General features: G+C 38.0%; 1 long non-coding RNA gene across 2 annotated transcripts; it reads left to right on the forward strand.

Moving 5' to 3' along the window:
- The first annotated feature begins 63,421 nt into the window (after window positions 1-63,421).
- Window positions 63,422-214,792, forward strand: LOC134419040 (uncharacterized). Of its 2 annotated transcripts, XR_010027947.1 has the most exons (9): window positions 63,422-63,592; window positions 163,849-163,970; window positions 166,021-166,117; window positions 170,639-170,795; window positions 171,016-171,222; window positions 172,485-172,567; window positions 178,570-178,676; window positions 212,719-212,784; window positions 213,326-214,792. It is a non-coding gene; the product is annotated as an uncharacterized LOC134419040 (long non-coding RNA). The 2 variants fall into 2 exon arrangements; XR_010027946.1 differs by lacking the exon at window positions 163,849-163,970.
- Window positions 214,793-288,358: the final 73,566 nt, after the last annotated feature.

A 288,358-nucleotide genomic window follows, 5' to 3' on the forward strand; every position in this document is an offset into this window, starting at 1 on the left:
GGCCCATGCTGGCTTTTTTTGACTTATGTAAGGAATAATAAATAGATTTCTAGGTTATGTATTTTTGAAAAGTGCAGTCAGTATGGTGCAGGAGAGCATGGTTTTACTGCATTCAGATAGCAAGGACAAGTATAACTACTTCCCCATTGGTGATATATATATATATATATATATATATTTTTTTTTTTTTTATTATTTATTTATTTATTTATATTTTTATACATTTATATATTTTTATATTTATATATTTATATATATATTTATATTATATATATATATATACACACATGTGTGTGTGTGTGAGAGTGAGTGTGCAGCTGTGTTTGTGTGCAGATGTGCCAGAAAGGAAAAGGAAGAATCTCAGTTAATTTGCCATCACAGAAGCCTGGTGACCTCAAGCAGTGATAGTCAAGTTTGTTGCATGAGTTTGCCACATTCAGCAGATAAGGCATCCCAATCCCAATGTTTTGGGTTGTTCAGTTTTGTTTTTTTCTTTTCTGAAGTGGAATATATGGAATAAAATTGTTCAGATGCCCCTCAGAAAAAAACAAAATAAAACAAAACAAAACAAAAACACCCTAGAAAAATCCCTGCTGTAATAAACTTGTAGATGTGTACAGAATTAAGTCACCCATTGAAGGCAAGTGTCTGATCTTGGGAAATACCTGATCTGGAAGGGACAAACCCAAACAGAGATTTGCCTCATTATTTTGAAATGCTTCATAGGAAATCTTTCCAATATTTACCATGGGAGATTCTTATTAGAATTTTCTAATATTCCCTCCTTTTCCTTCTTCTTACCTTTCTAGATTTTCTTTTCCTTTTCCCTTTTCTTTCTCCTTCTTTCCTTTGGAAAATGCCAAACACCTCCAGGGAGATCTTCCTTTGGATGTGCATGCAGGATTCCATCAGCTCCGTGCTTGGAAGCATCACTGCCTCAAACACATTGTGTCCTGACATTCTATGATTCTATGATAAAACTGATGATTGTTTTTCTTAAACCTGCAGCCCATAAATGATTCTGTGATGCTATCTTTTGAGTTATGCATGAGGAAGATGCTCTGATGTGCTATTCAAACACAAGTTCGTTCTAAGTCAGAGGCACTCGTGCTCAGGCAATAAAGATTTTTGAATGGGACAAATGCTGCAACAATGGTTGTACAGATAAAAAATGTTCATACCAGCCAACCAGGAAAGACAAGGATTCTGTTATTTAATAACTATGACAAAGACTCTTAAATACCACAAAGCATACAGCGTGGTAAGGAAATGAAAAAGAAAAGGAATGAGATAAGAAAAAGGAACATATTTTCCTGTCAGTTCATATTTACTTACATTTTTATCTCTGACCTCTCTATAAAGCAAGACTTTCATTGTTCAGTCCCTGAAGAGATAAATTCTGTTCTTTCAAATGAGAACAGAAGCAATGAAGAAACATGAATGCAACCACTAGAAATGTAAGGGCAGCCAGCTGGCCCAACCACTGCAAGGCATTCTGCCTTGATCTGCAGCACCAGAATACCAAGCAGGTAGGAGGTGCAAGAGGCACTGGCTAACCCTCATGTGCAATGATAATCCTACCTTTCACACCCTTTAAGAAAGCTGAGGTTGTCATTAATCAGTCTTCAGGAAGCCTGGCACACTCACTGCTAAACCAGAAGGAATTCTGTGACCTGGATATTAAAGTCCCTGATTAAATAAGGCATTTTCTGAACAGAGATTGTTATGCAAGCTTGTCACTCTTTCAACTAGTTAATTTCCTTCTAATTTTGAAACTAAAAAAGAGTTGGATAGCTCTTTCTCAGGAACTAAGGAGAAAAAAATTGAATATTAATGCTAAAAAGCAAGATGTTCTGTGGTCACTTTTAGAATTTTTGATTGACTTAGAATGGTTAGGTTCATCACGCTCCTGTTCTGCTTCATCCTTTTTCCATACATAAAGGATGAATTGCAAGTTATTCTTTTTTGTTTAGAAAAACTCTTGGAAGAGATTTTCAAATTTGTATGCAAAAATACTTCAAATTTTACAATATTACAGAAAAAGAGCTTTTGCTTCTAAGAGCGTAGGGGGATTAATGTTATTTTTGTGCAGATATGAATTCACTACCCACTCTTTCTGAAGACTTGCTCTCAGGCAGATGCTGCCAAGGCTGTGGCTTTGATGAAGTGCAGACAGTGGTTGTGAAAGTTCCTGCTGGCTCCTGTGGCTGTCAGGTGATTTCCAGAACCAGGAGGAATCCACTTGTATATCCTCTAATTTTGATACTTCGTTATGAGTTAGAAAGACAGAATGAAGAGTTCTGTTGTGCTGAAAAAAAAAACCAAGAAAAAAGGGACCTGATTTAATACAGACATTTTGAAGAGGGCCACCTGCATTCAGTTTTCTCATTTAATAATTCCACACCTCTGCTAAAATGATTTAGCATAAAACTGTACTGCATATTTTCTTGCTTTCATTTTGGATTAACATATCTCCCTGCATTTGAGGTGTCTGTAGTTCATGGCTTTGCTGTAGAACTCCCTGATGATAAAATGTCTGTCTGCGTGTATGTGTGTGTGTGCTTTAATGCTGCTCACTCTTCTCATCAGCACGGCGCAGTTTCATGCATCGTATCGACCTCAGCACATGCAGCCTCTTTATGCTGCAGATCAAAAGGAAGAGAAAAGAATGGGAAATTTATTTTCCAAAGTGTTAGTAAAAAGCTTATTTCCCCAGCATAATGGAATCCAGGTAGCTGGCAGGCAGGCTTATGAAATGTCAGATCTCCCAAGCTGGTGCACAGTTTCAATTCAATAATTATTCTCGTTCCCACTATGCAGCTACTCAGCAGCAAGTGGAGCATCCATGCTGTACCCCGTGACTGGAATGGCATTAAAAAAGAAGGTGAAAGAGCTCTTCATCTACATGCTAATTTTCTTTCTTGCAGTAAAGGCTCAAGTTCGCCTCGCTGAAAATAAATAATTACAAAATGTGATTGAAGACTGGAGTGGCCTTGCCATTCGGCACCACTCAGAAATCAACATTGTAACAATTCAGTGTAATAATCTGCTTGATGCAATGAATGGGCTCTAAAGTCCTTAGCCCTTCAGGAGGCTCCAGGAAAATTAAAAGACAATGCAGGTTTGCTGTGGGCATGCTGTGCTGCATTAGTATGCAGTGGCATGGACTGACAAGGCATCGTGAGCCACTGCTGCCAGTTTCATTTACAGACCTGCCAATAGTGGCCAATAATTGCCTATGAAAAGCCATTATACACTGGCCCGTAAAGCCACACAAATTTTCATGATGTTTCACTTAAAAAGTGCTTGTTTTGCAGGATAGAGGCCATGTCAATAAAATGGATTGGGTGTCACTTAAACCAAGTGATGTGCTAATCTCCTGGAGGCCTTGTGTCCTTAATCTCTACAGGACACAAGTCAGTTTAGAAGCATGAGCTGTTCTCACAGGTAGCAACTATTGAGCTCTTTAATGTAAATTCAAAGGCAAAGCTTATCAGTGTGTTTCAGAAATTGCTTCAATGTGGTTGCTGTCTATGGGAAAAAAATCCACACACTTCCCCCAAAATCCCTGGGCAACTTCCAAGCTTTCACTGTGCCCGCGAGCACCTTTTAATTATAAAGAAATTGTTTTTGGTGATATGTGCCTTGTGACCAATTGGATTAGAGGCATTTCTTCTGGCTATTATTAAGCTAACTTGACTATTGCCCTTGTGCTGAGCATGATCAAAATGTAAAGTATGGGAGAGATCTAAATTATGAACCACAGTGCAGCGCTCCTGCAGACTGAATTCTTTAGTTCATTAAAAAAAGCTTCAATGACTAGTAATACTGTAATGAAAGGGCAGAATAATAGGCACAGGATCAAGAAGGCTGTGGCTCATCGGGGTGAGTTACAAAGGCTGTTGAAAGATTCAGACTGGGATTTTTAGCATTTCAGTAGCCTGGTCATTTTTAGACAGCATGTAGGGCCACTGGAAAGCTGTAGGCAATCTGTAACTCTCTAGAGGGACATAAAGATGAAGAGCTAAAGTCTCCTTGGAATGACTGCAATAATCTGCTAAATATTCTAAGATACTAAAACACATTTTATGGTCCTATTTTTATGTATGTCTTTTCTCTCCTAACTAGTGATTTCTATTTTTCTATTCATTTGAGCTGTAGCAAGTTTTTATATTAAAGACCTGATCTGTGAATCAAAATCACTTCTTCAGAGCTTGTAAATCCAAACCAAGGAGCAGAATGTTTATGTGTACTTCTGACAGTCTGATCTACTTTTTTCTGAAATCATGAACTGAAAGCAGTTCAAATGGATGGGCTCAGTTATTATTCCATCACCACTTACTGAGAGCAGCCTTTTCTGGCTGGGTGGGACTATATTTGGAATTAACTTAATGATAACAGGGACCCAACTCTTCAAAGTATTTTTACTGGCCATAAATATTATAAGAAGAGTAGAAATGGGAGTAAGAACCAAAGAACTTCTAACAGATCTGAAATGTGTTCATCAGAAAAGAAGGGGGTTTGTTTCATAGAACTAGGAGCTAATTGCAAAGAGTAACATCAGAAAATGCTTCAGGTAAAAAAAAAATTAAAGAATTAGTAAAATAAAGGTTTTCAGGCATTATAAAAAAGTACCAGAGTGCATCCTCAGTGTGATAGGTCACCACCACGTGATTGAGAAGATTTAATGATACTGGACAGTATCATTGCTAGCATTACCTCATTATAACATTTACCACTGTGAATAACAGCCTTGCTGTGGAGGTTTAATTAACTCTTTTGTGGTGTTGAAGTTTTTAAAATTTTTATCATGGCCTAATATTAAAAAAAACAAAAAAACACCAAGAAAAGATCTCTTCAAGTAATTCCAAATTCACATTATATTGCAAGGTATAAAGCATCAAACAGATCCTCCCCATTCATCACACACAGAACTGGGAGACTGGGAGGTGCAGCCACTGAACTATCATTGTTCCCATTCCCAAATACTGAAAACTGTCTTCCATACTAAAATTGATCACACTCAATTTGTGCTTATCTGTTTAAACCCGGTTATTTTCCTTTAATACAAATAAATGCCTCTACTTTCTCTTGTTTTTCTCTTGGGATATTTGTAGGTCAATTTACTCCCATCTGGCATTTGGCTAGATTGAAAAGCCAAGGCCAGAAATGTTCCTTTTTTTATTGTTTTTAGACACATTTTTGATGCATTTCTTTGACCACTCCAGTAGTCCTTACCTCTATATTAAATCCCACTTAATTTTAGATTTTTTTTTTTTTTTTTTTTTTTTTTTGGCTAATGTTAAATGGAGTAAAATTTTTTACATCTTTAGGTTTCAGAGGTTTCACCAGTGACTTAAATAGCTGCACTGCCATTTGGTAATTTCTGCTGGAAATACTTTGTGTGATAGATACGTGGATTAAGTTTGTCTTTTGCCTGACCAGGTTACACAGGACACAAAAAATAGTGTTATACAGGGCGGCTGAGGTTTTTTTCCCTCTGTTCCTGTGTTACATTTTCTGTGGCATTGGAAAAGAAAATAGGAAAAAATTATTGATAGTATCCTGCAATGCATAATCTCATTTTATACCTGTGGCACATCCCCAGTGCCATCCCTTTTTCCCCCCCATGATATATATATATATATATATATATATATATATATATATATATATATATATATATATATGTCTCTAGCTGTTATTGATTCAGTTCAACATTGTATTATGAAGAAATTCAATTAGTATCCAACATTTTCTTGTATGCCAAGGGTAGCTGTAAAATTATTAAAAAAGATTGATCCTCAAAGAAAATTTGGAGAACCCAACTATTGATCTCATTCCAGTACAACTGCTTGTTCAGGACAACCTGTCATCACCTGTTCTCTGGTGAGGACTTTGGTGTTTGAGATTTCCTGTACTAGTCCCTGTCTTTTCCAATTATAGGTTATATACAGATGAATAATATAATTATATACAGAGAGTGAATAATCCATGATATGAGCCACAGAGTTCCCCCTTCAATTCAATTAAGTAAGATACAGCAGAAGTGTTGCCTTTGATGAGGGTAAACAGATCTTTTTTCACATTTTTTTCAACTAAAATAATACATTGAAAAATTTATATTGTAAAATATTATGTGTTTGATTGACATGAAATTTTGGATTGGATGCTTCAGAGAATAAAAATCAGAGGAGCATTAAAACAATCTGCACCTGGCTGATCCCCATTCCTGGCAGTGAAGAGTTAATGGCTCTGAGTAACAAGGTGTTCTGTGCCAGAGCTGTGCAGCTGTAATAAATTGGCTAAAACATTAGCAGTATAAAGTAATTCAAGATTAAATTTTATAGCTCATATTTTTACAGTGAGCATTACGCACTGATACAAGATATTTCCATCTCATATTTCACACCATTTGAGACGAACTCTCGTTTTCGCTGAAATCCCTGCTTGTTGGCCCAAAGATATGTCGTATGTGAGAAGCTAAAAGCAAGGAAAAACACACTTACAAACTTGAACTAGAACTGTCTTCAGCTGAATATATTTTTAATCATCTTATTTGGCAACTGTTAAATAATCCACGCTGTATCCTGTTTCTAACATTCTACTATTGCTACATGAAACAGTTCTATGACAAACACCTCAGTGTTTCTTCATTCTTTTGAGATATCCGGAAAATATTGTGTCTTAAAAATGTATCTTGATGCCACCATTTCACAACCTTTTACTTCCTTTGGAGTTAGTAGGGTAGTAAATAGCAAACGATCATATCAACTCAACAAAAAAGTATATGCTGACCACAAATCAACTTATGTTGAGATTATTTTACTGCTCTTCTGATTTTTATTCTCTGAAGCATCCAATCCAAAATGTCATGTCAATCAAACTCATAATATTTTATAATATCAGTTTTTCAATGTATTGGGTTAGTTGAAAAAAAAAAAGTGGAATCTGTGTTGTAAATAACATTTATTTCACTAGGATGACAGGCATAGGAAACAATCTTTCTTCACCAGCTTTGCTTTTAAATTCCCACATTTCCTCTTCAGATCCATAATTTCTGATTATGGATCTATCAAAAAAAGAGGGCGGAAAAAGTAAGGAATTGACCCAGGTTAAAATCTTGAACTTGATCTCAAAAAAAGGCTTTTTTCACCTTTGCCAGGACCTACATGTGGTTGTGTCAGGGTGGCAGTGGGAGTTAGGATGAGCAGTAATGATTTGAGGCAAGAAGGGCTTGCATTTAATTCTGGGAATTTTTTTTTTTCCAAGGAAGGAGAAAGCAGCATGAGAAAATAAGAAGGGAAAAGTCAAAACTTTGAAAAAGATTTTAAAAGTGCAGGTTTACTTTTGCTAAGGAGACAAGTTCTGGTACTGACATTTGTCTCTAGAGTGTTCAGATTTTAGCATGCTTCTGCAGCCTTCAAACTGATGTTCAGCAATTGGAAAATACATTCTGCTTTGAATGAAAATTGGTCATGAATGTTGCTGTTGGGTTGGATTTGCTATCCTTCTAATACCTGTTTTTAGGCAGTAAAAACAAAAGCCAGCCTGACAGGCCCTTAGTATATTTGAACAGAGGGATGAATAAAGAGAAATACCTTGAGGGGCAAATATTGAAAAACAAAAGCCTTCTTGGAAGGGAAAAAAATCTAGTAGAAAACCGATTTACAAAGTGGTGGCATAATCTGTTAATAGCTGTGCAAAGTTTAAAGTGGTACAAGGTCAATAAGCTATGAGGGTAAATTAGTGCTAGGTACACAAAGCAATTACAGAAATAATCATGCTATGGAAACCACCAACACTTCAAGCAGCGGGAAGAAAGCTTTTGCAGACTGAAACTTTTCAGTGTCACCTTTGTGAGGATTACTCTGAAACTTCTCAATGATCAGTCTAGGTTGTCTTTTTGCACGTGGAAGGATTTAATTTACATCTTCTCTCTCAGCAGAGTGGTATCCCAGAGCATCTGCCCACCAGTACAGCCTTCATACTCTTACAGCTTGCTGATGTACAATCTCACTGTCATTTTTGTGGGTTTATGGTCTCTCAGAAAATATTCTGTCCTTCTGATATTTTCCAACAGTACTGCCTAACCACGTGCTTCTAAAACTGTGCCTTCAATCTCTTCCCTTTTCTTAACAGAAGTATAAAGGAAATGAGCTCTTCTGGGCTTCACTGTAATTAGGGGTCTTAAAATGCTCTAGGAGAATTAAAACAACCAACAGGTTTTTTTGTGGGTTTAGACCATGCTGGGTAAACTGTTCTGTTTTTCAGATGCTACCAAATGCTTTCCTTTTTTTTTTTTTTTTTTTTTTTTTTAATAGACTGCTGTGGGCTTTGTTTTTAATATGCTTTTTACTAGGTCATGGAGCCCTGGTAAAGTTGTTTCCTTTAAAGCGTAAATGGAAAATATCTGCTATTTATTTATTTTGATGTATTTATTGCAATTACATTTGCAACTCATTTTATCTCACAGATTTTTATTTCCTTCTGAAGGAAGCAAAAGGCAAAATAAACAGCTTTTGAGACTGAAGCATTTTCTCTGGAGAAATAGAAAATGCTTCTTCCAAATTACTGAGAAGGCGGCTGTGACAGAAAATATCAGCACTTGGTTTTGTTGAAACTTTATGGAAGATGCAACAATGAGGGGACAAAACAAGCTTCCAGTCCTTTTACAACCAGGGTCTTGGAGGGGGAATTTGCAGCCATGCAAATTGTGCCCACTCCTTCACAAAATACCAGGTCCCTTGCACTTACTTTGGATAAAAAAAGCGGGCTATAAGTTGTTTAAATTTACCATCAAGTTAATATTAATTATTATTTTTCCTGGGAATTGGGGAAGAGTAAAACTAAGGCAAGTTTTACCTTTAGGAACCTCTGGCCCAAGCCAGGCTTGTGACTGGGGGTAGTGAAGAAGATTCCTGCCAGACATTTTGGCTGCGGAAGGTTCCCAAACAATACAGACACAGAGAAATGCCAACAATGATCAGTCTGACACCTCTGTCCAATTAAAAAGAGAACATACTCCTCAAATGCTCCAGTTGGGTGATGTGTACTCTGTTCAAAGTTATTCCCTGTTGGTGGGGGATTTTAACCCTGAGGATGTAGTAAGAAATAATCATCCATTCTAAGGTTTGTAGAAATGCCGATCCCTCACTCTTACAGCATGGAAGAAGGTGAAGTGTGTCAGTAAAACACACATAAACAGCCATAATTGTTATTTAAGCCCTAAACTCAAGGCTTCAGGGATGGATATGGCTTACTGACTTTCAAAGATACTCTTCAGAAGGAATGGCAGTGAATTACCTAAAAAAAGGCAGCCATACTCATAAGGATGATTTAAAATTTCCCTCATAAATTTGTCTTCAGCTCACACATTACCTTCATAGCTTGCTTTAGGCAATCTTATGTTAGAGATGCTCTATGTTACTTTTTGTTTCAGTGAGTGAAACACATCAGCAAATGCTGCTTATCCTCATTCTTCTACCTCCTGCTTCTTACACCACAATTGCCTGACACATCCAACCTAGTAATCAAAAACCAAACATGTATAAATCTGTATATCAATCACGTCAGTATAGATGCACAACACAGGACTGAGTTTTGTTCCACTTTTTCTCCTGTTACTTGACAGAAATAGGGAGCATGAAATAGATACCATATATTTCAAGGCAGGAGGGTTTACATATATAAATTTCAATTTTAAATACAGGATTCAAAGGAAATTATTTCCCTTGAAAAACATTTTACTGATACTAATACTAACAACAGCTCATTCCCCTCATATCCACTCTCTACTCTGCAGGATCATAACATGACAAACAAGTGCACAGAGGTTTTTTATAAACACAGTCTTATTCCCATAAAAGGCTGGCCAGAGAACTGAAAATCATGTTTGGATTTCAGCACAGCAACTCCCACAAGCTGAAAGCTGATAAAGCTTTTAGGAATCTCTCATGATCCTAATGTCTGGAGTGGTCCTTGATAGCCCACGGCCAGCTGAGCTGTGGCTGTCCACCACTCAGTGTATTAGAGTGAAACTATAAACAGAGTCATTCCTATTTTTTACAGTTTCCCTAATATGGATAATTGCACAGAGTATTACTTCAGCGGCCAAGATGATATAACCACACAGAGCCTCAATTTCAAAGAATACATTTTGAGAGCTCAGTGTGGTACACGTTCCTTCTTATGTCATGTCTGTTCTATTTTTTCACTATGTAAATAGCTTCTAACATCTCTTCTTTCCTTCTGCCCCTCAAACAGAGGACTCTAATATAAAAGAAAGGCAGTACTAAGCACAAGCCTATTTTTTTGAGCTAACCTAATTCACCTCAAACAAGAACATCTGCAAACCTAAACCTGTTGTTGAAATTCATCTTGGGTACTCTATATATTTTGATTCCTCACATTCTCAGACAGATGACTTACTTTTATTTTGTTTTACTGCTGATAGCTCAGGCACTCAAGCTCATGTATGCAAATATCTGCTGAGGTAGGGTGGAGAAGATGCCTGGGACAGTGAACACTCATGACTGCATTTGTTGCACTTTCTTCACTGTGCAGGCTGCTCTGTTTGGATAACATAATTCTTAGAAAGAGGAAATAGGGAACAACGTGAGCACTTTTCCCCAAAGCAGGCTCCCAGCCACTTTGGCTATGGGGTTTGTGACATTGTTTTCTAGTTCTGCATTTGTAAATTGCTGCTGCTCCTAGCAAAGGAAGTTTTAATTACCATTGACAGTCATAGTGTGTCGCAGACATCTTTTATGGAAAATCCTTTCCTTAGGATTTTCCTCCTGAGAAGCTGGGAGGCCTCAGGAACAAAATGCAAACATTGATTATCTGCTGCTGTGGAATGCAACAGGTGCATCTGTGACTGGCCCATGTTGGATGTTTGTAATTAATGGCCAATCACAGCCCAGCTGGCTCGGACAGAGAGCCGAGCCACAAACCTTTGTTATCATTCTTTGCTATTCTATTCTTAGCCAGCCTTCTGATGAAATCCTTTCTTCTTTTAGTATAGTTTTAATGTAATATATATCATAAAATAATACATCAAGCCTTGTGAAACATGGAGTCAGATCCTCATCTCTTCCCTCAACTGAGACCCCTGTGAACACTGTCACTATAGTGCATTTAAAGTGCTTTAAATCTGGTTTATATTTTTTCCTAGTCACTTATATAGCAGTGAATCTTTGCAGGTAAAAAGAGATTTCAAGTCTGTTTCTTTTTAGTCCCAGGGATCAGGCTGAGTTATGGTGCATTATTTAGTTTCATTCGGCTTTGTTCCTTCCCTTCCTCAAGGATCTACATTCTATTCAGCATGTAGTTTATACTGTCCTGTACCTCTTTTCTACCCTCTAATCTCCTCTCACCCACATTCCAGAGACTGACATCCACCACATCCCTCAAGGAGCCCTGACACCCACCTTTCTGAAAACATTTGAATTTCAGTTTTACCATCTGAAAGAGGTCATTCCACTAATTGTATCAAATGCAACCTTGGGAGGAACTAACATAGCAACTATCAGAGTAACTCATAAAGGTTAAGCAATAGATCTAAGAGGCCCTGTGTCTCATTCCAAGGGACAATAGGAGATTTGTGTGTGTTTATGGCATCATTAGGATATGCATTGTATTAACACAGGCCAATAAATCATGTTTGTCTCTAGATACATCTCTGTGCATCATCACCTGTACAGATTCTCTAGACGATTTTTATTCTCTACTCCCTGCATTGGCTGATGCCTGGCTGGCAATTTTAACTGAAACAGGAAACCACAGCATGGGGCGAACTTTGTCATCACTGTTTTGCAGCGAAATTACCACTGTGAACAAGAAAAGCTGCTGCTCCCTGGCCCCACTCCTGAACCTTGCCTTTTCTCAGGAGTGGCTGGATCCCTCCAGGGAGGTGTCCTGGGGCATCAGGGGCAGAGTGAAAGCTGCCACCAACATGTCTAATCACTCCTTTCCAACAGGGAGGGACAGAGTAACATGGGCAGGGTTTTGTCTGGGCATGGCTCCAGCATCTGCAATCACGCACTTAGGCAAAAATCTTTTTCTGGAGGTCTTTACTCGGGTTCATTGTTTCTGAATTCCAGCCAGCAAGTGGAAATTCACACCAGAAAGTGGGAGGAAAATAAGTGTAAAGGCATCTGAAATAGAAAGGATAAAGGAGAGAATAAATTGAGTGACCACAAGCACATATAGAACAAAGAATGAGAAAGTAATCATCCTCTCCTGGAACTCAACAGGATTTATTTTAAACTCCAACTGCCTGTTCATGAAAGGCAGGCAGAAAGCAGAATAGCATTTTCCTAAGTATCAATTAGAGAGCAGCAGAAGGTGCAGGCCCAGCCAAGTGAAAAATGGTGTAATTTTTAAAATGGTATAATTTTTAGGTGAGTGACACTGGTGTTTCTCTTTTGGAAAATCCATTCTACAAGGAACAAGGAAGAATCCTCAGATTCTTCAGAGAGAGAGCTGAAAGCACAAGATAATGCCAGCAGACTTGTTTGTATTAAGAGTGACTATTCTTCAGTAATGTTTTATTTCAGGAAGAAAAGCATGTTTTAATCAATTGATACAAGATCTAATACTTTTTTTTTTTCCTAATACAGTTCCTTCACTAAATGAAAGTAACCCAACATTTAGAAAGACTAGCTCTCCACACTATAAAGACTTTACAAATCCAGGAATATCCCTCCAGGTGAACGTTTATCAAGAGGAATCCACACCGTGAGATCTGAGAAAGTTTTACCCTGCTTTTCCACATTCACACTTTCAAGGGGAGCATAATTGTGTTTTCACCTTGAGGCTTTAAAAATGAAAAAGGCTGGTTTTGCTCAAAAAGATAGACCCTCACGTACCAGGGGTCTTCTGGGTGTCCTTTTATTTTTTATTCTTTTGGCTAAGAACTGGAGCCATAAGCTTTTCTTGTGTGAAGTATGTGGCTAAACCCCCTGTCACACGTTATTCTTAAGGAATTGAGTTTGCGTGGCAGAGATTAAACATGTAAGGAAGGAAAAGCTGCTGGTTTAAGAGCTGAACCCTTCCTCTCCCTGGGTATCTAATTGATTGTGTGGAAGCTGCCCACACACAGCACTGTACACTGCTGGAAGCTGCTGATCCTCCCTCCAAGCTGGCTTGGCTCAGCAGGTGCTCACACATCCCTCCAGTGTCCTGACAACTGCCTTAATGCTTATGGGATCAGCTGTCTTCCCCATGCACAGCCTCAATTCAAATCTAACATGGAGTAAATCAGGTGTCAATGTGCTTGTCTGGGCATTTTTAAAGAGGGCAAAAATGCTGATTCTCAGCAGAATGGGTAAATTGATGATTAGGCCAGCCAAAGAGCAGCACAAAGAAAAGTACCTTAATTCCACAGCAAAGAGCAGCAGGATCTGCATCCTGGTCTGCAGTGTCTGTCCCAAATCAAAAGCAGAAGATTAAAAAAACAAAGGTAGAAATCAAGGTGCTATAAATAGTACTGCCTCATGTCACAGACATCTTTTATGGAAAATCCTTTCCTTAGGATTTTTCCTCCTGAGAACCTGGGAGGCCTCAGGAACAAAATGCAAACATTGATTATCTGCTGCTGTGGAAGGCAACAGGTGCATCTGTGATTGGCCCATGTTGGATGTTTGTAATTAATGGCCAATCACAGCCCAGATTTGTTACCACTCTTAGCCAGCCTTCTGATGAAATCCTCTCTTCTATACTTTTAGTATAGTTTTAATGTAATATATATCATAAAATAATAAGCCTTGTGAAACATGGAGTCAGATCCTCATCTCTTCCCTCGTCCTAAGACCCCTGTGAACACCATAACAGCCTTACAGAAATATAATGCTGTTTCATCATACAGGTATATAATATTTTCTACCTGTTAAACTTTTGGGCAGAGAGGATTATTTCAAGGCACAAATGAAACACATGCTCATATCTGAGTATCTTAAAATATATGTCTGTATGATTCTTGCCTAGAATCACCAGGGAACATTCAGCAATGATGTAGCAGAGAAGACAAAGCTCTATCTTTAACTTCTGTTTGATGATTGACTAGCAAAAGAAATTCACAGAAATGTTGTGGATAAATAGCATGCTGTATTTATATAATTTAAAATGCTGCTGGAATGTAAGAATAATGGTTAGCCAATAAATGGTTTACAGAAAGGGAAATACATTTAAAGTGAGAAAAAGATCAAGATTAGGAGATTAGTATTAGTGTTGCTAGAATGAAGTGAATTCAATTCTATTTTTAATCTTTGTCGTTCAATGGAAGCATCCTTTTAAATTAAAAAGGAATATTAGTTTGAAGGAACTCCAAGCGAACTTCTTTTGATTATTCATCATTAAAGAAGCCAAATGAGAAGGCTATCTGCAATTTATAATTTCCATGTCAGTAGAAGGAGAGGGTCAGGTTCCTACAGTTTTTTCAGGACTAACTATATTTAACTATATGAAAAACTTCACAGTACTTGTTATGGAAATGAAAAATCAAAGTGAAATCACATCCCTCTCTTGAGAGAATAGATTAGAAAAGCAAAAATTACTGTTAGTGGTTGCCCTCATTTTAGACTTGAAGCAGACTGCGATAGAAACTACATTGTGAAATAAATTATTCCTTTTTAATTACTTGCAATAGAAGTTGTACCTTTATCTATTAAATCAAAGCAACCGATAGATAAGAGGCATGTTGACTTATTTAATGGCTAAACTGATTTACACCTTCAGTTCATGAAACATGGAAGAGGACTTGATCGTCTGTTCCTGGCATGTAGGAGTCTGAGCAGCCCCGATGTGCTGACAGATTGCATTCAGCAATATGCTTCTTCTCCAGGGAGAATGCTGCTTCTTATTTTGAAAGATTCAGGCACTGCTCAAATATGAGTATCTATAAAATGCTCATTAGGGACAATAAAAATCATTCTCAATGACTGCAGTGATATTAGGTGCCTTCAGAACCTTGATAAATTTTCATACTTGTTTTTTTGGAAATCCGCCTCGTGGAGAGATTCTGCAGTCAGGGCTAACTTGTCTTTTGGGTTTATGTTCTCATTTTGAGCAAAAGAGAGGATTTTTTATGCAGGGCTGTCCTCAGCTTACATTTGCTCAAGCTCCTATTCTGCACCAAAGTGCTAAGGCCACAAAAGCAAAGGGGCCAAGGGAGACATCTAACTCCACACCTAGGCTCTAACAGCGTCCAGGAGCTGAATTGTAGAATTATAGAAAAGGATGAAAACTGGATGAATGCAGAGGGACAATTTTTTTATTTCCTGTGGTATTCAGATCCCAGCAAGGCCCGCTCTGAAACTGCAGAGCAACGACAGAGCAGCCATGGTGTGGTGCAGAAAGAGGTCATGAAGAAATGGGATCTTTCAGGGTGTGCTCCCTCCCGTCAGCTGAGTGTTTCTCATTAGCACAGCACCTATGCATCTTTTTGGGAGAAGACATCTAACAGGCTGCAGAAAATGGGAGAGGAAGAGTCCATAAAAGAGTGTTGATATATTGGTAACCTCTTAGCTTTTTGGACTACCACCTAAAACAAAAGGCAGTAAGAAGAAATGCTACCTTAATTCTTAATGCTATATTGTCTTACAGGACAAGATTTCAGCAGATCCACTCCAGCTTATTCTTCATTCATCTGTGCTCACAATCACATTCATTACTAAATCACTGTTACAATTTTATGAGTTTTGTTTAAGCCAAATATTCAATCTATATATCTACTGCATGAAGTGAAAACACTTAATTTCATTGCACTACTGAAAAAAATATTAATTATTTTCAAGTAATGTTTAAGACAAAAAAACCCCAAAGCATACGTAGAACATTTATAAAATAAGGTGACATGTTGCCCACTTCCTCTCATTCCTCTTAGCTCAATCCCTATCCTACTGGGCTTTTTTAGATCTACCACTGATAAATAAATGCCAGCATATAGAAATAATAATATGCCAACAAATTTAATGAATCATCTCTGCAAGGGGTAGTTAAAATAAAACAATTTTTGTCAAACAGTCTTAAATAATAAAATAGGACCAGTGCTCATTTAATTACATTAAGGTATCGGTTAAAAACTCAGTGTAATATTAAATGTATCAATTTATCTATAAGCAAAGAAGAATATTTATGTCTTGGCAAAATCAATTTTTAATTTCTCTGGCACATAAATGAGTTATGATAGCCATAAAAGACAATATGTTCTGAAACTGGTAATGATTAAGAAACTGAGTTAATACAGGCTTTGTCTGCTCAAAAAAAAAATCAGATAGGAGTAGATGGATGTCCTGGTTCTGTCCAGATCACAGTTAACTTTTGCAGTAGCCAGGAAGGGCCATGGTCAGCACCTTTTCTATAGGACCTCACATCATTGCTGTGGGCTGGGAAAGGGGATGCATTTCCAGGGAGAATGGGTTTCTTTCACTTGAGGAAGTGTGGAAGGCTGACAGAGAATTTGGACTGGTGTGGGGAGAGGCAGCGTGATGCCAGCCCCAAGCACTGGCTGTGGTCAGGTTGTGGGTTCCATATGTGTTCTGCTCCATGAGGAACACATCTTTTTTTTTTCAATTTTCATATTTATTATTACTAATATTGTTGCTGACACTGTTCATTCTCCTATCTCATTGATTTTTCCATTAAACTGTTCCTATCTCAGTCTGGGTTCTTTGGCTTTTGTGTCTCCAGTTGGGGAAGGAGGGGAAGTGGCACCTGGTTTTAGCAGGAGCATTGAGAGAGAATGGAGAGCACCATTCCTAAACGGGGCAATTTAAGCAACAGGCATCCAGATTTTTAAAGAAGGGAATGAAGAAGGGAAAAAGAGAGTACTCCATCAGAGAGAAAGTTTTGTCAAGGATGCAGCTAGAGAAGTGCTGTATTTGTAATACACATTGCATCCTCCAAGTATATCAGTGTTTTATTAAGTAAATGAACAAGTTAATAGATGTCACAGACATCTTTTCATGAAAATCCTTTCCTTAGGATTTTTTCCTCCTGAGAAGCTGGGAGGCCTCAGGAACAAAATGCAAACATTGATTATCTGCTGCTGTGCAATGCAACGGGTGCATCTGTGATTGGCCCATGTTGGATGTTTGTAATTAATGGCCAATCACAGCCCAGCTGGCTCGGACAGAGAGCCGAGCCACAAACCTTTGTTATCATTCTTTGCTATTCTATTCTTAGCCAGCCTTCTGATGAAATTCTTCTATTCTTTTAGTATAGTTTTAATGTAATATATATCATAAAATAATAAATCAAGCCTTGTGAAACATGGAGTCAGATCCTCGTCTCTTCCCTCATCCTGGGACCCCTGTGAACACCATCAAAAATAGAGGCCTTGTGCTGGTTTTGGCTGGGGTAGAGTTGATTTCTTTCCCAGAGGCTTCTATGAGGCTGTTTTGGCTTTGTGCTGAACACAGGGTTGATAACACAGGAGATATATTTGCTATTGCTGAGCCAGGGCCTTCTCGGCTTTTCATACCAGCCCTGTTGGTGAAGAAGTTAGGGGTGCCTGAGAGGGTGGGAGGAGACACAGCCCAGACAGATGACCCCAATCCCAATGATCCCAAAGGGGTATTCCAGACCTTATTATGTCATTGCATAAACTGGGGGGAGTAGGGAGGAAAGCAGGGACATTTGGAGTGATAGAGTTTGTTTCCACAAGTCACTGTGCTGAGTCCCTGCTCTCCTGGAGGTGGCTGAACACCTGTGTGCCCATGGGAACCAGTGATTTAATGCCTTGTTTTGCTTTGCTTGTGTGTGTGGCTTTTTCTTTCCCTGTTAAACTGCCTTTATCTCAACTGATGTGTTTTCTTGCCCTTACCCTTCCTATTGTTTCTCCAGGATCCTGCAAGTGGGGGATTGAGCAAGAGATTGCCTGGTTGTTGACTGGGGTTACACCATGGTTAATCTCAGTTCGTAATGGGGGACAAAAAGTGTTAAATTAATCTTAGTTTATAATGGGGGTCAGACTTGGAATTATAGCAGCAGCTTTAGGCAGTTTTTACTGAAATGTGAAAATAACACTGCAGCAGCCATTTTTAGACACATAGAGATGTCTCCTGGAAACATTTCACAGCTGAGAAACCAGACATAAATTTAATCACATATATTATCAAATACTTAATATTTTCTTTATTTCTCATCCTGTTTCTAAAGCAGAATTCAGCTACATGGTGCTACTTTGATCTCAGGATATTGAATGACTACAGTGGGATGCATTTCCTGTAGTCTTTCTATTAGAGCTCTCTCAGATTTTTTGTTTTGTAAACACATATATGCAAATATTTATATGGACACATACAATTAATTGCATATGTCTATTTTTCATATTAAAAAAATAATGATTCAGGTCTTGAATGCTTCTTTTGCAACAGGGCTAGATTTTCAATTGGATGGTGTGCCCAAGGATGTGAGACAGGGAAGATAAATGTCATCAAGACCCTTTGAAGAGTTTAATATAACTTAGAGGGTGTGAGGTTGTTTCAATTCCTTTCCTGAGGTTAGAAATTATATTGGATTTAGCTTGACTCATGGGTGAACAAAATGTGTAATAAGTAATTAAGTAATTAGTAATGACCAACAACTGACTGAACACAACCAATTCAGTCATTCCCTTGAAAAAGTTATGATTATTGGTTATGGAAGTAAGAAAGTTCTTCACTGCAAGATCAGTAAACAAACCTGCTCACTTCAGATGATCCCCTTTTGAGGCTATGGTTTTCTCATCTTTCCAACCTGTCATTCTGAAAAGACCATGTTTGGCAAGTTCTTAGATATTTCTTTCAGATTCCTACTAGTGAGTGCCAAAGATTTCTGAAGTTCAGCAGTTTCTGCTGCCTATGGTATAATGACCTTTCTAATACCAGGGAAGCAGTGGCAGATGTCAAATGTTTTTTGGTCAAAAAAAGAAAAAAAAATCTTTCAAAATGTCAAATGCAGAGACCTGATTCAGACAAAATAGTTGCTTTTAAATTTCATGCAAGTCGGGATCATAAGGAACCACTAGTTCTCTTATCCTTCTTCTGGAAGGCTCATACCCTGTCAATGCTTTTCTCAGGCTTTAATAAGAAGGATTTTATATCCTAAGGATCACTGTAGGAAATAATGTTTGCTGAGAGGCTCATTCAGTAGTGATGTAGCTAAAAGCAACTTCAAACATTCCATAGCTATATTGGTAATGATATCGGTTGATCCTTTAAATTTAGTTCTGTGAATTTCTCCTTTAATCTTTAATGAATATTAGTTACATACTGGTCCAATCTTTTCTGTAAACCACTTTGGAAACACTAAAGCAAACACCTAGGAAAAATCCCAGGTATACTATGCCATTTACTGCTCAGATCCATAAGCCCATCAAAGACAGTCCCTATGCTCTTTGAGCCCAGCCCACTTGTAATCAAATAAAGATCAGATTGACTGGCCTGTTGTTCCTAGTTGTTCTTTCAATTCTTTCAGAATTTTCAAGGATTGGTGACTCTCTAAACTTCTGGAATGTTCCCACTTTTGTGAGGACTATTAGATATTAACATGAGGAAATCAAATACTTTTTACCATTTTCTTCATGACATTCGACTGTCACTTTCTCTGGCGCAGTTGATTCAAAAATACTTTTTAATGATAAAGACTCTTTCTAGTCTTATAGCAGCTGACAACAAGTTTATTACACTGAGTAGATGCCATCAATGCCCCTTCACTTACCATTATAAGGATTTAATTTTTCCAGCTTCAGAGCTTTCTGCAGTTTGAACACTCACAGGCAAGAGCAGTTAGCAGGCATCTTGCCTTCAAAAAGAAACACCAAGAGCATAGCTCTGATGTTCGCAAGGTACCTTGGCTGCCTTCAATGTTTTCTTTCACCTTACATACTAAACTGGAAATTTTAAAGTGAAACTAAAACCTTCCTTGTACTTTTTTTGAAGTGCTGCTGGACAAAGTGGGTGGGTGAAACAACTGTCAGAGGATAGCTAAGAAAATACTTTAGGTCTGAAAAATATAGATACACAATCATAAACAGAAATTTAATGACAGCAAACCACTGACAGCAATCCATAACATGCCCATTTAAGTTTTACCGTAACTTATTTAGGGAACCAGAGTAATGAGAGCCACAGTATATTGCATTGCTTTTCAGTGAGAGACTACTTTGGGATCATTTTATGATCTTGTAAAAGTAAATGTCTGTAAATGACAACCCAGGATGACAGACAGCAGAAGTCAGTGTTACTGTGATAACTGACTCTACACATCATGTTGCTTGTAAATTGATGGTGTTAAGTTAATCTCAGTTCATAATGGGGGACAAAAATTTAAGTAGGCATAATAAAATTTCTAAATGGAAAATTCAGACTTGATAACATCCTAATGTATATGAAGCCATTTATCTGTTTGGTGTGAGTATGCATATTTCTGGTTATTGTCGTGTAGCAAAGGTTTGTTCATTGCCAAACACATACTAAACTTTATTAAAACCACTTTAAATCAATTTACTCTGGATGAGTACTAATATTTCATATTTTCCAGAAGGACCAAAGGCAGATATGCCAAGAAACCAACAGTATTTTACACTATTGTCATCCAAATTAAAAAAAAAAACATGGCTGTTGTTCTGTGGTTACATCCAGAAATCCACACTGACTTACACATACATAAGTAAAACTGCTCCTGTCATGTCAGATATAGCTTGGCTTTAAGTGAAAGAGTAGATCAGTCTCATTTTTAGTGATGTAATATTACTTTCTCTAGTTTGTTTACAGACATCCATTTTAATTTATCTCTCTGAGTTATGCCAAGCATAATCTTTTTCACCATCTGTATATAGTCTTTCATATATACTTATGGTATTTCTGTCACTATAAATAGTAGTAGAGATTGTACTTACTAACCCACAGTATAATTGGCTTTGACTAGGGTTGATTTCATAATTAGTCTCAGTGTTTATGTTAGAAATATTGTGTCAATATTAAGTAAAGTTTTTTATACATATTTTGTTGCTGAAGCATTCAACTTCTTTATGGTGGTTTTAATGCATCTCAAAAGTTTCATATATGGGGAGACTCAACCATTATGACAAGAAAAATAGGTTTGTCCCTAGATGCAGAGTGGACGGGATCAGAAATTACCTGTCTCACACCCTTTCTATTTCATACTGAGCAACAAGGGGAAAAAAAAATCAATAGATCCCTACAGATTTTGCACACTTGAAAAGACGCACTGGCAGATAAGAGGCAGAAAAAGGAGAGTCTCACTGTGTGTACACATTATGTTTAGCACTAATTACCCTGAAATTTTGCAAAGAAATATTATATGCTTTTCTTTTTTTTCCTTTTTTTTCCTTCAGGATTTACTAAAGGAGCAACCCAAGTGCTGTGTGAACATTGCAAAGATGCAGCTGCCTCTGCTGTCCTTTGCAGCCCCAAAAGCTGGAAGATTTAGGAAAATCTTCCAGAGTAACTTCAGCTCCTTTCAATTCTTTATTTAAGCTGTTGCATTATTCAGACAGTTAGGATTTTCCACAATGCTAGAGATCCAATAAGCTTTTTTTTTTTTACTTTTTAAGGAGTCATCTTTACCATAAGAACCACTTGCTCTTCTGCATGTGTAGCTGTTTCTCCTAACAACCCTTCTGGTTTTAGAAGATTTGGTAAGATGAAAAAAATGCCCCTTTTATTTATTTCTTTTTTTTTTTTTTTGGGCACCAGGCATGGTCCTTGCCGACTTTTAAGAGCTGAATTTCAAATGTGAGAATTTCAACAGAGCAAAGTCAAAAAAAGAGAGATCTCTTAGCACAGACCATTCTTCAGATTCATGTTCAGAGCTGAATGAACAAATAATGTGCATGTTCTGGTTATTTTGCATATAGAAAGGTGACTGGACATGTAAAATAACCACAACTGGCAAATTAATTATTGATTACAGTGCAGCCTTCAACTAAATGCAAAATTAAACATTTATTCTGATCAATAAATGATGTGACAGTTGTGGCTATTCCCCAAGTGAGGTTGGATTTCCACAGATCTGTGTCCCAGTTAGGTAGCCTGGGCTCAGAGCTGTGGGAGACATGCTGGTACCCAAGACAGGAGGACAATTTGCTGGGCTTGCTGTCCCTCCTTGCCTTCACAAGTGTTTCACCACCCTGGATCCTTTCTGGAGCAGTTTCCCACCACTGGGCTCAGAGGAAACCCAGGGGAGCTCAGGGGTGCCCAAGGTGAATCCTTGGAAGGTGAGAGCATCCTTCCTTCATCACCAACAGGGGTTTTCAAGGTGTCTCCTCATCAACTCCTGCCTTTGGGGAAGCTAAATCTCCTTAGAGAGTGTAAGTGGTAAAGAGCTGATTTTAAGTTGTCTTTTCTGCCCTCACCTTCCCCATTTAATCACTCCCTCTGAAGAAAATTTATCATTTTTGTTTTGCGTTTCTTGTGGCCCTCTGTGACGATGTTCACAGGGGTCTCAGGTTGAGGGAAGAGATGAGGATCTGACTCCATGTTTCTGAAGGCTTGATTTATTATTTTATGATATATATTACATTAAAATTATACTAAAAGAATAGAAGAAAGGATTTCATCAGAAGGCTGGCTAAGAATAGCATAGCAAAGAATGATAACAAAGTTTTGTGTCTAGGCTCTCTGTCCGAGCCAGCCGGGCTGTGATTGGCCATTAATTACAAACATCCAACATGGGCCAATCACAGATGCACCTGTTGCATTCCACAGCAGCAGATAATCAGTTTGCATTTTGTTCCTGAGGCCTCCCAACTTCTCAGGAGGAAACATCCTAAGGAAAGGATTTTTCATAAAAGATGTCTGTGACGGTCCTCCTTGAGTGTTTCACTTGTGGTGCCTTTCTGTTTGATCAGAGAAGCCTTAAGAGGTATTAATACTCTTAGCCAGAGGGAATTGAAAAAGAAAGAGGTAGGTAAAATACAATTGTTTACCTCAATAAATGAAATAAAGTGTGGGAACTTGCTTCTCTTGCTCAGTGCCACAAAGACATTGCCCATGAATTTACAGTGGACTATTGTGTTCACACTGCCTACTGCAGGTGTGGAATTCAAGGGCAGAAAGTTTTAAAAAGTGGGCTTTGGATCAGGTTTTTTGTTGCAACAAAATAAAACTAATTTTTGAAAAGTGTAATTTTTTAGTACAGTGTGTGGCATACCTGCACGGCCTCAATGGGGATGAAGAATTAAAGTTTTCTGATGAATAGTCAACTGCTTTTGAATTCTATTATGAAGATGATTTATAGTGTTCTAAGTGTTTTGCACCTGCCTCCGGGAATGAAATATATATGATTTATGTATCTGGAAGGGGGAAAAAAAAAGAAGAAAGAGAAGGCAACTGTCTGATCCTTCTCTACCATGACAGCATATCATTCTGAGAGAAGTAACAGTTTGAGGTTAATTTAGATCACATCAATCTGTATTACTTGACCTTTTCAGAATAAACAGAACCAAAAAGTGACTACACAAAAAAGTCAATTTTAAAGCCAATTACACTAATAGTATTTGATGTGTAAATGGGTGTTTATTATTAAAAAAAAAAAAAAAAAAAAAAAAGCTGCAATAAAGCTGAGGGGCATTTAAAGACAGGAGATGTCTAATTGTAGCATATTCTGTAATGAAATCACAGTCAGCCTAGTAGCTGATTAAGGTTAATTTGAATCACATCAATGTGAATTAACTTGGCCTTTGCAGAATGAACAACACCTTTGTGCCAACATGATCAATTAGTCCCCTTAACTTCATACGTCTGCTTGGAAAGGTTAGATTTATTACTTATTAAGATAACCACTTGGAGATTAAAATCTCAGCCTTGTGTGCGTTTTTTCCCTCATCATACCTCAAGGAATGAAAAAAAAAAAAAAAGAAAATTTGAAACTTTTTAAAATCTTGGTGCAGTTTCATGTTTTATCTAACAAGCTTGAAAAGTCATGTTTATCCTAAAGTTAGGCAAAAGGCTGGAGTCTGAACACATAATAGAACTGTCTAGAAAGCACTGACTGTGCTCACACTCCTGTAACACTCTTGCAGCTTCCTATCCCAAAAGAACTGCTGCTGCCAATTATTTTTGGAAACATTCATCCAGTGTCAAATCTATGGCTTGCTTTTACCCTTCTCTGATCTCCCCATCCAATGCATGGGGCAGACAGAGGGGATATTGTGTTTGTGTATGAACTCTGGTAGAGATCTCAGAATTATCCCAGTGACAGCACCAGTGCTCTGCCATCAGCTGCAGCCATTGCTGTGGGGATGTTTCACACAAAGAAGCTGGAAGGCCAAATTGCTTTGCACCTTCTCCAGTCAATTCCCTATCCATAGAACAGGATGTTGTGTCTTACCATACCCATATCCATATCCATATCCATATCCATATCCATATCCATATCCATATCCATATCCATATCCATATCCATATCCATATCCATATCCATTTTTATATCCATATATCCATATCTCCATATCCATACCCATATCCTTATATTCATACCCATATCCTTTTTATCCATATCCATATCCTTATATTCATATCCATATATCCATGCCCATAACATATCCATATCCATATCCATATCCATATCCATATCCATATCCATATCCATATCCATATCCATATCCATATCCATATCCATATTCTGATATCCATATTCATATCCTTATATCCATACCCATATCCATATCCATATCCATATTCATATCCTTATATCCATACCCATATCCATACCATATCCATATCCATATCCATATCCTAATACCTATATCCTTATATCCATATCCATATCCTAATATCCATATCCTAATATCCATATCCATATCCTTATATCCATATCCTAATATCTATATCCATGTCCATATCCTTATATCCATATCCTAATATCCATATCCATATCCATGTCCATATCCATATCCTTATATCCATATCCTAATATCCATATCCATATCCATATCCTTATATCAATAACTATATCCATATCCATTTCCTTATATCCATATCCTAATATCCACATCCATATCCATATCCATATCCATATCCTTATCCTTTATCCATATTCATTTTCATATCCTTATATTCATATCCTTATATCCATATCCTTATATCCATATCCATATCCTTATATCCATATCCATATCCATATCCATACCCATAGCCATAGCCATATCCATATCCATAGAATAGGATGTTGTGTCCTTATCCATAGAATAGCATGTTTAATGAAAATACTGGAGATAGGGTGGTAAATGTTTTACAGGGGATGTTTCCATCTCAGATTGTAGGATTAAGGTTTATCAATTTTCTCTGTATTGATGTTCCCTTTTGACCAGCTAATGATAAATATCCCAAGAATCCTGGGATTACAGGGCACAGACTTGCTGACAGAAACTCCTTGTCCCATATGTACTAATTAAAGATTATATAAATTTGATGAACTCTAAGGAGAGTCAGTAGTTACAGGGATGAGAGGCTCAGCAAATTTACCTGAGACCTGACAGCATATGGTGGATTGAATGCCCTGCCAAAATATTGTGTTTCTGTTTGTGAAAGACAGCTTATCTTTGGTGCAGTACTGTCTAAATAGAGCCAAACCTCTTTTTAAGCCAGGTACTATCTGTACACACCATAACACTACCACTGCTCAGCTCCCACAGAGCCAAAAGGACAATGGTGGGACACCTGAGCAGCCCTGCAGGGGGACAGAGAAATTGCCACAGCCAACTAATGCAGGTCAGTGAACTTCAGTTTCTTATAGAAAAAATGACATTGTTATGACACAAGCAGAAAATAAAATTTTGTAAAAGCTTTTGGAAACATTGCCATTGATGAGCAAATCTTCTGAGAGAACGGGTACAATTATGGAAAATCTCACACTCCAGCCCAAAGAGAGAAACAAGGTATGCAAAAGAAAGTGATAGCTGCAGCTAAATTAGACTAATTTATTTAAAGGTCAGGTCACATAGGGGGATATCCCTTTGAAAGGAGGCCTGTGAAGTGGTAGTCTAGTCACCTGTATTCCTTGCTCAGTTAAAAGTCTGGGAGGGTAATTAAGGCTGTAGACAGAATTTTCCTTCCTGTTCATGGTCATGCGAACCATGGGTCTCATGCATTCTCCCACCCATTTCCAGTCACAGAATAATCCTCTTGTAATCAAAACCATAACCTGCAAGGAAATAGAACTTTACTGATTTCATTTATTTTGATTTGTTGTGAATGGTCTTTCATGTATTTCTAAATTCTGTCTGCTATTGCAGCTGTATCTAGAGGGCCAATATGAAGCTGGAGTCCTGATCTACTGCATAGATGTGTGTGTTTAGTCCAAGAAAACTGTTCATTGCTCTGTGCATGTTTGCTCTTTACCCTGTCTACCTTCCCCCAGCTGGAATTCAGGCAGAGTGGGTGCCACTTGTGCCTCCTGTCCAGCTGCAAGTGCTTTGCAGAGCATCAGTTGATGTGGAATAGAGTGGGGACTCTATTCAGCAGAAAAGCAGAAGAAGTGGCAACGTTTCCTATGCAGGGAAGCTCAGCCCAGCCTTTGCAGAATGTTTTGGAATACTGTCATCTGGCATTGCCAGTCCACACTGTATCTGGAGCAACCAGAAGTGGAGAGCTGACATGTTACCTAGTGGCATTTACAGAAAAGGAAATCTACTGCTCTGCATCAAAGAGCTGAATGCTTCATCAGAATGGATATAAACTAAATCACTCATAAAATTACACAGAGCTGCCTCAAAGCTTGTGTTATACATGGCTTCGCACAGATCCAGGACATTAGGGCTGGTATATGAACTTATTTTGTTTCTACTTTTAATTTTTGTGAATGATGTTAAAATATATTGTATGTTCTTACTTGAGTGTCAGTGTTACCCCTTAGATGAGGCACAAACCTCAGCATAAAGAGAGGCCTGCAATTCAGGTCTGTTGGTTTGCTCTGTAACAAAGCCTTTGCTTTGTAAATTGTGCTTTTCACCACATTACTGTCTCAGGTATTGCAGTGATTTCCTGGAGGAAGAAGCACGTTAATACAACACTGAGTATAATTTGTTTATAATGTCTGACTTAATTCTTAAAGCAAAATTTCTAAAATAAATGATTATTTGTTCTTTTCTGTGTATTTCAGTTTGCTATTATTATCATCTGTTTTCCCACTGTCCAAAAAAGGTGTGTTTTGTAGAAGACATTTCAGATTGCTCTCTGAGCACAAGCATCTGGAGTTAAGAAATGACCTAAACCTTACTGCTGTCAAGGAGAAAACTGTGAAATCAGCCAAGTATTATTTACTCAGGCTTGACAGTACTTGAAATATGAACCTCACCAAACAAATGGCTCTTTTTAAGCCCACCAAAAAGACAAGGTGAAAGCCAGTGAGAAGAAAATAAAAGACACTTAGGAGTGAACCCACAGAAACAATACAAAAACCCCTGCACTTGAAGGAAGTTGTTTGTAAATTAACTTCACACTTCACACAGGTAATCAAAACATTTATGTCTGGTTTTGTAGGTTTAATATTTTTGTAGATTTATTCTTGTATAATACATGTCATATGGATTCCAACACGGTTACATATGGAGGGTATATTTCTTGCATCAATTTTATTATATTTAGCAAAAGAAATTGCATATTTACTGATGGCTTTCAAAATAGTTTTGACCTCCCTACCTGTTCTCCCTATCATTTTTTCTTCTGTAGGAAGTCTAAGTTGGCTTTCATCAGGGACCTAAAGATGGTCCCCACACATTGATAAAAGGGAGATTAATGTGGAACAACTCTGAGATCTCTGATTCTTTCTTTATGTTTTATACTGGTTAGGCTGCACTATTAAATGAAGCAAGCAATGTCTGAAAAATAAAATACCCTGAAGCCTTTTTGATTCTCTTGTATATCAGATTGCTACTTAGCAAAAGGAAACCCAAAAAAAACCCCAAATCAACCTTCATCAAAAAGGCCCAACAACAAAAACAACAAAAAATCCTATAATTTGCTCTCACAACTGACTCAGATTTCAGAGTTTTAGACTTAAAATTGTGGGTTTTTTAAATATATAACTTTTATTTATGAGTGAAAGTTTTTGCCAGTTGTAAAAAGGCAAAGCCAATATTCAGAAAACTAAAGAGTGAGGACGCCGTGGCTGAACCCTCTCAGTCATTGCCAATAATAAAAGTTAGGCCAGGCTATTTCAATCTGGTATCAAAATTTAGACAGAGATGAAAAGCAGAATGATGGGTTTCCATGGTAATCTCCATTTCCTGCCCCATCCCACATGTGCTCTGCTATGTTCAGTTGAGTCTGAGAGTTTGGGTGATCAGCTCCTTCCTTCAGACGGGTGTGTACAAAATACGATGGTTTGTCACACAGTTGGGGAGAACATATTAGAGGAGTAGACTCAAAAGATGAAGAATTGTGGTGCCCTGATGAGGCTGCATGGATGCTCTGGTACCCAGAATTCCTTTGGAATATGATACTAGGATCCTTGCATCTATGGCATGAGCACTCTCCAGCCACTGCTCCTCCCATGCCCCCACTTTCACTGTGTTGACTCCAAAGCATCTGCCAGGAATTTTAGGCTATGCACCATCCATCACTTCCTTGAGCTTTTGCTATCCTTTTCCAGGCTGATGTGGCTGTCTTAGAATTTATTTTCTGAGCAAAAGCTTTTTTTTTTTTTTTGTTGTTTAGAAATTGGCACGATGTGTAACCCAATGGGAGCTTAACCTGTAGTCAAGGCTGAAGAGTCCCAGGGCTTCCATGGGACAATGCCATGCTCCCCCCACTTCTGTGTGGGAAAGCCATCTTCAGGAAATTGACTTCTGCCTTCCTCTTCTACCATTATTTCTCATTAAAACAAAGCATTTCCAACCTTGAAGTTATCATAGTTGAGGCAGTGAATATACATATCTCAATATATTTCATGTGTGTGTGTGTATGTTTGTATGTCGCAGACATCTTTTATGAAAAATCTTTTCTTTAGGATTTTTTCCTCCTGAGAAGCTGAGAGGCCTCTGGGACAAAATGTAAACATTGATGACCTGCTGCTGTGGAATGCAACAGGTGCATCTGTGATTGGCCCATGTTGGATGTTTGTAATTAATGGCCAATTACAGCCCAGCTGGCTCAGACAGAGAGACGAGGCACAAACATTTGTTATCATTCTTTGCTATTCTATTCTTAGCCAGACTTCTGATGAAATCCTTTCTTCTATTCTTTTAGTATACTTTTAATGCAATATATATAATAAAATAATAAATCAAGCCTTCTGAAACATAGAGTCACATTCTTTGTCTCTTCCCTCATCCAAAAACCCCTGTGAACACTGTCACATTTGTATATTGCTGAAGGGGTATAGGCACATATTTTACTACTGATATGAAATAAAGCCTCAGGCTGTAGGTAGATTTTGCACTTTTGGCTTATCAAAGTTCATAACAAAGAAAACATCTCCACCAAATCTTTGTCCATATGAGTTTATGATCCTCGGGTTTTTTCCTCCCCTTAGATTTTTCTGCCTGACCAATACGGTAATGCCTAACATCTACCATTATCACAGAATTTGGGCAGCATTACTTATGATCCTTGGTGATGATGTCTCTGTACTCCCTGTGACCCACATCTGTCTTCCTCTTCACTGGTTGAATCCCAGCACACTGTGCTATGAACTCAAGGAAAATGGAAACATATCTGCATTTGCTTTTAAGTCTCACAGTTGTGTGAATACAGAAGAAGCTTGTGGCAATTTATGCCCTGCTGAAATACAGTTATCTTAACTGATATATAGGGATTACCATAATATTTCCTATTAAGTCAATGTGATTTTCCTCCCATTTCCATAGATAAAAAATGGTAATGCATTATTGCCAGTGACATTGCAGGCACTGACTTTAGCTGTGAAAATAAAAATCTAGCCATATACATAAATAATGTTAAGATTTTTACTGTTATATGATGCTGATAGAAATATTCAGTCTTTGTGATCCAAGGTTATGCTGAACATACTGAACCTTCCAGAAATCTACTTTAAAGATGCTTGTAGCTGAAAATACCCTAACTAGCTCTTCCAATTTCAGAAGTTAGCAGGCATTATCATTAATAGTTCTAAGAGAGCCAACAAAGCAATGAATCAAAACACAGACAGCAAATGCTATGCAGTGTCTCTCTAGCTTTTTAATTCACGCTGAGTGACAAATATACTACTTTAAGTTGGTGCTTAATCATTGTTCATTTTCCTGTATGCCTCACCACAAGGCAAAATTCATTATGTGATAAATTTGTTACCAGTGTTCTGGCTGGTTGCTGGAAAATTCTTTCTACAGTGCAAAAACAATATCAGGGACAATATTTTATTTAATTACAGAATTCTTCAACAGAAAAAGCTGTGATTCTTTTTTGTCTCAAATTTTCACCTACTAATAGCTTGTCCCTGAAACCATGCTACAGTTTCACTTCTCCTCTCCTCTTCCATGCCCTTTTTTGTGCTTGTAAAACGACCTCATCCCATCTCTTCAGGTGAATTATGCTTTGCTGCTCTGTTTATGGGAGGATGAAGATTATAGCAAATTTATTTGATTTCTGAATTTATGTCAAATTACATGAATGTCTGTATGGTGAACCTGTTCCATTTCTCCTAGAATAAAGAAATGCCAAAATTCAGAAAGGAAAATAAAGTATTTTTCTGACTGAAATTATGGTATATTTTTTATACATGTGGGCGTTCAGAGTTTGACTCAATAACAAAAAGACATTAGGACAAAGAAAGAGTTTTTTTGCATTTTATCACAATGATTTCCCAAAACAAATTTAATAGTACAGTAGCTTTTACCTGCTGGAACTGTTGGGAGTAAATTATACAAAGAGGCAGAGCTGACAATTTATGAGTGGCATAGGAAAATATCCTACACTCTCCCATGTATTTTCCTTGTAGATTGTGCATCTTTTTGAAGTAGTAAACTGCTCCTCCAAAGAATGTTTTCTTTGTGCTTTATGTCCCTTTCAAAGCAATCTGGCTGCATCAAAGACTTTCTCTGCTCTGGTGGGGCACTTGCCCATGCAAGCCTTCCTAGTATGCTAGACTGGCATAGAAATTCTTGGCAATAAAATAGAAACAACCGTTTTCAGGCAAAATATTAATTTTGGGGAAAAAAATTGCTGCTTTATCGTGATCAGCAAGGAAATAATGTGTTTGTGTGATGCTCAGGAGTAAGCAGCCCCTTCTGGAGCTGGGATCTGAGAGGACTTACTGAAGCTGGGTGAATAGTTTGAAACTGAACGGCAGCCAATGGAAATGGAACAGTATTTTTGTGACGATAGACTTTCTCCTTGTATGTGTGTATGCTGGGTAGCTTTTATTGCGTTCCATTTTGGAGTGTTACCTGCTGCATTGTGTCAAAATGATGTTACATGTGGAATGAAGATAGCGAGTGCCAAGAACAGAAAGAAAGGAAAGAAAATCCTGTTTTCCAAATGCAATTTCTGCTTCTTCAGAGCAAATTGGAGCATGAGGACTCAGTCTGATAAGAAATAACATATTTAAAGTACAGAAGTGGACATTAAGTAACTAGAGAATTGCATGACCCCACTTTAGTGTCAGAGTAAAAGTGCAATAGATGGATTCCGGAATGCCCCAGCCTTTCCCTTTTATTTGCCAAAGGGAAATTAATTTATCATTTTACTACTGCTTATTCCTGTCCCTGCTTATAGAAAGTGGTAAAAATCTTATATTTGAGAAAGGTGTGGCCAATACTATGTAAGGATATTCAAGTGACTGTTGAAGCCTAAATACTTCATTCCAAATTAGCACATTTTAACAAAATTCTCTAAAAACATTTGTTTTGTCATCAAACAGACTACTTGTGTCTTGTTGTATAACCTAGGTAATTTCATTATTTCAGAAATTATGCTTATTTTATTGCTGTAGCAACAGCCTAGCTACTTTGAATTTTCAAATGTTGATGATGGTCCCTTCTGGAGAAAAGCAGAAAGTTCAGATTAAATTGCATGAAAACACAGTTTTACTCTTGATTTTATTTTCTTATGTCCATTTGCTTCTTTGTTCACTTGCATTTTGTGTTCATTTGTAAAAGAGTAGTGCTGTAATCACATACTGTTTAAAGGGCATATAATACAGCTTCATGACCCTGTTTTAAAAATGCTGATCCAAAGCATTTGAATTTCATTATTGGCCTCTTAATTTTCTGTACAGAAGTGAGCAAAGGGGGTAGTTCCAATCAAAGTAGAAGGCCTTCAGACTTGTGTAGAAAGAAACTAAAGTAAAAAGTAAAAAAACCCCAAAAACTTAAAGAACAACTCAAGAGCCCTCTCATTGACTCCCTCAGTTCCTTCCCAAATTTTTTTTCCAAATAAGATTTAACAAGAGAGTAATTTCTTCCCAGTAAAATGTTTATAGAAGCAGGGTTTTTTGTGGTTTTTTTTTAATGTTATATTGACTCTCCTTGACCTCTCCAGTCAAATAAACCAGTCCAACCTTCCAATACATAAACCAGAGGTAGGTTAGGAAATAAAATAAACTTTTTTCCATGTAGTTTTATAGAAACCAAAATATTTATGAGGAATGTGAGCAACACTTACATGATTAAAATTTTCCTGTCTTTTTATTGCATATTAACCTACACATGTATTTAATCAAACCACAAGTAATATCTAGTGAATTAATAACCAAAAAAGGCCTAATTTAAAAGAGCTGAATACAACTCTAAACAAAAAGCTCTGACTATGAATAAATCATGTGTTGTCATCTGTAAGAATGCTTAATGTGTAAGCATACTCTGTGTGTATTGAATGCATGAGAATATATTTTCAGGTTTGTCTGAGCCAGGTGTAGTTGCACTCAAGAAAATAAATCTTCTTTTGTGGAAGTTTGCAAGGGTCCCAGGATGAGGGAAGAGATGAGAATCTGACTCCATGTTTCAGAAGGCTGATTTATTATTTTATGATATATATTATGTTAAAACTATACTAAAGGAATAAAAGAAAGGATTTCATCAGAAGGCTAGCAAGGAATAGAAAGGAATGGAATCAGAACAAAAACTCGTGACTCTCAGAGAGTCCGAGCCAGCTGGGCTGTGATTGGCCATTAATTAGAAATAATAACACGGACCAACCAAAGATGCGTCTGTTGCATTCCACAGCAGCAGATAATTATTGTTTTTCTTTTCCTCTGAGGCCTCTCAGGAGAAAAAATCCTAATGAAAGGATTTTTCATAAAATGTGCCTGTGACATTCTTTAAGCTAGCAAATCCTTGAATATGTGGCAATGTACAAACTGGAGATAAAACACAAATAGATGAGACTAATAATGAAGAGGAAATTTAATGAACTTGATTTCCTTCATGATTGCTGAGGAATCTTTGTTTTGATGTGTGACTGAGGGATTCAGGTGAGCTGAAGAGCAATTGCCCACCTGGACGATCCCCATTTTTGCAGGGGGGACAAATGTAGGAACTGTGGGCTGGTAGGTTTCAGGAAAGAGGGATGTAAGTCTGTGATAATGTAAAAGTTTCTGACAAAGACTACTTGAATGACTTTGAGAGCTGTAGGAAGTTGGCATTGGTGTTCTAGTGCTGATGGGATATGAGGTATGAAGGTATAAAAGGAGGCAGTGGAACTCATATTCATCTATGTAATATGGGAAATCAGCACTGGATGTTCTTGGGTTTTTTTTTAATGAAACTGCAATTTTATTGGTAATAACTGCATTGACTAATGTACTAATGCACATGAATTTATTCAAAACATATCTTGTTACAAAAACAAATAAGCCCATGGATGTCCACAGTCAATTCAGTTATCATAAAACACTTTTAGCTGCCAGTTGGATTTCTGTTTACCCACATCTGCTTGCAGGAGATGAGGGCTTTCAGTGCTGGTTCGCTGATAATGGTAAGGAGCACCTGGCAATTCCAGAGGGTTTTCCTGTCAGAGGAAAGAAAGGCAGAAAGAATATTGCTAAAGAAGAAGGAGGCAATGAGATAAGAGATTTTATGGTGTGGGATGTTTTTATTGTTTTCAGCAGGCTCTCTCTAAAGTGAAGTACAGGGAAAATGAAAAAGTAAATGGAACTGATCTGTGATAGAAGCCTCGAGGCATTGTATTCTGATTAGGAGTTAAAATCCCAAGGTGATGAAATTGTTAGGGGGAGAGTGATGTGAAAGGTTGGTGGCCTTAGTGAGAAAAGCAGCCTTTAGTGCTGTGTGAGGGTATGACTGAGTGGAAGGCTTCAGGTAAATTTGGTAGATGCATGTTTTAACCCAGCTTCAAAATACTATTTTATTTGAATTATGTAAAATATTTTGTCATCACAGCTCTTAAGACCAGCAAAGGGGATCCTTAGTGTGGGCTGGCTGTTGCAGCTCGCTGGACTTGATCAAATGGGAATTCCAGTGCAAAAAGCCACAATGAGGAACTGTTCTTATCTGAAGGATATTTTCAGCAAATTTTCAGCAAATTTTATTGCTGATGCTATTCAGGACTTTCATTCTCTGATATAATTGCTGCGAGCATTTGCAGAGGGAAAAGGGGTGATGTGCTGCAATGATAATCTAAATTAATTAGGTGTAATTTCTTAGGTGAGCTTATTGGAAAATCTCTTTAAATGCTGCCAAATGTTAAGCTTGATGTGAAAGAATAGAGAAAGTAGCTTATGTTTATGAGGGAGAGCTGCTTGGTCTGAAATAAAGATTCTTTGGAGAAGAACTTGATGGGAATTCCAGAAAAATCATAAAAATTTTGAGCATCTGATGTAATGCTTTGACTAAAGCAGTGTTTATATTTGATTATTGAAAATCAGGGAAATTAGGCAGGAGTTAAATCATGAAATTTGTAGTGAAATCATGGTCAGTTTTTATGCTGATTTAATACTAAAGATGAACTGGAAGATAAGGAAGAACTCAAACTGGAACTGCAAAGATACTTTGAAATAGAATACAAATGTAACAGCAACAAAACCAGCTAGTTTTTCAAATGGAACTATTATTTAATTCAGTAATAGTCTGATACTATTTATTTTGCATCATGTAACCAGGTTTTGGATTTTTGTTGTTGTTGTTGTTGCTTTGGTTTGTTTTTTTTTCTTAATACTCTAAAAGTCTGTGTACTTTGGGTGTACTTTTTATACTATGTGTGTATATATACTCTTAGCTTACAAATACACTGTCTGATGTGCATCTGTCCCTAGAGTATATGAGATTAGAACCTGGTGGCAGTCAAATATGGACCAACACTGAAGAGAAGAGCAGATTATATGGAAGATAGTTCTTTGGATAGTTCTTTAGAATTTTTTCTAATTATTAAGCTCATTTTGAAGAAGGAGGCTCACTTCAAACCAGTTTAGGCAGCTTGATGTACAGTCCTCTGAATTCCACATTATAGCCAGTTTAATGCAGACACATAGAAGGATGTAGCCTGGAATTAAGTTTTAGCACAGTCTGGAATGTATTCCCTCTAAACCCTGAGGAGTTACACTTGCCTGAGAAGATGCAACATAAATTCAGTGAATGCTTGCCATTGTAGTCTTGCCAGAAATATGCAATATTCTCCCACAAAAATGAATGAGTCTGTCCATACTATATCAACAGCAATATAATTGTTTTATTAAGGGCAAAAAATAAGAAGCTAGGTCAGGTAAAATTTCTTTGTCTATACAAGGAACTCAATTATTATAAATCGAACCCAAATTAAACCTGCATTGAGTTTCACAGAATAGCCAGCAGGTTTTGAGTGTTTTAGCCAGGAAGACTTGCAATGTATCTGTACTAATGGAGAGCAAATATTACACTTTGGAAGGGTATAACTCAGCACTTCATCCTGGCTTATCCTGTGTATGCTTTCTAGATTCTGTTCTTTATGCTGAAAATCATCCTTATTGTTTAAATTGCCTCTGTAATATGACTTTCTTTGCACTAGAAAAGCAAATATTTTGTGGCACACTCAAGGGATCTGTTTTAGTATCAGAAAAAGTTGTGTGTGGGTGTTTTCTGTACCTGCTTGAAAGCAGGTAGAACACAACTCTGTGTGCTTGATGGTCCATTTACTTTCCCTCAGCCTCCCCTTATGTAAGATAATTGTATATTGGCCACCTTGCAACCTCTGATCCTTTTGACAAGGATAATCATGGAAGTGTGAATGTGATCTCGAGCTTTCCCTTGAAACATAAGGGAAATGAGGAGCAGAGTGGAGCCTGAGTGAAGGCCAGCAGGGAGTGATCTGGGGTAGTGACTGAGGGTGTGTGCTGGGTGTCCTGGGTCGACTATATGATGCTTTTATCCCAAATAATCTTGTTCTGTTTATGCTGAAAAATAAGTTTTGCACCTTTAATCCTTGTTCCAGAGAGTGAAGGGGGCAGAGAAGAAGCAGCAGTTTACAGACACTGCGCTCACTCCTCCACATTCCTGCTCCTGGGCTGTGCTGTCTGCGGATGGACAGACAGCGGGACAGAGCTCTCCTTTGCTTTTAGTTAGTGTTAGCTAGCTGAGGCAAAGAAGTTCCCTGGACTGTGTTTTTTTCCCATTTCTTTGGAGCTGTTTAACCTGCTCTGGCCTGAACACCCAGGGGAGCACCGGCAGCTGCACCTGAGGCCCACCGGGCCGGGCCTGGCCTGCGACATTGCCAGCACTGAGGGACTGACCAGAGACTGAGTGAGCTCAGCTGCAACCCGGGGAGGGACTTTCTCAGTTTGTCATTGCTTTTGGAGCAGCAAGGGGTTTTGTTGTTTAATATTGTTTAGGTTTTATTGTTTAATAAACAGGTTTTTTTCCACCTTTCTCCAAGGAGGTATTTTCTCCCGGACCCGTTGTGGGGAGGGCCCGATTGAATCTGCTTTCCTAGAGGAGCCCCTGTGGGGATTCTCTCCAAAATTTGCTCTGAACCAGGACACTGGGGAACAGGACTGAAGTGTGTCCTTACCCCATTAGAAAAGAAATTATTTCCAAATCTGTTATTTTATGTAGAACACGTAAACCACATGTCACTGCAGTTCTTTGCATTGCATCTGTGCTGTCAACTTGAGAGGCCTTTCAGCATCCATCTCACAGCTTCAGCTGTGTTTCCAGAAAAACATGGTCAGAAATACATTTATCAAATGTGTCTTTGGAGTTTAAAGCCTTTCTTTTTGTTCTTTGACTGGAATTGGAGAGGGGGAAAAATACTTAGCAGGGCCACTCTGTCGCAGACATTTTTTCACAGAGATCCTTCCTTTCAGATTTCTGTGTCTTCTGGAGGGCAGAGGCCTCAGAAGAGAAGGTAAACAATTGTTATCAGCTGCTGTGGAATGTAATGGGATGCACCTTGATTGGCTCATTTTCTATGTTTATAATTAAGGGCCAATCACCAGTTCAAGCTAGGGGGACTGAGTCCATGGACACAACTTTGTTTTAGATTTTTTTTTTCTATTCTTAGCTTAGCTAGCAGCCTCTGAAACTTCTCTCTTTATTCTATTTAGTATAGTTATAATGTATTATATATTATATATCAATAAATCCAGCCTTCTGATCTAGAAACAAGATTCACCGTCTCTCTCTCACCAGCAGCGACCCACTCAGGACGCTGTAATACCACTCTGCAAAAGAATCCAAGTGTGTGTAAAGCTTATAATTTTTTATATTTTCCTAAAGGAAAGGGAGCATCACAGCTAAATGAGCTTTTGAACTGACCTACAAGAAAAGTACAATACTTATTTTACCTCTTTCCATGTGGATACAAAGGTAGGAGGGAATGTGAGGATTCAGCATGCATTAAGCTCATGGTTTTGCTAGTTCATCAGAAATCAGTATGTCAGCAGAATCTAGGTTTTGAGTGTTTTGGATGAAATGGAGGGAACACTATATCTGAAAACTTTTAATATGAATTTTCGCAGTAATAGCATTTATGATGGACACACCTTGCACTTCTGTAAGCACCCTGACCATAAAGCTATTTTCATTGCTGATTAACCATTTTGTTACAAAAGAAGAAGCCAATCTGTTTATTAAGGAAATTCAAACATAGGATTTCAGTGTGCCTTTGAAGTACTCCTGGACATATGCAATTAGCAATTTTGGTGTGCTCTGAAAATCACGACCTTAAAATATACAGCTTCTACTACTTTGGTTTAGAGGGGTAGACACAGTAAGCAGACACAGTACAAGGTCAGATGCCTTTATTCTTCCAAGAACATAATCCAAAAAGTAAATATATTTAGTTATTAGCTAGGAGGTACAAAATAGGTGAGGGAAGAAGTGGTACATCTTTTCTATCTTGAATTAGATAGCTGAAATTTTAGCTGTGTCTAAAACATCTGCATAGTTTTGAGGAATATATCTAATCCTAAGAGCTTATTTTTTCTCTAATAAACACAGTTATCCAAATTCATCATTTGATCAGCCTTAAATTCCCCAAGTTTAAAAAATATATTTCTATTGCCTTTGATGGTTTGCAGCATGTGAGGAAAAAGTTGAGTCTGAATTGAATAACAGACGCTTTGAGCCTGTGAGAGAACAATTGTTTGGGTTTGTTTTTCTTCATGGAAGAACCTATTAATAAGAGCTCCATAGGAACAGTTCTCTTGCCTTTAATAATTGTCAGTTATTTTAGAGAAATAGATTTTATACATGCACCAAGAAATTTCTGCCCTTTGCTGTTGTGTAAGCTCATAAACTGCTCACCAGTTGTTAAAGTTGTTAAAGATTATTACACACATAGATGATATTTGTAGTTTTTAATTCAAAGACATGTTCTGTCACTTGTGTGTGAACAGCAATACGATGACAATGATATAGAAACTGGGACAATTCTTGCTGTTTGTTTCTTTTCAGAAGAGAAATTGGCTATCTATCACATCACCAGTGGCAACCTGGAGATCAGTTTTGTATTAAGAGGATTATCAAGTACACTGCCCACTTTGCTCCCCCCAGCACTAAAAGTGATACTAGTGAGGAGGTAAAAATCAGGCTCCTACAGCTCTGACATTTTCTGGAAGCAGAAACATCAAAATTATTTGGGTCACTTCTTTGGCTGAGGTGACTATTTCTTAGAGATTCTCAAAAAATTGATCTGAAGAACAGCTGCCCTGGTGCAGCTGCACTGGTGCAGCTGCACTGGTGGTATTGGAAATATGGATGATTAATTACTTCAGTTACATAGCCAAATTTCTTACCCAGGTAGGAAGAAAATGAAATGCTTATTTCTTATCCTGCCCCCTCCTCTTTCTAGTTTATTTCTGCTATTAAAACTTTAATTTACCCCTCACATTAAGTAATTCACTTGTAGCCAGTTTGTATGTTATTTTTAAGACCCAAAAGGGTTATTTTGCAAAATTTAAAGGAGGAAAAATTTCATGTGCTCTTTTATTTTAGCTGGAATTTTGTATGTTATGCATATAGCAAAAATATCTAACTTAATAAATTGAAGGTATTTTTAAACAATTAAACAAGTTTGAGTAAAATCAGATTCGATTCTTGGAAGAAAGGAAGGACTAATATATGCCAGCTTGTGTCAGAACCACGAGTTTTCATCCTGAAGACTGATATTTATCATCCAGTGCATTGTACCCTGGAAAATATCATGATTCCAAGGGTTTTTCTTGGCCTAATCCTCCTTGGACTATGGGAGTAGCAATGTTCTTTGTGTCGAGGGAGGAAGTAATGATTTCCTCCAGACACTACAAAACATTATTTGCTATTATAATATTGATAAACAGTATGATCCACCTGTGTGGTGTCCCTGTGGGTTAGTACAATTTTAGGATCACTGAAGAGTTTTTGAACTTACTCTAAAGAGTAGGACGTGATCAAGGATCCTGAAACAGCAGTGGATGAATGAATGCAAGGTGTGTGTTGTAAATACACAAGGAGGATCTTTCCATGTTGATAATAAACCACTCCATGATTAGAGCCACACAACAAAGAAATAAACCCTAGCAAGTGGAGCAGAAAATAAAAACAAGTAGTTTTTTTTAATGTTTGTATGCTATCTGGTTTGGGTTTTTTTTTTTTTTTTTTTTTTTTTTTTGTTGTTTTTTGGGGTTTTTTTGCCTTTTTTGGTTTTTTTGCCTTTTTTTTTTTTTTTTAATGAGTACTTGGTGTGTTTGATCAAAGGTCTTGGAGTTGCAGTCAAGCCACCTTCCATTCTGGCAAAATATTCATATAATTTAGGCACTGAGAAGGTAATGTGGAGTTTCTGAGATTAAACTATGCCATCTAATTTCTTCCTGCATTGGGGTAATGAGCCCTGCAGATCAAGGAGAAGCTGTAAAGTTTAGAGTACTTTTTGTGATACTCTCATAAGCCTGTTAGGGAAACTGAAGTAATTAAGAGGAGCACAGTCTGAGAGTATTTATGTGTCAACTTCAAACATACAAAGGCTATGATTTTCATGGGCCTTTCCTAAATTCAGTTCTCTTCAATATCCTTCATTGATAACTTGGAAGCTGAGTGATTTTTCTGTTCTGCTAAAGTTCCAGGTGCTGCTGCTGTAGCAGGAATGGCAGGTACAGACAGAACAGCTGCAGTGCTGAAGTGTCCTGAAAGGAGAATTATGTGAACTGACAACAATTTAAGTGTAAGGCAGTTCCAGCTAAGTTCCTATGGATCAAATGGAAATCTGAATAGCTAGTGAAGTAGATCTGCAGGGAAGAGCAGTGGGCTGCAGGCTGAGCATAAAAGCTGCCTTGACAAATGTCTTGGTAAAATACAAACCTCTGACTGGAAGCAGTGAAGGGGATGCCATCCATCTCTCAGGTAATCCATCTTGTCTGTTCATACCTTTTACACAGCAGTGTATTCAGGTTTGGACAGCACACTTGCATTTAATTCAGTCTATTTAGACTGTTTTCTTTATCCTTCTTTCTCCTTTTCTTCTCTTTCCCTACACCTACTGTATACAAAATCTATGAGTCTGCTGAATCTAGAGAAAATGAGCCTTGGATGACACAAAGTAATCAGAAATCCTCTTCTTTTTTGCAGAATTTTGCATTAAGAGTAGGGCTGGTATATAGCATGTAGGTTTTGTGTGAAGTCTTTTTATTAAATTTATAGCAAAGCACTCCTTGAAAAGATCATAGAATGCACGGTTTCAAAACCTTTGATAAGAAAAAACAGGCAATAGCTTTGAGGTTTGGTTCTTCTTTTTTCCATTAAGTACATCTATTCCTGTGTCTCTTTTTCCTGTAAAATTTTGAGTCTTCATTTAGCTGTTATCATTCAAATCTCTGAGAAAATTCCACTGGAATGTGATTCCTGTTGAGATGTTTACATACTTTTTACAGTAACCTAAGCATGGAAACCTGTTTAACTGTGCTAGGTCAAAGTATGTACAGCTTCCAGATATGCAGCTTTGTAACAAGTTTTGGAAAAACTCTATCCACCAATTAATATATCCTGTTCTAGATCAAATGCCAAATGAATTTACAGCTGCTCTTTTTTCAGCAAGTCTATTGATCATAGAAATTCTTTCAAAGTAAGTGGTCTGTATGTCTGTGGCACTTTATACTAATAAAGTGTCTAATGTCTGTATCACATCTAATTTCAAGTTTCCAGAAGGCTTTTGCATCACTCATAATTTGACTTGACTCTGGAAGACACTTAAAAAAAAAATTCCTGTGAAGTCTAATGAAGTAATAATATCTAGTCGGTAGGTGAGTATTCCATTCAGAGTTGGAGAATGCATGGAGAAGGGGGATTGGTAGAAATGATAAAAATGAAGGAATAATAAGTGAGGAATGATGAGGAGAAAGGTTTAAAGGAGAAATTTTATTTGAGGATTTACAGGTCTGCTTTCTTTGATCTTGTTTTACTATTTGTGTCTTGCCTACTAAATTTATGTGACAGATCTGGACTACAGAAAGGCAAATCTTGCAAGAAAGTATTTTTGAACATGAAGTTTAGGGCACTACAGACCAAATCCTGGCTTGAGACTAATACAATGCCATTAACATCAAAAAGGCAACACTGATTTACATGAGCTGTGTGTCTGACCTTTTGTTCTTGAGAAACTTTGGAATGATTTACAATTTAATATCATACACAGTTGTTTTTCAAACCAATTTCATTTTAAATGTTTCTGTGATAATGATAACTTTGCTTTCAACTGTCATGAAAGTCTAAACTAAAGCAAAGCATAACATAATCAAAATACTTCAAAAATGCAGCTCATTTATTAGGTAAATTCTGACTTATCAAGTGTCCTTGAGATTCTGATTTGCCTCTGATCTTACATCAAAAATTCTCCTTGTGCCTTCTCCAACACTCATTATTACTCATTAAGGGTTAAGATTTAGACATTGGAAGTAAATGCCAGATTTTTGAAAAGCAGTAGAGTTTTCCTCTTAGAAATCATTCTTTTCAGGCATCAACATTAATTCAAGCTTTGAAAGAGGGCAGCTGTGAATAGACATCATGGATACGGGCAAATAAGTTTCAATTACAAAAAGTAACAGAAGAAACCTAAACCTGCTCATGCTTTTAAACTGATTTCTCTGGGATCCTCTCATGCTTGGGGAAAGCAGTTGATGTAGTTTTCTGAGCTTTGTCACTGAATCCAGCAAGTCCAAGAAAATCCAGAAACCCCGGCTGTTGTGCATTTCAAGTAAAATGCATTTCCCTGAATGTAAACATTTAAAAAAGTGTCCCCAGATTTAATGTTGTCTCACTGTGAGAAATCCCTAGTCAGAGACAACAAGAACAATAAGCCTGAAAGTAAAAATATGTGGCAAATATCTCCTGTGCCCAAAATGAAAAGAGAAATTCCAGGATATTGCTTCAAGTGAAATTACAGCATCTCTGAACATAATGGAGCTTAGTTGTATGCCAAGAGGACAGGTTGCTTCTACCCCTTCATTTAGGTGTCAAGAGCAGCAATGATTTTCTGTAATTTGTCTAAAAATAAATTCTGACTCGGATTTCTGTTTAGAGAGGAAATGACTTTACAACCCTGTGAAGGCATAAAAGCACAGAGCTTTGGAAGCCAACTGTGTTACAAACATGCACTGGAGCTATGGGTGGTGCCTCCCACACCTTTCTCCAGGGTTCAGAGCACTTGCTCTTGTTCATCCATGGAAAATGAACCTGCAAGTGGTGATGCAGAACTTGCCAGGCTGGGCTAGCTGGGGAGAGAAACCTGAAGGTGGCAAAGCTGACTGTGATGTGTATCGCGTGTGGGGTGTGGTTACAGGTTGATGAGGCCCGAAGGAAACCCTTCTTTAAACAAAACTTGAATTCCATCTCTAGCTTTGCATTCATCCTTGTCGTCTGAAGTGTATTTTCTGGGGAGGTTTTAATAAAATGTTACATATATAGGTATACACACACACCTTCCCAAAAATTCATGCACTTGTGTAAACATGACTTAACATGTAAAATTATCTTATTTACTGAGATTTATAGCAATGAGCCAGGGCAGGATTGACCCTACAGGGAGCCTGGGTATTTGATTTCTTCCCTTGACCACCATTGCAAATGTTTGAAAAAGCTTTATTTATCTCTATAAATATAAATATCCATGAAAAATAGTTTTCCAGACTTGTGTCCATACAGCTGTTGTGACAGTCTGGATGCTTTCTATGTGGAGTTTGTTTGTTTGTTTGTTTTGGATGTGAATTTTGATGTGAATTTTTCCCAGAGGTGTTTCTGTTTGCAATTTGTGTTGCTCTAGAACTACTGAACATTAATTTCTTGAGTAAAGAGGAGCAAGGACAAGGGTTGATAGTGCAGATGAAAATGATGCTAAATGTGTAATACCTCTCAAACATAATATGTGTGCTGCTTTTAAATCAATGATATAAGCATGTGTCCTGTGTGCTGTAAGTGACCTGAAAAGATGGTGATGCTGGAGGAGTCAAAACTTAACATCTATCTGAATGGAAAGGGAAGAGAGGTGAGGGAACTGCTGGCTGGACCATCTGAAGACCAAAATGCACTTCAAAAAAGGCAAGTAAGATGGCGTCTACTTCTCAAGAATCTTGGGGTAAATACATTTCCTAGTGGAAGCACTTATTAAGAGCTACAACTGAAATCTTTTGTGAGATGCTAGTGTTTAAATAATATTTTGCTCTATTTATGATCAATTTGTGTAATCCTGTCCCAAACTGAAACGCTGCAGCTTTCTCTGGATTACGCTTTTCCACTTCCATGCCCCTCCTCTTCCCCCAAAAAGACAAATCATGGGATTTTTCTATCATTTACTGCTAATCTGCAGTCCAAACTCTTCTGGTCCAGCTCACAGCCAAGCCTGCTTGCAGCCAATGTTGCAGCAAAGCTGCTGGTTTAGTCTGAGCTGCTTCTCTGGCCTGAAAAGGTGTCCTGCTCAAACATCAGCTCCTCCCTTGGTGCTTACACATGGATGAGATAAGCAAGGAAATGCTTTCTGAATGGGGAGCTCTGTTGTCACCTTCCATGAATGGAAATCAAACTGTGGAGGAGTATCGGCGATGAAGAGAGATGGAGACAACTGACTGGTGGGCAGAATCCAAATTTATTGGGGAATAATTATGCTTAGATACTTTTTAGGATGGGTAATGATGTTTTATTACAATGATTGGGTGTCACTGTCATATTTTGTGAAAAATCCCTTTGCCAGGATTTCTTCTATTGGGAAGGTGAGAAGCCTCAGAAAAGAATGAAAACAATAATTATCTGATTGCTTGGGAATGTGTTTTGGACATTGTTTACCAACACGTGCATCTTTGATTGGTCCCATGTGAATTGTTTTAACTTAATGAGCAATCACAGTCCAGCTGTGTTGGACTTGCTGAGTCAGGCACGGGTTTTTATCATTCATTCTTTTCTAGCCTTCTGATGTCTCCTTTATCTTTCTTTAGTAATGTTTTAGTACAGCATTTTAAAAAATATAATATAGTATAATATAATATGATATGATATATGATATGATATGATATAATATTATATCATATTATACTATATTAATTTTATATTACATTATGTTATATTAATTATGTCATATTATATTATATTATTTTTATATTATATAAAATATTTATTATATATAATATATGAAATATATAAAATATATATAACATATATGGTATATTATATATTATATATAGTATGTTATATATAGTATGTTATATATTATATTATAGATATATAATATCTATATAAATATTATATAATATATAGTATATATACATAAATAAAATATAATATTAATTAATAATAAATCAGCCCTCTGAGAACAAGGAATCAGATTCTCATCTCCCACCTCTTCCAGGGGAACCTCACAAACACCACAACTGAGTTAATCATCACATAAAAATCTTAGGCATTTTACAATATCTCTTGCTTGCTGAAGTCTTTATGTAATTTTCTTTTCCAACAATTCAGTCTCATTGAATCTTCTTGCATTCTTGATTTAACCCCCAAAGTTCTGTTAGTTCTTGCCAAGGCATCCTGTTTATCAAACCTCCTCTGCTGACCAGGTCCAAGGTCCATCATGTGTCCTGTGTGTCCCAAGAGATGAGCATTTGCATAGCTGTGCTTGGTTCCCTCACCTGCTGTGTCAGCCCTTGGTGCTGACTCTGTGCTTGGTGCTCTCTGCTGATTGCCTGGATTGATGAAAAGTTGCTTTACTTCCATTAGCATCCATCACCCTTTTGCATGCCAAAAGGTTTATCTCACCTCTAGTCCCCAGGCTACCTCCTTTCTCTCAGGAACCTGGATGGAATTTTCCTGTGCTCACCTTTCCTTTTTTCTTTCCTTATCTTGTTCTGGCTGCAGCCTAGTGGTGAATTATAAAGTACCAGGTTTTAGTAGGAGTCTTAAAAATAGAGACACAGGAAAAGGGAGCTTCCACCCAACTCTGCAACTTCCCTACAGATTAAAATATCTTTCTCTCTTTGCTCTTTTCCTAGAAAATAATTTATGTCACTAACATGGAAATAGCTATTTCCAAGGTACATTCTAACTGATCCCACTAATAAGTATTGTGATGCCAAAAAAACTTCTGCTGAACTTGTGTTCATGTGCCAAGTGATGCAGTATGTTACTTGTGCTCCAAATGGTGGTGGTGTCATTAATATCCCCATTCTGGTGAAAGGAGGGAAATGTGCTTTAATAATTTTGAGAATCCCAATGAAGTTGAAACATCAGATATTCCACTTATCCCTAATTTCCTGTTTTTGGAAAGATGACACTTGGAAAAAAAGAGTGTCCCTAAACAGTGAGGACTTAAAAAGCAAGAACTGTCACATTTAAATGGTGGGAAAACTCATTTATACTACCTCCATGTATATATACACAGAGGGCTAGTTAAATCAGCCTTTTCTTTTTTTGGTAAAATGTCCCAGTCATGTAAAGCAACATCTGCAATTTTATCTTGATCTAAGGTTTTGAGTGAGTGAAAAAAATGTTTTTCATTTTATTTCAGAAGGGAAAAAAAGCCCTTTTTTTCAAGAGGTTCCAAGCTACTCTCAAGGGCTATATCTTGACTATAAATGGACATAACATTCCTTTTCATTTTTTCCTCCTCTTCATTAATAGGTCTTTCCTGCATGCTTTACATGTTAGACTTGTCTTAAATGTTGTTCAAGGTATTTTCTCACTTAGAACTGTTTTCTAAAGCTCCTTGGGTAATTCCAGGCTATTGCATTTTAACACAAATTGGAAACTGGCAGAGGCAACATATTCAGGTCATATGAGTTTATTCAGTACAAGATGATTTTTGAGTGAGAATGCTCAAGTGGGTAGCTTAATTTTAACATGAACTGCCAGCAGCTGTAGAAAAAAAGTTTTTCAGTGAATTGTGTTTTATTTTATTCTACTAAAATCTTAATTTCTAATTTAAAATTAACTCCATGACCAAAAATAATCTCTTGCTGCTCTTAGATGACTGACTCAAGAAATACATTTTCTACACTTTCAGCTTTCAAGTCACATAATCTTTCATGTGTAATTATTGCAGCCAACAAAGTATGGTAGATGTAAGATTTTAAATTAATTTACAGCAGTTAGAATCAGTGAACTTTCATAAGTTTGCTCCTTCAGAGCATGGACATATGGAGTAAAATGGCTAAATGTATCTAACTTATAGAAGCAATCTTATGGCTGACATACCTGAGCTCCAGAAAGGATACAGTCTTTTAGTTGGGTTGATTTTGCCTTTTCTCACCTGAGGAAGTCTCACAGTGAACTGTTGATGATGTAGCTGCAGAGATGTGATGCCACTCCATTTTCTGTTTCAGAGATGAGATGTGAGCTTTGTTTGCTGCAAGTGGAGAAATTCTCAAACCCTGAAAAATTGCTCCAGCAGCAAAATTTTCTTCCCTTTCTCCAGAGAAACCTCCACCAAGAGATCTGTAAAAGAGGGAGGCATGAGCACAGCCATGGCTAGCTACACCCCCAGGGTCCACTTCTTTAATCCTGTTCTCTCCTCATATCATTATTTATTTTTTTAAGGTAGGGCTGATCAATCAATGTGCTTCAAACTTTCCTTTAAAGGCTTCTGATTCAGTGATGAATCATTAAATATCAACTATGGCCCTCAGGCCTCAAAGTAAATAACAAAGATAAAATGGAAGAGGTAGTGTTTGGTGCTAAAACTGCCTGATGTTTTTTTCAACACAAGAGTATTTCAGTTGTGATTTTGTGACCAAACTGCAACTTTTTCAGTGCAAGCTGCTGTGGCAGAAAGGATTTCTCCTACCTTTTTTAGCCCTTCTTATTAATAACAGGCAGAAAATCTTCCTAAAAACAAAACCAGAATATATACGCTTCCATGTGGCTGAAAGCTCTGCAGAGTTCTTGCATTATTTCAGTAGCTCAAGCTTGTAGGAAGTCTGCAAGGGGCTGGGTCACAGGTTTTGCTCTTCTTGGAGATCCATGCTATTTTTTTCTTTTAATTTTAATTTTAAATTTAAATTTAAATTTTAAATTTATAAAAATTTTTTATGCTTTTTTAAAAATTGGGGGATTCACATGTGCTCAGATGCCTTAGAAAGGCACTGAAACCTGTCTAAGGCATCTGAGCACACCATAACTTTAAAATTTTTAAATTTTTAGATTTTTAAATTTTTAAATTTAAAACTTTTAAATTTTTAAATTTAAAACTTTTAATTTTTTAATGCTTTTATTAAAAATTGCGGGATTCACATGTGCTCAGATGCCTTAGACAGGCACTGTTGAAACCTTTGGACTGCTATCCTCTGGTGAAACACAGAGCCCTGAAATGGAGTGTGGAGTGTGTCTTTTTTTAAGGGTTTTTATTGTTTTGAAGGGTGTTTGGCTTTTTGTGTTGTTCTATATTGTGGTTTAGCTTCAGCTGGTAACGAAGCACCAAACAGCTGCTTGCTCACACCCCTCACCCACTGGGAAAGAAAATAACAGGGGGGGGAAAAAAAGTAAAGCTCGTGAGTTGAGGTATAAACAATTCAATAACTGAAAAAAAATATATATAATATGATAATTAAATTATAATGTCAGTAGTGAAAGGGATAGAGCAGGAGGAATAAAACCTCTGACAGTGTTCACAGAGGTTCTTGGATAAGGGAAGAGACAAGGATTTGACTCCATGTTTTAGAAGGCTTGATTTATTATTTCATTATACATATTACATTGAAACTGTACTAAAAGAACAGAAGAAAAGGTTTCATCAGAAGGCTGGCCAAGCTAAGAATAGAATAGCAAAGAATGATAACAAAAGCTTCTGTCTTGGACAGAGAGTTCAAGCCAGCTGGGCTGTGATTGGCCATTAATTACAAACATCCAACATGGGCCAATCACAGATGCACCTGTTGCATTCCACAGCAGCAGATAATCAATGTTTGCATTTTGTTCCTGAGGCCTCCCAGGTTCTCAGGAGGAAAAATCCTAAGGAAAGGATTTTCCATAAAAGATGTCTGCAACAAAAACCCAAGAGAAGAAAGCATGTGCCACACACTGAGCGACTGATGCCCAGCCTACCCCCAGGCAGTGATTAGTTCCTCCCAGTTTATATCCTGAGCATGACATTCTGTGTTACAGCATGTCCCTTTGGCTTATTTGGGCCAGCTGTCCTGGCCATGCTCCCTCCCAGCTCCTTGTGTACCTCCATGGGATGCTGGAATGTCCCTGATTTAACGTGGGCATTGCTGAGCAGCTACTGGAACATCAGCGTGTTACCAATGTGGTTCTTGTATCAAACCCAAAACACAGCCCTGCACCAGCTAGCAGGAAGAAAATTGCCTGTATCTCAGCTGAAATGAGGACATTTTGTTGCTTTGAGGTTATTTTCCTCCGTTTCATCTGTATTTCTGGGTGGTTTCTAGGAGTTTGTGACTAAGCATCAGGGAAGAGGTAGTGACGCCAGCCAGGGTCTGTGTACAAATGACAAACAGTTTGGGGTGGCTGTGGAACTGCCTTGAGCTGTTTCATTTTCCAGCATCAGTCTCATTACATGATTATGACAATGGGAAGATGCCACCAGCTCACATCCTAGGCAGCAGACAAAGAAATTAATGTTACAACTCACTTTATAAGATTTTTGACCAATCACACAAAGCAAAAGCACATTGACAGTAGTTCTATCCAACCACTATAAGCACAGGTACCTTTGGTTGAAACAATGCTTGTTTATTTCAAATACAATACCTGCTTGTAAGCCTTAAACACAATGCACAGAACTCCATTATTGAGCTTCAACCTTCCTAATATCTTGCTAGATAAACTTTTCTGTAGCTTAGAGAGTTATTCTAGACAAGCATTAATACACAGACCATTGTTCTATTTGTCCTTGCTTTTCTACAGTTTAAATAATTTTTCTGCTGACCAATCTCATGGCTGCTGCTTAGCTCTGATCACAGTTCTGCTGTCTCTGGGGCCTGCCTTTTGCAGCTTTCCCAAAACCCTCTGATTTTGTGGATTCCCACAGTAGGTGAATGAAAACAAGTTTTGGAAGTAGAGTTGCATAACAGTATAGTGATTGGCCAGGAACAAGATGAGAAGACTGGTCAGGAAGGTTGGGCAACAGCAAGGGAGGGAAGGAGAAAGAGAACAGAATGAAATGGTGAAAAATACAAACAGATTCAAATAAGATCTGAGACTACAAGGTCTAAGCAACAGTCTTATGTATGTCACAGAGCAGAATTTCAGCATTGCTTATATAGCTCATCTTCCACTAAAAAGTCTCTGCTGCCACTTGACTCCCCATAAAATCCTTCTGCAAGGCTGCTGAAACCATTTTTAGCTGTTTCTAGTAAAAATTTTTTTTTCTTTTTTTAATAAATGGAAAGGTATACTAAGTCCAGCTGTTTTGGATTTCTGTATGTATCAAATACCATTGTAATAGATGTAATGAAAACCCAGAGTTGTTTACCTTATTCGAAACCAGACTAAATTTACCAGCTGGTTTGCTTTAGCTTTGCTCCCTGGGTTTGCCTCTTTTCACTGATGCATGGATTACCTGTCTATGCTATGTAGTAAAATGCAAATGACATTACTAAAATATAAGCAACATGATGCTGTGTTATAACAGTCTCTGCTGCATTTGGGGCAGCTCCAAAACATTGCCAAAATGATTTTTCTGGCTAAGAAATGGACCAGCTCTTTAAAAAAAAAAAAATAATACCTCTAAATTTGATTCTAAAAAGTGTGGAGGAAGGTTGTTCATCTTATAATATCTAGCATTCAACATATAAATAACATTTAATAATTGTTTTTTATTATTTAGTTTATTATGTGTTTCTTTACAAGATTCCAGAGTTTTCCTTTGAAATCTTGTCTGCTGTGTTTGGCTGTGGCTCTGGAGGCCAGGCACTGCTCTTAGGTGGGTCCCCAGAATGTGGCACATGGTTTGAGCCTGCTCTTGATATTCTGCTGGTTAGAGGCACAGCCCCATTGCCCTGCATATCCTGGAGCTGAAATGTCCACCTGTGGAGGTCACTGTCTGTTTTGAATCCTATATGAAAAAATAAAATTGTTGCAGGGTGGAAATGGCATCATTGAAAAGGTTGGGGATGTGTCCCAGGGCTGCACTGTAAAACATATTTTGCCACATTTTAAAATAAAATCTGCTAGAAAGGCTTTAGCTCCTGTCTGTTGCTCTGTCAATTGGCTTCTTCTGGGCTTAGAAGGATGCAACAGGGCAGAGCCCAAACAAGAAAGAGAAGGAAGCACATTGTCTCACTGCAAACATCCAAGTACTGTGCTTCCATGCATTTTGGGCTTTTCCAGGGTCAGCATGTCATTGATCACCAAAGTGAAACCAAAGTGTGTCCTAGGAAGCCTGTAAGACTAAGCAAAACTCTTTTTCTTCTTGGTCAAACAGTTCTGATGCTAAAACAGTGTCTAAAAGTCAGACTTTAGTATTTGCCCTAGGTGAGCTCCTGGCAATTGCTATGAAATAAATTTGGAAAACAAATGCCTGCCCTGACTCATCAAGCAGGTCTTGTTTACATGATAATCATAAGGTGACTCTTCCCAGTGTTAAAAGCTGCTGAAATAATAAAGGCAAATTCTATCTCCCCCAATAAATCAAGACTGAAAAGAATTTGAAAATTTTTGAAAACTCATGCAGAAATACTGTCTTGAAAAGAACACAGAGTTTCTCCTCTTCTTGCAATTCTTCCTTCTACAAAGCAATTTCTATTTTGGTTTTCAGGAGGATCAATGAGAATGAATTTCAGATTTTTACAATAGAAGAAGAAACAATGTGATGAGAAGTCTACCTCTTTCTTTGTCTCCTCAAAAATAAAATAACTGTAGCTGCTACTAAGATGAAGTTACAGCTGCATTTCAACAATGAAGAGTAAATAAGTTGGTTTTATCCCTGTTAAAATTGCAGTGTCTTCTTTTTCTTTTCTCCCCAGCATCCCATTTCATTTATTTTTGAGTCATTTTTCAATAGAAACTCTGAAGAACTGCCAAGTTGGCTTCCATGGTGAGTGATGACTACAGATAACTGGGTTATGATCTTGGCTGAGACAAACTGGAAATGGTACTAACATCCTGCAAATACCTACTGTTTAGTGGTTCTGAGATGCTTAAGAAAAAAAAAAACAAAACCCCCCCAAAAAATCTAGCTATTTATTTTAAGGCAAGTAATGGATAAGAAGGAAAAGCGGCATAATAAAACATCAGAAACCATTTTTAAAAATATGATGCCTAAAACCATTAAAAAATAAATAAGGAACCCTAAGTTTTAATGCTGCCAATGATAGATAATATGTCAATAGACTGTTCTAGATCTTTCTGGCTATGCAGTGCTGGGCCCTCTTGCATTTTGAATCTCTCCACAGACTGAGATTCTGCAACCTCCTTGCATTCAGCAAAGAGTTGATCCAGCATTTGACTACCCCCATACTCTAAAAAAAAACCAAGAAAACAAACATCATAATAAAAAATATTTTTAAAATGTTTGAGTTGAACATTTTATAACTTATGACTTGAGTTGGACTTTTCATACAATTATATTTCTTTAATTCAGTTTATGCCCTGCTGAAAAGACTGTCTCTTGTCTTTACTCAGTTTTTAAAGTAATTTTTCACTCATTTAGTGATAAGATCTCCCCAAAGCTTGTTCTTCCACAGAGGACACGGTCCCATTTTTCTCTGTCTCATCTCTATCATATGCTACAAGCCTTTAATTGTTTTAATGGCCCTTCTTGCTGGTTCCTCTGCAGTACAGGGGTGTCTGTCTCAGCTCAGTTCAGTCAATAACCCCCTGCCCTCACTGTCCATGTCCCTCACCAGTATTTCATCAGTTTTTCTGTCGAGCCATTTTGGAAACTGACTTGGGTTAAGGCACTTTGCCTCCTAATTTGGGTGTCTGAGGAGTGGAAAAACACACAGTTCTGCTGCAGCTTTGGTGGGAAAGTAAAGAAAGCAGTGAGGGTGAGTATATTTTGTCTCAGGAAGCAGGACCTTAGGGAGAAATCAATCTGCACTAGGTCTATGAAAAATAGTCACGGAGCATTTTTCTCCATAATGTTCCATAGGAATGCAATAAAAGCAGAAAATTGTTTAAACACTTTTAATAAGCTAGAAAGTATAAATTGAATACCCTGTGGTTTATGACTGTATTAAATACAATTATATAACATTACCTGCAACATCAAATGCAGCCATAAAATGCAGTTTAGGTATCTCCACAATAATAGAGGTGTCTAATGTGTAAGAAAGTGAATAGTAATCAGCACATCACCTGTTGACCAATGTCTTTGGTAGGCACTGACCTTTTAGCTGGAATATGTAGAAATACTGAAATGTGTTAGTTTATAGTCTTTTCATAAAATTACATAGGCTGTACTGAATTCCCACAATGAACTGTCATCTCCAGAGTATAACTAAATTACTCTGCACTTAACTGGGCTAAATAACACATTTGTTTATCCAGATGCCAAATTTATTCCTCAGCCCCTCTCCCATTATGCCTTCTGCTATTCCAAAGCCAGCACTTCTGCCTTGACATTTTTTAAAGAGAAAAAGCTGAACCTAGGCATTCACTCTAATATTGTGTTGAGCTCTGCTTGTGTTAGTAGATACATAACTTATTTAAATAACACTCTTCATACACTTGGTTTGCTAGTTCCATAAACCATCTCTTTAGAACTATGTTAAATTGCTATTAAAACATTTTTCAATTTTATAATTGGGATGACAGGTAAACTTGCTTGAGCAGATAGCTAAACTACTCATTTATTGGACTAAGAAGTAAGAAGCTAATAAATGTAATGAATTTACAGAGTCACTGGGCATATATTTGGAAGCTTAAGCAGAGTAAGAGCTTATATGGAATACAATTCAAAACTGATTCTTTTGTTTCCCTTTTTTCTTCAAAGCCTGAAGCAAGTGAAAGAAAAATTCTATAATTTTTAAATTAATTTTTTTAGAGAATAGGCTACTATCTTTGTATTCAGCAAATATATTGGACGGGATACAACCAGATTTAGCTTTTGGAGCCACAAGACAGCTGTTGCATACTGATTGTATTTGCGCCTTCTCTAATGCTCTGAATCATTTCAGTGTTTCCCATTCTTCATAGACTTAATTAGCTTTGGGAATGTGTAATATACATGCAGCCCTACTAAAGTGAAACCATTAAAGCTTATTAACACCCCCAAATTCAGTGTTTCATTTTGAATATGTCCTTGTTTTATACACAATCAATACCCAATATTTTCACATATACAGGAGTGTTGAGTAACTTGGAATATCCTCTGTTTCATTTACTCACACTTTAGGGTTATGTTTTATACACCCAAAAATAAAATCCCATCATCAAATAAAAAAAAAAAAATAAAAACCTCAAGAAATAAATTTTGCTTAGTTTTCCAGATTTATATATTACACAAACTGTATCTGACTTAAACCTTTGCACCATTGGGTCTCTCTCCTCTCCTTTGTTTTGCATTTGCTGTGTCTCATGTTTGGTGACAATCTATGTCAAGCCTTGGGGAAGAAAATCTGGACTGAAATGAGCCATTGTTTGTGGAAATGAAGTGGAAATCCACACCATTACACTAGAGGGACTGCCCAGTGCCTGAATGTCATACTCATTTCATCACATACATTCTTCTATTTTTGCTTGTATGCTAAGAATACCAACTGCTTGACTCTTGATCCATAAAATATATTTCCTTCGTGAGGCTTCCAGCAAAAGAAGTTCTTAAACACTGCATAAATAATTTGGTTTAGTTAGGCAAATGCTATGTCTGATACTTATTTTCTTGCTAAAGAACTTAAACATGAAATTTGCTGAAGGAAGAAAATTTTTAGGTCTGTTTTTTCCTCTACTTATGGCTTTCTGCACCTTTTTGTGTGCTGCATAGCATTTCTGTAATGCACATTGAACAATTTTATGTATGGAATTCTTAACTTCAGCCAGATGGATTCATCATTGGCACAGAAAAGGTGACAGTTGCAACAAACAATATATTATTTTTTCAGGAGTATGCACTGAAGAATTTTTTCCAAGTAAGTGTTTGTCATTTGTTTCATTACCAGAGCTCTTGGAATACTGGCAAAATTCATCTGACTTTCAGTATGAGCCTATTGAGAGCCTGAAACAACTGTCATGTGAAATACCTGTAAATTGTTTCTGTCTTTCTCAACATCATCTTTTACCTGTAGCCTGGAGGTGGTGTTTAACTATTGAGATGGTCTGGTAGCAGCAGTTTTAGAGAGTAAGCAGTGGAATTCTTGCAGTTATAGGGTTTGTCAAATGCAAGTCATGGAACAATGGGCTGTGTTCCTGGGCCATAAACCTGTGCTACATTATACTGGAGAAAAATTGACTTAGTGGCTGCATGAGGACTGACTATCTTTAAGCTACAAGCTGTAGTTATTTTGGCATGCATGAAATTTTTCTGTGAGTCCTTAGCAGCCTTGAAAACAACTTTGATATTAGTTGTTTTCATCTGAATTTATCTTCATTGAATCTATCTATCTATCTATCTATCTATCTATCTATCTATCTATCTATCTATCTATCTATCTATCTCACAAAAGACAAATTGATTTGAACAGACAGCAAGGTACATGGCAGCTAAGTATAATTTTTCCTTGCAGAAATAGGACACGTTTTATGAGTTTTCTTATGTGAAAAAAGCATGTGCCTGACCAAGCAGTAAAATCTAAATAATGAAATACTGATGTGGCTTGAAGTTAATATAAAACAAACTTCATGCAGTCATGGAATGGTTTCCAGGGTTGGAAGGGACCTGTAAACGCCATCTAGTCCAACATGCCTGCAATGAGCAGGGAAGACATCAACTATATCAGGTTGCTCAGAGGTCTGTCCAGCCTGACCTTGAATTTTTTCAGGAATGGAAACATCCCTCTGGAAACCTGTGCCAGTGTTTCGCCACCCTCATTGTAACAATACTTCCTTATATCTAACCTTAAATCAACTTTCCTTCAGTTTAAAACCATTACCCTCGTATATATTCTACTCATTATATCGTTGTCATATCTCTACAGACCCTGATAAAAAGTTTGTCCCAGTCTTTCCTATAGGTCCAGTTTAAGTACTAAAGAAATGTCTCTCCAGAGGTTTTCTTCTCCAGGCTCAATCCCACTCTTTGAGCCTGTCCTCACTGGGATGCAGCACCTCTCCTTTTTTTTGCATTTTTGACATTGCAGACAATAAATGCAGTCTTTTAAAAAAGAAAAACCTCAAAGCTGTTAAGAAAGAAATTAGGTGGGCTTCTTCTTTTCTCATGCATTTCTCCTTTCACCAGAAGGAAAGCAGTGATTTTGCCCATGGTTCACTCTCCATTCTGATCCCACTGATTGGAGGAAGCCAACCAAGTAAGTTTTGGGGATTTCCAGCAGCATCCTCACAGGTGATTTGATCTGAGCTGCATTTTATATGCTGACCAAACTCTACACAGTTTCAGAACAGGTTCGTACAAGTGTATTGTTTAATTGTTGTATTGTTCCTGCTCATCTGTTCCTGTGGGATCACTGCAACTTCTTAGGGAAACACAGCAATTAGATTGATTGTATCTGTGATTGTGGTTCCCAAAAATACTTTCTGATTGATTGATTTAATTGCAAGTGATTAGAGTTAGGATGTCCATTTAACGTGTGAAAAGACAGTTTATAGCTTAATTACTTTTTAAAGCACATCTTAATTAGGAAGTGACTATTCCTGTCAGCAGTGTTGTTTTTAATTACCAACAGCCTCAAATGTTTGTGTTTTTAACAGGTACTGCAAATCATGATATGCAAGGCATAGCAGAACAAAATGCAAAGAAATATAATATAGGTGTTAGGCTTTTTCCTGCCAAATTCAGATTCACAGTGATAATGTGGAATAAAATAAGCTTTTAATGGAGAAGGTGAAGGAAGGGTATATTTTTGTTGCTTTTTGGATTTTGTTTGGGATTTTTTTTTTTCTCTTTTAAACCTGCGGATGTGTTATCTTTCTCTTCAGCTTTATCCAACTTTGTGCTTTGAGTTACAAGGCAAATTTATGTGAGTGTATTTGTTTAATGGCGATTTTATTGGACCTGAATGGAGTGGAAGATGCCCCTGCCCATGGAAGGGAGATTGGAACTAGATGATTTTTAAGGTCCCTCTAGGTCCCTCTAATGCACACCATTCTCTGATGCATTCAGGTTTAAAGGAAGGTGTTTAGCAGATCATGGCAGCAGTGCAGGGCAGGAACTCTTTAGTGAAGGGATGATGAAGGAACTCTTTATTGAAGGAACTCATCTTTAGTGAAGGGATGGTGGGGAGTGGAAATCTGGGATCTGTTTCAATGTCCTACCTTCTGTATCTCTACCCATTGGCAAAAAACCTGGAGCTGGTTAATCCTCACCCTTCTTAAGAACTGTGGAGGGGGCAAGGAAAAGGGAAGGCGCAGAGGAAAGGACTGCAGCAGAGAAAGGTACCTGAACTGGCCCTAAGGGTGAGTTTGTGACAGAAGGAGCTGCTGCTGAACTGTGGTTTTCTTTCTTGTACAAGAAGAAATTATTTATGGTCAAATCTAGGCTATAAAATAATAGCTTGTTAGAAGCTAGTTATATTAATTAATGTTATGGAGGTTTAGACAGAATAAGTGGAATACCATTCAGTCTTGCCAATTTTTGACCATAATAAGTTTGGGGGGAGTTTGGCAGGGGATTGCTTCTGTCCTGGACTTAGCATTATGGATATTTGGGAGAATTGCTGAGGTATCATCTTGTCAGATTTAAGGTGTCTTTATTCAAAGGATGTCTTGAATACTAAGGATATCTTCAACATCAAAAAATTCTCTGTATTTCAGGAAGGCATTGCTTCCCTATTAGCTTATAGTCCTTACTCATTAAAAAAAAAAAAAAAAAAAAAAAAAGAAGAAAAACTCTGCCCCATAACCTTTCCCTTAATTTTAAAATGAATAGCATATGTTATCCTTCCTAAGGCAAAGTAAGTGTACAAAGAAGAAAAGAAGTGAAGAGGCTTTAGTTTTACATCTAGAAAAATCAGGAAACAAAAATCCCTCCCAGTGGGGGAGTAAAGTACAAAGCTGACCTCATCTAATTTATCTGAAGGTACCATAGAAGCCTTTTTTCTTAGGTGGGTCTTTCCATCACAATGTGCTCTTTCTACCTTTCCTTGATTTATCTTATATCTTTGTTATCCCAAGGTGAAAATGGCGAATTTATCTTCTACTGAAGACACCTTTTTAAAAAGAGTCTGAATCACTAAGGCCAAGCCCAGAAGCAACTGGAGGCAATTAGGAACACTTTCTTTAAAACTCTCACCCAACCTACACATGCTTAACTTGGGAGATCAGAGAGAAATATAGCTAGAGGACAGCAGGACTAATAGCTAGCAGATCTAACAAACCATAAAGGTGTTCACTGGAGAATTGTGGCAATATTGACTGTGTGTTCATTAAGGACATGACTGCCAGATGATGAAAGCATTGCTCTGCTGGGAGACATTTTGCTACTTAAAATGGCAGATAAAGTTACTCTCTGCTTTTTCTTGGTGGTAAAAAAATAAAAAAAAAAAAAAAGTGAAAAACTTGTTGGGCTGAAAGAATTCCTGAGACGAAGTTTTCAGCGGTCTCCTACCATCCTCTGTGAAGAAGTTTAATCATCACTTCCAAAACTTGAAATCTATTAAGATTAATAAATAGTGTCACTCCTTCCACTCTTGATGACTAACACTAACAACTTTGTATATTTAATGCACCTGAAACAGAATTTGGTGTCATTACAGCAATGAGAAGTAAATCGCTTTCCAGTCAGACTAATTTTCTGAATATCACTGTTTCTTTTCCATTCTTTTCTGCTTGCTTATCTTTCAGTGATATTCTCTCCACAGCAGAGAAATCATGTTTCTTTACCATTTAATCTTTTAAGAGTCAAACCATGACAATATCTGGGATTTTTTTAGTCTATATATATTTTTTTTTTACTCCTAGTAATTGTGGTTAACAGTCACAGACGTCTTTTCCAAACTTGAAGATTGAGTCCAGCTGTTAACCCAGTCCAGTCATGGTCATCACTGAACTATGTCCCTAAGTAGGACATCCACAAATGTTTTAGATACCTTAGGGATGGAAATTCCACCATTTCCCTGGGCAGCCTATTCTGATCCCTGACAACCATTTTTGGTAAAGAATTTTCCCCTAATAGCCAATCTACTGCTTCTGTGTTCTTGAATTCTGGCACTCCTTGCAACAAAGTTCATCAAATCTATAATGACTAAATTAATTAGAAATAAATCTGGTGATTTTGAAGTTTGCGTTAATTGGTTTTAATGTTTTCAGTACTCTATGGGTCTTTGATCCATGTCATTCTATAGAATGGGGAAACAGAAAATTTATCTACCAACTAAATGAAGTCATTAGTACCCTGGATATTTAGGGAAAACCTTCAGCCAAGCAAAACTCTAAGCAAGCAACTGTGGGCTCAGCAAGATCACCAAGCTTCGTTCTATTATTTTATATATTTTTCTCCATGTTTCTTGGTCAAGACTGTGGAAAACTCCAGAGGAAAAGTTAAAAAGTGTGAGGATTGTCTACATCTGTTTGAATCTGCTGTGAATTAGTACCTTAAAGCTGTGTTTAGTCCTCAAAACACAATTCTCTCTTGGTTTAATCAAGTGAATTGAAATTTTCACTCAAAGGTGTGAGAATGACAATATTGTTCATTCACGCATGGCAACCATAACCAAACCAATATTCACATTTATATGAAATCACTGAAGGGACAATATAATGCTATATGAAACTACCAAGTTTTATGTCCACTACACATGAACAAGATGCTTAATATTGCATTTACAAGGCGCAGCTATTTTATAATACTTTACAATAGCTGTAGGGTGGGTTAAAATATAGTTTAAAAGCAGAAGAAAAACCTTTTCTCCTAATACAATACTGACATTTTTTTCTTTTTCAAAACAAAGCAACTTCTTAAAAACATCTGTAGAAATAAAGGTGTGCTATGATAGGTATGTGTATCAAAATAAAATGCAGATTTTAAAGGAAGGAAAACATTATATAGGAAGAGAAAAGAAGTTCAGTACCAATAAATACTTCAATCTGAATGTGCTGCCAGGTGATACTGAAAGGTATTTTTACTAGATTGAAGTTGTGGATTTGTCATCTGACTGAGAACTGGGAAATTACCTGCATATTAGGCAGGGTAATATCTCTGGTTTCTTGAGATTACAAGGGAGATTTTCCAGTTTATAGATAAGGGTTTAGCCTGTTTGTGCAAGAATGAGAGATAAATGAAAAACCTAACCATCAGACATTAAACTAGGGGGAGTGGAGACTTGGGTGTTTTTTTTTGTAGTTATTTTTATTTTTTTGTTGTTTTTTGTTTCTTTTTTATTTTTTTCCTGTTGTTGTTGTTGAGGGCTTTTCATGTTTATTTGTTTGAATATAGTTGCTTTTTTATTTGAGAAATACATCTATTACTGTTTTCCTAATGCTCTCAGGATCTCCCTAGGCTGAAAAGAGACAGAAAAAGCTTTCAGTTCTGTTTCCTATCTGGCTAGTCAGCTGTTAAAGGAATATCAGAGTGCTGAAAAGGTATGAGTTAACCTGTAACTCTGAGCCAGGACTGAATATGACAGACTACCTCTAGTGAAAGACAACACATAAGTGCTGTCTTCAGCAGCAGAGCATGAGAACAGCCTGGAAAAGAGCTGAAAGGTTTTAAAGATCCCTGCCTATAACCATTGAAATTTTCTTCTTCTGATCTTTTAACCTCAGTATCTTGTGTATCTTTGGGGTTTTTTCCTGCCCCTACAAATTTTTCATTTTTTTTGTCTACTTCTATGTGTAAAACTGTGCCTTCCACATATGCTCAAATCAGCAATGCTGTGTTTTGGTTTTTTAAAAAAAGAAAAAAAGAGAAGCAGTGGAAGAACAGGGAATCACCATCAAGCCGTGCTGTGCACACTGTGGGCTTGAAAGACTCAAATATTGGTGAGGAGCAGAATGAAGATGAGGAAAAACCCAACTTGCTTGCCAATGGTGTAATTAAGTGCTATTTATCCTTTTTACAATATTTACATTGGCAGTAGTTCATTAGGGATTTATGGCCATCTGTCTTACAGATTTATTGTATATGTTGTGGATTTTGAGGTTTAAAACTGCTTTGGAGCCAGACGAAATCCCTGTGGTGTGTATATCCTGACACCTGACTTTCCTGAGCATTAAAAGTTTCACGAGTCTGCTTACAGCACTTTACAAAACACAGGCTAAGCCACAAAACTGAGCCTGTAATGTGACTTAGTGCCATTTGCACAGGTCTGGTTTAGCAGTATAAAGGACAGACAGCATTCAAGTCTCTTATATTTTTAACTCATCTTCTCTTTGCTTAGCTTTGAAACCTTTTTTTTTTTTTAAATGGCCTTTTTTCAATATAGTTCTTATTTTAAAATGTTTGGGTTTTTTCTCCCCCCAAGCACAAACCCCACTGCCTATTGCTATATTTTCCTGTCGCTGTGCTGTCTGTGGATGCAGAACACAGGTAAAATCCTGTTCTGACCCCAGTGACTTTCCCCAGAGGGTAGCCTGGGCAAATCTTGCCCAGTGAGGTTAAACCAGCATTCTGTGCTAGAAGCAGGAGCCTTCTGGTTTGCTGCTTGTGCACATTGTGCTCAAAGTGCATCTCCCACAAGGAAAACTGTGCTCACACAAAACACTTTTAATATCTTTCCACAGACCTCAGGCTTGTTGGTGTTTGCCTGGGGCTATACATCCCAACAGAAGAGAGAATTAGCAGCAATTAAAACAATGTGGAAATATTATCATAAAATGAAGTCCAGAAAAAAAATAAATCATTGAAGTGTCCAAATGAGGAAAAAAACCTTTTGTTGTAGAAACATTGGGAAAATTTGGAGGTATCCAGGACTTCAGGCCTCATGCTTTGTGTTCCCTCAGGATTAGGCACACAGGATCCTGATTTGGAGGAGAGCCTTTTCCTACCCTCAGAATTTTCCTGTTTCTTTGCAAATTAGTTCAGGATTTAGGCTTTTTTTTTTTGTTACTGAGTGGTTTTTGATGGTATTAACAGGAAATTAAAGGTTGCTTTTTTTTTTTCTTCTACCTGTAAAAATAATATCTGTTCTCCCAAGGAGATACTTGGAAAAGAGTAGAGTCCAATGTGCAAATTAACAGAAATTAATCATGATAAAAATAACTCTTGCACTAAAGATTTTTATTGTGAGACCAAAAAAACTATGCCAATTGAAAAAACCAGCAAATTGGACCTCTCTGTATTGTGAAGTTTTTATTTGTGCTATCTCTGATGTACTGAAACGATCCCATTGAAGGAATGTTTTTTCTGTGCTCATTCTAAAACTTAATTACAATGTTAACTTGCCTGCACATAAGTAAATTTTTAATTCTTTTTCCCATTTCTACTTAGGTGACTTTTTATTCGAAAACATACGAGAGTTCAGTTTTCGCTCTTTTAACCAAAATATCGAAGTGCCAATGTCTCCACTCCTCCCCTAAAGGACCAATGTCAACACCTCTACCTATAAAGATATTTTTTAGTTTATATTTAGTTTTTCCAGAGAATTAAAAAAAGCTCTAATTTGTACATTATGAGGAACAGCTGAGGGAGCTGGGGGTGTTTACCTGGTGAAAAGGAGGCTTGGGGCAACCTTATCACGCTCTACAGCTCCCTGAAAGGAAGGGGTAGCCAGGCGGGTGTTGGCCCCTTCTCCCAGATAACAGGGACAGGATGAGAGGAAACAGCCCCAGGCTGTGTCAGGGGATAGTTGGATGGGCTACTGGGGAACTTTCTTTACAGAAAAGTTGGTCAAGCGGTGGCACAGCCTGCCCAGGGAAGTCCTTGAATTGCCATGCCTGGAAGTATATAAAAACACATGTTGATGTGACATTTAAGGGCATGGTTTAGTGGTGAGCTTGACAGTTTTGGGTTAATGGTTGGACTTTATGGTCTTAAAGGTCTTTTCCAAACTTAATGATTCTGTGGTTGCACCTTACTCGAACCTAAAGCTTTGCCTCCCTTAACACTGTCATTGCAGCCTGTTTCCTGCTGTTTCAAAGGTCTCTTGGAGGGGTGGGTGAGGCAGAAGTGGGCTACTGCAACCAGAAAGACCTGAGGGGTGAAGGCAGAGGTTTCTTTTCTTACCACCAACCCGCACACCTCATGCTCCAGAACTTTGCTTGCATGCCTAGGGGAACTCTCACTGCTTGTCACAAGCAGCCAGGAATGAATCAAAGCAGAACTACTGCCTTGGAAAAATGTCCATGAGATCTGTTAGATTAAAACTTCTTTCTCTTTTCTCCTCGTCCTTTGAAAAACCCCACAACCAAGAAAAAAAAAAAAAGGGTATTCAGCTAGCGTTTCTCGGGATACAGCGTTCTCCTGCCGTGCCCTCGCTGCGCTCTGCCCCTGCTCTCTGCAGAGAAAGCTTTGTTCCCTTCTTCTGGGTGTTTCCCAGCACAATAGCTTCTTTTCCCTTGTGTGGGCAAAAGGAGTGACCCAGAGGCTGCCCAAAGGCCAGCTGCAGTGGGAGGGCTGTGTGGGCTGCCCTGTTGTGCGCGACCGCGGCGCCGTCAATGCCGACTCCTCAGCTTTGTGCTTCCCTTTCAGCTTGTACCAAGCATCTGTTGCTTCTCTCTTGTACACAGGCATCTCATAGAACGTCTCAGCTGCCTTTCTATCATCCCTGAGACCAAATTACCACTGTCAATTATACATGAAAGGTAGGTGAGATCAAAGGGCTCCCTTAGTCCTGCTACTTGTGCATCTGCTTTGCCCGTAGAACCGCAGAACCAAACTCCCCTTTCAAAATCCTCATTTTCAGTTTAACCTGGTACATTTTGATCAAAATTATCATCTTGGTAGCTTCCCAGTGTTGTACAGTGGGTAATGAAGAACACTTTACATGCTTGTAAATGCCAAAAGAATTTAAAATGTGAAAAGGACATTTTACAATGAGTAGTTTCATGATTTCTGCCAGTGTTTGACAAGGATTTCACCTAGAACTGGAAATATGAATGAGTCAGATCACTTCAGAGTAAGACAGAGAAAGAAAGGAGGAAGGAAAATTTTGGGGTGTTTTGGTTAGGGGGATTCTATTTATTTGTTTGCTATGCTTTGGACTTTTTGTTTTAAAGGATTATAATTGAAAAAAATAGTAATGGTCAAAAGTAAAATTCTAACATTTATGCAAATCTTACTGCATCCTCCCTCATTCTCCCTCCCTCCCTCCCATTCTGCCTCCCTGTCCCTGTTATTGAATTTATTATTCACACTTACTCCTGAGGAAAAGCAAGAAATTCTGAAATGGAACACATCTAATCATTGCTTTTTCTTCCAAATTAATGGTCCCCACACCGAGCAATTCTTGAGAATTTTTAAATATTCTTATTAAAGCATGATGACTAAAGTAAGTAAGCTCATTATGAATGTTTCAGCTCCAACTTTAATCTGATGAAACATAAACATCTATTTAAAATTAAAGACTCTGGATGTTAAAATGTTCCACTTTATCTATCTATCTAAAGATGATAAACTGTACCAAAATACTGTTCCAATATCAGAGAAACTCAACTTGATGGAATTCTTGTAAGGAGATGTGTATAACGTACTATTGTACTGACATGTTTAAAAATTTGTAACATTAATAGTTTATTAAGTAATGTGAGCTCCTTTGGTCTTCAGCTAAAGCTCCTTTGCACAGGGATTGCTCCCATGTAGTGATTTTGGTTCCCTAAGGATTTTGTCGTTAATTTGACAATTTAGTTCATGTCAGCAAGCACTCCAATAAAGGGAACTTTTGGTGTGTTAGTCTTCTGCTGAGTTGAGTTGTTGGGGGCAAAGACAAAAAAGAAGTATATTGATACAAAACACTATATTTGCCTGTTAAATTAAAAACTGCTCAGATAGATTTTTTTTTCGGAAGATTTTTTTTATGGACAACAGTAAATCTCATTTATGGGGTACAATTAAAGAAGGGTTTACTTTATTGGTATTAGTGCATTACTTAGGGCAGGCACGTCCTGACACCAAGTTGCAATTAATTCTGAATCCTCATCAGTCATTCTGTCTTTTCATAGACATTGAAAACTCTTAACAATTGCAAGCTATTTGAAGCTTAGCTCTTTATATTAGGCATGATTCAAAGTGGCTAGTCTAATATCATGAGCATCTTATGTTCTCCCTCAGATCTGTAGATCCATATTGAAGTGCTTTTTTAAAAGACCCCCACAACCAACACTACACACACAAACACAGAACCCAAGCTAATTATTTTGCTGTGTGAGGTGTAACGTGATACTGGCTGTAGAAATGACAACATTGTGTACATCCTGGATTATTTCAGAAATGCTTTTAATCTTGTTGTTTGTGCTAGTCTAGAGAAGAAAGAAACTTTACATAACACCATTCCAAAGATGAGGCTTATCTGTTCTTTTTCATAGATCTGTAAAGTGTAATCGTACTTCTGAAGCCTTTTCAAGAGGAATGCAATGCACCTCAACATATGTTTATTAAAATGTACTTTCCAAATTGAGTCCTATACCCTAATTAGACTAGTTAAGGATGATGGTCTTGCTTCAGCTGAGCCTATTTGAAATGTAGAGCATTTCCTCTCACTACTCTGATGCTGCTCTCTGTTCCAATGTGGAGGCAGCCTTTGGCTTTCAGTGCTTTGGCCTAGTCTGTTTGGGAGGAATGAAACCTCAGTGGCAATGTTTCAAAGCATCTCCATGTGTTGGTATTCTGCACTGAGTGAAAGAAAAGCAAACTGGCATCTAGGAGTAGTGAAATGGGGGGATTTTCTTCTTAATTTTCTTAATGGACCATGGATTCAGCAGGGGAAAGCAGTGGAGTGTGCGTGGAGGGTTACTCAGCACAGCAGGTTCTTACCTTGTGCCTCAGTCCCTTTCTTCTCTGCTGTCTTAGGAAGTAAAATGACAGCAAAAGTAGTTTTGTCTGAAACCAGAACTGACATAAAATCATCCTTAAAGCCTGCAGCCGAATTGCTGCCTTAATGTAAATTTTAAGTTTGTTTTGTAGGACTTGTACAGTCTCTAGTACGACTCACGCTGGGTGTGCATATTGGTGATGTTGGAAAAGTGATCCTCCAGGTGCTCCTGTCTGCTGGTGGATTTCAAGACTTCATTGCTATCATTACGTTATTACACACTCAGAAAACCTCAAACTTCTCCATGAAAAGCAGGTGACCAGTTCTTACATTTATAAGGGTAGTCATTACCCAAGCTAGCAGGATACCTGCTTGAACTTTAAAGGACTGAATCTATCTTGATTTAGGTGTACTGGAGACTTAATTTTTCACATCTAAGGTGAGCACAGTGACCAGCACTCAGCTGGTTTTCTTAGATGTCTTTTACTTACTCCTCTTTGTTTAAATTATATTTTAAAAAAAAAATCAAGTTTTCTTTGCAGCTCAGTGTCTAGGAGAGATTTCTGGGATGAAGTTGGGAGAGGTGTTCTGTGTTCCAGTTAAGTGCTCTAATTTTTACAGATTTTACTTATTTAGAGGTAAGAGAAAATGGGCTTTTTTTCCCCCTCCTTTCCCACTTTGAACCAGAAAGGGTCTTCTCATCTAAACTAGTTCACACATTCCTTCAGGCAATCCAATTTTTAAGGAAAAAAAAAAAACTTTCATCAGAAAATCCCTGACTCTCTGTCCTCCCTGGAGACCCATATCTACAGGATTTGAGTTTCTTTTCCTTTGACGCATTGACACAAAAAAGCCTCTAATAAGCAGAAGTGAAACCACCATTCATCTTACTCTGCTGCTCTCCAATTTGTAAATGAGCAAAGTTTGGTTATATACTTACATGTGGTAATTATTCAGAAGTCATTAAAATACTGCAGTCAATCTTTTCCTATTGAGTATTGGAAGACTATGAATGCTAACGAAAACCATTAGTCCATTTTGGAACTGTACATCTTTTATCCTCTGAATCAATCACTTAATTTTTGATTTTAAGTTTTAAAAATTTTATTTTTCTGGACATCTTTATGAGACTCATCAGGAAAACTTGATATTGATATAGGTTATTTTTATATTTCAATACTTTCATGTTCCAATATGTTAGGAGGAATATTAAAAATAAAGTTGGTAACTTCTACCAGCCATAACTGTAGAATAGTTCATAGTTTACTGGAGAAGTTTTGGTATGAACAAGTTCTTAGATCTCATTCCTCTAGCAAAAACTTTTAGTATCATCTTATGAATTCAATTATAGGATTGTTGCCATCATTGGTTTGTTGGTTCATTATAAGGAGGGGGAAATTCTGAATGGCAAAGCCCACAAGAGGATTTGTTTGGTGCTTTTCCTTGGGAGAGGAAAAGTGGAAGACGAAAAGTTGGGAGATCTTGATGAGCCATTGATAACAGGTTAATATCTGTCTATATAATAACTGCTAGGGAAACCTACAGTGGTTTGAGGTGGCTTCCAGTTATCCCAGCCACCTGGGGAGTTTTCTGATTTATGACAGTATATTTTGGAGGGGCTAATTTGTTTGTATTGCACTGTTTGTCTTTTTTATAACGTGGGTTAGATGTTTGAGCTGCAGTTCACCAGTTGTCAGAAGGGCCACTGTAGAGTTCTGCAGGCTGTGCAAAATACACCCTCTGTTAGTGCCTCATCAGTGACCACTGGAATACCAGTGAAGTGATAAAAGTGCAGCTTTAATTTGACTAAAGGAAAAATAATTGAATTGCAAATTGTTAAGCAAAAGTATTTCTCTTGCCGTTGTACTCAGTAACGTCACCTGGTTCTACCCTTCTGCAAAAGATGACAAACAAATCTTAATTAATTTAATCTAAATTTTACTTCATAACCATCTTCCTTTGTTTTCAAACCAATTCCAGTAACAAAAAAGTAGGAAATTTTGGATTTCCAGGCATTTTTAAATTTTTTAAAAAACTGACGCTCTCTATGTAATGAAAGTCTTGAGTCTCACAGATAAACTGTAAATACTTGAAGAAGTGTGTATCAAGGGTGGGAATTCTTTCAGGGTGACATGAACTGGCACAAACTGCAGCACATTTTCAATTAACTTATTTTTCTTTTTCCTGACTTTAACAATGCATGCAAAATGCTGATATGGTTCAGACAGCTGCTCTCACAGTGCAGTAAAAGCAGGTTTAACATTAAGATTGTCCCAGTGTATGGAGTGGGGGAAATGGAGTGGGGGGAGTTTTTCCCTCTGTTTCCACAACCCCGAATTCCAGATAAAAAGGCATGGTTTAAATTAGAATTATAGAGGGAGAACAACCCCTCTGGAGCATGGCAAACAGGGTCTGCTTCCTCTTACCCTCATCTGAGCCTCTCAGACTTGAATGTCCATCTGCACTGTGCTGCCCTGTTCCCATGGTGTTCACTTTGAATGGGAGGATGTGGGGAATGGATTTGTAAAGAATTTTTAAAATTTGATAGAAAGGCCTCTGATGGAATGGCGTTGAGTTTTACATCTCTTGTGTCTCACTATTCATCGAGTCTGATAATGGAAAAAAACATCTTTTAAAATGCCCTGTCTCTATCAAAGCTGGGAAAACCAACAAGGGGAGATGAGGGTGACAGGAATCCCAGCTCATCTTGGGTGCAGTTCTGCAGCAGGCAGCTGAGGCTGGTCCTAAAAAGCTGCTGCCTGCCCAAATGCTGGGACAATAGGGATTTCTCGGTGTAACTAAGTGAACTGCATTGATTAATGGCCACTGTTTTGCTCGCACAAGGCAATAGGATCCGGAAAACTTTAACAGGGAAAAATCTCCATTTACTCAGGTTTATAAATTAAGAAACAAGGAAAGTCATTAAAGCATGTATTTTACTAATAAATCACATTTGAAACAGCATGCTATGCAAATGGACAACTTCAGAAGGGCATGAGGGGGACTGAATTTGTTTCTGTAGAAAGACTTGCACACTTTTAAATGACAGGTTTGAAACTGATTGAGGAAAGAAAAACTTAAAAAAATGATATATTGGCGATATAAAAGTACACCCATAGTAGTGGGGAGAGAGCTTATCTACTCCTAAGCTTCATTAATTTCTCTCATTGGGTATTCTTTCTGTTTGTGATATCTTCCATGTGATATTGGCTCTCTCTGCGATATTTAGCAATAGTGTATGAAAAAAAAAACTCTGAGCCTCTAGCTCTCCTGGTAGGTTTATTACTTTCCTCTAAAGTTCTTTTGAGTGCTATGCAAATCCTGCAAATTTCCAGTAACAGTGCAAGTGTTGAGACAACTTCCTGTTGTCTCAAAATCTGTGTTTTGCCCCACACTTGTCCTACTTGGAGTCTTTTTAGTACCTGGCTGATGTAAGTGTGAACAAAACTTTAGCGTTCCCCCCGCCACGCTATTTCTGCCACGGACTGGCATTGATTTTCTTTCTCTGCCTCCACAAACATTTATTGGTGCTGCTGGTGTACCAAAAGATCTGCTATACTGCACAACCCTCCAAACTAAAGACCAGAGAATTTTTCTTTTTTTTTTTTTTTTTAATCTTTGGTCAATTAGTGGATTAGTCCAGAGAAATGCCAAGCTGTATCCAGCTGCTTGACGGTGCATGTAGCCATTAAAGGCATCTATTCATGTGCTTGTCAATTATGTCATCTTTTTCTTTGTGTATTGCCCATGCTACTTCTGGTATCTCCCTTCCTTCCAAACCTTTTCATGTCCAGCAGATAGTTTTCCCAGACCTAATGAGGAAAATGTCATCGCTGTGCTTGAGACATCTCAGTGTCTACTTTACTCTGGTATATTAAAATGAAAGCAAGGAAAAGTAGTTTGTGTTGTTCTCAGAGTGCATATGGCCCTGCAATTATGCTTCAGCAAATGTGAGGCCTTGTATTAAAAAATGAGCTCTGTATTTGAAATGTTGAGGCATGTGATGTTTGAATACACTCAGGTACAAACTGCTGCTTAGGGGAGATTCATGGCAGAAGTGTTCCCATCTATGTATGTTCCCATCTATGTGAGTTGTCTGTTTAATTGTAATGAAGATCTGATTGAAATACTGGCAGGTAATGTTGAACTTTGAGATATTCTGGAAGGATGTCTTTCTTTTTGTCAGCTGTGCTGATTTGACTTCATCACATCGTGTCCAGGGAACAAAGGTATGATCATCAAACACAAATGAAATGTGTCAACACTCACACAAAATGCTGTAGAATTCATCTCTCCTGTTTTTAATAGTGTTTCCATCTAACTAGCTCTTTAAACTATTCTCTCAGAAAGAAGTGGGTCCTATATGAAGCCATGAAGGCTTAAAAAAAAATGCAAGGAATGGAGAACAGCAGCTAAACTTAGTCTGGTTCATACCAGACACAACCTACTGGTATGGATTTATCTGCCTTCTTAATCAGGCACTCAGGAAAGGAGTGATATCCAGAATACCATTCACTGATATGATTTTATTTTCAGTCAAGGAAGAGATGAGAAATACCTGTAAAACTTATATTTCAGCTACTGCTTCAACTCTTCATCATAGCATAGCTGACCAAAATATGCTTTACTGTATTCCTGGAGTTCTTGGGTAAAATCCTTTGCCAACAACAAAAAACACACTATATTAATTATGCTTTGGGACAAAAAAAAAAAAAAAAAAAAAGGTCTTTCACAGAAATCCAGGCTAAAACAGCTGCATGGATTTGTGCTATCTCCAACCCTGAGCTCCTACTCCCCCTTGAAGGCAAGGGGATTGAAGAGTGTGTGTGGGGTAACCCAGCAGCTAGCAGTGTGTTATCTCACCTGGCATGCCTTGCTCAAGAAATTGGCTGCTGTCACCTGAGACCTTTGTTCCCTGGATGTGATGTGATGAAGTCAAATCAGCACAGCTGACCACAAGAAACCCTTCCAGAATATCTCAAAGTTCAACATTACCTGCCAGCATTTCAATCAGATCTTCACTACAATTAAACAGACAGCTTACATTAAGCTGTTGGCCACCTGGGCAAATGACACGTGATAGCTGGCACTCAGAAATCAGGAAGAATAGGGTTGGTTGAATATCAAAAGTGAGAGACACTGAGACAACTTGCTCTCCAAAATGTGTCTGTCACTTGGCACTCCTGCATTTTATTGTGATCCACTCCTGGATCCCCACTACTTTTTTGGTTTTTGAACAGTAACATATTTACTGGAGAGTCACTAAAATAACTTGTGAATAAAGCAGATGGACCTCATTTGGTAGAGTGACTCTTTGTGAAATTATAATTTAAAAAATAGTCTAAAATACCAGCTCCAGTCAGAAACTAAACTGACCTATATCAAAATTATTTACAACCATGTATAGCTGAATATTTGTGAGAACACAAACACCCTGTACATATGTGTTGACAGAAGTCAGGGATTGTTTATGTAGAATTACAATTTTTGGCTTAAATATTTAAAACTGCTTTATTGGCAGGCTAAAAAGTACTGATGTGGCAAATCTGCTATTATTGATGTGAAATCTTTCTCCTCCATGATATTTCTACAAATGTTTACTGTTGTAAACTGGAAGATTGTTCTTTGCCATTTGTGCAACACTGGGCTGTTTTTTATTCACTTCATCTATGTCTATGTCTGTGTGTAAAGGTGATTAAGATTATTTGACTCTCTTCACAGTGACAATTAAGTAATATGCAGAAAACTCAAAGGCATTTCTGACAATTGCTAGACTTTGATTTTCCAGTAAGTGAAGCAGAATTTGACAAACTCAAGTGTTGCTTGGTTTAGTGCAATGAGTTTACTTTATGTTTTCTATGGTTCTTTGAGCGTCTTTTCCTTTTTGTTTTTCCAATCTTAGACAATCTCCCCCCATGAGGCAAAGCTGTTGACATTTCTTCAAGCAATAGCAGACTTTGCAAAACTGTTTCTTGACACTGTCAGGGTAATCAGAACTGTATAAATTATAAGTGCCTTTCAAAGAACTCTGTAAGTTGAACTCTTTGATGAGGTTGTGTGATGGTTGGGGCAGTGAGGGAAATTTACAAGGTAACAGACATTGCACAGTATTTACATTTCCTTAGATATATATTCGGTAATTGCAAACATATGGCAATATTTTATTAACTCTCCTGAAACAAGAGAATGTGTTTATAAAAGGAAGAAGAAAAGTATTTTAGTAAAAAAGCCTCATATACTATAAGACTCATGTACCAGGAAGTAAAATTACAAAAGTGTTTTCAGAAAAGAATGCTTACCTCAGTACAATAGATTTTTTTTTTTTTTTTGCATCCTGCGCACTTGTTATTACTGTTAGTGTGTTTTTCCCTCTTATTCAGAAAGACTGATACACTGTGAAATGTAATAGTTTTTACCTGTCTTTTAAGTAAAGCAATAACAGACTGATACCATACCCAACAAAACAGAAAATATGAATGAGATTCTTAGCACTAGAATAAATGAAAAATTCCCTTTAGCAACATTGTTTTTACCAGTTGCTTCAAAAACATGATGTTAGTAAATTAGGTTAAGGAGATATTGCTGCAACATGGAAAATATCTTTGAACTAGACACAAAAACTTATTAAGATGCATTAGAGAGGAACACAGATGCTGCCAGCAACAGCCATACATTAGCTCTACCTTTTACTTTCTTTTTAAAATGTTATTTTAATTATCTCAATCTGTTTTCCCTAAGCAATAGAGCAGCTTATGCAACCCACCAAGTTCGGAGAAGATACCCAAGATATACTTAGTTTCAGAAGCAGGAAGAAATCAGTTATGGGGATCTCTAAATCTGCTTCTATCTTACTTGGAAAAAAAAATTATATGAACATGAGATGCTGGAAGGGAATGTGGGCTGAACAGAACAGTAGGGGTTTGTAAATCTGGAAAACAGAGAACCAAAAGCAGTACAGGAAAACTAGGGAAAAGCACAAATACCAATCATTCACCGAGAACCCAAACTAACAAATGGGAAAACAGCAGAAAACCATCCCTCAAGGAATTTTGCAGGTATGTCTTTTTAAGAGGATATGGCAAGGGGAATGTTATGCAAAGAAGTATTCAAATTAATTGATGAAGGATTTCAGAGAGAAAATATCTTTGGCAGAAGAGAAGGACTGAAGAGATAGCAAAAGACAAATATGTCAGTTGTCATTAAGATTTCTGAATAGAAAAAACTTACTCTAAAAGCTCATGGGGTCCCTTAACTGAAGAGCTGCAGGATAATTTGGAATAAATATTCATTTGGTGCTGCCTGTATACATCAACAAACTACTCTGTATCTGTGTCTCAAACCTATTTTTCAATAACGTTATGGAAAAGCTTCCTGGAATTTTGGACACAGCTCTTTTTATATCATGGCAGAACAGGTCAGAAAGCCACAATCTTAATGGCAGTTCTGTAAAAGGCACTAATTTTGTATTAAGTAACCTGGAAAACAAAGGAGTTTCCTTCACAAAATTAATGTTTAAAAGATGCTGTTTGCTTAAACTGACTAGTCTGATTAACTTTCACAGGGAAACAACACAAGTCTGATGTGTCCTGAGAAGGGATCCTCTGGGTAGCCCTGCTGTCCTACTTTCAAGCTGACGCTTTAAGAGAAGCAAAAAAACCCAGAAAAAACAAAAAAAAATTCCCAAAAAAAAAAAAAAAAAAAAAAAAAAAAAGAAGGAAAAAAAATACAAAAAATACAATGCCAGACTTTCAACTCTTTAGAAATGTTGGTTGTATAATTTTAGTACAAGTGGAAAAAAAAAAGTGTCTCAGGTACTTAACTGTGGAACTCTTATTCCCCTTGCAAGATATTATTCTTCTGATCCCTTTGTCAATATAAATGGTTAGAACTAAATAAAGCTGTCAGCATTTGCGAATAGACAGTAGAACAGTAAAGTTAAACAGCTGAAACATTCTCTGTGTACCAGTGCACACATTCATTTTGTAGAGATCTGGATGTTACTGGCCTTTCTAGTCTATTGATGTTGTAAACAAAAGGAGAAACAGGAGAAGATGTATGATGCAATTATTCATTATTGGTTCCAAAAGAGTAGGCAGGTGAAAATAAAAAGCATGTAATGGTATATACTTCTTGTTCAAGGGGAGTAAAATCTGAGAACTTATGTGATGAGGATGTATTAGAAGGTAAGATGGAAGGAATAAATTTTGTCACAACACGTTGTTCTTGCAGGTAGACATATCATACTTAAGTGCTCATAGAAATGCAAATATTTTGAATTCTTGCTCTGTTTGAAAGGACTGAATAGCCATTAAGACTGATTTCAGGTGGTTTTTATGGCATAGAACAACTAAGATAATATTAAGAGATATAGTCTACAATATAGACTATGTTAAAAGACAAAAATTGTTCTTTATGAGCACGTCACTCCTGTAACTATTGGGTTTTCTTAGGTATCACTGAAACTTAGAGATGTTAATAAGATTAAAATAAGAATACATTTTTTTAAGGCTTAATATTTAATATAGTGATATTTAATACAAAAACAAAACTTATCAGACAGCCACCTATGCTGAACTCAGCTGAGGTGAACTGTGCCTCTTGTGTGTCAGATTTCCTGGACTGGAAAGGAAAATGGGTGCATGTCCAGGGGGAGTCCTGACAATGAATTGAGAGATGACCAGCACATGTGCTGGGTATTGGGACTGCTCAGTAGCAGAGACATCTATCCCTATTGGCCATACAGCACGATCTGTGGTCAGTAAGACAATTTATTTTGATTTTTATGAAATTATCTTTTAAGAAAATAACCTTATTGAATGCACCAGCATCCTTCTAATCAAGCAAAGAGTTGAGGATTTCTTAAAGCACAGCAAAGCTGACAGCACGTTTTAGTTTTAAAAGTATTAAAGAAAATAATTTACAATTGATACAACCTCAGATAAGACTCAAACCTGCATTTCTCCTGTTCTTCACTGCAGGTTTGGAGCTGTTATTGGCCAAACTTTTGACTATTATTAAGAACACAAAGGAGCTTTAACAATCTTCACTATTAGAGCCTCATTGCAGGCACTCTGTTGGCTACCAACCATCTTCATCCATTTAGTTTTAAGAAAGTAAATACAGTAAGCCGGTGTTTAAAAGTACCAATCCTGCAAAGCTGTGAAATTAGACTCTTCACTCAGTATATTCTTAGCCAACATTTTATACTTATTGGCCCCAAGAAGAGCATACTACACTAACAAAATTTAAATAGAATGATTGGTTTACTGAACATCCTTTATATGAAACAGATTTGTACCAAGACAAAAGTGTTGGCTAAAAAGAAGAATTAAGCAAAAGCCATTTGTTAACATTTACAGAAGTACTTTGTCCCTTACAACCACCTAGTGTGAGTTGCATGAAGGTGTCAGTCAATGACATTGCTCTTTCATCTACTGTAGATTACCTCTGGAAGGAAAAAAAAAACCAAAAAAAACTTATCAGTACATATTCAAAGTGTAAAGTTGGCTTAAAACACTATTAAAATAAAGACACTGCCAGTCCTTGGAGGGGGTTATGTTAAAAGTATGTGGAGAAAAACAAGCAGCAATCATTGAAACCATGCATGAAGAAAAGGAGCTTTGTGAGCTTCTAAGAAGAGAAGAGTCAGAGTGTGATATTTAAACACACTTTTAAAAGTGCACATTTGTGCTTGCCAGTAAAATGGTAACAGATGTAGCAATTGGATCAAGGCTATTCATCTATAAACAGAGCTGTTTCCAGATGATAGCAGGCATTAGTGGGATAGCAGGGATGGGTGAGATGAGCATCAGTGCCTACCCTTGAGTCTAGGTTTATTCCTAGAGAGTATCACAGGGAGAACTGGCAGGGGTGCTGGGGCAGGGCTGGTGGTTCTGGTTTACACTGGTTTATTCTAGAGTTTACACTGCTTTGTTTCTAGAGAGTATCACAGAGAGCACTGACAGGTGTGGCCGTGTTCACAGGGGTTTTTAGATGAGGGAAGAGACGAGGATCTGACTCCATGTTTCAGAAGACTTGATTTATTATTTTATGATATATATTACATTAAAGCTATTCTAAAACAATAGAAGAAAAAGTTTCATCAGAAGGCTAGCTACAAATGGAATAGGAAGGAATGATAACAAAGGTTTGTGGCTCGGCTCTCTGTCCGAGCCAGCTGGGCTGTGATTGGTCATTAATTAGAAACAACCACATGAGACCAATCACAGATGCACCTGTTGCATTCCACAGCAGCAGATAATCAATGTTTGCATTTTGCTCCTGAGGCCTCCCAGCTTCTCAGGAGGAAAAATCCTAAGGAAAGGATTTTTCATAGAAGATGTCTGTGACAGACAGAGGTGCTGGGGCAGGGCTGGTGGTTCTGGGCAGGTGTGGGGTGGCAGGAGGAGCAGACAGACACTGGAGAGAGGCTGTTGGGGTTATCAGCACATTATCAGCTGATCTGTAAGGCATGAGCACTGCCCATGCCACACATGCTGCTTTTCTGGGTACCCAGGAGGGAGACAGCAAGGAAATCCTTGGCCTTAGGAAGGGCAGCCATTCCAAAAGAATACAGAGGGGGTTCCCAGATCTCCAGGTGTTGGTTGTAAGCAGGGCTGGGTGCCTGAACCTTTGTGCTCCTTATCATCCAAAGGATACACCAGCATGGGCAGCTTGAGCATGAGCATCTGGGCTCCAGAGCAAGTCGGAACAAGTCCCCTCATCCTTGGCAGTATTTGGGTGTAAGAGTCTGTTGGGTGGCATCAGTTTTGTTTTCAGACAAGAAGTCCCCTTCCCTTCCTAGGAAGTTGTTCACTGGGATTTGTTATTTTATCACAAGAGCTGCAATATCGTCTTATTTTCCCAAACTTCAGGAAATAAAAAGCAGTGAGTGAATTCACCACCCCACTGTTTGGATTTTTAAACTGGATGAGATCTTAAAACTATGTCCAGTGAAGAAAATAAAAATATTTAACCATTAGAAGTGTATTAACTTTCAGAAAATTAGATGGTGAAAACTAATTACCTAATTTTAAGTTTGAAATGGCTAAATTATTTTGCAAACGCCATTGTCTCTTGTAGTTTTCATCTTAAAAAAAAATGCATTCAGCTTGCATTGTAATCTGATAAGAATTCTGAAAAACTCAGCACCTCTATGTACTTCATTTCTTTTTGGATACACTGTTTGTAGGTGCCAGAATTTACCATAATTTCAGAGTAAATTAAAAATTACCACTGGCTTCAAGAATTTACCTGAGATGTTTTTCCTCTTTTTTGTTGCCAGGTAAGGTATGTTCATAATTATCCCCCTCAAAAAAAAAATCTCTGCTCAATTGAAATTAATGAAAGCTATCCCCCTCCACTCCCCTTTTTTCTAAAGTTTTATTTTGACATATGGTATTTTTTTTTTTTTGGCACTCAGGCTTGTTGCACAAATGGAAAAGAAGACCTAAGCAGTGACCAGCATTTTTAGAAAGATAAGTGAGAAGTGTTTTTGATTTTAGGCTATTTAAGTACTCAGCATATGTTACAGCTTATTTTATAAGAAATATTTGGAAAATAAGGCAAGCACTTTTCTGGGTGTCTCTTTTTCCTTCCCTCCCACATATTCCAGTGAAAATTTACTAAGTTTAAAAATAATAAAAAAAATCTTCAGCAAGTTTTGTTTCTATAACTTCTAGAGCTTTTGGTGTGGATAAGATTAAAAATTATTAGTAAAATGTACAAAATATCAGTCTTTCACATACAAGCACATTTAAAAATAGCTCTCTTTTACGCTCTTGCAGACATAGCTAACTGAATTAACTCAGACATCAATTTCTTAAGCATTTACAGTTTGAGTTACTTGGGGTGTTCAATCCATGACCAAGTTTTTGCGATTAAACTCTTACAAGGCATTGGAGGTATCAGGAAATATGGTCCTCAGTGCTCAAGTCTTTGGTTTGGTTTGTAGTAAGCATCTCCAGAAACAATTTTACTGTATAATGAACCTAACAAGTTCATTTACCTGCCTGAGGCATTGGTGGTGAAGGATTTGATGCAATTGCCAAGCACCAGTACTTGACCTGAACAGCTAGGTACTTTAAAGTTGGCTAATTATTGTTTTGATGGGGATGAGGATGTGGTTTTTTTGCATCACCTCCCCATGGAAACCCACCTGAACCCAACAGAAGGGTGAGTAAATGAGCAATCTCCAAAGCCTCTGCTGCAAGGATCTGCCTCAAGAATTTTTGACTGCATTATAGTGCTAAGAGTACCTAACATTACTTCCTTCTGTTTACTTTCTAGTCAGTTGCCTAAATGTGATATCATTAAAACCACATCAGCTACACTAAAAAGTCAAAGATGAGTTCCAGGCACAGATTTAAATCTCAGATATGGAGATATGGATTGAGTTAGCAGTCTTTTTTTTTTTTTTTTTTTTGGTTTTGGTTTTTATTACAGAGTTCTCACAGAGGAAACAGATGTGTTATAGATGAAATGTAAACTTACAGTCATTTTTCTCTTTGACCCATTCTGAATGATGTTATAGTTTATCTACTTCATTCTAAGGAACGCATGTTAAATTTGCTGTTGTTATCCTTGCAAACACAAAGAACTTGTGAAATTTGTTGTTCTCCGAGTGGAATCTGATGAAACATTTGCAGGAAAGCATTTTGAAGAAAGGCTGTGCTCTATCCTAGTGTATAAATAATAACCTAGCATTTCTTAAAAATTGTCAGTTTTGTCAGGTTTTAAATTCTAGTATCTTGGTGATTTAGTTCTGAGTATTCCTAAACATACTTGTTGAAGGGTTTTTTCATTGGGTATTGCTGCTGTTGCCTTTTTTTGGTTTTGCTCCATGTATTAAAAAGAGTATAACACATACAAATTTTGCTATTAAATCAGTCTGAATTTAATATGTTTATTTTGGGTGATAACAAATGTATCAAATTCATATATTTGTAAGTAACTGTTGTTACCAAAATTCTGTAGCCTTGTTGAATTGATATTTAGGTCCAGATCTTTCCTAACACTGTAGCAAAGGCTCTGCCAGTTTAACAGTGAGATTATTCAGTGAGAAAAAAAGTTGACATCAAAGTTTGTATCTATACGACTCTGCAGAGCAGCCCTAAACTCTACTTCCTTCTGGTAATTATCCCTGAAAAAGAAATTATTCCATGCTTTCTGATGTGCTGATCTTGGTACTATTGTGAGGGGTCCTGAAGCCCTTGTGACTCTGCACGAGAGCTGTTTGGGGAATCTTCCCCCAAGGTGTTGGGAAACCTTAATTAAATGTGTGTGAAGCTTGGTCCTCTTAATCTTATTTTTGTTTTTTTGTTTTTTTTTTTTTTTTTTAAGTATGCCATGCTGTTTGTAGGTGTGAATTTCACCAAGAGTCCTGATGTGCTGTGAATATAATTATTAGACACTTTCCATGATATGCAGCTTTAGAGTATGTCGTCATATATAGCTAAGGTTCTATTATAATTATAGCGCAAGGATTCCATACAGCTAGAGTTTCGTGCCTCCTCAATGTTTTCTGTAAGCAGCTCCTCCATGCACTGACTGTCCCTGGTCCTTGCAGCAGCCATCTGACTCCAGATCCCACCAATCCACTCTTTTATACCACTGTTCTTTTTAGCTACAGGTATGGCCTGTTAGCATCAGGCCTGCTCCTAATCTTTAGTAATTGCTCCAGCTGCAACTCATTGGGGGATAAGATTACATTCTAGACCATCTTCATTTACCCATACTGTATCCCCCTACAATTCCCCATTTTTCTTTTAACCACAGAGTTGCAGCATTTCCAGAATGACATATTCAAATAAATTAACATTATGACATACTTATACATTTAATTTAGAGCTAAGAGTTAAACAAGTGTTCAAACAGCATATTATAGTACAGATATATATATTTCTAAATGTTAACGCAGTTGCATAGTTTACAAAGTGCTTATTTTCATATTTAACAAACACTAATAGCTGTAATTGATATATTTTGCCAATAATTTAGTATTCAAATCCTGTTTCCCTGAATCTACGGGGTTATATGGTCAAATCCCATTTTCCCAAAACCATAGGGCAATATAGCTTAGCCCCAAATCACATTGGGGTCACCATTCATTATCTTATCTATCAAGAGTTCTATTATCACTACAGTGCAATGATTCCATACCACTAGAGAGTCACACCTCCTTGGTGCTTTCTGTAAGCAGCTCCTCCAAGCACTAACTGTCCCTGGTCCTTGCAGCAGCCATCTGACTCCAGATGCCAGCAATCCACTCTTTTATACCACTGCTCTTATTGGCCACAGCTGTGGCCTGTTAACATCAGCCTGGCCCTAATCTTTAGTAATTGGTGCAGCTGCAACTCATTGGGGGATAAGATTACATTCTGTACCACCTTCATTTCCCCATACTGTATCCCCCTACACAGTATATATAAAATAGTAAACTTTAGAGACCAGAATAGATGCAAGGGGTTTATGGAAAGCCAGTCTCCCCTTGCCAAGCACCATGAACATCCCTGCGCAAAATAAGGATGGTGTGGGGAGATACAAAATACATGGATCCAGGAGGTGGATTAAAATTCTGAGGTTTTATACAAAGTCTATAGTTTAGGCTCTGACTTCAGACTGTTTTGAACATGTTTTAGCCATTGGAAAAGTATTTGAGGAGGAAGCATGTGTCCATTCTGCCCTCTGAATCACAGTAGGTGGGTACCCAGTGCTGTTAGGCTTGGAAGTAAGGTGGGGACTGTTTCACAGCTAACTTTTCTTAATTTATTTGGTTTTAGCATTCTAAAGCTTTTACTAAAATTATCAGCTCGAATATTTATTTTTTTTTAATTTTTTTAGAGTAAATGGTAACTACATATGTTGAGGTGTGTTTGCTCTATGCACAGTCATCATTTCTATTTAGAGAATTGAATGCAGGTTTGCCTGGTGTAATGGCATTCTTAACAATAAATCTAAATCCCCTTAACTAACAGCTGCATCTTGCAGAAATGTTTGTTCATTTTATGCTTGCTACCAGCGTGGCTGTGGCCTCTTTTCATCATGGGGCCCTACAGCCTGGTGTAGGCTCTGTGGGTTCTCTGCTTCTGGATATTTCTGCAGCTCACCATAGCCAGTCAAGTCCCAGAAAAGCCATTGAGACTTCAGCTCCAGAAAGTGCTTCCAAATGAGCTGCAATAGTCTGAAAAACAAAACAAAGATAGGCAGATTTCCAGATGAGAAAAGAATTGAGATGATGATGATGATAATGATAATATATTAAAAGCTCACCACCACCCCCTGCAACACACTCCAGCCAATCAATCAGAAATGCCCCAAAAAGTGCCTTCAGAAGACAGCCAAGGTGGCTCTAGATGCTTAAATTCATGATTAGAAGAGACATCTCCATCGTTTTGCATATGCATTTATGACTTTAAATGCATTTTGCATTCATGACTTCAAGGTGGAATTTGGAAATGGTCAGGGTAACACCTGGGTCATGCCTGGAGACCCCAGCTGATGGCTGTGTTCAGAATGTGGCCATCACCGACTGATGACCTGATTTCTTTTGCAATTTTGTTGTGCAGTCATGGTAGGGACCTAACTTGCTTGGACTAGCACAGTTTTATGATTTTGATTGGAGTGGGAGACCCAGCTTGAAACTGGGAATGTTTCAGGGATGCACCAATAAACCTCATCCACAGGATAAAACAAAGGGATTTTCCTCTCCTCCTCTGCTACTGAGGAGATGATAATGCAAGATTAATGTGGCCAGATGGACAGCAGCTATTATTTCTGGTTCCTCTTAAGTGAATTTCTTTTACATTTTATTAAGAAACCATTGGAATAAAAAAAGACTTTGTTAAAATAAAATAGAGAAAAAGTAGGCTTTTAATGTACTTGCCTCTACTTGATCTCCAGAGGATGAATTTTTTTCATCTATATTGGTTCATTCTGATAATACGTCAGTCATTTCTGTTGCATACAAGAAGCATGATTTTACATATGGCTTCTGTGTTCTCAAAGAGAACAATTATTTACTTTTCTTCAGGGTGTTTTCCTACCAAACACCTTATTCTAAATTGTAAAAATGTACCATATATATATTAGATAAAATGCTTACCAAGCAATCAAGGAAAGATTTTTTTTTCTTATTATCTTCCTAAAAAAACAAGCAAACAAAAAAAAACCATAAAACCAAAATAAGTATTGAATTGCAAAAGATAAGTACAAAAATAGTTTTTATAATGAATGTGATAGATGCTAACATATGCTAAATATTGTAAACACAGAGGGATAGGCCAAAAAATAAAAAGGCATAAGAATGGGAAAGAGGAGCTTTGATTTCATCAAAGCTTTTGGAATCTCAAATGTAAGTCTCCTTTTTCCCCAAAGTCCATCCTCTTTTTCTCAGTGCCATAGGAGCATCCCTTTCAAAGCCTGTGATACATTTTTAATACCTGTCACAGGTCCCAGTTTTTAACTTGAGAAATACTATGCATTTGGAGATTTAATTGGCCAAATGAGTAAGCTGATAAGATCAATTTAAAGCAAATTGATTGGAGGTATGCATAGCAATCATCAACAAAATTTGTTTGTCTGCTGCAAGAATATATATTACAAAACTTGCTGACAGAAAGGGGACCAGAAGCTGTCAATACATATTGGGTGGAGTTTCCCCTCCCACCCCCACTTGTCAGACTTTATTTACAGATTCTCTTCACACTCATATCTTGATAAAAAGAGTTAGTGTGATATGGGGGGGTGACAGGTGGCCTTGTGATGGACGTGTCTGCCTTGCTGCTGCTGCTCCATTACTGAGTCAAAAGCAGCAAAATTGTGCAATTTAGAACCTGAGAGTGTGCAAATGGCTAGAAACTCTGTTCAGCAGCCTGGCTTTGAGCTCACCATGAAGGAAAGCAATTCATCAGGAATCACGCATAGTCAAACCCCTTTTAAAGGCGCCACCTTCAGCATGATTCAGCACTAACTTTGCTTAGAATGAGTTCCTGTAAAATGATGAAGAATTGTTCCTTTCCATGGGGAGAGGAAAGCTAGTGTGGAAAAATGAAGTTCTGAATACTGTAAGACTTGGTTGGATAAAGTAAAAGGAACAAAGATCCCCTATAAACACAAGTTGTTTTTCTCCACACTCCTGGGATGCAGGTCTGTGATCTCCTGCCACAGGGCTTTCCTGGCTGTTAATTTTCGTGGGAGCAGAGTTGTCTATGTTTTAACAGAAGCATTCCCTGTTACCTTCAGGTAACTTTGGAGTAATGTGCTGTAGGGTGGGCACTTGCCAAGGTACTGCACTACAGTGGATAATGCAGACCAGGGAAAAAGCCGAGATTGTTGTGGTTTTTTTCATGTCACTGAATAGAAACACATTTATGTCAACCTCTTGCTTTAAAATCAGTCCTCTTCAGATAGATCCCTCTTATTAGTGAAACAGTAACTCTTCAAACAAATCAACAAGCCTCATTATTTAAATTCTTTCCAGAGGATTTAGTCCAGCTCTTTTTTTCTCACCTAATTATGGTTTATGTTAAAGCTCAGTAACTGCTTTTGTTGGAGCATCTTGTAATCTTCTGAGTATAACAGAACTCCAGTTTTCAAAATGAAATGTCTAGAGCCTGGTTATGTTGCTGCCAAAGGAAGTTTTGTTCCTAAAGAGTTGGCCAGACTGTCCTGATAGCACCAACACTGGTATCTTCAGAGGTCAGCTGGGCCAGAGGATGCAGTGCTTTGGCTGCTAAAGCCCTCCAGTACAATTTACTTAGCACAGGGTTTTTTCAACTCTCGTGGCTAAAACAGATTTACATACTTGCAGTAGCGAGGTATAACTCTGAACTTGTTTTAAAACACAAAAGGACTACTAGAATACAGTTTTGTGTGATGCCAATTATTTTTGGGTGATGTGATCAATCAAAGTTTTTGAACTAAATAAATCTAGGAAAAAAGCATATCCATTTCTGCAATAGGAGAGCTTGAGGAGTATTGATTGAAATAACCAAAACATTCTCCAAATACAAATGTGCACTTAGAAATATGGGTATATTTCTATTTTATTAAATATACTAACTATAATAAAAATAACAACTCTTGTATCTGTGGGGGATTTGAGGAGTGATTCTCTTAAAAGCTTTATTTTTGCATACTGGTGAAAGTGTGAAAAATCATTGGCATCTTTTCTACAATTCAATAATAGTGAACCTAAAGATTGTAGTCAGCTGCTAAACTGCTCCATGGGAATTATCCTTTGTTGATAATGATGAAAACAACTTTTTTTTTCTGTTGTGTTAGAAGCACGTATTCATTTTACTCTTGCAAATAGCCAAAGCTGTGTTGCAGACATCTTTTATGGAAAATCCTTTCTTTAGGATTTTTTCTCCTGACAAGCTGGGAGGCCTCAGGAACAAAATGCAAACATTGATTATCTGCTGCTGTGGAATGCAACAGGTGCATCTGTGATTGGCCCATGTTGGATGTTTGTAATTAATGGCCAATCACAGCCCAGCTGGCTCGGACAGAGAGCCGAGCCACAAACCTTTGTTATCATTCCTTCCTATTCTATTCTTAACCAGCCTTCTGATGAAACCTTTTCTTCTATTCTTTTAGTATAGTTTCAATGTAATATATATCATAAAATAATAAATCAAGCCTTCTGAAACATGGAGTCAGATCCTCACCTCTTCCCTCATCCAAAAACCCCTGTGAACACCGTCACAAAGCTGTCTCTGAAGATGACTGCAGAAAAATATAAAGAAAGGACTCTGGTGAAAAGTAGCTAAGTTAGGACAGCACAATCCTACTCCACCTGAGTCTGTAGGATCCTAAACTCCTGGAGCAGGCACCTTCTTTTTTTAGACCAGTCTCTCTGGTCATCATGTCTGCTTGAGTTACAATCCCCCAAAAGATAACTTTCTATCTAAGCCTCTTAAGCTTCGTAGGTCCAGAAGGGGCTCCTGGAGCACACCTGTGGCATGCCAGTGAGATCAAATCCAATCCCAACCTGCACTGGCAGCTTTTTCTTCCCACTGAGAAGGAGGCAGGTTGAGCAGTGGTTTTCCTTTGGTGTAATCCTCCAGTGGTGAGAGCGCTCCTTGAGGCCCTGGAGTGCATAGGGAAGGCTTTCCTCTGCCTGGAGTGCCTTGCTGCTGGCTTAGCAGCTTTGCTGGGGATTTCCTTCTGTGCTTGCACTTGAAGCTGTGCTTAACTCAACCCTTCTGCTAACAGGGCTCAGAGGTGATTATTCAGGACTCAGGATTACTTTTCTGGAGATGGAGTCGGTTACTGAGAGGCCGTACGGGCTTGGGCAGGGATCAAACTGAACGGCTCTGCAGGAGCTGGCTGATAGGATGCATTCACACAGGTTGCCAGTGGAATATGTGGTGTGATTGTTTATTTCTCATAGCAGGCTTGTTATGCTCCTTAAATAAAAAAAAGAGGATCCTTCTGGACAAATCAGTCCTGTACCCAGATCAGCTTCACTTCTTTACACAAATTATAAATAGAAGTAAAATATTTTATGGCAGAATATGCTCATTTTGCTGTTATCTGGATTGGGGGAAGGCTGTTTTTCTGCTTTCATGAATTTGGTAGCTTGCTCAAAAATAAAGCTGCTGGAAATGTAGCCATAATTTAATTTCAAAATAATGTATTCTAAGCATATTACTTAAGTGATGAACATACATGTGCTTCAAGCTTTTTAAAGATTATACTTGAACAAGTCTAGCATTACTGCATGAGAAGTAGGAGGACTTAACTTAAATCCCTCCACTTAAACTTCCTAAAAGAGCCCAAAGAAACTGGGAGACATAGTCTGATTTATAGCACTGCTGACACTAGAACTAAAAAGAAGAAAACTAAACTAAAATTTTCACAAACTAAACTATAACAAAAGAACTAAAAGTTTCATTAAAATAAACTAATCTAACACCTACTACTAGTTATAGGTGAAATACGTGAAGTGTATGTCTGCATAATTACTTATTTACACATGCACAAACAACTCTTAGTTTTACAGAACTGAGTTGTTTGTACATGTGTGAGTAATTAATGAAACCCATTCAAATTGCAGCTTCTGAGAGATGACAGAAACCAGCTTATTCCTGACTGATCCAGTCCAAGCAATGCTGAACTACATCACTAAACTCCAATATTTCACAGCTTCTTTACCCTTTCCCTGGTGAACCAACACTCACTAATGGCAACAATTCTGTATGCAAGGCTGTATTTTTGATAGAAATGAATTCTGAGGATACTTGCTTAAATGCTTATAAAATGCTGCAAAGAATGTGAGCATAACATTTATACATTTCATCTCTAGTGCTTCAATAAAGATATTTGAAAACAAAATCTCTGAAAAGTTAGAGAAGCAAAACATGTATTTCTGCTTGCTAGTCAGTATGTTTTAGCAGACATTTGCACAGAAAGATAGGGAAATTTATTGGACTTGTGGAAGGTAAAAGGATTAAAGGGAGAGGGAGGGTTTTGTTCCTCCATACTTATAAAGAAATTACTGTATCAGTGGCTATATAATAATAAAAACTAGGGTGTTTAGCAAGTAATGAATTCTGAATTTTGAAAATGGGTGAACTGGCATTTTTGTGGAAACAGAATGCTGAAATTCTGGTGGGAGCTGTTTCTCAGTCTGGGCATCTTTGGCACAGAGCCAGAATATTTGGGCAGTTAGGAGGATTTGGCTCAGCACAGCATTTTACAGCCACACTGCTGCAGTGGAGTTTGCTCTGGAGGACCAGAAATGAGCCTACAGAGGACACACACAGAGGAGAAGAGCTGCTCCCTTGTCCTCACTCCTTATTTCTACTCACTCACACATGGGCAAACATACATGCTGCACACATAGAGCATATGGAGAAAAATTTAACTTCAGCTGAAACAATTAGATTTGTACATGTCTGAATGCTGTAATTTCTGATGGGAGAAATGGGGACTGGAAGTGCACGTGTTCACTTGTTCTCCTCTCAGTGTCTCAATTTTTGTGCTACCAGGGATTTACAAGGCCCAGAGGTCATGGCATGTGTAACTCATGACTCCTACCTGCTGTCTCCAAAACCTCTCTGCTTCTGCTCCTTTATGCCTACATATAGGCACTAACACACATGCACACCTGGGCCTACACCAACTGATGTGCATGCTGACTTAGCATTTTTACTTAAATTTACTTAATTTCTGCAAAATTTATATGGGGCTTCAGACTGTCAGTTACATTTGGATTGGGGGTCAAGAGCCTTGACATCAAAATCCATCTTAATGTGTTAGATGGAGAACACACAGGTTTGAGCCAGCCTGTGGCCAGCCGCGCTGTCTAAAGGCTACCATATTCCTTGGAGTGGTTCTGGCAGACGGGAGTTGTTGCCCCCCCAGGTAGTGCCTGGGATTTTTTTTTTTGATGGGTGTTTGGGATCAGTTTACCAGTGTAGATGTAATGGGAGTGATTGAAAGAGCCAAAGAGGAGAAGAATAGAAAGGGCTGGAGTGGAGTTTGTCATGATGGTGAGGTAGAGTAAAAGAGACCAACCTTAAAAGGTAGGACTAGAAACCTGGCTTGATGTTTTCAGTAAGGTGTTTCAAGAAGCATAGACAGCCCCTTTTAAAGTAATAGGCTGCCTTAACATAGGACTATCCACATGGCTTGACTTTCCTTCTGACAAAGGCAGAAATTTTTACCTCTGTCACCTACCTCTGTATGTGCAAGAATAAAGATAGAACACCAAACATGCATGAATACATAATGTAAAACAGAAATCATGTAGCAACAGTCTTGGGTGAAGACTTAGAAAGACCCCTGATGTTTTTGAATCCATGTTTCCTTAATCTGGCTCAATATTAAGAAACACTACTAAACAAATCTTGCTATTCCATTTTTTCCCAATAGTAACTCCAGAGAAATAAGGGACAATATAAAAAATAGATTTATGAATGCTTCTTGGTGTCTTAGTTATAATGTTTGCTCATACGTATATTATATGTTTTCATGGAAGAACACTTTTTGATGGGAGGCAGAATACCATCAAATCTCAACTGTTTTCTCACTCCATTTTGTATTCCCTGCTGCTTGGCACCCACTCACCCATTTGCTTGCCAAAAGTGCGGCTTGACAATTAGGTATGTTAGCACAATTTTATAAACTAGGCAAAATAATGCCCTCGCTGCTATGCTGAATAATCTTTTATCTCACAGATTTTTGAAAATTATTTTGTAAACAATGCCCCTATTGTAGCTTCATTGGTATGATAGTGCAGTACACAAGCAGTACGAACGGGGAACACTATCTTGTGCTTCAGGCAATAAACAGTCTACTGTGTCCTAAAGAGGGGGTTACAGTCATTCATCACCAAAGTATCCAAGGACTCTCCAAGTGTGTCTAAAATCTCTCATTGTTTGCTCTCTTACTCTTTTCCCACAGTGAGTGTGCACCAAAGGATCTCGTCTAAAATATTTAGACTTTAGAGCTGGTCTATGTCTCCTTGCTTGTATTTCTTAGAGAAAACACAGCCAAGAAAGAGTGTTTGGGGAGAATGGTCTTCTCATTCAATGAGGGAGTTAATTTCATGGATTTGGGCCCCATTCTTCCCAGATTTGTACCTCTACCATAAGATAAACCTCGGCTTTACTGTGGAGAAAATCACAGTGCTGGGACTATGTTAACTGATGATCGCAGGTTCTTTCTACTGCTTTGGAGGATTTTGTTCTGGGGTCTGTGTCCTTTATAAACCCTGATGGCAAAAACCAACACATTGGATATAATTTCATTTTTTTGCTGTTGGCAGATAAGGTTGAGAAGGACTACATATAGTGAGTTTGTGTTTGATTTTATTTCCTGCTTTAATGTCTGGTACTAGTTAGTCCAGACCTGGCGTGCATTTGAGCTTGCTGCCTTGGCTTTGCGAGCAGGAGATGTTGAACGACTGCAGACTGGACTACAGTGCTAAGTACCTTCTCCACTTTCTCTGCAGTTTTACTTCATTCTTACCATTAATTTGTATTTCCCTTGTTTATTACCCTAGTTATGGTCACTTGCATCATTCTTGACTTCAAATCGTTATGTTTTTGTACTTCCTGCCTTGGTTTGTGTTATTTTGCAGATTTCATATAAAGAGGAGATTAGTAATCCAAGGTTTCTTCTGGGTACTTCAGTGATAGAGAACCTACTTTGCTATTTTTAATTGCTGGAAGATTTTCTTCAATACCTGCTGCTTCCACAAGTAAAGAGCTTCCTGAGAGGTTCCTCAGCCACAGTGAAGGATCACTCTCTTAGCCTTAGTACAAACTACTGAGCAGGATAAGGCTGTTTTGATGCCTTGATTTAAAAAATCACCAAGGAAACAAAGTGCCAGGTGGCTTGTCAGCCACAAAATTAGTTGTAGCACAAGTAGGTAAATGTAAATATAAGATATTGCAAACCTTATATAAAAGTAACAGAGAAGCAAAGGAAACCGCACATCAGTCTGTGTAGAGTTGGTTTGTCCTCTATCAGGCAAAGTTACCAGGTTACAACTGCATTAAAAAAAACGCTCTAACCTTGAGAAATTATTTCGGTCCTTTTTCATTCCCTCTTTTTTTCTTTCTTCCTTCCTCCCTCCCTACCCCTTGCTCCTCCTTGCAACTCCCAGGCTGCCCAGCAAAACTGTGGACACTCTGTCCTTGTAGGCACTCAAGCTATGGCTGAGCAGAGCCTGAGCACCCTGCTGTGGCTGTGCCTGCCTTGGTAGGTGTGAGCTACCCCACAGCTCCCTCTCTGTGACCATGGTCACAGGGATTTTCAGGTGAAGGAAGAGATGAGAATGTTGACTCCATGTTCAGAAGGCTTGATTTATTATTTTATGATATATATATATTACATTATAACTATACTCAAAAGAAATAGAAGGAAAAGGTTTCCTCAGAAGGCTAAGCTAAGAATAGAATAGAAAAGAATGATAACAAAGCCAGCTCTTTTGGACTCTGTCCAAGATAGCTCAGTCCTTGATTGGCCATTTATTATAAACATTCAAGATGGCCCAATCAAAAATCCACCTGTTGCATTCCACAGCAGCAGATAACCATTGTTTACACCTTGTTTCTGAGGCGTCTCAGCTTCTCAGAAGGGAGAAAAATACCAAGAAAAGATTTTTCACAAAAGATGCCTGCGACATCTCTCAGCCTGGACAGTTCTGGGATTCCACTGAACTGACCGCACGGGACAGGATGCAGTGGTAAAACCATCAATTCAGAGCCATGTGTGGAACCATCTCTTCTTTAGAGGCTCCTGTTGTAACATAAACCTCTTCCTTCCTGCCCACATCTTTCATGGTTATTTTATAAAGGCATTTCATTCTGAAAAGGAATTTTTTTTTTTGCTGTTTTATTCACTGCTCTTATTTTGCATTTCATATATTCATGGAATGAGTAATCTGTAGCAATTGAGGCTATTATATTTTATTTACCACATCAGAGTCATCTGTAATGCATTTTGCACATCTATTTAACATACTTTCCTACTTTTGTCATTCTATTTATTCTGAATTCTAATGGGAAGCAAACTTAAAGTGGAGAAACCTGAAATTGTCTGACTGAAATCTATGCGCTTGTTTAGCATGGCCTAACATGCAGTCTTGCTTGGACTGTTACATTGCTTTACATTTTGCATGGTTATTAATACCTAATCCAAAATTCTTCAAGGGTTTTAACTTTGTTTAAAGCCATAATTTGCACAAGTGCCTTAAAGAAACAGAAACTTATCAATGGAAATTAGATAAATTTTGTATTCAAACACTGATTTTGAAGAAATCAGATGAAAGAGATTTCTTTAATAAATGTAACGGAAAGAAAGATGGTAGGAGTCTGGAATGTAATGTAAGTTTATATAATGAATTAATTTTACATATCTGAGTGGAAAATTAGATATTTCCCAGCCAGGAATCTTCTTTTGCTTCCCCCACATAACCGAGATGCTGGAGGTTTTCCGCTATAGCCTAGTTAGGCTGTGTGCAGGTGCTGTGGCTCAGTACAAAGTGGCATGTTGCAAAGTGACAAGGACCTAAAAATCACACTCTGTGTTTCCCTGCTCATTGGAAACAGGGCTCAAGACTGCAAACCTGCTGGAGAGACATCTCTGCTACTGCTGCCACTCTTTTTTCTCTCTAGTGTCTGTTTATGTGCAATACCTGTGAATAGGTTTGCAAGGTGTTTAATGTTTTCACTTTGCTTTTGATACTGTGAAGTATTCCAGATGTTGTGCTTGGTGACAATTATTTCTAGGATGATATTTATGAAGTGCTATTGTTTATTAGTCTCATTTTGTTTCCCCTCTCCTGTCCCTTAGTCTTTCTAAGTCTCATTAACACAGGAATCTTGATGAGTATTTGAAATAGTACAAATCTTTTTGGGAGACTAGAATTTGACTGGATCTACAAAAGAACATTTTATGTTTGAAAGGCTTCACTAGACATATCAGTGGTCTTAAAGGCAGTAATTATTCTTGTATACAAGTAAAACAAACACAGCACTTAATGTGTCCCTATCTTGCTTTGAAAAGTGTCTGCTAAGGAAGGCAGGAGCCTCGCCTGAAATGGAAAATGTAAACCCCCCTCCAAATTATTGTAATTTTGAAATTAAGGGGTTCTCAGGCAAAGACATGGGAGTAGGAATAAGAGTTCTTTATTAGGGGAGAAAATAAAAATAAAAAAAATTGCAGTAGTACAAAACAACACTGACAGAGTCAGAGTACAGCCTGACACCCTGTGGGATCCTGTAGAAGGGTGGAGTTTTCCTCTGAAGATCCAACGATGGGGTAGATGGGCCTGGTCTTCCTCTGGGAATCCAGTGGAGAAGAAAGCTGCTGTTCTGTGGTGTTCCAAATCTCAGATTATATCCAGGCAGGAATGTTTGGCTCCTCCCCCTGGGTGCGGCATCTCCCAATGGGATGATGGAATTTTATCAGCCATGCAGTGACACTCAGTGGCCCAACAGAAGATATTTTCTGGAGGGGGGATTGGTTGTGGAAGAGATAAAGAAAACTGCCCAATTAACATAAGATAACTGCCCCATCTCTAACAGATGGTGATATAATACACATCCCCAGCAACATCTTCCACTTTAAGACAGTCCCTTAAAAACTGCATAATACTGAAAAAACCCCAAACCAGGTAATATTAGCACTGAGGTGAAGCATTTCAGAGCAAAACCATGGAGATGATTTACCAAGTGCAACAGCAGCTGACTGAAATCAGATTTATTTCCAATGTTTGGGAATCCTCACCTCTCCTTTTTTCGTCCCCACAGCAGTTATTTTTGTTAGATCAGGTGGCTGTGCATACATTGTCTTTGCTATGGGACACAAATTGCAATGCTTTGAGTGGGACTAACTCTAGGAAAGAGCAGTTGGACAGAGGTATGGTGGAAGAAATCAAAGGGCGTAAAAAGCTTTGGTCCTTCCCTCCCTGTCTGCTCCTCACAGACCACCAGGACAGGATGTGCTGTGATTTCTTCTTCTCCAGTCAATAGCTGCAGTCAAATGTAAAATGAGAATGAAATGTTCTCCTTTCAATAAAGCTGACAGCTTCCAACCAGTAAGTGCAGAACCACCATTGTTGGGCAGCCAGCACTTGCACTTTTGACCCCAGGTTTTATCTAGTGAGAAAGCGGAAGGCAGAAAAAGGGCAAGTTGTTTCTGGCAACCTTTTAACTCCTTTGATAAGAATTCACCAAAACTTGAACCAACAGAAATAATATGAGTGAGACCCTTTTTTTTTTCAAGCCAATAAGTGTCTAAAAACTTCAGAAGCTTTCTTGAGTTGTCTGACTTTATTTTTCCAAGGTACAGCTAGAGGAAAGTTTTCAGCAAGAGCTAAATTTGCAGGGCCACCTCTTTGAATTAGTCCTAAGGTGTTGTAAAAGCTTTTATTGTTGCAGTAAGTAACATCAATTAATTGACAAGTGTCTCCACATTTGGTTTCCGGATCCTGGCCTTTTTGAATGTGAGAGCACTAATCATCAAACATTACCTTCCCACTCAGATGCTGTCTTGAAACTTGCATTATAGGAGGCATCTGCTCTCAGATTAAATCATTCTGTAGCCTTCCTATCAATATGGACTCTTTGGTGCTACCTACAATCACATAACCTTGACAGCAACAGCAACAACAAAAATAGACTTTTCCATCTGTGTCTAGAGATGATTACACACTCTCCAGCTGTATTACAGTGACAAGACTGGATCACAGTTTTACAATGTTATGTTTTTACGTTAAAGCTTAGAATACTGAGAAAAAAAAACCAAATAGTAATACCTGAGAGTGCCATCTGGTATAAAGCATGTTAGCACATAGCTTATAAAGATACTAGAAATGTAGTTTTATTTTTGAACCACTTTCATACAGACATCAGGTTCCAAGCAGAGAATATACTGCATAAAAGCCTGGAAAATGGTGGCCATAAAATGAGAAAAAGAGGAATGTGCTATGTATTTTATTCCTAAACAGAAAAGTGCTGACTAGCAGTTTTGAGGTGGTATTTTTGGTTTTCAAGTGTCCAACAATCATTTCTACAGCATGTTATGTTGCAAAGGGAAACCTACCAGCAACACAGATTATATGAGGTAGGGGAGCTATTTTGGCAGTCAACTGGAGCAGAATGGCAATGACTACTTTCTCTTATGGCTGCCTTGCTTGGAAGCAGGATTCAATCTGAATGAAAGTGATGCCCCAAGCCACTTTCCCATGGACATTTCATTGCCTGAGGTTCAGCAGCTCTGAAAAGAACATGTTTTGGTAAGGGGTAGTAGAAAGAATTCTTAACCTGTCAGCTAATAGTTCCTCCGATCGAACAAAGAGATGGTCTCTTGTGGAGAAGGGGGGTGCTGCCATGAACACAGGGAAACAAACTGAAAGAGAAAGCAAATGCCTTCAGGACGTCTTGTGTAATTTTTTTAAAAATAGTTAGATTAAAAGCAATGACTCTTCTTATTTGCCCTGCCCTTTTTTCCTAGTCTATCACATTTCCAGGAATTGTTAATGCAGGCAGGCCCTTTGTGTTGCATTGCTGTAGGAGAAGGTGGCATGTGTAATTTGATGTGTGGGAGTGAGCTTTTTTTTTTTAAAACCAATTTAATCAATTAAAAACAAAAAGAACAAAAAAGACATAGCAAAATCCCAGAACAAGATACACCCACTCTTTTCCAAGTGTTTTCTTCTCATAATTAGCATGTGTGTCTGTAAAGGAGTGATGCAGGACTTTGCATGATCTCATCTGGTGATAACTTTTTTATCTCCAATTCTCAAAGACACCAGAGAGGCCAGGGCGTGGTTTATGGGCTGTTAATACCTTCTCTGTGGGGCCTGTCAGCTGCTTTCAGCTGCACAAGCCATCATTTAATGGCCTCATAAAATGTACCCTGGTGTCTCTTTGGAGTATTAATATGTTCTTCTACATGAGAGTTTCATCTTAAGAATATAAAATCTTTCAATACAGTTTTTGTAATGGAAGAATATGACTAATTACTTTAATAGATGGTAAAGAGAAATGGCTAAATTGAAAGGATTTGTGGCACTTTCTTATTTTAAAAATATTTCTGGTTCATGTATTGTAAAATAGAATTCCTTGAAGCCAATGTCAACATAAGGCAATGCTCCAGCCCAGTGCCTGTATGTTTGATCTCTTAAAACTTACTCAGAACTTGTTCTGCCTTATTTCATCTGATATTCTTATCCCTTCAGCTTAGCTGCTGGACCAAAACATTTTTTTTTCACCAGTACTGGTGTTTCTTCAAGCTTTTATTTTGGACTATTGAAGTCACAGCTCCAAAAAGGTGGTGGAAGGTAGGAAGGACACAAATTTGGAAAGCAATGTGTCTTTATTTATTGCAACTCTCACCATAAAGTACAAAATATGAAAGTGGTCCAAGCACCTAAAGCACCCTGTCAAAGGTTAATTGCATCAAGATGATGCTTTTATAAAATTCTCCTATTCAGACACCATATCAGTCACCAAAAATACTAATTTTTCTTTTAGTGAAAAGTAGACAAAATGGAGACTATTAAAACTATGCTTTACTCAGCTTCCAAAAAGGCCATACTGCTATAAAATGAATTGGCTTGAAATCTCTTTGCTTAATTAGGTGAAAATGCTTAATTTGTTCTTGCTTCACTATTCAGATTTTGTGAAATTAAGGAAAGAGAGGGAGGATAGATTAAAGAGAAAGGAAGAGTCTGCTTGAAACTTAGTCTTTAGTCCCTCACACACTCAAAATTTATTTATTATTTGTAAAGGCATTTATGGAAGTTTTTTCATGCTGTTTCTCCTCCCTTTCCCTCCTCTTTCAGTTATCCTTTGTTTTTCTTCACTTATGAAATGCATATAACAGGATACTGGATTTTTCATGTAATAAGGAGACTTCTTGGATTTGGTTGAAGAATAATGATCCACTACAAAGGTTAAAACAACCTTTTCATGTTAAGTGCAGTTCATACTGTATAATGATGGCCTGCAAATAAAAATTTATCCTTCTTCACTTACGTCCTTTAAAAAAAGGGGAAAAAACAAAATTAAAATATGGACTTAAAATACAACAAAATTGAGAGGTCAGGAGATAGCACTTGTGGCAATTTAGGATTAGACGTGGTTTCACATTATTCCTAAATCATGGATTAGAGGAATAAATCTCTTTTCCAATGTGTGGCTTCAGTGGTGGCCATAAATAGAGGATATAGATTGGAGGAGATATTCCACTGATATAAACTGTTAGATCTCTGCTAAAACCAATTGGACTCTGCCAATCTGTATCACATGGAGGTCTTGCACAGCATCTCCAGAACATACAGAGAAACAAAACCATGCAAAACCATGCAGAGAAACAAAACCAACTCATGTTCTGCAGGAGAAAGAATTTTGAGGCACTGCTTAAACTGGCTTAGGTAATAAAATGAGACTTAAGGTAAAGGGGAATTAAATAGGAAGTAAAACTTTTCTGGGAGTGAGTTGTGATAGACTACGGAAAAATTTCACAAGGGAAGTATTACTCCATTGATCACTGCTTTGTATGAAATCAAAACAGTAAAGTCCCATGAGAGATCATGAATTAGAAATTTCTTATGTACCCTTGTTTGCTATAAAACTTAATTCTTGATTTCATGCTTTATGCTATATAAAGTAACTTGGAATATCACTATAAAAGACTTCCAGGTATTTCAAAACACAGAGACTGCAAGAGCTAGGCTGACATTTTTCCAGATTGGAGACAGGAGAATAAAATCCTCAAAAAAATTTTTAATAGGTCATTTAAAAAAAAAAACAACTAGTTATACAAGCAAATAGTGGTTACTGTACACATGTAAATAATTACTGCATTAGTCCATAATTGAGAGTTGCAGTTATCTTAAAAAATCACTGATGGTTTGCATTGTCTCATCAAATGTGTGTACGTTAGGGTTTGATGTAATCAATAGAAATGTTCTTGCTAATAAAGGACCAAAATTAAATACATTTAGTGCTTTGCTGATTTTGTATGTGAAATTGTCTAAGTTAGCATATACACACAAAAAAAATCTCATTTTTTAGTGGAATCTTGCCATTTAAATAAAAAAGAGTCAGGTTTCCATGATCTTACTGATCCAAGTGCCCTCTTAATTAAGCTTTCACTGAATCAAACTTAACATCTTTGTCAAATAAGGTCACACTTCTATGTATCAGTGTCAAAGCTACTAAAGATAGTTCACTGCTGAGACAGAATGGAAGGAAATAATCTTTCTACAGCTGGGAGATAGCATCACTTATATGAAAATCTTTGGATCAGAAAGGGTATTTGTATTCAGGAAAGAAATATTTTTCTATACAAATACTATTTGAAGGAGGAAAAGACTTGGGACAGAGTGTAAAAGTGTCTCATCTTACAGCTATCCTGAAAGTAGAATTATTCTGGTAGATTAGTGGTTATAGATAAATCTGGTGGATTGGTTGCAGATTAATTTGGTAGCTTATTCTCACTGCAAGTGAGCATGGAAGTGCATGTACAGAGTCTACACAATGACCCATCATTGCTGTAGCTGACAGTTCCCACTAAGTAATATGTGGGGACAAAGTATTTGTACATGAAGCACACTGTGATATTCTTCTCAGAATCCTGACACCTTCATTTTGGAGAATAGTTAATACAATCTTCTGCGAATTTGTGGGAATGCTTTCTGAAATCATGTTACCTAGGATTCACTCCTCAGTGATTCAGTTTAGCAGTCTTCTATAAATAGTGTAAACAATTTTGGTTTGTTGTAGAATCAGGCTAATTATTGGCAATAGACTTTGTGGTGTAACTGATGCCCTCCTTTCTTTATGATCTCTGTTGAAAAGCCCAGGGCTAGCATGACATCCTGCTGAACCCCACTGCAGGCACCTGCCATCCTCACCTTCATCGCTTAGCTGGGCCCACAAGACAACTTTTCCTTGAAAAAAGCATCAGCCTAATGTCCAGTGGCAAACAACAGGAGTGCTTGATCTTTTACCTCAAACAGGAATATTCACAAATCTTCTGTTCATATCAATGTCATGGACTTTCTGGATTTGGAAATCCTCACCTCACAGAGTTTCCTCTTGGGAACGCTTGAGAGGTAAAAGCCTTCTGAGCTCTCCAAAGGATTTTTGACACACCAAGGGCAGAGAGGGAGTAAAGTGAAGTTGTTTCTTCCACTGCTGCTCTGAATATCTTCACCAGTTTTGTTTTGCTGCAATCCAAGTTACTTTTATGCAATAACTTGTTGCCTCTTCCTCTTTGCTGTCCACCCCCATGCGGAATAACAACTTTGGGCATGCATTCTGCTATTTAATCTGAAAATGACATGTCAGAGTTTTGAATTCTTCTTTTGATTTAATTGTATAAGTGTTTCACTCAGCCATCTGAATAGATTATTTTTGAATCTTAGGGATCAAAGCAATTATTTTTTTCCAGAACCTGTTTCCTCTCTAAGGTCAATTGGAGAAATATCATAAATATTTGGCGGTGCATAATTTCTTGGTATTTGCCTTCAGCAAGACCTGAATACTAGTTTGAACCAAATAATACTGTAGATTTCTTCGGTGTGATATTTAGTTTGTCTGGGGCTTTTGTTTCTGAGTGCAGTTAGAGAAATATTTCTGAGGGAAAACTATTTGGTTTGTGCAATTGCTGAGCTGACAGCCCCTCACTGATGGTACTCCTGAGTCTAGGTTGAACTTGAACTTGCTCTTTTCCTGTATTGGAGTAATTGAAAACAGTGAAGATTAGCTCATATGTTAGATGCATGTGTCAGCTCTGGTAGTCTTTCACTCATGCTGCATTAACAGCATCCTCTGGTGATTGTATATGTTAGTTTATATAGGGAGTGAAAATGACATCTAAGAGAGAAACACAGTGGAAAGTCCTTAACTAGTGTAAAGTCAATATTGATTTGCTGATGTGCAGCAGTAGACTTGCTTACCAGTATTCCTGAAATTTCTATCTTGGTCAGGGAAAAGGATGTTAGAGTCACTGATCAGGGTGATGCTGAGTGTGTGATACTGAGAGTAGGCATTTTTTAACACTGCCTTCACTGCTAATTTCAAAACACTCAATATATGTTCCAAACCATGAACAGTATTACCCAATTTTGATCTCACTAATGCTTTCAGGATCATTTCCTCCAGTATTTCCTCATCTTTTAAAAATTCTCTTCAGCACATGAAATTAGCTGTGGAGTTCTTAGGCATATTTATTTCATTGTTCTCACAGTATCAGGAGAGTTAATCCTACAGGAAACTTGTTAAGCTTGTGGGCTACTTTTGTTGGCTGAACAGTAATAAATGAGATAGAGTACAAATTTTTAATAAAATATAGCTAATGGATTTTGTAGGAAGGTCATATATGGAAGGTGAAAAGATGTCTGAATTCTGTCAGAGATGCCTTTTGTGTTTGCTTTCTTTAATGCCAATATTTATTTGCTCCCTCAGTAGCATTAGGAGACTTCACCACATTTCTGAGAAAGAAATATTTCCTTATTTTACCTTTACTCACTCAGCTGTCCATTACTCAGATCCATCTTTGGCATCAGAAATAGACTTGTTATCCCTGCCATTCTCAAAAAGGTGGCTTCTATGCAGATACCAACCAGACACACTGCCCTTGTAAGGACAGCACAGTGCCTTTTACATCTTCTATATGCACTAAGAGAAACCTGTCTTCCAAAAAGAAAGGGTGCCTAATCACAAAGACTACACAGTCCATGCAGCTCTGTTCCTCAGTTAACACATTTCACATAATCCCAGAAGACTGCACTTAGCTCAGTGCATCCCTTTAAAAAATGAACGGCACCAGCATTTGCACTGAGGAGATCCGTAAAGAAAAAGGAAGGACCTGATATCAGCCTATATTTATCTACCCAGATTTCAAATAAATTAAAACATTGTGCTATATTCAGCTTTCTAGTGTCAGGTCTAATTATTGTCTTAGCATCACAATAAAAATGATAATTATTTCAATCCAAAGAATTGAGATACTTAAAAAACAATTTTCTTAATAGCATTACGCATTTAAATAAATCAAAACGGTTAATTTAATTCAGGCAATGACAATATGAAAAAGTTATCCTTGTGGCAGTCTTTCAGAAAAGGAATTTTTGCAATCAGATGTGCAGTTTGACTCACATCTTCATATCTACTTTCATTATCCCTTCTTAATATGTATATTTCATTCTAGAAATTTACTAATTGTGCATATGCAAGATATTTGGTTGCTAAAATGATTTCATAAAAATCTATAGAGATAATAAAGGCAAATGATACCTTAGAAAGCAATTTTTCTCCTAGTGAATAATTGTCTCATTAGTCCATCTCTATTATTTATGTATACATTGATTATAATCAGAATGAACTCTATTAAGAATCTCGCCTTTTCTAAATAAAATGCTTCTCAGTTTATATGTACCTTTTTTTTTTAATCCTCTAGCTTGGTTTTAATAGGAAGAATTATGAAATGTTCCAAAATTAAATTATCTGTCTGTCTATCTAAACTGTAACCATAAATCATTATCTGAAATAATGACTATAATTTTAAGGTCAAAAGCTGTATCCTTGCTATAATATTTCATGTCAATTATTATGGATTGCAAATTAATGAACAAATTAAAGTAGAAATTGGGAGAACAGAAGGAAGTGTTAAAAATACTTTAGCAAGTGGTATTCAGTATCAGTGAAATGGAAGAAAACCTGATTTAAAGACTATTATTTGCATTAATACAAGACTAAAAGTCTGTTCCACAATCTGCAAGTATTGGTATAATAGTAAAATGAACACTTAGAATATATCTATGCTAATTAAATAGATTTTTTGGTAAATTGAAAGTTGGGCATCTTTGTTAGTTTTCTTTTATCACCATTTCATCCCCATTTCTGGGTTTTCTAAGTTTCATATGCTACAAATGGAGCAAACACTGAACTGTGGGGAAGAGCTCCCTTCCTGACCCAGTCTAGGTGGTGTTAGACAATTGAAAGGTTATTTTGTTCAATACATATAATTGACAAGGTGTTAAAAATCTGTTTACCATTGTTCCAGTAACACAGTTGCCTGATGTAATTTTTTTGGAAAAAAAAAATTAGCAAAAATTGTCAAGTATAGTTGTAGTCTGCATTTTACATCAATGCTGCTAAGCATATTTATTTGTCATATACAGAACCAGAGTATACAGTATAATTTATAGATAAAAATGACATAACACAAAGAGATAAATATTCAGAATACATATGTGACAGAAGCAAGTCTTAGTTTGGCACTGTGATATATTTTAATGCAATACAAAACTGAAGGGACTGTCCTAACTAGCCTGAAATCAATTAATTTATAATAAGAAATATATTCATCATCTTGGACTTACCTTACAGTTGCTCACGAAGCCTTAAGGTTATTGGGGTAGGCAGCAAATATTTTCTTGATGTCAATAAAAGCTTTACAGCTGAATTGAATAAGGTCAGACAAAACCTGGCCTTCCTGAGGATGACCAGCAGGTTTAAAGAGAGGATCAGTAAGTCATCCTTCAAAACTGGTGGCTTAAGGACTTACAGGAGAAGCAGTTCTGTTATCACTACTTTTTTTTTTTTTTTTTTTCCACGCATCATCTGCTCATGTTTCTTTTAAATGCATGACCTGCTGCACTTGTGTGATGCTCTCAGAGTGAAAAACTGCTACTTTGATTTTTTTTTTCCCCCTGGGAGGATACAAGACAGGGAGAAAGCTTCTTTCCCTGAATTGCAGTAAGAATTTGGGAACAATCCATGTCACTGCCCCTGCCTTGCAGTGAGTGCATGGCTATAGTGATGGAAAGCCTACCCAGCTGTCCAGCCCAACAGTATTTGCTGCTTTTGTCAAGAGCTTCTCTTTGACAGCTTAGGCATAGGAGAGGTGCTGTGATAATTTTCAAGCTTCTATGGAATAGGTAGACAAAGTGGACAACATTTTAAAAAAGACTCATGTTTTGCTATTTTGCGTTTCTTATGCCATTCTTTCCCATTATTCCAGGTTACACATGAGCATGGTGGGACTGTAGAAATCAGGGCAAAAAATACTGAATGTTTAAAAAGCTGCTTTGCATAATGGAGATTGGCACTGGGAGGAAGCCTTATTAAATGGTTCCAAACTGACTGATGTATTATGTGATGGTGTGGGTTGAATCTTTTTAGCCAGTATATCCCAAATGAATAGTGACATGAAAGGTTCAAAATATTAGAGGAGGGAACAGTTTGTTCCAAATAACCTTAGTGATTTTAGAAAGAAAATCCTCTTCTAACATAACTAATTCAACATTTCTTTCTAGGGCAGCAGGGTCAGGCAATAGTGAAACATAAGCCATGACTTTAGCACATTTCAAAAGCAGAGGCTTGGAAACAACAGTTCTGGAAGGGAATTTAGGTGAGTTTAGATTAATGACTATGTATTTCAGAAATGTTGAAGAGGAAAGTGATTTTTTGAAACTTTACGTTATTACTGTTATAACATATCCCTTTAAAGAAGCAACAATTGACTTAAGGCTGGAAATCTGGTTACTCTTCCTATCCTATGCAAAATTTCTTCATGACCTGATTTTGATCTTATATTTACCGCTGTATTAGTTCAGAAAGTCTAATTCTCATATAACTAAAACTTTATTCAGGGGAAGGGCACTCATGCAGTAATGGAAAAGAGCTCACTTTAAAATACTGTAATATATTCCAGACCTGTTTTGCAGTCCTAGGTCCTGCTCAGGGAGCACATAGGCAGGAGCTTAATTTGCTTAATATTAATTTGCTTCAGTGTCCATTGCCTGAGTTGAAAGGACACAACAGGACTTGGCCTCATTGTTGATAGTTTCCATCTTGAAGTATTCACTTAGTATAATTCTCAGGACTTTTCAGTTCTACTGTTTTAGTAGACGTGTTACACATGCACGTTGCCTCAGAATGTAAAAAAGGTGAGAATTTGCAATTTGAAAGAGTGACTAGCTTAGTTTGTCAGTCATATTTCAAAGACGAGATGCTTGGAAAGCTGGGAGAAAAAGTTGATGTGTTTCTGCATTAAACATCTTTGGCACATGTCAGAGAACAGTAGGAGAAACAAGGCTGTACTAATGTAAATGTCTGTTCCCAGTGTATGAGCAAACTTGGAACATGTTCTGCATGAAGGGGAAAAAAGGTGCTTGAATGCCTAATGCAGAAGCATTCAACGGAAGAAAAGACTGGGAAAGAATTTTACCTGTTTATTTTAGTTAAAATCAGTAATTTAGGAAGTTTATTATAGCACATAATATTCCAGTTCATTATTGTGCTTTTGTTGTTTACTTCACTCCTACATTCAATGGTCCTTTTGTTTACTGAGGAAACTAAAGAATTTTTTCTTCCTCTTTTATGTTTTTCTGATTCGAAATTCCATTGAAACTGCTAATTTCCTTTGCCTCTTCTATGCTATTTAGCTTCTTCTGATGTTAACCACTTTGTTCAGTTATCAATTCAATTAATATATTTCTTAATTAGTGGTGACAGAACCTTAAATACTACATATTTCTGAAGCATTTAGGAACTTTCAGCATAATGCTAAGTTTTGCTGTGGTGCAGTGAAATGGACCCCCTTTCAATTATGTAAGCATTATTTAAAATGGAAAGTTGCCTTTTGATTATTGTATATGAGGTAAATAACATGCCTAAGAAAAACAAACTTACTGCAATCCAAAGAGTGATTTTTTTTCAGGTGGGTCTAACATTTTCAGTTTTTAAGTAACACTTCCTCACTTTCTCCCTCACACAAACTGGCTCAGCTGTGAAACCCCCACCCGGGAAGGGCCACATCCATGGACATTGCCTTGATGGCAGCTGAGGAGGTGCCATGATCCATCCAACACCCCCAGAGCCCGCCCAGACTCGTTGCTGAGGCCCTGCACAGAGCTCTGCTCCTGATGCAAAGGGATGCAACATATCCAGAGGCTGCTGCCAGACACTGGGCCAAACTTATCCCCTCCAGGGGAGGTACCTGGGCATTCCCACCTGGCTCAAGTGTGCATCAGCCACTGAATTGATGGAGAACATCCACGAGACGCCATTGGGATCCACTGAGTGGTTTTCTACTAAATCTGTCTCCGTCCCTCCTTTTATCCCCTCCACATCTTTTCTATTTATATTTTTCTTCTCTTAGTCTCTCATTTCTTGTTGAATAAAACCCATACTGTTGACTTTGGCATATGGTCTCCTTTGCACCCTTATTAGGGCCGAGTCATTTCTGATCATTTTAATAAGCAGATCATAACAAGGGGCTCGAGGCACACCAGTCCAGGGGCTGCTCCACGCCACTTCCAGTGGGTTCAGGGGTTGGGTGAGTGCCGGGTGTGGCCCTTTGTGACACGGGTGCTGTGTGATGTGGGACACAGTGGTGTCCAGGAGCCATTGTGACATGGCAGAGCAGCACCCTCAAGGGGTGTAAAAGGGGCACAGGGCCTGGCACTGCCAGTCCCAGCAGAGCCGCTGGCTCAGGAGGAAGCAGCTCCCGGGATCCCACTCTGCACTCCAGGAGCTCGGACGGGAGGAGGAGGAGGAGGAGAAGGTGAAGGCAGCTGCAGCACCCAGCCCTGCCCGGCAGGCTGGCAGGCCGGGCCCTCAGCGGGCAGGGCCGGGGTGGACGGCGGCTCAGGCCTGCCCTGTGTGACTCTCAGGAGGAGGGAGCCTTGGTCAGCATGGAGGAAGAGAGGGAGAGGGCCATCAGTGTGAGGTGAGTGTGAGAGTCCAGTGGGGAGATGGTGCACAGCAAGAGCCAGAGATGTCCCACTGGGGAAAAAGTGTGACAGTCCAGGAGCTCTCCCAGTGGGACAAAGAGGATGAGATATGCAAGGAGCCATCTGAACTGGAAGAAGATCTGACATACCAAGAGCTGCCCCTGTGGGAAGGGAAGGGACACCAGGAACTGTATCCTTTGAAAAAAGATTTCCAAAGCCATCTGCACATGTACCAATGGGAAAAAGAAAAGAGAGAGCCAGAGTTGTCCCAAGTGGGAGACAACAGGGAAAAGGAGCTAACCCAAGCAAAAACTATAATGTCCAGCAGCTGACTCAATGGGAAAAAGTTGAGAGCAACCAAAATCTGTGCCAAAGGGAAGAAAGTGTCAGCAGCCAGAGGCTGTCTCAATGGGGAGAAAGTGTCAGCTACAAGATCTATGACAAACCCTTAGACCAAGAGGAGGACAAAGATGCCCAGCCTTGTGCCCCTCAGGGGCCCCGCTCTCCCAGCAGTGTGGGCAGAGGCAGCCCAGTGGCAGCAGAGGCAGCCCGTGAGCTGCCCAGTGCCTCTCCTGCCCCGGGGAGTCCCACAGAGGATGACCTGGCAGCTGATGCTGTTCCAGCTGAAGCTGCTGAGGAGGTAGAGGAGCCCCCAGAGCCTCTGGCTCCCGAGGTGGAAGAGGCACCAGGTTCTCCTGCTGACAGTGAGGAGCTGCCATCGGCAGGGACAGAGAGCCCAACCCCTGCCCCACACAGCCCCCCAGGCAGCAACCAGAATCTGCTGGACTTAGCGGGGCACATCAGCTCTGAGGCGGTGCTCAAGGCTGTGCTTGAGGTCCAGGCATCTGGCCAGCAGCCAGAGAAACAGGGGGATCTGGAGCAAAGCATGGCTGCAGAACTGGAAGCAGCAGCTCCAGGACAAAGGGAAGAGGGCCCAAGCTCTGTCCCACACAGCCCACTGGGAGCCCAGGAGCTGAGGGAGCAGCAGGAGGAGGAGGAGGCAGACAGGGGGTCAGTCCCAGCAGAGGAAAAGAGCGAGGAGGGGGCCTTGGCTGGGGAGCTCGAACTTTCCCAGGGTGACAGGGAAGAAGTCCCTGAGCTGGGGCAAGGTGAAATGGGCAAATACCAAGAAGGGTCCCAAAGGGAAGCCTGCACTGAGCAAAAGGTCTCCCTAGAAGAGTATAGAAGCTACCAGGAAGGGTCCCAAGGGGAAGCCAGAACTGAACAGGTGCTTGCCCAAGTAGAATCCAGAAGCCACCAGGAAGGATCCCAAGGGGGAGCCAGCACTGAGCTCCTGTCCCAAGGACATTCCAGTAGCTACCAAGGTGTACCCCTTGGGGAAGCCTGCACTGAACAGGAATCATCCCAAGGAGATACTGGTAGCCACCAAAAAGTGTCCAAGTTGGACGAATCTATTGAAGAAGATTTCTCCCAAGAAGATACCAGTATCTACTCTGGTCTTTCTGACTGGGATGAATATGGTGAAGAAGAGCTGCCCCAAGGAGACAGTGATAGCTATGAAGACTTGGAAGAATCCTCTGAGCAAGGGCATTCCCAAGGAGAAACCACTAGCTCCCTATATCTGTCTGACTGGGAAGAATTCAGCGAGACAGAGCCGTTCTACGGAGATTTCGAGAGCTACCAGGAACCATCAGACTGGGAAGAGTCTGTTAGCCTAGAGTTCTCTGAAGAAGACTCCAGTAGCCAGGTGTCTAGCAGCAGTAATAAGACATCCTCTGGGAAGTCCAGCTGGGAGAGTGTCAGTGACCAAGACTTTGTGAAGGACAACAGGGGAGAGAGCATCAAGGCCAAGCCCTTGCTGCAAGAGGACAATGAGTGGGACAAGAGAAGTGTTCTTGAGCTCTGTGAAGATGAAAACAGAAAGCAAAGACCGGCAGGTCTGGCAGGAGATGGGTTTCCCGTGCATGTCCCTCGTGATGCTTGGGTTGAGCTCGGGGAATCTGGGCCATGCCCTCAAGGGCTGCTCTGTGCCTCATCTCCCCATGTGGAAATCCCCAAAGGACACATGGCCTCTCCTGCCTTCAAGAAGCCAGTGCCAGAGGCCGGGATACAGAGACCAGTGTCAGCCCCTCAGCTCCCCAACTGGGAGCCCAGGCCCTCAGCCAGCAGCAGGTCCCCCACAAAAAATGTCCCTCCAGCCTCAGGTGGGCACTACACAGCCTGTTCCACTGCCTCTGCCTGGCTCCACAGCCCGAGGATTAGTGCCTGCTGCTGGCACCAACCCAGGCCCTGCAGATGGTGGCTGGCCCACATTCCTGAGGAGCCACATGGGCTGCCTTTGCCTGGACACGGCCCTGCAGCCTCAGCAGTGCCCGGCTGCTTTGGAGCGTCCCAAGTGGGTCCCCCCAAGACCAAAGATTACCCATGTGGCCTGTGGCAGTGGGGATTTGAAGATTATATGTTTAGTCTCTCCCTAAAGTTGTTTACCACTTGTCTTCCCGCCTTTTCCCCATGGCAGTTATGATAATTCCAGATTTTTTCCTGTCTATCCTCAAAAATCCTACCCCTGCAGCCTGTCTGTCATAATTTGCTACACCCATTTATCCAGAACCTTCGTTGTCAGTTATGATATTTCCCTTCATTCATTGGTATGCATCTTTCCCATCCCCTTTTCTATTGATATTATGTTTACATTTGTCCCTCCAGACTACTCCTATCTAGCTTTTGATTAGTTAGATGGTCTCCTCTCAGGAAACCACCCCCTCCCCATAAAAGGGGTGGGGGTGGTTTTTCTTTTTTCTGTGCTCTTTTGCCACTGCCCCCCTTTGAGCCGTGCTGTTCCCACCCCCTGCCAGCTCCCGTGTGGTGCTGCAGCCCCAGCACTGCTCCCATCATGGGAAAGAATAAAGGCAGCTCGGAGAAATAAGCAAAGAGTCCTCCCTTCTTCTTTTGCCATGATCCTTAGATGTGGGTCCACATTTATCGGTCGCTCCTGGAGGTCGGGGATCCCAGCCAGCGGCCGAACCATGATCCTGCCTGCCAGTGGCTGAGTAGGAACACGGCCACTCCTGGCACGTGTGCCAATGTCACAGACATATTTTCTGAAAAATCCATTTGCCAGGATCTTTTCTCCTGAGAAGCTGAGAATCTTCAGCTTCTCCATGTTTTGCTGCTTTGGAATGTGATTGGGAGAATTGTTTACCCAGCATGTGAAATTGTTTCTACTTGATGACCAATGACAGCCACCTGTGTCGAGGCTGTGAGCAGCCACAAGGTTTTATTATCATTCCATTCCATCCTTTCTATTACTTTCAAGCCTTCTGATTAAATCCTTTCTTCTATTCTATTAGTGCAGTTTTAGTATTTAATTTTCTTTTAATATAATATATATTATAAAATGATAAATCAGCCTTCTGAAACATGGAGCCAAGATTCTTATCTCTTCCCTCATCCTGGGACCCTTGGGAGCACCACCACACGCAGAAAGCAAAAGGGGATTGGAGCACACGGGTGACTGGTGCCACTGCTCCTCCCGCAATAGGGGCACAACGTCAGTGGCCGGCCCCAAACCAGCCCCTGTAGGCAACACTTGGTGCCAGGTAGCTCAGTGGTGAACGCCAGACAACCATAAAGGTCACAGGAGACCTGGAAAATCTTCCAGTCTCACCATCAGCCTGGCACCACCACTACCACCCTGAAACCATGTCCCCAGGTGCCACATCCAGACAACTCAAGCATTTCCAGAGACAGCGACTCCACTACCTCTCAGAACCACTTCCAATGCCTAAATTCTTCCAATACTCCTCCTTTCGGTTTCTACTATATCATCAGAAATATGAATTGATATGTTGTGAGATATCTTGTGGCTTGTACACAGAAATTAAAAAGTGTCTTTTTCCCTTCTCTATGAAAAAGCCATGGAATATGATGGAGCAATGTGTGGTGGTTGTCATGATCACTCTGATTCTTGGAGAAAGCTGAGAGCTGATGACGCTGCAACACCATCTCTTCCAACAAAAGAGAAGAAAGATAATTCTCTCCTTTCCTCACAGTCTTAATATTCTCCTTTTTTTTTTTTTTTTAATGATAACTGTACTAAAGTTGAATCCTCATCTGAAACTTACTCTAACTGAGCCCAAGAGCATTTTTGTCAATTTGCTTAAAATACTATTTTGCTAGCCCTTTGGATTTAGATTTTTTGGAATATTTGGATAGACACACAATTCAAAATTTTCATATTCTGAAGTCTTTTCCTTTCTCAGCTTTAACTTTTGGCTAGTAGGGGAGGGACAAAAGAGAAGGAAAAAAAGCATACTTTTAATTTTAAGGAAGCTGTTGTTTTCAGTTAAATTTAACATAGATTTTTTTTTTAATTGGTAGGCTCAGGCCAAGGTAAATTAAAGTTGAAATGTCCCTTTGTGGATCTGATGAAAGTCAGAAAGTGCTTGAATGGTTTAATGTTTTTAGGACTTTTAAACTGAGGTGATGCTTTCTTGGGTTTGGTTTTTTCCCTTTGCTTTCATCCTCCTCTTCTGTTAGAGGATCCCTAAGCTAAAGTTTCATCTTTAGGATTCTCCATCTTTCTGTAAAGACAAAAAACCTGACATTTTGAATATTATGATCATTAAAATTCCCATTGCAGTTTTTTCCTATGAGTAGATGTGTTACCCTTGGAGTTCAGTCCTAATTTCAGTTTAAGTAATTGGAGTTAGTTCTTCTGCAATGGATCTACTTGTAGCCAACACCTCATGAAGCAAACTGAGAGATCCCATTGGTGCTCGTTTCGTCAAGTTCTGACACAGCATTCCATTGCTCATCCCTGGCAAGCCTGGTGTTTTCCCTTCCCCCTTCCAAGCTAGCTAAAAGCTCTATTGATGAGCCCTGCTAGCTCCTGTACTAGAATTCTTGTTCCTCTCTCAGACGGGGGCATCCCATCAAGTGTCAGTAGACAAGATGTTGAATAGATCATCCCACGGTCAAAAAAATCCAAAATTTCTCTGATTACACCAGCCTGGAAGCCACTCATTAACCTGATGGGTTTGCCTATTTCTATCAACATTATTCCTTCTTACTGAAAGGATTGAGGAAATTATTGCCTGTGCTCCCAATCTTTCAACCAATTGCTCCAAGGTCCTGAAGCCTCTTTTGATCGGCCTTGGACTTCTTGTTGTAATTTCATGACTGCCACTTTGAACAACCAGTAGCAGATAGTAATCAGAAGGCCTTAGTAAACTGGAGAGTTTTCCACTAGTGTCCTTTATCCAAGCCCCTGGGAGATAGCAGACTTCCCTGTTAGCTGGGTCTGGTCATAGCTCTAAGTTTGAAATGAGTATTTGCTTGAATTTTTCATTTAAGGAATGACAACAGGTAGATTATTTCTATGTTTACTTTGGTTGAATTAGGCCCTCTGTTAAAATGAGCAATTTACCTTTGAAGAAACGACACCTTTGTAGGAAGGAAATATTAAATGTATGAACAAGTATGGTCCTGTTCTTCCATAGTTACCTCATGCATACTACAGAAGACCCTAATAGGGAATGAGTGGTGCATTTCTGGGTGAACATCTTCTGGAGATTTAGTACTAAAACTGATTCTTAGTTATCTCTGAAGAGAAGCAAGTTGTTTTCAAGAAAATTCCAAAATTCTGAGATGCTGGGGCTTGGAGAGATAGCAGTTGTACTGCAGCACAGAAGCTTTACCTGGCCCACAGTTCATATGGTTAATATCTGTTTTGCAGCAGGCTAGGGGTAGGAGTTGGGAATTTTCATTTGAACTGGTGTTGGCTGAGTACACAGGATCTTGAAAAGGGTTTCAGGCACCATATTCTCTCATATCTCTGACTTCAGGCAGTTGACAAAGTTTGCCTGTCACTGTAGAAGAGATGTCAAAACAATCCAGTAAGACACTGAAATCCTAGAATAAGCTGGATTTTTAAATCTGTTATTAAAAGACATTTGTTATTAAAGTTACATGACAGAGACCCAAATAAAAGGAGTTTATTAGGGATTATTTGAATGATTTTCTTCTTTGCTATATCTTTGACTGTTGCAACTCCTTGCAGTCCAGCAAAACTCAATTGTCATTACTATGTTTGATGTAATTTTATTCAGAATAATACACAGACTATTGAAAAATATTTTATCCATGTCTTGTTGCCTTCTATGCCAAGGCAGGCGACCTGGTTCTGAGGTACAGCTCGACAGCCCTCTCTCTAGGGCCGTTCGGGCCAATGACATACGCAGACACCAATGTGGTGGACGGTCAAAAGGCGTTTATTACTTCTTCTCATGGGGTCTTATAGTCTTAGGGGTCTCTACGTCAAAAAAGGGGTTTGTCCTTCTTACCTATGGTTAGTAGGGAATGGAAAAGTACTGGGTAAGGGATGGAAAGTTACTGGCTTCTGTGGGGCAACATTCCTATTGTTAGTGGGACCACATTCCTATGTTAATTTCTTATCTATGAGTACCTGAGGGTCTTATCTATGGGGAACCGAGGGTCCTGGCTTTCCGTGACATCACGAAATCTTCCGCAGCGCCTCTTCCCTAGCTACCACATCTCCCCCTCCCTTTTCACAAATGAATGAGGTAGTCGTGTACGTAGATACTGAATTAAGGTATAAAGTTGTGACTTGACAAGGGAAAGGGATTTTGGGAAACCTGAGTAAGCTTTTGCCAGACAAGTTTTGAAAACCTTGTGACTGGCAGTGTTCTTTGGTTGAATTCCCTGGTTGAATTCACAGCAGTTGTCGTCGCCCTATGAACAGGATGTTGGTCCGTTCCAGGCGACTCTGAACGAATGAGACCAGCTTGTTCAGCAGGCATGGTCCGAAGGTGACTGTTAGAAACAGCATCGCCAATGGACCTATCAGGGCAGAAATCAAAGTGGTTAGCCAAGGTGATTGATTGAACCAGGACTCGTACCAGCTCTGTTGGGCCTCCCTGTCTTTCTGCCTCTGGGCCAGTCTGTTCCGGAGTTCTGCCATGGAGTCTCTCACGACTCCCGTGTGGTCTGCATAGAAACAGCACTCTTCTTTCAAGGCGGCACACAGGCCCCCTTGCTGCATGAACAGGAGGTCCAGGCCCCGCCTGTTCTGCAAGACCACTTCTGAGAGTGAGGAGACTGACTTCTCTAGATAGGAGATGGATTTCTCAATCCTCTGCAGGTCTTCGTCAATCGTTGCCTGCAGTTGTGACAGTCCTTGGTGCTGTGTCGCTAGGGCTGAGACACCCGTGGCCGTTCCTGCTGCTCCCAGGCCGAGCAGCATTGCAATAGTTATACCTGTCATTATTTCTCTTTTGTGGATCCGGCTGGGTCCCTCAAGAAGATGGTACATCTCTTCATCTGAGTGGTACAAGACCCTAGGAACAATCAGAACTTGGACACAGAAGTCGTTAGAGTCATTGAATTTGGGAAGGAACACACAAGGACTCACTCCGGATCGCTGGCAAACCCACATCCCCGATGCGGATGGGACTGCCCACTTATTGTTTTTCCTGTTCAGCCTGCCAATTTTGGTGCAGATGTTACCTCCCCGCTTAGCTAGGGTTGAATTGCCAAAGCATCTGCCTCGGCCTGTGACTTGACTCAGGGTGATTCCTTTGCGAGGGGTATCCCATCTGCACTGGTGAGGGGCGTCGGCTGTGGAATAACTGAAGGGAGTGTCTAAAGCGACTCCTTCGTAAAAGGGGGGTTTGACGTCGTAACAAAGCCAGCAGGATTCGGTTAGGTTAGGGTTGGATTCATTCAGGGATACAAAGGTAGCCTCTAACATACGAAGGATTGGGTCTGCGTCTGACCCGGTTAAGCGACTCATCTGGAAGGTTTCCGCTTGACCGGTCGGGACATTGCTGACCCCTGTGGGTAAGGTTTTGGGGTAGGTTATGTTTCTCCCTTTCGGCACGCTTTTAATCACTTTGTTGGGTCCGACTGCTCGGGGTGCTGACGGCTGGAGCCTGATAATTTGCACGTTCACCCTCTCTTTTGACCCTTGAAGGACCACTGTCCATGTTCTGCCTGTGGCCCAGCTAGGGTGGTCTGGCTGCAGGACCGTCATGTTGTAATCAGTGCATGCCCGAAAGTTAGGGATTTTAATTTGGTTTCGATGGGGGTTTTCACGAAAGAAGAAGGGTATTTTGCAGCCGATGGGTGCCCAGGTGAACTGTAAGAATTTGTCTGGCTCTTGTGGATCCCACTCAGGCCCCGACGGTCTGGCATCTGTGACTATGGTTTCGCAGCCCCAGTGCCCACAATATCCCCACCCTGGGTGATTGCAGTAGCTTTTCCCAGGGTTTGAAGCTGGGCACCAGTAGGATAGGTACAAGTGTTTGGCGTGTAGGGAATAGGGGTTTGCCCTTGGCGTGGTGGAGCATCTGCTGATAGGCGCCTTGGCTGTGGGCAGTTTACTGCCAAGTGGCCTGCCTGGCCGCACTTAAGGCACGCCATCACACTGGTTATTGCGGTGTGAACTGCTGCTTGAATGGGAACTAGATGTTCCTCCTTTGCAACGTGTCTGATCATGGCAGCTACATTGGACCCCTGCGGCAGTGACCTTAAAATGTCTTTGGTGGCTGAGTTACATTGCTGGCGTAGGCAGTCTGCCAGCACGGGACCCTTCGCCTCTGGGGGTAACGCAGAGGAATCTAATGCAGCCTGAAGTTTGTCCACAAACTGAGTGAAACTTTCACTCTCACCCTGTTTTATGAGAGACCACGGGGATGGTTTAGCTACCACTTTCGAAGTGTCACGGATGGCTTCTCGGGCAGCACGGGTGGTTGTCATAACCTAATGGGCACGCAAGCCCTCAGCCTGTTGCTGGGGGGTGATCATCATGGGGTCTGTGCCCATTAGCCTCTGTATGCTGGAGCCGTGCAGTGGGTGGTCTGCCCCCGTTACCAAGGCTAGCTGTTTGAGGCAATTATCCTCCCATTCTTGTTTAAAAACGATCATTCCCGCACCATCAAATATCATTCTACACGTCTGCTTAATATCAAAGGGAAGCATATCGTCCCCACCAAAAAGGCCGTCAATGAGAGTGCGAACCATGGCAGAATTAATTCCCTTATCCGCAATCGCTTTAACAATTGCCTGCACATCTTTTGGATTAACCGGTGAATAAATCCTTTGGTTTCCGCCTGCCCCCCCCACACGAACCGGGAACACCAAAGTGGCAGACGGAGCCCATTCCGCGCAAGCCATTTTTATTTTCCGCCAGTTTGTAAGCGGGGTTCGGTTTTTCTCTGGTAACCCCTTCACCCATGCAGGAGCGTTGTGGCTAGTGACCTTACATGCCGCTGCTCTCTCTCTGTTAGAGCTAGAATCTGAGTCGGAATCCTCCGACCCTGTCTCTGGCTCCGAGCTCGCGTCTGAGTCCGAGCCGGAAGTCGAGTAAAGAGACGCTTCCGGGCTGCTCTGCCTTTTCCTCGGGCTCCGACCCCGCCCCTTCTTGCGGGGGTCGGGCCGTTCCCTCCCCCTGGGGTCCCCCCGCCTCCTGCTGGGGGAGGTCCTTGCCCTACAAGGACTTAATTTGAATAAAGCGCTCTGATTGGTCTTACGCGCCTCCGCGGGGGCCGCCCCGTCCCCCCGCTCGCCCGCACATGCGTTGTTCAGCGGGCTGACTGCGTTTCCACCCCCCGCCTCCTCCTTTCCGCCCTGACCATGCGGTCCAGCGCCGTTTTCAAACGCATATGGTGGGGGGGCGTTTCTATCGGTCCCTATGGGGTCCGACATTCTGGCCGCGTTCCGCGCCTCCTCCGCGAGCCCCCGCCAGAACACCCGCGTGTGCTCCCCCCCCTCCGATGGTGAGTCCGCTCCCTGAGGGGGATCCGGCGTTCGCGCCTCCGCGCGCCCGCCCGGGTCAAGCACCTCCGCGGTTTGTGTCGCCGCGCCCACCCCCAACTGCGGTACGGCTAATAAACAAGCTCGCGCAGCTTTCCAGGTTTCTTGCTCTTGTCGAGCTTTTTTCAGAGCCTGGACAACTCTGCCCCACGATTTTAGGGCTTTCCCTGAGCCCAAGGACATAGCGTCCTCCGCCAGGGCTTTTGTACAGTTATCCCACACGTCCGAATGTAGGACGTCCACGGGGCTTTCAATAGCCCCAAGATTAATCAATCTCGTCAATGCGAGAGTTAAATCCTTAAGTTTACATTCTATACCCCATTGCGCATGCATCTCTGTTACGACCTTCGCTATGGCTTCCATCGTCCAAGCTGGTCCGGGAGCGTCCTCCCCGCTGCGATTCAGTCCCGCTGTCGCAGCCGCCGTCCTCGTTCCAGGAGTGTCCCCGTTTGCTGGGCGCAAGCCGCTGTCCCGGGTTCCGGCACCAAATGTTGCCTTCTATGCCAAGGCAGGCGACCTGGTTCTGAGGTACAGCTCGACAGCCCTCTCTCTAGGGCCGTTCGGGCCAATGACATACGCAGACACCAATGTGGTGGACGGTCAAAAGGCGTTTATTACTTCTTCTCATGGGGTCTTATAGTCTTAGGGGTCTCTACGTCAAAAAAGGGGTTTGTCCTTCTTACCTATGGTTAGTAGGGAATGGAAAAGTACTGGGTAAGGGATGGAAAGTTACTGGCTTCTGTGGGGCAACATTCCTATTGTTAGTGGGACCACATTCCTATGTTAATTTCTTATCTATGAGTACCTGAGGGTCTTATCTATGGGGAACCGAGGGTCCTGGCTTTCCGTGACATCACGAAATCTTCCGCAGCGCCTCTTCCCTAGCTACCACAATGTCTGTTCCTTGAATTAGAGCCAGAACACTGGGAAAAGTGGTTATTGCTCTCTCTTTGAAATTAGACTACCTCTGATCTCCCAACCCAGAAAATAAAGACTCCCAAATGTGGAAGACCTTGGTCTAAGCTGCAACCATCACGACCTCCAGCAATGAGATTGCCTCTTTTCCTCCCAGCTGGAAAGAGAATTCAGAATGGGCCAGATTCCTTCTCAGGTCTATTCCACAGCCTGAGGAAGCAGACAAAGGGCTGAATTAACAGGGATGTGAGCCAGAGGGTTTCAGTCACCGATTAGCTCATTTCACATCAGCCATGTGGCTTTTAGTCAGAAGTCTGGAGCCAAATATCTCCAAATTACCTGAAGTAAATTGCTTCATAGCTTGTTGCTAAAATTCCAAAAAGCCAAAGTTTTTGGCTGCTGTATGATATTTAATTAAACTCCATGCATCTGACAACTTCCCTGCATGATGTAGCTCATTGCAAATGCTTAGATGTAAGTTGATTTAAATTCATGGTAAGGGATAAAAATCCAAAAAGTTGAAACTGTGGTCCTTTATTGCAAGGAAAAAGAGATTTTTTTTTGCCATATAAAAGATTGAAATCTTTTCCATCTGAAACCAACTTGCATTTTTTGCAGCTAGAGGATAAAAGAACAGAAATAGCTACATTGTGATTCCAGGCATGACTCACACATTTGAAATCCGTACAAGTATCTCTCCAATCAGACATCTTCCACATCTTTGTTTCCCTCAGCAGACTTTAAGAAGTAATTTCTTATTCATGATCCTAATAGCTACCTACCTGCTGGACAAAACACTGAACAAAAAGACAATTTCCATCTCAGAGAGTAGATAGTTCCTGTAAGAAAAAAAAAATAATAATAATCAGAGGAAAGAAAGAAACAAGTATGTCTTGCTTTTGGTCAGCAAATGAAGATGTAAAGGTAATGGCATACATCCCAGAAAAAGTAATGGCTTAAGAAATATTTTTGAAGATGCTTTTAGGGAATTTCGGTTCCATGCTAGTTTAACACAGAAGTCAGCCTTAATATTTATGTGAGCAAATTTAAAATGTTGATGTGAGAGGCTGGCATTGTGAAGATGAGGCAAGTTAATGCAGTCTCCTCTGTGTGTGTAAGATAATTGTGTGTGTGGGAAGGGTATGGCAAGGAAAGCACTGGTTGCAAATAGTGACTCAGAAGATATTCCTAAACTTTGATGTTAAAGAAAGGGAAAGTGTGTGGGGCCTCCAAGGAAATGGTTTATGCTAATATATGCTCTTTTGCCATGACTAATAGGCCAAAATTATTATTAAGTAATATTTTATGCAAAGGTAAAGTTCTATGTAACTTGTAATGTGAGGCATCTCACTCTTGTGAGCAATCTGTAGGAGGCTGAGTAGCTGATTAAGACGAGATTGTTACAGTCTCTTCCCAGTTTTTAAATTTTCCTGTATATTTGGATTTCCAAATTCTGGCAGGGGGGAAAACAATACTTGATGAAAAGCAAAGTCTTTGTGCATGTGATTTAGAGTACTGTGAATATCACAAATTTAAACATAAATTGCATCTCAAATGAGAGTATTTTCTTTTTTTTCTGTTTATCCTAAAGCACAGGCTCACAAACACTACTAAACAAAATAAATTCAAAATCAAGTTACTTATACAAGACTTCCACCTATGCTAATGTGTTATATAGAGAGGGGATAATAAAACTGTGTTGTCAGTGGCTCTTGCAGAAGTTTAAAATAAAAAGTCAGGAGAATAATAGTGTCATGTATTGATAAAGCAAGAAAGACTTTTTAGTTTTGTACTGGTCTAGCACAAACTTCAGTGGTATTTAAGAAATAGCATAATGGCTCTTTGGTCCTCTACTTCTCCTTGAATAAAACAGGATTAGGGAGTGTTTAATTGAAAAGAATCTTCTCTATTTTTCAGTTTACTTTTCAAGACAGTCATGCATAAGATGTCACGGCAAAGAGAATGGGAGAATTATATAATGACAGTTAGAAAAAGCAGTTTTATCTTTGGAAATATTAAAATTCTGTATTTCTTATTATACAAGTGCATGTATGTAGAAGAAGTATGAGAGCTCCTTTTGTATTTGAAATTTTAAAAATTGATTTGTTTAAATTTTGATCCTAAACACAACAGGTAGAAACCAGAAATTTTTAACATGGGAGCGAGACAGCAAAACAAAGAATGAAGTTGCTTGATTTCTGAAGGCAAAAAAAGAGTTGAATATAGAAAAGGTAAAGTCTGAAAGTGTAATAGTAAGACACTACCTTAAGGTAAGAAGATGAGCAAATGAGGAAGCCCATTCTTTTTGTGCCTTTATAAAGCACTTCTTTATGATTTTGAAGTAAACTCCTTTAATATCTGATGCTTTTTCTTTTCTAAACAAGTAAAACACTTCTTGGATAGCCAAGTGCTCTTGGAAAACCTTGTAGTACAATATCTAGAATATTTGGAACGTGCTAAGTGCTTGATGCAGCTAATGTTCCTTAATAATAGGATCCTAAATACTAACAACATCTAACTAATCAAATAGCACATCCCCAAACAAAGAACAGCAACAACACAAGCCCTCTCAGACCAGCAATTCTTGTTGGTATTAACATAAGGTAGTGCTGCTTGCTCTCAGCAAGTTTTATTTTGTGATGAGGGTTTTTTGATGTTTTTTTGTTCTGTTTTCTTTTGGTTTTTTGGTTAGTTGTTTTGGTTTTTTTTTTTGTTTCCTTGTTTTCTTTTCTTTGCTGGGCAGGAATAGAAATAGCATCTCATTGTAATGGAAGTTCCATAGACTTAAAGAAGATCTTATATTGTGGATAAAAATATTTATGTCAGTTCCATAGACAAGCAAATCAAGGAGCATAGCAATGAATTTACTTGCTAAAAGTTGTAAAGCAGGTCAATAATCAATTAAAGCCTCCTGTGTCCTGTACTGAACCTATTTTGAGAGGTATTTTACTTAGAATTGGTCATTAAGCCATTAAAATCGAAACCTAAAGAAATTATTCAGTTTTTTAACAGATTTTTACATTTCCAGCTCAAGATGGGTCCATCTGCACAGTGTGTCCTATGTCAAATTGCTTTATTTTGGATGGATGATAATTAGTATGTTTTTCTCTCTTTGCCCTTTCTTCCTTTTGGATCAGTACAGCATTTATTAATTCTAATTAACCTTGCACCAGGATGACAAGTGTAACGAGAATCTTGAATAACATTTAGTGATAACAGAAACACAAAAATGAACTTTTGCTTGCTTGCCAGATGGAGTTTTACCAGTGTCTTACTGCTCTGACTCACAAAACAAATATGTGATTTTCCATCTCCTGGGGTATATATATATACACAAAAGTGCTATTGGCAGTAAATATCACAGGAAGAGCAGGACTGAAGTAATATAGGATTTTTTTTCTTAAAATTTAAATGCACATTAATTCAGACAAGCAAAATAAACTCCAAAAATCTTTCTCATAAGTGTGTTTGTGAGAAAATACTAAGGTAAAGATTAGGAATTTTTCCCCCCTTGTTCTTTTTCTTATGGTATATTTTACATGCCATCAAGTCAAGGTTGAATTAAAATGGAGCATTTTACTATGTGTGAATAATTACAAATGAAATAACATTCTAAGTGGAATTTTCTTGACCAAGTTTATAGATGGTCAGTCTAAGAAATCTATTATACATACTATACTTTTATGTATGTATATATATATGCAGAAACAGTCTTGTACTGTTTTGGACTGTATAAATATTTGCCACCCCAAGCTGCTTCATCAGTGCACATGCTTTAGGACAGACAGGGTTATTTTGTTTCAAATAAAAAAATAGGGGTTAGAATTGTGTGAAGCTACACTGAAAGAAGCCAAAATTGATGAAGAAGTGCTCATACCTGCACTGACAAGTGCTGCAACACGAACATCTCTGTCAGGGTTTTCTTTGTGACCAGGCTGCATTTCCTGAACAATTAATTCATTGCAAATGTATGGAGCACCTATAAAGAGATTTTGGTGTGATTGCCATTTATCCTGGAATGATTTGGCTTGGAAGGGACCTTACAGATGACCATCTTCCACAGGACCAGATCACCATCTTTCACAAGACCAGGTTGCTCCAAGCCCCGTCCAACCTGGTCTTGAACACTTCCAGGGATGGGGCATCCACAGCTTCTCTGAGTAACCTGTTGCAGTGCTTGCCACTCTCTCAGTGAAGAATTTCTACCTAATATTTAGCCTAAACCTGCCCTTTTTCAGTTTAAAGAATTTTCCCATGCCCTATCACTACATGCCTGTGTAAAATTCCCTCCAGCTCTCTCATAGTCTCTTTAGGTACAGGATGACACAAAAGGAAGGCTGATGACTCTCTGCCAGCTGATATTTGTGACTCATTTCTTTATTGTATGAGTCTACTCTGGTCACACTCTCTGCAGAGAGATTAGTCCCTCTAACACCATGAAAGCTACAGGCATAAATATAAAAGACTTTTTGTCTTTGTTTTACTGCATTGCAATTCCTCTTCAATAAATACTTCCTATTTAAGAAAAAAATTGACCTATCAGGAAAAAAAAAATACGAACAGGGATTTTTTTTTTTTGTTAAAATGAATTTTAATAAAATGCTGCATAAGATGTGAAGGAGGCAGTTAAATAGGAATCCAGTGCCTTTCCAAATTCCCCATGGTAAGTGTGACTTCTGTATGGTCTTCTGCAAAATAGATTTTTGGAGATTAGGATAGTGGAGCCTCGGGGCATTTAAAATGATAACAGATGTTTGCACTTTTGACATCTGATGGCTCAGTGACCCACCTATGTGGTATATTTGTGTTTATTGCATGGGTTGGCTACCTGCACTTCAGGTAACATTACTGCCACCTAAATTTTACTGAACTGATCTTGGAGCACATCCCCAGGTGAGGAAATTTTATTATAATAATTTTAAAAGTTGGAATCCCTAGGACGCAGTCTCTTTGCAGGCCCCTAGCAGAGGCAGAGATAATTTTAGGTACTGGTTTAATGCTTCCATCACCCTCTGTGTTGCCATGTCCCCTGTGAAATGGCTGGTGCCTTCAAGAAATGGGATGGAAAATTCCAGCCCATAAGGATAATACTCCAGCATATTAGTAACTTGGTCATCTCTCCAGTATTTTATGATGCTGTCACATTATTCTAGAGCAATCTATTTAAATCAGACAGTGCAGTGTGGACCATGACAAGCCTGAGGCTGGCAATCCACAGCAGCAGATTATTCTTCTGTCCTAGACAGGAAGAGACTGCTAATCACTAAGGGAACAGTTCCTGTCCCTCGCCTATCACTCAGATAAATTATTCACCTCTTCTGTCTTCCCATGAGAAATAACTCTTCAGCAATAAAACAAATATTTTGAAGTTTATCTGAAGAACTACCAATATATCTGATTCCAGTTAACCTGCAGAAAGAGTATAATTTAGACTGCATCCTCACTTTGAACTCTTGCTCTAGGTTTTGGTAAGAACTCTGAAAACCAACAATGTAAGAACAAGGCAAGGTATTAAATTCATTATAAATGTATTGTTTTATGTCTGGAGAAAACCATTTTTAGGAGTTGGAAATTTTTGCAAAATAGTTATCAAAGGTTCATTTAAATTTTCTTGTGTGGGGTTTTGGTTTTGTTTTATAGGAAGGCTATGAAATTTCACACAGTGAGTTGTATCTGTTGATGTGTTCTGAGATAAATAGGATCTTTGCCACTGGTTTTAAATGCTTCTGTGCTTACTGGCCTACAAAGATTTGGTGTATCTGTGTTACCTTCTTTATATCGATATATAAAAATATACTAGTATTTAAAAAGAATTTAATTTTTCAAAATCTTAATTTATGAGCCTTTAAAACTGTAAAAAAAAATCTATTATCTGCATTCATTTTGCTGAACAACAATGACTACAGATGGTGCCAGGCATTGATGAATCAGTCTCTTATTTTCTAATGCTACAAAATATAGTCAGATGCTCTGTGTAAACGTGAAGAAAAAGCTTAGTGTGAAAGAAACCCTGTAGGGCTATAAAACATGAAGTGGAATGAATATGAAATTGATACATAGGTCTATTTGTCACTTGGGATCTGTATTTTCACATATTTGAATGAAAATTTGTATCACCAGAAGTTTTTCTATATTTGTTTAAAAAGATTTAAAATGTCAAATGCACAAAATACAAAGGCATGGAGAAGTACCTAAGTGCCTTTTCTTCATTTATATTGACACAGAACTTTTCTTTGAGTGTACAATAGCAATTTTAAATTTCTTTTGCTATTAAGCATCATACCAAAGCTTTTCCAGATTTAGTAACACCTCAGTAGCAGTTGTTCTCTTGTTAAATGCTTTACAGTGAAAAGAGGTGGGTGAGAATAAAACACCTGCTTAGGAGTGAGGAAAAGTGAAAGGCAGGAGGGGTTAAAAAGGAAGTCCTGTGTTGAAAAGTGATTTTAATGAGTGTGTGACTGACTTGGAAGAGAGAGCTTGATCTTTGCTCTTTTTCTAATGCCCTGTGATGAACATCACAAAATTGTTTGTGACAGAATTGAAATTCACTGTTATAGATTGGACTTTCTTCCATTCTGGTCCATAGCAGGTGGCTCAAACTTCTAATAGACAAAACACAGGGCCATAAATATTCAGAAGCTCAGGCATATTTGAAAAAAAGAGATAAAGAGTTTTGTGCTTTCTTGAGGGCCTTTATGTAAGAGCCATCTATCATGAAAAAGAGGAAATTCTAATATTATAGGTTTTATGTATATGGAAGGAAAAAGAAAATATAGAAAGCAGGTATAGATGTGCAGTAAAGACAAATTTTACCTTTTTCCAGTCCTATATCGAAGACTTGCCATGGTCAGTGGTAAAATAAAACTAGATCCTGGTGTAATTGACCATCTTACCAAATCAAAAAAACCCATGCATGCCAACATCTCTATATAATATTTTATCTTGAGGAAAATATTCTACCTAGCAAAGAGTTTTACTGCTGGATATAGATGAAACAGAAGTGAAAGTTATTGGAATTTTTTCTCCAAAACTAGTTTGAAATACTGGAATACCACAATAACATTGCACCAGCAGTTGGCAGAAACCAGTGTGAAGTGCTTGGGCAATGTTAACTCCACAAGCAAAGATAACATGTAGATTATAATTTAGATTTCTGATTTCCATTAAAAAAAAACAAAACTGATAAGCTTCAATTATGCTCTTTCCTTTCAAGTTGTGTTGTATTTAGGATAACAGAATAGGAATCATTGCCTTTATATCTGCATATAGACAAGGCTGTCATAGGAGGAAAAATAAAAAAATTATTAGGGAGCCCACTGCCACTCCCCTGCCTGGACTGTGCCACCCCTCAATGGGATCAGAGAAGAGTGTCATTCTCAAGGTATTTTCTGGGTTATTTGAATTACTTGGTGGACTGTGCAAGTCAAATGTGTCTCTCCTTGAAGAGATTACTGAGGCTGGCTTTAGAGGGACTTGGACCTTTGAGCCTTCAAATATGAGATAAACTAGAGGGACTTCAAAGTTGATTTCAAAGTACAGTTTTATGTCTGCACATTAAAAAGTGCAGACTCTAAAGAATGTTGGAGAAAAATAGTTGTTGCCCCTACCTTTTATAGTGGAGGAATACAGAATTTTCACCTATCTAACAGTACAATAATTTCAATTTTACAGGAACATTTTTCTTTTTTTTTTTTTTTTTTTTTTTTCTTGTAGTGACAAATCTATTACTCATAATAATCATTCCTGCTTGGTCACAGACTCTTTTTACTCCTGCTTCAGCTCTAACAAGGCAGCCTACACACAGGTTAGTTTTTCCTTGCTGCATCAAAGATGGTAGAAATTCAGAGAATGAATAATTGACTTCCAGGAAGCAATCTCCTTTAGTTACCTGCATCCCCCTATCCCTGTGCAGGATTCTGATGTGTGTCAGGCAGGCACCAGGTTCTGTAGAGAATTGCTGTGAAGGAATCTGCAACTCAATATAAAAAACTCTATGAAATGATATAACACAACAGGAGTTTAGAGAGGGATACGAATCAGACTGGCAACATAGGTGAGAGGAATTTTTTCTCAAAATTAATGATCTCAAGTTACTATTAGAGTTTTGTAGTAAAATAAGCTCTAATAGACACTGCTTTGTTTTCTAAATCCCTTTGATTAAATGATTAAGTCTTTTTAAAGCAGTCTGCCATCAGCAGGTGTTGAATATTTTTACTTCTAAAATTCAGGTAAATATCCTACCTGATCCTACAGGTTAGATGCTTGCCCTTAATAACAAATTGTACCCCAAGATGCTGCAGAAGTCTCCTTCAGGTGTCAAGGCAAAGGAAGCTTTTCATCCGTAGTCTGGAAACCAATGCAGCATGCTTGGTTTGTGAAGGATGACCTGAACTCATGAACACAGAAATGAGTGGAAGATCTCCCCTAAGATCTAAAGACAATGTACAGCTCTCTGGTGAGAGGTTGTGCTTCAGGCACAATTTCCATGACATTTGCAGTGTTCAGTCTGAGCTCCTACTGAACAAAGAGAAGATGATGACAGCTGTGAGTTATCATGTGAAGGTGGTCAATACCAGTACATTTTACTGCCCACTGTAAAAGAGGGGCTTGGATGCTCTCTGGAGAACTGGTTTTTCTCCAGGAGTTCAATGGTCTCTCTTTATTTGAAATAAAAGGATATTGCTTGGAAAGTGCCTGAGGCATCACAGACTTCCAAGAGAGAATGGAAAACACAGTTGTTCCACGTTCAGTGTGTGCAGTTGCTCTCTAGCTATAAAGTATGAAAAGGAAAAAAAATATAAAATATATCCACTGTATTCAGTGAGTTCAGCAAGTATTAGGTGCGCGAACGTGTATGTGGCTCCAAGTCTGGCTAGCTAGAGGGGAAACGGCCGACGCCTCCGCTGCATCTGAGATCAGCCCCCCTTGACGTCGTGGACTCAGGCTGGGCCGAATCGCGGACTGGATTATATGCACTGGACGAGACGAGAAAAGGGAGAGACCACTTGCTGGGGGTTAACGTCGGTTTATTGAAGGATGGCAGGTACCAACGGAGGGAGGGCACCGACCAGCAAAATGGCCTCGAGCAAGGGGAGAGGCGAGGTTTTAAAGGCAAGGGGCGGAGAAAGGAGGGAAACCCCACTAGCAAATAGGAAAACATATAGGGAGATGCACAACATAACTGACATGCAAACATATCCAATAAACACAAGGTTAGAGAGGAGCCCCGGGACCCCCGCCAATTACATCCCCCAAAGAGAAGAAGGTTCTCGAAAGCTGGGAGGAGTGGGGGGTGATTGACTGAGCCCAGGGAGGAGGAAAAACTTACTTATATGGTAAAATAAGGGAGGGGAAGTTACATAACTTGAAGGATTGACAACTGAAGGGGGCAGGGGTAACCATAGTAACATAACTGTCAGGAGAGCTGTGGCGGGAAAACTGGGGAGGGAAGAACCATTTTACAAGGACAAAAGGGGAATGATACATAAAATGGGGGAACACAAGAGAAACTTAAAAACGCACTACAACATCTCCCCGTTTCTTAACAAATAAAATGAAAAGAACGGGAAGTCCATAGAAACTTAAAATTCAGGATCTCGCGGCTGGTCCGGCCAGGCCTTGCCTTCTTCGAGCTGGAATCCACCCGCCCCTGGATGGTCGAAGGACGGTGCAGTCGCCCCCTCCTCATCTGCAGCTTCTTCGGCCTCCGAGGAGAGGTCTTCCAGCTCGATGGGCTCGTCCGACGGGACTGCGGCATGGTTGACAAATGCCGAGGTATCTCTGGCCATTAGTCTCTGGACCAAACCGCAGATCAAAATAATGAAAACTAAAAGTATTATTAAACTCAGAACAACCTTGCAAACAGATTCTATTATGGAACCGGCCCACCTGCTGAGGCCCCAACCCTTAAAAATGTCCCCCAGCCAGTCAGAGGTCTCTTGCTTGACCTGATGGACGAGGTCTTGCAGTCTCTTGATGGAATGTCTGGCGTCCTCAGCTCGAGAGGACAGGTTCAGGCAGCAGAGACCCTCAAATTCCTTGCAGTGGTGATGGTGAAGCAGCAATAGAAAATCTATTGCTGCTCTATTTTGGAGTGTCGCCTTCCTTGTAATTTCCTTGTCTGTAAGGAGGTCGTATAGTGGGGCTGAAGTAAGATTGGCTTGTTTAGCCACCCAACACTCTAGGCGGCCCAATTCACCTAGAGACTTCGCCACCGATACCCAAGGTAATAGAATGGTAAAGGTGATGGATTTTGAGTGTGACCAATGGGTAATTTCATCATCACAATTCTCTGTGAGATCTTTGAGATCTCTTTTAGCTCTGCCCAATCCGGATGTGATGTTTGTCCTCTTCCAATTTATAATTTGGGTAATGTTGGGGGTAAACAGCGTCAACCGGCCAAAAGTGCACAGCCCTCCGACCAGACCAGAGGGGATGCCTGCCCACGCTCGGTCTCCACAAATCAAAAACACTCCTCTAGGAAAGGCGTAAGGGGTCCGTCCAGTAGTGGTGGAGCCACCGATCTTTAGAACTGCTCGACACCACTGACTGGCTTGGTATTCTCTTTTTGATTGTTGGACCACCTCACTGCCCTTCTCTATAGGGGCAAAGGTGTAATCAAACTGAAAACAGACAGAGGCGTTGGCAGAACCGAGAAGATGTAACTCCGTGGGCTCGGAAGGTGCAGGATTCAGCCTGACCACTCCGTCTCTCCAGGCATTTGAGGAATCAAAACTAGGGACGATAGTGAGACTCTGGGCCAAAATAGGGGGAAAGGGCAGTCTGGAAGGCAGAGGGGAACTCGCCTGGAGAGAAAGGGATCCCCACAAGGCAAGACGACATCGGGTCCTCAGCTGCCCCAGTGTCAAGGCATATGTTGTCCTGTCCTAGCGACTGAGCCAAGGCACGCCAGACGTTGACTTTCAGCTGGGGGATGACCTATGGCTCCGATGATGACAAGAAGATTCCACAGGTAATTATTATCATTAGCAGCAGCTCAGGGTTGGGAGCCAACGATGTCAAACCGGGGGCCATTAGGGAGGCGAAACTGAAACAAAAGAAAACAGTAAAAATATAGGGTATTCACAAAAATGGTTCTTCCCCAAACAGCCACTTCAAATAAAACATGCGGGGGGAAAGAGCTGGACCAGGGGGGGAATATGAGGAAACATGACATAACAGGTCCAGGGGTGGAGGAGAAGCGGGAGGAGAGGGCTCTTCAGCCACGGAAGGGAGATCTGGAGAAAAAAATGGCGTCTGATAGAAGGGCTTTCTCCGCCGCCGCCAACACGCTTGCCGGACCTGTGGTACTGCCTCCCGCTTTGTCCTCTGCTTCGGGATGAAGGGTCTGACCCACTTAGATGGAACCCACCGGGGGTCTGAGGGAGTGGACACACAAGCGTATCCCCTCCCCCATGTCACCAGGTCAAAGGGGCCCTCCGTCCGCCAGGTCTCCGGATCCTTCACAAGAACCGGGGGCCTGGCTTTAGGCTGCAGCTGCTGGTGGCTGCCAAAGTGTCGGATGACTGGAGGATTTTGGCTGTCAAAGGAGCAGTTTACAATGCCCTTGACAGCTGGAAGTTTCCTCCAGCGACCTGGGTGTTGCAGGTCGACAGACACCAGCTGAATGTCACTGTTAGGGAGATAGAGATCCCTAGTGAACTGCAGCCTGTAGGGAGAAACAGAGGACATAGTGTTAAGCGCAGGAGTAAGCAAAGCACCACAGATTGGAGTTGTCAAGTCCAAGAGATTGGTACAGTCCGGCAAAGTGAAAGGCGGCTCTCCCTTTTCTCCTCCCTCCCCGCTGGATGTTAACTGGCCCGCCGCATTTTTATCATTACGCAGGGAGGGGCTGCGCTCAGGGCCTAGTTTTTTGGCCCTTTCTCTCTCTCCTCCTCCTTCCTCCTATGTTCTAGAAACCCCTGCCTCAAGGGGCACTGGGGCATCCAATGTCCTATTTTGCCACACAAGTGGCAGGGGTGGGTGGCCGCTGATCTTCTGCCGGACCCTGGTGTTGAAGGTCCGGCAACAGGGGCAGCTTCGGCTTCATCATCTTCCCACTGAGAGGTAGCGACAGCCAGCTTATCCCGCTGTGCCGCCTTGCCGGCCTCTACTAGTTGCTGTGGGAAGAGAGCCCTTGCCTGCGCTGCCCCGTTTGCCCACTGCCCTTCGCCTACCAGATGATCTTCTGAAATCACCAGACCATCCACATCATGAGACGTTGAAGGGCTCCCCCAAAGAATTGGGAGAACCTCCAAGATCTCCCTCCTCCATTCTGCCACCCAAACCCTAAACTCTATGGGTGCAGTGAGACTAGAGAAGAGGGCTCTCAGGTCCGCAGACACCAGATCTCCCTGTGCTAGGGCGTTACGGAGGAGCCCCCTGAAGTACTCAGACTCCCGGGTATACTCCTTCTGCGCCTTGCACAGTTCCTTGATCCGGGCCTGTGCTAAAGGCACCCATTGGGCCTGGGCGCTCCCCTCTACGCCCAGGTGGTATGTAACCGGGGCGGCTTCCAATATAGGCGCCTGCTCCGGCTTCCAGTCATCCACCTCCCCCCCTCCCCCCCGGAACACAAAGCGTGGGAACTGGAAGAGGGAGCGTGGGAACCGGAATGGGAGGAGGTTGAGGTGGGGTCTGGCAAAGAGGCGGGACGAGGGCGTGGGCGCGGCACACCACCCCACTCCGCCCCCTGGGTGGAGTTCAGAGGCGGAGCAGAATACGAGGGAGAAGCAGGGGAGGAGTCAATGGGGGGGCTGAACTGTAGGTGGGGCAATGGGAGGAGTCTTGGGAAGAGCTGAGGGTGGAGAAACAGGTAGGAAAGAGGGAGGAACCAAAGGAGGGGCAACTGAAACCGGAGGAGGGGCAACAGGAGGTGGGGTTGGGTCGGGGAGAAGGAAGGGGTTGGCGCTGGGCCGGAAAGGGTTGGGGGAAGAAGAAGGAGCCTTGGCGGGAACGACTACGCGGTCGCTGCCATCATGTGCTCCTTGGGAACCATTTGGCAAACCTTCCATAAACCGTACAAACTTCGGGACACTAACCGGGGACTTGGGGACTGGGTCAGAGGGTGAGGGAAGAGAAGGAGCCTGGCCAGGGCTCCTCGAAGTGGGAGGCTGAGCGGGTCGAGGGGGAGCAGGGGCAGGATGGACCCCCTGCCTCATATCGGCCCTCAAAATCCCCCTCGAGGGCTCCTGCCTATGGGAAGAGGGTAAGGGTTGAGGGGTAGGGGCAACCAAACCGGGAGAACGGGGAGACAAACATGAACTGGAAAGGCTTTTCCTCAGCTCCCCTGACGGGCGGAATATGGCATGCACTCTGCCCGCCCAATATGCCACGGTAGCCAACTTAGTTTCCCCGGATTTAATGGCTTCATTTAATTTGGCTACAACAGCTGCCCAAAACCGTGGCTGTTTTGCAAGTTCCGGGGAAACTTCGGGGAACTTAGAAAAAACCCATTTAACTAAAAGTTTCAGCTCCTGCTTGGGGGCCTGATAGCCACCCTGAAGCAGAGAGCCTTTAACAACATAATAAACTCCCTTCTGGGATTTTCCCAAGCCCGCACCCATGGCACCTTCTAGGGCAGGAACTGCTGCCTATAGAAGGGGGAAAACCCACTGATGGAAAAACCACCCACCCGGAAATAAAGAAACTAAAACACTGAGCCGCCCACCGCCAGCCCCTGCTCCCTCCACTGTCCCCAAGTCTGGGGGTTCAGATAGAAGGAAAAAGGGATGTTGGGTGGTGAGTCCGGGCCCCAAGTCTGGGGAAGCCGGCACTCACAGGGAACTGAAAACAAAAAATGCAAGGGAGCGAGGACTGTCCAGCCCTCAAGGGAAAAGGGTAGGGAGTAGGTCCCTAGAGCAGGGCATGTACTCCTAGGGAAAATTTAAAAAGGCAGGGGGGAAGCCCAGAGAGTCCCCAGTTCCAGGGCCCGGACTTGCCGATCTGACGGTGGCGGAAATGAAAGCCGGAGCGGCGGTTCTCGTCTCCGGAGTCCTCCTCTTCGGGTGCTGGGAGCTGTGACTCCGATCCCCAGGGAGCACTGCCCCTACAACGGGGCCTGCTACCACCCGGGGTAGTCTGGCGTCCAAAGGATAATTATAATCCAACTCCGCGGGGTCCGGTCGGTGGTCAATCGTCCACTTTGCGCCCCGCGTTGGGCGCCAAACTGCGCGAACGTGTATGCGGCTCCAAGTCCGGCTAGCTAGAGGGGAAACGGCCGACGCCTCCGCTGCATCTGAGATCAGCCCCCCTTGACGTCGTGGACTCAGGCTGGGCCGAATCGCGGACTGGATTATATGCACTGGACGAGACGAGAAAAGGGAGAGACCACTTGCTGGGGGTTAACGTCGGTTTATTGAAGGATGGCAGGTACCAACGGAGGGAGGGCACCGACCAGCAAAATGGCCTCGAGCAAGGGGAGAGGCGAGGTTTTAAAGGCAAGGGGCGGAGAAAGGAGGGAAACCCCACTAGCAAATAGGAAAACATATAGGGAGATGCACAACATAACTGACATGCAAACATATCCAATAAACACAAGGTTAGAGAGGAGCCCCGGGACCCCCGCCAATTACATCCCCCAAAGAGAAGAAGGTTCTCGAAAGCTGGGAGGAGTGGGGGGTGATTGACTGAGCCCAGGGAGGAGGAAAAACTTACTTATATGGTAAAATAAGGGAGGGGAAGTTACATAACTTGAGCGATTGACAACTGAAGGGGGCAGGGGTAACCATAGTAACATAACTGTCAGGAGAGCTGTGGCGGGAAAACTGGGGAGGGAAGAACCATTTTACAAGGACAAAAGGGGAATGATACATAAAATGGGGGAACACAAGAGAAACTTAAAAACGCACTACAACAATTAGGAAACATATTCCATGAATGTTGTTACACCACATCTGGAATGAAATGTGCCATAGCTGTGACTGCCAGATCAGAAACTCAAACAGCTGAAAACCCTCATCAGTCAGCAGTAATGGTTAACAAAGAAAAGAAATCTAGGGTTAAGATTTTTATTAAATTGATAGTGATGGTATCATAATGCTATTTGTAACCTAGGCTGCCTCTGGAACACAGCTTTCAGCTCTGTTTATGTTATTCCAAAAAAGACTATAGGGAAAATAGAAGGGGTACAGAGACTGGCAATAAGAATGCTTAGAGAAGTGGAAAAACTACCATATGAAGTAAGATTGAAAAGACAGCAGCAGTTTACTTCAGAATAGAGATGAACAAGATGAGATGTGAAAAATAACCAAGTAAAAAAGGCTGTGTGTAAAAATGGATTTAGAGAAAAACTGGTGCAGGCTTCCTACTTAACTTCTGACATAATATCAGAGGAAGGCAGTAGTCAGAGAATTGAAAGACAGCAAATCTAAAATCAAGAGAAGGAATTATTTTTTCAGCCAACAATAAGCTAACAAAAGTCATTGCCACAACATATTATTGGAGTCAAGAGCTCAGTTGGATTAGAAAAGGAAAAGGATGTTTCTATAGATGGTAACAATGGTCAGAGTTACTAGGGTTTTAAAAATAATCAGGGATCTAGAAATGATATAACTTCTCATGCTTCAGGTAAAAGACAATGATAGGAGCTAGGAATATTATTTTTTATAGGAAGCATACCTTTTAACTGTTCACTGTGAGGTTTCTTTAATTTTACCTTGGAGTGTCAGAGGCCGCCTTTTGGGAGGCAGGTGGTCAGGAAGGGTGTCTTGTGTTTCCTAAGAACAGTTTTAAAGCTTAGTTTCAAAAGGGGATGTTGGAAAATACTTGTTCTGCTCTCTGAACAACTTGTCTAGAATGCTCAAAGATGTATTTTTTTTATTTTGTGTTCCCAGAGTCAACACATTTTTATTTATCTATCTGTATATAGACTTATACAGATGTGTGTGTATATATATATATATACACACACATATATATATATATATATGTGTGTATATATATATATACACACACACATATATATATATATGTGTGTGTGTATATATATATATATACACACACATATATATATATATATATGTGTGTGTGTGTATATATATATATATAATAATATATATATATATATAATATATATATTTTAATCTGGTTGTCTGGTTGAAGCAAAACCAGACAGATATGAGTAAAACAAGAGTGTATACCCAAGAAAATAGTTGGTATAGGTATTAAATCTAAGGTCAATGAACAAAAATTGGAAAGTAACATGTTAGAATATGTTTTGGTTCTACTACTTTGTGTCTATGTGTTCCCAATGAGTGGGTGCTTTGTTCCTTATTCTCCCTAACTTTGTGATGTTTTGATCCTAGTCACAATGCCCTGATGGAAAGGAGCCTGTGTGATTATTCTAGTTTTACATCACGTGTGTCTTTGCAGCTTCGAAGGCTTCAAACTCTAATTGGATGTGGAAGTGATAAATTTGCCACCCATATTCGTTATTTAAAATCAATTATAAAAAGAAAAACTCCCCAACAATACTTATTACATTAAGAAAATACAGATTTTATTCCAAACGACACAAAAATTTTCTCTAAGGACTCAATTATTTTTATATCTTTGGATAGCTTGGTAATCAAGAAGATGAAGATTTGAAGGCAAAACTTAACAGAGCAGGTGTATGAAAACCAATAGCATTCATACTTTATCTTCCTATTATCTTATTGAAGACCTATCTCTGTAGGTGTACATATATTATGAGTGAATTTATATTGTTTTAACAACTCAGGACTGGAACTCCTGTGGTTTTCAGAGCTATTTCCTTTCTCCTGTTGCAGAATAGAATCTTCTTCTGGAATCTGTAGAACAACATATCTTCACTCAAAAAGAGTTTCCATGAAGGAATCAAAACTGTGTAGTTCAATGGATCAAATAAATAATCAGAATATCAAAATTACTGAATCTGATTACCCAGATGTTCTATTAGTACTCTCCTGATTTCTTTATTCCCTTACCAGATTAGAAGCACTGCCTGATTTACCCCTTAATCTTCATGAAGGCTCCCTCCCAGAGCTTTTAAATCAAAATTTATTTTCTCAAATTCCCTGCTTTATTTGGGGTGGGGTCTTATGATAACAGTGGAAGAAAACACCTCACTAACTAAACAAAAGCTGCCTTTGATCTTGGTTTTAAAGGCAAGCAGACATGTCCCTTCTCAATTCTTATAGACAAGGCCATTATGCCCTGAGTGCCTACTCCTACAAAGTAATCTTCACTATTTTAGGACTAATTAGTGTTTTAAATTAAGGTTCTTCATAGTTCCTTTAATAGCACTGGTTACTGAGCCACCTATTAGGAAGACTGTTAACCTAGCAGATAAACAGTGAAAATTTCATTAATGCTGTTGCTAGCTAGCTGATTTTCATTAATAACAGGGAAAAGGCTGAATTAGCATTCCAGTTAGTGCATTATTGATGCTAATTCTTTGTCTTAATTAAAACACAACTCTGCTTATTGCAAAATACTTTAAGTCATGGGAAAGCTCCCTTCTTCACTATAAAGGATGGTTTTCTTTGGGTGTTAGCTGAAACACAGCAGTCAGTGGTGCTTGCTTTGACATGAAGCTGCTGGTCTGAAGTTTTTAGGTGTGTTTGGTAATGGGTATATTATATTTAAAATCATAAGCCTTTGTTTCTTCGGGAGACAAATTTTTAAATTTGTGAAGTTACAACACCTCAGGAACCTGATTTCTGATTAACAGAGCCCCTCTTGATGGCAGTTCCTCCTAGAATTCCCCAAAAGATGTTATATTCTATCCCTCTTTGCTCCAGATGGGACACTGAAAGTTCTTAAGATTAGAAATATTTCAGTATAAGAGCAGAAAATTAAAAACAACATCTCTGAGTATAACAGCTTTTGAGAGGTATCAAAAGAGGGACTTTGCAAATTAAAAAAAAAAAAAAAACTAAACTACCAGAGAGTTATTTATATTTTATGTTATTATTGAAAGTTAAAAGTAGTCCAAACAATACAACTTTTATTCTGCAAGTAACCATGCAAAATTTAGTGGCCTGTACTATATACACAAGTGGAATTTTGATGGAATCACAAAGACAAACCCTGGTTCAAGCTCTGAACCATGCAGGAAAATAAAAATTGCACTTGCTAGTGAGCTCCTTTGTGTGCTTCCATCATTTCAGGTCTCATCAGTGGCCTTTTTTTTAACACTGAAGTCTATTGATTTACTTTCTTTCTATTCAATTCATGGAACACATTTGAGTGCTGTTTAGACGTAACAAAGATGTATTCTTATGTTTAATAATTTATAATCTATTTTTTTCTAGCCTTCTCCTTTACTGAAATTAATTCCTCACAGCCATTTTTCATGAATTATTATTTTCTGCATGTTGTTTCAAAATTCTATTGTTAATCTATCTCTGATTAAAAATTATAAATAGTTAGAAGATAATTGACAGCATGCTTAAGCATCATCTACCTTCTGCACTAATTAAATAGCTTGGTTCTGACCTGTTTTTTCTTTGGTTAGAACAGCAGGGTGGCTTCAGAACAAAAAATAATGAACTTCAAACCATTGCATCTGAACAGTACAGACAGCTGAAGCCACAACTTGGGACTGAAATTTAACTGCATTATGTCTGTGCATCTTTTCCTGGAATAAAAATTACAAAAAAAAAAAAAAGATTTAACCTAAAGTCCTACTTTTTTGTTATAATTTTCTGGTATCTTTGTTTTGTTTAGGTTTTTTTATTTTTTTTAAACTATTCCAAGTCCATGGACTGTGGTTTTGGTGGCTATGCTACCAATATTAAAGGATTAGCAGAAAAGGCAAGGCAAAGCAGCATTTCCCAGTTTAAAATGAAAAATGCAGCTGAGCAAAGGGTTCATTAATATTGCCTATAGAGTCTACATTATTGAAGAGAATGTTCCTGCAAACAATTGTGCTAATGTACATTAAAAAAAAAAAAAAAATTGTGGCATTTTTTTAAGACTCTCATATTCACCTTTACTCATGAACCAGTGAAAATTGAACCAGTGAAATAAGTCCTGGATGTCCTGGATCAACCATTATTTCTCACTGGTATGCAATAGCTGATAAGTACAAAATATATCAGGCCAACAGTTTCTATGTCAAATGATGATTTTACTCATTTTGTTCCTGATTTTCAATCAAATAATTTATTCTCCTTGTTTACTGAGAGCACACACTATGCCATCCAGAAGTAAATTAATTCAATTCGTTTGATGTTGGAATAATTCAGATTTCTTGCAATTTTGTTGCTTGCATCCTGCTTGCTTAAGTGCTCTTTTGAAGCTTAATGGAGACACTTTGCCATTTTAATTACTAATATCTAATCATGTTTTATTCACATGCAGACTTTTCTCTCAGTAAATGTTTCTCTACTTAGTAAATAATATAATTAATTTACTAATAATTGGATCTAGAAATGGAGGCAAATTTTCTTTCCTTGTTATTAAAATCCCATTTCCAGCCCCCATTCCATGCATATCTGTTGTTTCCCACCACTGAGATTTGTGAATTCTATTCAACTTTTCCAAAATGCTGTATGAACCAGAAAATGAGACAACAGGAAAAATATTGTTGAATTGAATTATGTATCTGATACAGCAGTTGTTAATGTGTGGGTGAGACTGAGGCAGCAAGATTACAAATAAGGTGAAGGAAGGTCATGATATTTCAGTGTTAGTGTCATGGTGAAGGCCATTATATATTTTTTATTAGCTGTAACATGGGCTTAGTAAGCATCTGTGTCAGTGGGAAAAGCAGGTTGCATTTCCCAGTTGTTCTAGGATGGATGAAGATATATCCTCTGGAACCTGAAAATCTCCCTTATTAAAACTTCTTCAGCCACTTTTCTGCCATGAGGATGATCGTTTGTATCAAACCAGTATTCTGGGGAGGAAAAAAATGGTTTTATTGGAAAACTCCTATCTCTAGAACTCAATGTAAAATAAATATATTTTAGCCTCAAATAAGTGGACACTTATATATATTTCTCATCCAATAAATATCAAATTAATCTTCTGAACAGTTTTTTCACTGTAGGTAAAAAATGGCTGGTTTCACAAGAGGAGAGAGGAGAAACAGGAACTCAGGGATTTTATAATTCATTGAAGGTCAGGCACAGAGCCCATCTCAGAGCCAACAGCACAAGGCTTTGTTTCCTAATCCATTATCACCATCACAAGACCAGCTTCTCTTCATTACTACTCAAAGGCTGGAAAAAAAAATGCTATGGAAAAATCTAATTTTCTTAGCCTTTTTTCTTTTTCTTTTTATTCCAAATTTCTGTCTGTAAGAAGTTAATGAATCACTTGGATTATGTGGTTCCATAGATGAGCTTTATGGAGGATTCAGAAGCTGTTGGCAGAGCCTATTGTCAAACAGTGCCTTGAGAGCGGTGTCCTACCATGCCCTACCCAGCATTTCTGATGTGCTCTCCCTGGCCTAGAACTATGGCCATTCCTAATTACTGTGGGTTTGTGATAGCAGGTTTTAAATATTAAAACCCCTTCACTCAGCTTGGACTTCAAAACAGGTTGAGAAATGGTGATTTTACAAACTGGTGTCTATGAAAATCAGACCATATTTATGTATTTAAGCACAGTCTGGCAGAGGCAGGAAAAACCCCACATTAGCCATATACTTATAATCCTTAATCCTTTATAGAATTTAAAGTATTAGGTGAAAAATGAGGTTTGATCCTGCTTGTTCCGTCTTGTAATGATACCTAGAAATGTTGTTCTGGCTTGGTGGAGTGAAGATGTGTACCCTATATGGCTTTCCGTGAGTATTAGAACAAAAAAAAAAAAATAAAAAGCTATCTTCAAAATGTACTGCAGGCTTAGTTTTATTCTTTAAATGATATTATTTACTCAATATCCTTTTAGTTCCACTGAATCCAAGTCTTACACAATTGACAGCTTTGGAGGCTAATTAAGTTGCAGTCATGGGCTATTTTAACTTGTCTTAATGTCTCTGATTGCAGGGAACTTTACATTTGTAGAGTAAAGCGTATTTCTGTTTTAAAGGGTGTAATGGAACAAATAGGTATTATATAGTATTCCTCCTCAAGGTAAACTGGAATGGATAATTTAATTTCCAAGGCGACAAATTATCTTATCATGGGTGAACAGGCAATTTCTTCCCTGCAATAAACTAAGGAGGTACAGACATCTCTAACCAGATGAAATCATTATCCTTTTTTTAAAGCAGAAACATTGAATAGAAGTAATTTTCTCAGCCTTAGTTTCGGAATAGAATGTAGCTCTTGTAAACACTGTACACTGTGGTCTTAGGTAGGAGCAACAAGTTTAACCCTTTCAGTGAGGAAAGAGAAACAGATATTACAGAGATAATTAAAAGGAAAAAAAATGCATATACATGTACAATAAAATTAAAAATTCAATGGAAGGTAGAAATAGGAAAGAAATAAATAAGAAAATAAAAGTAATGCATCCATCATGTTTAGGAAAATTCACAGAGGTGAGAACAATTTGTATGATTCTTAGTGGAAGAAGAACTGATTAGAACTTGGTGGAAAAGAACGTAACTGATTTTTGCAGAACAGCAATATATGAATGGGTTGTGTATTTCCATGTGAAGTGTAAAGGTGTACAGACATTTATGCAAGTTAGATTTATGCCGAAGAACTCCTCTGGTTCTTTGCCGTTCATTGTTACAGTAAAAATGCATGTGCACACGTGTACACACATGTATAGGCTCTTATGGTGCCCTGCTCTGCTGGCTACTTGGAACAAAAAATGAGACTTTCACAAGTATGTCAATTGACTTGGGCCAAAAGTAAAAATGAAAATAAATTTTCCCCCATTCTGAAAAAAAAATGACAATCTTAACACAATTCTTACACAATTTTAATGTTATTTGCTTTTTTGTGGCAAGTAACACAAATTTCATGCCCTTTGTACGTAATTTGGCACTTGTTTTTTAATTATTTCCAAAAGTGATCCCTAGTCAGAAACTTAATTTTTAAAGAGGTCAGGTAAATTGCTACCTTGTCACTAGCAATGGTATCTTTTGGTATTTTGGGAAACAGGGCTGAAGCTGAGGATGATTTCAACAGTTTGTTGTTTTTTTTTCCTTGACTTGTACAAAGAAATGGGAAATATTTCCTTGTCTTTAGAAGAATGCTCTTGGATTTTTTTGGAACATATTCTTGACTATCTTGCCAATATTACCTCTTTAGGTGTTGAAGTGACTGCTGTATATTGGCTTCCATGGTCTTTATCATCTCACTGGTAGACACAAAGAAACAAGAAATGAGCAGGGTTTCTACCCAGTGCTCCCAGCATTAGGGGCCCAGATTTGCTGATTTAGACATCAAATTTACCTAAGTGCTTCCTAGATTGGATTTTTCATCTAGCTCAATATTTTTTCCAAGAAAGCTGCTTCCTGCTAGTTTGGGTTTTCCCTCTCTCTCCCCAAAAACAATTGAGGAATCAAGTGTCCTGATTCCCTCCTTGGCTTGCTACTGAGAGATGAAGCATCACCCCCATATTTATGTAAATTATTATTTCTGAGCAGGATAAACTCTTCAACAAATCATGCTTATCATCTTAAAGTAGTCTTTCTGCTTAAGAATGTGCTTATTTCTTTTGATGTTATCAAAACATATTTTCAGAACACTTGAAATTTTCAGATGCATTTAGTTATTTATATATCTGTCACCTATTTGAAAAAAAAAACTGTTAAAAGAAAGTATAAATGGTGTTCTTGGGATTGCAGGGCTTTGCTTTAATGTACACATCATAGCATAAGTAACATTACACTATAGAAACTGTAGATAAGTGTGAATTAGTAATGCTCTCATCTAATTTTTCTTCTTAAAATGGACACTTCATTTAATTTTTTTTTCTTGCAATGTATTTACAGGGTGTAAATAAGATCAAAATAAGAAACATTAATGTGAAACCAAGGAATCTGTTCTTACATGGCCAATGTATCACATTTGTTAAACCTTGATCACATTGGTCATGTTGAAGGCCACAGGTGATGGAACTGCCTTGGAAAGAAGGAGGTTTCTTAAAAGCAGTGTTGTAGTAAGAAAACATACAGAAATCATCCCCCAAAGACTTAAATTTGAGCTGATAGTTCAATTCAGAGATACACACATGAACTCTCCAGCTAACATGTCCAAGCAGCCTGAAAGTATACTTTTTTATTCTGTACCATCTCTGCGTTGCAGCAACCTCTATAAACCTCTCAGCACTTTGAACTGAGCTGTGAACAGTTGTTGACTTCATGTTGCCACCTCTGAAAGGTTCTCTGGGTTTATATGATTGATGTAGCAATGTTTGTTTTTTTTTTTTTTTTTTTTTTTGAAAGCAATTTGAGATACCTTACAGATGAAAGACTTCTATATAAAGCCTCATTTTGTAGTCTGTTTCTTCCTCCTAACTCGAGCCATTTCCCAAAAGTAACAGATCTTGTCATTTCCAACCATAACTTAACATACTCTAAATTTCAGGAAGAAATATAAAGAATTTATATTTAATTAGAGAGGCCACTATGTTCAGAGATCTCATGTAGATTGGCAAACACATTCTCTGAAGGAATAGAGACTGTTTCCTTGATAAATTAAATTTGACTCTTGCAGCAAGTTTTTTGACTGAAAATGCCAGTGTTCTCTCCCTCCATTTTTTAGATTCAAAACAAAATGTAACCCATTTGTTACAAAGTTCTCTAAATATATGATTTTTTAAAAGCTAAAAATCTTTACATAAGGGTTAGGCTTTTACTGCGACAAGTGAGAAATATGTGCTACCATTGGACTGAGAAAAGATGGTGAACACCACCAAAATTACATTGGCACCACTACTTCTGACAAAATTCAAGTCCAACAGTGTCTTTGCTTAGAGCTCTATTGCCTTCTGTCCTCAGAACTCTAATACATCCTTAATGTGCATTATGTTTGAAGGGCAAATATTTTCATAAAGCACAGAGATCTTTAAAGCTTTTGCTACCTTTTTTTTTTTTTCCACCACTGAAAATGCATTTCTCTTGTAGATTCATGATGACATTTTTCCAGAGAGATGACATATTGGTTTTGGATAGTGATTTACATAAAAATGAAAAAAAGGTGCAGTGTAAAGCCAAAATGAGGATAAGTTTGTTTTTTTTTTTTCTATCCTTTGTGTCTCTGAGGAGAAAACTATGGCATTGACTGATGCAATACTCTGAGCATTCTGCACAATTCTCTTTTTTATTCCTTTCACTTGAAAAAATGAAAGAAAAAAATCAGCATCAGCAATACCTGCATAGAGCAAAAACACACCGATGAGTTGGCACTGCTAACCAAAATTGTAAAGTTTCGTCTATGCAAATGAAATGTCTCATTGTCTTTTAACCATAACAATGGCCTAATGTTCATATTTACTGAAATTCTGGTGATGCATTGTTCTAATTTGGACTAGGGGAGACTACACATAACCACTTATGCAACAAGAAACACAGTGATGATTTGGACCAACAGAAATAAAAACCAGTATTGATCAATACTGGTGACTATTTTTATAGTAAGTCTTTGTTTAAGTCATTTGTATGTTCTCTATATTTAATCATTTTGGCTGGCAACCAATATACTGAAAAATTACAGAGATCACTCAGTCAAACCAGCAAGTTAGGAAATTTTACCTTGCAAAAAATGCAATTTGCAGGTTATGAAAGTACTCAAGGTCACTTTAAGAAATTTTATGGTGATTACAAGGCTGAAAAGAAAAATGTCTTTTCAAACATCGAAGTAGCTGACTTTATGAAATGCTTATTGTTTGACTATTTGTTTTAAACCATTTTAAGAGATGAAAAAGACAATCATTAAAAATATTTGAGAACGTATTTTTATGAGTTAAATCAGCTTATTTTTATTTTGGGCATGAAAGACGCTGAGGAGGTAGGGGAAAAAAGGGTTGACCTGAAAAGGAGGGGGTTTTTAATCTTAATAAGAAAAAGCAGTAATTTTTGTTAACAATGAACTGTATTTGCTTTGAAAATTTGAATTATTTTGTTGTTAGTGTGTTGTCAAGGAAAGCTGGATAAATTAGATGCTATCCTTTCATCTGTCATAGATTCCCTGGGAAATGCTGAACCAGACAGAGATACAAAAGCTTTTTCCCTGCCTTGGAGACCTGATACCTGTGTGGGAGGATAGCTGAGCCTCCAGTACTGCAGCTGGTGTCCAGGAGAACTGGATTTATGACCTCTGGATATAAAATGATAACACATGCTGCAAGGAATTACCCAGTTTCACCGATTTTGGGCACACATAATTAGTATGAGCTTTTTTGCTTTAATCTTTTTGCCCAGTGGCTCCTTGTTTTTCAAGTGATTGCAGTGTTTACAGCTGGTGTCTGTGTTGGTAGGTGTCATTCCCAATGATATTTCAGCAAGCTCCTGAGCTCTCCAATGCCAGGTCCAGCCCAGACCCCAGAGTCTGGCAGGCTGTCACCAAAATGAGCCCTGCCTGCACTTCAGGTTACTTAAATACAAGAAAACAAACAAACAAATCCCTTCATGGCACCCCAGCGTAAGTAAGGAATCACGTATGATGCACAGCCCAGTTCCTCTGAAACCGAGGCATTATGCAGATACTTTTAAAGGATTGTATTATCTATTTCTGTATTTCCTTCCACTCAACATTTGCCTTGACCATCTTCTGAGCACTTAATTTTTTCGGATATATGAACTTCTGATAGGACGGGAGTTGGCCCATATCATTAATAAATGTTGTTGGAAGAAGAGCACACGTTAATGTTGATGAAGTCAAATGCTACAGAATAAGGGACTTACGTTTCTGTAGTAGTTCAGGATATGAAAAAAGTATTGAAAAAAAAGGGAAAATGGAAGGGCTTCTCTGGATGTGCACCATCCTGTGCCGAAGGAGAGGGTTCCCACAGGAGAATGCAAGTGAAGCCCAAAACTGAAATCCATATGCATGTGTTAGTAGAGATGGGAATATGTTTATGTGCAGTTTTAATTCTGATGTTTCCTATCTTGTAGCACATCCATTTTTATTTTCTCAGCAGTAAAAAGTTTGTTTAATGCTTTTGCATCTGTAAATGTGTTTAGAATAAGAACTTGCTAATGTGTGTATGGGCAGGGAGCTGCAGGGGGAGACAGGCTGTGCCCCTGTAATAGGTGTGCAGAGAATCCAATCTGTATAATTATATTTCCACATAATTTGAGGTTAATAATTATTATCTGCCCAGTGAGGTTTCAGTGAATTTTAACGAAGGTCATTGGTGCTCAGTTTATCAAGAGGATTAGTTGTGTTCCCACCAAAAAGGTGAAGGCCATAAGTAGTTCTAAAAGTGATTACCAGGACCTTGGAGCTTCATTTGTTTGCTTTACTTGATATGTGTCCTGTGAACAATGCAAATGAAGACTTCATTCTCAGTATCTGTGCATCTGTGAATTCTCTGACATCAAACATCTTGGTGGACTTTATTAATTTATATAATTCCACCAGTGAAGTTTCACCAAGAGCAACTGAAAGGTTCTAATTATTTTGCACCAGATTTTTATCATACTCTGTGCTCATGTAATTACCTCAGATTTACTCCTCTGTAATTGAGATCGTAATTTCACCCAATAGTATAATGACTGTGAAGTAATATGAAAAATAATGAAACAATTTAATGAATATTTTCAAATAGAGTCACCTACTTACTCATACACTCAGGCAAAAGGCTATTTGATTTGTTTGATACAGGTGGGGTACTGAATGTCCATAGGCAAAAGTCAGCTTTTGAATCCCTACCTGCTGTCAAAAAGGATTCTTTACAGAGATATAAAATGTGGAAGAACGGAATAAGGAGATTATTGTTGGCAATAACAAAATCAAAATTCAAACTGGAAGAGAAATTTGGCAGCTGGAATTTATTTCAAGCAAAATAAAGCTGCCACATCCCACCAATTCACAAGTGACAGCAATGGGAAAAAGTCAGCAAGATTACCCTGGGGGATAAAGGAACATTTGACACATAGACACTCTTTGGATGCAGAGGTGCTGAAATATCTGCTCTCCATTCCAGGTATTAAAAATGATCATGTTCTAGTGGGTAATCATAACCATCAGTGACAGCAATGCAGTTCACAGGCAAAATTCTGTTACCTGCCTGGTCCAGCAAAAGAAAAAGGCCTTGGACTAGTAAGCTGCCACTTTCTTCCAACTTCAGAGAGATGAAACAAGTTTCAAATTCTGGTCCCTGCTCTTTGGCTGATTTCCTTTTTATTTTTTGGGGGGGGGTTTTGGGGTTTTTTTTTGTTTGTTTGTTTTTTGTGGTTTTTTTTGGTTTTTTGTTTTTTTTTTTTTTTTTAATCTTAAAAAAAACCTAAAACTAATTTGGACGGGAAGAAAACAAATTTCAGAATTTTCCTTTCTGTCTGAACAACCCACTGTTACCAGCAATTGTGCCACTATTTTGTTCTTCTTATTTTCCTCCAGGAATATTGCACTCAAGGGAGGAGAACCTCTCCTTTTCAGACCAAGTAGACCACTTATTTGTTGTATCTCCTACCAGAGTGGAAAAAAAATAGATTAGAGGTGGTCTTGGAGGGGGTGTTTTTGTACAGGTGTCCCATCTGCTGCTTTTTTTTTAGGGAACTTAAGCATCTACCTTTTGAGGATGTCTGAGGAGCTTTGTTTCAAGAAAGCATAAGTTAATTACATGTGAAAATACTGAAATTGTGATGGATGTGATTACATGATTTATATTAAACTAACTTGTCATATTCTTGATAAATAAGGTGATAGTTATGAATGTTGGACAAAATAAAGAGGTGGCTGCCCCTTATATTGAAGTCTATTTATTAAGGAGTAAGGTATGGTGTCCCAAATTTGGACTTCAGCTCCAGCCATCTAGTCCTGCTCTTGATGTCCAGGTGTTGTTTCAATTCTGGGGATTTTTATAGCTCCCAACACAGGCCTTGTTCAAAAATTGTGGATTCTCTTGCCCTTCTGCTTTCATGTGCCTCCTGATGCCCTAGAAAAAAACAGAATTTTTGTGTTTTCTTCTTATTATTCGCTATTCATCATTTGTGTGTGTGTGCTGTGATGTTTTGAATTACATTTAGTATGAGTTCAAAGGTTGGCAGTCCTTTTCAGGAAACACAATATAGTTTTTTCCAGAAAAGTTCCTGATGTTTTCTTTCATTTTGCTTCCTTTTGCCCTATAGCCATGCACTCCTATGTTATGGCTCAACAAAAACTGTTACCTTGGATACCTCAATGAATTAAATCAATATTTTCTTTAACACAAGTATCCTTCAGAATCACAGAATCAGATTTGTGGTTTATTTTGTTGTTCCTAGAAGACTGAATTGCAAATCCACACAGTAGCCGGGTAACAGAAGTGTTTGCAAAATGTCCAGGAACTTAAAATCCTTCAATTCAATAGATTACAAATTAGAGAACAGAATAAAAAAGAACCATGTTGATCAATCTTTGCAAAGATTGGTGCTGAATCTCTGCTGCTTTATTACTCCCACAGGATTATTTCACAAGACATCATTCAGGGTGATCTATTCTATGAAACAAAAGGGCTTATCCCTTAGCCTTAACAATTTAACAAAGTCAAAAAGGGAGTCTGAGGTGGATCACCATTATCCTTACTGGGCTGTTTCTTCCAGTTTTTTTACATCTCTCATTCTTCTTCTAATATGCGAGGCTCTGTGATTAAATTGCAGGCTTGGGAGTCTGGCAATTTGTGCTGCATTCACATTTCTGCCACAAAGTTGACACTGCAGGATGTATGGCTTAGCTCATGGACATTTTTTTCTTATAAATATGTGAACATTACCATGTTTGCAATTGCATATCTAAATTATGCACAGAGACATAACAGTGACCATACACGTAAATGAGATATTTGCAAATGCAAATAGCTACTTATGCACATAACAGGCCAACAGAAACACACAGTTGTTGTAATTATAGTCATAAAATATATGAATGAATGAACAGGCACGTTATGAAAATCAGACTGCTGGCCAGAAAGATACTATTAATATTACTACCCATCATGAGGCATGGCCTATTAATATTTGTAAATGGGAGGTGCTAAAGATCAGAATTTTTTTTTATCTGTGCCTGGAGAGTTAATTTATTTCATAGATTCCTCTGTTTGGATGATCTTGATAATCTGCTACTTTTTGTTTTGTTCACACTTGCAGAATTTTGTATTATAGGGCTGGAGAACTTGGGTATATGTGCATTGTTCTCCTACAGTTCTCAAAGGGACTCCTCAGGAGTGTGGAAATAAAATGCAGTTACTCTTTCAGTGTTTTTAAAACCTTCCCTGAGCCATGCTGTGCTCCAGCAGGCATGATGTGCCCGGAAGTGAGGGATATTTTTTTGTTTTGTGCCTTCCCAGCCATCCTTCAGGTGCTTCATGTACAGCCTAGTGGGCATGATAAAGTAGCAACAGGGGAGCAAGCAGAGCCAAAAGCAGGATGTCAGGAAGAGCTCTTTAAAGTCAATGCTCAGGTGGCTGAAAAATTGAACATGCTCCTTGGAGTTTGTCTTTCAGGAAAGAACCCAAACCCGAGCACTCTGCCTAGGAAACCATGAAGCACTGCCAAATGCTGTGTCTAATTGCACAAGGGATGTGGGAATCCATAAAATCAGAGGGTTTTGGGGAAAGCTGCAAAAGGCAGGACTCAGAGACAGCAGAACTGTGATCAGAGCTAAGCAGCAGCCACGAGATTGGTCAGCAGAAAAAATTATTCAAATTGTAGAAAAGCAAGGACAAATAGAACAATGATCTGTGTATTAATGCTTGTCTAGAATAACTCTCTAAGCTACAGAGAAGTTTATCCAGGAAGATATTAGGAAGGTTGGAGCTTAATAATGGAGCTCTGTGCATTGTGTTTAAGGCTTACAAGCAGGTATTGTACTCAAAATAAGCAAGCATTGTTTCAACCAAAGGTACCTGTGCTTATAGTGGTTGGATAGAACTACTGTCAATGTGCTTTTGCTTTGTGTGATTGGTCAAAAACTTATAAAGTGAGTTGTAACGGTAAGTTTTTTTGGTCTGCTGCCTGGGATGTGAGCTGCTGGCACCTTGCCATTGTCATAACCATGTAATGAGAGTGATGCTGGAAAATGAAACAGCTCAAGGCAGTTCCACAGCAGCCCCGTCCCGTTTGTGGTCTGTAAATAACCCCCGGCTGGTGATAAAGGGAGACCTGTCCACCCAAAGAGAGTATCAGTTCAGGGGATTTAAACCATCTCTGTGTACTCTAAACAAGTGCAATTCATGGGGCAGAACTTGCAGAATATCATTCTTCTCTCAGCCCATGGGCTGCTGTGTCCTAGCAGCGAGTGACTGAGGATCAGCGATGGCTCAATTGCTTCCACCAGGCCCATTTCTTTCAACAGTTGCAATGGGAAGCTAAATATTTCTTTTGTCACACGTTCATTCAATAATGACAAATTGCAAGCAAAGGTAAAAGCAATTATCCAGGAGAAAATAAGGTAGCTGAAACAAATATTTGTTTAATACCATGAATTTTTAATGATCTATTTGCAATTCTTTTGGATTAGGGGTGTATTTCTGGACACACCTGCAGGCTTGCTGCTACACCCTATCTAGATGGCCTGCTATCTGCCCATGCTGGAGTATGGTTTTGTGAGGGTCCCCAGGATGAGGGGAGAGATGAGAATTTGACTCCTTGTTCTCAGAAGGTTGATATTATATTATATTATATTATATTATATTATATTATATTATATTATATTATATTATATTATATTATATTATATTATATTATATTATATTATATTATATTATATTATATTATATTATATTATATTATATCATATCATATCATATCATATCATATATCATATCATATCATATCATATCATATCATATCATATATCATATCATATTTATTATATAATTATATTAAAAGAAATGCTATAGTAAAACTATACTAAGGAAAGAGAAAGGAGACATCATAAGGCTGGCAAAGAACAAATCATAAAAAACCACGACTGACCACAGAGTCCAACACAGCTGGACTGGGATTGGTCATGAAGTCAACACAATTCACACTGAACCACTCAAAGATTCACCTGTTGGTAAGCAACCTCCAAACCACATTCCAAAGCAATCAGATAAATGTTGTTTTCATTTATTTTGTGAGGCTTCTCAGCTTCTCAGGAGACAAAATCCTGGGGAAAGAACATTTCTCAGAAAATATCATGGTGACACTGGAGGAGGTGGGAAGTTTTTTAGCATCTCTCTGTATGGAAATGGTGTGAGAGAGGGATGTGTGCTTGGATCTCTCCTAAGAGAAACTGAGGTTCACCCAACTTGTGACAAAGAGAGCAGTTTTTTCCTGGGAAACATAATACAGATATATCTGTAATGATTTCCCTCAGTTACGAATGCCAGCAGGAGTTTGTTTTGCGTTGAATGATTTGGAAACTTCCAGAGAACATGTATTTGTTTTGGATTTGAACATTTGTAGCTAGAAGTTTGTGAGAGGTATTAGTTCACTTCTTTCCTGATCAGTTTAGTTCAAGAGTAATAAAAATAGATTTTCTAAATAAAGAAATAAGTATTTGAAAACTAGAATTTTTTAATGAATATCAGTTCCTTAAATTCTTCTTTAATGGGGATTGGCTGGTTAGCTTTAATATCAAAATTATATTGATTTTGAAGCTAGCCTGTAAGCTAGTACAACAAGTGTTGTAGCAAGTGTTTCACCTGTACAACAGCCTGTACAACATCTCCAGGCTATTTATTTTTTGGTCCAGAAGTTTACTTTAATGTAAATATTTTACTTTAATGTAAATATTTTCAGTATTTTTTTCATCCATTTTTTCAAGAAGATAAGACATACAGATTTCACTTGCTGTAATACAAAGTATTTCAGTTGCATTGAAGTAATTGAAAAGAGTATTATAATGGTCTAATGAATCTTAAATCCTGTTATAACAATATTTAGAGAATATTAGAGTTTGTCTTTATTTTGGTGTCTTGAAGTTTTTTTTTCCTTTTCCGGTGTCTGTGAGTGAACCTCTGATGTCTGCACTATGTAGATGCAACCTTACTATTTTAATATCACATATAAAATTCTATTTCAGCCGATGTAATTGAGAGAACTTTTGGGATGAGGGCACTTGCATCCTCACATTAATTTGAACTGAGCTATTAATAAGTGATCCCTATAAATAACATGAGAAGCAAAAATGTTAAAAAAAAAATGGTAAAGATTTAGCTGAACCAAGTAAGAAGAATATGGTTTCTCAGTTTATCTCCAGAGAACAGCTCTTGCATTTAATTTTGGAATATTCAGATGAATTTTGAATTGTGTGTAACTTTATCTCCACAAAATGCATCCTACTCATTGACACTAATGGAATAATTTGGAAGTCTGAGAATCTTAGGTTTTTCTGATAATTTTATAAACTTAGTTTGTCTTGGGGTTTGTGCTCCCATTAGAAGTTGCACAGCCACTAAAAATAAATGTGTAATCTTGTGATAGGAAATCTTCAGAAATTTAGGAGATTCAGATAAGCTGTGCACGGGCTCTCGACTCATCAGAGTGAATTTTGCCAGGCTGGAGAGATCTATAAAAATGTGAGAAAACTAAAAATTGATAGTGAGAGCATGGAAGATGGAGGAAAGCTTGCAGTCAGTCCTGCCACTGACTCACTGAATGACCTTGGGTAGGTGCCCAGATGCTCAGGTTAAATGTGAGTAAAAATTATTTATCCTTCGTGCTCACCTTTTTTTTTTCTCTAGCAAGCTAAGGGAAAAACTTCTCAGGTGTTTCCACCTGAGAATTTTCATAAATATAGCCCAAATTTCTAGCTTGGTGGTAGGACTGAGAAACTCAGTGCATGCCCATTTTAGGGGCTATAAATCTCAAGCTGGTGTTTATCATCAGGTTTTACACAGCTGCTCCTCAATACTCACAAGGCCTCGGGCTGAGTGCCATGATAATGGTGCTGAGATCAGCAGTGGCAGGTTATGAGTGATTAGGAGAACCAACACTGTGATGCATATATTTATTTAAGTTTTAGCTGCAATTTAATCAAGAATTAATGAATTAAAAAAAAAAATAGAACAGAAAACAAAACAAAGAAACCCCACCACCCCAGTGGTGGATTTTTTTTCACATAATCATGTAGATTTAATTTAGGAATCACTCTGCCTGCAAGTCCTCAGGCTACAAGAATCAGTGCGTCTCTCTTGGATAAAACAGGTTAAAATGGAAAAGGGACATAATGTTAGTCTTTGTTTAAAGACCTTTTTGTTGTCATATATATTTATTTCCGTATTTGATAATGGAGAAATTAGATTGATAATTCATATCAAATAATTTCTTTCTGAAATTTTATTTAGTTTTATGGCTTATGTTTCATTTGGAATCAGAAAAAAGTCTTAGTATAAGCAAGAAATAAACAGCAGGATATGAATCTGGTAGACATTTAATGACAGAAAGAAATTTCAGAATTATGTCTATTTTTCCATAAATAATAAATTCACCAAAACTGTGTGTCCTAAACTCACTAACTGTATCCTGTGAAATTTATAAGCAACTCCTATTTCTACAGCTTAAGAAAATCTCTAGCACAAATACAAAAGTCTTGTTTATGTAATTTCATGAGGTGATGCAATTAAGGTGAAGTGTACTTAGTGTAAAGATTACAAATACGCCTCTCTGTGTACATGACACTTTTAAAGGACTATAACAAGATGGCTAAGCAGCAGACACAGCACCTCTTTGTCTGCATTGCAGCAGTAATTGGCTTAAGAGGCAGACAACAGTGCTGAACATTTGTCTGAGCTCCTTGGAAAACGTCTTCAGCCTTGGCAAATGTATTTGCTGCGCAATTCATTTTGTAGCTATTAAGCTGGCTCCCATTTGCCTACCAAACCATCATCTCCTTAAGCAGATTATGGTTTGTTGCTCCAAACACCAGCATCTGAAGGGGAAGGGATGTTTCCATGACGTCACCCCAGTAGGGAGTGACATTTTGAATGCTTGATGACATTTCCTCTTGTAAATAGACAAGGGAAGTCAGTAGGTGCAGCATTACTTTACCTTTTGTAAAATGTCACTGCGCTGAGGAAAGCAAAAGGACTCCTGTATATTATTTTATTGTTTCTGGGAAACAGAAGGAAATTACATCAAAAAGTTCATGGAATCCTATGTAATTCTAATGCTGTTTGGAGGGGTTGCTGCAAAGAAATATCATTGAACTTCAACTGCATGCATTGTTAGTTTTTTATAATAAATAGCTCTCTTACCTAAATTCATGCCTCTTTACACTTTTAATGCTCCTTACTGTATCCTGTAGAAAGAACATATTTTACAACCTTACCTGTCCTCTCACATTTACTTTAAAAATTTCTTATTTTAACACCTAAAAATGCTCACTTTCTTATCTCTTTTATTTGCTTTCCAGCATCTGTATTGGTATGCTGATCAATAGAAGAATGCTTTTAATTTTAGTCTTCACTCTTTTATTATCATTTTGGTCTCCTGGTTCTCACTTGCCTTCACTCAGCTGGCGCCCTGGTACTCACAGGGAAGAGTAATGTCATTGGGGTGCTTGGCCTTAGTAAACACTTTTTCCTCTTCTGTGGACATCTTGGGACTTTTGTGATTGCAGATCACAGAAAAGGGAGTACATTTACTGTCAGCATAGTCTTCCACAAGGAAAAACATGCATGATCAGCAGTGTTACATTTTTTCCCTGGAAAGCTGACCCCAAACAGATCTGTGAATCCCACGAAAATTTAAGTCTGATATAAAAAGACTTCAGGAATAGTTTGTTGCAGTATTCTGAGTCTGAAATACTTCTCCTGAGTGCCATCTATCCAACCAATCTGAGCTGCAACAAGCTGGTTTTCAGCCAGCTCTTCTTCTGCCAGTTGCTGAGAGCAGTTGGCACCATCTCTGTCTATCTCCTATGAAAAAGCAGCATAGAAAAAGATATAATCAGTATATCAATAATAATATTTATAGCTGAGGCTCGTTAGATGATCATTCCCTGTAGGTTTTACATCACATTTGAACTCAGCCCTCAGATTATTCTGACCTTACAGGACCTCGTGTATTTATTTAAGAAATACTTAAGAAATTTTATCTTCTAGGATCAGTCTAAAGATTCACTAAGGCAGGGGTGAAATATCCTGCACTATCTATGTCAACATCCATTTGGAAGAGCTGCACACTGCTGAGCCAGGCCAGCAGACCCCTCTCAGAGGGTTCTGATGGCTTGTCCAGCACCCTTTCAGTCTCACCATTGCTCTTTCAGGGTCTCCCAAACCTCCTTCTGATTTCCTGGGCACCTCTTTAGGGTCTACAGCACAAACTCTTTTGTTGAGCTGTTGGATTGCTGTGATGGTGTTGAGGACCAGCATTGAGATCCCCCTGTGGAAATCTCTGCGCTGCTCAACTCTTGCAGACAGACGTTATGTCATCGTGATTAATACTTCAAGTTTGTACTTTTATTTTGTATTAAAAAATCTTTTGTACAGTTCACACCCTTCTGCAGTGCCATGCCTCTCTCTGCCTAATCAATTCCTATGACATCAGGCTTTCTTTTACCAACAGATTCACTCTGGAGGTTTATTACCTGTTCTTGACAGACCAGCTGAGAGCTCTCCCATTTCTTATCTGGTCCTAATCCTACAGCACAGAGCAGGCGTTGACTGTAGTCAATTTGGTTGCTGCTCCCAAAGGCCACACCTCCCATAATATTAAATTCTGTTTCCTTGATCACCTTTATAAAAAGTGGTGGTGCTGGTCCATCTGCCTGAATGGAATTTTCCATCCAAAAAAACAGACCTCTCTGAAATGGATATGGGAGGATCATTGAGAAAAAGCAGAGCCAATCTTTGGCAACCATCTACACTTATGATTATTCCTCATGATAAATGCATTGTGGAATGTAGAGAAGTTTTTTTTTCTATTTCTCAACAAGAAATTGTTCAACACCACTCACAGAAGTCACAGGGAAGAAATCTCTGGGCTGTAATTTAGTACAGCTTAGAAGCCTCATGATGATTAGCACAATTTATCCTCATCATGTTCAAATGGCTGTGCCATCAATATCTAAAAGGGCACAAATCATCCTCCAAAGATGTGATTCTGTGAGTAAATTTTGCACCCACTCATTTTGAGGAGGCTGTAAAATAGATTCGCGTGTTCTTCATAAAACCTGAGCAACAGCAGCATGTAATCCTTTTAAAAGAAGCAGGGAGGAAAAAAAGTTTCCTCTAAAAAAGGCAGACTAATCTCTTGGAAACTCCTCACTGGAACATTGTAACATTAACTGGCAGTTTCCTCGATCCAGGTAATTTATTCATGAAACTTATGGAGGTTAATCAAAAGTTCATATAATTGTAATAAACAGAATACATAATGGACTAATCATGCAATTCAAGGCATTTTGTAATTTATTTGAAATATCAGATAAAAATAACTAAGAGGTGTGCCAGGAAGCCAGCAAATAATTTGGAAACTGATGAGCCTGGCATACCTGCTGAACTATGAATAGATAATGTAGTGTCTAAAAATATATAGACAAATATAATGAAGTACAAAGTCTTCCTGATGCTTTATTTTTTTTTTAATTTTATTTGAAGGCTTTAAGAATTATTTTAAAGCTTACATTGCTGTGTCTTGCACAATCTGGTTTCCAGATATACCTTTAGCAGCCCAGATTTGTGGATGGTAAGGATGCACATAAGGATCTAGAAATGCACTCACCTTACCAGGTATTAAATGGGAAGGAAAATCAGCTACACTGGGATCTTAAAATGTGAACACAAAAAGGACATTAATTTGTGTTTGCTTTTTCTTTTCCCAAAAAGGATTTGTTAAAGATTAATAAGGACAGAAGCAATGCTATGAAAAGGTTCAGGGTTCAGTGTAAGGTGGCTTGTGGTTATTTGTTTTTAACGAGAGGGCGTGAAAAAAACACATAGTTTGTGCTGCAGGCACACAGATCAAATGTGTTTTTTATCACAAATGCATAGGTTAAATAGACATCTATAGCTATAAAATATCTGTAAAATAGATATATGTGCACTGAGTACAGGGAGGGGACTCAACACTGACAGAGTGACTGCCTGGAGAAGTTTTGAAGTCTCCATCACTGGTGATGTTTAAAATCCCTCTGTAGATGGTTCTGCTCTGGGCTACCCTGCTTGAACACAATGCCCTCCAGGTGTCTCTTCCATCCTCAACCATTTTGTGATGCTGTGAAATTCTCATATATGATTAAAATAAATGCTTTAGTTGGAGAAATACAGTATGTAAAAATGTCTTATATGTTTTTACATTATGCCAAAAACTTATTTTTAGATATGGCTTATTGATAATGATTTGGTTCTAAACATAAAATCTTCATTTTACATAAAACTTAGTAAGGGTAGACCCTGAAAATCAAGGCATGCAATAATTAAATAATGTGCTATGCTGCAGAATAAATATGCTTTCTAAAAAATAAAATGTCTGAAAAAAAAATGGTCAGTTCTTAAAAAAAAAAACCCAAGCAAATGGTATCTGCTACAGAAGTGAGGAGATAGAATCCAATTTCCTGAAAAATCATAATTTTCCCAGGATACAAAGTTGAACAGCCTAATAAGGAGATCATACAAAAAGAAATATTAAACATTTCACAGGAAGGCATTTTTCAGACCTTGGTTGGAAGACTTTCAACTCAACAGTTGCTTTAATCAGTTTAGTCAATTATATGCAGGGGAATCACTTCAAAAGCACAAGAAAATTTCATGTTATGCCTTGTAAGTGATGAATAACTTCTAGACTCTGTTCCCTTCTTAAACCCATACAAAAAAGATGAAAAGATTAGCACTTTTCATAGCACCCTTACTTTCCAAGATTGCTTTGAAAGCAGTGAGCAAAGCACAGTAGATTTGAAAACTAAAGAAGCTATTGTGCAGAAATTAATTGATGGCCTTGTTTTGACTGTGTTATAGCAGCAGAAGTAATGAGTATAGACCTTGCTTCAGCGTTTTGCTCTCCAGCACATGGCAGAAAAGTCAGTGAGCTGAATCCTAGCAGGTGAATCCTTTTTTTGGAAGCAGTCAGGCTTTTTGAAGTAAGTGGGTAAGCTCCTCTCTCAGGCAATGTTTATTTTCTTTCTAATAGGCACTTTTACTTTCAGGCAATCAAATACTTTTCTGCTCTGTACATAAGCTCTTTCCTTTCAGGCAGGTAAACTTTTTTTCTCCCCCTTATTCCCCCCTGGTAACCAAACATAACCTAAAAGAAAAGGACAGATAAAGTTGTTTGCCCATAAAACTCTGCCACCTTCCTATCCTAGGAAGTTGCCTTGTGACCTAGTTCCTCACCACTGTTTGCTATTGAGCAGGGACAAAACCCAAATGTCATTTTACGACATAATCCACTGTCAAAACTGGCACTAGCCAGCAGGCCTGCTGGTGGTCACTCACAGATAACAACCATGGAGCAGGCATCACAAATTAATTTTTTCCAGAGAATATGGGAAGTCAGGCCTGAAGAGTATTGGGAAGGAAGGGTGGGAGAACTCATGCTGCCTCTGTCATGTCTCATATACTCTCGAGACTTAAGTTTCCAGTACTTGTCAATGGCTTGTCAAGTTGGCATTCTTCAAAAACCACACTGTTAATTGGTGTCACATGAACATGGGATCTCTGTTTTCTGCAGTATCGTTAGTCGGCTGGTTGCTTACCCATTTCTCCATTAATGCTGTTAACATACATATTCTAGATTTGTGATGTCATGATCTCAAATGCAGTAGGGGTTCTGAGTAGTAACTAATGCTTTGGGACCCTCATATTTAAAATATTGTAGTAGTTAAGCGCTAAATTTTGAAATCTTGAAAATACTACTTGTTTTATAGAATATCCATCTCACTAAAACCAAAGTGTACATGATTATTATTTGAAGGGTTGTAAACACATGCATCCCGCTGTTTATCAAATGCATTGTACAGTAACAGTAAATCTTACCCACTTCTCCATTAATGGCATTAACATGCATATTCTAGGTTTGTAATGTGATGATCTCAAATGCAGTAGGGGTTCTGAGTAGCAACTGATGCTTTGGGACCCTCATATTTTAAAGATTGTAATGATTAAGCATTAAATTTTGAAATCTTGAAAATACTACTTGTTTTATAGAATAATATCCATCACACTAAGGCCAAAGTGTACAGGATTATTATTTGAAGAGTCCTAAACACATGCATCCCTCTGTTTATAAAATACATTCTACAGTAACAGTAAATCAAAATCCCTCTGAATACTGAGCCAAGCAAGAGGTCCTTGCAATATCAAATGCTTTGGAAACTTCATTTGCAAGACTTCATTCCAAATCATGTCAGAGTAGTAAGGAAAGGTGGCTGTGTGTTTAGGAACACTGGAAGTATCTTGCTTTAAGATACTTCAGTTTACATTCACTGGAGGAGTGTAAAATTTAAAGGCAGATGTCAATTTTGACATTTTATATCATGCAACAAGATTCTTGATTCGGTAATTTTTTTTTATTTTAATGGAAGACAGAAGACAATTTTTTTCTTTTAAATCATCAACTTTATTTTTTCTGCATTTGAAGCACTCTTTAGGCTATTTACCCGCATTGGCTTCTGAAAGCTCCTCTTTCCACAGATTATTCAAATGCTTTTGATTGTGTAGGACCAACCAGCAGAATCCTCTTCCCTGATAGGAGATACACACCCCGTGTCATCTGCAGACTTTGACAGATGTCACTTAGTATCACGTCTCCGTTTTCACATTTACACAAAAACAGGACAAAACTTCATTTACTTTATGGCTTTCTTGACAGGCATTTCCTTTTCAGCTCCATACTCAACATATAAATTTATATTAACAGATAATTTATATATTACATGTATCTGTCTGTGGGGTACCTCCCGTGCTGAGGGAATGGGAGAAGGGCCAGCCACTGAAGGACATGATTTTGTGCCATGATTATTGATTATTACCAATTATCAGCCCTGCAGAGCTCCAGAGCACAGCTGGGCAGCCGTATAAAGGCCCTGGGTGACTTGCTGGTTGTCAGAAGCACAGCAGAATATTTTCACCCGCACCTACTAAAGAATACCATGCTTATTTAATTGACCTCCTCACCCAGTGAGTCCACTGTGTCATATCGGCTCTTATTCAGCGCCCTTAACACAAATCTCAGACATTAGTTCTGTTTTGTCCTTAACATTTCATTCCTGTGAAGCAGCTGCCTGTTGCTTTTAGCTGCTCGCTGCAATATTTCCTATGGATGCAACAGGTGAAAATTAACAATCTGCTGGCTTTTGCAGGTGTTAGATAATGTCTCATGTGGACCTGGTACCTGGAGATAATTATACTCTTCAGTAGATTTACGTTGCCCATTTTACTTCATGTCACCTGGGGAACAATTATATGCTACCTAGCTGCCTTTTCATACTGTTTTATAAACTATTTCATTTATTTATGTACAATGGAACTATGGGGACCAGTAACTTTTATTTCTTCCATTTATCAAAACATTTAACTAGCATACTCCAAGGTGAGTCATCATTATATAATGGTTCAGGGCACTGCTGAGATTAAACCTAAATCATCATGGTTGTTTCTCTTGCTGCAAACGCCCAAAATCTCCCTTCTGGCAGTGCAAAAACCTTGACAGCTATGGGCTTAGGTCACACCATTTAGTATCAAGGAACTGTCAGATCTTGTTTTCTTCTTGCTGTTCTCCTCATTAGTTAAAGCAGATTCTTTCCTGCAACAGGTCTGCATGGTGCAGCCTAGCCCAGCACATCCTCAGGAGTGTGATCCCAGGATGATCCACCAGAGTGAAAATATCAGTGCTCTGTCACAGTAAGCCAAGTGTAACATCTTCCTGAATCCACTTACACAGCCTGGCAGTTCTGCAAGAAGCTGTGTTAAAGCAGCAGCTCTCAAATTCTCGTTTGGACTCTTCTTTTGGTGCTGGGCCTTGAGGAATTCGGGCTTTTCCCCAACCCAAATATGCATGTAGCATTTCCCTCGATGGATGGCAGGTATGTGACAGCGGGTTCTTTGTGGGTGACTTAAACAAATCAAAGACTCATCCTTATTTGACAGGTAAATAGAGACAACTTAAGCTATAGAAAGCAGTTTTTATATTGCTTTCATCATCTATTCTTTTTAAAAAATGTGGAATTTTACTGCAGTATTTTTAGTGTATTTTAGAGTATTAGACATTAAAACCCTTCACTGAGTTCCACAAATGTATCATTCTTCCACAGAGAAGAGTGCAAACATTTTTACTTTTGGGTTTGTTTTAAAAAAGACTGAACAGATTTTTGGGATTTAGATAGGTAGATTGATTTTGCATATAGAAATATGGGTAAAAAAGCACTGCAGCACAAAGTCAAACACAGAGATGCTAGAAAACATCAGAACTAAAATCTACCATTCAAAGTTTACCTAAGATGCATCTTACTTGTGGGGGTGTGAATGCAACATAGTTTTTCCTCTTGATCCTTGATTCACTCACAATGCTGAGTGAAGTGTAGAAAACGGAATCAAGTATTTATAAAGGATATAGCAATATATACAGCAGGTGTCCACGATTCCACGGTGAAACCTTATGATTTATCCCAGCCCTGCTCTTCTGCATGTGCAAGTCTCTGAGTTGCCCTGGAGGGGCACTTTTAACTAAGACGCAGGACATGTTTATTTCAGCTTTCAGTTTCCTTTCCTTTTTCCCCTGGAGCACTAGCAGTGTGTTTTGGGCATGACTTAGGAGGACTTCCATGTGCTTTGCCTAAAACCATCATGGCTCTTACTTTCCCTTTTGACCCTCCTATCACAGTTTGGGTCAGAATGGTCCAAAGACATCACTAATTTTCCTTGTCATAGTTCTCTAGTAATGAAGGGTCTCAGCATTTTGTGGGTGAGGAAATAAGGTTAATAACTTTATGGCAGACCAACTCATTTTAGCATTGCAAGCTGAAAACCCATAGTCTAGTATTCTATAATACTCTACAATATTCTATAATATTCTATAATATTCTAGTATTTTGTTGCTGTTGTTAGAATTTAGAATACATGAAGCTGCTATTCATACCTCCTGATGAGCATGCAGGATCTAATAACCTGTTTGTGATCATTATGAAAATATTACTGAATAAACTGAGAATTCATGGAAAAATATAGAGATGTGTAACCTACAAACCACCACCTCCCTTCCTGAAGTGCACTTAAATGTTAAACACATTGGGGTACACATGCATTGCTGTGAACACTGCAGTTCAGACACAGAGTTAACCTTGGCTTTATCTCAAAAGTGGAGGGAAATAATGCCTGAAAGTCTCACTGCCTAAAAACTTTCTCCAGGTGTGAGGACCTTCTTGGAGGGTATCCAGAGAAGGGCAATGGAGCTGATGAAAATCTGGAGTCCAAGTCCTCACGAAAGCAGCTGGAGGTGTTGGGGTTGTTTAGAGGTTGTTTCCTTTGCCAAAACAAAAGCAGGCTGAAGGGAGACAAAATCAGTCTCCCTCTGCAACCACTTGAAAAAGGTTGTAGCAACATGAGGGCTGAATATCTGAAAAAATTCTTCACTGAAAGGGTGGTCAGAGCTTGGAACAAGCTGTCCAGGGAAGTGGTAGAGTCACCATCCCTGGAAGTGTTAAAAAAACCATGTAAATATGGTGCCTAGGGACACAGTTTAGCAGAAATGTTATGCTAATGGTTGGACTTGATGAATGTGGATGTCTTTTCCAGCTGCAATGGTTCTGTGATTCCACACTCTGAATGCAGTGATACACTCTGGTTTGAGTCAATCTTTCCTCATTGTTTGTCAGGTGAGATTCACAGCACAATGCATTACAGTAACCCTCAGGTAGCAGCTGAAGTGTTATAACACTGTCTTGAACTGGCTCTGCTTTTTGTTGGGCAGAACTGATGTTCAGGGCAGGAAAATCATCATCTGTGATTCCCACTGGAGTATGGAAGAGGAATGCACTAGCGCTATATCTTTAAATATATAGTGTTTCACATGGTTTTGTTTCTAAAACAACTGAAAATAATAGCTACATGGTTACATATAGGCCAAGTTTAATGAAAAAATGTGATTGGAAATGTATATTATAAAGGAAATTTATAAGTGTGTTTTAGCATTTATTTCCTTTTTGTATTTAAATTGTGGTTAGGTCTGTCTGAATAATGCAGAACTGGGGAGAAGAATCGCAGGAAGATGTTATGTGGGATATCAAAGTGGCCTCAAATGTCCTTTTGTATAAACAGCAGCACTACATTAAACTGCTTTTGATCACAGCATGGCATATACATGAAGAAAAGATAAAATCCAAGCACTTGCATGTTTTGGGAAAAAAAAGAAAATATGAAGGAAAAGTAGAAAAACTGCAAGGCCAGGGTTTAATTTTAATATTTTTCAGAATATGTACTAATCCATAGATACAGGCAGACTACCTGGCCATGGAAAATTCCCATAAAAACCCACAGATCCACAAATGAGCAAAGCTCAGCCTTAAAATGGGCTGGGAAACTGGTGATCCGCTCAGCATTGGTCCTCAGCCACCATATTTGATTATTTGATATATAAGGTCATGCCATCACCAGCAAATCAAACCTGCCTCACCTACCTCTTCTCACAGGCTTCTGCTGAAAGGCATCTATGCTTTGGAATATCAATTTCTACTGATGTCAATGAAAAAACAAATATGAGAAATAATATAGACTTGTTAGAATCAGATCTTCGACTTTAACATGAAGATATTCTGTATATTCTCATATTCCCACCAGTTTTTTGCCCCATGTAAAGCAATGCTATTTAAATGGTTAAATGAGAATTTTTTCTTTTATAGTGTTTTAAGTACCTGAATTTTTATTTCTGTCACTGATATGTGAAATTGCAAAGTGTCAGTGAAATTAAAGTAGGATTAGAATCACAACCTTCTGCTGTGGCGGGCATTGTGGGCTGCTTCAGGCTAACACATTTTGTGAAGTTATTGTTGAAAGAAGAAGAACAACATTTTTAATCACTTTCTGACTAATAATCTGAAATATCAGTGATTTTCAAAGTGACATGCTCCAGATTTTATAACACATTTTTCAGGATTTCAAATAATATCATTAGAGAAAAAAAAACCAAAACCAAACACAAATTAATAAACAAAAATCAAGCCAAAACTCAAAAATATTTTCTCCCTCCCTCCCCAAAATCCATTCTAAGAAAAATGAGGAATTTTTTTTCCTTACTGTTGGCACAGCAGCACTTCCCATTCAAACCACCCTCTGCTTTTATCCATAAACTACATCTACAGCTTAGACAACTCTTCAGCAACACGTTCAGGATAAAAACCGTGGGCGTTTTCATTTTAACAATATAAGTATTTGCTTACACTTCCTTATGTTGTCAAGTAAGAGTAATTTGCTAGCAATTAGAAGAGTCATTTTCTGGAAGTACATACTTCCACTGCAGGTAACAAAAAGGATAGGGGGACTGATGAAAGTTTTTCACCTTAACAGGTCGTTCCTTCTCCTCCTAGACAAGGCAGCTCCATCACACACCTGGTGAGCAGAACCTTTCTCAGAAGGATGAACAATATGCCCACAGGCTCCCTTCCAGTACTTATGACACCACTACAAATCCACAGGGTGGTTCTTTGAAAGTTTAGCAGTTTATGTAAGTTTTTAGAGGGACTACAGTGAAACTGATCACTTTTAATTACATGAAAAGTAACTTTTAGTATGAATTTTGTGTCACTTATGCAATGTTGCATTCAAAATGCCTGTGGTAGGTAAGGCCAAGAATTTCTTGTTAGCACAGTTGAAATAATGAGAGTTTGATCATTATTAGTCCAGACAAAGTATGATAATGCAGTTAGGAATTTGGATGTTTTAATGTTTTTTAATATGCTTTTACACCTTCTTCTTCACTGATCAGCAGCTCCATGTAACTTTTGAATTTGCTACGCATACTGTCTTGTACTTTTGTTAGATACTAGTTCTTCATTCTCTTTGTTGCCCCTAAAACCAGATTTTTCCAGCTCAGGGCTGGCTGCATTTCTTTAGGGAACCATGGACAAGTTGTTTATGGGTGGAATTTATCTTAAGCCTGTGCTCCATCTCCACCCTGCCTTATGGCCCATTTCTTGATACAGACATTATGTGCTGCTGGGCTGCGTGGTTACAGCAGTGAGGTACTTTATTTACTGCTAGAATTCTTTTGTTGTGGTTTTTAAAATGTTATTTTTAAAATTAATTTTACCACCAAGTAATATCTGAGACGTTATAAAATTTATATACTATAGGAAATAATTAATGTGTCTTAGTGTTTTGATCATTCAGTTTCAAAACAGACATGATCAAAGTAACCTCTAGACTGGAGGTGGTTTTACATTTTAGTAAAGAATCTGGGCATGTAAATTTGAATTTACAGTTAAACACTCTAATGAAAGTAGCATGATCTTCAGAGTCTGAATGCAGGCTATTCCTGTGATACCCTGTCTCAGTGTCTTGGATGACTCTGGGCTTATTTTGTGTCATGACCAATAACTCTATTCTCAGTTGTGGGTCATGACTTGCCTATTAATGACAGCATTCCTGTCCAGAGGTTATGCAAGTCTCAAAGTAATTGCTTTTGCAATTACTCTTGGCCTATTTTGAAGGATTGAGACTCGTTTCCAAAGAGAAAAACCAAGTAATTTTGAAGTGGGCAGTGGATTCAGGGTCGAATGAGAACAACTAACGAACCTAATTATGGACAATATTTTTTGTTGGATGGTTTTAGGAGAATTTATTATTAAAAAAAAAAAAAAACAGTGGGAAACTATGTAAAAATGTTGGGAAGCAAAACTCTGTGATGGTGTTCACAGCGGTTCTTGGATGAGGGAAGAGATGAGGATGTGACTCCATGTTTCAGAAGGCTTGATTTATTATTTTATGATATATATTACATTAAAACTATATTAAAATAATAGAAGAAAGGATCCCATCAGAAGGTTAGCTAAGAATAGAATAGCAAAGAATGATAACAAAGGTTTGTGGCTCGGCTCTCTGTCCGAGCCAGCTGGGCTGTGATTGGCCATTAATTACAAACATCCAACATGGGCCAATCACAGATGCACCTGTTGCATTCCACAGCAGCAGATAATCAATGTTTGCATTTTGTTCCTGAGGCCTCCCAGCTTCTCAGGAGGAAAAATCCTAAGCAAAGGATTTTCCATAAAAGATATCCGTGACAAAACTCCCTTGTAGTTATCAATACGATGGAGCAGATACACTTTTCCAACTTTCTGTCTTTTAAAATGGTGACACATATTTTACAAAATCATTTGCATTTTCCTGCTGAGTTACCTGTGCATCCATGGATCATTCAGCCTGCTTGCTGCAGATGGAAAAACACTGTCTTTTATCTTCAATAAGTTGTCTTAAACATGGTGGTAAGCTTACCTGTGCATCAGGAGGCGATGATGACCCAGCCTTAGAAATTTTCTGTCTCACCCTTTCTCTGTCAAGAGGCTTTTGACAGAAACATAATATTCCCTTCAAAATCAGTTTGTTCCTTTGCCTTTTTTTCAAATATTCCATTTATTTGATTCTTCTTCTTCCAAGCAGTCTTGAGCCCCACAGATTGATTAGATCCTAATTCTTTTGGCATGCTGTCAACTTGTCCTAGTCAGAATAACTATTAGGCCTTTGCTTTTCCTACTCCTCTGCAATTTTGTTTCCTTTTCTGTGCTTCACGTCTTTTCTTTGTGATTTTCACCTATTTTGCCTGAAGCTGTCTTCTGACAATACGCTACCACCTCTCTCTGTGAATTTGTTTTTTGCCTGCCCAAGTAATTTATTTATGTGTTAGCTTCCTCTTCACCATTATCCAGGCTGTTTGACTTTCTGTGAATTGCTTTTCAGAGTGCCTCCAATCCCTAGTATGTTATTAACAATTTGAAACAGAAGGGCTTTTGAAGCTTCTAATGCAACAACTTAATCATGCTGGTGGTGTGGTTTTTAATGACTGAAATGCCTCATGTGCTCACACTGACAGAACACCTTGCACGTGCCTCCAGCAGCCATGGAAAATAACACAGATTTCAGTAAGATTTAGGGTTTTTTTCCCTTGGCAGTTAAATGACAAATTTAGATTACATGACAAATTGAATAAAAATCAGCCCTTAGAATATTGTGTTCTACTCCTATATTTTCATTTTATGTATTAGGGCACACACACACATGCACATACAAAACAAATCAGGAAAAAAAACCCAAAGCTGTAATACGCTCTGTTCAATTGAAACAGCCCTTCAAAGCGTGGTATTTGGATGTGACAGAAATTTCATCCCATGGCTTGTCCCTAAACTCCAGAAATAAATGGAGTATCATATACAATCCAGGGTAGGGTTTCTGTTCTTTTTCATTAGTTCCTCTGTACAAAGAAAGGCTGATGAAGGCAGACAGTAGAAATTCAACAGCAGCAAGATCAAAACAACCCTCTCTTTATTCCCCCTGCACCTCACAGAAAAATGAAATGCCAGCATGCTGCATGGAATTGCTCACTCTGACACGTGTAATATGTTGGTGGCATGTTAATTATGATTTCCTAGAAAACTGGTGATCCTGAATTTCTTAGGCTTTTTGTTACTAGAAATTCTAGTTACTAACTGTCATCTGGAGTTTGGTTTTTGTTTTGTTTTGCTTAAAAAAAAGAAATAAACTGGGGGGAGTCTGATTTCATGTGTGCTGCCTTTCTAGTAGAAACCATCTAAGAACCCACACATAGGAATATAACGTTGAACAATATTGGTAAGTTTTGTATGGGCTTTTTCCAGCTTACCTATAAAGTGATTCCTCTGGGCCAGATGCTCTCTTTGTAATCCTGGGAAAGAAAGTGAAAAAAAAAATAATTTTGTCTTCTGTATTTTGTTTTTCCTCTGTGGAATATATCTGGAGAGACAGGAAAGGCTTAAACCTGTGGCAGGTGCTGGCCCAAAGCTGTAGATCATGAGACCAAACTCCTTAGAAGACAACAGCCTGATGCACACAAGAAATGTTTCCTGCAGCTTTGCAAAAACCATTTTTTTTTGAATCCTGGATGCAATTGCAAAAACAATTTTTTGTGAATCTTGGGTGCAAATATTTCTGACATATTGATTTTACTGGTCGGGTCGCGAAAGATTATGTCCATTATTGTTGCATAAAAGGATGAGAGCAATGTTTCTCTCTCTCCATCACCCTCTCAGTGATCTCTGTGTCTATCTCAAGAGCAGGAGTAGCAGCCAAGTGCCCAGAAGTTCCTCATGGAACCTCCAGGGAGTCTTGGCCATTTGTCTTGAATAGAGACTTCACTAAAATCAGTTGTATCCTTGTCACCTCCACACTGGGCCCTAAAGTACATTCTGCAGAGCTTATTGTGTGGGGAACATTAAATTAGAACTCTATAAACTTAATTTACTTCCAGAGCTTCATTTGCTTCCAAGTGTAATTCCTGATATTGATTTTAACTTATACTTAACTTTTATGGTGATAGTCATGCGTACTTAAGAGGCTGCTACTTCTTCTCTGCTGTGAAACCTGAGCTGACTATTAGATGTTAACCACTGGAAACAGGAAGATTCCTTTCTCTGGAAGACATGTAAAGTGTTAACACAGTGAATTAAAGCTCCCAAGACATTCTGCATAGCCTGTCTTCTGAGGGTTATATAGAGGAATTAGAAGACATCTCTAAAATGACAGCCATTACTGGACTGAACTAATATTTATTTATTTATTTATTTATTCCTTTAGCAACCTTAGATTTTATTATTGAGAATAATAAAATTCTCATGAATACACATGGGTTTTGCAACTCACAGAAGACAGCAGGCAAAAATGCACCGGTATTTCCTCACCATGCTCAACCATTCCTCTTCCTGAAGGCAGTGTCAAGAGAACAATTGCAATGACCCTTTAATGACTTTCATCTATGGGCTTTAACTTTCCAAGCATGTTTTGGAAGTTTCTTCATGTTGGAAATGCTAATGCTTTGGTTTTTCTCCTATTTTTAATTTTTTTTCCAAAATTTAATGTTGACACATGCTTCAGACATGTTTTGATTTTAATAAAAACTTTTAAAGTTACTTTACATGAATTTGAATCCATTCAATGATAATTTTTGTGATAATCTTTCTTCAAACTAAAATATAATTTTCTATTTTTAGAATGCAGACCACTGTGTGAACTTTAGGTGCCATCTGCTGTAGAGCTTTAGCTACAGAGGAGCACAGTGTATAATGGGTGATTTTCTGGATCACAAGAAAGGAATTGGTGACCCCTGAGTCAGGTAGAGTTCATTGATGTGATATCCTCATGCACATAGTTCAGTCAGAGTAGGAGTAAGAGCAGTCATTCTTCTCTCTGTCCCAGGTACCTGCTATTCCTAAAGAAATTCTGGTTTTCATTTTGAAATTTGCTGAGGTTTTCTGAGACACATGACTCTTAGGAGAACAGTCAGACGTGCAAATTTCCCAATAGCTGAATTTTTAAATGATGTATGCACTTCAGACGAAGTCATTACCAAGTGGTAAATGTTTTACAGTTTTCATTTATTTTCATTATGAACAGTGTTAGACCTGTTGTTGTCTAACACAGATTGGCTTAAAATGTCAAAAGGAACCTGAACATATAAAAAGACTGACATGCAGTTGTGATTTATGATTTAAAGATGAATAAATACATCACTAGTGAGATTTTCATGACAAAATAAGTGAAAACTCTTTCTTGGAGAGAAAGCAGGTATTGAGTTAGTGTGGGTAAATACAGAAATTATAATGACTATTATATGGTAATGCATGGTAATCTCCTGGTCTGGAGAATAAATATCAAAATATTAACGTTAATATACTTTTCTGTAGAATGTTGTGAAATTGTTGCAGCCATAAATTATGACTGCAACATAAAATAATAACAGAGAGAACAACAAAACAGAGAGATTCCATGCTTCCTTCAAAGGCAGCTCTCAAATGAGACAACCCTCAGGCTGCAAGGAAAAATGGGAAAGGCCAGAAGACTTCCCTCCTACACTGCCTAATATTATTAATGAAAATTAGATATTCCTCAGGCATTTTTTTTAATTACAGTAACTCAGCATTGACTGTTTGGTTAAAAAAACTTTCTGCTGGTAGTAGTAGTAGTTGGTTTCTGGAAGGCAGGAAGATTTCCAGCTGCATAATGCAGTCTGATGGCATTATTATTATTATTATTATTATTATTATTATTATTATTATTATTATTATTATTATTATTATTATTATTATTATTATTATTATTATTGTTATTATTATTATTATTATTATTTCTTCCTTTTCCAGAAATTCATGGGGGCTGCAAAGGCCTGTCTCCATCCACTGCAGTGACCTTTATTAATCTGTGCTATAACTGATAAGATTTTCTGCATGTGGCTGAATGAAACATAGAAAGTAGAAATGAAAAGCATATTCAATACTTAATGATGGTAAGACAGCCAATACTTCATTAGAAAAAAATATGCAGCTCTAACAAGAAGAATCAAGCCATTATAGAAAAAAGCAGCAGAGAGAAAATGTAATTAAAACTCTATAACAGCTTCTTTTCTGACATTGTTTTCACTTTTCTGCAACTTTGACGTTTTCTGTCTTTATTCTCTTCTCAAAATTACTTTTTTTATTATGGTAAGCATTAAATACTGATAAGGAATTGAAATTTGCTAGTAAAGGGAATGAATAGAGTAATGGTAAAAAAAATTAAGTAATAACAAGGCAAAAAAGTACATAAAATCCTGGAACTTTTTTTTTTTTTTTTTTTTTTTTTTTTTGCATAATGCTGGGGCTTTTTTCTTCTTGTTCCTAAAACTTTTGTTTCTTAAAATGTTCCAGTGACCATTGGTTCACCCCTTTCCAAAAGACTGGACAGATCTTTCTATGGTTGTTAATCAGCCCAGTTCAGTGATGTTAATCCAGTTTTTTACTGCCCCAAGTGCAGTATCTTTAGAAAATATATCCTGCATAGATGAGAAAACCAAACTGCTAAATCTGCACTGCAGCAGCAACATCTGTGTTGCCACCTACCCAGCAGACACAGAATTTTAAAATTGGGTTTTCCTTATAAAATGATGTGCTGAGATTCTTATCTAGGCAATAAAGTAAAGCAAGTAAATTTCACAAAGCAAGAGTCCTGAAGCACATTGAGCAATTTATTTTTAATTTGCTTCTCATTAGTAAATCAAGAAATAGTGGGAACACTGCAAACCCTTACATGGGTGATAAATAGTTCATAAATCAAGATGACCCTTTGAGTTATTTACAGGCAAAACTTATTCAAATCTCGCCTGAAAAATTATGATTATGTCATTTTAGAGACTGCACTTGCCAAAGCATCAGCTGAAGTGAGAAGCTGCTCTTGGTGTAACTGGAGCTGCTGGATGCCTGAGAGACTCCCAAATTAAAGTGAGCTGTAAGTGACAATTTTGGGTGATGGGTGGATTTCTTCTGGTACATGTGAGTCATGAATGGAGAGCCTCAAGCTAGGTAGAGCTTATTAGAAATCCACAAATATGAGAAAAATGTAGAAAAAATAGGTTTTGGGGAAAGAGGCAAGAATTCTCTGCACATAATTGAAAATATATTTAAATTAGGGTTTCTAATGAAAGAGCTTTTAAAGAGGTCTGGTTGAAGTCTTTCTACCAGGAGTGTACACCAAAAGCTGTGCTGAGCTGAGGAGATTGTCATTTTGGGTTGGCATTCTGCCTTGTTTCTACTTGCCATTACTCCTTTTACTTTTTGTATTGTTGTTGTTGAATTCCTTAAACTGAGAGCACACTTCAAATGCCAAATGACTGAGGGGAAACATATAAATATTTCTGTTCACAAATTCCCTGTTGAGAGGTAGGTCATGCTTCAAAGCTTGAGGATTTCTGATTTGCTGTTTGCATTGGCATGAGAGGGGCTAGATGAAGGGTGAGCACTGCTGATTTTCTTACACAACCCATCTTACCTACCTGAATTTTAATTTACATTTCTAAAAATCAGATATTGCATTTCTTCTGTACCACCCAAAGCTGTCTTTAGACTTGGTTAGTGCTTGCCAGTAATTTATCTATCATCGAACATAAATGGTAATTTCTGAAGCATCTTCAACAAAGTAAAAGACAGAATTACTTCATATCTACCAATAGTTATTAATAGTTTATTTATGCTGTTACAGAACAAGTAGAAGTATGGGAGAAAATGTCTTTGTTATCATCAGCTACATGCACCAGAACTCCTGAGGTAACCACAAACGGAAATACGAAACCCCCACAGTTCTCCCAGACTAATCCCAAAGATAAGCATTAGAGGAAGTGCAGAACTGCCAGTGAATGCAACACAAAGGGCACAATGGGATTTCATTATGGAAAAAAATGACATCAGGTGCATGCAATAAGCAGAGGGTTAGAAAGGGGCATCATAGACTAGACCTTAGCTACAGCAACAATTCAACAAAGGAGATATTCCACTAAGATCTACTGAGAAGATGTTTTTAATCACCTTTTGACACAAGATCTAATTTTTAAGATCAATGCAATCTTAAGGTTTAATGCAGTCATGTACAAAGTATAGCATCATTGAAAAGCAGGGAAAATGTGATTATGCTTGCTAAAATGAATCACTTTAGTTAAAGGAACTTCAGATATTTTTAAAAGTGGCCTAAGACATTGTTCAAAAAAATGTTAGGTATTTAAAATTCTTGTAAAAGAGAATAAATCTGAGGAATTAAGAGAATATTACTGATCTCCTGAAAAATATCACTTTAGTCATTCATAACACTTGGTTTAAAAACAGAATCCAAACTCTAGGTTCCTTAACATAATAACTTGGCTAAAAAGGTAGTTATTAATAAAATATGAATTTGTGAGGAAATTCTTCTTTTCCTTTCCAGAATTGCATTTAAGTGGTTTTACATGATTCATTTACTGATACTAGTCATTAGGGAAGGTGGTGAAAGCAAAGGTTGTATAAACAATTTGCTCTTGATCATTTTTGATGTTGAAGTACTTCTCTAAGAGCCATTTAAATCTGCCAGCTCTGTGTGTTCCTCCATTTTCTCATTTTTCAGAAGCATGAGTGGATAATGAAACTACATAATGAAAAAAATAAAAATCCACAGTGTTAACAGCTAAAAATGTTTATTGCAAATACAAAGAGGAAACGTGTTGTCCATTTGATTTATTGTTGCAAATATATGCAATGGAAAGTATAAGTGTTTCTAATACATAAATTACCTCCTTCCTGTGAGGTTTTCTTCAGTGGCACTACCCCTGATGTATCACCAAGCATTCAAGCCACCAGTTTTGCTGAAGTCCATTAGAAATTCCACTTCATATAATGCATTTCACTATTATAGGAAAAGTCTTTACTCCCAAGAGTGAGCACTGTAATACATTTTTGTTATGTAATTGTCCACAGCCTGGAGAGCACCTGTTAGCTAAATCTGATTCAGTGCAATGCTGCTATGACTGGTAAAATACAGCACTGTAGACTAAAGCAGTTAGGAAGCAAAGTTTATTTTAATTTGTGTATGTGGGTGTGAGATTTTTACAATAGTACAATTTGATGGTACTTTTTTCTCCTATTGCAAATCTCAGTCTTGTGGCATTCATATTTTCTGAAAAATCCCTTTGCCCAGGATTTTTCTCCTAGGAAGATGAGAAATCCCAGAGAAAAAGGAAAACAATAATTATCTGATTTGCTTCTCCTGTGTTTTGCTGCTTTGGAATGTGGTTGGAGATTGTTTACCCGCAGGTGATTATTTCATTGATTTCATGTGAATTGTTTGACTTATTGGCCAATCAGGGTCAAGTTGTGTCAGGACTCCGGAGAGAGTCAGGAGTTTTCATTATTATCTATTTAGCACTCTGTAAGTATCCTTGCTGTATTCTTTAGTATAGATTAGTATGGCATTCTTTAATACAATTTAGTGTCATAAAATAATAAATCAGCCTTCTGAGAACATGGAGTCAGATTCATCATTCCTTCCCGCCACGGGGCACCCTGCAAATACAGTACACTCTGTATGTAACAAGGACACAAAGAATTATTTTTGCTTTTTAATGCATTTTACAACACAAATCTTTCCATGGAAAGGAAATGTTAGAATAACATCAGTTGTCCTGTGAGATCCCACAGATCCCACTGACACTCTTGTGGTCAAACTGCATCCAGCTCTTGGATCATTATTGCATGTAGCACCTTTTATGAAACTTTCATCCTGAAAGATTTACTGTTAAATGTTTCTCAAGATTACCATGCGCAATAGGAATAATGGCATTTGCGACTTCATTACACATCCACAGTGTAATTACTGGTGTAACTTCATAACATAGTCTAAAGGGATTTTATATCATTCAAGATCCTTTCTGTTAAGTTCCTCTAAATTGTCATGCTTGAGTGGAAAATTTAACATCATTCATCCTGAGTTGTCACATATTTAAGACATATAAGCAGATGCCATTTGAGTGCAGAGATGTCAGAATAATTATTAAGAAGACTGGAATACCACTTCTTCTTTTTTTTTTTTTTTTTTTTTTTTTTTTTTAATAGGAGGGTGTCTCTGCTGGCTAATTTTTTAAACAGCATATTAGACAGACATCTTTCAGGACAGAATATAGGATTCCTGTTCATGTTTTTACACAGGTAAAAAACAGTTACTCCATCTCAGAGCTGTGTTTATGTAAAAAGATGTTAACAAACACCAAGCACTCTCTGATTTTACACTTAAAAAAAAAAAAAAAAACACACCAAAAAGAAAAAAAAGGACACTTGTATGTCATAGTTTAGCAAGCTCCTAAATAAAGAGAATTAAGTTTATATATTTGAAAACTCAAATTACCATTTTTTCTAAGTCTGTTGATCTTTATGACCTTGTTTGTGCTAAATATGGGACTATCTGCAAGGGACGGCATAATTTTATACTCTATGGGCTTAAATTAAATGCCAGGGAGCTTCAAAAGCCTCTTTAATTGCTAAAATGAAAAGATGACACACATCAAAGCATCTTCATTTTATTCACGTCGTTGCTTACATGGCTTTTTTAGTATCCATTTGGAGCGGTTACTTAGGCTTCATCCTTATTATGGCATCCCTGTATTGTCTTATTTCTTAAAGACTGCATCATCACAGTTTCAGCAGGAAAGAAGAACTGAGAATGAAACTGGCTTTGAATGGCTGCAATATCTGGATTTACATGATGCTTTTTCATTCCTGGATTTCCTCCCTTTTTCATTCCTGGTTTTCCTCCCTTTGCTTCCAAGGCTGTGTATTCTTTGGAGTGGACACCCAGTGGTGCTTTCTGCTCAAGCCCTGGGTCTAAGGCAGGATGTGCCCCAAAAAGGAGCAGGGTCAGGCCCTCACCTCGAGAATCCCAGCCATGGTACCACATGTGCCTTGTTCAGTATGTAAATGGGAATTTGTACAAAATTATGTCTCTTGTTAGCAGACAACATAAAAAACTATTGTCTCTGAATTCCCAGTGCACTACACTTACAAGAGATCCTTCTGGAACAGATGAAGTAATGCTCAAATTCTTTATAAATGTCCAAAAAGGCCAAAGATTCTTTAAAAAGCGTTTCATCATCCTTCCAAATTTAGGATTATAATCCGTTTGTGTATGTCTGCATATGCATAAATAAAAACAAATTTTCAAAAGAGCTATACATTACTGCCAGTAATGCAGTCGTGAAGATTCAAATGTTACTTGGGACAAAGGGAAAGAGCAGACTTATTTTCACCCAGAGTTGCCACTAGTTATAAGAGGTGTCATTAGCTCTTCCTTAAAAATTTATTTTTTTGGTCAAACTCTATTATTACTTTAGTTCAATTGGCCCTTTTTGCCATCTATTGTGACCAAACCAATGCTGGCAATAAGGGCTTTTTAGTTATTGCTGTACAGTATTTGCACAACATCAATATGTTTTCCTTTTTGAACTGCCCCTGACAGCAAGTTCCTGGGTGTGCACAAGAAGCTGGGAGGGGACACAGCCAGGACAGCTGACCCCAGAGAGAAATTAAGAACTGCTAAAATTATCAAATTAGCATGTAACAAGAATGAAGAAAGAAGCTCTACAGCCTTTGTATGAATGAGAAGGAAGTCAAAGGTAATTTATGTGCTGGCTGAAGCTGAAGTGCTTCCAGTAGGACAATAATCCTGGCAATTTGCTAAAGTAGTTAATGGAAAATGGCTAATTGAAAAGCAGTAGGGCAACAGTATTCAGCACCAATCTAAATTATATTCAAACATCCAGACAACCATAACATAAAAATATACATGTTATACCAGGAATTTTTAATAAAAATAACTAATTTCTTTATTTACAGGAAGGAGAAAGCATACTCCAGCCTGATGAAAGCTTTTAAGTTTGACCTTAAAACTGTGCAAAACTTCACAGCTCTTTACAGAGAAGTGAGATAAAATTCTCCATCAGTTTGTAAAATTGCACCTTTCTTTATTGATGGCTGGTTTAATAAGTAAGGTGCTGTAGATGTCACTTACTCTGATCTTATTCCAACCTACTCTGACCTTAGGTAAGTTTCTAATTTGGTAACTATATGGTAAATTATTAGTTAACCTGGAGGGAAAGGTTGTTATTGAAATAGCTTTATTATGGATAAAAAATTAGAGAAAGCATTAGCTTTTGTTGAAAGGGAAATTAGAGAATAGGGAGAGAATTAATATCATTAATTATATTCTTCCAGGAACAGCCTTAGGACTTATCTATAAAAAAACCCCAAACTATCAATAATTATCCACACAAAAGTCAATGCCGTTCTCCAGATACATGTATAATAAATACATTTTGAGATATTTTCTTAATCTGCTCAAGGATAGGAAATTATTTACTTTGTTATTTATTTAATTGGTGACCTTTACTATTTTTCACTTAAAGTTCAGAAAACTTGAGAGAAGAAACAAGAAAACTATGAGTAGCTTAAACATGGAACAACCAATCCTTCCTTAGAGCCTCTCAGCTCACTGGCATAAGACAGTGGTTTAGTTTCTGTTAAAATATTTCTTTATACATTTGGAAATGTACAATAAGGCAATTTCATGTGTCATGTGTCAGTATTAATGGTTCAGTTCTATGTGGACTTTAAACTAAGATGTTTAAAACCTGAATGAGATCGATACACTTGAGATGATATGCAACTTTAATGTTTGGGTGTTTGCACACAGGGAATTGGACAGCTGATAACAGATATAAAGAAAGAGTTGGATCATCCACATAAATGAATGCACAATACTACAGCCCATCACCCTTTTCAGCTCAAGATCGTTAAGGACATGGGGAAAAAATTGTTTTCCATCTAAAACCAGTGGAGTGGATGAGTAGTTTGATTCTTTCCCATTTACATTCACCATGTTTTCAGGGTCAGCTTGGCTTTTTCATTCTTCAAGCAGATGCTGCAAAGTAAATATTATGCAACTTTTCATGGCATGTGTTGTAAATTCCATTCTGATGGGAGAAGGGTGAGTTATGTGTTACAAAACAACAAGTATCAGAATTGTTTCAATTACATCTATTTCTATAATTGCCAGTGTTACAGACACTTCCACAATCTTCCCCCTACAAAATGGATGGAAACTATATATGGTAAGTATATTAATGAACTTATGAAAAAGGGAAGACATAAAAATTCCAAGGGATCAGGCAGAGACATCTTCAGGTGCTGGCTAAAATCATGGTGGGCTGACTAATTGAAGGCTGATAGATTTTAGCATGTTATTGTTAATGAAGTGTAAAACTGCCCTGTGAAATGCATCTTCTGTCTCTCTCCCACCCTCAAAGGGTGAAAAGGAAAAAAAGACTGGAAGAAGGATCTGTGGAGGAGGCTGAAGTGATGAATGCTGTGAAGATGGATGTCAAATAGAGTGAGTACAGTAATAGCTGGGAATACAGGACTGTCCCTGAGAGGGCAGGTGGAAGTTGAAGAAAGCTGTACCTAACAGCTCTAAAACACATTGCCTGCAGCAGTGCACGTAACATCTGCATGAGATTTAATTCTGGGTGCAAATTTATCACCAAACTCCTGCTTTGCATTTCACCTCTAACTATGATTGCTAGACATTCACTTTCAAAAGTAATAACAAGTGAAGAGGATCCTTCTGCCAGATGCCTTTTTGTAGTGACAAGGATTCAGATAATTAAGTTTTGCATTGTGTTTTACCTTTTTATGCACAGTTTCTCAATCCATTCTGCCAGTTCTTCAGTATTAACAACTTGTAGTCTTTATAAATGTATCTAATGTCCAGTGTGTCAGGAAGAAAATGCATAGGATATTTAAGAGAGAAGTACTCACTGTCTGAGTTTTCCTGACCAGGTGAATTGAGGAAAATGAAAAATTATGTGCATTTAGTGTGGAGGAGGCAGACTGCCCTTTCCTGCAGATGCTCAGCTGGCTTCCTTAGGATGAGGAGAGCTTTTGATGAAGAAAACACGTTCATTTTTCAATTGTCTATTCTTCAAAGTTCAGCTGTGGCTTCATACGACAGCACTGCACAGGATACAGTGCTGATTCACATTCCCACAAGAGAAGCACTCAGAAAAAAACAAACTCCTAAGTGCCTTTTGGGGGTACCTTGGGGTGGCAGCAGCATTGTGAGCACTCCCCACACAAACCATGGCCTTTCCCCTTCTTCACTGATTTGCTCCTAGGAAAAACTTCTGTTATGAAATGACTTTGTGAAGGTGTGTAAAGTCTATTTCCTTTTCTCACTTCAGCTGTCTGAGCACAAATACCTTGAAACCTAAGCTAAAACGCATGCAGAAAGATGCTGCTTGCTTTCGCTCTGTGATATCAAAGTTAACTGATTTACTGACGTTGAGGAAAATGAATCACAATCTTTTAAAGGAAAGGATAGATAACCTGTGCAGCCCCACACTGCTGGCTGGCAGGATTCTGCCCAGCCCCACTGTGCTGCCTGATAACACTTATTAACACAGACTTGCATATCTTAAAACCCCCCCAGAAGTATGAGCTATGTGGTATGTAAGCACTGTTTGAAGCAATTCTTGAACACAGGCTGTGTTTGCATGCACAATAAAAGATTTTCATCATCAGGATGATGACACTTTATTGTCAATTATGTATCTTTCTGCTTAGCTGCATTCCTGCTGAATTTTGTTTTAATACAGAAATGAGCTATAATCAATAACTTGTCAAATTATTTATTCCTAATGGACTAGGAAAAGTCCTAGCCAAAGGATTTTGACATTACTCTCTGAATAAATTATCTGAAATACATATTTCTATTATTTGACCAGCTCTCTAGATTATTAAATAATGTTCAGTGAATAATTTATTCAACATTTTTCCTGTCAATCTCTGAATAATTTACTCATGAATACATTATTTTTATTATTTAGCCAAGCATATTTCCAGCATCCGTGGCAATGTCTTTGTTGTGTAAAAGCATGGAGATCTCTGGAAAGGGAGATAAACTTTTAACTAGCATAACTTAACTTCTTTGTGTTAAGCATTTTTGTATACCCAAGTGCATAATTAAATGAATTCATTTTTATCTCTCTCTCTTAGTTTAATGAGTATTTTTCTGCAAGTCTTTAACTCAATGATCCTTACTATTTTTATTGAAAACCTCACACTGTTGCCGTCCTGCCCCTGTTTGTTTTATTCAAGTCCCCACTACCGTTCAGAAAACTTTGGTTACTTTAATTTGTGTGCTGAATATATATAATGAGGTAAATATTTACATTGCTTGCCTTTTACTGTTAACCCAGGTGTTTTCAACAAAATATTCACATAAATACACAGTGCATAAATGCAGGTCTGTAACATACAAACACAAGTGAAAAGGAATGAGTGGTTAAAAATGCAGTCCTGACAGAGGAAGAGAAGTGAGATGATTGCATGGAAAGACTGAAGAGGCAGGCCAACTAAAGGTGCGTTATGGAATATCTGCATCTATTTACCAGATTAAAAAAAAAAATCCAATCATCTACACTGGAGCAATGATGAAATGGTTTGAAGATGAACAATCCTGCCTCATCCTACAGCAGTCATTCTGCAGTTCCCATACTGGGGATGGAGGCATCAGGTGAATTTGGGGATCTCATGACTGCAGCACAGTGGCACCTACTCCTCTGCCCTCCTGAGTTGCAGTGGGAAATGAAGACCTGCTTTGGCTAGTCTGCAGCTAAAACAGCATTTTATTATTTCACTTCAGAGCCATTTAGGATGTAAAATAATTCTGAATATGTGAATGGCTTTAAAGAATGTGTAGCATGGATAGCTACACCTAGGAAAGGCAAAGCGTAGAGCTGTGGTAGTACCAAAAACCAAAATCTAGATCTTGTTTCAGTTCCAGTTTAGCAATTGCTTTTAAAAGAATCTGGGCCAGAGACTAGTGCCAGCACAGACTGTGATACCCTGGACATGAATGAGATGAGCAATAAATCTTAATTTCTAGCAGTAAGTTCTAGTGAGTCTGAAACTATGTCTGCCATAGACATCTTTTATGAAAAATATTTTCTTTAGGATTTTTCCTCCTGAGAAGCTGGGAGGCCTCAGGAACAAAATGCAAACATTGATTATCTGCTGCTGTGGAATGCAACAGGTGCATCTGTGATTGGCCCATGTTGGATGTTTGTAATTAATGGCCAATCACAGCCCAGCTGGCTCGGACAGAGAGCCGAGCCACAAACCTTTGTTATCATTCTTTGCTATTCTAGTCTTAGCTAGCCTTCTGATGAAATCCTTTCTTCTATTCTTTTAGTATAGTTGTAATGTAATATATATCATAAAATAATAAATCAAGCCTTCTGAAACATGGAGTCAGATCCTCATCTCTTCCTTCAATCTGAGACCCCTATGAACACTGGTCAATACATGATGCATACAGAGGCATAGCAAGAATTGAAACCTCTCCCATTTCCACCTCATTTTCACATTTAGGAAGCCAGGTCTCAGTTTTTACTTGTAAATTGCCAAGGACCAGAAGTTTGGCTACTTGCTAAAGCTACTTCTGGAATTATCTAACCTAATTGGTAGTTTCACTTCTGAAGGCAAAATTACTTGACTTTCAGGCATGCTAAGAAGCAGCCTGGTTTGGATATGAGTACCTAAACCCAGAATTTTAATGGCATCTGGGGGCTTTCAGGGTCACATTTTCAGCTCTGAGCCGTACTGCATACCACCTTGTTGTTAAAAGAGTAATAGTCCCTTCGTGTCTCTAGTAGCCTAAAGAACTAGGGATTTGCACAAAAAGTATGATTCATAACTGTATTTTAGGACCTAAAGTAGGTGACTGGAGGGAAACTTGGAGTTGCTGCTGTGTGTTAAAACCTGCTGGGAGCAGGTTTTAACATGGAAGGGAGGTGTTGTCACCATTGCTTGGCTTAGTTTGAGGGATATATTCAAGTAAAGGCCTGAGGGATATATTCAAGTAAACTCCTGAAACTTGGAGTTGCTACTGTGTGTTTGAAACCTGGGAGCAGGTTTTAACATGGAAGGGAGGTGTTCTCACCATTGCTTGGCTTAGTTTGAGGGATATATTCAAGTAAAGGCCCGAGGATCTAGGCCTGGACTGCCAATTTTGAACCTTTCTACTGCTGTTCAAGAGGCTGACCTAGCCATGGTGTATAGGCTGCTCTCTCCAAGGAAAGAGAAGGTTTTAACGTGGAAGGGAGGTGTTCTCACCATTGCTTGGCTTAGTTTGAGGGGTATATTCAAGTAAAGGCCTGAGGATCCAGGCCTGGGTTACCAAGTTTGAACCTTTCTACCTGCTGTTCAAGATGCTGGCATGAACCATGGTGTATAGGCTACTCTCTCCAAGAAAAGAAGAAGCAGGAGGTGTATTTTAGAGAAATGAGGGAGGCTGTCACCATCATTTCCATTTCAGCCCTTTGGAAGGCTAGTGCCAACTGTATAAAAATTCAGGAACCAAGAGCTGCTGCAGAAGAGGTGAAGACCTCAATAGGTTTTGAGAGAGGATAGCCATAGGCTTCATGAACTGGCAGAGCACCATGATCTGTTCTAGGGAGGCAGCACAAAGTGTGGAAAACAGGTGTAGCAAACAATCTCCTCATGGCCTGTGCTGGAACATGCCACAGAAAAGTAGAGCAGAAGCAAAGGACAAGCCCTGTTGTAGTGATTTTCACACAGAGGTGGTTCATGGAATCATTGCTAGCCTGTGTGTTGTACTGAAAGGAAATAATTTCCTTTTGTGTTCCCAGAATATGTATGTGATTCTGTAGAATGTTTCTTTTTTTCACCCACACTCTCTCCTATTACTGGGGGAGTTTTTCACCCTTTCTTTAACTATGCCCTAACTTTTGTCGCACTGTAATACTTAGTTCTTTTTTCTGCCTTGATTTGTTTTAATTCTTAATGCCTCAAAGGTCATAAGGTTGGTTATTGGATTATTCATGGAACCACTGGAAAGGGAAGCTGCAATTTAACAGTCATGCTGTAAAGTCCAGTGAACTCAGTACCTCCTGCTTTTGTTACCTACACCATCAGGTATGGGAAAGGAGTAAAGGAATTTTACCTAGGGAAAAAAGGAACTGTTCCAGAAGGAAGGAAAGAAATAATTTATTTTATTTTAATTTATTTTATTTTTTGTATTTTATTTTATTTCATTTTCTCTAGTGGCCAGCTTTTCAGAGTAGCCTCTCTGAATAATGGTAAAAAACCCCATATTTAATCAAAATTCTCTTTCCTACCACTGTTGTTTGGTTTTAGCTACTATGACTTTGTTCATCTTCCTTGTAAGGAAAACTATAAAAGCTAATCTTAATACTAGATTTTACAATGTTTACTGAGTTGCTTTTTAAAAATTTTCTGAGCTTGTAAAAGTATAATTATCGTATCCTAATAATTATAACAGACGACATTTCTCTTCCTCTTCCCAGTGTTTGATCTAAACTGAAAATTTCTGATCTTCTTGTCAAAGACAGAGCTGTTTTCTTGGGAATATTTTGAACTTTGATGAAAGTTTTATGACACTTCCAACAAAACATGCTGCTCGTTAAAGTTTTATAGCGAGAGAGCTCTATCTGCATTGTTTTGAAATTGTAAATATCACATAATTGTCACCAATGAGTGGCTGATGAAATACCTGTTCCCAGAAGCTGCTGCCTGCAGAAGGGAGTTTGGTCACAGACCAATCAATGCTTTTGCAGTCCCAGGGTACCAAGACAAGGTTCTTTTCATTCTGTCATTGTGATGCTCCCAAAAGTCAAACCATGATGAAACCAATGATTTATTTATAACATTTTGCAAGGCGTTTGCAGAGGAAACAAATTTTGTAGTCTTTAAAAATCTTATTCACTTTCTCTTTGTCCCATGAGATACCAAGAGATTAGTGTCCCATTAGTTTCCTTCATCCAGTTTTTATGAGCCAAAACTTACACATCTGTCTTTGGGTAGTAATGGATAGCTATGGTTGCTCAGTGATAGGAACATTAGCTGCAGAGCTGGTTTATTGTGGGACATACAGCTCACACAACTGCAGTTGACACAAATGCTAATTCCCCTTAATATTTAAGCCTTGGAGAGTCTCTAAAACAAACAGACAAGAAGACTTTAACTGTGTATATATATTTTTTAATATTTAAAAAATTTACTTGACGCGTTAGTTTCAAATCTCTTGTCATGTATTGTAGCTTTTCTGATAATTGTGGATAAAAAATACCCCGTTCAACGAAACTTTGTTCCTTTTCAGAAGCACTTGAGTAATTTGACTCCCAGACAACACAAGGTTTTATCTCATCATTATGAAGACTACATGAAAATAAAAAGATGTTACTCAGACAAATTACTTTTTTTATAAAAAAGAGACAGCCTAATTAAAATTAGAACATTATTATTTAATGGCATCTAATTAGAACAGATAACATTTTTCTTCCCTTCTAGCTGCATGAGGAGTGCCTGTTTCCCTGCTAGCTCCATGGAATGTGAACACACTGAGAGGAAGCAGATCATCACTCTCGAGGGCTGTGTACACCAAAGCAGCAAGCCAGGTGAGTTAAACTGGAGCCAGAATATTTCACCTCACATGGGATGTACGCTTCAGCTTCTGACAATTGCCGTTTTTCACTGAATCACCTCCTGCAGGTGTGCTTTTTTGTCTTTATTGACACTGTAGGGAAGCTGGGGAAATAGTGTCTGAACTGAGCTGAGTTGACTGTCTAGAGCTGGGTGGTGTGAATACCTCATGAAAGTAGAACAGAGACGCTCATTTAAACTGCAGTGCTGGCAGCACTGCAAAACAATGATAATCACAATGTTATTGCAATCCATATCATGTGAAAGTTATGTACACAAAAACACTGGAGTGATGATAAACTTGAGAAAGACAGATTTAAGGAAATGAGGGAACTCATAGAAAAGCCCTGAGGAAAAGTAAACTCCTTTTTTCTACTGGCATTTCTTCTACTTAAGGAAACAGTAATAGTGTCTCAGGAGGTGTTGTACTACTGAACAAAATGAGAATAAGAAAAACTTACATGGCTAAATAGCAAATTTCAAGGAATTGAACTGAGAAAAGAGCCCTCAAGAATCTAACTCACTGTAGCCAGCAGACAGGAAATAAAATAAACAACAGTAGGAGTTGTGAGAAATACAAGAAAAATCGAACATATTTTCAAACTAACTAATGAATAGAAATGAAGGCTGTCTATAAATACAGATATTAAAATAGGTAGATACATTAGAATTGATGGATAAAATGCTATTTTGCTAGTAAAGGTAAACAATTATCAGAAATTGTCAGAAAAAAGGCAAAAAATGAAGATCAGGAGAGGCTGATGCTAGGCCTAAAGTTACTCTGACTGAACTCAGTCATGAAATGCCTGAAGACCTAGAACTTTAAATGATCATGAGAAATTTGAGAAATGCTCTAAAGCAAGCCAACCAAACAGAAGACATTTCATACAAATACATACATATATATATATATATATATATATATATATACACATATGTATTTTTACACACACCCTTGTGCCCTAGTAATTGACTTCAGATGTAAACAACAGGAAAAACAGAGTGTACGAGTGTTCAAGAAGACAGATCACAAGATGTGAAGGATTAGCCAGTGGAGGCATCAAGGTGAACTAAGCCCAGGGGAGATAACTGCAATTTAAAAGGACTGTTTCTGAAACTAGAGAGAATAACACAAAGGAAATCAGGGTCTGAATGTAAAGTGATGTACATGAGGCAGGAAAACTAGAGAGAACAGCTTCTAGATTTGCACACTGACTCGGTTCAGTTAGCTTGCTGTTGTTGTAGAAACCTAAGGAAAAAAAATCCTTCGCTGAAAGCAGCTTCAGGAAAAAAAACCCCAAACAATATTAGAATGCATAAAGGCAGAATGGAAGCAAATATTGAGGAAAATGGTATAACACATGTTTGTAAATGAGTGGTGAAGGTTTATTGGAGTTATAGTGCTCATCTCTCTAAATATTGAAAATTATTTGACTCACTGAAGCATTCTCTTTTATGAAAAGAGTTTGAAAAAACTGATAGTACTATTTTAGAGAAAAAATAAACAGTTTCTGCAGTTGGCAGAAAGCTGGCTTGTAATTCATTCGCTTATTTAAGTATTTAAATACTGAATTAGAATTGAAATATCTATACTACAAATATTTTGCGATAAGTACCGAAAAACTCATTTTAGAAACACAAATGTGTTTCCAAAGTGACAAATGCCTCTAGGAGTTGATAGCTTTCCTTGTAATGGCTGTAACTTAAATAAGGAAATTCTTCCCTGTTCTTCTCTTTTAATTTGGTGTGCCAGAAGCATCCACTTAACTAACAAAAATGTTGAAACCTCTAAGCATTGAAAATTTTTTTGCAATTGCAATGGCATAGCCTCTGACTGGACCATTTTGTATTTGGTAAAAGTGTACCCGGAGAAATGTGACAGGCAAATTTTTGTTTTAACCTCAGGTTATAAGACATAAAACTATTCATGAACACTGGAGTCTGCTTGAATCATGTTTATCTTCTGGTTAGAGGATCTGGACATGGTTATTGGTAATTATTACAGATGCCTAATGAAGCACAAGGTTAAAAAAAAGGAAATTAAAATCTAAGGATGCAGTGCACCATCATTCAAGGACAGTAATACCTAACTATTAATATATTTTCAAATGACCATTTTATATTTTCTGTAATATTTTATAATACAAATGCAAATTTTTGACACTTGTATTATAAATATATTATAATAATATATGTGTCAAATAAGAAAATTTTTTTTAATCCTGAGTTGTACTGATAAATTAAAATATTTTGCTTTCATGCCTTTAATTTCTCACTATTATCCTTTTCTCTAAGAAACTAGGAATACTAGGAACAGTCTTCTATTCTCCCCATGCCAAGTCCCATCAATGGGAGTTAGGGCTGGTTTGCTAATTCAGGTACAGCCTTGCTGCAAGCAGTGTTGTGCTGCAGGCTTAGGAAGGCTTTTCCTCTCAGTCTGAAGGAATTATTAAAAAAAGAAACGAGGAGCTACTTAACTCCTCCGTCTCACTGCTGTAATTAAAAAAAATTATGATGTTTCAAAAAGCCAAGTTGAAGTTCTATGAGCTAAGTTTGCTTGCCACATGAAGGTAAGATAAACACTACCTGCTTTCTTCCCAAGGCCTGACACAGCATTTGTATTCACTTTTTGTGACCTTTTCCAAATTCCTAATGATCTTAGGTAAATTACTTTCTCATGTTGTATTGTTCTGTATCTGCTGCTTTTGACATGAGTGACTAAAACACAAGAGTACAAAAGTACTGTGGTACAGACTATAAATATTATACAATGGGTGTGTCACAAATAAGAAATGGTATCAGCGTCATGAAAATGCAAAATTAAAAGATGATGGAGTACCACATTACTGCTTCTTAGACTAGAACATGGAGTTTATGGGTCTCTCAGTTTGGGAAGGAGGTTGAGACGCTCGAGTGCAACCAGAGGAGGCAATGAGGCTGGAGAGGGGCTTGGAACACAAACCCTGTGAGGAACCACTGAGGGAGCTGGGGATGTTTAGCCTGGGGAAAAGGAAACTCAGGGGTGACCTTATCACTCTCTACAACTCCCTGAAAGGAGGATGGCGCCAGGTGGGATTGGTCTCTTTCTCAGGCAGCACTGACAGAATCAGAGGACACGGTCTCAAGCTGCCTCAAGGGAAATTTAGGTTGGATAAAAGTTCTTTTGAAACTAAAATCTAAAAAGTTTTTTTAGGAAACAGTTTTTCACAGTAAGAGTGATAAAGTTCTGGAATGGATGCCCAGGGAGGTGGTGCAGTCACCAACCCTGAATGTGTTTAAGAAAAGACTGGATGTGGCATCAGTGCCATGGTTTAGTTGAGATGTTGGGGCTGGGTTGGACTCGATGAACTTTAGGATCTCTTCCAACCTAGTAACTCTGTGAATTCTAGAGATCTGCTATGTAGCTTATGAGAGTGGGCTGCCAACACATATAGAAATTAACTGTGGATGAAATCCTACATTGACTCAGTGAAACTTGGGCATTAATGCTGCAATGCTTCCAAAGCGTTCTCTGTAGGGAATCCACATAGAGATGTGGGATGAAGTGGTAATATGAAATGAAATTTGTCACTCAAAAGCTGCTCCAGTCTACACTGAGGCATCAAAATATTGATTTTATTTTCAGAAATGCTGAGCATCAGCTTGACTAAATAGAAGCAATATTGTGAAACACCACTGAAATTGAAACAGCTGGTTAAACTTCCAAGTCTAAATACACTCAAGTTACTGCAGATATACAATGAACTCAGTTCTCTGTGGTGTAAAAAAGTAGAGGTAGATGTTCAATATCTGCTTAAAAGCTTGGCTCCCACTTTAACCAGTGTATTTTCCTACCTATGTCTAATGCTTAGTGCCTTGTGAGATACTCATTTTTAGTCCATATGGCCTTGCTGTTATCCTGCCTACTTTTACACATGATGTGCTTATGTAAGACATTTGACATTCTACTTCAGCATAGAAATGAAGCCTATTATAATTTCAAAATAATGAAATAGAAACTAGCACCTAGCCATTGGAATTTTTATTCCAATTCAAAGTTAAGAAAAATTGTGGTTATTTACTTAGGACTAAGTTCTGCTGAAATCATCTTGCAGTGTCGCTATTAAAAATTACTTAAAGTGAATTTCTGAGAGAAACTTGAGTTAGGATTTGATTTGAAATAATTAAGTCTCAAATCTTGGGAGCGTCACAATGGCTAAATCATTTCATTCCTCTTCTTCCCCCTTCCTTTTTGCCCCAAGCAAAGTGATTTGTGTATATGACTTCCTCCCACAAGCAGGTGCAGAGTAGGATCTCTCCCTTCTATGCTGAGAGTCAAGAACTGCCAAATTCCTACCAAACTACAAATGCAGAGACCATGCTGAGGGATATATAATGAAGAATTCAACTAAAGTAGACATTTTTTTGTTTTTACCTCTTGAAATTATTTATTTTTAATATCAGGACTTCTTGTCACTGCTGTGTATTTAATGTGCTGAAAAGAATAATATTGGTGAGTTTAAAACTAGCTGGCTTGTGACAAATTCATGGATGTTAGAATTGTAGGTGTAATTAAGAGCAATTCCAAAAAATTTTACTTGAATGTGCATATGTATATAATACGGAATCCTGATTTTGGACATAAGTTAGACCACTTAGTGTAGTATAGACATTTGATGGTGGTGAAACAACCCAAACTCTGTCTGTGCCAGAGCATGCACAGTTCCCACTTGAAACACATGCCTAATTTCCCTTTCAGCTGCAGACAGAAAATAAGGGTTAGGCATGACACATGCCCCAAACCTATCTCATTGTAAAGCCAGAGTAGGTTTAGAATATGGAACCAGCCTTTGGGAGAAATGAATTGTCCAGTAAAAGAGGCTTTGTCTCAGTGTACCTTCGGCTTGCAAGAGTTACTTCTGGGGATAGCTGCTACTGTTAATGGATATCTAGTTGTTTGGGTTTTTTTTTTTTTTTTTTTCCAAAGATAGCATCATTTCACACAAAACCAGCACCTCACGCTGGGAAAATCATGAGCCAGTGAATGTTTCAAATTAATGCCAGCACAATGTTATCTGGTTATTCACAGGGGGGCTTTTTGTTGGAAATTCCTACCTTTTTGCTGCTGGGAAGAAGTCTACCGAGCTAGAAGTTCATTCAGAGGAGAATAGTTTTAAATGTCATGATCTTACAGCAAAAAGGTTTTGATCAGAGCATGGTATCCAAGAACGAAAATTTAGACATCCATTTCTTCTCGTGTGATGTTCTGAGTTTTCCTATGAAACTTGATACTAAAGTCCTTCAAGAGTCATGGTCAAATAAAATTTGAGCAGTTATCTCTGTGAATGTTACCCAAAAAATAATTAGAAGATTAAAACAAAGATATAACTTATTTTCTTCATTATAATGTTACTTCAAACAAAGACATATATGTTCCAGATAATAGAATGGTGCATAATTTCCCAGGATCTGCTATTCTTCTTGTCATCATCTTAACCTTAAATTTCACAGGACCATCAGTCTGAACCACATTATCCTTAATGTTAAGGATATCCTTAATGTTAGGAGGTTAATCTTTCTTCCTGATTTTAAAATAAGGATAGTCTAATGATAGAACAAGACTACGTCAGAAACTGTGTATCCAATCTTTTAACTAACCAAGAGAGTTGTAATTTTTGAATCTGACCATTAAATATTCCAGTGTGTTTTCACTCGCCGTTGAAAAGGATTTTTGAGAGAGTTCAGACAAAATACTCTTCTAGAAATTAGTTCCTTGTCAGGAAAAAAAAAGAGTAGTTGATGTGTTGTATAATATGTTCCAAACTTGGATAAATTTAGCCTGTGGTATGTATATATATATATATATATATATATATAGACACACACATGTTTATATATATATCCTCTGTCTCAGAGATGAGGATGATTAGCAGAATACAATAGTGGCTGCTCTTGCACAAGCAGTAAATGTCTTTCCTCTCACAGAATAATCTTGTAATTTAGTGCTTGGCCATGTCACAGCAGTTTAAAAGCAGTATAGATGCACTCAGTATGACAGTACCATCTATATTCTTGGAAGAATATACTTGTGATGCCTTTATTATTATTTTTGCAACCACAATAATCTATATTCATCAGCAAATCTGCATCCTGACAAATTTGGACTTAATTATCAGTTTGCATCCATGGCTTTTAATAGGGATCATATTTGCTACATAATGCAGCTTTAGTGAGTGAAGATAATTAATCAGGACATGTATTGGTTTTGCAAACTCGTATTTTGTCTTATGTATTCTTCTGATTACTGTTGATCAATATTTTAGTATTTCTGTCTATACTGTACAAAATATATGTATATGTTCATATACTATATATGTTCAAAATCACTCAACTATCAATGCATTTGATGGGAAGGACATTTGCTCTTAGCTGTAAAAGGAAAATAAAATGTGTTTCATAGAGTGGTGAGGGGCAGAGAGCAAGGCTAAAGTTTGTTGGAGAGTGGTTTCAAACAGGAGAAAGACACAGCCCTGGGAGGAAATAAAGAAACAGTGCAGGAAGGCATGAGACTTATTGAAAGAAATTGATTTTGCCATTTCCCTGAAAAAAGAACCTGGATTCAAGATGCTCTGCTGTGTCTTTAGGACCAGGTAGAAGACAGAGAGCAGTACAAAATATTGGGGAAGGTGGGAAAAAACTTCTTGTGGTGTCTGAAAAGATGCATGATATATTAATTGATTTAATTGCAGTGGAATTAAATGAGATTTCTATTTTGAGTTATTGTCTTTCATGAGACAGTATCTGAGAGTGATTTATAGATCTCAATGAGTTGAGCATGAAGCTGAGAAAGATCATTAGTGCATCATTTACAAAGGCAAATTTTTTTTAAGCCAAGCAAACTATGGCTTGCTCCTCAGTGAACTATCAAAAGTTCAAAGAAAAAAAAAGCTAAAACAAGATAAAATAAAATCATGAACTCCAAGACCTGATGTTACTATGAAAAGCAATAATCCTTGAAGAAGGATTTAGGAGAATTGGAATTTTAGAGACTTGTTTGACAGCAGTTTCCATTTTTTTGCTACCTGAAACTAAGTAGCCATATCACTGCTACCTGGAAAGGAACCACATAATTTCTCTCCACATGAATTACTTTTAAGAAAACACACGAGTTCATTAGAGGCAACTAAAAAAAACATTTGCCCTGTGACTTTTACAGATGGGTGGGTTGTATCTCCTGATAGTTTTTACATTATTTTTATATCAAAGGGACAGGACAGATGGGATGCATATTTTCTCTGTGAGTCCCAGGGCTTGAAGGATGTGTTATTCTTTATTGAAGGTAGGGTCTTGTTGGGTGTTGTTGAAAGCGAAGGAAGCCAACCCACCTTGTCGTTGATCAGCATTGACTTCGATTTATTGATCAATCAGCCACTTTATATAACAGTGTTAATTAGCTTCATGCATATTGCAAAATTCGAGCTCACGATAGGTTACAGAGAAAACTCTAACCCCTCCTTTTGTTTACAATACCTGTGGTTTGTCTATTGAAAACAGGATCAGTGTTCTCAGAGAGCCCAAGGACAGAATGTTTGCGTTATGGGAAAACTCTGAGAATCTTATTGTTTATAAAGTGGTGCTTGAGACAGCCTAATAATTTATAGAATCAAGCCTAGGAAATGCTTTACAACTACCTTTTACTTTTCCCTCAACTGTATACCTTCATGGCCTCTTTCTTTAAGCCATGCTAGAACCAGACTCTCCACAGGGTGTGAAGTTACTGTGGGCTGAAAACCCTGCCTTGCTCTGCATCCCAGACCTACAAATTACAGGAAACACTTAGAGAGTGTGTGAATGTTTCTTAGTTGCCCTCCTCCCTCCCAACTACAGCATAATAACTGCTCGTGGAGGTAGGTAACTCACACTTAATCTCTAGAGAAGGCTATAATTGGATCTGACAGGACTGTTTGATGAGTTATATGAAGTTTCATAGGTAGGAATTACTTTAATTCTTTTTTATTCTCTTTCATTGTGTTCTCTTTGCTTGACTGGACATGGAGAGTGCCAAAGGTGTGACCTGGTGTGCTGCTGCTCCTCAGCTTGTGTCCCAAGAGCTCAGCACTGGGCTCTTCTGTCTAGGCTGCTATGGAACCAAGCAAAATGGTCCAGAAATCCCTGCTTTACCTTGAGAGTTTCCACTCTTGTTTCTAAACAGTGAAAACTAACTATGTTCCCCTTTATGTCCCCTTTACACTGAATTTATGTCCCCTTTACACTGACTGTAGGAACTCAGCTTCATTTTAGAAATTCACTGAAAAATGCTGGTGGATGGTGTTTGGGCTTGTCTGGGATATTTTTTGTTGTTTGGTTTTTTGGTTGGTTGTTTTGGGTTTTTTTTTTATACTCTGTGGGTAGGATGCACAGTCTGTACGTCATTCTTAGATTCAATTGATAACCTCACAAAATATGTTCTACCAAACCTAACAGACACTTTGTTGAGAGATTTAACTCCTACTGCCTTAGTGTAACAATAAGCTGCAGCAATGGAGCTTTGCCTTAATTTGAAATGGCTATAAAGTGTGACAAAATTAAAAAGAAAACAAAGGAACACTTGGCTGAACTGTGGTGGTGCTGAGTGACCTTCTGTCATGACCCCATAGAAGAGAGGAAATTGCTGATAGATGAAGCACTGCAATGAAATCATTGACAGCAGAATATGGGAAACTGAGTAGAGGTTTATTAAAATGTTGCAGACATACCTGGAGTGTGAATTGTACTACTGAGTCAGGTAAAGGTAGTCAATGTCAGCAGAGCATGTAAAATTTGAAACCTAGCTGTGCAGTAAATCTTAATCTTTGAGCTGGAAAGGTTATCTTTAAAACAGAGGGTTGTTTTGTCTCTGAAACTAGTTAAGAAGCTCACAGTAATATGGCCTTCCTTTCCATGCAGCTTCTAAAAGTCCATAAACTATAATTGACAAAATAAAATGTCAGGAGTCCCTTTTGAGTTTGTTTTATACAGTGAATTTCAGATGCTGACTGCTTTTTGAAAATTATTAAAACAAGTTCTGTTGAGTGCAACTTGTCAGTGGGGGAGGCATAGCTAGCAATTCTCTAGTGGCTCTGGTGATTGCATTGCCTTGTATCTGGAATGTACCTGTGGAATATACCTGAACTGGTCAGGCAGGAAGTCTTGCATCCTTCTTTTGTAATCCTAGGAATTAGATACAGATTTTTTTTTTTTTATTCTGAGATCCTGGCACAATGTTTCTGAACAAACAGAAACGTTCCGATTTATTTTGAGGACAAACATAAAGTGGCAACTTTTTATAAAGTTATGGAAGCTGACGTTAAAACTCCCTCAGCTGTACTATTTCAGTTTGTTTGCTGAAAGTGAGCAGTTGTGATTATAATCCTGAAGATTAAAAATCCACACCTTGAAGCCTTCGGTATAGCATGCCTGTTTCTCATGTATTCATAATATACAAAGGAATTTTGTATCCTTATAACCAGGAAGTACTTTGAGGACAGTTTCTGGGATTTGGAATATAACAGTAAATGCGGTTTTACTTTGATATTTCATTTCATGACAGCCACAAGAAATAGCCTAAAGTAGCTCTCCTCTTTAAGGAGAGTGGATTCCCAACAACAGATGTGGTTTTAGCAGTGCTCCTGCCAGGTATGATTTGGGTAGCACTGTCATTAGCCTTTTCTTTTTCCCAGTTTATGAATTGTCTCTGGCATTGTGTTCTATAATCTTATTGTAGCTCAGCATGGCTTTGGCTAAAACTTATGCTGGAGCCTCTTCTTCTTGATTACAGTTGCTATTATTATTTTAATGTCTAATTACTGACAGAGGAACTTAGTTTCCTTGTTGTTCCCTCCTATGGTTAAGTCTTTTTTGATGAAATTCAGACTCCCATCTGGCATGGACTAGTGTAACTCCATAAAAGTCAGTGTTGATTTACACCAGGGAGAGAGAGGAACCTTGCTCACAAATTTATTGGGAGTTCTTATCCTCTCGAGTCAATTTTCTACGTTTTGATGGGGTTGTTTTTGTTGTTTGTTACGATTTGTTGTTTAATGCCACAGAAATAATACAAAGAGTAAATGTGTCCCTCATTGTCCCTGTGTCCCCATGGGATGAGTGACACTGTGGCATTCTGTGTGTGCACGTGGGAGCTTTAGCAGAACACAGTTGTGGTGGTTTTGTGACTGACTCGTGGAATTCATTTGTGCAACAACTTGCAGTTGCTTTTCCTCGTTATTTAGAGACACATTTCTGTGTTCCATTTCACCCTTCTGTAACTGGAGTCAGTGCAACTGTCACCACCAGGGCAAGAGAGCAATTTTATAAATTCAGGGGTTTTCCACAGATAAAAGGTGCTCGAATTTACATTTCATGGAAAGCCTCTAAATTCCAGTGGTTAAGCTGCCTTGGCAAAATGTGAATGATTGCCCTAGAAATAGGAGTACCATATTAAAGCAATTTGATTAAATGTTAACTAATATAGCCAATCTTTTGTTATTTGAGAGGACTAATATTTGGTTAGAAACCTTCCCATTTAAGTCTGTTTTGCTGTTAGTAAAAAGATGGGGGGGGTTCTGTTTCCTTTTCATTTTCACTTTTCATGTATTTTGAAAGTGGAACACTATTCAAGCTTTCATTTTTTAATATATTTTCCATGCTTTGCCTGATACTATTGAATCAGGTTTTTTTTTAACAGATAAGCATTTATTTATTAAAATTTGATTTTTTTGTTATTTTCACATTACAAATGTACATTTGTACTATATGTTGCCCTTTTCCTTTTTAGACTACTCCACAATTCAGTATTTTTTATGCGTACTGTACCAACATGTTGAAAGACTTAGCTAATGCAATAAGAAATGTAACAGTATTATTGTGAGAGAGAAAATAGGACTTCAATACAACATTAACTCTGTTAATATTTTACTTGCTAAAGCATATGTCAGCAGAAGTGAGTTTACCTTCTAAAAATGGTATCAGAACTGCAGGGTTTGCATGGGTATGTGAGTAAATTTATGTAATTAACTGGCACATCATTAAAACTAAATTGTATTAATATCTAGACACACTTAACACTAACCATTACAAAAATTCAGCAATTAGCACTGGAAAAATCAGTCACATTTTGAAGATAAATAGTAAATAGAAATATCATTTCTCCTTTTGATTAAAACTCAATGAAGCATCTTAATGCAGCCTCTTGCACTTTATTTTGCACTTTAGCAAATGACTCTAAGAAGCGTAATCAAAGTTTATGTGCTTGCAGTAATGGCAGCATCCTTCTTATCCAGGCAATGGAACACTGGAGCATCAAATACTTGTTCATGGTCTTGCTTTCTCTGCAGGGCTCCTGTGATATCATTAGAAGCATTCAACCTAGACTGAAAGTAAGATTTGCAAAAATAGATTTTCAGCTTGTAAATGATTTTTTTTCTTCCCTTCTCTTAAGTGGCTTAACCTTCAGGTAACCCAGTAATTCATAGATGTCACTTTTGAATTGGCTTTATTTCAAAGGGGAAAAGAAAATATGACGACTGGGCAGTGCCTATCAATCAGACATAGATCCCTCTGATGTATTGCAGATTAGACCACAAGCCCTTTCTCTAGGCTCTTAGAGAATTAATTTGTGTGCAAGTCTAGATGTAATTCAGCTTTAGGAAGGTTTTAAGAATAGAAGTCATTAGCATTAATGCAGAATATTTTTCTTAATATTCAGGTGCTGTTTGGAAAACCTCCCATCATTCTAATTGTTTTCATTTGTGTGAGGTATTTTGGTGATGAAACTGTGTACATTAGGTTACAGTGAGGCAAATCAATAAATTGAAGTCTGATTTCAGGATGATTTATGTTAGAAATACAACACAATACTGCTTGGCTTGGAAATGTAATACTTTTTAAATTTAGAATTCTGAAGTTTAATGAAAGAAAATAAAAAAGCAAAATCTCTATTGGCCAACAAAAAAAAAAATGTGCAATGTGCAATCTCTGTAGATCCTATGGCTGCCAAAAGTTTCATTCCTCAGCTGACTGGATTTCACCTGAAGATGTTTATTGGCACAAAATCGGTATATCTGCCACCTATATTTGAAAAGACCAAGGTAGAGATGAGGAAATGAGAGACAAAATGGCTTATTGATATTTTAGGACATTTTAAGAAATGGTTGCAGAGAAGGAAGGGCTTCCTTGCTTCCTTTGTGATCTATTTTTTTTTTCCAAAAGTTCATTGCTCAAGGAGTAATTAAAATATTCTACTGACATTAGACCTGGGTAGGAATTTATTCCCCCACCTCCAGCTGAGATATGTGGCTGTAATTAGACTGGTGATGCAGTAATGTTTGGCAGCAGTTTTCAAAGCCTCTGCAAGGTCTTTCAGTGGTGCTCTATCAAAATTGAAATATTCTTTCTATTATCACTTTGCTTGGAGAAGTAGAAAACAAGAGGAATGGACTTCACTGCACACTAAGTTAACAATTTTATGTCCTCTATCTGTTCCTCTTATCTGTTCTGACATGTTGCAATTTCCACTAGGCTGAGTAAGAAAATATGAACTTGAAAATTACATATGAGTGGTAAGTACTGAGGAGGAAGAGGAACTACTTATAGTAAGGGATAATGTGTGCTGAAAGGTTTCTGATAGCTATCTGTGATGGAAATGAAAGGAAAAAAATATTCGCCTACCATATGCTGATTCATAATTCGATCACAAAGTTTTGTGTGTTTATTTGCTGCCTTTAAAAATCATTGCTCCTTGCTAGAATTTGACTGTAGAGGCCTTCAGATTGTTGCCATGTCGCCTTGCAGAGTCTCAGCATATTGACCTAAATCTGAGTCAGAAATGTTTGCCTGCACTCTCAGGTAATCACAGTGATTTCAGTGATTTTGCTTCTCTTTGGGTGTCTGTCATGTTTTGCAGTTAGGGATGAATTTTGTTTTATAGAGACAGTGGAGATGTTAAATATGGGAGATTTTTCTGGCTGGTTGTTTTTTCCCCCAATACTACAGGGCACTCAGACAACACTCTTACCCTTGATATCTACTGCTTAACTGCTTTTTGCACTTTATCTGCAAGTTCTGAGTCTTGGACTTTCCTTCTGTGCTACTTGTGGTATGTTTTGTGGTTTGATAAGCCACAATGAACAGAGACTGCAGCAAACTTCCATCTTGGCAACTCAGTAGCTAAAAAAGAAAATTATATTTAGAAAATAAGGACAGAGATTACTTCCTATTAAAATAATATATTAGTAAAAAAGATTTTCCAATGGTTTTTGTTTCACTTCCTACCCGTGACTAAACCACCATGTGGATTAAGTTTTCTACACTGTAGTCAATATCTGTATTCATTCAGAGGCAAAAAACCAAATCTTCAATGTTTCTGAAAAAAAATCAGAAAATTTTGTGTACGAGATGCACTTGCAGCAAATAGGTTATCAACAGAAAAGGTGTTGAAAACAGGAAATATCATAGAGCACATTTAAAAGTGGGAAATTTATTGGATGATAGAAGCTGGCTCTTGTACCAGGGTTGGAGAGAAACCTGCACAGAAAAGCACCAACCTACAAAGAACAACTGGAATGAGAATCTGCATAAAATGTACTCCAAAAATCCCCTTAAATCAAGAGCATGTGAAGTAATGAATGTGATCACCATTATAATTTTTTGGCTTGCTCACAGTTTGCTCTGCATCCTAGGATAGCAATTTTGTAGCTGCAGCACCAGAACAGGGCTGCCCCTGATGCTGCTCTGCAGGTGGCTTTCATAATTTGTGCAATATCTGAGCCTTGCAAACACTCCTGTTCAAGCTTTGGGAAAACAAAAACTTCCAGGGGTGGAGTTTGCCTTGCATTTTTAGCATTCTGCCTGAACCAGTGCCAACTGATTTTTAAATCACCTCCTCAAAGTGCTTTGGAATTCTCTTGCAGTTTTAGTGAACATGATTGACCATTTCACTGGGGCTCTTTAATACTTTCTTCTGTGCTTTTTTCTAATACCATGTCACAAATACACTCTATTTTGACTTGGCTTTGTAATAGTTTTAGGAGGAATTATTTTGACACCTTCTAAAAACATATGTAGGAGTGGTGGAAATCTTTATTTAAACATTTTCATTTTGTGGATAAATATTCTTCGAAACAAGCTTTCTGTGACATGTCAGTTTTGAGTGATAAAGTTTTATGATACATTTTCATGTTAAATGGAAAAGTTTTGACAACTCCCCTTTTCTTAGAAAAACAAGCAGAGTGGACTTGGCATGAAGCTAGACTGGCAGAGACTCAAGTCCAATTATCTATGTCTGACTATCTGTCCGAGGTCTTCCAACTACGAGACAAACATTTTAGCCATTTTTCTGTTTTGGAATAGTGTTCTTGCTTTGCTCTCCTTTGCTTTGTTTTTCTTCTAAAAATATGTCCTTTCCCTGATGCATTGAGAGAAATAAATAGAGGGAAATAACAGTAACTGTTGTGAGATAGAAAACATGCTTATCTGTACATCTGAATATAAGTGTGGCAGTATATATAAACACCTGTAGCAAGTGGAAAAATATCTCCTCTCATTTTCACATAGCTTTTAGTTCTTTATTGGAGAATTAAATGAAAAAGGGAGAATGGAGAAGGAGCAATAAAAATAACATAAAGCTGAAACCTGATAGAATTCATCTTTTATAAGCCTTGAAGAACTTCGAACACTTTATTCAGTAGTGTTAAAGCACTTTAAAATTATAAAAGGGAAAAAAAATATTTCCAAGAAGCACTGTGATTCCTTTCATATGAGCATATCAGACTGGTGTGGTTTGTTGCACTGTGTCACAATATGTTTTTTTATTTATGATGCAGGGTGCTCTGTGCTGTCATATCAGTGCAAGAAGTAGATTGAGATACTGAAAAATGTGTGGGGCAATGAAGCTGGTAAAGGATCTGGAGCACAAGTTTTGTGTGGAATGGCTGAAGTGGTGGGGGTGTTTATCCTGGAGAAAAAGAAGCTCAAGGGGGACCTTATTGCTCCCTGTAACTGTCTGAAAGGAGGTTGTAGCCATGTGGGGAATGGCCTGTTCTCTCAGGTAACTACTGACAGGACAAGAGGAAATGGGCTCCAGTTGCACCAAGGGAGGTTTAGATTGAATATCAGGAAAAATTCCTCACCAAAAAAATTGTCAGGCAATGGAAGAGGATGTGCTGGAGGATGGTTTAGTCACTGTCCATGGAGGTATTTAAATGACATGTAGATGTGGCACTTAGAGATATGGTTTAGTGGTGGGTTTGGTAGTGTTGGATTAATGGTTGGACTCCATCTGAGAGGTCTTTTTCAATCAAGCCCTATATGTAATTCTATATTAATCCTTAGAGTACCAATTAATGCACCTGGATCATGTTTGAATTTTCCTTTTTCAAAGACTGACTCGACTGCTACAGGCATTGTGTAGGTAAAGCTAAAGGGACTTCTCATTCAATAGAAAAATGCTTTCAAAGGGAATGAAATTATTGTTCTCTGTGGTAGTGAACAGGCACCATGAGTCTAAGCAGACACAGTGTCAGTTTTTATTTCACTGCTCTTCATTATTTTTCAGTATTAAAGTCAAGATCTTGTTGCTGATGAAAGTGAGCATCAAGCAGTGAAATGTCAGGTTTCTAAACTGCTACCTCCCGATGAAGTTTCCTTCCTTTTTGTCTGTCTTGAAGAAAAGAGAGCAAGTGGGTAGAAAGCTGTTGTGCTGTCAGCTACAAGAGGAGGCTGAGCTCCATGCAGGGTTTCCAGCAGTTTTGCTGCTATTAGGAAGTTTTGCTAGTCAGGAGGGGAGGTAGACTTGACATCAGGAAAGCAGAGCTTTAAAAAATGGAAGATTAACAAAACTATGAAAGCTACTTGGATGTCTGGTTCTTTAGGGGCAGAGTAAGCAGCCAGCATCTGGTAGAAAATATTTAAGAAGGTTTAGGACAAAAAAAAAATGTGTCAAAGAAAAGAATATTGCTGCTTGTCAAATTACTGTGAGGCCTCTGTGGAATAGCTTGCTTCATAATTGCCATTAGATTTGTTATTTTCTCTACCCACGTGCTGAAGTAAAGAACTTCACAGTAAATTTGTTGGATCCTTGTTAATATGTCTTATAAGCCAAAGAATATACTTACCTGAAAGAAAGTTATTTTCTAGATAGGAAAAGTCTGCCTTCTGTTGTGATTATCTTTGTGTTCCCTGGGAATAAGAGTAAGGATTTTTCCCTCCAGTCGAGAAGGTTCTAAATAATCAGAATTATATACTTCAAATGTTAACCAACCTGTGTTGATAATGACTTTGTGGCATTGCAATCATTGCATGCTGTGTTCTGCTGCTCAGCCTACACTGCCTGGTAGGTGAAGTTTGCTGGTTTAGGTCATCAGTTTCCAGTATTAGAAGAGGAAACCCTAGATATATATATATATATATATATGTAATACATCAAAGGTTAATAATGAAAGACGTTTACAGATGAATGGTATTTCATACATTTATCAATGTCAGGCAGATAAGTCAGAAACAAATGTCTTTCAGATACTGAAAAATATTGCATTTGCTTTTGCATGATGGTGGGTTTTAGAAACGAAGTGCAGGATTTAGACAGAGATATAAGCTTAAAAAATGAACCTGATGTTTCCAGTATGTTGTTGAATGCTTATGTTATTTTTTAATATTTCATAATTTTTGTGGTCTATGATGGGTCATCAATGCCTAAAACAATGCTTAAAAATCTCCACAAATGCCCAACACAGCTCCAAGTTCCCAGATATGCAGTTGTTTATATATAAATGGCAGAAAGTGAGGGGAGGGGATAAATAAGTGAATGATAGCTCATTTTTCCATATGAATCCAAATAAAAGAGCAACCACATATGCACTCTTTTTAAAAAGTTTTGTTTGCTTAGAAACTTTAGGCCCCAGTTTCTCTTGCATAGTTAAATGGTTCCTTTTCATCTTTGTTCCTTTCATAAACATATGCACTTTCTGTACTTCAGCAACTGTTGTGTAATTTTTGATAATCTTTTTCTGTTAATTCCAGAGCCCGAATAATCAATGAATGAATTTGATAAATTCTTCTGTACATATTGAAACATTAGATATTAATCAGAATATAATTTCTTATGAGTAAGATGATATTAGCATTCTGTCAGTCATTTCAACATGTTCCATGCATATTTAGAATTTCATATCAAAAGAGAGAACAGCCATCTTAAAAGCAGGATAATTCTTGTTAAAAATCACAAAAGAAGGAATTTAAAGATTGAAGTTATTGTGTATCTTTTTCAATAAATCTAATAACATGTAATGAATAGATAACTCTCTATAACCTTCCAGCAATTTTGTTTAAATTTAAATGGGAAAACCTCTGCTCATTTGGTCAAGTTGGTTCCTCCTGTCTTAGTCTGTACTCAAACATAATTCCTTTTAGGAATTCCTTCTAGTTCTTGCTTATAAGCTGTATTTTGTTTTCCATTCAAAATTCAGTGCTTCAGTCTGACTCTGTGCAAGACAGACAGACTGAGCACTTTTGGAGAGTTGATAGTGCTGATTTTTGATCTCAATGACACATTGTCTTTTCACTAAGCTGTGAATGCAATAATCACTTTATTCTTAAGTGAGGCACATATTTTAAGTGCAGATGTTCCCATGAAACTTATCAGCATAATAGACAGAAATTACCTATGGAATGCTGTTTCCAAGTAAGTAAATTATAAATATCAAGTACATACTGTTTCAAGAAACTGATAATACATTAAAAAAAAGTTTCTTATATAAAATTTTAATTAAATGCCTCTCTTAATAACTTTAAAATGAACATGTGTGCTATAAGCATATAAGTTTTTATATATGGTATATGAGCATACATATATGTGTGATATATTTTGTTAAACTAAGAACATTACTGTATATGAGTTTAAAGTTTCCTTGAAACCACAGTACACAGGATCTGGCATTGACCTAGCTCTGACACTGTATTTGAAAGCTGAATTAAATGAAATAAATATGAAAAGGAGAGCTGATTAACAGGTGTATGTAGCATGTAACAGATACATGCCATATTCATAAAGAAAAGGTTTTCAGAAAAGTATGTCTGTTGGTCCAGCAGGGGATGGATTGAATAGAACATGGTCAGGAGGGGATGAAATGACCCATCCACAGTGGGATCAACCCTTTTTTTGCCAAAAATAAGTCAATTCCACTAGCACAGGGAGAGAGTAAGCAGACTGAGCTGTACATCAGACATTAGAAAAACTGATTTGTAGCAATCATTAAACATGTGGTAGCTATTGCCTGTTTGACAGACAATGATTTTCATTCCCTCAAGATCCTTATGAATATTAGGTTTAGGTAGACTTAATGAAATGCCACATCATTGAGAGTCCAATTTCTCTTCTGCAAAGAGCATAGTTTATTTTGAGTTGCTTGGTTGCTTGAGAAAATCGTAGATAATGATTGGAAGATAATCTTAAAAAGGAGAGACCTAAATATTTTGGCTAGATCTTTCTTGCAATAGATGTTATCTTGTAGTCTTTTTTTTTTTTTTTTTTTTTTTTTTTTTTTTTTTGTAAGAATTTATACATCTTAACTAATTGTCAAAGATATATCAAAGATTTATTTGTTTTGGTGGTGAATATATTCCATGGAGCATGAATGACAATTATCACCCTTTTCCAGGCTGGGAAGAAGCTTAGAACATAACTACTTTCTTGTGTTCCACTACAGCAAAAATGCTCAAAAAATCGAAGTTGTTTCTTAACTATACAAACATGCCCAACTTGTTGTTTCTGGTTTTTTTTTCAGTACTGATCCATTGTTTTATGTGTACTTTCACATCCTGAACATTTAATATATATTTGTCTATGCTTAAATTCTATTAAACAGTGTATGTTTCAAGGGGCGCTGAAAGACTTCTGACCTTTTCCAGTTCTTCTACATGCTGAAATTTGAACACTGGAAATGTCATTTGTGATATAGACTTATGTGGATTAAAGTTATCTATAATGAAATTCAGTTCTTGTAGGAAAGTATTCTTACCTAAAAATCCTTGCCTCTGTCATTGTGAGGAAATCTGATATTATTTTATTACTTATATGAAAACATGTAGTTAGGCCAACTGATATAGCACAGCTGAGTTCTGAGACCCTAACACCAGGGAGCCTTCAGCTTTTCTTGCCAAGATATAGATGCAATTTTGTGATTACTCTCATCTGATTCTGGAATATTCAGTACAGAACAGCACAAATGGGCTGCAAACTCAAAGGTACCTTTATCCAGAGGTATTGTAGAGGATGCTAAAAAGAGCAAAAGGGAGAAATTGGAGTGTAGGAGAGGAAAACATTGGTTGATCTCACAACTCATAAATGGTTATAATTATCTTTACTGTCAGAACAAGCAAAAAGCAAAACACAGAATCCTAGAGATTCAGAAGAGTTCTCAATGAAGAAGACTTCAGACAGGTTTTTCCTTGCTTTTGCATTCAGTAGATGCAGCAGATGAGCAGAGCACGTTCCCAAATCACAGCTGCAATTGCCATGAAAACGTTTTCAATGAGATTCCGCGAGCTGCAGAGCTGCACAGCTCCTCAGGAGAAAGGGAGACAAAGCCCTGTCAGGAGCTGCAGCAGGAATTGGCACAGATTTTCCACCCTTGAGTCGTGGATCCACACGTGCCAAAATGACAGTTTGGCTTCTGGTAAATGGCATTTTCTCAGTGTGTCTCCAAAGTGTTTTAATTTGGAGGCCTGCCCTTTAACCACTTGGATGACAAATCCTTTGTTATCTTTTCAGGGATAGTTATGTATGTCACTACCTTGCTCTTTTTTAAAGCCCTGCTGGGCATTTTTTCTAATAGACAGAGGCAAAAAAAACCCAGAACTGTGGTATAACACAGTAATCATAATAACTATTATCATAACTATTATTCATTGCAGCAAATATTTTACAGCAGTAGAGGTATATTTTAATATCAGGTTGCCAGCATTGGTCCCAAACCAATACTAAATACAAAGCAAAGTGCTGAACATGCTTGTTGGGATTATCCAAAAGTACTAGAGAGTATTTAATTCCATTTTTTCCAGCTAACTGATGGAACGAACTACTGTGTCTGAAAACATTTCAAAAGTAGATGGTCTGCAGTAATAGCCTCATGTTCAAGAATACATCCTTTATAAACCTCTTTTGCTGAAGAGCTCTGCCTTAAGCCCATTACACTGCTTCCAGACTGCCTAGGTGTCTTACTTTTGTGGGTTTGTTGTTTAAAGGCTTTATCCTGTATTTTAAGGACTTCAACATGCAGACTGTAGTCCAGCACTCAAAGCATTCCCTTAGTTTTACAGGAGCCTGCCAACTTGAATTGATATCTTTTTATTTGCAGTGCACATCAAAAGAAGTCATCTGGTAGGAATATACCAATTCTTGGTAAAGATTCTAGTTCATTTGTCCTGTTGTGCTGTTTCTTTCCAAAGCTCTGCAGTAAGAAATTCTCTGTTTGTGTAAAATTTTTCGCAAGATTTAGCAGGTGTAACATAGGTGACAGTCCCCCAGATTTTGTTTAAGATTTAGAAAAAAACACTACTTTTAGGATAGAAAACACAATTTTAGGATAGAGTATTGGTGATGGCTTCCAGGAATCAGTCCTTTGCTGCTACCTCTGTTCAGATTTATTCCCTGCTAGATCACAAATAGTTTTTCCGAACAGTGAAATGCATGAGGTGGGAGCTGGTTTGCAGTAAGAGCATCTTTGTTCCCTTTCTTTGTGATCCTTGTCCCCATGAGCAGTGAACTGCAGTGTTACCACTTTTTCTACACAGGGACTCCCTGGATTTCTTAAACATATGGATGAATCCCATTTTTTTTTTTTTTTTTACAGCAAGGACAGGTAAGGAATGAGCATTAGCAGAGGAATCATCCTTATCCTGCCTCATTACAGAGGCTCTGTTCTGTGCTGGAGAGATCACCTCTTCAGGAGCTCTCAGGCTCAAAAGGTACTTCATTAGTCTCTGCTCTGAGATTGACAATGAGTGCCAATTAGTTCCAGGAGGCATTTGTTGCTGGAACAGAAATTCCCTCTCAGATAGGAACAGCAATGGTAGCAGGCGAGCCCTGCCATGGCTGGGCTCTTCAGGTATTTTATATAATAATGGCTTTACCTTGGCTGAATGCCTCTAGAGCTGCTGTAAGCTGTGTTAAATAAAACTATTTGGGCTACATGCAGATGTCTTTCATGTATGATGTGCCTGAGTCACTTTCCTGCAATTGATATGTACTCCTTGATCAAGGTTGGTATCTTGATTTCTGTCAATGTTTGCCTGTTATGTCATTCTAAAGATACTGAATATACTTTGGTTTTAGCTGGTCTTGGATTTATGTAATTTATTGCTCTGCTTCTATTAAGGAAAAGTGAATACTTCTTATTAAATATATCCTCTTTTCCTTCATATTTATTCTTCTGCATTTTATGTTAGTTTTCATTTCTTATTTCTGCCATTCCAATAGACCTTTCTTCCTAACATATAAATATTCCTCTGGAATTAATTCAAATTAGCAGTAAGATGTCATTTTGTTGAGTAACTTTGCCCTCTTTCTGATTAGAAAAGGTACTCCTCAAATTTGGAAATTTGGGTGCATCCCAATCATTGTCATCATAAGTCGTTAAAAGAAATAGTTTATTCCTTTTTTAAAGGGAATTTTTTTTTCACCCTAATGCTCTAAAACCTCTACCAGTTCAAAGTGCGCTCTGTTTTGCTTTTGTTTTTCTTTTCTGGAAAGGAGTATTTACTAGAGTGCGCTAAAGCCATGGGAATATATGAGTGATCACGGGGTAAATTTGCTCCTGTCTCCTACCAGTATATTCATACTTGTGTTAAAAGACTTACAAGAGGGGGAAGCTAGTTCTTCAGTCACAGAGCCAAAAGAGAGAGTTAAGGCATATTATCCAAGCAATTTCACATGCCAATTCTCATCCTTAGGAGGGACACTTATGCAAGAAGCACCACTGGAGGTGTCCTGTGCCCTGCTGCTTCACAGGATGGGGCCAGTTTTCTTACACTTCAGGCATGTTTTACTATTTTGATAAAGCTCATCTTGCTGCAAACAGCCGTCTCATGAAGCCAAAGTCTGATAATTCAAAATTAATATATAGCTCTGAACAAGCCAGTTAGTGTAAACAGAAAATATAGTTTAGCTTAAAAGTTTGTGTAGGGGAGAGTTAGGATGTTGTAGAACACTGCTGACAAACAGTATTGTTACCTGTGACGGTGTTCACAGGGGTTCTTGGTTGAGGGAAGAGATGAGGATCTGATTCCATATTTCAGAAGGCTTGGTTTATTATTTCATGATATATATTACATTAAAACTATACTAAAAGAATAGAAGAAAGGATTTCATCAGAAGGCTGGCTAAGAATAGAATAGCAAAGAATGATAACAAAGGTTTGTGGCTCGGGTCTCTATCTGAACCAGCTGACTGTGATTGGCCATTAATTACAAACATCCAACATGGGCCAATCCCAGATGCACCTGTTGCATTGCACAGCAGCAGATAATCAATGTTTGCATTTTGTTCCTGAGGCCTCCTGTGAAGGTCCGCCCGAAATAAACGGGTGACGAATGATTTTTGGGTGCCAACACAAGGCACAGGGGTTTTGCAGTAACAAATCAGCAAGGTGCAATTTATTGATTATAACCACAGCTAAATATGCGTTTGGTTCAGGGATCCAGGGAAGAGAAGGGTAAGACAAGGAAAAAGGGAGGAAAGAAGGTCAGAGAATGGGGTATAACTACCAAAACGTGATGTCTTCGGGGTCCCGCCGCCAAAACTCGCTGGTGCACGTCTTGGGGAGTACTCGAAGGACAGTCGGGCCGAACCCCAATATATATACTGTTCTTGGTTGGGGGAAGGTAACTGAAATTAGGTTTCCATGGAGGGGAGAAGTCCATTGTTTTCATGGCCAAATGCTCACAGGTACGTTAAGTTTTCCCCCTCCCTGAGTTGGGAGGGAGTACAGTCCCAGTCTCTGGAAGGAGGTTGCCATGGGGGTTCCATGGGGGTGTCAATAGGGTGCCAGAGGGGTTCTTGGTTCCTTGACGAGGGGATTCGCATCTCTGTTGGTCCGTCACGGTGGTTGAAGACAGGCAAGAGGGGTCTTCTTATGGAGCGGAGGGGAGCCACCCCAGAGCTCAGTCCAGCCAGCTCAGGAGTTTGGAAGAAAGTCCAGTTCAATTGTCCAGAAAAGGGCAGCATGCCCCCTTCGAGTACAGCATGGCGTGTTCTGCAAGCATCACTTGTGATCACAGTAGATAAGCAGGAGACTTTCTTTCCCAACTGGCTCAGCAGCTTTAACCCTTCGGTAGTCTTTTCTCATGACAATTGTGAGGCAAAAAATGAAGGATTTTCGGATGGACTTCTACACCTCCCAGCTTCTAAAAAGGAAAAATCCTAAGGAAAGGATTTTCCATAAAAGATGTCTATGACAGTTACCGTGTTGGCCTCTGGAAAGGTCTTAATGTTAGTTTTCAACTTGTCCAGACTGTGAAGGAAAGCATCCTGTGCACACACTCAAAGGAACATGTTTTGTTCTCCAAAGATCTGCCTGGCCACACGTGGGGGGTGCATAGCTGTGATTTATCATAGTTGTGATTTATTATAGAGCCATAGGGTTGGAAGACACCTTAAAGGTCACCTAGCTCCAATCCCCTCACCATAGACAGTGTCACCTTCCACTTGAGCAGCTTACCCAGACCCCCTTCCAGCCTGGACTTTACCCAACAGGCTGTTTGTCTCCTTTTCCCACTCTGTGGCCACACCTGCCTCTGCACATGAGCTGTCTGCATCCGTGCTCAGGCACAAGGTTTGATTTGCTGTCCCTGGCAGTTGACATTGAAATCCTCTCCTTTGGCTGATGAAACCCATCAGAGCACCTGCTTAGCAAAGGGCCAGACTTTGGGAACGCAAATGTTGTGAGAAAAGAAATGAGAGGCAGCCATGAGCTGCTCTCCGAAGTTATAGCAGCAAAGGATCAGAGACGTGGAAATGTCATTTTTGTCCTGCAATAATCTGCTGAGCAGATAACTGTGCAGTGAGACCCCTGTCATGGGAGAAGGTTGGATGGAATGACCTCCTGGAGTGCCATCCAGCTTATATTAAGCCAGTTCTGATTGATAGATAAATTATCCTATAATAGAACATTATTTCAATGTGCATTGTCTTCTAAACCAAGAAGAAAAAGAGAATAAAACTAATAATCCTCTCTTAAATTTCAACTGCCAAGTCAAAAGTCATCCCTTTGATCATCTGAACACACTATTTGGACCTAGAATTTCTCTTAGTGAGTTCTTAAAATATCATTCGGGAGAGATTTTTTTTCTTCTCTCCCTTGTATCTCTTGGTTATACCTTTATATTCTGAAGGTTTTTAAGCACAAATACACTTCCTTAATTTTTATTTTCATACTTGGAGTCTGTTTTTTTTAAAGTTCCACTAGTACTACAGGATAAATTATTTTTTAAAAAAAATTATTTGGTCTAGACTCATCTCTTTCCTACAATGATATATGGGTGGGAAGGGACTAGAAAATAAAAAAGGGTGACAGTCACAACCTTGAACAAGCCAGTATACTACTGACAAAATCAGCATAGAAAACTTAATATATCTGTGGCATAAGAAATTTTAGAAACTAGCATTTCACAGACAGACACTACTTTTGATTTGCTTGGGAACAGGGAAACTCTGCTAGGAGCCAGGGTGTGGGGAACAAAGAACTTCCAGGTTTGAGGCAAAGGTTTGATGCTTTTCAAAGTTTCAGATTCGAGAATAAATCACACTTTAAAGAGAACTGCTGCCTGTAAAAAAACCAAAAAACAGATGGTGCTCAGGGGAAAGGCGTATAGCTCTGTAAATTAGGAATTATCTAAGCCAGTTTTGGTAGGTTAGTTAAAAGCAAACATCTGCAGAAATGGTGAAAAAATAAAGAGAAAATATTTCTGAACACATAAAGTCTTTTTCCTTAACTTTGAGAAATAACAGCTTGGGAATTGCAAGTGGATTTTTTGGTTTTTTTTTTTAATATTCAATGGGGTTAAAATGTGCACTTCATAAAATATCTGGGTTTTTTTTAATAACATCTCTACACTATTTCACTGTAGGTGGCTACAACAAATTCTGTTTTCCTTTTATTCCAGTTGCTTGCTTAGCCTGCGGTACAGTCAAAAGTTGCCCTTCCTCTCTTATGGTGCTTTTAAATTCTACAACTATTTTTCTTGTATAATTAAGTTTTCAAGTAGATTTAGCTCAAAGTGAGGTGTATTGTCAGCCTTTACTGGGCTGGTTTCAAGACCAAACCAAGAGAAACACTGTGCAAGTTTCCACTGCAACGTTGCAACCCACCCAGGGTGGCATCAAACGCTCTTCAGTGATAAAAATAATAACATTAAGAAACAAAGCAATGAAAGGAACAATGCTTGGGTAACACCTTAGTAAACAGAGAGCCCCAAGTGCTAATCTAATTTTCAAAAGGATGCACACATACCAGGCAGTGTGTCTGATCTATAGAATAGAAGAATCAGTTCATCCTGTTAAAGAGAAAAGAGTAAGATAGTCCTAAATAAGTGAAAATCTGATATATTTTATACTAGTGAAGGGTTTCCCCTTGGAAAATTGGGTTCAATTTTTTTGGAATTTATAAGGTGGTAAATTGTGGCAGTGTTCACAGGGGTCCGAGGATGAGGGAAGAGACAAGGATCTGGCTCCATATTACAGAAGGCTTGATTCATTATTTTATGATGTATATTATATTAAAACTATACTAAAAGAACAGAAGAAAGGGTTTCATCAGAAGGCTGGCTAAAAATAGAATAGCAAAGAATGATAACAAAGGTTTGTGGCTCGGCTCTCTGTCCGAGCCAGCTGGGCTGTGACTGGCCATTAATTACAAACATCCAACATGGGCCAGTCACAGATGCACCTGTTGCATTCCACAGCAGCAGATAATCAATGTTTGCATTTTGTTCCTGAGGCTTCCCAGCTTCTCAAGAAGAAAAAGTCCTAAAGAAAGGATTTTCCAGAAAATATCATAGCTACAGTAAATTATACATATTGTATCTTATTAAGGAAGGCAAACAAGCTGCTCAGCATGTCATAAGATATTAGATGTGATCTTGCATTTCCACGAAATTTTCGAAGTCTTAGGGATTTGGGAGTCCTGGCTGGTGGGTTGATATTCTCTTGTGCCTCTCAGACTTGGCATGGAGTGTTGAACACTTTTTGGGAGATTTGGGATATCTGTGGAGGCTGCTGCTGCTTAATTGACAGCTCTTGGACTGGAATTTCCCAGTGTAGGATCTGTGTCCTAGGAATCTGCTTTCATGGATTCAAATGATCCCTTGTGATCTCTGATGATTTCCACACCACCCCCCAGTCGCTCAAATCATATTAATCATGAGGGTAGAGAGATTTTCCTGTAATGCTTTTACTTTGATCTGGTATTTTAAGAGAATTTTTTGGGGCCCTCAGGCTGTTACTTGAGTCATTTCCCACAGTTTTCATGGGTATTCCCTGAGCATAGCACACCCTAAATGTTAATAAAATTATATATCTTTAGATTCCAATGGTAGAGGTAGAATTTTTTTTTTCTATATAGGTATACTTATAGGTTGCTGACTCTTAGAATTTTTTAAGGTTTTCAGTAAAAATAAAACAAAAATAAATCATCATTAGAATTTTAAGGACAAAAAAAGAAGAAAAAGAAATTATGTCCTCTTTTCAACTCCAATGTGCCCATTAAATATTGAAAACTGTCAACACTAAGAAACAATTTAGGAATTCACTTAATTTTTTTCCCTCAGAGTTTTGCGAAACTTCATCCCGACAGAGAGATGCTTTTATGTATCAATTTCTGGGAATACTTTGCTCTCCAACACCCAGAGAAGATTTCCCTAACCAGGAGATAGACCCAAATACATAGACATTTTTCATCACTAATGCATTTCATCACTAATGAATTAATTAGTGCTGTTCTCCAGAGGGGAAACATTTTCCAAGTTTTAATGCAGATTTCTTTGAAATCCCACGACCCAACCATGGAGCCATTTAGGCTGGAAAAGACCCTCAGGACGATCAAACCCAAACATTAACCCAGCAATGCCAACTGTCTTCTTAGTGAAAGGAGAGCTCAAGAGGAACAGAATCCTCACCTAATTTGGTGCCATCTGCAAATTTTCTGAGGTTTTCGCCTTGTCAGTAAAGGTGCTAAACAGGACTGAGCCCTGAGGGACACCATGGGTGACCTTCTGGATGCAGCACCTTTCACCACCCTGCTCTGGTGCCAATGGCCAACCAGTCAGATTTTTATCCAGCAAAAGTACATCTGCTCACATGCTGGAAATCCAGTTTCTCCATTTTAAGTGCCAAAGGCTTTGTTCAAGTCCAGATAGAACCAGCCATGGCCATTCCATCATCCACTAAACATTGTAGAATGAGACCAAGTCAGTCCACAAGTTAATCACCAGAAAAAATGAAGGATTGGCAGAAAGGTGAGAGGTTTTTGATGGTTTTGTGGGGTTTAGGAGTTTTTGTTTGGTTTTTGTTTTTTGGGGGTTTTTTGTTTGTTTGTTTGTTTTTAGTTTTGGGTGATTTTTTAATTTGTTTTTTTGATTGTTTTACTTTCTATCTTAAGAGGTGCACATCACATAAAATGACAAAATCCGCTTTGGAAAAACTCACCATGTTCAGTGTTACATGGGGTTAAATGACTGAAAGTTGAGAGCTCATTTTCTTACAAGGGTTTTGCTACTTGCTAAAGGAAGGGAGTATTTCTGTTTAACCAACATGTCCATTTCAGATGTCAAAGCAGATTTATTTTTTTTTCTGGATTTTTTTTCTATATTTCTATTAAGCAAGAGTACATTAATCATAAGTTATTGTTATAAATAGGAGCTTAATAAAAGGTTTTAGCAGGTTTAGTTGATTTTACTTGTATCTGATTAGGAAAAAAAAAAAGAATATTTTAAAACACATTGAAGATGAAGTTCATGGAATTTATGTTCCTCTGCCAGAATTTAGTTTGTGCATGCATCTGGTCCAGTGAACTAAAATCTTGTATCAGACATTTGGAAGAGACATCAGAAACTGCTGAATATTTTAGTTCTTACTCATTGGTATAGTTTAGCTGAACACTGTCTTACCACTAAAAAGGCATAGATAAAGAGTGCTTGCTTTTTCTATTTTTAAAGTGAATAAAAAAAATGAAAAAAGGTGTACCAGATGGCTTAGCTGCTACGGGCAAGTGAAAATGCAAATAATCTGAAATTATATTAAGTTATGGTTAGTGGTTACTCATCAGATGAAGTAGTTTATGTTGGTACAAAAGCAACTCATTTATTTCCCTTAGCAGAAAAATTTTCCCAACACAGTCCTTGTGAAAAAAAAAATAGTGAAATATTCCTCATAGTGAAATAATTCCAACATTAAAATAAACAAAAAAGCCTCTTTCCAAAGAAAGAGTAAGCCTCTTTCCAAAGAAAGAGTAATTAGTATTTCAATTTATTTACTAGACTAGGCAGCTAATACAGCTTCTACAAAGTATTCATTGAGTGCATTTTTAGGATGAGATAATGGATTTTCAAATTATGTACGCTGACAATATCAACAAAGCTGCTTTATTAGTCCTGTTTGGGCCCTGTGGTATCATTAAACCCAACATTTGTCTACAGCTTGATTCTGTTAATGGAAATGGTGATCTAATTTTTAGTTGTTATAAGTTATCTATGACTCTCAGATGATATCTAAGTCTCTTGCATGATTTATTGAAAAATCACACCTGCAACTCACACTAGAAAAGAATGTGTTTTTTTAGATACCTTAATTTTATCTTTTTGTTATGTTTTAAGACAAAAGAACATAAAATTGTTTTAATTCTAGCTGCTAAATCTTGCTTTTCCACTTGAGGACATAGTGACTTCAATAAGTTATTCATATGCTAAGCTGGAAGCACACACACGGCCCCATGAGGGCTGTACATGAGAGAAAGACAGTAACAAATTCTCTGATGAAGAGACAAAGCTTTATAGCCAAGGAAGATATTTTTTAGAGCCCTTATGAAGCACTGAGACAGGGTCTGTGATGGCAAAGCTGACATTAAGTGTGGTGATGTGGAGGGAGCTCTGTGGAGGGAAGTTTTTGTGGCTGTGAGCTAAAATCTAGGCTACACATCTGGTCAGAGGCACGTGTCACTGACAGAGGATGAACCTTGGTGACTTCTTAAATGACATTAAAATTAATGCTGTACTTCATCACTTTGCTTCTGCTACCCTGCCACATGGTTTTCCATATTTTACAGTGCACACATCATTTGAGTTCTGAAGGAAATTTGCTTAGTCAAAAAGTCAGCTGTATTCAAATTATTCATAAGGGAAATTGCATCTTAGGCAATTAAAATGTGTGCTGGGTAAAAGAAAATGTTTCTTCCTGAAAGGAAAGAGCGGATGCTTCATCTGTGAGAAACATTATTACAAATTCTTTTCTGTTACTAAGCACCTAATATTAAAAAGAAACTTGTTCTAATCAGAGAGGAACCATATGAGGGCATAGTGGAAATTTTTATTTTAGGTTAGATTGATGCTTTTATTTTTTTCCCACGCATGATATTTGCTCTTCCACATCTAGTCCCCTTACCCTCCCAGAAGCACTGCTACTTGTATAAAGGATTGTACATTAATTCTATTTTCTCTGTATTTTATATGTTAAATGTGATCTCTTCTGTCCAAATTAATGTTCTTTTGAGCTGCAGTTATATGGATGATGGGGGAGCAAGAGTGATGTGATCGGGTTTGGACAATTTGCTAGGAAGGGAAATGAGTTTGGCCGTGTTTGAAGTTGGTCAGAGAGATTAAGGTGGTACACTGTGTATCTTTTGCTCCCTTAAAATATAAATTACCCCACTTGATCCATTAAAAAAATTAGATTCTGTTAGATTCATGTCTTGTCATTGATATGCAATTTATGACTATAACAGAGAATTTGTATTATTTCTGTTGTCTTTCCCTTATAAATGGCCAGTGCTTGTAAGGATTTTTTCAAGCTTTCTTTCACTGAAGTTTGCAAACCTGCATTGTAAATGTGGACAAACTGAAAATATCCCTTGCCATTCATGGTCTGAAGCGGCTCAAAGCTGATTTGATTCCTATTATTCTGTATCAACCAATGCCACATTTTTAAAGATTTCTGAAGTTTCTTGATCCTAGGTATTTTTCAGTTGTGTGCAAGATTCTGGCTACAGAAGTGCCAAGAACAAAAGATATAAATACACACGTGCACTCACACGTATGAAATGTCTATTAATATTTTCACAGAAGCTAGAGAGAGGCGTGTCTTGATGTCCTAGTGAAGGGGCAGCAATGGGGTGTGTTAATGGGATAATAAAGCCCATTCTTTGTTCAGAAGGTTGTGCCTGGGGGTTTGGGGTGCAGCGGTGTCTGTGGGACATGGGGATGTGGTTTTAATTTCTCCTTACTTGAACTGTGCTCCCCTTGGAGAGGCAGGAGAAAACCTACTTCACCTTTTACTGGCAGAAAACATTGGTTGAAAGGAGATTTATTTTTTTTTCGTCTATTTGAAGCCTACCTGCCAATGTTTTCACCCTTTTTAACATGTCCAGCCCATCTCTGCAGCCCAATAATGGAATACTTAAGGCCATATGATACCATCGATTTCCAAGCAGAGTCCTGTTGGCTTCTGTGGGGAGTTCTGCTTTAAAAATCAATGGCATAATAGGATTTAAAGTAATAAAAAGAGAGAAAAGGGACAAGGAATTTAGTTCATGCGTGCCCCATGACATTGGAAAAAGACATTAGCTGCAGTACACAGACCATGAACTGGAGAGTGCTGTGCATCCCTCACTCAAATGCTCAAATTTTAAAACACCTTATTTACTTAATAAAAGGAGTTAATGACTTACAATATAGTCATAGTTTAACAAATTTAAGAACTAGTTGTAAATTATAGATGTTTTTCACTGAAATGCAGTATTTTATTTTGTTTTTATAGATGCTAATATTTAAGATTACCCAATATTTGCATTTTTTCATATTGAAGTATCAAAAGAATGTACCCATAATTGTAAATCTTAAAATTTAATTGCTCTTAGGGAAATGTGTTTCTGTGCTTGGAAGCATTGCTCTAATCTTTTCTAGTGTCATTTTGAAGTACATAATCTAATTGAAACCACAAAAGCAAAGTCAGAGCTATTGTGGATTTTGAAAAGTCTGCAAGGGCCTGAAGTTGCAAGCATGATTTTATTAATTTTATAATTTCTTTTTAGGCTTTATTTTTCCTGAATGACATAGATGCAGCAAGAACGAAATATTGCAAGAGATATCTATCTCCTACTTTATATGCCTCAAAATTTAAGGCCTCAATTTATCTCTGACTTTTTGATATTCCAGCTTAACAATTCAAACCTTCTTCCAGCAAACAAATTTCACTCTTTGGTTTTGACTCTTAACATGTCTTCCCTTTTGTAACAATTCCTGGGCCCATTCACTTCCATTTTGAAGAAACACAACAGCGAATCTGTTTCTCAGTCTGAATCTTTGTAACTTTCCTTGGCACAGATCTTCTGAGGAAAGATTTCTTGATAACCAAGATTAGGGAGAAAAAAGGGAACAGATAAATGTTATATGTGAGGTAAATAGTTATAAGTAGAAATTTAATTGGGCTATAAGTAGGAATTTAACCTTTTGTTCAAAGCACACGTTATTCTGTTCTATCAAAACATGAACATATATAAGGCAGCTTCTTAAATAAATACTACATGAATGAATATTAAAATGTTTGCAACCTACTTTGTACATACAGCTGGCCTTCCAACAAAGCAGGAGTTAATAAGGCTTCTGGGGGTAAATGCAAAAATAAAACAAATAATTAAAGTAATATCTTTAGCCCATGAAGTCCCACCCTTCTTGTTTTTCTCTTTTCAGTCCACGTTGTTTGTGCTCTTGGGCCTGAAATCTGGATCAGTTTCCTTGGTCCCCAGCTAGAGAAGGAATTGTTTTGTCTCCCTGCTCTGTGAAGAGAGCTCACCATCCCCTAATATGAAGCCTAGACTTACACACTAAAGCAGTACAGAATCTGAAAAATATAAAAGCTAAAACTTGAGGCATCAGAAGAAGCAGAGTTCTGATGATCTTATCTTTCTTATGATTTTTACACAATACAGAAATTTTAAGATACATTTTGAGATCTGAGGCTCAGAGTATTTTACCTTAGGAGGGGAGATACATGTAGGAGAGGCAGTGAGATATAGGAATTGCATGAACTGTCTCTCTGGATATTAGAAAGCACTTATGGGAGAGGAGTGAAAAGGGTGACAAGAAACGGCTGCAAACAGAATGAAAGCTAATAAAGCATGAGACTGTAGCTACTGATGGCTAAACTGAAAACTTTGGCTGTGAGGTCTTATATAACAGCTTACAGTCATGCTTACACAAGCTTACCCATGTTCAGGTGAGCAAAAGTGCTGAGAAAATCTTCATGTCTTTCCTCCTTCTTCTGTGAGCACTGCCTGGCTTAAATGTATCTGTAATCTGTAGATCGGTGTGGGAGTCCAGCTGTGCTTTGCTGCTGCCTAAAGATAAACAAATATCAAAGAAAAATCTCTGATCTTGGGGATGTAAACCGCACACAAAAAAAAAATCTATCTATCTATCTATCTATCTATCTATCTATCTATCTATCTATCTATCTATCTATCTATCTATCTATCTATCTATCTATCTATCTATCTCTCTACTTTGGAGGAGACATGAGGCTGGTTTAAGGCACCTAAATCAGTATGCAGGACACAGTGGTGATGATTAGAGAAGACAGATCATCAAAGTGTCCAATCTGGGGAGTCCTAGTGGGCTTTCTGGCATTTTTCCTGATGTTTTGTAGAGGAAACGCTGGGACATTTTTCCCCCACACAGTAAAAGGTCAGGGCCACCTGCTTTTGTACATGATTGATAGGAATCACTGAGGAGATGGACAGCAAGTACAGCTGCAGCTGTGATATATTTTGGTATTTACGTTTTTAAATCTCTGAAATAAACACTGTATTTTCTTTCTGTACATAAGTAGAACTTTAAAGAAGACAAGAAAGACAGCTTTAGTTTGTGGGATGAAAAATAAATAGGTAAAAACAAGGAAGGGGAATTGGTTGAGTTTATTTTATTTTTGATGGCTTCCTGTGTAAAGCTGGAAAATGATCAAAGGCAGATGATGCATGTATGTGTTTCAACCTTTTCTGCTCCATCTCCATTATTTGGGGATTTTTTTTCAATTTTAAAATGGAAAGTTGAAATGTTCCATCTTGAAAACATTCATAAAATAGTGTGCCTCTTCTGAAAACCATCAAAATAAAACACATCCAAATGAAACAGACTGTTGAATTTAACCACATTAAAAATAGGCAATGAAAAAAATTATTTTCCCAAAATTAGATGTTTCTTAAAATGCATAAAAAAAGAGTAGGATTTACTATCTATTCTTCCATTGATATTGAACCCTTTTTACATCTTTCTAACCCTAATACACTTCTGTGTGTTTTTTTGTGAATTCTTTGGGATTGAATCCCAAGCACTCTTAAAGATCTTCAAATGTTCTGTCATGAAATGCATGTTTATACGAATATGCAATTATAGGGCAACGTTGCACTAGTCAATGAGTGTTCAGTAATTTATTTTTATCTTCAATGCTGTAAAAAATGCCATCAAAGTGCTGAATCTCTTTAATACCTGCTGATATTGGATACTGCAAAGCAAGAAAGACCCTGACAATTGCAATTTGCAGGTTTGTTCCAGCTCCTACTGAAGCAAGTAATAGCCTGTATCTTTACTTAAGTGGATGATGGATCTGGCACCAAATAAAAAGAATATGCCAGACTTCTTGCTGGAGAAGGGCATTGTGACGCCACAAACATGTATTTTTTAAATTTCTGTTCTTTTTTTCTTTTCCCTTTGACCATTTTGTTTTACCTACTTGGTATTTTTCCATAGGTGCTGCAAAATGGAAGAGAGATTAGAACTGCAGCATATCACCTTTCAGATGGCCTCTGCACAAAGGTATGACAGAAGAAATTGATTTTCACTTTTCATCAATATTTCTAAATTGTAACACATATTTTACAGTAAAAGAAGATGCATCACCCTGGGTTTTTTTTGTCAGCATTCCTGAAAAAAAGTGCATTGAAAGCTACTAACATGGAAGTCTCAGCTTAGTAATTTACAGCCTACAAATGGATTTCCTTCTCAGAATGATAAGTCAGTCAGTGAACCATGTATTGTACATAGATGATGAGCAATTCACTCCCTGGATGCCGGGTTTGAACATTTCTCCTCAAACTTTGAGACCTAGGATGAACTTTGACTAAGACTTTCTGGACCTTTCCAAGTTTGCATGCATTATTTAACTGTTACCAAATGGGATCTGGTAAACAATGATTAACCGAGCATCCTCTTCATAAGCTCTTTTTGTTATTAGCGGCAGAATTCGAAGCATTGGTCGGGTCAGTTTTGTGCATCTAATGATAGCTCATCTCCAAAATTCAGGACACAGAAAAGGTTAATTATTGCTCTTTCTTGTGTTCTCATTCATCATTTTTAGCTGGCTGGCAGCAGATCTCATCAGCTGATCCATGAAGCTGCTCTGATGCCTCACACATGCACTTACAGGGTGAGGCAGGAGGAAGGAGCTTTTGGATCTCTTAGGAGACTGTTTACTAGCAAGCACTAACCCTGTTTGACATCTTTTCTGGATGAAGTTTTCTTGGCTAAATTTGTCAATTTTTTTTTCTGCTTTGCTGTTTACATCCACCTAATTGTTACTGTATATCAGATTTCTCTTCCTGGAATTAGAAATAAAAATTAGCTTTGGGGAGAGGAAAGACTAAAGCAGCTCATAGCAGCTTAACATGACAGGGATACAAGACACCTTTCCAAGTTCATTTATCTATTAAAGTAATTTCATAGGGACCCTGTGAATCAGAAGAACAGTGTTAAAGCTTCTAGAAGACTCAAAGTTGGGTTCTTAAACTGAAATACAAAGTGTAATCACTCATGTCACAGTCATATTTTCTGAAAAGTCCCTTTTCCAGGATTTCTTCTTCTGGGAAGCTGAGTAGCCTCAGAGAAAATTGAAAACAATAATTATCTCATTTGCTTCTCCTGTGTTTTGCTGCTTTGGAATGTGGTTGGAGATTGTTTATCCAACGTATGAATTGTTTTGACTTAATGGCCAATCACCATCCAGCTGTGTTGGACTCTGGAGGGTGAGTCATGAGATTCATTAGTGTTAAACCTTTATTGATTCTTTATTGTTAAACCTTTGGTAAGTATCCTTTTTCTATTCTTTAGTATAGTTGTAGTATAGTATTCTATAATATAATATTGTATAGTATCACATCGTATAATATCATATCATGTCATGTCATATCATATCATATCATATCATATCATATCATATCATATCATATCATATCATATCATATCATATCATATCATATCATATCATATCATATCAATCATAATAAGTTAGCCTTCTAAGAACATGGAGTCAGATTAATCTTTCCTCCCTACAATGGAGAATCCCAGAAAATACCACACCCTCATGCTTATAACAACTTTTCTTTGCACAAGGAGCAATGAAATATAGATGTATATATATCCTACACAGAAATATTAACAAAAATAATTGGAGTCAGAGGGGACATGACAGAATGTGTTCCCAAAAAGATGTTTCTTTATTGGTTCTTTAGGATATCTAATGAAAGAGAATTACCACTTATATTCTCCATTTTGTTTCCAAGGGCACTTACTCTTGAGGTACATAATTTTTCTTTTATTTTCACTCACTAGGTAAAATATGTTTAAACTGCTAAGCTTAACTTAGAGGAATGATATTTTCTCTACTACAAACTAATTCTGGGCAATCTCTTAAAATTAAATTTTAAGTTACTTGCCTCTGTGTTCCAAGGCACAGTTTCCATGTAGCCTCTCTATTTTTGTTACAATGCATCCCTGTCCTAAGTGTATACTTATTAATAATGAATTGCCATAATAAATTCACTCATTATGGGACCTAGGTATTGAGTGAGTGTGGTCTAAAATAAGTGGGTCATACATGCCTAGAAATGAAACTAAGACTCTAAAAAGGAGAAACTGAAAGAATGAATTCAGGGACATAATGACTGCAGCTTGAGCCCTTCTTCTTCTCTGGTTTCAGCATCTGGAGGTTGCAAAGCCCACACACTCTGCATGAGTAAGGGGGACTACACCAATTAATTTACTTTGCAATTAGATTTAAGTAATCATGATGGGTGACAGCAATGAAAAAATACCACAAAGGATCCCCTAATTATCTTTCAAATATAACACTTGATAGATAGGTACAGTCCTAGTAAAAAACTGAGCACAGGAAGCTATAGATCCGGCAGCAAAGTCAAAGCAGAAATTGTTGTTTTCCCTACAATTTAAAGTAAAGCACTGTGAAAAATCTGTACCATTTTAGTAATTCCTCAATGTTAAGGTAAATTAAACTCTGTGGAGTTTAATTTAACTTAAACCTGGAAGCACAGGAGTCCAGTCCCTGGGGAGGAAAGGATCTGGAGGAGATGGGAGGAACCAGAGGTGGGTAGTGGTGACTTGTCGTGCAGACCTGTGGGACTGGAGATGGGAATAAAATGCTTTGGAGGAAGCTTTAACCAGGGCAATACCCAGCTCTCGTTGTTTCTACTAATAAAAAGTGCACACATATCTCTTGTAGGCTGTATAAAGGAAGGTTGCCTTTCCCCAAAGTAACTGGGGACAGCCACCTTCAAGTACAGAATACATTTAGTCATCCAACCCAGCAACAAATTTTCCATTTATTTGTTTGTTTATTTATTTATTTATTTATTTATTGTTATTTTCACCTTCCTTTCTAAAGTACATGGATTTTGGAAAGGTTTTCACTTTACAGGAAATACAAGACATCTATTTTCTTTTATAAATCGGAGTGGAAAAATAGATTTTTCGTTTCCTTGAGAATAGAAACTATTCTGCATTTCATCCAACCTTCATCAAAGACCTGGGGGTAATCTCTCACATGTTCTATTAACCCCAAAACCACTGTGAATCTTAACACCAGCTAGGGCACAGCTTCCAGCATGCTTGCCCCCAGTAATCATTCCAAAGGTGGCTGGAAATAACTTGCCAAATGATTGAGCAGTAATTTTGGAGCCATAATTGCTCTTGCCTTGCCTCATCTCTTTTTCTTCACTCAACACCTTCCCCCTTTATCCTTTTGCTGCTCCTCTATGATCAATATGAGTATTAAACTGTTAACCTGATACTGCTTTATTCTCTTCTTGAGAAAAACAGGACAGAAAACATTTGTGTGGTCTTAGTTGTGTTGAAGCTTTAGGGGTATGGCAAAGTGCATGCACACATGGAAACAGTGCACAAAATATTTCCAGAAATGTGTTCCAGTGCACAAATATGGTTGATACAGCACACAAATATTTCCAGACCACACATGCACCTATATGGAGTCTGTTGGGAGTATTAATATGGTTTTTGTTGTGGAGGGGGGGTTGTGAGAAAGCTCAAAGACTCTTTTTTTAACCATAAAAGCTAGTTTCACTTTTGTACTCTTCAAACACTCCATTCCATATGCACAAAATCTGTGAAAACAAGTGCAAGTGTTTCCATTGCTGAAAAATGTTTAACTGCAGGTATATTAGAAATATAAGAAAGAAATCAATTTTCTGATATATTAAAATGGAAATAATAGTACCTTCTTTATTTCAATAAAATGTAGTTGTCACTTAAGAAATAATAAGGGAGAATAGGTTTAATAATTTGTTGTATACCATTGTATTAACTTTAAACCAGAAATTAAGTCCTCATGATATGTGATGAAATAATTGTAGGTATGTGAAGGGTGGTTTTACTTTTAAAATAATTTGGCTAAATTTGGGAGATGTGAATAAACAGGGTGCAGCTATTACACAAATTTTCTTTTTTTATATTTCATGTGCTTTATTTACTTCCTTATTTGATGCTAATCATGTTGTATTTTATTTGGAGAAGAATGTGTGAGGTCGTCAGTATCTAATTTAATACCTGTTAATACTTATGGATAGAAATGGGGGAAAACATTCTCATAAATGAACTTGCTCCCTAAAATCAAAATGCTTTTAATTTATTTTTTGAGCATACACTGCACCGAGTTCTTATTTTTATTTCTCTTAATTTGTTCTGACTGGTGCAGTTGTAAATTAATTCTTATCAACTTTTTGAGTAGAAAGAGAAAGTAAATATACTTGAACTTAAATTTAATTGTAGCAAAGGGAGAGTATAATAGCAAAAGCACGATGTGGAGATGAAATGAGCAATGATTATAAAAATAGTATTAACTTTAATAAAAAAAAAAGGTGTTCTTTTCCCCTGGTTTGCTCTTTATTTGTAATTTGTGTGTATGGGCACACAAATGTGTCTTAAACCTGCTGCACTCATTTTAATATTCTTTTTCTCCCTTAGTGCAATCAAACATCAAAACAGCATTATGCTCTTGTCCTTATTTAAATTCTAAATACAAGTATACCCAATAGTGGTGAGGTTTTGTTGTTGTTGTTGTTTTGTGTCAATATTTTATTCATGCAAAGTGGTAAGTAGGTTAGTAGGTATAACAAACAACTTAACTCCAAGTATCCACTATCTTCTCTGTTAGAATATTCCCTTAATATTTCAGGTTTAGGAGCCATGGCATAAATGAAATACCAGCCTCTGTCTGTGGCAAAACAAAAAATCCCACAATAACAACAAGAAAGTGAAATAACTTTTAAGTTATTTTTTTCTTCCCCCTGGAATGTTAAATCATGAGGCAATAGCCTGTTCTTGAACTCCCTATCCCTCCCAAGCACTGCAGAGTCTTGTCAGAGAAACTGCATGCTGCATAATTACCAGAGAATAAATCCACTTTCTCTTTTTTCTCAGCTTTTAACCATAATTTTGAAGTATTACAAAGAAAAAAGCAGACAGAAGGGTATTTTCAAATCCTGTATCTCCCACCCAGTACGCTAGAAAAGTTTGTGAAGCTTATAACCATGTCAGAATGTTTCTTATTGAATTCTTGTTGCTGAGTGAAACCAATATGAATATAAATGTGAAAATTCTCCATGCAAATCACAGACCATTTTGGCTACAGAGAAACAGTAAACTAGTCATTAAATAAAAGTGCTATCAAATGAATGAAATTATCCTACAATATTGTTGTGTAAAAACTAACATTAATCCTTCACACCACTGGGTCCGTTTTTGGTTTCTTGCATTTTTTTCTTAAAGATTGTTACTAACGTGTGAAATTTATGGTTGAATTTCAAGATGTGCCCAAATAACTACCATAAATATTGTCCTATATCTTATTTAATCACTCTTGTTTCTTTCCTACATAAATGTATTTAGTCAGAAGAAAAAGAAAATAATTTCTTTCAAAATGTGTAGTGAAATGTCAAATCATTTACTTCACTGAAGTTTTATCAGTTTTCTGTGAAATAGCTGCATATGGAAAACTGAAGGTGTTTTTTGGTTTCTTTGTTTGTTTGTTTGCTTTTTATGTTGCAAGTCCTGTGTTTAAAACAAAAATGTGTGAATCATGATGTATGAATAAGGTTTCTTAATTATTTTTTAAAGACTTTTAGACCTTTTTATATGCCTACACTATTTAGCAGAATGAATTACGTTTAGGTATGATTTTTATTTATTTTATTGTGGTACACAGAAAAAACTAAGCATGCCAGCTTACTCCAGTAGTACTCATTCTCCAACACCTGCAGCCTATCCCATATTTCAGCTAATTTGGTGAAGTTGGAAAATCAATTCTGTTTTACAAATCCTAATGCTGTGATCATTATCTTTGCTCTAAGGGCTTACATTTGAACACAACGTAATTCAGATTAATAATGCATATTTAATAAATGCTAACATAAGTACCAAGGAAGCACTTTGGTTTCCAAGTGAGTCTCAGCATATGGCTTTAATATCTAATCAATAATTAATTATAAGCTAGTTGACCCAATAGGCTCTTGCTACTTGCACACGTTAAAAAAGAAGGATTTGGTAAGCAGATTGGAAAACTAGAAAATGTAATTTATAATCTCTTTTTGCCCTTTCTCTTCACTCAGGCTCAAGATTTATCTAGTGTTCAAGAGCCCTTTCACCTACATGCATAAAATTAAAAAGAGAGGAGAAATCTGAACTGTGGGATGAAGCACAAAAATACAGCGCAGTGTGTGTGTGACCCATGATCCAGTCGCATGGGGTGGGGGACCTGCTGTGCCTTCAGGGCAGTCAGCTTGTAAACAGCCTCTATGAGTAATTTGGTGGCCAAAGATGCACAAGGCACCCCAGGCCAGTGTTTGCTGGTTGGTGCCATGTGGCATTCACATCCTCTGAAAAAATCCCTTCACCCAGGATGTTTCGCCTGGGAAGCCGAGAAGCCTCAGAGGAAAAGGAAAACAATAATTATCTCATTTTCTTCTCCTGTGTTGTGCTCATGTGGAATGTGTTTGGAGATTGTTTATCCACAGGTGATTGTTTCATTGGACTCTGGTGTGGGTTATTTTCATTCATTGGCCAATCAGGGCCAAGCTGTGTCAGGACTCTGGAAAGAGGGAATTTCACCGATTTCCTGAATTTGATGCTCTTCATATTCATTGTGTCACTATTTGCGTACTACTTTTATTGTGTTTGTTATCGTTCTCTCCTTTTTTAGGGAGGGAGAAACCACTCTGCCTTCTCTTATCTCTTGAGCTGCATCTTCACTAGCTTATGACAGAAACAGAAATACACAGACACAGGTTATGGCTTAGCTAACCTGAGCTCTATGGAGAAGCTTTTGTGCGTGAGGCATGTCTGTAATGAATCTGTATTCCTGTTAACTGTGCAGGGTTTTTTTTAATGGCAGAGGTTCATTGCCTTATGAAACTGTTGCTAAGGAAAAAATGATCAATTTTCTTCTCCCTGCTTCTGCACTCTCAACGGTTCGTACTATTACTTTTAGATTATGTATGTATTGCAAATATATATATATATATATATATATATATATATACACACACTTATACATATAAGAAAATCTATTGCCAATGAGTATTAAAAATAGGGATGCAAAGAAAAATTCCTCCAAGAGGGTCTCATTTCAATTGATTTGACAGTCCAACTGATGTTTAGATCCCTCCTGAAGCAACCTGTGGACCTTTTCTCTCTGAGTTGCAATGATCAGGCATTGGTAGCACATTGAAAGATCTCTTCCTCCTGGCAAGGATGGGAAAATTTCACAGAGCTTGACCACTCCTGACTATGAAGATTTCTCTCAAGTTGAGGTTAATGCTCATGCATTTCATTTCTAGCAAACGCATCAATAATCATAATGGGAAAGGTATACCCTCTTTCTCAAAGAACTTGTCCTCATTTCCAGCATGTGAAGTTTGGAAGCCTGTTTCTTTGAGAAGCTGCAGTTCATGGCCCTTGGGCCGACACTGAGAATTCGGACATTTCTTCCCACTTTTTCCTAAGCCTGGACTACCTGCTGCAATGAAGATCTAGAGCTTTGAATGTTACTTTCCTATAAGGGTTAATGACTTTTTTTTAAGCAGTTCACTGCCAGTAAATGCAGTTCCAATTTTAATACAGTTAGGTCCCATTGACTCTCATTAGCAGCAATAATCCATTGAGAAGAACTCAAAAAATTGCCTGTGATCTTAAGAACCTTAAAGAGCATTAAAGAAGACTTCTTACAGAGAAAAAAACCAGACGCCTGCTGGTATGGTTGATTGGAATCAGATACATGAGCAGTATTAGCAAATGCCTTGAGTTTTACCCAATAGCTTAATTATAAAGCACAATAATGTCTTTAATATTTGTCTTAGATGGTGTTTTTTTCTATGAATCCCCAGTGAAGACTTCAGCTTTGAATACTAGCCCAAGGTTGATTTCACCATGAAGGAAGCCCTTACTCTCATGCTGGGCTTGTCAGGTCTGCCTTTCAGACATGCAGAGCAGGTTTACCTCCTTTGGTTTTCTGATTGGAAAGTTTGACACTTCTTATATTAATTTGTAGGCTCCTTAGGACAGAGAGCTGAGCTTTGCAAATAGGTTGCAGGCTTATGGTCAAGATTTAGATTAAGCCTAATATTTTTGTATTCCTAGGGATCCTTGTTTCAACGTTCTAGTTTGGCAGGTAGGAACAGCCTGGTTTGTAGAATTCATAAGAGAGATGATTTTAAGGTCCTGACTTGAGAAGGAAGCTGGATCTCACATTCTAGTTTTGGATTCTCCTTTCCTTGATTGGTGTAAAGCATGTACACTAAAACAAACAAATAAACAAAAACTACCACCTGACTTACACTTGCATATTTGGAAAATTATGATCATTTCAAAATACATCTGACAGCTGTATCTCAGTACAGTATCTCATGGTATTCCCTTGGTTTTTTATGTTTGTAATGGGATTATGCTTGTATATTCCTGAAACCACGGCTGGTTATTGTTTATTTAGTAGCTAGACAGTAAGCACATGTCAGTAGATGTACTCTGGTATGCGGATGGTGTCTTTTTCACTTATCAGCCATGTTTTGGCAACTTTCTACTCATATAATAAGAGCAGTACTATCAAAGAGTTTACTTATTCATTGCATTAAGGATGTAGTAAAATAATTAATGTGTGATTTAACAGTTTGTTATTCTTCATTAAAAATGTATTAGAACATTAACAGAGTTTTGTTCTCAACGGCATTACACGTAGAGAAAAGAGAGGCTAGAAGAGAAAATAAAGCTGTGCAGGTTTGTATATTTTTAAAGTTGCATGAAAAACTGTATTTTCTAATCCCAAAGCATCATTATGCAGTAAAACAGAACTAATGAGACAATAATCCCACTGCTCAGAGATATTAAATTTTGTAATAATCTCACCTCACCATCATTTTGGAAGTATGGGAATCTGATGTTTGGTCCTTTCCTCTTTACCTTCTACAAAAGTCTACTCTACACAGCTTTCTAATTAATCATTCCAAAACAGCAAGCAAGTGCATCATCCTCAGTAGTGTTTCTGGCTATGTGTAAGAGTTTTACTCCAAAACTTTGGATTGTTTTCTGCTTCTTATATCTATGGACAAAGTATATTTCTCAAATAAGAGAATTAATAGAATAAGGTATCCATGCTATTTTTCTTTAGAACACTGCGTGAAATAGTTTTTAGCAACTTGCTATTCAATTACGATTCTAATAATTTTTTTTGATGCCTAAATAGAATTATTTTTCTGTCAGGTGCATGAACAATCCTCATTTACATAAGAAGCCTGAAACAGGTTTTTTTTTGTCATACTTTGCTGTGCTATGAGAAAAAAAAAAACTGAGTTCTGACTGGAAGCACAAAATTTCTACGTTTTTTGGTTTTTTCTCAGTCATAAGATTGGCATTTACAGGCGTTTCCTTGGGATATTTCCTGTTCAAATAAAACATATCTCAGAAATATGTGAAATAATGAACTTTTCAAGCAATAAGAGAGTGGAAGAAAAGACAACCATTTCCTTTTGAAGTATTTCTCACACAGTTATACAACACGTTTTCTGCAGGAAGGAAAGCATATTCTGACCCCAGATATTTCTGTCTTTACCAGTGGATTAATTCTAGCCTCCCATGAGAGTCTATAAACCAGTTTTGGAAAGGTCAGCAAAGAAAGGATTGCATGATCCTGTGCATATGGTGATTTGACAATGGTCATATTTGATGTGAGAGCAGGAAGGAAAAAAAGGTCTCTGGAAGGCAGGATGGGGCAGATGTCCATGGTTAAGAAACCCTTTTGCATATTTAGCACAAGCAGTTGGTCTCTAACCTTCACATTTAGGAATATCCATCCCACTACATTAGAGCAATCACTGTAGCTGAGATGTAGCCTCAGTTCAAGGTTAGAAAATGAGTTAGTATTCCCGTGGTCGTGATACCTTATAAACATGCATTAATACTCAGTGACAGGAATAACTCTTAGAAACACAAGCCTGGATGCATCACTTTATGCAAACAAGCTTTTCTTTCGCACGGGTTAAAAACAAAGAAACCCTCTTCACTGGTTTTTCCATGGCCTTGGAAGTGGTGCTGTGCTATGGCAGGGCCTTTGTTAAGACTGCAAGGGGCAAAAAAGCAGAAACGTGAATTAGAGTCATTAACAGCAAATGTGTTTCTTATTGGTGTTGTCTTTTTTCTTCGTTCATCAGATTTCACTCATTTGAGTGATACATATATAAGTATTTTCACTGCCTTTTATCTTTGTCAACTAAATGCAAAAGAGAGGAATCTATAATTTTGCTCCCTGTTATTTCTAATTCGAAAATATAAGATGCTCAGGAAGTTCTGTTGAGTTTGCAACAATGTGTTGGAAATTAGTTCATTTGTATGAGCTGACTGAAGCACCAAAGTGTCAGGTGTGTTCCTTTTCCCAGCATCACTGCTAATCCATACTTTTGGTAACTGGAGAGAAGTGATGTATAATGAAAAATGTCTACTGTGCTGTGTATCATTAGCTATTCCTTATTACAGTCAGTCATCTATTCATCCTTTCTGGATGTACTCATGAATAAGATGCATAACAAACTGATGTTCTGGTTTTTCCTCATTAGGAATCTGATATCTTGTTCAGCAACATTGAAGAGGAAACGATTGGCATTTAGTTCTAAGCGTGCGTTTTATAACCCATAGAAAATTAAAAATAAACAACAATATCTACAGTGATTTCATATACTTTCTTCATATGAATTAGAAGCATTTACAAAAATTATGTCAGAGCTGGTGAATGTTTGATAGAAAATATCCTAGCAGCAATGTGAAGGTTTCTTTTGTAAGCGATTCACAGCATATGTGATGACCTAGCATATATCAGGTAGATATATTTTGAACTTTATTCTTCAGTGTGATATAGATATTCGGGTTCTCCTCAAATTCCTCTCTGTTAAATGTTGATTTTTAGCAGGCTCTCCAGTTGACAAATTTGAAATATATATAAATAAACATATTTTTCAGTTCATTTAATGAAAGGTAGGAATGGTCAGTGACTCTGGGGTATTCAGAAGATTTAACTTCCTTCCTAGCTGATCAGGAAACTCGTTCACAACAGTTTAGCTGCAGGTTTTTTCAGTACTTTTCTTACTCTCTTTGGAACATGAGTTCCTTAGAATAAAAGGAATTTTTGAGTTTTGGAGATATTTCCAAATTTGGGTTGGTTTTCTTGCCTATTTGTTTTTGGGGGTTTTTTGCAGCACCTAACTCCAAGGAGCTCCACAGGCACTCTGGAGTACCATTAACAAATATGAAGTTTATAGAAACATAAGATTTAGGTGCCTGAGGTTTGCTTGGTAACCACATTACTATTCAAATAAATGTCAAAACCATAACAGGACCTGTTATCATATTTGCAGGTGCAGATTTACCACTAGGTAGAATATTAAAATTCACTTGCCCATGCCAGAAGGATTTCCTACTTGAAGGTAGTAAGAGGAAAAGTTAAACTGGGAATGATGTGCACTGTTTCTTTAGGACTTTCTGATTGATAGTTTCTGGTGTGTTGTTTAGAAATGTAGCTGGTGCTCACAGCACTCACTCATTCACTGTGCAGCACTTCCAGATTCTCATTCACTCCATGTTGGATCAGTAAAATATGAAGAGAGCTCCTAGCTCATCTTAATGTCTTCTGCTTCCACTGAGAATGTGTTAGCAAACATATCTAGTGAAAATTCCCAAGATAAATGTAATATTTTTGCTTTTATTGGTACTCCATCAACTGATTCTTGTTCATACATACTCTGCAATGCATAGCTGACAAAACTATGAATTACTGTGAGTAATCACAGTGCAAATACATCACTCAAGAATTCTCGGTGAAACATAGCCTCCTTGGACTTATAGAGTGTTTCTGAGTTTAAAAAAAAATATGAAAAGATCTGTTATCTCATTTTACACATAAAAACCTAAGTGATAAGTGTTCTTAAAAAAAACTCTGTCAATCAGTGTTATTTGTCCAGATGGAATTGTGTTTTCCTTTCAACATTATCTGTGTGTGCCTGTATCCCTGCTGGAGAAAAACCCAGCAATGTGGTGTGTAGATGACTAACACAAGGACATGGTTTTTTAATAACTACTCGAGAAGGATCAAAGAATGCACGGTAAGTTACATAGAATTGATATTGATCAACAAGATTTTCTTGAGGCACAACAAGACTTTCAGCTGTACCACATATACCAGGCATCACATTCACTCTGTACATATATTGGGGAAGAAGAAAAAGTAAAACCAAAAGGAATACAGAAGCAAAAGCAACTGGATAAATCAAGTTCTGTTGAGGCAAACCTTCAATGCAGCTGCCTATTTTTTTCTGTTATTTTGGGCAATGCTTTGAAGCACAAATGCTGGCCAAGGAAGGCTTGGCAGTTTTTTTGAAGTACATTATACAGGACAGGTGAAAAAAAAAATAGGTCTGTGATTTTATTAGGCTTTAAATATGTTTTTAGCTTTCACACTGAATATTGCCAGTTTCTATCTATTACATATATATGCACTATTGCTATATATATAATAGTGCAATACATGTACACAAAATACTACACAGAAACAGGAGGAGAACTGCTCTCAGCAGTGTTTTCTGTGCCTTTGATACGATCCTTGGTTCTTTCAGTGTTTCAGTGTATGAGGATGAGATGTGGGAACATAGCTCCTGGGATGTTAGAGGGTAGGAGCCAAAACTTGGTAGTTCTTTCTAACAATTTTCATGCAGATTTGCTTTATTCAGAGATTAATCTCTTTGTTGAACAAAGGAGACTGGCAATCCATTCATTTAATACCCCTTGACTGATTATAGCTAGACTACTTATTGTTCCTTCTTTAATTTTGGCCAGGCCCCCTTCTAATCCCAGGACATGATGGAGAGTCATATTCCACTCACTTTTTCCTTCACCTTCACTAATTCAGATTTGTCCTTCTGTAGTTTGTCCACCCAAACTTGGCTTTGTTCCTTTTATCTTCTTTGCTATACTCGAGTCACATTCAGCTCCTACTCTTGCTTTGTGTATTTCCCTAATAATGGACTTTATCAAGGTGTCAAACATAGCTTCTAGAATCAGAATGGCTTTTCTGTCCCTGAGTTATCTAGATTTACCTCTCTCTGTGCCAATCCAAAGCATTTAATCACAGGTATTTATATAATAAATTAATTATATAATAAAATTACTGCATGTAAATCATGTAGATTGTAAGTAGCATGGAAGGAGATGTCTTACAAAACCTATCTTTTGTCCAGATGTATTTCTTTGTCACAACAAACTATTCTGATCAACACAATGGGATGGTTAGCTTGAACTACTGTAATCAGTGCATTTTACACTCAGCAGGAGGGGTGGGCAGGAAAAAAGCTCACCATCCTCGTTTTTAACACATTTACTTGTAATCTGAGATTAAAATGAATGCTTCTCAGCATGCTGAAGACTTAATTTTAAAAACTGATGTTTACTTAATGCTTGTAAGTGCAGCTTCTGACGAGATTGGCAGTTTATAATATGCCAGCATTCCCAGCTGTTATTCAAATAAGAAGGGAAAATAAGAAATTAAGCCTGAGAAAACTACTTATCCACATGATAGCACATGGGGCATAAACTTTACTGTAAAAGAGCAGCGCTCACAACACAAACATTTTCCCCAATATGAAACACATTTTCAGATACAGCTGTTTGTTAAATTGGGCCTAGGAGGCCTAGGAGGCCTTCGCAGTAAAAACTTTTTGTCTTACTAACATCCACTTACCTATCTATAATGTATGTCTGTAGTTCTTTCATAGAAAATCTGAGCAGAATTGATTGGTATTTATTAGCCTCATTTTGTCAAAGACAGAATTCACATTATATTATCAGGTCCTCACAAAAAATTGCAGAACCAAATGCTACCATCACATTCTATAGAAAAATTACATTATTCTCCTTACAATTATTTAGAGGGACGAAGAAATGATATAAAGATGTTATTCAAGAAGGCATTCTTCCAGGCCTTTTGTTCCCCTGAGGGCACTAAACCTTGAGTTTTTTTGCTCTCAGTGTATACATTTTGCTGTTCCCCCATCCATCTCCAATTGCTTTCAAAGAAAAAGCAAGTTTTACTTACTTCATCTGCTGGACAGGTAAATAAAGGCACAAAGTGATAAAAAATGGTTCATTTTGTCTCACACTGCAGGTCAGCTGCAAAATCAGGAGCAGAACTAGGGACACATGGCTGCCAATCAGTATTTTCATCTAACACCCCTTCCTGCCACGTGTAATGTTGAGTTATTCTTTGTGAATCTCAATGGCAAAGTGAGTTTTTGGGGCAGGGGGTTTAGTTCCAGCCATGAAGGTGTGAGTCTTGGTACTCTGTGGAACAGCAGACATGCCCAAGACAGCGCAATGCTGTTATCGACCCAAATGAGCACTGTGCACTCACAGCATCAATCCACAGTGTTTAATTCAGATGCCTCTGAGTGATGGTGGCATTTGAAGCTGTCAGGGAAGGAAGTCTGTATTCCAGCCACTAGAAAAACAGGTCTTATTTATCCTAGGAGATGGCACAGCATTGTTTTCCAAGGCATTTGATGTGTTTCTCTATTTCTGCTTCTGCAGAGTCGTTATTGACAGTCGGAGAATGGTGTGGGGCCACTCAAGGGTTTATGAGTCTCCACCATAGATCACCATAAATAATACCTTAATTTCACCATAAATAATGTGAAATTCAACTCAAGGTATTCAAAATATGTGCATGCTCTTATGGGCAGAGGGCAGAAGTACTGTGAGGTCCATGGATGAGTGTGGTCCAGCCACTGTAAAGCAGGCAATGCCTGCCATCTGCATTTTCTGCATTTTCCTTCCTTCAGGATTGCATCTCTTCTTTTCTTTTTTTCTTTTCTTTTCTTTTCTTTTCTTTTCTTTTCTTTTCTTTTCTTTTCTTTTCTTTTCTTTTCTTTTCTTTTCTTTTCTTTTCTTTTCTTTTCTTTTCCTTTCTTTTCTTTTCTTTTCTCTTCATTCTCAAATTGTTATATGTTATAACCTCATGGTGGTAGTGAAGCAAATATGAAAAAAAAAAAATCACAATATTCATTATGAGTTTTCCACACTTCTAATAGCGTGAGTGTATGGATGCGGTAAGAGCAATTTGCATTAACTCTTATAAGTCAAGTTTGTTGCTGGCTTCTCATAACAACATAAATAATGAACAATAATGAACAATTTTTTTTTTTGTTTAGGCATTTCACTGGAGCTATAACCATGAAATGAAAAATAATTTTATACTGTCTCATTAGTTTTCTTTCCTTATTTTTTCTTTTCATAAAATAAAGTGTAAGCAATAGGCTTTTTGTTCCAAAGAACTCATTATTTTTTGCTATTTCATGTTCTTCAGTTCAATAAAGGCATTTTTGATAGTATAGTTATCCAGGCACTTTCATTCTAGTGGTGTATTATACATAAGTTAACCTTAAATATCACTAGGTGCATTTTCAGAGTTCCAACTTGGCACAATTTCTTTGACTTAACCCATCCTAATTTAAAATCTTCCTTAAGGCAGTAAGTTCTAACCCCTGGCTTCTGACATCATTTTCAGGAAAACCAATACTTTCTATTTGCAAATAAGTATTTTATCTTCTCAATTAGGGATTCATTTTTCCAGTGGGAAAGCGCAATTCAGATATGTCAATTTGAATTTTGAACTAATAATATATGTTTTCTTAATTTCCACATCTATTATAAAGGTGGTGAATAATTTTCTTGTCAACGAACTTCCCATCCAATCTTATTTGTGTGTGTTCTGAAGACAAGGAGAGGAAGATAATAGGAAACTTCTTTTAATCTGTAAATATTGGTCCATGCTCTGCAATGAAATATATATGCCCCAGGTGATTCTGGCTCTTAAAGGAGATTATCTGTCTGTTCAGCTGGGACTAATTACAGTCTGCAGCAGCAAGAGAGAAAAAGATCAGGAGAGCAGATGGCTTGGAAAAGTGCAGGGGATTTTCTTCCAGCAACAGGTTACAAAAGAGCTCCTCGGTGATCTGGGAAAAATTACCATGGCACATGAAAACCAAAAAATTCCTTGTGAGAGAGACTCTCAAGGAATCTATGAAGTAGAAAATATTTCTAATGGGTTTGTCCTGGTTTTTTAAGGTGGAGTGATTACATTCAGGCACTCCTAACAAGCAGCTTTGGAAATGGACAGGCAGTTCACTGCATGGATGCTAGTGTTTGTGTTTACTGGTCCTTTCTTTGCGTATTCCTTCTCATTTTGGCTCATGAAGGCATTTAGCCAGGTAATTGTTCTTAACTTTGCTGCTGCTTTGGTTGCTGTTGAGTAAATACAGGAACTAAGTGAATTCAGCATCATAGGGGTTTCACCCAATCAATGTGTTGCAAATGGTAGACCACACTGAAGAGTAAGTTTCTCTTAGCTGGAGACTTGTATCTCTGAAATGTTAGATTTACATGTGTTGCAAAAATAGATCTGTGGTGTGATCGCATTTGAATTTCATATTTCTAAGTGCAACATGCAAATGGAAAAAAGTGTTTCTGAAAAGAAAAAAAAAAACTCAGAAAAAATCTGACCTTAAGTAAAAAAAGTTTCTGTACAACTATAGTGAACTGTTTCGGCTCCATAGAATATAGGATCTGTTCTATCATACTACAAGGTGTGAATTGATGAGGCAAGCTGAAAATAAGTTTAGGAATTTGCTAACAGCTCCTACTCATCAGGTTGTCCATTGTCTATGACATCAATTCTTCATAGCAATGTCCTTGTAGTTAGAAAATTGGAAGTAGCTGTAAATTTGTAGAGTTTTTTGTTGCTGTTTGTTTGTTTTTAATGTATTTGTGGTGTTACAGGAAAGGCTGTAAAAAGATTTCAGAATAGCAAACATTTTAAGTAAACTATTCTATGACTTAAATCAAGGGATTCAAGTCACAGAAGAGTTTCCTTAAAATGTTGAAAGTAAATCTGGAATATTTTAATCAGGTTTTCCGTTGTTCTAATGGGAGTAGGAGGTGAGGCTTAGTTGTGTAATTTAAGGCCCATTGTATTGCAAAGAATTTCATGCAGCATTTAATTAACACTTTAGGTTTGAGAGGATTATGCTTTTATTTTTGCACTGTCAGTAAGGTGAGGTTTAGTGGCAGAAGTGGAAAGATACATATGTTTATCTGTAGAGTCATTTAGCCAATGATCAATAAGCGCCTGACGATAAATCAATATGAATGTAATCTCCAATCTGTGGACTTCGAAGAACAATCTCCTGAGCATTCCTACCACAAAAATCTATATTCACTCCTGTCTTCATTCTAGCTGATTTATGCTCTGATGCTGTTTGCTTTCAAGGACCTCCATTTCTCTAAGTGCTGCCTGGTAGGTAAGCAACAATCCATCAGCACACTACTAATATCAAGGAGGCTTATATTTAATTACAGATAACAGGCCCAGTGGGACTGAGAACAAAGTAACCAATCACTAAGATTTGATATAGTATAGTATAAAAAGAGAGTGAAGGCATAAAATGTGAAGGACCTTTATAAAAGAAATAGGTGTTCTGATGTTATGCTCAAACCATATGGAATATGAGTATGAATTATATGATAGATTGTGTTTGCAGTCTGATTTAATTCTTCTCACGTAAGAAGTGCCCTTGGCAACAAAGGAAAAACTCTATTGTAAATGACCAAATGTGCCTGTGATTACCTAAATTTGGTACTGTCTTAATTATGTGTCTGCAGAGAATACATATGTGTTAATTGTGTTTCTAAACACAAATGTGCTTTTCTATTTTACTGTTATACAAAAGTAATACAGCTAATCTTCCTTAATATATGAAATATTTTAGCATCCCTTCTTCCTGCACATTACAAGCAATGTAGGTTCCCCATAACAGAGGTAGCACACTGTAATTCCTAAATACAATTTCTTATATTTCTTCATATTTGCAGATGTTAGAGCTATTTTTCTTCATACAGACTTGCTAAAACTTGCCCTGCCAATCCAGCTGACGTTTTTTATTCAAAGCAGCACATGAGGGAACCTTTATGGGCTGACCTCTATGGTGAGCTACATGTGATAAATATGAGAGGCTTGTGTGGTGCTTTAAACAGTTCTGGCAGAATAAATCCAAATATTCTGAACAGCCTAGCGTTGGCTAGTTGGGAAACTAGCTTATTAGAAACACAACCAAACAATACCACATCTACTTGAAAACTCATTTTATCTGAGTCTCTATTGTTAATTATTGTGAGCTGATGAGAATAACTTTTAGGAGAGGCCCATTTTAAAAAATAAATTCCTGACTAGGTCTAGTCCCAAGCCCTTGCACAACAAAACCAGAATAGGTATAAATAAGGAATGCTTGAAATGAGCATGCACAACTGTCATAGCTGAAACTTCTAAAATGGAGTGGGCAGAACTTCATTAGTTAGATGGAGATAAAAGAGACACCAGATGGAAAAGGCAGGGTACAGAAGTGAAAGAAAAGGCAAACAGACTGCAGTCAATATGAAGAAAAGGGAAAATGCCAATGAATATGTGGAAGACCACGATGCAGCTAAAATGTGTATATCTCAGCAACTGTCTAAATGAAGACAGTTGCTAATCACTGTCTTGTTTTTGTTGAAGTAATCTCAAATTCTGGCCTTTGGCTTCTGAAAAGACAACCTCAAGCTGAGGCTCTTGAGGGATACTTTATCTGTAAAACTGAATCTGCATGCCTGTGTAAAGGGATTAATGCTAAACATTCTAGAAAGCACTAATCTCCAGGGAAAGACATTCTTGTGAATTTAATTTAGCTGTTACTGGATTTGTACCTGTTAAGGGTTTTTTTTATTTTTCTTTTGTTTTACACCAATATTTGCTAAGTTAGCCTAAGTTTTTGAGCTCTGAAAAGTTTTATGGTGTGCTTCATGGGTGTTAAATTTGCTATTCACACACTGTCTAAAAGCTTTTTTAAGTATGTACTGTATTTTTAAATAAAAATTAGCTTGGTGGAATGGGGCTTTGAGCAATGTGGAAGCTGTCCCTGCCCAAGGCATGGGAGTTGGAACAAGTTGAATTTTCAGCTTCCTTCCAACCCAAACCTTTCTGTGATCCTGTGATTGTAAAATAAGGAACTTTTGTGAATGTTCACTGAATGTGAATGTCAAAAAGTTGTGTAAATCAGGTTGCATGAAGATTAGGAGGGAAAAACATGGATTTGCTTTGGTCTCTTTAGATTTCCTTCCTACAACTCTGTACCTTGGCATAGAACTACTGATATATGCCACATCTAGAGAATTACCCAGATCTCTGTAATAAAATAATTTCTTCTGTAAAGTAGTGATTTAAAGAGGGGGCCAGAAGGAAAGACCTGAAAGTTCTTTAAAGTGTTCTATGTTTTGCTGACAAGAAATGAAATAATAAAGATATATTTAAATAAATAAATGGAAGTGAGGTTCAGCCAGCATGCGAACTGGGTGTCCTGACTCTTCAAGATGGAAGAGTGTGTGATTCTAACTTAGATAAAAATGTATTTTATTGGGGTTTATTAAAGCCTTTAAGGATATTTATCAAACACTGCATATTTTCCAGGCTCCTTTGTGCTCCCCAGCTTCTGGCTGTGGAGAGAAACTGGTGAAAATTTTCCTTTATTTGCAGATGATACTATTGTTTATTGAATTTTTTTTCTGTTGCATTTTCAGTAAAGTCAGGCACATTTGATAATTCTCACTGAAAACAGTTTCTTTTAATGGATTTTCAGGTCAGGCTTTCTATCAACTAACTTAAGAGAACATGTAAGCATCGCTGCTAGGTTTACTGGACTTCCATTTAGGTAAATTGCTCATTGTTTTCAGGGCTTGAGCATTGATGGCATGATTAGTAGGTATCCAAAGAGAAATAACATGTACTTTGGCATTACGTTTACACGCCAGCTGGTCTGCTGGTGTTGCAGGCATCAGAAGGATCTATAAGTGGGCAGCTGTATGGCATTCAATGTACATAGAGTGTTTATTTTCCCTTTTTTAATAGCACTTTTGTATGAGACAGTAATAGAAGTTCTTTTGCTGCTCATGTTAACGAGAAATACAGGAGTTAGTAGCTGCATGATGTGACTAACTTCAGTAAAACCTTAACATACAGGATAATCAGGAAACCATTCAAAAAAGCTTAAAACAATCCTTGAAATTGCTAGTAACATGAAATATTTTTCCAAACTGACATGTCTTAAATAAGGATTTATATATATTTGTCAGAAAAGGCCTCCATGCACTTACTTCTTTTCCTTCATCCTATGTAGTAGCCAAGAAATCCATAACTCACTTGCCATTAATTTTTGAAATGTCCTAAATAAATAGTAGATTTCCCTGTTTTTATGTAGACTGCAAATTTGTGTTGACTTTTTTTCTGTTTCAACTCAATATTCTTAAAAACAAACAAACCCCCTTAGATGTAATGATATTTTGGAAGAGGGAGTTTCTGTCAAGATATAATAATATGCAAGTAATTTAATCATCTTGGTTGCTTAGAATCTGAAAGATTGAATTATGTCAACTTCTATATTGGCAGGCATACAAGCCAGCAAAAATAGTTATCTAGATTTCCTATTACAGAGAGCAATAAAAACTCCATTTGGTGTACAGGCAATTAGATCTTGGATAAATTCTAAATGTTGTACTTTAATGATGTGTGCATATAAACAAATTCATTTAATTTGGGCTAAAAAAATGCCTTGGGTATGGAGCTGCTGCCTCCAACATATACAAGCAGAATGTACTGTTTGAGTGCCAAATAAAAGTGTGTTTTCTTAGTTTCAGATAACCTCAAAGGTTTAGAAACTTTAGCCTCAGATACTAGGAAAGGAGTTGGGAATAAATGGGACTAACTAGTTGACTAACAGCAGAAAGCATGATTTATTAATAATTATTTTTAAATGTCAGTTTGTTTAACCAGTGAAGATCATATTCACATGATCTGACAAGACATGGCTTGTCAATATGAAAAATAACATGACAAATAGAAAGTAAGCAGGAGAGATGCCAGGTGTCACCTTTCAATTGCAAACACACACGTGATGAAGGGAACTGTAGGACTCTCATTTAATTCTCAGTGTGTAGGTGATTATAAAAAGTGGTATCCTTACAGTGGCTTTACTTAAACTAATATGACACTCAGAACTCTGGGAATATTTTAGTTTGGAGCTGATGTTGTAACAAGTAAGGACCATTGCTGTTGGTTGTGATAATTAAGGCAAAAACCCAGTCTAAAATCCTGTTCTATGTTATATTTTCTTCTAGATCTTGCTTTTCATGATGCTGATGACATATAGCCACTGAGTAAACAATGGCACCATATTACTATTAAAATACTAAATGTTCTTCTTATTACAATATTATTATTATTATTACATCTTTATAAGTGTGGAGAGTTATTACCTCAGTCAGACTTAAGAGCAAATGAATGACTGAGGATTTAGAAACTTGAGTAGAGGAGAAGTGTGACGGTGTTCACAGGGTTCTCGGGTTGAGGGAAGAGACGAGGATCTGACTCCATGTTTCAGAAGGCTTGATTTATTATTTCATGATATATATTACATTAAATCTACACTAAAAGAATAGAAGAAAGGATTTCATTAGCAGGCTAGCTAAGAATAGAATAGCAAAGAATGATAACAAAGGTTTGTGGCTTGGCTCTCTGTCTGAGCCAGCTGGGCTGTGATTGGCCATTAATTACAAACATCCACCATGGGCCAATCACAGATGCACCTGTTGCATTCCACAGCAGCAGATAATCAATGTTTGCATTTTGTTCCTGAGGCCTCCCAGGTTCTCAGGAGGAAAAATCCTAAGGAAAGGATTTTCCATAAAAGATGTCTGTAACAGAGAAGTGTAGATGTAAACATGGGAATAGTGAGATGCTTCAGAGGGAACTGCTCAAACCCCTGCTCTTGCCCACTAATACCTAGAAACTGCCTTATCTTTCAAGGTTAAGGAAAATACTCTTGGACAGAAAACAAATGTGATGTCAGTCTATGTTTGGCACCTGAGAACAACTTCATCTGTCACAGCCTGAGGCCTGTCATCACTGCTGGTGACTGTGAGACCAAAGCCTGGTCTGGCAGAAAATAATTTATCCTGAGGCAGGTCCAGTGAATGAAAGAAATATTAAAGCTTAATTCAGTGTTGGTGATACTAACAAATATCCTTCCACTACTAACCAATGCTCTTCCGCTACAGTTTCCTTACTGTTAACCCAAGGTTTTCTCTGTTTCCTTGAGAGCTGGAGCCTGTTATCGGGCACCCATGTTCACTTTTTACCAGAGATTTGACTACTTCCTTTCAGCTAAATCCTTAGAAAGTTCTTGTGAGGAAAGAAGAACGTTTCTTAGAACGTTGTATTCATTTCAGTCCCATAGAATAATTTTTTTCCACTGCAAAATATTTTTGGGCCATTGTGACGGTGTTCACAGGGGTCTCAGGTTGAGGGAAGAGATGAGGATCTGACTCCATGTTTCAGAAGGCTTGATTTAATATTTCATTATATATATTACATTAAAACTATACTAAAAGAATAGAAGAAAGGATTTCCTCAGAAGGCTGGCTAAGAATAGAATAGCAAAGAATGATAACAAAGGCTTGTGGCTCGGTTCTCTGTCCGAGCCAGCTGGGCTGTGATTGGCCATTAATTACAAACATCCAACATGGGCCAGTCACAGATGCACCTGTTGCATTCCACAGCAGCAGATAATCAATGTTTGCATTTTGTTCCTGAGGCCTCTCAGCTTGTCAGGAGGAAAAACCCTAAGGAAAGGATTTTCCATAAAAGATGTCTATGACCGTCCATCATGTTTGAACTTCTGATCTCTGGAACCTCTCATTTTAGCTGGGGAGCCAAGGAGCATGAGGCAGAAATCAGAGCACACAGGCACACAGCAGAGTTAGCTGGGGCCTGGGGAGGATTGTCACTGCCCCTCTGCAGGGAGGAGGTCACAGACCTTCCTGAACTTAGGTGGTTCCTAAGATGCCCAGGGATATGCAGGAAAGAGGTGCTGTTCTCATGAATTTAGGGCAATCTTGTGGTTTCTGCTCTTCACCTGCAATGTGATTATTGGGTCCAAGGGGGAACACAAGCAGCAGCCACCCCTTCACAGCTCTTTTGCTAAATAGTTTGACCCCAGCAAGGCGGGCTATTTACAGATGCGAACAAGATGGGGCTGCTGTCGAATGTCTCGAGCTGTTTGATTTTCCAGCATCACTCTCATTCCATGGTTATGACAATGGGAAGATGCCAGCAGCTCACATCCCAGGCAGCAGACCAAGAACTTCATGTTACAACTCACTTTGAAAGTTTTCTGACCAATCACACAAAGCAAAAGCACACTGACAGTAGTTCTATCCAACCACTATAAGCATTGGTACCTTTGGATAAAACACTGCTTGCTTATTTCGAATACAATACCTGCTTGTAAGCCTTAAACACAATGCACAGAGCTCCATTATTAAGTTTCAACCTTCCTAATATCTTGCTAGATTTACTTTCTGCAGCTTAGAGAGCTATTCAGACAGGCATTAATACACAGACCATTGTTCTATTTATCCTTGCTTTTCTACAGTTTGAATAATTTTTCTGCTGACCAATCTCATGGGCTGTTGCTTAGCTCTGATCACAGTTCTGCTGTCTCTGGGGCCTGCCTTTTGCAGCTCTCCCAAAACCCTCTGATTTTGTGGATTCCCACAACAGTTTGACTGGAGGATAGAAATTTGGGAAGGAGGAGGAGATGAGATTCCCTGAGATACTTCAGTTCCCAGCATTCATGGCTTGATCACTAGGCACAGGGTATTCACCTCCTCCTTCACTTAACCTGCATGAATGGTGGTGTTTTCTGTCTTCTTTCTAAATGAAAACTCCACTCCTCCCACCTGAAAATCCCTTGTTACAAGGCCTAAGGCAAAGCCTAGAAGGATTCCTAAAGCTGAGCTGCTCTTCAGTCCAAAAGAGGCTTCTCAAAGTTAAGGCTGATGCAAATAAACAAGGTAGGGCAAGAATTCTGCTTTTGACTTGTGCCTATTCTGTCAAAGGCATCATCATACACTGAGGCTGTCAAACTGGCTCTTTTTTTGACTCTTTTAGTCAATAGTTTAGACTTAAAACAAGTCTGTTTCAGTTGTCTAAAATAAATAAATAAGGAAGTTGGAGCATAACACGAAGCATGCAGTGCATGCAACTAACCAAACCTCAGTATTACAAACTGCTTAAATCCAATGAGCTTCAAAGAGAATAAGAAAACATTCCCATTTTTATTCTTTTTATTTTGGGTAAGCAGATGGGAGGTTAAATATTCTATTTCTTTAGTAGTTTGGGGGGAAAAAAGGAAAGATTCTCATTTATTAATTCAATAATTCATGAGAGGGGTATGCAAAGAAACAATAGCTCTTTCCCATTTATTGTATTAGGAGGCCCAGACAGAGAATGATGCTGTGACTTTACTGTTTATTGTGCCACCTCTGGCTAGAGATGTTGATATAGAAAAAGCAAATGTCTCTTAAAACTTGGGCCTGGAAAGCATTTGCAATCCAAAAGAGCTGTTGTTACCATGCTGGGAAGCCCTAGGGCTTCCAAACTCCAGCATTATTGTTTCCATTTGATTTTGGTAGAGGTGACCTCGTTAGACCCTGAATTTAATGTGTGAGGAGAAGCTTTCCTGCTGCCTTTTCCCCATGGGATGAGCATGGGCAGTTGCTGGCATCAGTGTGTCCTGGTTTTCTGCTGACTTTCATCAGGCCAGAGGACAGGGTTTCTACCAGGATTTTCTCTGCTCTCCTAAGATGGAGGGGCTCTCAAAACAACCCTGTGCCACATGAAGGTTTGCTCATTATTCTGTAGAGAACACCCAAGTTCAAAGCAGGAACTGCTGGTCAGCCTCTGCATTTGGGGCTTGGCATAATTATAAACGTTTTCAGCATTCTTCTTCATTTCAGGCATTTCTTCTGTCAATACAAAACAATCCAGAAAAAATAACAGAGAAAGATAGCCTCTATGTGTTATTTTATAATACACTATCTATGAAGTATCATACTAAAAATGCTTTATTCAGAAGAAAAATAAATGGAACAAATGCTGAAAAGAAAAAGGGTCTGAATGCAGCAAAGGTAAAAAATGTGTATGGTCTCCCAGAGTTTCATTACATATTACACATCCTCCATAAATATGCTATTAATTATCAAACAGGTTAGGGAGAAACCCTTATCTGTTGGTTTGTTTGTTTTATTTTTTTCTTTAGAACATAGTTTATTCATTAATTTTATTGAATTATATTCACTTCAAGTCCCAATGACCTGGCAAGGCATGATGGAAAATCTTTCAATTTAAAAACAAGAAGGTTGCTCAGCCAAAAACATTATTTTTCCTGAAATGTGAGTTGTAAATATTCTTTATAGATTCTTAAATTTTTAAAATTTTATTTTTAGTAGTAGTTTATGAACTTCTTTGAATGAAAACAAAAAAAGGAAACAGGAAAACCAAATAGTACTAGATGTTTTTCCTAATGATTTCTCTCTAGAGTGGTGTGCTTTTTGTAGAAAGCAGCACATTTTCTGCTCAGGAAAAAAAGAATATTTTCTGCTCTTACATCAGTACAGTGTTCCTTTGCAGCTGTTCCTGTTTCCCTGTGGGGAATGCAATAAGCTGCAATTAAATGCAGGTGCTTGGATGTAGGAGAGCCCTTGCTCTGTTTAACAATCTGAGGCAACAAACATAAGAACCAGAGAGACAGGGATCTACCTTGTGTTTAATGGGGTGTGAACACTTTCTACTGGCACCACGACAAGTGCCTACCTTTCATTAGAAGTGCATTTCTGGTTTTCCCTTGGTGAAAAGACAAAGGTCTTCCTCTTGTGTATTAGTTCACTGCTAGGAGAGAAAAACTAAACAAAACCATATGCTGTTAGAGGAAAACAGCAGTTGCTAGGCAGAGGAAAATCTCCTGCCTGTGTAGTGTAATACCACTCATTTGTGTTTCCTGTAAGGTGGGGAAGGAGGGAGGAATACCCTCCCTCATGGTTTCTTATTTTTATTTTTTGCTCCATGTGACATAGTTGAGGGGGACAATATGCAGGTATCTCTTAGACTAGAATGCAAGTTGATTTATCTTTGTGTTGGGGAGATAACTGAAACAAAATACGGCCAGGAGCAGGGAGTGACTCGCTGTGGGGTTCTGGGCTGTGAGCAGAGACTTGTGTAGGTAGCTGGGAGCCCCAGCACCCCAAAGAAGTGACAGCTGCTGCTCGGAGTGAGGTGGGTGAGGGCAGCATCACTGACAGCTGTGCAGAGATTAATTGGTCCTCCAAAGTCAATCTCACACACAGATGTTCCAGTGAAGTCTCAGGGCATCTCACCCTGACCAAACACTTGGTTGTGTTCCTACAGTGTAGCCCCCAGCCTGCCTTTTTTCCACTGCTGCTGGACTTCACTAATAGCATGACAGAGGTGAAACATGTCATTTTAGGTTGGAACCTTTGTGGTCTGCTCTCCCTTTAGCAAACTTAGTTTCTCAGCCCAAATGCTTTAGGTTTGCCCATGACCACAAGATGCACATCCCTGTGTGATGGTGTTCACAGGGGTTCTGGGATGAGGGAAGAGACTGAGATCTGACTCCATGTTTCAGAAGGCTTGATTTATTATTTTATGATATATATTACATTAAAACTATACTGAAAGAATAGAAGAAAGGATTTCATCAGAAGGCTGGCTAAGAATAGAAAGGAATGATAACAAAAGCTTCTGTCTTGGACAGAGAGTCCGAGCTAGCTGGGCTGTGTTTGGCCATTATCTAGAAACAACTCTATGAGACCAATCACAGATGCACCTGTTGCATTCCACAGCAGCAGATAATCAATGTTTACATTTTGTTCCTGAGGTCTCTCAGCTTCTCAGGAGGAAAAATCTTAAAGAAAAGATTTTTTGTAAAAGTTGTCTGCGGCATCCCTGCACTGACATCCCTCTCAATTCCTCTCACCATGGCTGTGGCCAAGCCAAAAACACATCATCTGTTTCTGTATCCCTGATGCCCTAGACTTCTGTCAAGGGCATTACAATATATCAGCATTTTTGAGGAAGCTTGGGTCAGCTTATTTACCTTTTTTTAAGGTAATGATTATATATTCTATTTGCTGGGAATGCCTGGAGGAAGGCAGGAATGATGAATCTGACTCCATGTTCTCAGAAGGCTAATTTATTAATTTATAGTACAATTTTATATTAAAGAATACTATACTAACTATACTAAAGAATACCGAAAGGATACTTACAGCATGCTAAAAAGATAATAATGAAAACTCGTGACTCTCTCCAGAGTCCTGACACAACTTGACCCTGATTGACCAAGGAGTGAAAACAACTCACACTGGAGTCCAATGAAACAATCACCTGTGGGTAAACAATGTCCAAACACATTCCACAGAGCCCAACACAGGAGAAGCAAATGAGATAAAAATTGTTTTCCTTTTCTCTTAGCATTCTCAGCTTCCCAGGAGAAAACTCCAGGGTGAAAGGATTTTTCAGAAAATGCTACAATTATATATGTTTTGATTGATGAAGATCATATGCTTGTGGAAAAGCAGAATGTCTGTATTGAGCAGCCTTCTGCCTGGAGGCTCATTCCTCACCAAGAGCTGGGAATGTACCCTGTGAAATGGTGCTGTGAAGCTGGTAAAGCACTGTGGGAGCCAAGATCATGTTTGCATGCAGCTGAAAGATTGCCTGTAACGAGACATCCTGATGCAATTTTACAGGATAGAATTGCTAAGTAGGATATGAGCTATGCCTCAGTTTCAAAGGCAATTCCTTCTGGTCACTTGTGAGATTTGCAGAGCAGATTTACTGTAGATCTTCAAGCAAGTGTCGAAGCAGAATTTTATTTCCTGAGAAAACAAAACTGAGAATGTAGCCCTTAAGGTCTTTCAGGCTTAGTATTTTTTATCCTTTGAAGGTTTTGGGGATGCTTTCAGCCTTTGGAAAATATATGGTGATAATCTTTTACTGTGGATGAGATGGTAAGTAATGTCTGTTGGCTCCAAGCCAAATGCACAGGCATTAGATGTTCAGCTGATGGTTGGTGGGTTATGGGCTTGGTGCCATTTGGGGTTCAGTTGCCTAAATAGATAGAGGGCTTTGAGTATTCAAGATATCAGTGCAGATCTGACAGATGAAACAAGGCACACCTTTTGGAGAAGCAGGTGAAGGCAGTTAGGATGCTGTTTGAAAGTTAAAATGATGATAAGCACCTATTCTCATTTTAAGATTCCTTATTTTATATGGAGCCAAAGATCATATCTGTTGCACCAAGCAGGTTTGCTGATTGCCTAAAAATTAGGTGAAGACAGCATGCTAATGAATTACTGTTTGGCCACAGTAAAATAAATTTGTGAGAAGTTTTTGTCCTGTCTTTAAGTCATGTGTCTTGTTAAAATTCATTCATCTAGATTGTTTCAAAATAGTTGGGAGAATTTCCTCTGGACAATGTAAGGCATTTCCATATTGAAATTATTACTTGTAGTGGTTTTGGTAGCTGAAATAAATTTTAGGTGTTCAAAGAATTATAGTATTATCCTTATTAATCTTATTATTTTGTGCTTGAAAAATAAGAATATTATGGATTTTATGAAGCTGTGTTCTGGAAATATCCTTACTGATACTGGCTGGTTCAGCTAACTATTTGCTTTATGAAGTGAATTCAGACTCCAAATATCTTCTCATCCCATCACAATTCGTGTCAAAACTTAGCTCTCATAATCTATATTTGAATCCCAATGGGGTGATTTTGGGGGTGGTCCTGTGCATGGTCAGGAGCTGCACTTTATGATCCTTGTGGGTCCCTTCCAGTTCAGGATATTCTGTGATTGTAGGTTTTCCTTTTATGTCTGGAAATTTTATATTGTAGCAAAGATTTCTTTCTGCATGATGCCTCTATCTTCACAAAACTGAATTTCATAGGTAACATGAAAAAGTAGGAAGAGTTGTTTTTGCTTAAGGTAATATAGATTTACAGGAGTCATTTGCAAGAATAGCCAGGTTCTATATAAAATTTAGCAAATTTCATTTTGTTTTGCAGAGTAATGATGTGGTTTCCTCTGTCAGGATTTAGCAGCAGCTCAGATATAGCAAGAAATAATTTGCTCTCTTGCACCCAGCCATGCTGGCCAAGAGAAGGGGTGTCAGGCCCTTCTGAATCCTGGGGCTTCAAGAGGAGTGAATCTCACAATGCACTCTGGATATCCTTCCTGAGAAAGGCATTTGTGTACCTGTGAAAGTCGGCAGCTGTAATGGCTAAACATCTTTTCGTTCTTTTACAGGAGGTTTCATCCTCAGGGTAGGTGTATGGGAGTGTTTTTTAACAAGCTAATTAAACAGCAGTATTTTCCTCTAATGGAGATTATCTAATTGGCTACCTATTTAATGGCCTACTTTGATATTTAAACTAATTCATACCTATAACCATACATACAGTGGAAATAAGGGCTGCTCATAATGAGAGACTTCTGAGAGGGATAGGGAAACATGAATTTCTAGGTGCCTTTTTCTCCTTTTTCTTCTGTTGCCTATGACTTCAAGTAACACATAAAATGTGAGAATAAAAATAGAACACAGCATTATTTTGGCAATTTGGAAGTAAAAAAAAAATTTAAAAAAATTCTTTATTTGTAAATACCAGCACACTTATGTTTTAGTATTGAATGTGTCAGGAGATTTTTTGTTTATTAACTCACTCCTCACATACTACACCACCTCTCCACACAGCCCCACTCACCCCCTCAGCTAAAATAAGGAGGATTAAAAAATGACTACAGCTGAAAAAGCTCCATTTTTTTTTATAGTACTTTTGAGTTGAAACACATTTGCATTATTCAAACCGAGTGTTTCAAAAAAGTGAATACCAAGACATAATGAAACAGTTTTTCATGTGGGTCTCAAGTATGAAAAATTGATTGACTCCATGCCCCTAGCCTTCAGAGGTCACAGTCATAAGCCAAGATAACATAACTCTTGAACAAGACTCTGGCAGAAAGTTGAAGAGACAAGAATGGCTGAATTAAATCTAAAGGTTGTGCTCAGGGTTACAAAGCATCCATTGAGTGTTATCACCTTCATCATTAATGTTTCCAGGAGGAGGGCAGAGGGCACCTGTGGCCAGGAATTAAGAAACTCTCTCTTTTTGAGCACTGTGGGAAAAGTTCTGCAGTGGCCTCCTTCCCTTCACATGCACATTTCATGATGAGCGCTGGGCGATGATGAGCCCCACACTGCCAGGCTCCTCTCCGGCTTCTCACCAGGAAAAGTTGATTTTGCTTAATTTCAGCTGCAGGCATTTGCTCATTCTTTTGGTGGGAGCAGGATGAAGGGGATTAAAGCCAGGTCATCAACACAAAGGCTGTTTCTGGGGCCTGCAGACAGATGTTTGGATGGTGAAGCAGCCCAACAGCTGCAGATGGAGATTAAGTAGCAATTGCTGTGCCAAAAAGAGGAAGAAAGGCTGAAAACACTTGTGGCAATGATGGCTTAGGAAGAATTGTGCTCAGTACCAAGTGCTTTCAGGCAAAAATTGGGAATTTACTTTTACACGCGCAAAATGACACAAAAGATTTTTCCTGCACAGCATCTCAAATAGCGCCCACATCACAGCATCTGCTCACTTGGACGTTACTGAGGTTAAGATTATGCCCTGACTTTTTACTGAAGCGTAAATTCTTTATTCTGCTGCTCACAGTAGTTCTGGAATATCATCTGTGAATCTCTGATGAGTAACAAGCAAGCACATAAAAGGTCTCCAGTTGATGTTGTTAATGTTTTTTTTTTTTTTTGCTATGGTTTATTTATTTTTCCTTAAAACCTCTGTGCATTCCTGGTTATTCTTTTTATTTATTTTTTTAATATGAAAGTTGACTTAAAAATACCATGTGAAAAAAAAAATTTTTTACATCCCCTTTCAGTCAAAATTTTCCACAAATCACATATCACACCCAATGTGTCAAATATATTGAAAGGAAAAATAATAGTGTGATTATTTTAAAAGTGCAGATAAAATCATACAAGAAGTACTTCTGCAATCAATATACTGATTTACCTGGTGAATAAGGATGTATTTCCCAAAGCTCTAAAAGGCATTGTCAGAGAAAAAAGCCATATGGAAACATACAGCCCTTGTTTTTAGGTTGCATCTAGAATGGCGATGTTCTTGCACATCTTTTGAGTTTGGCCATTACCTTCATATCTTACTTAAAATGCTGAAAAGACAATATAAAAAGGATAGAAACTGAAATTCTCTGAACCACTCCAGGATGAATTTTCAATTTTAAATTACGTCTTAAAACAGGCCAAATTCTTCCCAAGGGTATCTCCACTGAAATAAACTGATTTATGCCATAGATAAATGTGACTGCAGGTATCTAACCCTGATAGGGAATCAGTGGAACTATTTTCAAAATCTTGCTGCATAATGCACTGCTTTTGCCTTCACGTTGGTGATTAAAGCCTCAGTTCCTTTTCCCCTGCCTGATTCTGGACTGCTGTGAGATTTCCTTTCCAGTGCTATAATTAGCTAAAGAGACATATTTGGAAAGAGTGTGTTCTAATTACACACAATCAGATGAAGAGATCATGCAAGAAGAACAGTGTTAGGGCTTTGCAAGCTGAGCTTGTGCTTCTTGCCCCTGTTACAGAAGGGGTTTTTTAATGGACTTTTGAAAAACTGCACCCCAGTACTGCAGGTGGCTTCATGTCAGCCTGTCCCAGCTAGGTTCTGACTGAGGATTCAGAAAAATAAGCAGAACCTATAGAAAGTCAAGAAATAATTGCACCCCAGTACTGCAGGTGGCTCCATGTCAGCCTGTCCCAGCTAGGTTCTGACTGAGAATTCAGAAAAATAAGCAGAACCTATAGAAAGTCAAGCCTGCAGTTGCAACTTTGGCCAATTTTTCTACTTTGACTCCTGTGGAGAAGTGCTAGAAAACAACTTGTCTTGCCATTGTTTGGTCCCTGGCAGAGCTCTCCCCTCTGAAATACAAAAGAAAAAATCTCTTCATGGGATGCTGCAGATTCCTGGTGGTGGTTACTTACTTTTGTAATTCTTCACTTTATCCTCCTCTCCTATCTTTCCTCCTCGCTCACTTCCTTGATAGTAAATAAACGTGAATTTTCCTTTTGGTTACCAACCTTTGACCACACTTGTGTCTTAATCTCACTCTGGGTATATTGAAACTCTCCTCCAGCCCAGTGTCTGGCTTAGGACATGTCCCTGGACTGGGACAATCCTCTGTTCTCTTCTGGTGACTGAGACAAAGCTTTGCTCAGTCTGATGGCTTTTGGCAAAATGATTGAATGCTGAGAGCTTGTTGAGAAATGCACATATGGGAGGATAGAAAGCAATGAAAATCCAAAGGATAAAATTGTGTAAGGGCGTTTGTTTCCCATCATGAGGTAGTAGATGTTGAACAACAAGAAGCTGCTGTTATGGTACTGCAGAAAGAAAGACTTCAAAACATTTGTGTACAATCAGAAACGTTGTGCTGTTTTTTCCCTTGCTAAATAAAAAGAATATGCCCGTTTCCAGGCCATGTTGAGTTGTATCCTTTCCAAAGGGGTTCTTTACTAGAAAAACAAAATGGATTAATCTTTGCTGTAATATGAGATATTAAGAGCTGTACCTGAAATGTCAGAGGTTAATTGTGGTGCTTATTATAACCCTGTTTTGTTTGGCTATTCTATAGCATTTTAACTAGCTTCTGTTCTTAATCCTTTGGAGTTTTGAGGTAACAAACCATACAGCCCTGCAGACCAGGGAGCATGCAGTGGAAATTCAGAGAGATCCATTTACACATGGAACACTGGAACAAAGAAATGCCTAATCAGGTACCTCACATTCATAGCCTTGTAGTCCTTCATTCATTCTCCAAAAGTGCAACATGAGCTTCATGCAATGGCAGCAATAAAGGAGTGACATGAGAGGATCATTTGAGATGTGTAAGGTGAGCTGTGGAAGCTTGCTCTAGGCCATTAGATGTGTTAGCTGATATGATGGATGGCAATCCAGGTAGAGGATTTCATTGGAAATTCTGTTTTCAAATCCCAAACACGAGGCACAAACAGCAGCCTGAAGGGTGAACTTTGTCCAGGTGCCTTCAGCTGGCTGAAGCTTGTGCTTCTTCGTAGCAATTGCACCATTTATTATCTCCAGCTGGTGTGAGGAATTTCTTCAGGCACAGGAATATATTGCCTCATCATCTTCAGCTCTAATGAGTTTGTTACTCATTGAGAAGTGGCAGTGCAGCAGTTGACTGATTTTTCTGCTTTTTAAGAGGCACATTTTCATTATCTCAGTGCTATGGGCAGGGTGGGTGTCACTGTTTTAAGCTGTTTTGATTCACAAGGACTTTTTTTATCATGACATTAATGATGCTCTGTAAAATGGAAATACATCACCTGCCACCTCACAAGGCTGTATTTGTTTCTCCCACAGTCACACTGAATTAATAGCTCAGTCAATCAGTCTGAAAAAGAAAACTTCCTTTGTCACATCCAAATAATTAATATCTAAAACTATAATTTTTTTTTTATTAGTGAATAAAAGATCTTGCTCTTTCTCTGAGTATAATCCCAATATTACTGCTCCCATCATTCCCATGAGTTACTCAGGATTACACCTAATTTTGTTTGGTTATCTCTCCTGACCAACAGAGTTTACATGTCCATTCAGTTTTTCTCCCACAAAATTATTACTGTTAACAAATTGCTACTTCTGAGGCTCATCCTTGTGGGAATACTTGAACAACTTTCAGTCCAATGCAAATTACTGTTATTTTTTTAGTTGATGCTTTACACAGTTTGCAATTCTTGTCCTGCAACCCATCTTTTACCCCTGAACTCATCCTTTGTGCTGTAGGACAATATTGGACATTGAGTAGTTTATTTGAGCTTAGATTGAAATTATTTAAATTTAGTAAATTGATCTTGTTTATTAAAACCATTATTACATTACTCTGGAACAATCTATTTTTAATGAACTTCAACACAAATTTACCAAATTTCCATTAACTTGCATTTCTGCCTTTTACACACATGTTTTGAGCTATAATATTTTGCTCAGCTGGGATAAAGTGGGACAGAGCAAGGAACAGCAGTGAGACCACTTGAAATAGAGACCTACAGTCATCCCTGCACTTGCTAGATGCTGTTTACTGACATTAAATTAGATGCTCTAAGGAAAATAAGTGTGTTCTGAAATTTACATATAGCAAGAAATCATTAAAGTAATAGCAAAATATCTGAGAAAATCTTGTCGTGGATGAAAACTCTCCGCAAGGGAAACGTTAAAAAATAATGTTTAAAGTCATCAGTAATAGACTTAAAATTTAAACAACTGGTTGGCAAGTAAAAAAAATTATGTAGAATTTATGCAAATCCCAATATCCTAAAGGACCCTCTCTCAAGTATATGACAGAAAGGAAGAGCTTTTCAGTCTCTGTGAGGGTCAAAAAATGAAGATAATTTTTGAGGGTCATGTAAGATAATGAATTCTAATATTGAAGTTGTAGAATTACTTATTTGGAGACTATATTCCAGAGGTAATCTGTTTTATTAATTCTACCAGTTTTCTTTTTCCCATGTTTTAGATAATTTACCGTTCCCTGAAATGTAATGTAAATCCCTAAGAAGAGGAACACTTTTTTCACACCTTGGCAGCTGCAATAAAATGATTGGTGTAATGGAACTAACCCAGTGTAGCAATCACTCTATGATAAAGTAAATGAGGTGACATCATTAATATGAAACCTCTGTTCCTCAGTACACAAACTACTCTTTCAGGACACTTTCATACCAGCCACTGCAAGAGGCTATTTTGCACTTGTGTCCTTTATTCATTGGCTGACTTTGCAGTGATCTTTATTCGATTTCTTTTGGTGTTCAGTAAGGAAAAGCAAAACCACTACAAAGCTACAAAAACCACTACTACCAGCTACAAAGAGTAGGAATGGCATTATAAAGCCTTAGGCATGCCAATCCATACTAAGTATATGCAAACTGAAAACCAATGTAATAATTGGAAAATTTATAAAGAGAAAAGAACTTGTGTGTTCCTATTGCACTCCCCTGTTTCTCAACTAGCCAGCAAGAGCAGGCTGAACTTTATACTGAACTGATGCAATTTTATAAATCCTTTGTCACAGACATCTTTTATGGAAAATCCTTTCCTTAGGATTTTTCCTCCTGAGAAGTTGGGAGGCCTCAGGAACAAAATGCAAACATTGATTATCTGCTGCTGTGGAATGCAACAGGTGCATCTGTGACTGGCCCATGTTGGATGTTTGTAATTAATGGCCAATCACAGCCCAGCTGGCTCGGACACAGAGCCGAGCCACAAGCCTTTGTTATCATTCTTTGCTATTCTATTCTTAGCTAGCCTTCTGATGAAATCCTTTCTTCTATTCTTTTATAATAGTTTTAATGTAATATATATCATAAAATAATAAATCAAGCCTTGTGAAACATGGAGTCAGATCTTCATCTCTTCCGTATCCTAAGACCTCTGTGAACACCATCGCAATCCTTCTGCCTGCTCAAACTCTTTTGGGCTCCCTTAATGCTAGACAGATCCATTTTTAAGTGCCCTGTATCCTTACCAGACTGGGAGCCCTGATGGCTTTAAAGGTGTAATATCATCTTCTGGTTGACAGAACCTGCTCTGATCCCAGATGTCCCACAACTCTCACTTCTCTGCCATTAAGTTCACAGAGATGCTACCACCACTATGCTTACTTTCTCTATAAATCCAGCCAGCTGTCTGTCAGTCTCAAATCCTGGTGCATTTCTGTCTTTTTAGTATCTGCTGCATACGACAGAATTCGTTTTCCAGAAAGATGCCAACAGTTCCATTTCTGAGAGAGACGGGAAATGCAAATAACAGCAGTGTAAATATATTATTCAAACATAACTTGCTCCTTTTTTGGTTGCTGCTTGCTGTTACCTGGAAAGGAATAAAATTTGAAATATGTAAAATGAAATTGCTACAATTAGATATTTTTTGAGATAATAATAAAAATAAGTTTAAAAAAGTGTTGTTTAGACACTTTTAAAAACATTCGATATGTAAATTTCTAGAAACTGTAAGAAATCTGGGAAGTGTAAAGTAAGAGTGTGCATTTTACCAAGAATATATTAGTATTGTCTCTCCAACCCTATCTGAAAAAAAAAAAAAAAATCAGTATCCTGTGTCTTAAAACAATATTATCTGCTTCCCAAGAACCTTGATAAACACTCCAGAAGTTATTTATACAAGGGAACTGACAGTGCAGGTTTGAGCAAATTTTGCCTTGTGGGTTCAACAGTACTAACTGCTACAGTGCTTTAATTTGCCTTGAAAGAACTGTTTTTCAGCAACAATTTCTAAAGGTTTTTTTTTTCTTTTTTTTTTTTAACCTTCTCCCTATATGGTTTTTACTTTCTTTTCCCTCTTCTCCTTATCTCCTGTCCTCCAAAACTGAGTCATATCTTGTCTGCAGCAATGATGGAGCTCTTTTAATTAAAGAAATGGACCTGAATAGACACACTGAGCTTGGCACAGGTCTGGGGAAGGTGTTTCCTATGCAGTCATGCCCACTTTGTGCGCTTTCATGCATGTGAGTGAGATGGCTGCAACAGAGCAGTAGCTTCACACGCCAGTCTGGCTAACCAGCCATGGGACGGGGTAGATTTTTTCTCCAAATTTGGGAAAAAATAAGGAGTTAGATCTTCCTTTCCCCTTGCCAATGTGTCTCTCGTTATGTTGAAATAGGAGAGCCCGTGGATATCTTGCCAGGTCTTATATATTTCCTCTAAATAGATATCCACAGACTTCTGATTGCTAATTAAATTTGCAGGCATCTATCATTTATCTCATGTTTTGAGGTCTTCATTGCCCTTTCACTTGGCATCACAGCCAGACACCTGGGAAAAGATAAGATATAGAATTGGTTCATATTGGAAAGCTAGCTGTGTTGCTGATGTGATCTTATCACACAGTATTGACTGAGCACTTAGAAAGTAAAATTGCTGGCAGCTTCTGCACAGTTAACATACTTTTATATAGAAACTTACTGCTGGGCTGCAATACCCAAGCTATATTTTGAAAAGGTGCTTCAGAAAACTGTAGACAGAGCAGCATTTTAACCAAGCAAATGAGTCCTTTGGACTCAGTGATGTTGACTGACAGTTTTGCTCTTGACAACTCATGAAGAAATTGCTGTACCATAATGAAATGGGCATATATATATATATTTTTTTTTTTATTTCACCGGAGTTTGAGTTCCTGTGTTGGGATAGTGTTCAGACAGTATTCAGCTCTGTAGCACTATTCTGATTTTTGATTCCTCGATATAAAAAGAGGATATATGATATATAATAAGCTAGTTTCTTGTAAGGAAATAGTGTTACATTTTTGCTCTTAGAAACCTCTTAAAGACATTTTTATCTTTTGTAGTGCAATATTTTCATCATATGGCAAAAATATTACTCTGCAGTAGAGAACAAAACTAAACTGTTGTCAGTAACTCGTGCATTGTTTTGCTAGATGTCCAGTTTTCCATCTTCTGCCTAAAGTAAACATCATTATACGTCAACCCACCTTTCAAAACCAGTATTAATAAATCAGGCCCCATATTTAGAGTTGATTATACCCTACCTTCAAAGCAGAGGGCAGATAAAATTGTAGGGCTCAAAGCATTAGTGAGAGCAGTTGTGAATGCTGAAGCATCACCCCAAATGTTTGTTGTTGTGTATATCAAGCAGGGCCAACTGGCCCTCACTAGGCTAAATCTGCACTCCATATTTTTAAATACCCTGTTACACTGGTGCATTTTGATTTGTTTGGGGTGGGGTGTGCTGGGGGAGAGGCAGGAATTTTTTCTGCCCCCTTGTCAAGCTGAAGGCTGTCAAGAAGCGAGGTCTCCAATGGAAAGCTGTGGAGAATGCACACACACCGACATGAAATATCAAAAGGCTGCATGCTGCTCTCTGATCTTGACTTCACAAGACAGCTGGGAAAGCACTTTTTTCACTTTAGTTTTACTCAGTCAGAAAGTATTTGCCAGTGTGGCAGCACAGTACAGGAAAAGGACCTTATTAATTCAGGCATCTAGTTTAAAGAGAGGTAGACTCTAATATGTATGTGAAATAATGACCACTCGCACTGCTCCCAAAGTGTTACCCTTGAGCAACAGAAATTAAAATTCATCAATGTGGAAGAAAGTGTGTCACAATGGAAATCAGATATCTGAACGTGGTGGGATAGTGAGGCCAGTTTGGAAAAGACTTCTATTTCATTATTTCTCTGCCTTCATAATTCTCTTACATCTTTTATGAGGGCTCATAAATTAATTCAGGAATAGATTTTGAGACAGACTGTCATCCTCCCTCCATCTCAATCTTGCAAACCACAGGCTGTCTGAGAGTTGGACTGCTTTTTACTTGAGGAGGTAGAAATTGATAAGATTTAGATCAACCAGAAGGATAAGGAGAGTATCTGGAGGGGGAATGCCCAAATTCTCAAAGGGCCACTTACTGCCAGCATGAATCCAAGAAATTTTTTTATGCTCAGATCAGGCTGGTAATGTACTGTATTTCCATAGTGCTTGAATAAGTAGGAAAGGAATTGATTGCACAGTTTTTACTTCTCTGTTTGCTTAAAACAGAACATTTTCAAATAAATTGTTTGCTGAACCATCTATTTGTATACATCTGTGGGTGCATAACTGTATTTCAGCTTCAGGAAGCACCAGAGGGGGTAAATAATGTATTCTGTAGCCAAGTTGGCAAATTTTAAGCATCCTTTTAGCTATATTATGGCTCGGCTTGTACATCTGCAGTCAGGACTTTGAAGCAACAGCTGCACAGCTGCTTCTTTTTCTTAACAGCCACGGAAATTCTGTGCTGGGGGGAATGGGTGGCTGATCTCTTGACTCCACTGTAACAGGTAAGATAAAGAAATTCCTCTTACTGTTGTGTTTTGCTGCTTGGATCCTGCTCTCTGTTCTCCCGGCATTAAAAATTTGTACTTTGTGCCTGGCTGGCAGCTGAGGGTGAGAGCAGGTGAGGAGCAGCAGTGTTGTGCCACGGGGCAGAGCAGCTCCTGTGGTCATCGCGCTGCCGGGGTCAGGGCCAGCCTGCGCCACTGGAGTGGGGTCAGGGAATGTCACAACCTGCTCCCTGAACTTCTGGGGGTGCCTGGGAGCCCACACTAGCGCCAGGGGTCAAACTGGGCTCAGATTTGTGAAACTCCAGGAAAGGCCCCCCATCCTGAGGGAATGAATTGCAGTGTTAGCAGCAGATTGCGGCATTCACATTCTCTGGAAAAATCCCTTCGCCCAGGATGTTTCTCCTGGGAAGCTGAGAGGCCTCAGAGGATAAGGAAAACAATAATTATCTCATTTGCTTCTCCTGTGTTTTGCTCCTTTGGAATGTGTTTGGAGATTGTTTACCCACATGTGATTGTTTCATTGGACTCCAGTGTGAGTTGATTTCACTCATTGGCCAGCTGGGGCCAAGCTGTGTTGGGACTCTGGAATGAGTCACAAGTTTTCATTATTATCTTTTTAGCATTCAGTAAGTGTCTTTTCTGTATTCTTTATTATAGTATAGTATTATTTAATACAATATAGTATTATAAAGTAATAAATTAGCCTTCTGAGAACATGGAGTCAGATGCATCATTCCTTCCTTCATTGGGCATTGACTGCAAACACAGTAGCAGTTCACATTGCACTGTGCCTTGTATGCATCTGGAGAAAAACACCACCTGAAAAACACCACCTGAGTAATGCCACTATTAACATCACTGGCTGTTCCTACAGAATCAAATATGAGGTTGATAAAATCTTTATATGTTTGTTCTTGAATTATTTTGGTTACAGTGTCACGGCTAAAAGTCCAAATATTCAGTTTTCCTTTAAAGGAAGATATCTCTGTACCCAAATTTCTGTTATAGAACTGAGTTGGACTGGTTTGGTTAAGACTTGATATTTCAGCTTTCAAATGGGGAAGGAAAGTGAAATGATCCCTGGTGGTTCATTGAAGGCTTTGCCTACTTGGAAAATTTTTTACTGTGCAAGAGTTTTGATTTAAAAAAGAGAAGTAATAATGCTTCAGGTATTTATTTTGATGCTAATTATCTTGTTCTGACATGGGCTAGCTGTTCATTTCAGGGCATTTCTCTGGCAGGAGCCACCTTAATGAATCTCTCCTCTGGTTTTGGTGGTCTGTAGCAGCTGTCAGCAAGGAATGGATGCATCTTCCTTGCTCTGGCTGGGATGCATGCATGTGAGTCTGCATTCCCTGGTGTATTAACCAATCTTTATTGGGAGTGTTGAAATGTGTTGTCTACAACCAGTAGAATTCCTATTGATAATTTCCCTAAAAAATTAATTAGATTTTATATGGTGCTCCACAGCCATTCAGCAGGCTGCTGATGCAGAAGTCAGTATTTCTTATTCCTGCACTAAGCAGAGATAGGAGGGAGCAGCAGAATCACACATATGCATATCCAGGGCAGATAAGAAGTAATATTCTGTTCCAACAAGCCAACTCCATATCGATGATGAATGGTGTAACAAGAGCTCTCTCCCTCTCTGCTCCCAAGGCTTGTGAGGGAAAAAAACATCACTGATCCTTATCTGCACTTTAAAGAAATGTGCATTCTGGAGAGGGACGTGGTAACCTGCTTCTAATTTTATTTTATGGTGTCAGTTTAGTCCTTCTACATTGTACCTGATTTTTAGTTATATTAAAAAAAGTTGTCTTCAGTGCTTTGTATTTATTCTCTACTTCTGCATAATGTTGGGACTGTTAGAAAAGTTCAGTGCTTGCATTCTTACAGCAGGTCAGAGATTTTAGCACACTACTTACATTTTTCATTTGGGATTGGGTTTGTTTGTAGGTTTTGAGGTTTTTTTATTCCCCATTGCGTTCCTAGGGAGGAATGAAGGTGAAAAATACTTCCTTGTGCATTCATTTAACCGTGCCTCAGTTTTGACATCTGTTTCAGTGATGACTGCTAGGATTCATATTTTTCCCCGTTCTGATAAAAATACTTTTGTCAACATCAGTCACATAGTCCACTTTGATTTTGTTTATTTTAAATAAGCAGAATTTTCTTTATGGATTCATTTGTGTTAGGAGGGAGGATTGGGAATATTGTTGGCTTTAACATTTGAAACACCTGTTCTTTTTTATGTCTAACTTTATATAGGTGTATATTTAAAGTTCTTTATTTGAATGGTTAAGGTGCCACTATAAGTATCTAGAATGAAATAAATATGACATTTAAAAAGTACTAATAATTAGTTATATAAATATTTATCTATTTTTTACATTTCTCTTAAAGCATGACTAACATCTTCCAAACACAATGGCCACTTTTTTGTTTTTTTGGTGGGAATTTTGGGTTTTTTGTTTATTTGTTTGTTTTGGTTTTTTTTTTTTTTTTTTTTTTTTTTTTTTTTGCTAATTTTATGAATTGGTTAGACTCTAACCTAAAGAAATTAAAAGTATATAATTGCATGTGGACATACAAACTCTGCTTCCTAACCATTGTAACAATCTTGAGGAGTGTTAGGGTAACTGCTGAGAGCTTGCAGAGGAGTAAGGGGGATATTGTGGCTTGGTAGAACAACTGTGGGGGGATTTGCTTATTTTCCTACAAGATTTAGATCTGTGAGTTGGAAATTAACATTTTTTCATAGATTACACCGTGTCATTATGTGTGTACATTTTAGCAGTCATACAAAACACTGCTTGTTTCATCAACATCTTTCATATTTCTCTTTCTTTAAGATACATAAGTAAATTATAAAAAAAAAAAGGATCTTAGGTCTCTTGGGAAAACATGACATAATATCTTGCTTTTGCATTAAAAAATGTTACAATTTCTGTGTACCTAAAAGGATTTTGATGCATAGATGAATGATACAGATGTAATTGAATAACCACATCACCCTTGAAATCCTCAAGCAGCTTGCAGTTTGCTTAAAAGTCAACTCAATGTCATTTACATTTTTCATAAGATCTTTGGCACCTTTGAATGGACACAAGCACAAAAAGGTGTGGGGTTTGGTGTTTTTTGTTTGTTTCTTTCTTTCTTTTTTCTTTAACAGTTAGCTCTTTAAATAAGATTTTCTTCTCTAAATTATGCACTATTCTGCCCAGTGATATAAGCATAGCACAACTACTTATTAAAGTTCTATGTCATTGTTCTGAAAAAGTAGATGAAAACACATAAAAAGTATAGAGGTAATATGACTGTATGACAAGAATTTTGTGAGTAATGAACCTATCTTTGAGGTGAGTTTGCTTTTACATGGAGGCATTTAATGTAAAACATTACTTTTATTAATGTTGGCCTATACTTAAACCACAGCTCAGCTACACCTATACAGGCACATTCTCACTATTTTCACATATCTATAAAACTTGATGTTCTCATCTTAGTAAAATAAGTGATCAATTTGTACTTTTTTTTTTCCAGTGGAGGAAACTTCTTCCCACAAATCTGTAACATTTCAAGCCAGAACACACAAACTGACAGAAATAGCTGAGTGGAATAGACAGTGTAGGGCATGTTCACTTATGGAAATAATGGCACTTAATTCTCTGTTTAAAGGAATCTCTTAATAGGAAAGCATTTAAATGTATCCCCAAATTTGTTATGTGTTTTCCCCACTTACTTCCTGTTGTAGTCCAAGTCAGAACACAAATTGAGAGGTGCCCCATCAAGTGAGTTATCTCTTGCCATTCTTTATCTTTCAGAAGCAAAATCCTTATCAGGGAGAAGATCTTTAGAAGCCAGCCATAGACCATTAGCTCTAGATATCTGTGTATCCTCCAACTTCACCCCATGTAGGCTTTGTAGTTAATGACATTCTAGATATGCATCTCTCAGCTCTGTGCTTTAATTAATGATCATTTTTGCCATTATCAAGTCTGTTCTTTGTGAGTTTATGTGAGGTCTTTGCCACCTATCATCAGTCAAATGCTCTGTGAATCTTTTTGCTCACACTTGCATGGTGACAGTATTTAATGCAAGCCTTAATAACTTCCTACCTTGTCTAAATAACTAATAGACCATCACATTTAAGAGTCTGCCTTAACACAAGGTTTTGTGGACACAGCTCTCATCTGGAATACAAGGCCCCTGCATGTCACTCATCAAAACAGGGGAAAATGCTTACCATCTATTAAACTGATCAGCTGTTACATCAGAATTGCTGTTTAGGACCATTTTGTGCTGAATGTAGCAAGATTTGTGATGAAAGTACGCAAAAGTCCCTGTATGTTTGATTTATTTTTGTACTTTTTCAATTTTCTACCTACCCATTTCAACCTGACTTGCTGACACTCTCCTGGTCATAGTCACTGCTCTCAAAACATTTTGAAACCTGAAATGAGACAGAGTACATACCTGTTCATTCTCTATCTTCTCTTCCCTTGGCAATGTACTTTGGTAAGAAAAAAGTAAATGACTCTGTTACTTGTTGTTTTTGAAAACAACTTGTCAGTTTATTTTTGTGTCTCTGACTGAGAAGGGGAAAGGAATATTTTATTTGTTCTGTAGCAAAATTTTCCTTTTATTGACATTGGAATTAAGTGTAGAAAGAGTAAAAAAATAATGAAGAAAAATACTTAGAAAATCGGTTTTACGTGGAACAATTTCTCAGGGAAATATATGAATGCTTAAATTGCAAAGTGAAAATATTTTCACAAAAGTTAAAGTGAAAGCTTCCTGAAATAAAGCATCTACTCACCACACGCTGAAAGAGAGAGGAGCTCAAAATTTTAGTGAGGGAAGGATGGTTTGCGCTCTGAAGGAGGATGAAGATGGACTTACCTACTTTATTTAGGTAGATGAAAGCTTTTATTTGCTGAAGTAAATATCATGAACATGAGCTGAAGTAAATATCTCAAGGCCTGAACACCTGTGAGTAACAGCAGCTGAAGTAAATACCATGAGCATGAGCTCAAGGCCTGAACACCTGTACTGTCGGGCAACAGAACTTAAAACTGCAATCAAAAAAATGAGCATATTTAGCAATGGAATAGAACCAAAGCATTGCAGACATCAACAAAGCATTAGAGCAATGAAAAATGTTGTATTATATAGCTTTAGAATGGGATTAATCTTGCACATAAATGGACCATATGGTGCAAAGTGAGAAGTACATGGGAGTCCTTTTGCATATAGAAATTAGATACATGCATGTAGGCAGACATAATAGCCAAAATATGTTGATATATAAATATATGTTGATGTATCAATGTAATGTATTGCATTAAAAGCATGTTTTGAATAATAATATTCTCACAGGAAAAGAAAGTAATAAATTCTGTTTCTGTTACTTGGATAGAAAGCATTATATGGTAAAATCTGCTGCTAAAATAAGCTTGTTAATGAACATGTGTATCAATTATGTAACTTCTGCACTCATTACAGTTTTGAAGATTCAGCCTTCAAAACAAAATGTGTTTGATTTTTTGTGCATTAATAACCTTCCAAGTGACAGGTAAGCATGAATGTAAATGAATTTGAACATTTTTTTTAACATATATTTTTAGATCAAAAAGCTACCAGAGATGATAAACATTTGCTCATCAAATGTAGCTTGGATGTCTCTGCGGTTTACACCAGCAGAGAAATGAAACTGCTCTTGCAAGGAGCTAAAGGACACCACAGCAGGTCCTTTGGGGTCTGGATGATGGATCTGTCTCTTTGAAAAGGTTTCAAGTTCTTAGGCAGCACATGAAGCTGGGTTTGTATCTCTCAGCGGACAGATCTTGGTTAATCCATTACAATCACTAAACAGCTCTCTCCGCTGTATGGAAGTCAGATTAAAAAGAATAACAGGAAACTTTTTTAGTGCAATTTCTTCTGCAGCTTAATGGCATAAGGAAGGCTTTTTCTGTGTCTACTGGTCCTGAACATTTGCTTAAGAATTTCCTTTCCATCCCAGTCCTACAGGCAGGACTGTGAAAAAGTGTATTTCTGTTTCTTGTACCTCTGTAACGAGGACATGTGTTGTTCCCAAGGCAATAATCTGCTTTATTTTGTTTTATTGTTTTGGATAATCAAATATCTGTGAAAGACATTCATTAAAGTTATTTGTGATCAGTCTTCCAGTCATAGAAAAGCACAGGGAAAGGTTTTTCTTTGTTGCTAGTGTTATCATCATGTACATTGCTTTACAGAAAAAAACAGGGCTTGATATCCAGTTAGTGTTACCTGGGTGAGTGAGGAGCTATCATTTGTAAAAGTTGGCTCAGTTCAGAACAGAGGAAGGGCCTGTAGCTTACTTCTCACACTACAAGGCAACTGAAGCTTAAGGGCTGCTTTTGGTATTTGGGGAAAAAAAATTATAACGATATTATCATTGTGACCTCTGAACCCAAGTCCTACCCTGTAATGATAGGATTAAAAAAAATTATTCACAAAAGGGTATTGGGGTTTGAAGCTGCAAATAATGCCATCTTTACTGTTAATGACCAGCATAGGAATTATTTCCTTGTAATATCCAGAAGCTGCTGAAACCTAAATCCACTGAGATTCACAATTATCATTAATGGAATAGAATATTTTCAGGATGGTGGAAAGTAGCCCGGCTTTAATAAAATATTAATGGGCAGAAACCATGGATTAAATATTCATCTTTGTGCCTTTGGAGGTTATATTCTATGGCTCCCCTACAGCCCATCAGTAAATAATGATCTAGTGCCAAAACCTTCTGGGACACAGTATAGCTTAGTACAGAATTGCTGTGTAAAGTTAAATCATAGCATTTACATATTTTCCATTTTGTAGAGTAATTACATTGTTTACATGGCAAAAAAAAAAAAAGTAAAGTCAGTACTGATAGTCAACTAAATTGCATCAGTAGAGGTAAATTGCCAAAGTTGAGCTGGAGGCATTTTCAGCATGCGATTCCATCAATACAAATGAGATCTCTCTGTGCTGCTCCTTGGCACTCTTGGTGCTTGTCTTGGGGAACATTGCTGGCCAGCGTCTCTATCCAAGGGAGCTCTGCAATTTGAAGTAGGAGAAGAAAGAGGCTTCCATGTGTGTCTTGTCCTCTAATCATAACAAAATCACTTTGGTATTGCTAAATTGAGAAGGGGGAGCTGAATTTCCCCTAAAAATGAAGATGCAGGGATTTCTCTGTCCTGCAGACCTGATGGAAAGTGTGGTGTTGAGGTTGGTTCATCATGTGAAGTCAGGGCTTTGATAGGTCCATTTTTTTATTAAAAATTATCATGATTTAAAATTGTTCATTCTTTTCATAAGCAAACATTCATAATAGCATTGCAGCATCTCATGAGAGTTGTACTGGAGCCAAAGACTTTGAAACATGTGGAGAACATGGATAAGTAGCAATTTAATTATGAATATTAACACAAACTGTGGCCTTGGGGAAAATGTAGGCAGCTGGACCACAACTCACAACTTACTTTTCAGCTGATTACTACCTACCTATTGTGTTAAAAAAACAAAACAAAAAAAAAAACAAAAACAAAAAAAAAAAAAAAAAACAAAAAAAAACAAAAAACAACAACAACAACAACAACAAAAAAAAAATAAAAAAAAAACAAACCAAAGGGAACACTGCATCATGACATTTCTTGGTGTCAAAGATTATATCTCAGTGTCTTGGTGTCTTTGGTGTCAAAGATTGATTCATTTGTGTTTAAAAGTCAAAGAGTATAGTGACATGGATGACTTTAGAAATTAAAGCAGTTTGTTATTCAGCCACAAACTATAAAACATGTGAAGTTATTTAATTTGAAATGTAATTAAATTTCTGTCTTCTCCAATTCTTTTTCATGGATAATATTGATTTTAACTGGTTACAAATGTCATGTGGGATAAGGAAGATTCCAGCTCCTCAAAAGTAAAAGTGCTATATCTTTCCAAACCTTAAAAGCTCATGAAAGCCAAGTCCTAACAAAGGCTTAAGGCATACACATGGTTTCCAGTAGGATTCTGGAACACTTGAGAAAACAAATGTGGGCAGATAGGAAAAAAAATGCTTTTCTCCTTTGACTTGCAAACATACTAAATCACTATTTCATTTTCTTGCATGAATTTCAATAGCATGTAAATTGTAAATGACAAGTATCTGAGAGAGATCTGAATGGGTGGATGTCTGCTGTTTGTTTTGTTTTTATTCTGGCTTGGGATTTTATGAGAGTGAAGAAATCTTTTTGTTTGAAAATTGTAAGTCTCAAGAGGCTTAACAGAGTTGGAGCTTTATTATGCTAAATGGCTGCTTCTGTATTACTGTGCTCTGCTTAATGATATGCAGGAAATATTCTTCTTTCCTAGGAAATTCATTGAACATTCTCTTATGGGGTTTAGCTTATTTAACAAGTTAAGTAAGGATCTCCCTCACTTGTGTACATTAAACAAAAAAACTCAGTATAAGGAGACAGCAACAGGTTTTGCATTTTAAGATTTACTGGACATGAGTGGCACCCACTTTGTGTTCAGCTATTTTGCCTTCTCACTTCCAATGTTCTCCTGGCTGGAGCCTGGTGCTGAGGGCTGTGTAATGCTGGGCTTTTTAGGTTCTGCTCTGCCTTATGTAATAGAGACACATCCCTGTCACGCAGGTCCTTCTGACAAGAGCTGATGGCTCTGAGACAGATTCTTCCTTAATGGATGGCTGATGGAGATGGCAGCTATAGTAATTAGGGAAATTTTGCATATGAGTGAGGAATCTGAAAAGTGGGAGATGTATTTACATCTTCATATCCTATTTATGCAGTAAGAATTTTTTTTTTTTCTTATGGGTATAAACAGGTGCTGAGACTTTACAGGCTGTATTGAAAGTCTGAATAATAAAAATGTGACTGTAAAGATAGTTTTATTTCTGGGTAGTAAATAATATCTCTGCATTATGAACTGCATCCATACACATTATATGAGGAATTGTAGTCACAGTATTCTCACTACTCACAAAAAAGTATACACAACAAATGGTTTTATTGATTTTCAAAATACTGGAACTAAGTATGAAATGAGTATAAACATAATGGTTATATAAATATGTATAGATCTATGCATGCCACTTGATTGATTAGGTTCTACACCTGTGCATGTGGAGGAAGCAAACACTAAATCCATAGCTCTACAGAACTGATGAATTTGTGGAACAACATTTATTTAACTGGTCAGACTGTGAGACCATGGGAGAAACAGGAGGTTAATGAAGTTACAATACTAACTTATACACAGCTCAATACCATCTGACTCGGTTAATGGAGGAAATGTGTGCTATAATTCATACCTAAAGGTAAAGGTAGCACTAGCATATGTGCCTGGTACTTTTGTTTCTGGATTGGCACTGTGAAATGCTTGTACAAAACCTTTGCAATGGTTTCATTTCTTCCCAGGCAACTGCTCTGGTTTTAGTTGGCTGCTGGTTTTCCTCTTATTGCACCGTGAGGTTACACTCAGGAAAATGAGTTGTTCAGTAAAGTAACTGTGAAACAGAAATACTTTGAGTGTTCAATTGCTTCTTCCTTTATATCTTGATTTGTGCCCCTGCATGTATGTATTATCATAACTTCACAGCAGAATAGACTTTGACTTCTCAGAAAATTATATCTTTACTGCTTACACGGCTCTACGTTTGTTTCAAAATCTCTTGATAAAAATGCAGTTGTGGTTACTTTGTCTGGTTTTGAGAAGATCATCCTATAAGAACTTGCTAGCCAGGTTTTAGGAAGTGGCAATATTGTGTTATAGTTTCTGCTGACCAAGAGTTGTACAAACAAATGTGTAGCAAGAAAATTGTGGAGAGACTTTTATTTTTCTCTTAATAAAACACTAATCACCACCTGGAAAATCAATTTGTTTGATGGATTTTGAATTATTTACTCCAAAATGTAACATCATATGGGCTGAAATATTTGTTCATTGTTTTTCATAGCCATTTACCAATCTTGCTACCAGTTGAATTTTGACAAACCTAAAGTTTTGTGTAGGTGGAGAAGTCCACTGACCTCAAGAACCCAATAAAGTGTCAAATCACCTATTGTGAAAAAGTTTTGAAGCAATTGGAATTGTTTGGTATCCTTACAGCACTCTAGTGAGAGTGCTCAGACAATACCGTGTTCACCATATTTTTTAATGGTTTTGGATAAATAAGTCTACCAAGTTCCCAGACAAAGCAAAATAATCCATTCACATAATATGTATATTTAATTTATTTGGGAATTGGCATTGCATTTTCACTTTGTTCTTTCATTGAGTGAAGGAGTGCCAACATATCCAATATCTGAAATATGTGCATTTCCTGACTTTTTTCCCACTGTACACCATTTTAATGCTAAGTATGTGAGGACTTTAAGTATTCAGCCTTTAAATGGATGTAATTTTCATTTGCTACCCAGCAGAATAACCTTATCTACAGCTTTATCGCTGCTAGTTTCAGTCCAATTAATCTTCATCAACATTGCCATCCTTCACATCATCCTCTGGAAAACTTAAAAGGAAAATAGCTTAATTAGGAACAGCAATGGCATTTCACTTTCAACAGCTGGAATGTTCAACACACTGCCTTGAAACAGCATTCTCCCTTTAGAATAATTTACACGTCAGACACTGAATAAATACACATTTAATGGAAGGGATTTGTGAAAGCAGTGTGCACAGAGAGAGGTTTTCTTGTGGTCAGGAATTTAGAAAATTCCATTTGAAACTATTAATATTCTTCTACTGTTACATGAGCGAGTCAACATCTGGGGGCATGAACTGTAGGAGTGATAGAAATTTTAAGATATTATGAAATTTGACTAGATGCCCATACACTCCTATTTCCATTTTTGTACTTCATATTGTCTTCTCACTTCTATCAATAACTGTTACTTGTCTTTTTAATTGTAAGGTGAAACATTTCATGGTGATCTTGGTTCTGACCTGTGTGATTGTGAATACTTTCCTTATTTGGCATTTAGTAATTCAAAGATGGAAAAGACAATGTATTTTGTAATGCTTAAGGAACATATAAGTTGTTTACAATAGGGAATGCATATTGCAATTAATTCCATTAGCAAAGAACAAATACAGATTTTCTCAGAAACAGGTTTATGCAGTGATATTAGATGAGTGTTCTAAAGGATAATATGTAAAAATGGCAAGTTATTAGTGAGCTTGACATTATATTTTATAAAACTGAGTATTCTGCTCTAAAACTAATCCAGGAGAACAATAGAGGTTAACCAAAATGTCTGTTTTCTTCTACACATTTGTCCAAATGACTGTCAAGAAGTCTTCTGACCAGAAAATGACTCTCAAGTTCCTGACAATCTGATCTGCTAAACTCTGGAAACCTTTTATCAAAAGTGAAAATATTATGACCAGTCTCCTCCAATAGTCTCTGTATTCCCAGTATTATTTTCTAAATCATGTGTATGTCTTTAAAAATACACTGTTAATGCAAATCAGATCTGAGGAAGGTGTGCTGTAACCTGTAAATCTTTATGATCTAAATTATTTCAGCGGCTGGGTCGATGATGATTTTGGAGCTTCATGTCAAGGAGTCTGTTAGCCCCATCATTTCTCCTTTTCAGAGAGGGCAGCACCACCACCTCTCCAAACATGACCAGCTGAGAATGGGGCCTGTTTCCTCCTTTTGTCCCAAAGCTGTTTGAAATTATAATTGATCAAATAATATGAGTCATGAAACATCCACTCTGAAAATAAGAATCACATAGGTAATGTTCTTTTCTAGTGTAGTACTTTAGTTACATATTTTGAGGAGGAAATAAAATTTCTCATGTCAGCCTGGCCTAGTGAAAGATATCCGTGGGAAGTAGAGGAACTTTAAAGTCCCTTTCAACCCAAGTCATTCTGTGATCCTATTATTATACATAGATGGATAAGAAGAGAAGTTTTCAGGGCTTTTCCAAGAGGAGAAGAAATGATTTGTGATAGTTACTGATGTGTCCTGGCTGGTTACAGGTGTCAGGGAAGGAATGCAGTGGTAAAACAGAAACACACCAGGAGCTGCCCCCAGCTTGGTAGAGATTCAAACAATAACTGGCACAAGCAGTGTGATAAGAAAACACCATTTTCTTTTGTTGCCACTTGCGACTTCTGAAGCATTTTCTTTGTTGAACAACACCCATTATGTGAGATTACTCCTGCTACTTTCAGCACTTTTATGCTGCAAACTGCGCAGTGAGTAAAGGTCAAATATAATTAGCTGGGGAAAGTTGCTGTTTGTTTTCATCCTCGCCAGAGCTTTTTTAAACTTGTAATTATGAACAGAGAACAGGTAATGTGACAGAATGTACCGCAACGAAAATTTGATACAGAGTGGAAACAATATTTTACTCTGTAGTAGCAAATTTAGTTTCTTATACTCTGTCAAAGTTTCATTCATAACCAGCCCAGAAATAAACCAACATCACAATGAGAGAAAAGTAAACGGAAGCTTTAAAAACCCCAAAAAAGCAGTGCTAAAATGATTGTACATTTAAGCTTTACAAGAGAAAGGAGCTCGAAAATGTATGGAAAGCTGGAGAGAAAGGGGAAGTGCTCTGTGTCATGACTAATGATACAGAAGACTTCAAATGCCGTGAACTGTCAGGAATGAGAAAAGAACTGTTGGGATTGTATGCTTATTTAATCTTCCTTCTCCATCGTCTCCACCTGGAGATCTTGGATATTTTTTCCTTCTTCATATTTCATTGCTGCATGGTTATTTTATTGGAAGCAGGAGTCCAAGAGACCACCAATCCAAATGTCATCATAGCTTTTCAAATTACCTCTCTGGTCCATGTTCAGCTCACTAGCAAGTACAAATGTGTGGTTCTTGAATCTAATGAGAGCAGGGGAATTACAGCAATAAAATCAGGTAGAGCAAGGTAATAAATAAGTTTCCGACTTCTATTCCTTATTTCACTCATGGTGGTTAGTAGCAGTTGTGTGCATTTCACAATGCACTCTGAAGAAATGGTATGTTCAAACAAAATTTGCCAGCAATGTGCATCTTTAATTAAGATGATAGGACTCAAAAAAACCAGCCTGGATTTTAATCTCTCTATGTTTGAATAGAGATCTGTGAGCATTCAGTATGATAGCTTAATGTGGATATTTTTTCTTTTTTGTAAATGTGGTGCAAAGCATCAGAAAAAGACAACATGTGAAATGGCAGCATCAGTAATAGGGATGTGTGCTAGGACCATGTGAGTATTTGTAGTTTAGGATAAAACCTGGAATTGCTGAAATGTAGAAACAATCAGTTTTACCTAACCTCACAGAAGCCAAACCCAAAAGGAACTAACTTCTCAAACTCTGAAAACTCCTTGGTTTCAGCTGAATTTCCTCAAAGAGGTTTATATTTTCCAGAAAATTGGAACATTAAAAATAAAAAGCAGTTCCTTCTTGAACTTAGATTTAAATTTGAAAAAACCCCATGCAAGCATGTTCCTCATTAAGTTTATTAATTGATTTTTTTTCCAAACAAGAATACATGCCCACCTTTTTAAAAATAATGGAGCTGTCATTGACTTTTTTATGATAATGTTTTAATATAATCATAAGCCCAGTGTTTCACCAAGGCTTTATCATTTCACTGCCACCAGCCAGAAATGAGTGCTGCATTCATGACAGTTGTTTCTGAATACGTTAATGTGGTGAAGGTGAAATGTAATTAACAGTATGTATCACATAAATGTTTCAATCAATTTAAATTAGTCACTAGGTGGCCATGTACCACAGATGGAAGTGTAATATTTAACAAGAAGAAAATCCTTATTAATAATGCAGTTCTTATTCTAATAATGGATTAATAGGCATAGTCTGGAATTTCTGCATTGTCTGACATGATTTTAGTAATTTTAATCTGAAAACATGAAACTTATTCTTAGCCATCTAATTGCCTGTATCTACAGACTTACTCAAAAATAAAGTATTGGGATCACAGGGAAGGCTTCCTCGAATAAAGACAGAAATTTAGAATTGTCTAAATTTGAATTATTTTTTTTTTATTTGAAATTTAAATTTTAGAATGCAACATTCTAGGTTGTGTGTATATATATGAACCCACATCTGCTGGTCCTCATTCTCTGCTTCCTGCAGGCTTTGCTCAGCATCAGACTTGAGAAGTCCAGTGAGGGGATGTTGAGTTATATTAATAGAAATCACTCCTTGATGTCACCCTGGTTTTTTAAGATTTTCTGAGCCTTCTGATGTTGACATTCTTGTAGTGAACTTTCTCACACACTTTCTGTAAATAACTCATTCCTTGCATTCCTTTATGGAGGAGGAGAAAGTTGATGGACTATTGGTTTGACCAGTGTCATGGGAGAGGTAGCACAGTCACCGTCCAAGGCACTGTCACTCTTGGAAACTAGGAATGTTGGAGTCAGAAAATAAACTTCCCTTTTCCTTCACCTTGAAAAAAAAATTAAATAAAAAGAGTTGAAAGAGCAAGTAGCAGCTCAAAAGCATTGAAGAGCAATAAATTAGCCTCAGCCCAAGTAGTTCAATAAAGAGCTGTGGCAAAGACATTCCAGAAATTTTCTCAAAATTGTTTGATGACTGTCACTGGATTTTTGATAACTATTGACAGATTTTCTTTAGCAGTTCTCTGTTTCAAGATTCTGGAAGTGTGTTTCAGGACCAAAAGTGACTTTCAGGGATGTCAAAAAGGAACACCTTCAGTACTTGGACTTTTCCTGAAACTCAGCTGTTCAGACTTGAACTTTCTTTGCATTGTTTTTGATTTTTCTTATATTGTAAGATTGCTTTAGTGATATGATAGAATTGTATGTTCTACAGGTGAAGAAATTCCCTGATCATTCCACATTAGCACTTGATTGAGGTTTTGATAGGCAACAGATAACCTGTCAAGTGTTTGTTCTTCTCTCTGCATGAGTACAGCAGATGAAATTACAAAGACTTTTCTTTTTAATTTAACTAAAATTAAGAAAAAAAAAAAAAGGTGACATGTCACAGACATCTTTTATGGAAAATCATTTCCTTAGGATTTTTCCTCCCGAGAAGCTGGGAGGCCTCAGGAACAAAATGCAAACATTGATTATCTGCTGCTGTGGAATGCAACAGGTGCATCTGTGATTGGCCCATGTTGGATGTTTGTAATTAATGGCCAATCACAGCCCAGCTGGCTCGGACAGAGAGCCGAGCCACAAACCTTTGTTATCATTCTTTGCTATTCTATTCTTAGCTAGCCTCCTGATGAAATCCTTTCTTCTATTCTTTTAGTATAGTTTCAATGTAATATATATAATAAAATAATAAATCAAGCCTTCTAAAACATGGAGTCAGATCCTCGTCTCTTCCCTCAATCTGAGACCCCTGTGAACACGGTCACACCACTTTATTTCATTTTTCCTTGTAAGGTGCCTTCATAAGGATAGACTCATTCCCCCAGAAGTTTTTACCTGTGCTGCCCGTCCTTTCAGTGCTGTAACAGGAGTTAATATCTGCCTCATTTGTTTCACTGGTCATATTTATTCAAGAGAAACCCTTCACCGTGTGCAGGATGATAAATGTACTCTCCCTCTGTAAAATATTTAGTCAATGATGTTTCAGCTAAAAAATTAATAGTCAGGTATCATTCAGGAAATGATCAGCTGAAATTCTCATGCCTTTAGCAAGTTAGATGGTCTTGTATTTTTTTTTTTTAAATTTTCAGAGAGTCATTCTTTTTCCTGCTTAAAAAAAAATGAAAGCACAGCATGGGATTCTCATTTGTAAATGTTATTTTCAGTCTGCCAGCCTCTGCATGTTTAGAACATTCTGAAAAGGAAATGCATCATTTTTAGATGCAATTAAATGTATATTTGGTCCTGGATAGATCAGATGGAATTCTTACAGATATTAGAATTGAAAAAAACTCCATGTTTTCTAAGCTATAAACATGTAAAAATAATTAGACTTGGGTAAAAATAAATCATGTCAAAACTTAGTTACCTAAGGAAAATTGTCAAGTTCTTCCATCTTAGAATAGCAAAAATAGGAAAGATACACTCAGCTGTTTTCTCACATTTATTGCGTATTTCATCATTTTGATTCTAAAGCAGCTGTCCTTTTCTAAAATTTATACAATAAAATAGAAAAAGTAAATATTTTCTTGAAGGTATTTACATTAGGCTATTTGAGAAAGTAAACAGAATTAGCTTGTACAATTTATATGACATTACAAGTAACGAAAAACAAAAGCTAACCATTTCCAGCTGTGTTAGGCTTCCTAGTTTGGTTAAATATTTTAGAAAAATGCCATCAATCAAAAAGTTTCACATTCCACATTGAAAAAATGTTAACTTTCTAAGCACTGCTAAACACTTTGACATATTTGAAAAATTGAGTCCTGGGTCCTAAAGGTTATATGTCGTAGGAGAAAGAGGAAATATGCTCTGTCTATGCCAGAATGGCAAATAAAGATGATAAATCTGGAGCTGGAAACAAAGTACTCAGATTCACAGTACCCAGCTTCATCTCACTCAGTTGTGGTTTGGTCTGGCCTTTACTGACATACGAGTGCACATAACAGGGAAGGGATGCTCAGGAGATCATTGCCCAGGGCGCAGCCTGGTGAGGAGAAGGGCGGAGAAGGAAAACAGTGGTATAAAATAGATTTTGAATGCTCACCATACTCAGTCCTTTCAATTCCAATTAATTGATTTGGCACTGGGGGATTTTTTATTTGGTTCTGGGTTTTTTGGTTTCTCTTTGTTTTCAAAGGCATGGTAATTAAGCTAAAGTATGCCTTGACCCTCTCCTTTCCAACAGTATTGTGACCATTTTCACAGGGGTCTCAGATTGAGGGAAGAGATGAGGATCTGACTCCATGTTTCAGAAGGCTTGATTTATTATTTTATGATATATATGACATTAAAACTATACTAAAAGAATAGAAGAAAGGGTTTCATCAGAAGGCTGGCTAAGAATAGAATAGCAAAGAATGATAACAAAGGTTTGTGGCTCGGCTCTGTGTCCGAGCCAGCTGGGCTGTGATTGGCCATTAATTACAAACATCCAACATGGGCCAGTCACAGATGCACCTGTTGCATTCCACAGCAGCAGATAATCAATGTTCGCATTTTGTTCCTGAGGCCTCCCAGCTTCTCAGGAGGAAAAACCCTAAGGAAAGGATTTTCCATAAAAGATGTCTGTGACACAGTATCTTAAAAAGTGAAATATGTGACAGGCCTGTATAGTATTTGCTTCTAATAACAGTTGGTAAGAAGAGCAGTCGAGGAAATTTGTTGTTATGATTAAAACATTTCTATTCACTAAGTCTTCACAATAAAGAAGTATTCGGAGAGCTGAGCATTTCTTATGCTGTAGGTAAATTTATTATTTTACCCTAAATAATTTTGCCAGGCTACTGTGAACACATAAAATATGGAAGAGCTTTGTGAGAGACAAAAAGTAACAATGAGGTTTTTCTGCTTCAGTACTGTGTGTCATGGTCATAGTGTGCACCTTTGGTGTGAGATAAATTGTCACAGACATCTTTTATGGAAAAATCCTTTCCTTAGGATTTTTCCTCCCGAGAAGCTGGGAGGCCTCAGGAACAAAATGTAAACATTGATTATCTGCTGCTGCGGAATGCAACAGGTGCACCTGTGATTGGCCCATGTTGGATCTTTGTAATTAATGGCCAATCACAGCCCAGCTGGCTCAGACAGAGAGCCGAGCCACAAACCTTTGTTATCATTCTTTGCTATTCTATTCTTAGCCAGCCTTCTGATGAAATCCTTTCTTCTATTCTTTTAGTATAGTTTTAATGTAATATATATAATGAAATAATAAATCAAGCCTTCTGAAACATGGATTCAGATCCTCATCCCTTCCCTCAACCCGAGACCCCTGTGAACACCATCACAAGAAATAACTCAGATTCTGTGCTAACATGGCTGCATGACTTGGGCAAAGGATTACTAATTTTTCAGTGACAGCTAGACAGAATGATGCTTGTAAACAGGCCCAACATTTGACTGTAAGCTAATTGCAGCATTTAACTTTATCTTTTAGATTTATTCCCCTTTGAACAAAACATAGTTCTGTCTTTGTTAACATCAGCAAGTTAAGGTTTGACATCTTTTTCTAATTTTCAAATAAAATACCTAATATTAGTAGCATGTAAGATAAAACTCCAATATGATCATCATCATCAAGTGAACACTCTACGAAGAAAATACAAGTGAAGGGAGCAGAAGAAGAATGACAAAAGAATAACTGGAGTTTTCTTTCTCTGTTCTGTATCCATAAAGGAAAGGATTCTCTGCAAAAGGGCAGGTGAGAGTTTTGGATGAACCAAAGCTGCCAGTCCATGCTGTTAGTTGTGCAAAAACACTGGCAGAGTGTTGGAACCCTGGGTTCTGAGCATTTTAAACTTTCTATGCTGAAAGGCACAGACCCACAAGAGAGAATTGCATTTGACCTGAGGCTGTGGAGAAGGCTTCCAAAATTGATTAATAGCACTGGAATATGAGTGTGTAGATTGATTAGAAGTGTGCAATATCACAGGGTGGAAAACTTAAGTGCTTAATGTTTTAGAATATAGCAATACATGTAAATAAAGATGGAGGTTTTAGGGTGGAGCCTGGTCCTTCTTCTTCATCTTCTTCTTCATGGGTTTGGGTGGTATTATGTAATTGGTTAGAAAACTGTGCATCACTGATTTTGAGGGATTAGTTATTGGGTTAAAAATAAAAACAATTTAGGTGCCATTTTTTAATGGGCCAGTTTAGCCTTAAAAGACCTTGTAGAGAAAGAGAGTTAGTCATTTTTGTAGCTTGTTAGCAGAATGCTGTAGAGCTCATGACTTGTAAACTGTGATATAGACAAGAAATAATGCACACCTGAGTCTGAACACAAAATATCATCTCAAGCGCTTTCCATCCCGACCTTGACAGAGGCAGAAAGGAAGCCAAGAACCATCAGCAGAGGACTGGTTATGTGCTCTGAACTCCCTTTAATGTGGAGTTTCAGCCATTTTGCCCAGCACTGGGCTTTGGTGGAAGCCTAGGAACTTCTAATACAAAGCATCACCCTCTGAACTACCTGCTCAGATGCTGCGCAGTTCTTCCCCCATCTCCCACTGAGGTTCCATGGTAACATGTGCTTTGTAGTGGACACAATATTTAAACATTCATGTTTTTACTTAGATACTTCAGCACAGTAGTAGAAAAATAAGTGGAATGAGAAATACTCTAGGCCTAGATGAAAATGTAAGGTTCTGCACATTTCAGGCACAATATCTTTCACGGACATCTTCAATGAAAAATCCTTTCCTTAATATTTTTCCTCCTCAGAAGCTGGGAGGCCCTCGGAACAAAATGCAAACATTGATTATCTGCTGCTGTGGAATGCAACAGGTGCATCTGTGACTGGCCCATGTTGGATGTTTGTAATTAATGGCCAATCACAGCCCAGCTGGCTTGGACAGAGAGCCGAGCCACAAACCTTTGTTATCATTCTTTGCTATTCTATTCTTAGCTAGCCTGCTGATAAAATCCTTTCTTCTATTCTTTTAGTATAGTTTCAATGTAATATATATAATAAAATAATAAATCAAGCCTTCTGAAACATGGAGTCAGATCCTCGTCTCTTCCCTCAATCTGAGACACCTGTGAACACCGTCACACAATACCAACAACCAAGAATGCTTGCACAGTAACCCACTGGTAAATGATAGCTTTTATTTGTTGTTCCTCACTATGCAAATGTCTTAAAGTTCATTGTTTATCATATATGCACACTGTGCTGTATATGCACTATGTATGCATAACTTTATTCAGAATCCAAAGGGTAAAATGTACTTAATGGCAAGGTAATAAGTGTACTGTATGTCCATAAAATAGTTTGTAGTTTATGGGGGAAAATCCATTAATGCTTTTTACCATTCAGAAAATATCAGTTGGATTTTTTTGTAACTTTAGGTACTTACATGCTCTGTATGAATATTTTCATTGTTTAACTAACTCATAATGTCTGTTTAGTCTCTTAAGTACTCTGAGAAATAATTACAGCTTTTTGTAGCTCTTAAAAGTGGGAACAGGCACAGAGAAGTGTAAGGACAGAGATGTGTGAGCATCATCTCTGAAGCCTATACTTTTAAACTCTGGACAAAGCAAGCAATTTAGTTTTGAGTGGTCTCAGTTATTTCCATAAGAATGAACATGGTGCCTTTAAAGTGAATTGTGAGAGATTTGTAGCTGTTATCTTATGTCCTATTTGTAGCATACAGATCAGATGCTAACACGGAACTTTTTCACCATCAGCCATGAGCATGTTCCAAGAGCTTCAAATGAAGCAGGGCAGCCATTATTGGCACACCCATCTTATCCACTGAGGCTTTTAAAATTAAATTAACCACCCTAAGCATCTTCTCCGTATATTTTCTCTCTATAAAACTACTCAAAGTGTAAAGGGACAAACATTGTTATTAGCAAATTACAGTAGAAATAACTAGAAATTACTGTGGTTTGACAGGGATATTTGTTTTTATTTACAACTGGTCAAAATTAGCTGTTATATTTGATTTTAAATCTATTTTTTTGTTTTTTGTTTTTTTTTTTTTTTTTTTTTTTTTTTTTGTAAAATCAATGCAGTGTTTGCCAAAGATAACTAGTTTTTCTAAAGGAAATGTAGACTTTTATTTAAGGCTGAGAAAGACAGAGCTCAATCCTAGCTTATACAGATAACTTTATATAAACAGCATAGCATAAGAAGCTGTTAATATTCAAGGATTATTAGTATAAATCCCTTTATAAAGCAGCGTTGCTTTAGCTTTTGAGTGATGTTGCAACATTGTTTTTCAGTGAGACTGTCCTTGAGAATCAACAAACTCCATTTCACTAAGAGGGTTAATTAAGGTCAGGTTGATAATGACGTAGGAAGAAGCACAGGCTGAAGCAGCCATGTATCTGATTGAGATTTCAAGGTCTCTGCAATGCATTAAAACTTTGAAGCTGTCTAATGTGGACAGCATAACATGTTCTTCAGGGAGAAATCCTTGAAACAAACCTAAAAAGAGATTCAGTTCCTTTCCCCTGAAGGTTTGACAGCGCTTCTCCAGCAGAAATCTCCCGCTAGTCAAACTTTGTTCCTGAGGGAGTGGAGCAGGTCAGGGAGCAGAGTGCAGCTCAGCCAGCTTTCCTGGGTTTGTCCAAGATGGGAGAAGGTCATGGCTGTAGCTGCAGCAGGGAACTGAGTCACAATTCTGCATCTGGAGGGTGAGCAACTGTCTGAGTCACATTCTGCATCTGTCTGCGGTGCTCTGCAAGTGCTGATCCCCTGCTCTCCTGTGGGAGCAGAAACACCAAGTGGCCCAGACATCTGCTCATGAAAAATTCTTAAAATCCTTTCCTTAGCATTTTTCCTCCTGAGAAGCTCAGAGGCCTCAGGAACAAAATGCAAACATTGATTATCTGCTGCTGTGGAATGCAACAGGTGCATCTGTGATTTGGTCCAGCTCTGCTGCTGCTTTGGTTCTTGAAAGACATAGAGAAAAAAAAAATCAAGATTTACATTTAAACAAAGTTTAAATGCTGTGAAACTGCAAAAAAGAGGGGAGGGTACATTAAACCCAAAGGGAGAGGGACGTAAAGGAAGGGTTGGGTGTGGCTTTCCTGTTTATATATGCATATTTTTGTGACAATGTTCACAGGGGTTCTCAGATGAGGAAAGAGATGAGGATATGACTCTATGTTTCAGAAGGCTTGATTTATTATTTTATTATATATATTACATTAAAACTATACTAAAAGAACAGAAGAAAGGATTTCATCAGCAGGCTAGCTAAGAATAGAACAGCAAAGAATGATAACAAAGGTTTGTGGCTCGGCTCTCTGTCCGAGCCAGCTGGGCTGTGATTGGCCATTAATTACAAACATCCAACATGGGCCAGTCACAGATGCACCTGTTGCATTCCACAGCAGCAGATAATCAATGTTTGCATTTTGTTCCTGAGGCCTCCCAGCTTCTCAGGAGGAAAAATCCTAAGGAAAGGATTTTCCATAAAAGATGTCTGCAACATATTTTCACCTACTACCATGAAGCATACATAGGTTTTACATTCAAATAAAATCCCCACCAGTGATCAACAAAACTTTCCAGCACAGCTTCCACTGCCTCATCTCTACAGTCATTTGTGTTGAAAGGAGGACTCACAAAATGTTTCTCCTATCTTTTCAGAGCAGTGTTGAAAATTTCAATTCAGCAGAAATCATCGGTCTCCATCTATTCAATTTCTGGTAATTTGTATTGTGGTATTTTTGCAATTTTTACAGATCTGCAGTAATAAGGATCAAAACATTGAAACTTCTAAATCCAAGCAAATAAGTGTAATGAAAAAATATAGCTGTCAAGGACAACTGGAGGAGTACTACTGCTGAGTGGCTTAGCTTTATAAAGCAACTCAAGCTCTCTCCCTCAAACAAATAGTATTTACCAGAAGTTCAGGCTATGACAGCAGCTCTAAGGCAAGATGTTTAATTTCTCTTCAGGGGCACATTTATCAGAGGTTACCATTTTTTTTTTATTTTTTTTTGTGCAGAGAGAAAGCGCAGCTTTTCAAACTCTTTTCTGTCTTTATGGTACAACTCAGTGTTTCACAGAGGTAAGACACATTGTACAATTTCTTTCCTTGTTGTCCCTCACATATAGAATAGGCTACTCAAAACTTTATCACATCAGGAACAAGATTTTCATTGTTCACTTAAATAGCCATGTGAAACATTGCACAGATTAATGATACAGATGTTTCTTTGGAACAAAAATAAGAAAATGCAAGTGAAGGAATTATTTTTTACCTGGCATGGAACACATGGGAGTTTGAGATTTGTCTTGCTATTTCTTTTCACACTCCCATTCTTCATTCAGTTTTTGAATATTTGAATACTAAGCAGAACAATTGTGTCTAATCAAGATCCACAGGATGTATCTCTTTGTCATTAAGGTGGCAGACTCTCAGGAGAAATAATTTGGCACCAGATTTCTCAGCTTCTATTCTGCCCTGTATAGAAACAAGAATGTTGGACTCAGACCTGGTTGCTCCATCCTTTCCTGCCTGTTCACTTAGCAGTGTAAAATCACGTATCTTCAGCCAGTCCCTGTCTCCTTCTCACTTTATATTCTAATTCACAGAATCACAATCCTAGCTTTTTTTTTTTTTTTTTTTTTTTTTTTTTTTTTTTTTTTTTTAACTGAGCCTAGCTCCTTCTCTCATTCCTTCACAGTACAGACTCCTCTTGAATCCTGACCTTTCCCTGCACTGAGGCTCCCTGAACCTGTCCCGCTCCTGGTGCTGTCTGTGTTCCAGCCTGGCTGCTTTCAGCTGCCTCCCCTGTGTGTGCCTGGCAGGCAGCGAGAAGGGAAGGGAAAAAAGGATCCTCGCTTGCACTTCCAGTGCTTTGTGCCACAGTGGCATCTAGCTGCAGCAGCCACGGGCGGAATTCCACACAGCCCAAGCAGCCCTGCCCAAAGATGTGCTCTCCAGAGAGATCATCTGCCCAAATGCTGAGCACGTGCAACGTGTGATCAAAGCCTCAGCATGGCCTCAGCATTTGCTTTTTCCCCCCCATCCAGCAAAAGATGAGTCCTCGTAGCGAGAGGCAATCTGAAGTTTCAGGTCTGAGCTTCTCAACTAAAGCTTTTCAAGGCACTGGCTACGAAATTGTTTGTGTATTTGAAACAGTATTTCACCTTATATTAGTCCTGGAAATAGTTTAAGAGCTTTTTCCTAAAGCATTCCAAAATATTTTTAAAATAATCAGCACCCAGTAAATTCTCCCAAGTAAAGGCTGGGGACTCAGTGGAATGAGCCCTCCCTAAAGAAATTAGCAAATGTTTGAGCAGCTAGTAGAAGAATTTAGAATTGTTTGATTTTCTAATAATAAAGAGGGCTGGTGAGGATTTCTTTGAGATATTTTCTGTGAACACATGCTTATTTTGTTCACAGTTACTTTATTCTGTTTCTTTACAGCTAAATCTTCAGCAAAAACGTTTTGTTTGTCTGCACACTTTGGCAACATAGGAAACCAAGACAATAAACACAAAACATCATTCCCAGAGTTTCAAACTTGCACAGGGTCTTAGCATGCCAAGCTTTTGCTGAAGAAAAGAAGTCCATTCTTGTCTCCATAAAGCTGCATTTTCCAGGTATATAACAGTTTGTAGTTGATATTTTCACTGAACCTTGACTCTCCTCTGAGTTTTCTGGTATTTTGAAGTTAAAGTTTACAAATTTTCTAATGGTTTTCCTTATCATTCTGTAAAACAATTCAAAAACTGTTAGCACTCTGAGTGCAAAATATGAAACAGATGTGGCAGTGGAAACATTTTACACTTCAAAAATAATGTTCAGGATTGGGTTTTGCGTATTACTTTTTTTTTATCTTATGTGTCATATAGATAAGAATTAAAACTTGATGAGTGGTCTGTGAGGGAAAAAAAATGGTGCTTTCATTACTCCCAGGCAGACTCTCCTGGCATTTGTCATGGTGGAGCATCCTTGGGGCATTATCCCCCCCACAAAAACCAACCACAGGGAGCCCGCTGAACAGAGCGCACAGGGTAACAGGGCTTTCTCATTTAAGTGCATTCTCTGGTGGATTCTGGGACATTTAATAGCTTCTAATAGCAATAACTCCAGCCAATTAAAAAAAATAAATAAGAAAAAGTTATGTTCATTTTTAATGCGGTGACAATTTTGTGACATTTACTTGACAAGCTCCTTTGATCATGAACTGAAGCTGGGACTGAGGAATCCTCAAACCACATTTATGTACCATGCTGCATCCACAGAGACAGGGGGACTGACACAGTCTGACACAGTACCTTGTCAGAACAATCCTTTGGTATTCTTAACACATGGTATTTATGTATTCCTAATTTGTTTTGAGAGAGTTTAGTTTTAATTAAAATTTAAAGATTATGAAATCAATGATTTAGTTTCGGGGCTCAGGAGCAGAATGAGAATTTTTTAATAAGCTTTTACATTTTTTATTGGCGGAAATTAAAGTTACAGTGTGCCATACACCAAGGCTTCTAATTGTATTTTTTTTTTTTTATAATGAAATGACTGAATTAAGCCACCACAGAGCTCAGGTTCTGAGCCAAGGGAGGCAGCTCTGTGTGTTCACAGCACTAACCTGACTGTGACCTGTCGAGAGGTGGAAGCAAGGCTGTAGGAAACAGAAGGGAAGGCTGATTTACAGCCTTGCTGTATATATAATTTAGGTGCTCTTTTTTCTTCTCTGTGAGCCTCTCTGTCTTTGATTTTGTTTCTTTGCACAGACAAAGATGTGTGACAATTAAGTCCCACTGACCGGTCTGCAGGTGAGCTATGGCTCAGGGGCAGCAGGTTGGAAAAGACTGACAGAGTAATGGAAACCATCAAGGCTCTCTTTCCTCTAGGCTGAACTTTTCTATTACTTTTCTCTGAATAAAGCACATTCTTCTGCACTCATCCCGTTCCACCACTACAATATCTGTTTTACACAACCACTGAGCAACTGCATTTTCAAAAATAATTTCTATTTGCTGTTTATTATTAGCCCAAAGTTAAAGAAAATAAATCACGGTGTTGCAGCAGGAAGTGTCACAGGGGGAATTAAGACTTCATTTTCATATACAGGTTGCCTGGAGATAAGACTTTGGACTTTGTGAAGCATCTGGCATTAGGCCATCTCATGGTGGCAGAAAGATATAAATTTATATACTGGGTCTGTGTTTGGAAGGCAAGGAGAATTCTGCAAATCATATATAAGTAGTCAGCCTTACTGAAAAAAAGGATAAAAAAATAATTCGCTCCTAGCATCATTACTTTTAAAGAATGCAAGTTATTTTTTATTAGAATTTTAATTTATAGGGAGGACTTTCTTCTAGAAATCATTTTTGGGGCTGTCTGTCCCATAACTCTTGTTAATATATGTGTAGGAGTGGGGAGTAAGGTATGAGCATGACAGGAGGAGGATGCAGGGATGGGGGGAAAAATGGAAGCAATTCTGTCTTCTATCAAATATATATGTTGGCTCCAGATATTGGTTTCATCTGAAAATTACACTTAATGAACACAAGAAAAAAAGAGGCAGAACCCTTTAAACTTCTTGGTTACTTATGCCATCATAATCATTATGCCAGATAATAGTCAAGAGAAATTATTGAAACAGAGAGCAGGGGGCAGATCCTCTTAATAATATTGAAGCAAACTTGAACAAGCAGAGTCAAAGAATAACAGCTGCAGATTTGATACCCAACACTTGATTTATAATTTATTTTGCTAGGTGTTTTGGTTGTGTTTTTGGATGGCTAACACCTATAATATCTATATAAAGATCTTTATGGGCCAGGCTGAGATATGAATGAATAGAGCTAGGTTAGGACTGACAAGTTAGTTTTTAAATAATTAGCAGAAATTCTAGGGGCAAGGATCTCCTTTATTCTAAAATGAAGGAATTAGAGGAGAAAGTGTAAGGAAAATTAAAAACTACTGTATGATGAAGAGGCAGGCTAATATGTAGGAGGGAAGTCAAGAGAGAAAATTGCTGCAAAAATAACAAGCTTTCAGATTAAAACTTTGATTTATGTACTTGAATAAGGCAGAAAAAAATCTAAAAAGAACTGAGGAACATCCTAAAGCAATGAAGATATTGACTGTACCCAGAGAGATTTTTGATAGAATTTTATCTTTAAAAATATACTGAAGGAATTATTGGTTTTTATGGGTTCCTGGTGAAACATTATCTGAAATTAGGAAACTGATCATGTTTGCTTTTTCCCTGCTGTTGGGAAATCATCTGTTTCCCATCATTCTTTATTTTCAGCTTATCATCCTTTTGAATTTCTCTTTTGGTTTATTACTAGCAAGTTATTAGGATGAAGATGAGAAACTTTGCTGCTTTTACCCAAGGCTTTTAGCTTAAGATCTTAACTTGTTTGTCTTCTAGAAAAGCCTTGTTCTAAATGACAAAGATTTTAATGGTCTAAATTAAAAAAAAAAAAAAAAAAGTAAATTGTGAAATGGGAATGGGAAAGAATTCCTCAGAGGATTCTTCTTCTCAGTGTATTGAGGGTATCCCCCAGGGTTTTAGAAATTTTGGTATGAATAATGTAGGTCCTCTGTTCTGAGGTCTTCAAGTCATTCTCCTAAGTCACATCAGCCCAAGCACACTTTGATAAATTAGTAGATAAATATGTTATCAGTTTCTCCATTAGTAAGCGCCCTTCTAGATGGTTTTATGCTGAAAGGTATGCACGCTCTTAGATGAAAAGTTGTACTGTATTTAAGGGATTAAAACCCTGAAATCTTTCACCATATTCAAACTGGGGATAGGTTGTTACTAATCAAAGCCATAAAGAGGCATGCAAACAATGCATCCAGGTGCTGGCCCCTGCAGCTTCCAAAGGGAGGAAAAAACTCTCCCAGGATCACATAAGCAAACCTCTTAGAAAAGTTAATAGTTTGAGCTGTTCAGTGTTTAAAATTTGGGGTGTTTTTTTCTTTTTCTCACCAATATAGCGCAAGCTCATTGCCAACAAAACCAATCAGACAAGGTGCTAATGAGGTTTCAAGGGCAGCTGGTGGATTTATTCAGAGACCAACATTTCCTCTTTCAGTGGCCAAGGCACAGCTGTGCAACTATTGATCAGTGCAATTGGGAAAATTCTTGAAACAAAAGAGGATGATGATGATGACGATGACAACAACGACGACGATGATGATGATGATAACAATAATACTACTACTACTACTACTACTACTAATAATAATAATAATAATATTATTATTAATAATAATAATAATAATAGTTGGGCAGAAGAACCAAATGAAATGACATCTGTATTGAAAGCCACAGTAAAACCTTCATTAACTTAGGTGTAGTTCCCATGGTGTTGCAGACATCTTCTCATGGAAATACTTTCCTTAGGATTTTTCCTCCTGAGAAGCTGGGAGGCCTCAGGAACAAAATGCAAACATTGATTATCTGCTGCTGTGGGATGCAACAGGTGCATCTGTGATTGGCCCATGCTGGATGTTTGTAATTAATGGCCAATCACAGCCCAGCTGGCTTGGACAGAGAGCCGAGCCACAAACCTTTGTTATCATCCTTTGCTATTCTATTCTTAGCTAGCCTTCTGCTGAAATCCTTTCTTCTATTCTTTTAGTATAGTTTTAATGTAATATATATCATGAAATAATAAATCAAGCCTTCTGAAACATGGATCAGATACTAGTCTCTTCCTTCAACATCAGACCCCTGTGAACACCGTCTCACCACGGTAAGAATTCCTCATTTTCCTGATATACCACAGGCCTCTCTGAGCATACTACTACTACTACTACTACTAATAATAATAATAGTTGGGCAGAAGAGCCAAATGAAATGACATCTGTACTGATATACCACAGTAAAACCTTCATTAACTTATGTGGAGTTCCCATGGTAAGAATTCCTGTTTCCTGATATACCACAGGTCGTTCTGAGCAGGTCACCACCATCCCTGCTGTCAGCAATAGGAGCTGCAGGTATCTGGGGTGGTTCTGCCCTACGGGGTGCTGTGTTCTCAGCCCCAGCTCAGCAAAGCCCTGCCTGCTGGGGTGATCTCTTGGCACGTCAGGAGTCCCAGCCGTCCTCTAAGTGCTTTGCTGGGCTGGTGCCAACATGCTCAGCTCTTTGTACAACTAGGCTACCTACAGCAAACATGAATTTCACCCTATGGTTTCAGTTTTGAATCTGCCAAGTTCACCTCGTGTTCGTAGGCTTGTGACTCCAATGATGTTGTCAGTCTACACTCAGAAGAAAAATCTTTAATTCTGGGACAGCCTCAGAAAACAACGTGGCCAGAGGCACCAGTGTGTCACTGGCCTGGCCTGGTTGTGTTTTTGTGTTTCAGGTGTGCAGCATATATGTCCCCACCTAGGGAATGGCTGATGAGCACAGCAAATTGGTTTTTTTTCAAATAACTTTTTTTAATTAATGAAACTGAGCTGTGTTTTTAATTTGTTTCTAATCTTCGCAATGCAAAAGCAATGCAGCAGAAAATGTTGCCTCACACTGTTGCTCATTGCTGATTCCTGGCCAAAAGAAGTCACAAAGAACTGCATGGATGAATGGCTCTAAAATATGTATCAGCTGAATCATATTGTTAATTTTTTTTTTGGTTTTTTTGGGTTTTTTTGGTTTTTTGGGGTTTTTTTGTTTGTTTTTTATTTTTCAAAGCAGAGACCACACTGCACTTGTGGGACTGAGCTGGGAGCCAGTTTATTAAACTAACAAAATGAGACAGGTATGCAGTGCAAAACTGCCAGGAAGAGCCAGCACTGATCCAACCCAGTGTCTTACTGATGAAGCACTGTATTTATGGGGGTAGTACTAAAGGTTTTAAGGTGATGAACAGTACATGCAATTTTCTGGGGTAAGCACTGTATTTTGCAAATTATAACTATTTGTGTCAATTTGAATACCACAAATCAGGTATGTGTGTGAGCCTCTAAAATACCAGTTAAAACCTCATCTTCAAAAATAATGACTTTTTTATTCTTAGTTGGTTTTGAAAGCTAACACAGAAACTGGCCAGTGAAAGGATAGGAATATTTCCATTAATGTTGATTTGTTTAGAGCAGTGTCTCAGAGGTAAAACTGACCCCAAGCACCTCTGTTTAGAGTTGTTCTTCTGACTCTGAATCACCACCATGAAAAAAATTCACATTTTCAAAAACACTGGCATGTTGTTTGTAATTTTGTTTCTTGTGAGCATTACAGAATCAAGGTCTTCAAGGAAAGGGAATAAAACAGAACTCTGAGTATCAGTAAATAACAATAAAGAATGTAGGTAGTAAACACTGGCACGAGGGAGGACTTAAAGAGCAAGATCCTCATTTTATCAGGACCCAGATTGAGACTGACAACAAACAATTATCTCTTGGAGAGATAATTGGGGTGGACTTGAAAGTTAAAACCTGGTCTCTCTAATTTGATATTTTGTTTTATTTCTTATATCTTATGGAGGAATTATAGGTCTGTAAGATATCTCTGAAATTTTCCTCTTTTATATATATATATATATATATATGTATTTATATTTGTTAGAAAAATAATTTTAATGCCCTGTCTCATTAGTTATATCTTATAGTATTGTTCCTGTCCAGAAAACTTATCTATTCCCATTATAATTATAGGTATTTTTGATGTGATTTCAGGTGAGTACTCTGATTAATAGTCTCTGTCCACTTTGTACCCTTCCCTTTGTAGTTTAAACATGGGGCTGGAATAAAAAACTCCAAACATTAACTAAAGTGTTACTTGTGAAAATTATGCAAATTGCAATTGTCTGCTATATTAATTAACTTTGTTCATCGGAACAGCATATGAAAAATTAAATATACTTCAGAATGTTAAATTACAGCTGGATCATTCCGAAGTTAAAAAAAATTAAGCAGATACATGGTCATAGTCTGCTATTCACCCTGTGAAATTGCATTTGACCTCCAATCGGGTAATTGTATTATGCCTGCCTAAATTTCCATGCACAGTGATTTACAATTGAACATATTATTCTACTCCTCCTCTCTGACTGTAGTGCATGCTGCTGCTATTTATTGCAGTGTAGTTATATTTATTGTGGTGTAGTGATATTTATTTAAAGGATGATTGTGTTTTAGTGGCTCACTCCCATGGTTCCTACACAGAATCCTTTGGCAAGTGTGTTTTCTATCCAGGTAATTAATGCCATGCTAATAACATATTCTTATATTCATGTATTATATATATTTTGATGTACTTCTGATGAAAGGGAGAGCAGAATTACAAAACCAAAACCTTTGCCCCTGTTTTTTAGTGCCAATTTTTGGGTTCTCCTTCCTCAGGATTCCTCCCAGAAACATCCCACAAACTACTCAGTCCTCTTTACCAGCAACAAGGGCAGTTTTCCTTAAGCTGGCCTGTGACTCATAGCAGAACCTAGTGAATATAAAGATATAGCTCACTCCCTGAACAGAAGTTCAGCATTTATCTGATATCAGCCTTCAAACATAATTGCATGTTTAAACTCATTGAAGAGAGAGAGCCATGTCATCATGGAGAAAATAGTGTATGCTCATTTTTTTTTTAATATTTAATCAGCTTTTAGCTCTGTAGCTTTATGATCTAAGAAGAATTCATATCAGATGGGAATGACAGGCAGAGAGGCTAATTTGAGACTAATAATTTGAAACCTAAATTACTCCTAGCTAAGCATGTCAGAAAACGGATTGTGTTGGAATAGCTGAAGCCCAAAGTCATAGAGTGGCTACAAACAGACCTTTTCCCACACTGTGGATGGAGTTTTGTATTTTGCAAAAGGGTAAGAGCAAGCAGGGTTAGGTTGGACCCACAATCTCTGAACTGCACCTAATGCCTGCTCTGTACCTGGGCTGAACTTCAACGTGCTGAATAATGCATATTGCAAGTAAATGTTAGATCTGAGTGGCACCAGAACTCTGGAGAGCAGTGAAAACAAACAGGATCCTACTGCAGCTATTAGGAGATGTTTGGCCATCAGTGTGAGAGAGAGCAGTGCTTCTCTTATCACAGCAGCTGTGAAACCTGCCTTAGCGTCAGCCTGAGCAACCCTAATTCCTGGAATTATCTACTCCAGGGGCAGGCTAGGTGTAAAATTCCAGCATGAGCATATCCTGAGGCTTGGAAATGCCAGGAATGTTTTCTTTTTGTCACCATCTCTTACATTAATATTCCCTGCTGTCAGCAAGATTTGTACAAAATACCAAATCCTGGCTTCACTTACTTAGAGGCACTTCAGATCCGATCCTTTTTGCAGTGCAGGAATTGCATCATTCCCCAAATTTTGAACAGTTCCCAAGAAACAGATCCAACTCTGCTTGAAGAAGAATATATCCACTATACTTGAACACAGAGATATTGCTTTGGCTGAAGGCCAGCCTGAAAATGCCAACTTTGCTACTTCAGTATCTGAAATGTGTCCCAGAGAATTACAAAAGTGCTTAATGACATTAGATTTTGAACTAGAACTATTGTTTTAGCTAGAACATATAATGTACATCCTAAATTCCTTAATTTTCTTAATTATCTCCTAATTACAGTCTAATTAATTACTAATTTATCTTAATTTCCTCTGGTAATTTCCTTATTAGTCTCTGTTTTCATATGATACATTTTTATCCCTTCTCCTTTAATTGGGAAATAGATTTTACAGTCTTTGCTATGTCAAAAGGTATGTCCCTACTTGCTGCACAACATACCTAAATATGGATTTCTAGTTAACATGGTTTCATTAGAAACTGGAATGACCATGCAACCATCAGTCTTGCTCAGACAGGGAAAGGTATATGTTCCTCAGGATTTAAAAAAAAATAAAAATAAAAATAAAAAATTTAAAAAATAAAAAGGTGCGTTTATTGTGAAGACCACAGTGTCCTCAGATTTCTTCACAAAATATAGTCAATCCAATGTTTAGGACCTCCTTTTTTATTTACTTAGGTGTGGTTTCTTCTCTGTGTCTCACTTAAAAAGATCTTTCGTGAGATTATTTTTTAATTTTTTAAATTTCAGAAAGCTCTGAAATCAGAGCCTGCACATCCCTACAGATGGATATTATCCACTTGCACTTTCCTCCAGGTATTTTTTCAGAAATTTTTGTTAATTGTCTGTATTATTAAAAAAAAACCCAAAACCACTCAAACCCCAACCAATATATATATATATACACATAATAGAAAAATTCTATTCCTCCAGAGCTTAAGTTTCCCCTGGCTTGAATAACTGTACATTAATTAAAATATCTATTTCCCCCCTCCCCTTTCTGAAATAACTCAGGCTGGAGGTGTAACTCATAAATGCTTATATTTTGTATCCAAATGGAGGAGGAGTATTTCTAAGGGAGGAAAGTGCACAGTTCAAATGAACTTTCACAATATAACTCAGAAACATTTTAATCAAAAAGGATTCTGTTGTTAGCACAGATGGAAGCAAAGCAGTAGGAACATAAGCTGTCCAACAGCAGCAGAGCCAGGAAAAGAGAGGTCCTCAATTTAACAATGTTGGCAGAGTGCAATTCCCTGCAATTGTGCAGTGAGTCTGAGCCTGCACACAGGGATAAGCTGGAATTGTGTGACAGTGTTCACAGGGGTTCTTGGATGAGGGAAGAGACGAGGATCTGACTCGATGTTTCAGAAGGCTTGATTTATTATTTTATCATATATATTACATTAAAACTATACTAAAAGAATAGAAGAAAGGACTTCCTCAGAAGGTTAGCTAAGAATAGAATAGCAAAGAATGATAACAAAGGTTTGTGGCTCGGCTCTCTGTCCGAGCCAGCTGGGCTGTGATTGGCCATTAATTACAAACATCCAACATGGGCCAATCACAGATGCACCTGTTGCATTCCACAGCAGCAGATAATCAATGTTTGCATTTTGTTCCTGAGGCCTCCCAGCTTCTCAGGAGGAAAAATCCTAAGGAAAGGATTTTCCATGAAAAGATGTCTGTGACAGAATTGTTTTAATTTTGTGGAAATTGGTTTTAGGAATAGCTTTCAGAGTCCATACCACACAAATGTAAAAAAAAGTAGACTCATTATGATGCTCCACCAGTTGAAGAGGACAACATTGGGATGTTTCCTCCTTGTATGACATTAACAGACATTACTGATTTTGCCCATACAGAGCTGAGCCTGGATAAGAAATGAAGGACAACTTGAGAGAGCAGGAAGAGCTGCAGACTTATTTAGCATAAATATTGGTATCACATCCCCTTGTTTGCAGCTCATGGTGGTGCAATGGAAGGATGAGTTCTCCCAGAGCTGTAGATTGCTGAGGCTCTTGCCAAGGCTGCATCCATGGTGAGCTGAGCTGCCAGAAGCTGCTGCCTGTCCCTGCCCAGGGTGAGATTTTCAGCAGGGTCAGGGCATCATTACCCTGAAGGCAAAGTGCAGACTCACCTCGCATGGCCAGCGATGATGGATTCAAACTGAAGCGCTCCTGCAAAGCAGCTCCGAAACATTCTCCTAAGCTGAGAGTCTCAGCCAGAGGGGCAGCAGCAGAGGAGCCAGGCTGTGGCATCCCCAACAGCCCCAGCCATGTGCTAATTAAATGTGTGTCAGGCCTGTCAGCACGGCCCGAGGTAAATTGGAAAGGGAGCAGGGGACCTTCAGCTGGCAGCTGCTCCTGTGGCCCTGATCAGAGCCCTCTCTGGAGAGCAGGGAGGGAGCAGAGCTCCTGCAAGTGCGCTCCACAAGCTACATTTCTGCAGGCATCTAAACCCAGGGTAGGTTTTCTTTCCAGAGGTATAATAGATTAAAAATCTAAATACAAGGAACCTTGTGAAAGTGGCTCTGAGTTACCCATCGCTCCTGGGACTTGTTGTAATTCACTGATCCTGTGTTCTTAGTATTTGCCTACTCTTTTTGCCTTTCAGGGTAATTTAATTGGAAAAATGATTGCAGAATTGCCATTTGCTTTTTATTTCTTGGTTTGTTTTGCATCAAGAGTTCAAAGTTTGGGCATTTTGTTGTTTGTTTACTTCATAAAAAAGATTATCTTCTGCATCTGTTGAGATGAATAACTTCCTAAAATCTGGAAATGTGGCTGTGATCTTTATTGGCCTTCTCCTCCATGCTGGATAGAAATCACAGTTGTTTTTTCTCGCCTCATAATATTACAGAATATAAATCAAATGGTGCTGTATGACTAAAGAATTCAGACAGTGAAGAAGTGCTTGAATTTATTTTCTGGTTCATCTTTTTGGGGGGTTTTTTGTTTGGTTTTTTTGGGGTTTTTTGGGTTTGGTTTCTTTCTCTTTTTTTTTTTTTTTTTTGTTTGTTTGTTTGCTTGTTTGTTTTGGTTTTTTGTTTGTTTGAGCATGAGGAGTTTTGTGCTTGTCTTTAAAAAGCCAGCAGTAAGCAGCCACATGGCTGTGAAATCCTAACAAGTCCTTTTTCCTTGGTGACTTCAGCTTTTGGGGATTAATGCTTGCTCATTTGCAAGTCTCAGTCCATTTCAAGGGAGAAAGAATAAAGTGGAACAAAGGCTAACAAGCCATCTCCTCCATGATGAACAAGCATTTAAACTTACTGTCCTTGCAAGTACTGACAGTCTTGAGGCTGTAGGAATTCAGCTTGTGTACACAGCCCAAGATTAACAAAAAGTCTCATCCCTGAGCTCATGAAATGCTTACCTGTAGCACAGAATAGCCCACAGGAGAAAGTAGGCCCATGTTTTTCAGGCAGCCATCTCAAAGGAAGTAAAAAGAAAATCTTTGTAGATTAATGTGTTTGGAAGCACTTGCTGTTTCCAATTGCATTGTACATAGGATTAAAGAGAAGCAGAAAGTTATTTCCTTTGCTGAGACAATCATGTGCATCAACATATGCATTTTTGAAAGAAGACTTCAGAAAAGGAAAAAACTTCTGTTCTAGAACATAAATATTTTCCCTTATTTGTGTTAATGATGGAGGAAAAGAAGCAGCAAATTAGTTAAGGGTTTTCCTGATTTTAAGGAATATAGTGCCTTTAGAGACACTTCCTTTTGTTTTTGTGTTTTCCGCAAAAGAAGGAGACTTTGGTGTAAATAAAGGTTCTGGAGTCCTTGAATCATCCTCGTGGACTATCTTTAAATCTAATCTTAGCCAAACACTTACTAGTTCTACGATATAGTCAGAGATTACGGGCCAAATTCTCTTTTCAGTTATTCTGCTGAAACCCATTGAAATCAATGTGAGATTGGACTTGTGTAACAGGGAAGATTTGGGCTACTGTCTGCAAGAGATAAGAACTGGGCCAATACTATAACAGCCTTTTTCAAAAAAAAAAAAAATCTTATTCAAGCAAACTTAGTCACGTGCTGTCCTTGATGTGCACATACAGAGCTTCAAGGGTTCATGTTGGACGCCTATTTTAAAAAAAGAATTTTTTGCTAATTGTTAGATACAGAAGGAGTTTGGATGGAAAAGGATCCAAAATTTAATAATTTTACAATTAAGCCTTATGATGATCTATGTTTGTTTTGTAGCTGAGCAGCTTTTTCTGTGGCACAATGCAAATGACCCTCCCAAGAAACAGCTGATATTATAACTCTAGGTGATGAAATGCATAGAAAAAGTCATAATAGGATCACATTTCTTCTTTCTTTCTTTTCCAGACTGCTACAGCACTTATGAGAAATAGTACTACTTGGTGCTGTCATAGAGTTTCAATCTCTAAATCAAAGCACTCAAACAGGTTATGGGAAAGTAAGAAACTTATTATAAGCCATTAGGATAGTTTGGTCATGGGAGTGAATAGAGAACAAGTTCTCACCATTCCAGGACCTTCTTTTAGTTGGGAGCTAGAGAGGAAAAAGCTGGTTTAGTTTGCAGCTATGATAAACAGCTCACCTGCTTCTCCAGTGTTCTAATTGAAACTTGGTACATTTCTTGTTTTACTGTTTAGGTTTTTTAGATATATTCAGGATTAAAAGCATCTGAGGTACTGCTATGTTTACTCTTGAGTTCCTTTCATCTATTTTTTCACAAGCAGTGCCTCAGACTTCCCC

This window comes from Melospiza melodia, chromosome 5 (assembly GCF_035770615.1).
Source record: "Melospiza melodia melodia isolate bMelMel2 chromosome 5, bMelMel2.pri, whole genome shotgun sequence".
NCBI lineage: Eukaryota > Metazoa > Chordata > Aves > Passeriformes > Passerellidae > Melospiza > Melospiza melodia.